At 42.2% G+C, this 245000-nt stretch overlaps 8 protein-coding genes across 14 annotated transcripts in view; 4 read left to right on the plus strand and 4 right to left on the minus strand.

Moving 5' to 3' along the window:
* Positions 1-3266: 3266 nt before the first annotated feature.
* bhlha15 (basic helix-loop-helix family, member a15) lies at positions 3267-14157 on the plus strand. Of its 5 annotated transcripts, XM_069155963.1 has the most exons (7): positions 3267-3453; positions 3588-3687; positions 6020-6749; positions 6951-7032; positions 8389-8572; positions 11284-11323; positions 12911-12958. In XM_069155963.1, the coding sequence occupies exons 1-5, from the start codon at positions 3429-3431 to the stop codon at positions 8562-8564; spliced, it is 1113 nt and encodes a 370-aa protein (XP_069012064.1). In that variant the 5' UTR covers positions 3267-3428; the 3' UTR covers positions 8565-8572; positions 11284-11323; positions 12911-12958. The 5 variants fall into 5 exon arrangements, with proteins under 5 accessions (XP_069012064.1, XP_069012066.1, XP_069012063.1 ...); XM_069155965.1 differs by lacking the exon at positions 11284-11323 and having other exon boundaries at positions 12911-14157; XM_069155962.1 differs by lacking the exon at positions 12911-12958 and having other exon boundaries at positions 8902-12002.
* A 2080-nt stretch (positions 14158-16237) lies between these two features.
* tecpr1a (tectonin beta-propeller repeat containing 1a) lies at positions 16238-31472 on the minus strand. Its single transcript, XM_069155961.1, has 24 exons — positions 31338-31472; positions 29359-29598; positions 28208-28390; positions 27995-28117; positions 27721-27840; positions 27050-27224; positions 26863-26963; positions 25904-26005; positions 25611-25759; positions 24882-25492; positions 24581-24726; positions 24288-24443; positions 23493-23642; positions 22782-22939; positions 22465-22695; positions 21254-21350; positions 20994-21073; positions 20826-20882; positions 20283-20457; positions 18694-18829; positions 18450-18542; positions 18265-18371; positions 17828-17947; positions 16238-16824 (listed from the first exon to the last, which is right to left on the minus strand). The coding sequence occupies exons 2-24, from the start codon at positions 29581-29583 to the stop codon at positions 16684-16686; spliced, it is 3636 nt and encodes a 1211-aa protein (XP_069012062.1). The 5' UTR covers positions 29584-29598; positions 31338-31472; the 3' UTR covers positions 16238-16683.
* A 1460-nt stretch (positions 31473-32932) lies between these two features.
* On the minus strand, positions 32933-58918 carry baiap2l1a (BAR/IMD domain containing adaptor protein 2 like 1a). 2 transcript variants are annotated; one of them, XM_069155969.1, is made up of 14 exons: positions 58679-58918; positions 57234-57309; positions 56945-57031; positions 47630-47691; positions 47420-47491; positions 47084-47218; positions 43300-43452; positions 43036-43179; positions 42498-42624; positions 41719-41932; positions 39087-39140; positions 38829-38976; positions 35410-35450; positions 32933-35273 (listed from the first exon to the last, which is right to left on the minus strand). In XM_069155969.1, exons 1-14 carry the CDS (start codon positions 58727-58729, stop codon positions 35201-35203), a joined length of 1437 nt encoding a protein of 478 aa, XP_069012070.1. In that variant the 5' UTR covers positions 58730-58918; the 3' UTR covers positions 32933-35200. The 2 variants fall into 2 exon arrangements, with proteins under 2 accessions (XP_069012070.1, XP_069012069.1); XM_069155968.1 differs by having other exon boundaries at positions 38829-38979.
* A 1586-nt stretch (positions 58919-60504) lies between these two features.
* On the plus strand, positions 60505-65298 carry tmem130 (transmembrane protein 130). The gene is made up of 7 exons (XM_069156287.1): positions 60505-60601; positions 60684-60855; positions 60944-61089; positions 62654-62738; positions 63014-63216; positions 64615-64721; positions 65158-65298. Exons 1-7 carry the CDS (start codon positions 60505-60507, stop codon positions 65296-65298), a joined length of 951 nt encoding a protein of 316 aa, XP_069012388.1.
* A 4627-nt stretch (positions 65299-69925) lies between these two features.
* nptx2b (neuronal pentraxin IIb) lies at positions 69926-75405 on the minus strand. The gene is made up of 5 exons (XM_069155342.1): positions 74732-75405; positions 74002-74221; positions 73320-73564; positions 73046-73225; positions 69926-71427 (listed from the first exon to the last, which is right to left on the minus strand). Exons 1-5 carry the CDS (start codon positions 75170-75172, stop codon positions 71197-71199), a joined length of 1317 nt encoding a protein of 438 aa, XP_069011443.1. The 5' UTR covers positions 75173-75405; the 3' UTR covers positions 69926-71196.
* Positions 75406-79133: 3728 nt separating this feature from the next.
* LOC138201840 (uncharacterized) lies at positions 79134-82426 on the minus strand. Its single transcript, XM_069155344.1, has 4 exons — positions 82396-82426; positions 81189-82030; positions 80608-80761; positions 79134-80431 (listed from the first exon to the last, which is right to left on the minus strand). Exons 2-4 carry the CDS (start codon positions 82017-82019, stop codon positions 79929-79931), a joined length of 1488 nt encoding a protein of 495 aa, XP_069011445.1. The 5' UTR covers positions 82020-82030; positions 82396-82426; the 3' UTR covers positions 79134-79928.
* A 979-nt stretch (positions 82427-83405) lies between these two features.
* Positions 83406-166920, plus strand: trrap (transformation/transcription domain-associated protein). Of its 2 annotated transcripts, XM_069155970.1 has the most exons (72): positions 83406-83549; positions 83895-83944; positions 84240-84350; positions 84700-84804; positions 85041-85124; positions 85583-85639; positions 85834-85959; positions 86665-86742; positions 87172-87260; positions 87955-88051; positions 88722-88860; positions 90129-90207; positions 90809-91043; positions 91151-91487; positions 91689-91786; positions 91913-92107; positions 92211-92402; positions 92490-92655; positions 92777-93033; positions 93553-93753; positions 95010-95161; positions 96927-97126; positions 97365-97582; positions 97834-98031; positions 98272-98532; positions 98790-98951; positions 99106-99202; positions 99611-99732; positions 101692-101862; positions 102805-102873; positions 103939-103959; positions 104516-104635; positions 105108-105227; positions 105550-105714; positions 105890-106071; positions 106773-106971; positions 112145-112273; positions 113155-113421; positions 114032-114238; positions 116434-116592; positions 116920-117057; positions 119291-119401; positions 120219-120365; positions 123867-124080; positions 124315-124443; positions 125270-125419; positions 127107-127306; positions 127749-127870; positions 129278-129491; positions 129682-129861; positions 130104-130250; positions 130587-130706; positions 132136-132423; positions 132863-133000; positions 133296-133408; positions 134089-134224; positions 136660-136851; positions 139233-139428; positions 140163-140281; positions 140405-140551; positions 141385-141485; positions 143671-143872; positions 145192-145353; positions 149693-149783; positions 150119-150324; positions 151555-151816; positions 157898-158123; positions 158267-158484; positions 159185-159369; positions 160148-160351; positions 163416-163610; positions 165861-166920. In XM_069155970.1, exons 1-72 carry the CDS (start codon positions 83450-83452, stop codon positions 166143-166145), a joined length of 11553 nt encoding a protein of 3850 aa, XP_069012071.1. In that variant the 5' UTR covers positions 83406-83449; the 3' UTR covers positions 166146-166920. The 2 variants fall into 2 exon arrangements, with proteins under 2 accessions (XP_069012071.1, XP_069012072.1); XM_069155971.1 differs by lacking the exon at positions 103939-103959.
* A 63865-nt stretch (positions 166921-230785) lies between these two features.
* Positions 230786-245000, plus strand: part of fam20cb (FAM20C golgi associated secretory pathway kinase b) — a 53380-nt gene continuing 39165 nt past the window's right edge. Inside the window, exons 1-3 of the mRNA XM_069155972.1 lie at positions 230786-232176; positions 232423-232598; positions 237774-237852. Of these exons, the coding sequence (XP_069012073.1) occupies positions 231665-232176; positions 232423-232598; positions 237774-237852 (767 nt within the window). The 5' untranslated portion in view covers positions 230786-231664. The remainder of the gene's footprint in view (positions 232177-232422; positions 232599-237773; positions 237853-245000) is intronic.

The raw sequence follows: 245000 nt of genomic DNA on the forward strand, positions 1-245000 counted from the left end.
AGGCAATTAGAAAAGGAGAAAAAGAAAGATCTGGTACTGCTAAACAGAAATACAGTATCTGTGCCTTAAAACTGGACTTAAATTAAGTATAAATAGTAAAAGCACAGTGTTTGAGCGTACTCAGTTACTTTCTCCCCCCCCCCCCCCACACACACACACCTCCCGACACACTCACCCTCCTCACACAGCTCTCTCTCTCTCTGTTCCTATATCTGTCGGTTTACACTCTTCAATTCAAACACACACTCACTCACACTTCTCCCAATACGGTGGTGCCTTTGGCAGCGATGGTGCTCTTTCAGACAGTCTGGACTGAGGAGGAGCAGGTGTACTGCTGTCAACAGAGGCTCACAAATACTCAGCCAGCGATCTGAGAAGGATCGCACATTTATGTCATCTTATTAAAGACACTGTCAGCACAACACTTTTAAGACCCTATAATCTCTTGCGTAAGAGAAAAGTCTTTTCTCTCTGCAGGGTCTCGCTCCTGTTCAGTGCTGATCTGCAACAAATTAGTCGTTTGGCTCACAAACATGTGCAGCTCCACGCTCACGACAAGAGGGTGCGGCAGTTTTATGACTGTTGCGGTCACACACCTTGAACCAACAAGCTGACATGTTTACCACTCCTTATGTTGTTATTTCAGTGTCACCTTTCACTCCTTCTCGTGCAGCCACGGGACCCTGGTGTGTCCAAATAAAGACTGCGAACAGCACAACCCGTGTCCTGTCTGGACGTTGCATTTTACCCACAGTGCTTAGCTGTGCCCTCCGTCCGCGCGGGCGTCGGACAGTGACAGTAGACACTGGAGCTCTATATGTTCCTCTCCGGGCGTCGAGCACGGTGTGTGTCTGGCATGCTCAGAATAAGCCCAATGAGCTCCAATTACCCTCCTCTCACGGATTGTTCGGTGTCACTTGCCGGCTGGATATGATGATTCTGCGCCTGCAGGGTAAAAGGATAGTTCCACAGTTCTGCCCGGCATGCACTGTGCACGTTACAACTCAATTGGAGCAGTAAGCTATAATGGGCCCCAAAGCAGCCCATTATGAATTTCAAGCTACGAGTGTCCCCTCAACACTTGTGCTTGTTGCCACCTTCTTAAGCGTAACGCACACATTCTTTGTCCTAGTTCACCTGTTCCTGCTCGTACGCCGAGGCTTCCCAGGGATGCAGGGAATAGTGAGATGGAGCTATATCTCTCTCCGAGCATGGCCCGCTGGATCACCGGCTGCCTGGTCACTAAATTAGGCAGCTCGGTGGCTAAAGGAGCAAAGAGGAGAAATGCTATTCGCTGCTTTATTCTGCTTAAATAGCAGATAATGAAATACAAGTGTCCAGCTTCTTCATGGTCAGTCAGAAGGCCTGACACCAAATATGCATCACTCATGCATCCGACACGGGAGGCAGAAGATGTTGACACATCAGATTATGAGAAATTCAGGCAGGACACATCAATCATTTGTCCAATGTGAAAATAGAATATGAAATGGAGCATTTTGTGTCAGTGAAAAGGCTTTAAGCTCCTCATATGCACCGCTACAGCCGGTGGGGGAAAAAAACCGTTGACTGTACTGAAACACTACTGTAAGCATTCAGGGTGCCCTGGCTGACCTGACGTGGTTCAATGGGTGGATTTGTGACAAAATGCCTGGAAGGAGGACGGCTCTACTGGGATGAAGTGAACGGAAAGGAGGAAGGAAGGAATTCTGAACAGAAACACCATCAGTCCATCTCGTTGTCTCTTTTCACATCTGTTTTTTTTTTTTTTGTATCTTTGGCAGCCCTCTCTTCCCTCCCCTCTTGAGAACCAGAGATGGACTGCATGGTGACCTTGTTGCTTCCTGGAAACAACATCCTGATGCTGTCTGGGTGTGTAAAGTGGAACTCCAGCATCAGTGATTTTGTTGCCAGGGGGAGGACTAAATCAGCAGGAAACTCCTAACAAATGTCAGAGTTTGAAAGATGCATGACGATAATGAAAAGTGAAATCAGTAGAAGAAGGAAGCAGCTTGTACAGTAGCGGTGGGGATAGTGGCAATAGCTGCAGTATTATTATCTATGGCAGTGATCCAGCAGCACCATCAGTAATAACCCTTTTTATAAATAAGTTGTATTAGCCTACAGCATCAGTGGCAGCTAAAACATGTACATAATAGGTCAAGCTGCCTGCTATTCTGCTCTTATCCACTAGAGAGCGGTAATGCTCACTCCTAAGACAAGAGCTGTGCAGTTTACTATGTAAAAGTAGTTAAAGGGGTGAAACGATGGAGTGCTGCACTTCCAAATACGTTTCTCACAAGAGAGAAATCTTCAAAAAGATTTTTTTTTTAAAAGTTAAATTGAAAGCAACAGAGGCTGATATATCTTTCTGATATCTTGTTTCCAAAATTATGCTAAAACACTCGATCCTCATTTCCCATAATGCACCTAAACCATTTTTTTATTCGCCCAGAATTTGTATTGCTGTAGGCGTTTTAAAAATGTTGTCAAAGCTATGAATTTAATTCAAAACATTAAATAAAGCTTGAAGTATTAAGCAGCAAAAACATAATACAACTGTTCACTGGATGAGTAATACCCCCAGTGAAGAGTAAACTGACTTTTATGTGTAAACTTTACAGAGAGATACTTTAATATCAATAACAAGTGGTTTGAGTGCATTAATAAAAAGAGTGTATTCCTTTAAATCTGTCTCCAACAGCATTGGCTGGAAGAGTGTAATACTATTTTTTTCATGCATTTCCAAGCAGCAGTTTATATATTAATCCATTTTACCCATTAATTATCATCCATTCTATATCTATAATTATAACTTCATGGCATAAGTGTGTAATTTTACAACAGAATCAATTTTTCCATGTTTAAAGCATTATTTAGCACTAATGAACACAGCACCAATGTGGTAAAAGGATTAAGATGATTTTCACCGCTCCCCGTGCCGCTCTTTAACATAGTTTACATGTGAAAATTTGGAATAATGTCATGTAATAATTTACTATATTACAAGTCCCTGATCCGCACTGCTGCTGTTCTCCATCAGCGAGGCAGCTGTGTTACATTAGAGCGGATAAATTATCGATCTCCAGCTTTCACTCTGCTGCAGAAAGGCCAGAAGCCTCCAGGGACTCCACTGTACTGTACATGTGAGCTTTTTGTCCTCTCTCTGTCCTCACATCTGCTCTTCTCCCTCACCTTCTTCATCATCCACTCTCCTTTCACCCCCCCCCCCCCCCCCCGCTTCCCCCTCCTAACTCTCTCCCCCCACCTTACCAAACCTCCTCTGTTCTAGCTGGTTTCTGTCCCTCCTGACCCCCCCACCCTCTTCTCTGTGCATCTCTCCGTCTCCTCTCCCTCCATATGTTCAGCCGGTCTCTTGCCTGTGAACCTTGATCAGCTTTCTGTTGTGCAGTAAAAAGCAGAGGGGAATGACTGAGGCTCACAGGATGCAAGGTAGGAAAAGAAACAAGCCGCTGCCGTGCGCGGTGGATGCTGAGTGGTGGTGTTGCAAGGCATTTTGCAGTGTCATGATGCAGCAAGATTTTGAAGCAACGAATTGATAAGCAGGTTCTTCTCTTTATTTTTAGAGTTGATGTACTTCAGGGGTGGAGCTACGCTGGTCATTTCAGTGGATGGTTTGAACTGGCTTTCTAAAAAGAGATGCCGTGACAAAGGAATAAAGAAAAGGTACTATTTACAGTCTTATTACAGTAACTGGTGGCATGTTTGTGTTCTGTTAGTGGTGGGACTTCAAGGTGTGTGTTTGTGGGTTGGCTGTTTGGAAAAGAGTCTGTCCTGAGTCCCTCCACCTGTTACACAGTTAGGTGTTAATTTACCAGAAACAGGGCAGATTACAGGCTTTACGGCCTACTGCATATACGTGTGTGTGTGTGTGTGTGTGTGTGTGTGTGTGTGTGTGTGTGTGTGTGTGTGAGACCGTACAGTTGTGTGTGTCCTTTTTTACATCCTTTACGTCACAGCAGCTGTGAGTCAGCTCCTCTCTTCCTTTCCTGAGTCACTCATCCAGCGGTTGCTTGGTTACTGCAGAGCAGTCAAAGTTTCCTATTGCGTCTTTGTCTCCGCAGACGGATGGGCTCTGATATTTATTCAGGCTCTGGAGTGAGTGGCCAAATAATGTATGTGTTTGTATGCATGCGTGCATTTGTGTGCACTGTTTTATCCAATGGACAAAGGCTGACAAGTCAGTTTCAGTACATCCTGTTATTAACAGGCTCAGAGGGTCCGTCTGCACTGCAACTCTAAAAATGTAATATGACAAGCAGACATTGATAAGAATTATATTCAGAGGAGACATGAGATGAGATCCTCTTTAAACAAAGCCTGCATATCAACTTTAGTTTTGTTGAATTGTGTTGAACAGTTGTCGTATTGTTTCAGAGCCCAGAATATCACTCAAATATGATCGGCTTCATTCACACAACATCAGGCATTTTATCAGTCACCTTAAACATGCAAGCTACTGCCAATGTTGAGAATGATAGTTTAAAATGTAAACCTCATGTATATCAGCAGTGTATGTGCCATCAACACTGTTATCTATAGGGAAAACAAAATGTGTATTTCTATCTATACATGCCACTTAAACCTGGTATCCCACCAAAGCATGTATTACACCCATCAGTTCACTAGAGGGCTCTTTATCAGTCTCATGTTTTGCTTCGCCTAAACTGAGAAGAACGCTGCCTTAGGTTTAGGTACCAAAAACCATATAATTTGGTTTTGGAAAAGATTGTGTTTTGGGTTAAAACCTAGCAGCGTAACGCCATCCACTGGTTTGAACTGCTGTTCTGAAGCCTCGGGTTTGGTATTTTGGCCGTGGCCATGTTGCTATTTAGAAACCAGAAATGACCATATCTGGACAAGCTAGGGAGGAGTGAGTGGTGGATCTGACTCGATCTGATTGGGAACCCGAGGACACTATGGCCGCCCACCGACACCTAAAACCTGACTGCACCACAGGCCTGTTGATTAAAACAGACACGCCAACAATTCACACATTTAACATGGAGAAAATATAACCAAAATAACTGATGTAAATCAGGTTACTACACCTAACATTAGGTCATGCAAGTTACTTAACGTAGCCTATGTAATGTAAATTAAATAGATTATGTAAGTAACTTATGTATAGTAAAAATTTCTCGTCTCGTCCTGCGTTTTTTTCCATCCAACCACCCCCAACCTCCAATCTTCACGGACTTTATCACTCTTTGTAGTTTGTCACAGGGCTTCCTTAACCAGCTAGTCATACATATGTGTAGTTTTGATGCAAAGGCGAGGTAAAATGTGACCCTGACCAGTTACTCCAGCTGACTGACAGGTGTGTTACACTCTTTGGTGTGATACTGGGGTGACCGCTTAGTCTGTCATTCACTGTAAATTATCACTTCTCTTTTTAAATTTAAAACTCTCATTTACAAAAAATATATTGGCAGATAACCACTCTGTCTTACTGGTCACTTGACAAGCAAAGCTAGCAGAGCTCAATATCGCCTCTCTCCTGCTGGTAAACCAAATTTGGCTCCCAGACTGCACCAAACATTAAAATTAGTGAAATAGAGTGTTGGATTTTCTTTTTTAAAAACTTTTCTATAGTGACTCATTGTGTTAAATGTGCAACAGGCTGTTGATTTGAGTATTGAATGGGAATAGTAAGGGCCTCTACAGTTTAATATCTTAGTTGGGAGCAGTAATGATTAACGCAACATTGTCACAGTCTGAGTAATCATTTTCCCATTTTCCAATTTGCTTGCAAATAATTTTAAGACTACATTATTAAATTTGAGTGACTTGGTGAGTGTGAACTCAATAGGATATTACAAACATAAGACTGTATTTTCCTTTTAAGATCTCAGTGCTGGTGCTTCTTTTATACTGAAATCAATAGTACAAAATGGCTCCAAAATATAAAAACATAGCTTCTTGATTATAGCATGGTCAACAGGACCACATTAAATACCACAGTCCCAGTAAGTAAATCTCTAAATCGTTCATACAGGGATGATGAAGAGCTCCAGTTGTGGATATCTTCCGGTCAGATGAGACAGGCTGATGAGGAGCGGCAGCCGGGCCCCTGCCTCTGTGTCGTTGATCAAAGAGGAAGTGCTACCCTTGAATCATGGACGAACACTGACCACACATCAAGCTCCGTAACGAAGTCGTCATCCTTCTCTCTCTCTCCTCAACACTGTTGTCTCCTGAAGGAACCTATCGACCACTCAATATTTAATTCTCTAGATCCTTTTGTTTCAGATTTCCCCAAAGAGGCCACTCGGACGAGACTTATTTTAAACATGCGGGACATTATTGGCTGGATAACAAGGAATCTAAATGTGGTGAGCCAACAGAATACAATCACAATGGATCCCCACAATAAGTTAATCATTTTCTGTGATGACTGTACACCCGCACACATTTTTAGGGACATTTACTCCTCTCAGGATTGTCGGACATTCATGGGGTACACTGGTTGTCACATCAGTGACAACAACAATACGTCAGTTGATTTAAAAAACTCCATTTCCCAGTGCCCCCCCGGTCCTGACATCAGCTCTGAGGACAACCAGAGTGAAAGCAGAGACAATTTAAATACAGGGAGTCACAGAAGTCCTCTGAAATCCTGTGAAAACCACAATCATCCTGGAGAATCATCTGGAAGGGACAGGAATAGGAAAATGAGGAAGAGCGTGTCCTTCGATGATGATGTCATGGTCTACCTGTTTGACCAGGTACTGATTTCTTCTTCTATTTTATTCTCTGACTTGATGAGATTTATGCATTTATTAAGCTGGGGCAACGAAGTCTTTATGAAATAGTGTTGATAATTATATTTAGATTCTAATCTTTCATTTTAGTAATACAGACGGAGGTAAAGAAGCTCCTCTGTTTCCGGGCATTAACCGCTCACAGTTCACTGTTAACTCTTATAGGAGAGTCCCACGCTGGAGCTGCACTCTGAGCCCTGCACATCTCTGCCAAGCAGTCATCCAGGTTTCACATCAGAAGACAATGGTAAAATTTTAAGGAAACAAACCCTTGATTTTACGTTGTTTCCCATTAACTACAAATTGCATGCACTTATTTACTTCATTACTGCTGACAATTTTTCATTGGGGGGAAGTAGCTACAGAATAGAAGTCTAAGGTACGTGTATTGTGCTTATTTCCATCTATGCCACTTCATGCAGTTACTTCACCACAAATACTTGAAAAATATTGTACTTTTACTTGAACGTACTGTATTTATTGAGTCTCTTGTTACTTTGCAAAAAAAAAATGTGCCCATGGAAAACATACAATATGCTCAGAAACTAAGATGCCAACATGTCCAATACGACACAAAATACCTAAGATAAGATCTATCTTCAACAGTAAAATGCTGTTTACACATTAATGCACAAGTGATGGTATCATAGTGCAATATGATAACATAAAAACCACACAGCAGTTTAGTATCCCGGCAAAACATGTAATACACCCGTCGGTCCACTAGAGGTTACTACTAGATTCACGTTTTGCCTCGCCTATTAAGGCGTGAAAAATACACACCTGCATGATTAAGGTCAAAGAAGGAGGTTGTGTGATGAATTACGAGATTAAACCTGGACGACTGGAGTTTGAGCCCATAAAAAGGCAAATGTCAGTGTGGATTTCTTATACGTAACACATTTAACTAAAGTATGTTAAGTAACTTATGCAATGTAAATATTACCTATTTGAACACAAACGATGATCTTTTCCTGACGCGAACCAAATAGCTTTGACACCTAAACCAAACCAAATTTCCCGTGTAGCATTTAACCCGAACCATAATAAATTCCTCACCCTAACGCTGGGATTTATTTGGTGCCCTGACCTAATAGTGTCCATGCCTCCCGTTGATAAGGCAAAACGTGACGCTGACACCCTCTAGTGGACTGACTGGCTTATTACACATATTGGCGTTACACCGGGTTGAATCACGCATTGGTTACTTTTTATACTTTCAGCACATTTTACTAATAATGAACGTTATAGTTTGTAGTAGCAATAATGAATAATTTTAAAAAGACGTCACTAGTTTGAGATATTTTTTTGTCTGTACCATTTAAGTTGAATCAATGTTACAAAAACTAATTATTTGGTCATTTATTGATAAATAACACAATATTTCACACTATAGACCAAACAGTTCGTGTCTCACTTTGACATTATCTACTTTAAACTAGTATGACAATGCAACAAGATCAGGGTGGGACACTACAGAGGTTAGCAAACTCTAATGTTTACCTGTGCTGCTGAACCCAGACGCTGCAGGCAATTAGCAGCTCATCATGACTAATTGTGTGTGTGTGTGTGTGTGTGTGTGTGTGGTTGGTTTTGCCCGCAGGCCTGGAGTGGGAGGATGACTTCTCAGCTTTGGAGAAGAGCTACCGTTTCCAGTGTACCAGCCGCCCTCAGCAGCTCTCCCTGCCAGCACAGAGCTGCAGCGCTCGGCAGCGCGGCTGTCTGCCTCAAACCTGCCTGGTCCTCACCTATGTCACTGAGTCAGACCTTGAGCTGTGAGATAAACGGTGAGTGACACACACAAAACACACACGTACTGAGCAGTAGGGGAGGGTTTTTTTTTTTTTTTTTTTAACGGTCAAATGCAGTCTCTCTATCACAAAGTCTGCCTTCAGCCAAAAGGCCATCCCACTGTCACCATGGCCTAATGTGACATCCACACTTGTTTTCCCTTCAGACAGCCAGCCTTGGCCTAATGGAAAAACTGACTAATCGTCCAGATCTCGTCCTCTTCACCTCTAACTCATCTCCCCACTTCCCTCCCCCCCCTTTTATGATGACTCAGGGATTTTAATGGCTCTTTTTTTCTCTCTCTCTCTCGCTCCTCTCCAAATAGATTCAAAGCACTTGATGTTCATGACATCACAGCCAGGCAGGACTGTGTGACAGTGCATTCAGCTTTCACAGTAGTTGGTATGACACGATCGCCGGCAATGATATGAAGAAAAAAACAAAAAAACAGGCTTGGTGCCTTTCCAGCTTCAAACCACTTTTGGAAGCTAGTCTTTATGCCAGGTTGTGTCCTTGGACCTGGGCAATGAAACAGAAACACAAGAGTTGTCAACTTACAATGAGCATTATGAACTGACTTTCTGTTGAATGATTTTACAAGTAATTCCAGTTTGGTGTCAAAATACAAGGAGTATATGTTGTTTATACAGTTTGTTTTGCTCAAACAGAGCACGCTTGTGGAGGCCCTGTTTGCTTGCCTCATTACTGAAGTGTATTCAGTTCCGAATTTATCAGCAGCTGCGACAAAATAAACAGTGTAAGCCTTAGGGCCAGTGGAGGCAGAAACTGAGCAAACTAAAAGTAATAGATAATGTTTCCACAGAGCCAGCATCAGCGAGGTTTGGTTGATTAGATACAATGTACCTGAGGAGGAAAGGAAACCTGGCAGGACCAGTCTTAATGTTCACACACACACACACACACACACACACACACACACACACACACACACACACACACACACACACACACACACACACACAGTCTTGTTCCCATCACTACAAGTCTTCGCCCTAAAATGTAATGATTTAGTTTTTTGTTCCCAAAAAGGAGGCGAGCCCCCATAATGTGGCTGAGTAAATAGATTTAAGTTCCCACAACATGAGTAATACAAGTACACACGCGCGCACACACACACACACACACACACACACACACACACACACACACACACACACACACACACACACACACACACACACACACTGTTCAAGGACATGAAAACCAAAAGCTAGAGGTGATTGCTTGTAAGACCTGGGAGCGTCACACCTGCACATTGTTGTGTTTGTGATATGCCAACACAGTTTCACAAAATGCTTTAAGATCATGTCCTGTTTGTTAATTACCATAACGTTGGTTGCTATTATTGTCTGTATGTGGGTTTCTTTGACGTTTACAAGTGTTTGGTTTCCTTTACAGGGGCGTAACATATTTAAGTACCATCTTGTAATAACACTTTGTACATTAGGAGGCGATAGTGAGTCACTGTAGCTTCCAGTCCACCTCAGTGAATATTTTGCATATTCTTTCCCTTCCTCTAGTTAGTAGTTGTCTTTTTTTTATTTTTATTTTTTACTGATTATTGTTAAATTAGATTACAAGTAGTGGATCAGCCAAAAAAAAAAAAGCCAGACAGTTAAGCCTCGAGCTCACATTATACCTTGCTTGTTTCCATTTTGAGTAACCACAGTAGCAGGAAAAAAAGGCACAGCAAAACCACACATTAATACCCTTTAAAATGTTTTTCTGTACAATTTGTGTTGTCGTTAGCTCAAGATACAATAAAGACCTGTTTAAAATTGTCAAAACAAGGTTAGTGATCCTGTTTTGTTTGCTGGCGACATAAAATTGCCTCGGTTGGGTAGGTGGCTAGCTGACGAGCTAACTGAGCTAATCACACCATCAAATTTCATTCCTTCACTCACCAACAGCAGCTGTTGGTTGTCTAAACTGGATTCCTGGAACATTTTAGAAAAGTTAACCTATAATAATAGATAACAGTCAGATTGTAGCAAATTAAAATCAAAATGGTAGACAGAGGAAGAAGATCTATTTACCTGGTATACCTACTTTTATAAATTGTTTAATCCTTTGGATTTTCCTGCAATTCTAAAACATGTCCAGGTAGGAAGAAATTAATTTAATTTAATCAGATTTTAATTGATAGGAAGCAAATGTAAGAAGTGAATGCTCATCAAATTTGAATGAAGTGGAACTTTATGAAGTTGAAATCTGAAAGCACAGATCATGAGTCTGGGAACATTTTTGGAAAACTGTCCCATGAAAGTTGGGAAAGTTCCAGCGGACTGTATGAAATCTCTGATTGCCACACTGTGAAAAATACACCGTGAGACGTTATTTGTCTACTAGATGGTCAGCATGTCTGACACGACCCTGTTCGTTGTTTACAGTAGGACAAGTAATAATCCCAACTGCCAACAGTTGTGTTGGGCTGCAGGTCAAACATGCGGAGTGGTTACTGCAGATCACACATTCACGTGGGCGCAAGGCGGGAGAGTGATTATTCACACAGGGTCATTAATCTGTTCCACCACTCTTTGACTGCACGATGGTTTAAAAGTTTGAGGTTGTCCACCAGTGTGCTCTATGTTACTCTCTCATTACAGACGTAATTCAGTTTAAAAGAGTTTTAAAGCAGTTTGTCTGGTGAAAAAGTCAATATTGTGATCTGCTTCTGTACATTCAGGTGTCGCCTGCAGGACTGTATTCAAATGAAGCAGTGGAAGGTGATTATCCTCTATTGAAATCATGTTAATTGTTTGAACAAACTAACTAATCTGCAGCTGAGCATAGAGGCCAAAGGTTCCCTTGCATTTAGCTGAAGAATATGACAAAAATAATGGTTTACATTAGAGAAGGTTTCATAGTGATAAAGTGGCACATATTTTAAGTATGAAACAAATGGGTATAATATTTTTTAATTATTGTAATTTTTTTTTTTTTTATTGGTGATCAGTTGTGTCATCCATGCTACCGATGGTTTTTGTTTGAAGCCTTTACAAACCCTTGGCATTTTTACCCATCAACTATAAATTTGGAATAGTCGTAGACAAAGACTAATGGGATCAAGTAAATGCAAAACCCCCCCAAAACAAACATATTTAATCCATGGAGTTTTATTTTTGTATGTCAGAAGGAAATGTTGTACCTTAGCAAGAATTTAATAGTTGTGTAGACTACTATAACTTTTTTAGAATAATATTTCATATGGGCCTATAAACAAAACACAATGCATTGACATAGATTGAACTACACAAATATGTAAAACAGCAACATATATGTCCGCCCCTATTAAAAAGACGTATTAATAGTATAACAATGTCACACTGTTAGGAGATGCAGGTATAAATAAGATATAAGACAGTGTAGTTCTTGCAGTGCTGATGTTGTAACGTACGGCAGCAGCAGCAGGGCTGGGGGGTGGTGGGGCGGGAGGAGGAGGAGGAGGAGGGGGCAGAGCTGGAGGGAGTGGGCGGTGCTCTCCGATTGGCTGAGCAGCGAGACGTGTACATGAGCAGCAGCAACAGGTAGCACACATGTGACAGATGTCTGCGTGAGGTCTGCACGGCGACGCGCTGCCGCTCTGTCTGCTGCACTTTAACTGACTCAACGGTGCTTCACGATGACCGGCTGCGTGCAGACGCTTTTTCTGTAAACACTCAGGAACATTTGACTTAAACTTCAGGAGGTAAGGCTTTCATTCGTGTGTGAATTGGACTTTTGGCTGTTCATCTCGTATCGGGTACAACTCTAGGATACTGCCACCGAGGTAATTAAAGTGAGGTGAGGAAAATACAGAGAGGAGGGTGATGGAGAGGCTTTATGTGGTGATTTTTTTTAATTTTTTTTAATTTAAAGACATTTCCATTGCGTGTGAATTCATAACTAAAGCTACAGCATATATGAACATAAGTACGTTTTTGTGCTGATAAATAAGTCCCTGTGTTTGAAGGCAGCTCATTTACTGGTTAAAGTGAAGTTAAAGAGCTGTAGGTGAGAGCCGGCTGGTCTCTGGGTTTTTGTGAGTGTAACCTTGAAATGGGCATTATCGGAGAAGCGTAGGGATAAGAGACTTAGATTAACAGCCCAACATCATGGAGTTTTCACACTGCACCAGTCTGATTAGATACAACAGGATGTAGGGCTGTTTGAGTTGGAGGCAGGCTGAGTCAGTAACTGGGGATTAGTGACTGACTGAGAAGAAACTACTTAAAATTCATATTAAAATGTCTCTTTTTTTATATATATATATCTATATATATTTTAGGGTTCATCTTTTCTTCTTCTACTTAACATCCTGTCTTGTCTTCCAGGATTTTTGGAGCTGTGACAATCTATAGTTTTAGAGAGACTGAGAGGTGAAGAGAGGCCGCAGGATGAGGTCCAAAAGTAAGGCTGTGAAACCATCCAGGGGGACCTGGTCCGACCCGGAGCCGGAACTAGAACCAGACACAGAACCAGAACCTGGCTCCAGCGAGCAGGAGGGCTCAGAGGACTCGGTCCGGATCGGTGGCTCCTGGAGGGGATCCCTGAGGAGCGGGAACAGGAAGAGGCAAGGAGGAGGGGCGGGCGGAGGCCGGCGGCGCAGGCAGCACGGCTCCACCAAAGAACGCAGTGTCCGGCGCCTGGAGAGCAACGAGCGGGAACGCCAGCGCATGCACAAACTCAACAACGCCTTCCAAGCGTTGCGCGAGGCCATCCCGCACGTCAAGATGGACAAGAAGCTGTCCAAGATCGAGACGCTGACGCTGGCTAAGAATTACATCAAATCGTTGACCAGCATCATTGTGGACATGTCGGGGGCCTGCCTGCCCGCGGGTGGGGTCCCCTCAGAAGCCAGCGCTGCCAAGCTGCTCCAGTGCTACCAACAGCACCTGGAGGAGGACGGGGAGGACGGCCTCGCCCAGTACCTCACCCACATGCAGAGCTTCGGCCAGCGCAGCTAACAGTCAGAGTGTGAGGTGGTTCGGAGAAAGCCACCGAGGAGGACGGTCTCCAAGGCATGTGGGTAAAGGGACGAATCCCAAACAATATCCACCTTCCTACTATCACGCTGCTTTGGGATCTGTTCAGCGGTGTTTCCTGTAGGAACTGCGTGCTGCTCCACATCACAGACCTCTGACAGTAATGCTTGAACACATACCAAGAGGTGCGCTGTCTAGAAGTCATGGAATGATCTGAGGAGCATTCACGAAGAAGACTGGTTATGAAAAGACTTGTTGTACTCAGAGAAGGGCTGATCTTCTGCCACTCTTCTTTTTTATTTTATTTTTTATTTCTTGTGCGCTATGGTTTAAGCCGGAGGAAGGGACTTGTTCTCTTTTGTGCTATCTTGTGATCTGCTTGTGTGTTTTCCGTTGAGAACGCTGCCTCGAGTAGCCTCGAGTCATAACCGTCGTGTCCAGGAGAAGACAGAAGAGTCGAGCCTGAAAACTGAAGCGTCGCAGCAGCAGGACGGCGTGTTTGCTCGTTTGTCTCCTTCTGCCACAAAACTGTAGTTTCCAGTGTGTTATTTACTTTTTGTTGTGTGTTTCCACATGTCTCGAGGCAGGACATTTTACTGAAAAACACCAGAACAGAAACTACTTGAGGAGTTGTTATCAATAAACACATTTATTTATTGACATGGACAGTTTTTGTTTTTTAAATCATGCAGAAATGGACTCCACAATGTTAACTAGCACCGATTTGTAACCACAAACACCACAGTAACATAGTGTGGTGTTCATTATTCACAGATGATACAGACAGATCTCTGTACACTTTACAAACGGTTCAGCAGATTTATGGGTGCATTTAAGCAGCCATTCAGATAAATAAATGCCTGAAATGATCCTGTTCATCAGTACGTGTGGTTTACTTCAACAAAAGCTGAACTTCTTTGAATGAATCCCCTCGGTTAAAATTTCTTTCCATCTTTTAATCATTACAACAACCACAATACTAACTATAATACCAATATATTACAGATTTATAACAAAATAGAGTGTTTTTGTGTGTTTGTCTTCCGCGCAGTCATTCTACCACCATCAGGCCAAAGGAAGTAGACAACAAGCAAACGCAAACCCTCCTCTTGAGAAAGAAGAAGCTTCAGTTTTAGCATTTCAACCACAAAACTTTTACAAGTAAGCCTTACTTTTCCCTTATTCACAGTGGTGACCATTGCACATGCCCCTTAAAATAACATGTTGTTTTTTTTAGAAAAAAAAAAGACTTTTTATAAAACATAATTATTTGTACAAGGCAAGCAGATAGTAAATGAAGCCAGTTCAGGTCTTTACAGCTGCCTGTGTGTGCTGGCTCCAAAAACACTCCACTTCTATTAAAGTTGATGGGTTAACCCTTAGCAATCCACCGTGGACCAGTCTTTGTCATTTTTAGGTGGGGAGACAGCATCTTTTGGAGTAGACAGCAGGTCGACGGTATCTGCCACGTTGAGGTGGTGTGCAACATCTGAAAGCTGGGAACCTAAAGATTCATTCGAGATGCAGCTCAGCTCTGTCTGTTAAGTTATTTAGCGCCCTTTCAGACAAGCCCACATGACCTGGTGGGTCCCAGTGGATGACTCTAGTTTCATGATACCAGTATCTTCACTCTACCTTAAAAACAGAGCCGCTACAGCCTCTGAAAGACAGTTATGTCAGGGGAGGACGAAGACGGCCTTCTTCCCACTGGAAATCAATCATGTTAAGAGTCTTGCTGTTAATTGACTCGTTAGAACAGACTAAAGCGTCCATATTAACTCATTAGAGCAGCCACACTGTGGCGGTGCGTCATATATAAAACAGAACCGATGCCTATTTTTCACACGTCCCGCGCCCGGCTTCCGGCTAAAATATACAGGGAAACGATCTGTGATCACATTTGTACTGTATAGTCATAGCAAAAACCCAGTGCAGGCTCTAATTATATCATGGCGACACTTTACCAGGTGAAAGGCTCCTCCATCACGGTGTGAGTGCCTGCGAGTGTCCGTGTGCCTCGCTATGAACGAGGGTAAACAAAAACCACGTGCCTCCTTTTTGGTTACAACTCATTACTTGCCAGATCTCAAAAATACTATACCGACGGCCTTTATCAAAGAGAAACTCATTGATTCAACGGTAGGACCTGCAGCCGCAGCGCAGCAGCCGCAGCGCAGCAGTTGTGGATACACACACACGCAACCGAGCCGCAGAGGAGCAGCGAGAGAGGCGACGCAAACGGCCGGCAGGTCGTGTGTTCCAGGCCCCGAGTGTGTTTTAGCTTGCTTGCCTTGTTTTTACTAATGTCTCATCCAATCACACTCAGTCGTCAGGGTTACCTCTCACCTGGACAAACTCGGCTACCCACAGGTTTCCACCACACAGTCGGGCATCAGAGACACAGAGATGTTGTATCCATGTTTTTTTCTGCAGTCTGTGATACATAGTTTTCAGCAGATGAAAGAAGCAGCCGTGGATACAACATCGTCCTGCCTGCTTCAGCAGCCATTGGTTATATTTCTATATTAATCAGCCTTTACTCTGTTGTAATATGTTAACCTGTTGCCCACAGGTGGAGATGGAACTTCATTTATATTTTGTACGATACAGACCTGGAGCTAGTAGTTCAGCAGCTATGCAATTATAATTCAAATGTAATTCAATACACTAAATCTGTTTTGTTTTTTTAAACAAATCTTTTATACAACATAACACCTCGACCTGACGTGGTGTTATGAACACAGAAAACCCACAAATCAACAGAAATATCACAATTTGATGAATAAATAAGAAAATAATACATTAAGACCATCGAGTTCAGTGACGGTGACGAAGACAAACAGCACAAGTAATAAATGACAGACAAATGCTCACACCGAGGAGGTGACTGCTCGTAAAATGGAAAGGTAAAAAGACTAAATGATTCAGCTCAGCGTTTATCAGAGACGGTTCTGATGGTCCAGAAGTCACAATGTTCTGTTAGACGAGCTCAGGTGATGTGAAGACTAAAATCTGTTTGGTGTCACTGTGCTACTTCAGTGTTAAAAGTACAAGTGCTTTTATATTTTACTCCAAAGGTAATCTGATGGCTACGTACAGTGTGTGTGCACAGATGTGAGTGTCTAACATCCCACAGCGTTGCCGTTGACCTCGGTGCTCCTGACCGCGAGGGGGCTCCGAGGGGCCGGGTCTGTTAGAGAGGGCAGGTGGACGCGGGGCGGCTCCATGGAGTTCCCTCTCACTGTGATGTGGTCCCATCCACCCTGACAGACGGCGACACAAGAGAGGGAGACGTTAACCCCCAGACCCTCTGTTTGTTTGAGCACAAACCTATTTACTATCTGGCTTTAAGTACTAAACAAACTCATTTACAGTAAGCTGCTCCTGTCTTCAACAGTCAGAGACACCTTTTCTTTTTTTTTATTCTGCTGGAATTTGCACGTGAAGGGTCACTTACTGCAAATTGTTTTTTTTCAGTGAGCAGCTAATATTTACTGAACTGTATTTAATGTGGGCAGTGAGTCAGACATACTCTGATTTTCAAAGCCTTGTATTTGGCCCATGTTTTAGAATGTTAACTAATAAACTACATATATTTAGATTTACACCATTTTACTAAGACTTTAGGTACAATAAATATTTTCACAATACTGTAATATATTGACTGTATTTAAAGTATGCTCAAACAATTCTGTTGGAGACTTCTGTACTCTAAATATCAATAATCTACTCTGTCAGTTACCATGACAATGATTTTGCCTTCATTATGTTGTCTAATTATAGTCCAGCAAATGGCTAAAGAATGGTGCCTGTTCGGTAAATGTGATGACAATTTCTGATTGCAAATCAAGTTTAAACTAGAGCCCGACCGATGCAGGATTTTTAGCGCCGATGCTGATACCAATCATAGGATGTAAACAAATTAATTTACATTATATCGGGCAAAATGTGGTTATCTAACACTTGTAATGGAGGCAGAATATTTTATAGTTTAATGATAAACCTTATGGTCCAAAATGACATCAGTCCACTGAAACTGTGAAATTCCCTGAGTACAAAATGTACTGTTATGTCATGATTATAAATATAAACAACAATAAATGAAAAAAACACAAATACAATCATTTCTAAATTACCTCCAGTATCCTTTCTGCATTATGTTAAAAAAAAGTTTTTATATCCCCATATATTGGACAACATATACGCAGATACGATACATCTCTAATTTATACCTCATTACACTGTCATACAGTTTAGTTTGCTTACCCCGATGCCGTAGTCCCACGACTGTCCTTTGGGCTCCATGGGTTGGACTCCGAGTCGATGGCACACTGTCCCGCAGCTCAGACCGTGGCTGCCCTGCACCTTGTCTGCTATGATCCACACCTGCAACAACAACAAAATTACCCACAAAACAACATGCAAGGATTCTTTATTAACCAGAATGTTCTATGTATCAAAACATGAACTTTGAGACATTTTTGAATCATTGATTAAAACTCCCTCAGTTTTTATTGATAGCTCCAAATAGCTGAAAGACCAAAAAAAATAAAGTCAGATCTTCTATTTCCACAAATTACTTTAACTTGCTCATGTATATTTATTTCTTTGACGCCTCGTACCAATTGGACACGAGTGGCACCATAAAAAAGGCTCATCAAAATGGGACCAGCAGTGCGCAGTCCTGATGTCCTGGTACCTACCTGGTCCAGAGGCCCCACAGAGACTTTGCGCACATTGTTAGAGATGTGTTCCCAGGAGGAGCCCTGAGGGTAGCCGGGGGTCACTGCCTGTCGGTACCACAGGTTACCTGGACAGGAAAGCATAGATGTTTAACGGATAATGAATCAGGTATCTGTTCATTTCAAGATGCATGCGGCCACTTTACCGTTTTCATCCACAGAGTAGACTGACGTCCTCCCGACAGACAACTGCTTCAGCTTCTGTTTGGCTGGAGAGGGGATGTGGTACCAGCAGTCTCCTGCAGAGGGAGACACAACACATGAAAAGGTAAAAATCATGTTTCCTGAACTCTGATCAGTTTTAAGTAAGTTTTATTGTTTCTGATTCAGAGTTGACAAAGCTGATGATGTTGTGATATTCTTGAGAACATCTCAGTGTCTCCCGCTGACCTGCTGGGCTCTCTGTGGAGACAGATCCCCGGTAGAAGGCAGACCCATCCTTTGCGATGGCCCAGACCTGGCTGGCAGCCCCAATGGAGATGGATTTGAAAGGCTGGTCTGTTCCCACGTGGAGCCACGAGGATCCCTGAGACACCAACAGGAGGCTGTTAGATCAATTACCTCTCAAGTACTTTAAGAGTTTTTGTTGCAAATACATCAGAATTACTTTTCTGGTGTCCATATTTGGCAACTATTAACGAGAATTAAAAACAAAAGTTATCCTTCTACACTTGAAGTTTTGTTTTTTGTTGGTATTTTTCCTTTTTAATTACATTTAAAGACAAATGAACAAATACAAAAAGGAATACACAACAAAAACCACAAACATAGACGATGGCAGTGAAGACTTCACTGAAATGCATTTCGGATGAATAATTTTACAAAGTGTGGCCAGAAAGATGAAACATAAATAATCCATTTTGTCAGGCTGTGAACATACAGTATGAATCCCTCTGAGTCCTGAAGCTGAAAGTAATTATCTCCATTACTCTCATGAACCCGAGCCATTTCTTTTTTCAGCTATTTCTCTGTTAATACACCCAACGGATCCTCCTGAATCCTTCACACTGAACCTTTAACAGGTATTTTTCTATGACTTGCCCAATCTCTTTCCACTTATCTTTCTACTCAGGTGTAAACCAACATGTTAAATTCTTTGGTTGTGCTTAACTTTCAGGAAGAGATAAACCCATTTATTCAATTTTATTTCCACCTACCCGAATAATCAAAGTATCTGAATCATAATTGCATATATTCCCAAAACTGTTTATGTACTTCCTTTATATATTAAATGAAAAATATATAAGATTCATCCTTCCATTATCTATACCCTCTCTATCCTGAACAGGGTCACACCTACAGGCAATTTAGGATCACCAGTTGACCTCACATGTCTTTGGGCTGTAGGACCCGGCGCAGGGAGAACATGATGACTCCACACAGAAAGGCCAGAGATATATAATATATTCATCAAAACGGTTCAGAAAGGATAAGTTCTGCTGTTTATTTTGATATGTGGTACGTCGTGAGATGATCTAGACTTCGGGGATAATGCAGAGTGTAACAATGACGCAACTTCAAAGTTAATTTAATCTTTGTCACACAGATGACGCACTGGCATTGTTGGGACACTCAAGCCGTGCAGTTTCATAGGATATGCGCTGCATCTCTCTATGATGAATACTCGCTACGCAATTCGACCGAGAAGAAGTGGCGGGAATTTGGACTCAATTTACGTCTATTGGGTTCTAAGGGTTAAAGTTAAAACTAAGAATCTGTCTTTTGGGCATTCGATTTATAAACAAAGTAAGAACAGTAGTTGTCTAAAAATGATATCAGCGCTGATAGAGATTGTGTTGGGCTGTCTAGATGCTGTACCTTTAATTCTTTTAATAATATCTTTCATTAGAAAAGCTGCACCAGGGCTGGGTATTAACCACCCTTCTACAGTGTAGTAATGTGCGATACTGTGCTGGGTTGTTGTGAGGTGTTTATGGGTGTCTCATTAAAAGGTGTTAAACAGGTTTTCAGTGACTCACAGCGGGTGTCAGCGCGGTGACTCCCAGCCGGCAGAGCACGTCTCCCTTGTTGCTGATGGCCCACAGAGGAACCACGTCCACGCTGCTCTGAGCGGCACACGGCAGGATGGTCACTTCACTCAGAGGGATGGGTGGAACTTCCTGCCAAGGTCCTGTAGTGGTCAGTTTACACTTCCTGTATAGGAGAAAACACACACATTGCTCTCAGGTGTCCTCTATAGTGATATCTGCAGTTAAAGATGCTGCTGCAGCATGAGAGGTGTCAAACGACCCAGAACCAACACAAACCTGAACCACCTCATATCTGCTCAAAGAATTAACCATCCAGTCTGCCAGAAAACCACTTGTTTACAAGCAAACATGCCAACCTACTACGTATTACTACAAGTACAACAGACCCCTTTAGACTTTACTGACTAAATAATGAACCTACACACAAACAAACATTACAGATGTCAGGTGTACAGGCCGCTTTCAGACCACCGTGTACCCGCTGACCAAACAACACAGAGACTAACAAACATGTGCTACATTTTAAAGTACCTGGACCATCGCCTGCGACGCACAAAGTCCTTCATCGTTTTATAGCCATGATACGACCTGAGTGGAGACACGGGGCAAGAGAAAGAATGAATTGCAGGAAAAAGACATGAATGATGGTAAAAACTACGAGTATGGTGACGCAGCAGATGGGTTTCAAAGGAAACCTACGCTGGGAAATCTCCTGCATATTGCCAGCCTTCTCTGTCTGTCCCTCCAGAGACGCTGTAGTCGACGGCCCAATCAGACACCTGGACACAGAAAACACGGGAAGTGAAACACTCAACGCACCTGAAATTTGGCCACAGAAGAACAAATAGCTTTCAAACTGAAGACCAGGATGGTACCACAGAACTGGTTTCAAATTTTATGTATATGTGTGTGTGTGTGTGTGTGTGTGTGTGTGTGTGTGTGTGTGTAGCTCTGCCTACCCAAGTCCACTGAGGAGAGGGAGGTCTCATGTTTGTTTTTGTGCACTCATGTAGTCCCGATGCATCACTCCACATGTAGCGGTCCGTCGGTAGACCTCTGGAACCAAAACAAAACAACTTTACATGAACCACTAATTACGTAACACTTCAAATAAAACTGAATTAGTCATAGGTGTGTTTTGAGCGTAACCAGTGTTTCCATTCTCTTAAAGAGCCAGGTGCACTTACACCTCGGCTGATTGCTGTTATAACTTCAGATATGTTTCATCTGCTTGCGAGCAGATTGATGTAAACAATAACAATCTTTTGTGTTGTATCTTTTTTGTTTTTAATCTTTTGCATGTCGCTGTGTTTGTAACAAGCAGAGTGTACACGCACTGTGCACCCACCTGTGTCGGGACATATTACAATCTTATCCATAAAATAACAGTAAAATGCTGTGCCACTGACTTAAGACCAGGTTTCTGTTGGTCAATCAAAGCAGTGCATCGGTAACCTGATCAAACACACCTCATTTTAAGACCAACACCCCTCATTGGTGTTCAGAGGGGCACAATAATATTTGGGCACCGGGTGTAAGAACGAGGGCTTTATCAGAGAAAAGATGAAATCCAATATTGCGCTGGTTGACCTATGGACACTGCCTGAATCTGCCTGCCTGCCTAGATTGCCAGATTTAACGGTTTATTAGAGAAAGACATACATTGTGTTTGGCTGAATTAATGCTTTAGAACAATCACAGACAGTAACTGAGATCACAAACCTGCCGGCAGACCGAGATTCAGAAAATTTGAATGAATGAACACAAATTATAGCAGCGGTTCTGAAGCAGGATGTTGTGTAGCGATGTGGGAAGCACAGCGCAGCTGGAATGATTTAACGCTGCCTCTGTGTTGAAGCCCACTAATGTGGAGAGACAGACTGGATTTGAAAACGACTGGACAGAAAAGGGGCTCGCGATTGACTCAGTGCTGCCTGAACCTCGACGCTCCATTAATGCTCTGCTTCCGAAACCAGTTTTTAAACTTTGACCATATTTCCCACATTTTATTCTAATGACATGTGAATAAATCTTAAAGGTGAATATCTCCCACTTCAGATTTCCCAGTGTGTACATAGATACCAATCAAATCACTGATTCAGCCATTAGCCTGGTTACTCACGTGTGTTCACATGTACAGTGTGAAATGATAAACTGGCAAGCACCGTACCTGTTGGTGTAGCCGGTGACGGGGTTCCACCTCTGGTTCTCATAGATGTACATATTCTTGACATCCGTCTGTGTGTAAATGTTATCTGTGCTGCTGGCCAGCCCCTGGAAGAAGCCTCCACCGTAGCCTCCGGTGTAGGTCCAGGCAGTGTGGTCGTAGCCGATCCCCCACACCACCCCAACGCTGTTGCACTCCACTGTACGCAGGTGGCCTCCGACCTGACGCCAGAACCTGCACGAAGGAAAGAAAGACTTATAGATGTGGTACAGAAGGGGAACTCTTTTTACACACTCCGGCGACGTGACGGTTATTCTCACATTTGGTCACAGGCTGTGGGGTAAGGCATGGCCTCGAGGGCAGGAGAGGGTTCGCTGACAAAGATGTCCCCTTTACAGGTCAACGACCAGATGGCCTGTTTGGAGGGAGGACACTGGATGTTCCTGGAGTCGCAGCATGACACGCTCAACAATGCCAGCTGGAGAGCAGCAGGGAAGTGACGGCCGACAGAAGGAGTCAGACAGGGAAGCAGAGACAAATGACAAGTCATTAGAGGCAGCAGATTGAAGACAATAACTGAGAGATAGTAGAAATAGAAAAAAAAATGTATGCAAATCCTATGGGCATTTCAACACGGACCAAAATGGATCTTTTTTGAATGGCAGTTATTTTGATCAATAAGGGTGGTAAACTCCAGCCACTGGCTTGTATTTATAAAATTACTGTTATTTCAATACATTGATGATTTCTTCTGGGAAATCTGTGCAATATAAAAACGGCAAATAAAAAACCCATCTGCCTCTGCACATCACAATTGTTATGAGACATTGATTAATCAAATGTTTTCTGTCTCTCTACAGCGTGGTGAAGGTCACTGACTGCAAGGCCATCTTACAACAAAGTAAGTTTTGGTGCAAGTAGTAGAATGAGGCATCTCCAGAACTTCCTCTGATCAAATTAACAACACAATGGGATTATGGTGCATGGTAACACAGATACTTCTTCCATTGTGGTTTTCTTTCCAGACGTACCCAGTCATGCATTTCCAGCTCTGTGGCTGCAGCCAGTCTGATTGGCCACCTCTGTTTGGTCCGCTCAGGAGTGTAGATGGCAAAAGTGTGTTTGGAGTCATTCAGCACGGGAACCAGGATGGTCACTTCGTTGATGAAGGCATGCAGGTACTGGAGTGAGTGGCAGCAAGGAGAAAAGAAGAGGGGCAAAAGAAAGTTGAAATATATGAAAATATTCTGCTTTGGGGTTATGTGGCAGCAGAAGAAAGATTGCAAAAACAGAGAGAAGATTCAATTGAATATCCATAAAATATGAAGAATTAAAGAAATGCTAGCTGAAGTTGTTACAGTCTCATGACTTAAACATTTTTAAAATTGTGAGGGTTTATGTTAAAAAGGCTACGCCTGCAAGATTTCTTAGATCATGAAATGATCTGCAAGGAGGCGTGGGTTAAAATTCGTGAATCAGCACAGAAATACTCTTAAGTCCCTTTTCCACTGCTGGTACCAGCTCTACTCGACTCTACTTACTTTTTGTACCAGGCACTTTTCTGGATCTTTTTTCACATCAGAGCTGAGCTGGTACTGGCAGTGGAAAAAGGGCTTAAGAGACTTTCGAGTGTTAATTTGATAAGGCTGGTTTGGTAAGTAGTGATCAAGCAGGGTGCACAAACTTTGCGCATGCCACAATTACTGTGGCATAATTTTAGGTTCTTCAAATAAAAGGTAACCATGTATTTACACTTGAATAAGGGAACATTTGTATAATGTAAGAATAATTTTTTAGTGACGAACGTGAAAACACTTGTCTCTCACCTTCTTCTCCTCATAATAGTTGTAATATATGAACAGGATGCCGTCCTTGTTGCCTTCTGGTCCTGAGAACTGCTCCAAGGCAAAATGAACATCGATCCACTTGTGCGGCTTCCAGTCTCTCCACCACTGCATGGTTCCCTTCTTCACCCACACAGACTGCAATGTGTTCAAGTAAAGCAATAAATGGATACACGAGTTAATGAAATTGATTAAAAGACACACACACGCACACACACACACACACACACACACACACACACACACTGTCATAACGTCTCATAAAACGCACATACCTGTTCAATGGCTTGTTCATAATGTCGGAAATTATCCATCTCCCTCTTGGTCCTTTCACTGAGCTGCTCGAAGATTTGTCTCCGCCAAGCTGCTGTCTGGGCAGGGCTGACTGACAGACTTGTGGACTGGAACGACTGGACCAAAGCTGGGTGAAGAAGGATAGAAAAAAAATCAGTGACTAACATCAACACAGGCTTCCTGCAGACATGGAGTCAAAGTGAAATTGAAGGAGCCTCGATTAAGAGTCACATGAGTCACTGTTGTGTCCTCTAAAACTGCCGGCGACCTCGTTGAACTCACATGAGGTGTTTACAGAGCAGTTAAACCAGTTCAGTTGGGAGTGACTGTCCACAGAGCAGCCTCCTCCACTGACCCACGCCCACAGAGGGTGCTCATCTCCCGCATACGGGTCCTCCATGGCGAGGGTGTAGGTGGCCACCGATGACAAGCTGCACGTATCAGATGAGTCCATCACCGCTCCGGTCTGAGCCTGCTGGCTCTGTGCCTCCTCCAGATCCACATTGCTCCACTGGGGATCAAGAGGACCTCCAGACTGGCTCGGGGAAAGAGCTGTGCCAGCACAGTGGATTTTGAGCTCTACTTCTGCAGGAACAGTCTCCTCTTCCAGGACAGCAGGAGCGACTGAGGCGACATCTCTGGAGCTCTTCGCCGGTTCTCGGTCAGAGACGAGCTCAGAGATGAAGCTGTCGCTGGTGACCTTGGGGATGCGGGGTTCGGGGGTGTCAGTAGGTGGGCCAGACGGATGATCTGTGGGGGCATCAGCAAAGGACTCTGGGGAGGTGGAGGCGACGAGGCAGCCGGCTTCGTCTGCAGATCGTTTCTCTACGTCTGATTCCACGTCACTCGCTACTGACTGAGCACGCACCTCACCGCAGAAATAACATCCGGCGCTGTGAAACCGAGGGACAAAGAGGAATTTAGTTAATTTGAATATTGTATTAATACTGATCAGTGCACCTCTGCATTTCTAAGTGAAAACTAATGCGTGTCCACTGAGGCCCCGCCCACCTCTGTAGGCTGTTTGCACTGGCGCTGGAGTGGGATCGGTCTCCATCTCGGGGAAGACTGATGGCCTTCCAGGTTTTCCCGCTCAGTTCACTGGAGGTCACTCCCTGTCTGAAGTACAGAGCCCGATCCTCATAGCTAATTGCCCACACCTACACACCACAGCAAAACATTCAGAAAACCTTTACATGACATGAAGACTTGCCGACGTGCTGATAAAAGTATGCAATAATGCCTGGAAGGTTTTGAAGTATTTTTGACAGTCATACGCAGGATGTTGTGTCACATGAAATCACCTGGTCGTTCAGTCCGACGGTGATCATGATCATTTCTCCAACCATGCTGATCCAGCCGGAGCCGTGGGGGTTGTGAGAGTTGACGCCACGCCTGAACCACACCTGGTAGAGCAGGAGAGAAGAGTGAGAGATTATCTTGGAACCGAAGAGGTCACAGGTTTGATGCCTGTAAGTTCCACTTGTGTTCATCACCAAACTATCACCCACCTGCTCAAACGCTGTGGTTAATACCAATATAACCACAGTCTGCTATACCAGTCTGTTCCTCTTTGCTAAGGCAGTTTTCTTATTAAACATGTTGGTGTCGGTGAAATTAGTTGTTCCCAAAACAAAAACCAATCAGATTCTCGACTAAAAGCTTTACATTTCAACCTTTATTAACCACAAGGCTATAGTGCAGTATCAGGTATGATTTTATTTTGTCCATAATCTGTATGATAGCTGTTCTTCTAAATCCAAAGAAAACTGATGCATTTAAAACAAACCAGAAAAAAATGGCGAAACCAAATGTGATGTGGTTTATGAGAAATGTGATCTTATCATGAGAATTATGGAAGCAGTCATCAGTCTAATCATATAATATGTTAAATAACATGAGTTTTATACAGCCATACAGTTGTAAGAGATTGCACTTTGTATTGTGTTGCATAGATTATATTTAAAAAGCATTGAAAGCACATTGAAAGTTCTTTAAGTTTATAAAAAATAGATGAGAACAAAAATATTTTCAGCCCTTTCTGTGGTGTGCTTCATAATGCTTATTATGACTCTCTTTCTTGGGTAGTAGTTTTTAAAATATTGCAATATTTGCATGAACATTTTTGAGAAAAGCTGTACATATATTTTTAATTTCAATAATTACAAAAAAACAACCTGCTTGTATTGGATTTAACTTTGTTTCACAGGCTCGCGGCTGTATTTCAGTTATTAAACATCCCAAGTATTTGTCATTTTCTTACTTTGTTGTCCTTGGTAAGAGCCCAGACAACGTTAATTCCAACAGCTACATGTATCGCTCCCACATCCGGACTAGGAGACTCTACCACTGCCCACGAGGTACCTGCATCACAGGAAATATTACTCTCAATACAAAAACACACACACACACACACACACACACAGCTCCACTGCTGACCCTGTGTTTACCTTTGGGGCAGTCTCGGTTGATGCCCTCCCTGACGATGAGCTGCCCCTCCCACAGCACGCCCCACACCAGGTCCCCCGGGCCACAACTGATCTGGACCACCTCCCCCGGGAGAAGCATCTCCTCCCATACGGAGCCCTCAGGATTGTGGTGATAGATTCCCTCTCTGAACCACACCTGAATGGAGGAAGAGTGGTAACAAAACAATTTGTATTCAGCGATGGAAGTACAGTTGTTTACGATTGTGAGGGTTTGATCTTCCAGTGGGCATTAACAGTCAAAAAACAACACAACACACCCACAAACACAAAGTGTGTGTGGCTATAAAAGATTAGACGGATATATTAAAAAGTTATTAAAGTTTCTTTTTTTGTTTTTGTTTACAAAGAGCTACAGGCAGCATGCAGCTAAAGTTTAGCAGTACAAATTATTAGGCTTGTATCAACTACGCAGTATCACTGTACATATCACTGTCAAATATTATTGCTCTTTTACCGAGGCAAATACCAGAAAATATGTCAGTGTGCACAAGAACAGTAAAGTACGGCTTTTTCCACCATCATCGATTTAATTTGTAATTAACAGTTAACCAAGACGTGCCCAGGTATCCATGGCAAAACGTGCATCGCCATGGATACCTGTGTAAGGTGGGTGTTGTGTGTGTCAGTTGTACCTTGCCCTGCAGGGACACAGCCCACAGTGACAGCCGGCCCCTGGGCTCCTCGTTGATCTCCCAGCCTCCGCAGCTGATGTCGCTGAAGGGATCCGGTAGAGTAGTCTGCTGCGAGGGGATCTGTCCGCACGCACAGGAAGAGAGGTGCAGCTGAATAAACTAAATAGCTGCATCCACACGTTAACACACTACGCACGCGCATGCACACGCACACGCGCGCGCGCACACACACGCACGCACGCACGCACACACACACACACAGGATAACACCCACCTTAGCCCAGGTGTCCATGGCTTTGTACCTCCTGTAGCGGAGCCATCGCCTGCGACGGACACAGGAGTTCCACTTCTTGTCTTTGGTGTAGGTGGCAGGGAAATCGATGGCATAGGTCCATCCCTGCAAATACAAACCCCTGACTCATTAATACGAGGGAGGAAGAGACACGACTGGTGCTGAAGGAGGGGGATGCAAGCTTTGAACACTCACCCCTTTCTCTGTGGGCTCTCCTTCGAAGTTTTCATCCGCGTACCAGTCGCCCTCCCACTCCCAGCTGCTGGAGGAAAGCTGAAAGCTGTCCAGAGGTTGGTGCTGCAGACCTGTGATGTCGCTCCACTGCCAGCGGTCGCTTGGCAGCAAACGCTCTGAGAAACCATCGACGGGATTCCAGCGCTGTCAGGAAAACGGGCAGACACACATTTGTAGAGAACACGCATGTTACAAGTTGTCTCCAAAGGATGACCGCCAATAAGTCACTGACACGGTGTATCATTTAGCCTTGTAATGTAACTGTAACTAACCACAGGGACACTGATCTAAAGGCTTCTTCTCACACATTTACTGTCTGCCCTTGAAGGTCCCTTCAGCCGCAATCACACATAAATGAAACCTGTATTGTTTTATGCTGTTTAGGATCCACACACAGCATACTTTCATTTTAACATTTTTGAATACTTTAATATGCCTCAAATGTTTTGATATAATGGAACATTCATGGGCAACCGGGAGGTGGGAAAGTTCCTACCCTCAAGTGGGAAAATACGCCTCAATGTCTACCGGACTGGGAATATCCCAATAGGAAAGTTGGCGGTTTTTGGTAGCACTGAGAAGCAGGTTTGACTTTACCAGACATAGGAATGTTTGTGGTGAAGAGAAGAAATGTTACCTAGTTTGCAGCTGTGTTAAAAGTCAGTACATTAAAACGTGTAGAAATGTAACATCCAAATAATATTGACCTCCTAAGCTCCATTTCTTCCCTGTGTTGGTTTATATGGACAATGGTGAGGTTTTAAGGGGCTGCCATGCTGCCTGCTGGTCAACGCTTTCAACAAAGCAGTGGGACATTGGCAAATGGAAATATTCCCAATTTAGAGCTGCTTGAACACATTACAAGCTGGTGTTAGCAACAGAGGAAGTGTGACACTGCTATAACAGGATGTTACACTTTCTAATTCAGTCACTTCCATTTTCAATTTTATTCATGCAAAAAAAACAAGATATTCACAGACAAATTGAAAAAGGCTTTTAGAGTCGCCTGAAGAGAGAAAATAAAATACAATCTCTTCCTTTGTTTGCTTATTTGTTTTAACCTTGACGTCATGATGTAACCTCTGACACCCTGATTGGAGAAAGATACCCACTTGATTCTCGTAGGTCTCCTCCTGGTAGCGGACGGGAAGGTCGGAGGCGTGGACGTTCAGGTAGATGCTGTTGTCACAGGCGATACCCCAGCAGCACTGCTGAGCCGCCGCCGCCCGCTTGAACTCCATCTGGGTGTCCCGGCACTGCTCCCACTGCTGCCCCGCGGTGGACAGGCTGTAGACCCGCCCATACACATCCACCGCCCACAGCAGGGAGACGGGCATGGCTGCACCTGGGACCTGAGGAGGAGGAAGAGGAGAGTGGGTGGATGTTGATAATATGGCTTTAAAAAGGATGCATTTTTCCACAGTGTATTTACAATATCAGGCGCACTGCAGAATACCAAATGGATGTAGTCATTCAAGTGTGTCACTGAAGCTCATATTCACACCTGAGACACAGATGTTTTTATGGCTGCAGCAAACCGTGATGTGCATCATTTGGTATTTTATATTTCAAACTGTATCTCGGTAAACTGTCGTGCCAACTATTATGGGAAAGTGTAAATAAAGTCCTTTAGGTACTGTATTTTTGTAGTCGAGATCAAAACTACACAAACATTGAGCAGAACTGTATAGAACTGTAAAAAGTATTTTTTTTTATTTTGTTTTGTATTTTCTACAAAAATAAATGAATCAGCACGTCACTTGAGAAAGCCTGAACATACTCCTCTGAATGCCGGCAAAAAAGTATTCGGACAAGATCTGACTGTCAAGGTTAGAGGAAAACCTCTACCATTAATGTGATGGACTAAACTGTGGTTACTTTGCTATTAGCAGCTGTGTGAACAAAACTGACTTCATAAATACAATATAAATTCCCTGGTTAGTTAAAAGAAATTGCAGAAGTAGCACAAGGAAATAGTGAACAGTATTTTTCTGGAAGATTAAAGTGTGCTTTGATGAGATGAGAGCTGCAACATCAGTCGAATAATCGATCAATTTATCAACATAAAATCAATCAGCAACTATTTTTGATAAAAGATTAATCACATGGAGTCATTTAAAAAATAAACTAAAAACATGTTAAAATTCTGTGATTACAGCTTCTTAAATGTGAATATTTTCTGGTTCTTTTTTAGTCCTTCACGATAAATAACTGAATATCATTAAGTTGTGCTGTCGGTCGGCACAAACAAGTCCTTTTAGGCTGCACTGTTGGCTTTGGGAAACAGGTTTTTTTTCCCCATCTTCTGACGTCATTAAGACGAAACACGTAATCAAGTAATTAAGAAAACAATCCCCAGATTAATTGATTGCACTCATTGTGATACAACATAGTATAAAACCAAAGTCACCAACATCACAGCAGTAAGTAGCAGGTCACCGTTGTTCATTGAATCTGATTGTCCACATTATGTGTTGAAGTGGCACTGCTCCGTTTGTTTACGTCACTTTTTTTATTTTTTTTTTGGATCTATCTCTCAGGTCCAAAGTCTTCATAATGCCAGCAGGTTACTGACCCACGTTATTTATTGCTGCTTGTGCACATGAATGACAGCAGATACACAGTCCATTAAACATTCAACAATGCTTGATGTCACCTCGCAGCAGCTGCTGCTGTAAAGGCGTCTCCTCTGTCACTCACACGCAGCCTCGTTGTACATTCAGCTCACATCGTGCAAATGAAAATAATAATAATTTTTTTAAAAAAAATAGAGCTAAATACACCTCAGAAGTGCTGACACAACAACGAGGCCACAATAAAACAGCATTTATGTTTGTTTCTCCGTGGCGCTTGTTACTGTGTAAGAAGGTAGCTCTGTATTAGCACCGTCACGTCAACCTTCATGTGGTGCAGGAGTGACAGGCGGAGGAGGGTGAAATGGAGGCTGAAATACTCCAAACAAACGCGCACTGCACAGTAAAAGCAACAGCTTTCGGCTTTAGCGACAACACTCAGCTTGCTTTTTGGTTCAGGCTTACAGGCTTAGCTCTCTCCAGAAATAGCGAATTAACCAGAGTTCAAACACACCCACCTGGAGCTTCCTCTCATAAAGCGTCTACCGGCGCAGGTGGGCTGTCGCCACAGCTCATTCAGCGAGTGGTAATGAATGCGCAGCTGTCCAAATCATAATGTGTACGCTGGCGGCTGATATTTACATCATAATTTCTCTGCCTTGTCTAACAGGAAGTGCCGCTGCCGTTGCTTCTCTCCTATTGGCTGTTTCCACGGCAGGTGTTTCCTTATTTTAATGTCCAGCAGAGGGCGCTGCCGACTCGCACTTCACCGACTCATGCTCACAGTGGTGGAAAGAGAGGTTCACTCAAAGTAGGCTGTTACGTCAGGTACCTGTATTTTAGTGGAGTATTTCTACTCCTCTATATTTCAGAGGGAAGTAATGTTCTTTTTACCTCACTAATTTTATCTAAAAATTACAGAGACTGGTTAGGCTATTATAAAACACAGCCTATCATCATCTTATGCATCATTAAAGGCCTAGATGTGTTTTTTTTATGTCGCATTAGACCTGCTCAAGCCATACAAAGCTCTATTGTGATTTTTGTGAGGTCACCATCAACATGGTGACTTAATAAAACGAAGTAATAGGGAGAGCCCATGAGGCCCTAAAATAAGATAAAAACCTTGAGAGAATAAAAAACCTTCTGAAGTTTGGTGGAGTAATTCCAGATTAATTTAACTCTCTGTAAGAGGCCTTTCGTAGACGTGAGTACTTTTATTTTGTAAACTTTAATTTTAGTTCTCTGGTAATACTTATGTAATTTTTGATTGAAGGGAATTTTCCTTGTTTTTTCATTGATGGTATTACTTTGAATTAAGGTAAAGGATGGAGAATTCAGCCAGCCCAAAAAACATTTCCATCACAGGAACAATGTCATCATATCTTCACCATAGACATGTGGAAGATGGACTTCAGGGGTCACAAAATGAGGTTTCCAGGGTAACACCATCCAGAGGGGGCAGCTTTAAAGGTCATCTTTCAACAACACATTTAACAGATGAAGCTGAGAAGCTTGGTGGGCGTGTCACACTACTCCGCAGAATAATGCTGCTGAGGTTGTTTGCCTGGAGAACAAAAGAAGATGAGAGCAGATGACTCCATGGAAAAAATAAATATCTAGCTTTCTCCCTATCTGTCTGACCTACAGGTGAATCTGGGGAAGGTACATTTTGGCATCAGGTGTCCTGCAGTCCATCAGAGGGTTGCACTGTTTTATGTAGCCTGTTATGAAGAGCATATTTTCATGCTCGGATTTTGCAGCCTTGCAATAAAAGAAAATGATCTTTCTGATATAGAAGAATGTGAAAAAAAAAAAAGAACAAACTCTAAAAGTGAGGGCAGATCTCCTAAAATCATATCACAGAGTACATGTAATGTCTGGCTGCTGGTTTGAGTCCTCTGGTCTGGGTACTCCGTTCTCACGACTTCCCCACATCAGTTCTTGTATTGTCTTCTTTTTAAAATTGTTATGATTACAAAAGTAACAGTCCTTGGATCTTTAATGTGTGCCAAATGATTTAAAAAAAAAAAAAAACTTTAAACAGCCAATTAGGAAGAAGTCACTGAGAGGACAACAGAGTACAAAAGGGAGGGAACATCAACTGTGCAGATTCATCGTGTTTTATTGAGAGAAAAAAAACAGACTACATTGGTCAACACAGTAGCAAGGTGGCAAGAACTATGTGAGTACGATGGGTTCTCTAATATCGGTGGATCAATTAATTGTTTCATTCATCAGTTTCCCTTCATACATTCAGTATAGCAAATACCTGGCAAAATAAAAGTCCTTTTCCTCACAAAATACTTTGTAGATTTCAAACAATGAGCCACTTTTTCACACACAATTCAAATGTCTACCAGTAAAGGACATTTTAATGTTGCATAAACTGTGTATTGTGCACAGAATCTACATGAAACCATGAGAAGGGAAATATTTCCCTTCATCAAAAGGTAATTTTTACCCATTTAAAATACATACCAGCATTGAAATCTAAATCAGGGTGGGATCCATGGCTCAGATTGAGCCCCGTGGCTGTCGTGTTTGAAGGGACACCCACACAGAGTGGACTTCTGGATACATATTTATTTAAATATTTCATACAAACTTAATGTATATAAATAGCCTCCTCATTTCAAACAGTGACATACTGTTTGACTTCACTCAAACGACAAACCTGTTTCCCAACATGTCACTCTCCCTTCATTCTCACAACTTCAGTATATCACAATGCCTTTTTTAAAAAAAAAAAAGACACAAATAATTTGACAAAAAAAAAAAATATATATACATATATTTTTTTTTTTTGGCAAGTCAGGAAGACAGCCTAGGTGCTGGTCTGTTTCATCAGTATCAGGTCACACTCATTTACATCTGCATCTCTTCATTTTATATCCAAACACATACAAGCCTAAAAAGACTTTATGAGGCCGCCTCTGTTCCTCTTTCAAAATCTTAAAGGGACAGTTTACCCCAAAATAAAGATGCAGACTTTATCTTCATAAAAGCATGTCAGTAGTGTCTCAGTTGACAGTTGCAGGCCCTGACAGATTTGTTTCTGACCACTTAAAGTCATCTTTAAATATGGTAGATGCAAGCATAAAAAGTCACGTGTTTTGTTGCCAAATAATTTTCTGAATTGTTTTTCTTGAATTATTTTATTTGCTATTGTCAGTCCAAAACTGTATACGGTGGAAAAGTGTGGTGGTGAATAAATCTGGAGAAACTGTAAAATCACAACTGCGTTAGGCTTTTACTTCCATTTTGAATTAGCTAGAAAAAGATGGGCCTGTGCCTTTCCCCACTTATTTAAAAGGCTAACACAAACTGTTTGCAGGTTTTATGTATCGCTGTCAAGTTGAAGTCTTAATTCTGAAAATCTTTTTGAAATCACATCCAATTTTGGACACTATTATCCCTCAATAAATTAACTTTCAGTAAAAACATCTTTTCTGAGCAATATAGACAAAATCAAATGTCATGATATTTTTGACCAAATAGCTCAATATCAGTGTTGGAACGATATTGTAGAGATGAGTGTCTTTTCCAAAATATTTACACAATGAGGTTTTTGATGAATAATTATCAGTAAGTGGGTAAAGGCAAATAACAAAACAGTCCGGTAAGTTCACAAAATTACATCAGTTTACTGCAATGCAGCTTTTAAAACCAGGAAAAGACGTCACTAAAGCGACATTACAATATTACGAGATCCAAAATCGAATACAATATCTTGTGTCATATCATCTTACCCTGTCCTGTCTTCACATAGTAGTTTTTACTGTAGGTGACATGAGCTACCTGCAGATGAGAGATTCAACAGGAAATGATGTGTGCATGTAATCCAGCGCAATCTGATCTCTGCGATAACAGCTGTTTACAGTGCTCTTTCAACTCAATGCCATTACAATTTCCTGGTCAACTATATGCGACCTAATACTTTAATGCCACTGCTGCACAACAGAAGCAACTTGCAAACCACGTGCTGGCTTTTATTGTGAAGCAGCCACAGGAAATGCAATATATTTGTCAATTTGATTGCAACTTTTAAGGGGATTAGACAAAGTCTGAACTTTCATTTTGGAGTGAATTATCCCTTTTACACAAACCTGATGCATACAACAAACATGTTCTTTGTACACAAAGCTTTGCATAAGTCCGGTTTCTCCATATGCAGATTATGCAATGTTTCCCTTTTTGTGGCTAATGTAAAACACCATTGAGCCACGTGGATCCCTTTAATAGAGCAGACCGGTACTGAGAGAGACGAGCATGCAGGCTGGTGAGATGTCAGGTTGGGGGAGATATTCAGTGTGTCGCAGGGGATGTTCAATGATTCCTTTGAAGGCATAACAGCGGTGAAAAATCCTCTCGGTCTGTGTTAGACGATTGGCGCTGATCTGTCATTTGTGACAGTTGGCCTCAGCTTGACCGTGGCAAATGGATTCCCTCCTCTGCAGGATGAAAATGGGGGGAAATTAAAAAAAAGCTGGTGTAACATCATATTCATAATTTGCTGAGTTGAAGGCCAACTTTTACTTACACGCGCACAAATCTGTGAATTTTTGTTAGTTGTGTTAGGTCACTCACCCTAGAAAAGGAGCCTTTGCAGTCCCATTGACTAAAGAAACCTGTTGTCAAAAAAAACAGAAGAAAAAGACCCTTGAAGATGCAGTGGACGAAGACAGACAACATTCAACACACACCATCACAGTCAACAAAAACTCCCTCCAGCTGTGAAGGAAGTAGGAGTCGACGGACTGGTTTGATAACCCCCCCCCCACACACACATACACACACACACACACCCGAGTGGTGCAGCAGAGCTTTGACACAGAGTTATGCTACAACCTCAGCAAGTCTGGAATCCAGACAATCGAGAAAGGCTGGCAAGAGACACACACACTCCTCTTTTTCTCTCACCTGAGCACGGTGATAATCTTAGAGCCAAGTGAGCATGAAGACGATAACGTTGAGGCACATAAATACCCGCACTGTGTGCCCACCCGCCCCCTCAGTTTTTATCAGATCAGATCATGTACTTAAATTAAGATTGTATCAATATTTATTCAGTGTGTGTGACAAGGTTTGATAGAGACCTGCTATTTAACTGATTTTACTGTATTTTTTAGGTGCATAGATGTACACAACATCTATTTTACAAGACTTCTTTATTGTTTTGATTACTAATTGCAGGAAAAAAGCATTCCACATTGTCTATTTGGTCTCAACACACTTTTATTTGTGATTAAATGATCCTCGTATCCAACATTTATGTTTAAATTTAAGCCTCAGGTCATTTGGTGAATTTAAAGAACTCCAAATCTTACTGAGAATCCTTTTTTGATATGCCTCCATTTAGAAAGCTTTCATTAGGGATATACAAAATAAATAAAAGTTAAACTGCCAAAAATATGTTAATAAGAGATTAAGATTAGTTATGTTTTCCCTGCAAGCAGCAATGTGGAATTAAGTATCAATCAGCTCAATGTTGGCAGAAAGTCACATCTGTATACAGTTCTGCCCTCCAAAGCCAAACTTAGAAATTAATTAAACATATTTGGTCCAAATGTAGTTAAAACCTGACTGATATAACATTACAGCTAACTAGCCTACGTTAAATGCCCCTTTTTTCCTACAATAGCATAAAAGTTTTTTTTTTTTTTTTACAATATTTGTTGCACACTTTGGTAGCAAGTAGTCTTAAAATGTCAAATCTATCCAAATGCAAGCCAATTCATGATGCAAATATTCCAAAATTGTTGTGTTTAAAAGGATTTATCCTGTTTGAATTTAATGTATATGAAAGTGTCAAAAGTCTACATAGTGGTTCACAGGGGCTGACTGCAATGGGCAGTAGAATTATTGATCATACAAAAGTATAGATTATTGTAAAATTAAGAAAATAATTAAATAATAATATACCCGACAACACTGTTTAATAGCTATTAGTGTCTTTTTTTTTGTAGTGAAGAACACTTTGACCAATTTAGTGCTTTCCAGTGAAACTGAGACCCCCGATTTAGTAAGAGCAGTCAGCCTTCTGACTTAATCTGAACAAATGTTTTAAGGAGGGTGAATTACTTTTAATATGTGGCATTATGAAATATTTTCATCCATTCTGGATTCCTTCCTTAAATAAGATTATAAAATGTGAGACTCGTGGGATGGGAGGTGTGTAGGAAGGGTTTAATTCTCCCTGCAGTTTATTTCATGGTGAACACCTGAGGCAGCAGATACAAAGGACAGTACAGGCAGTACAGTACAGGCAGAGCAATGACGGAGGTGATACGGGAGGAAGAACTGTGCCTGGGCTTGTCGGCTGGCTGGACAGATAATAGTTCATTCTCACTCAGCTGACACAGTGCGGCCACAAAATGAAACTGTGTCTGCACCCTCTTGTCCTTTATGCTCTCCTTCTCCTGCAGTCTCTCCATTTTTTTTTTTTAACAGAACCTCTACAGCATTTGTGTTTGCATCAGTAGAAACACATTCTTTAGGGAAATAATCATTTAGATAAATAGAGTGGATTTCCTGTTACTGAATAAAGCAATTGAGGTGTGTTTCTGGCTGAGGCTTGTTTTAAGGGTGTGGAGGCGATGACTGCGCACGAGGAGATGTTGATAAGCCTCGATTAGTCAGGCTAAAAGTTCAACCAGTGTGATGGCATTTTGTGGTGTGGGCGTGGAGAGTGGGACGGCCTTTTGTAGGACATGTGACAGACACCTTCAGACAGTAAAACATGGCAGCTGCTATTGACCACTCAGCTGATTCACTATGGTATACCAAGTGCCTGATCCACAACAAACTCCACAGTTTTAGCTTTCAGAATGGCTCTGCATACTGCAGTGTTTATCCTGACTAAACATCTATTGGATTTAACTCCAGCGATGCATCCTGATGAGTTTTGGGATTCCTTTAAATTTCCTCTGAAGTAAAGGCTGACATTTGTGGAGCAAAGTGAAACAAAGAGTCGAGTGAAACCGTAACTTCCGGGTTCTGTTCCAGAAATAACAAAAGCTCATTGTTAATGGCTCCGACATGTGTAACAATGCTGTAACTAAAAATACATCCTTGGGACGGAGCCGTTTGTCGTGTGGTTCAATTCAAAAGATTTAGAGAAGGACGGCAGGCTTTTGAAAAACACTGAAAAGTGTTGTTTATGTAGTGTTTCAATTTAGCTGATATTAGCAGAAACATCTGATGACGAAGCCTGAAGGCCTCAAACAGTAACTCAACAGCTTTCCCGGAGCAGCCATCTTGGATTTTGAGGTCAGTGTTGGTGAGGTTTTTCCAACTGTCCAAGTAACTTTAGAGTGCGTTCCTTTGTCACTTGCATGTTAGCATCTGTGTCAAAGTACAACCTGACAAAGCTGCAGGTATGACTGAAGACTCCTTATATTAAAGATTACTGGTCTGTCAAAATAACAAGACGGTCTTACCGCATGAACCATACTTGATAATGCAAATGTTTAATGGCAATAATAACTCATAATGCCTCTTTTAGGCACAACAACCGACCATCTTGACCCACAATAAAAAACAGTTATTTTTTTGTAAACTTACGTTTTATATTAGTATGTTACAGTGCCATTCCCCAGCCTGAAGCCCATGTTTTAGTTTGTTTTCTATGTCCTGTGTTTATCCTAATCTTTGGTTAAAACGTTGATTACACTTTTTTTTTTTTAGCAAACATTAAATGTATTTATTAGAAGTCCTACAATTACATAATTAACCTGCACACAACTCGCTCACACCATTTCCAGCAGTCACAGATGCTTGACATCAAACTAAACCATCAAACTGAAGGGTGAATGTTTGTCTCTTTCTGTAATCAAAAGATTATATTAAAAATGTGCCTCAGCGAAAGGAGATGGTACATTCTGCTGCCGCTCCATGTGATTAAACAGTCTGACAAAATGGGGATGTTTAAACAAAAAAAAGGATTTTGCACTGATTTAACAATTGCAACAGATGACGTGGTTTTGTGCTTGCGTGCTGGTACTGACCGTGTTCTGTGGCGAAGGCGTTGAGAGGACCACCCGGCTTGAGGGGGCGTTGTCGCTGTAGTCTGGCGGCGGCAGCAGCACCGGCTCCTCCTCCTGCCGCTCCGTCAGACTGACCACACTCAGGCTACGCACCGGCGTGCCGAGATTGCTGCTGAGATGTATGACATACAGCTTAAAACAAAGGTGTCTAAGGTATCAAACGGCAGCTGTGAAACAACTCGATGATTCACTTCCTGGTGTGCGGTGATATTTTCTTACCTGTTTGATAAATATGGTTCAGGTCTGCAGTAGGATGAGGGAAACCAGCCCCGCCTAATAACAGAGACACGTCACAATATCAGAAAACAATATCACATCATGAGTCATACTTAATTTACTGATCAATGATTATTATCGTTAAAGGTTACCATGGGAATAACTAGTATCTCTAGGGTTCTTATAAAAATATACAGAAAGGCTTAGCTACAAATGCCAAGGCTAAAAACACAAAAGACAAAATCATAACCAGAAATATGGAAGAAAGTGAGAGATTAAGCAATAAAACATAAAAAAATAATATATATATATATATATATATATATATATATATATATTAAAGCTGAAAGTAATAATTTAACTATTTGATTGATGACAGAAATAAATCTCTATGTCTGTATTAGATGATGTACATCAGTGCGTCTCAGCCTGGGTGGCATAATAATAGAATAATATGCCCAAAAATCAATTCTTCTAAAATGGTAAATGCGTCTGTTGAAGATATTCCCCATTCTTCATGCATACAACAGACTGCAAGTGATCTGTTTTTTTTTAAGGGTTAGGGAGTTTAAATAGTTGACGGCTGCAGACAACACACTTGAACAAGATGCACATATAAGCCACAAAATATTTGACAGATGCAAAGATTTTCTTCAGCAAGGCTCAGAAGTTGTCTCCAAGTCACGGTTTGAGAAAAATAAAAAAGGGTGGCTTACTAGACCAATGTGCTGGATTTGTTGCTAAGAAACAGAATGTCCTGTGATTTATCCCAACGTGTCTTCTTCTCGAACAAAAAAACCCACCACTGACTGCATTAAAACCACTTTGATTCGACAGGCAGGTTACTGACAAACACAGTGAGCAGATAAGGCTTGTGTTATTCCCTTTCAAAGTGGGAATAAAAAAAAAAAAAACATTTGACGCAAACTGTGAGCACTCCGTAATCCTGCATTAGGAGACTTAATTAATCCAGTGAAGAGCTGAGGATGATTGTAATTATTTAACTAAAAGGCTACTTTAGAGGTTTATTCATGCTGCGGCTACTTAAACAAAACACAATTTGCTGTACGGAAACATTTTCAAACAGGTTAATCAGAGAAAACGAGAGACAAAGTGAATGGTGCAATGTTTTTATAGGAGAATATTAAGCAGGGAAGAATTTGAATCAGTGCCTGAGAAAAACATTTCCTTCTCACATGTAGCTGTTGTAAAAAATATTTTAATTCTGTCTGACTTATCATCAGGTGTCAGTAGGAAGTAAAATAAAAATGATTTGTTCATTGTTGAGTAACAACCGTGTGTGGTGTTGTTAGACAGGGCAGGAGTGTAAGAGAGAGAGAGAGAGAGAGAGAGACACAGAGCTTTATGACTGTGGTGTTGAACATACCTGACATACTCTGCGTTTCCAGGTATGATGTATTAGCACAGCAAAACATGAACAAACAAAACACGAAGCAGGGACTCGTACTGCCACCTGAGTTATGTGAAAAACGCCTGTGTGTCAGTTGCAGTTGCATATATGTTGGAATGAAAGTACATTTCATCTCGTGGGTGTGCCAACAGTTGTTTACATTGAAATCAAGTATGTGAGGGAGAGATTCCACAATAAAGCTTCAGTTTTAGTTATGTTAGCATTAAAAACTCCAAATATTGTATTGTGATCCAAAGGTTAAGCGATGACACTGGCATAATTTAATATTTTTTTATGATGTTTTCTTAATTTTTATGTATTGTTTTTTTTTTAAATTTTTGTGGACAAATACCAGAAAAAGTCCGAAACCAGTCTGTCAATGCTCTCTGACCTCCCTATAGCCTGTGCAAATTAGTTTTCTCTTGACACACAAGTCTTTAAAAAAAAATGGTCACAAATACTGTATGCGGTTTAATTTTTTAAACAGGTGAAGCAATTTCCCGAAACAGCTGGGTACTATAGTTTTCACTGCTTGTAAGGAGGATTGGTTCATTGTGGGTTTTGGTCTTTGCATGGGATTTGTAGACAATATGAAAATTATAGAATAAAAAAAATATATCCTTTAAAACCAGAGATAAAAGTTCACTTAACTTTGACTAATCATGAAAAAAAAAAAACCTAAACCAAATCAAAAAACATCAAAGTTCTTCTTCTTCTGACTTTGATTAAAACTCTAAAAGCTCATCATTGTTTATCAAAACTGAAAAATAAATATATCCATAATGCCTTAAAATGGTTTAGATGTAACTCTACACCTTTATTTAGTTTGTATCGATCTATGATTATGAAAATGATGTCCGCCTACATCTCCACCCACTCCTCCTCCGCTCACCTGCAGCTCAATGATAGGGAAAGCCCCGCAGTGTAAGTGGATTAGTGTTATCTGATTGGTTCCTCAGGTATGTGATGTATGAAACCCTGGCTGTCTGAATCCATGTTTTTAAGACCGTCACTGGTACATTGCAGTTCCTGAGTCTCATGTCTTGTAGCATTAAAAAAAAAAAAAAAAAAAAAAACTTCAGGGACATGATAACAAGGTTAAAAACTTCATTTTCACTGTGGGGGGTCTTTAACATTTCCACGTGAGCAGTATGGCATATAATCCTGCCGGTCACCTGTCAGCCATCAACATATCACTGAGTGAGAAGGTGGTTGAAGACTCACTGCCGTGTCCTCTCCAGCTCTCCGTACAGCCAGCCGTCCTTCTCCTCCTTGAGGAGCAGAGCGATGATGTCGCCTTCGTCGAAGCTGAGGAGCGTGTCGTTGTTGCCCGCCGTGTGGGGGAAGATGGTCCTGACCCTGGTCTTCCGGCCCACTTCGAGACCCGATGACTGGGATGCCGACCGGGGCAAGCTGCCCTCTCCGAGACTGCCCTGGTCTGGAGGCAGAGGAGAGTCACACTAACAGATTAGACAAATACGTGTATTCACTCTGTAGTTAGACGACCAACACTACTCTTATATCTGTCGGTTAAATATGAGGCTAGCAGCAGCTTTGTGCTATGCTCACCACTAATTAGCACAGCATGAAGACTTCAGACAGAGTCAGACTGGCTGTTTGCAGTCTTCGTGCTGAGCGTAGCAGCTGCTGGTTACAGCCTTATTTAACAGACAGATATTACATGAAAATGTGTTGTTTAACCTTCATTTACTCAGAGCCCAGCTTTATTTGCAGCATTTTTATGTGCTCCTCTGTATTTATTTTAAACTTATCCTGGAACCTGCATAGTATATTGCCTGTGTTTATTTTCTAAGTTGGATAGTCATACAAACATTTTGGACAGTCTCTCAGCATTGGTAGCGTGTCCCACACAAACACTCTTTGCCCCACATTTGTTTTAAAGGTATTTGGTCACTGTAGTTTTAATGAATCATGGCCAGGTGATTTATCTCAGACATTCATCATTTATGGGTGAAACATGTTTATTAAGCAGTCATCATTACCCAAGTTGTGGTCTGAGGAGGATGAGGAGAGCGGAGATTGGAGCTCTTGGCTGAACATATTGGCGAGCGGACTGATCTGAGCCTTCAGCGGTGGAGCAGGAGGAGGCCCCTTCGAAGCTATGTGATTCTGAGGAGATGACAAACAACAGCAGATGCAGTTATGACCATATTCAATCGTAACAAGCATTATGGCTGGATGACCTCATGAGGACAAAGTCCACATGAGTGCGCTAATTTTAGACAGACGTTACTGGATTTGAAGCTAATCATCTTCCTCCTACGCAGCAATAAATAGCTGTGGCCAAAAACACTCAGTGGACTTTAACACAACAGCGCATGCAGGATGTCCCTTCGCTGGCAGCCGGCTGATGATGTCCTACTACTTTACACAAGAGTATTCATCTGATACAACAGGAAGATAGCAAAGCATGTGATCAATAGCAACAAGTCTCTTTTGAAATGAAACACAAAGTAATATGTGAGAGAGTAAAAACCAACATCCTGATCTCTATCCTCCTCATTCATGATCCAAACTCACCTTGTTGTAGCGTTCAACCAGCGGTGATTGTTCTGGGGTGTTGGACAGCTCATCTATCATGGTCACCACTGTGTCCGGCACCTCGGTGATGTCCCTGCACTTTTCCTGCCAGCTGGGGAGCTTCACAGCCAGCATGTCTTTGGCCTGGAAACGCCAGGGGAAAAAAAATTGGGCAGAGCGGGTGTTAGACAATCCATAATTGTGGAAGGTGTGGGGTGGGTGGGTGGATTGGTGGGATCTGGCCTCATCTGTGTCCCTGCTTACTTTCTCGTGGAAGTTGCTAATTTGGTAGGAGAACATGCAGTGTTTGTCCGCCAGGAAACAGAAGCGCCTCTTTTCCTCCAGCAGGGCCTCTTTGCAGCCGTCGGCGATGAACTTCTGCATGTCCACCTGGCGCGACGAGATGGTCTCCATGTACTGCGGAGGTTCGGGGTCACGGGACGGCAAAGAGGTCACAGAAGGGGATTAATGACAGCAGCGATGACATGAGATACACTGTAATAAATGCATTTCGAAGATTTTCCACAAGTAAACACCAAGTGCACCAAATTAAACCACAACGGTTTGGAAGTCGGTGATTTATAATAATAAAACTTAAAATACTAATTAAATGTTTTTCTTTTCCCATTTCCTCTTTTCCTTCCATCTTTCTTTCTTTATCATTGTCAATTTTCTATTACATTTATTTAGTTTTACTTATTTATTTTCATCTGTTTTTATTTCATTTTTTGACTGCTATTACTTTAGCAATTCTTTTGATTTTCTGTTCATGGTATTGAATTACATCTAGTTAACTGCTAATTGAGGTCAAGCCAGTTGGACACACCTGAGTAACATCAATACTTATAACATGAACTTTCTGTAAGCCTCAAGTGTTAAACAAAACTTGTCGCTCTTATCAGCGCTAATAAAATATTTTTTAAACTTGATCTGTTTTTATTGGTAAAGATTGAGCTTATCGGTGTTTTTTTTTTTTCTTGACTACATGTTTATCTTGCAGTCACCACCACCTCGGAGCATCAGTTGGGGGATTGTGCTGCTTTAAGTCAGACCCGAGATTGAAAACTGTGCCTTGATGGCTCCCTCTTAATGTTTGTGTGCCCAGATCACATTCACAAATCAACGCACTAATGAGCTTTGTAATCAAAGTCCTTGCACTTAGTGCTAACTCTATTTGGGTCTCCTGCTGCTTCGGGATCAATCTCAACTTGGCAGGAGACCAAATCAGTGCGCTGAAAGACCCGCCCTCCCCACAGACAGCCTGAGAGAGAGTCTGCCTGTCATGCAGTGTGAATGGGTGAGTGGACCTGACATCAAACTCTTTAAAAAAAAAAAAAGGGTCTTCTCACCCGTCCCTATTCTACACCCACGCCCCTATCGCTCCCATTTCCCCCAGGTTGTCATGGTGACAGTAAAGTAGTCTGTCTCTAAGGGCTGTGTTAAAGACCTTCCCTTCCTGTCTGGTCTCATTTTCTCGGACGCTGAATCATTCCCCATTTTCGCCGCAAACAACTTCCCTGACTCTCAACGAGAGGGCAAAGAGCAGACGGACTGGAATGAGCTCATCACTAGCGGCTTACTCGAGCCCCGCGCATGATTACTAGAAACCTGTCCGGTTAGCCTCGTCTCCCTCGTCGTCCACCGGTGTCATTTTTATCAGATAATGAAAAGGTCAATTCTGAGGGAGGAGGGGCCCCCAGTTTCAGCTCGGCATGAGAAACAGGATCAGGCTATCAACCTCCACCCAGATATGACAACTTATTGTGCAGGTGTCCTTTAAAAAGGTGCCATTCAAGTGCAAAGATAAACAAGACTTGATAGTGAGTGCAGCAGCAGAGACAAAACGACTCTTAGAAGTCTGAACACCTACATCCCTTTTACAACCTGCAGTCACTTCTTGACTGTTCAATTAAAGGCTTTGTATAAACCTCTCAATGAAAGCCAGGTTTACACACCATCCATCATCAAAGTGTGGCCATGAAAACAGTCAATAAAAATAAAGAAAAAAAAGGAGACAGACATGAGTTATTACTCAGGTTTCGCACTTCCTCTTTTATCTCATCTAAATTATTTACAAAGCAAATGTGTGTTTGAGATGTTCAGGCTGCTTGTTGGTAGCGGACAGAAGGGTGTAAACACACAGTTATGCCCAACATTTGGAAGCAGGACTTCAACAAATATACCAACCGAACAGCCTAAAACAAAAAAGCTACTGAAGCAAGGCGATGTCAACACGCACCAGTAAAACTTCAAAGTGGTGTTTGTGTACTTGTGATCTCTCCGCAGTGGCACAGCTGTGTTTCCAAAGACATTTTTGAGATACAAGTTTGAGAGAGCACTTTGCTGTTTATCCACATCTGCTTGTAAATAGCTATTATGCATGTTCTATGGCTCTTTTATATAAGAGGCCATTGTTGTAGCATTGAACACTCAAATATCAAAACAACAACTTAATAGAATGAAGTAAGCTTTTATCCTTAATTTAAGGTAAACACCAACTTCAAATTTATAGTTTTCAATCTTAGACACATTACAAAGCTTTAAGTTTTATAATTAGCTAATTAGTCTGATTTCTCTCATAGTTTGAAGAAAACATAATTACAACATGACATAAACTTGCTGATGGTCTTTCAATGCACATTACTCACAATCACCTCAATGCATTCAAAGTCCATTAAAATTATAACATGCTGCACAACTCCTTTCTAAAACACCACACATTAATCAGTAAATGTTGAAGGCTGCTGTATCCTGATGTGTCCGAGAGTTAAATGAGCAACTAGACTCGAAGTAAGATTTGTAAAGTGTAAGTATTATGTTTATTCTGAAGAAATGGCCTTGTTAAGGTCAACTGATGATGTTTATAACTAGTTGTGTGACCAATCAAAGCTTTTTCTAAATAGAGCGTTTACGCACAGCGTAATTGTTTTTTTTTAATTATCATCATAAATCATCTACATTATGGGTTTATGGGACTGTGCCCTGGTCAGTAAAGACTAGTCTGACTTGCAACATCGACTACAACCTGGATGTCATCAGGGTTTGAAACTACAGTATGTGCCTGCAGACACACCTGCGTTTGTGCAAATTTGGGCGTGTGTGTGCCTTCAATGAAAACACAGCCTGTAGTTGAACACAGTCAGCCTTGGTATAAAGGTCATTATGTACTTCATGTAAAAACAGAGTATCTGTAAGCAGCTTTAGACATGGTGGCATCTGGATGGTTTTCCCTGTATAAGAGAGCATTAATGATAATCTTATGTAATTTTAAAACCTGGAATTTGAGTCCAGTGAGACCTATTCAAAGACTGTCCTTTAGCTGCTCATCACCAGCCACAGATACATTTTCAAGTTAAGCCACCTTTATCAGTCGTATCAACAACGACAATCTTGTGTCTCATTATCAAATGATCTTTGACCTTACGTGAAATGACCACGACATCTTAACGCTGCATTACGTTGTGGTGTAATATGTGAAAATGGAAACAATGCCGGCAGAAAGTCTATTAAAATTATTTGTCGTGGTATCCACATGAATGTGAGCCTGAACAAAATAACCATTCAGATAATGTCTTTATAATATATTGGATGGATGGAGACTGCTGTTCGTTTCCCGTTTCCAACCACAATCGGGAGTTTTTTTAAACCCTGTTAATTGTTGCCACGACGATAAAGGTTGCATAACTTCAGGTAATAATAACTTCAACACACTACATGTTTCCCCAAACCTAACCACAGGGCTTTTGTGCACAAACCTGCAGGAGCACTAATGTAGGAAACACTGCAGGATTTGATGGTAGCAACAAATGATCTTATATGGTCATATGGGTTGGAGGACTAGTTTCATATTCACCTCACATGAAAACCACTACCTCCACATGTGTAGGACTATCTTGGCCGCATCTCTCCAAACCGTCATATTCTCTTTTTTTTTTTTTTTTTTTTTGAGGCATCAGAGCAGAAACATTCAACAGCCAATCAAAACCAGTCATAACATTTGTACACGCTCTGTTTTGAAGGTATGGAGTCGGCTGGGTTTCGGTCTCACCTCATTCTCTTTGATCTCGTACTTGGATGAGTGCTTTCCCTGGCTTTTCCTCCGCAGCTTCTTCAAGTCTGTCTGAGAGCGCTCCAGGGAGTCATGCTTCAGCTTGTGCTCTGACTGATAGCGCTTGAAGGTGGCCTACAGTCAGACAGTTAAGAAGATGAGCAGATTGCCGCTTTTATGGAACAAACGTTCCTCAGATGTGAGATGCTGAAATAGGAACCTAAGCATCATCATTATCTTTTCCTCCGAAGCAGTTTTGTCTCCATGAAATGTGTTTATAAAAACATTCTGAGAAGTAGAGGGAGGATGGGTCGGTGTACAGAAGAGGACACTTACATTCATGTATTTAACATCCATCTCTGTCTTCTTTTCCAGCTCTGTAATAATATCTTTGTGAAATCTCTTGAGCTGCAGAGAGAAAACACATCTTATACCGGTTGCAACACAAATCAAATATGGGACCTAAGAATGCGAAAGGCTGCAAATTGGTTGAGCTATTGAGTATTAACAATTACAGGACCAGACTTATCCTTTAAAGCTACTTACGTTCTCTTCCAGTTCATTGTGGACCTTCCTGTGGGTTTCTGAAATGTCCATCAGAACCACACCTAGAACAGACATCAGAAACAAGTATTTCAGAATAATTTAAACGAAAAGATGTAACACTACAGCAGGTTGTTTTTTCATTTACAGATGCACCACATTAATGAGCTTTAAATTTGCTGGTAGGCTATCAATGTCTTCTTTGGACAGAGCCTGCTAGATCTTCCAGTCTTTTTGTAAACTAAGCAAACTGGATGCTCTTTGTGGCTTCATATTTACTGGAGATAAACGAGAGCGGTAGCAAACTCTCTACTCTTCCAATAACTGTGTTAAACTGTTCCTTTAAAGGGGTAGGTGACAGCAAGCATTTCAAAACCAGAGATCCAAAAAGTGTACAACGATATACAGACTCAAGAGTGGATGTGATCTATAATATGAAAAAGAACCATCAATGTTTAACACTTTCCAAACCTACTGCACAAATGTAGCCTGCTTTTTCCATCAAGCATTGCATACATCTTGACAGCCCATATTTTGCACATGACTTTATCTCCTTTCAATATTTGAACAGCCGTCAATAAATAATCTCTATGAAACGCTCTGTTATTGTGCAGTCAGATACAGAACAGTCTCCATTCACAGACAGGCTACAGCACAGACAGAGCGGCATATGACACGAAACAATGGGAGTGAGTCAATACTGTAAACAGAAGTGGACAGTCGTAGCGAGGCGGTTTATAGAGCTACCTCTATCACAATAGGGTGAAATCTAGACTCAAGGTTTACTATAGGACACAATGTTCTGGTGAAAGCTGCAAAAACACAGTTTGTTTTACTGGACATCATATCTGGACATGTGACTGTGTCAGTGTGAGGGAGAAGAGCAGAAGAGGACGACCTACGTGGATTTCAACACCTTCAGAAGAAAGTAAAGAAAGCACAGGTGCCAGGTTCATTTTGGGATTTTTGGGGTGAAAAATGTCTAAAAGTTGCCCGAGTCGGCACACTCCACCTAAACACCTGCACCTGAACGACCGGCACCTGACATTACTCCCCGCACACCTCTGCACAGAGCAAAACAAACATAATGACCTGGGGATACAGAGCTGCACTTCTGTGATCCGGCCAGGCAGCGTGCAGCTACAACAACATTGCCCTCTGAAGGTCACCAGAACGTACTGGTAAATGCCGCCTTTGTGTTCGGACGTGGGGGTGGCACTGGACGTGGAGCTGTTTGCACAGCCGCGACAACAGACTGCACGGCGTTGAAGAGGGGAGGCTGAGAAAAGGCCAGGAGGGGTTTTGGGTGGGGGGAGGGGGTTCAAAGAGGCCAGTGTACACCTGCAGGTTTCACCTTTGGAGTGAGCAAGGTGTGAATCTGAGGGAGGGTACATGCTACAAATAGTCATCACAAGGTGCATTAATCTGACACATGGAAAACTGCAGGGAATTCACAGAGGCAAAGTATACAAAAAAAGTGAGAGAAGTGACACTTAAAAGGCTTTTTCTCCACGGAAATAAATTAAAACTGAATATAAGTCTATGAGAAATACGTACTTTGCTAAACAATCTACTGGACTACTATTCATAAACAGCAGCACAGGTAGCTTTTTCTTTTTCTATATCTTATCTCCCATCTATGTCTGATGCTTGTGATTTGTTCTCTTTTGAGGATTTTAAGTACCAAAATAATCTAATCTCCCCTCAATGATTTCAAATAATCAATGTATTGTTCACTGTTTTTTTTTTTTACACTGGTTAATACAAGGTTGATAAAAGATACTTGTGGAAAACTACACCGTCCATGATTCACGCATTTGACCTGTGATTCATTATTAAGAACACATTAAACCCTGCCCACCTAAAATGTATCATGTATATTACAGATGCAGCATCTTACAACTAAAATAAAATGAACTTTGACCTGAATCAGAAACATGCCGGGTGCTTGTGAGTATAAAGCTTGGTGAATGTAAAGATAAACACAACTGAAAACTCCTAATCCAACTGTGTTGTCGAACATAGTTCAAAGTTAAGCAGAAACCAATATCTAAACAGACATTTCTAATGGTGTTATACTTAAAGGTTAAAAACTGGACTTTATTTATATATTTGTAACGTGATCTTTGCACCACCTGTGTCGAATGCCTCTTTTACAAGACTGCTGATTAAAAGGAAAAAAAAGAAGAAAAAGAAAAAAAGAGCAACGCCTTCTACATTCTCGACAGGTAACGCCTTTTATGAGCTGGAAATTCCATGTACCAACACAAACCCTGCCTATTTGGTGTCAAATAAGGAATATGAGGTGGTGTTGGCAGGACAAACACTGATAGCTGACCTGGTTGGCACGCTTTCTCTTTATTTCACCACTTTTAGTGGCTGACAATCCTTCCGCTACTCACCAAGTACACAAATGATCTCCTGTATCAACTAGCCCCGGACCCGCCATTGGTCATCGTCTTACTGAGATGTATCACTGGGCTTGTCCACGCAGGCTTTTTGTGACGAAACATGGACACCTCATATGTGAATCAGGATCGAATGGTATCTCAGTTGCACATATTCCAGTGCTGGTGGGAGGAGATTGTGTTTGGCGGTAACCATGGATTTGCTACTCCCTCAATGCTGTCAAGATGATGTCACTGTGATTAATGCTTAATCTACTGCAGTGACTGAGTGGTGACTTTGGCTAATCACCCTCTGGGAGGAAAACAATGTGTCATGTGATAGAAATATCAGCGTCTCTGTTTAAACATCGCTACTTAACTTTTGAGGATACCAATCAATTCCAAGGACTTAAGACACTTATTGAATAAAAAACTAAACCACATTACATTACTAACCACCAGAACAACTAATAATTGGACACATAGGTGAGTGTGTTTTGTAAAATTTGGTCTTAAAATAAAAATAAATTCTGAAACAAAAACACATGTGATGACTCGGCAAACTGCATTTGCCGATGAAATCACACAGCATGACCTAAAGCCCCAGTACAGCTAATAAATGGACACTGAACGTTCTGTCAATCACTGAATAAAAATGCAATCTAAAGTGGACGTTTGAGGGATACACTTCTAATAGAAGTATCCCATGAATACACTTAGTTCCTACACAAACACTGCGACAAACTTGTGCGCAGACGATGCTTAGAGCACTTTGGGTTCCACTCTGCATTCATTATTACTAATCAAATATGCCGCTTTTGATTATTGATCATCAGTTTATTTCACAAAAGCAACCTCTTTTTGTTTCAATTCATTTAATAATGTTTAATGATTTCAGCATCCAGTCATTCTACTGCGTTTGCTGTAGATCAATAGCTGTGAAAACTGCCTTAACATAGAGCAATGACCTGTCATCATAAACAGCACATAACACAATTTAATACTACAGCACATAAAACTAAATGCAGCCCTGAGCATCAACAATAAATCTCGATTTATTTAATGCAACAAACTGAAATAGAGCATCAAATAGCTTTAAAAAGTTAGTTGAGGTTTGACTGTGTAAGTAATTAAGTCACATAAGTGAGGGTTAGAGGTGGTGGTTGCCGCCTCATATTTCATCTCTGCCACTAGATCCACACACTAAATCCTACACGCTGAACCTTAAAGACTACTGGCCCACTTCAAGACAAAGGTGTAAAGAAAAGGAGATGAAACAGACCTTCTTCACAGGAGACATTTTGGCTTGTCATAGCAAGAAAAGCGCAGGTATTACTGATGACATTAAAAAAAATTATAAATGCATTCCATTGAGGTTGAGTTGCTTCCAGGGCCCTGACCCTGAGTCTGCTGGCTCACCACGGTGACTTTCACTGGACACTTAATGGAACTGTGACATCGTTAGCAAAATTTGCTTCACCTGTGCTTTTCTTAGTGTGCCGTGTCAGACTGTGTGCCATGAAAAATGTCAATTAGAGGCTTTTTTGAAATGGAGACATGCTCATTATTGAGAACTAGTCTTCTCTATCATTCTCTCTGTGCACTGCTAAGTTGAAGACGAGTACTTCTGTGACAAAGTCTGCTAAGTTTGCAGATGTTCTCACACAAAATATAACAGGGAAGGAGATAAGGTGCATTTTGACTTTTGGGGACCATTTATAGCCACCTTGTGCTTCTGTTGATGTTGTGTTTGTTAGGAGAGATAAATTGCCCATCTTGTAGGCTACTGATAGAAGAAATGGTGTGTAGTAACGCAGTCCTGTAAAATGTCTGGAAGCCACATGCTAGAAATGTCACCTAGTCTTATTAACCACAACATCAACCCGAAAAAATGTCTCCCCTGAAAAGCCAAAACCTGTTGCAAAAGCTATCGGCGAGACACACTGAGCAGTCTATCAGTTCTGAATCGTCATTGTCTGGAGAGAGAGTGGGAAAAAAAAAAAATCACTGGCTGACATTACCATTTTTCTCATGCTGACAGTGTACTGCAAAAAAACAATTTCAACTGAGGCTTGACAAACAGTGTAGAGAAAAGGTGGAAGGGGTGGGGTTCATGCTATTCATTCTCCAAGTAACAATTTCAGTCCTTGAATACCTGCTGCTTTTCAGAGTGGAGTAGCAACTCCCTGCTAAGTCCAGTCAGGCGATCATGCAGAGGAAACTTCTAAATGTACACCCACTGAAAACTATGACTTTTAAATACACTGATAGACATACGGCTCAGCAATTTCTTTTTTTTTTTTTTTACTTTGGTGAACAAAAGTAAAAAGGACACGAGCCATAAAGTCAGCAGACTGACTCCGTACAGATGCATATTCATCACTAATATTTGCTTAAAGCTTACTTAAAGTTAGCCTGTAGCAAAACCTCTGAATGTACTGAACCAAGCGCTGACTTTATATTAAGTCAACTTTTAACTGGTAAAATATACTTTACAAATTAATACATTTCTTGTAAAATAATTGTTGTTGTTATTTTTCCAATATTCAAACAATATCAAACTAGTAGTAGCTAATTAGCATGTGGTGCATTTAGTGATGGAGGGAGATCAATATTGTGGGGCTCGGGAAAGAGAGAGAAAAAAAATTGTATCGAGGTCACGAGATACTAAATCTTGGATGCAAGACTATTACAAGATAGATCATGAGAAAACACCCCGACATCTATGTCAATAACATCACCTCTTGGAGAAAGCGTTTTACACTACGACAAAAGCAAACGGTTACTTACTCAATGTATTTATAGTGAGTAGCTAATAAATATGATGGCACACATGAGCCACAAAATTTGGTGCGCAGGATTGAGTATCTCGCAGCGTTTATATAATTTTTTTCTCTTTATAGCCACTCCTGGGTGTCAAATTTTATCAGCGTTATCAAGAAGTTGGCTATTATCATAAATTATTCAAGCAACAAGATTATCAAATGAATTCTCTACGAATAATGGTGCTACTTTTTGTGAATTTAGCAAAGTAAAAGAACCAAGGAACACTGGCACAGGGAAATACTTTCACTCATCTGTGTATAGTTTTTAAGCTTTCTTTCAGATAGCTGGCTAAAAAGCATTCTTCTACCACACTTTCACCTGGATTATAGCAACAATCTGAAAGAAAAATGTGGACCAAAAAAAGAGCAGCGCCAGAGTAAAAGCCTCAGGTGGCTTTCTGCAAATACCTGCCAACGTCTTTGACGTAAGTGCTTTTTACACCACACCATTCACAGAAGGAGGAAAGAATGAAAATCTTTACAGGTGTCTGCAGCAGAGAAGTAGCCAGTAATGCATCTGGTCTGTCATTTTTTACAGTTTAAAGTGCCCACATCAAGTACTCTACTGTCAAAGATGGAGTAAAGATTCACTTGAGGCCGTGATAAACAACCACAAACACTGTAGAAGTCAGTTTTCTCCTATTTTCATACAGTTTGAAGAGGCAGACGGAGTAACGGGGGACGAGGAGGATCAGTGGTGGGAACACAGTCTTCTCTGTCGGACTGTTTGTTCAGCGTGTTTGCTGTTCTACTTGCTGCGGTGGGTGAGAGAATTCACACCGTCTCGTTGTCTACTTCCAGGCAGTCGAGGAATGACTACAGAGTCTGGAGTTCAGGGCCTTTCGAGGCTTTTTACTTGAAGCAGAGCTTTTGATTTTGGGGTTGGTTTTTTATGTTAGGGGTCAAAACATGTGCAAGGTAAGGTCTCGAAAAGATAAAAAGATTCATACATGGAGATACACTCACACAGAAAGAGACTACACACACTCCAGGATAGCTGTAGCAAACAAAACTAATGGTGGGCCAAAAAAGTTGGCCTCTTACTATTAACCAAAAAGTTGTCCAATTGTAAAAAGCCAAGACTTGACAAACACTGAATTTTCAAGGTTGAAGCTGCCATATGTGACTTTCCACATGCTCAAAGCACAGCAAAGCCAACACAGCATCTTGTGTGATGTTTGGGAAGCAGTTTAACGTTTGGTATGCAGTGACAACGTCACGGGATGACCATGTAACGTGAACACATTATTTAATGGAGTGATGAAATGCTGCCATTGTTCGCTGACAGGTGTGGCCAAACAAACTTGATCAACATTTCATTCCAGCAGAGCAGGAAATGTCTCAGATCGTATTAAATATTTCAGCACCAAACATAAAAAATAGTTTTATCTTAAAAGTCAAGATACAGAATTCACTTGTTTGGGCTGGTAATTTGTGGCGAGATGGGTTTCATACATTTTACCTATAGTAACAGGGATCATAGTAAATAAGAAGAGAGCTTTTTTTCAAACCACAAACCTGTTTCAATATGACAGCCTTCTCAGCTTTTATCCTATTCAATTTTAGATTTAAATTTTCTCTGATCAAAACACTGTTTTCACAGTAACGGTTCAACAATTGTGATGCCTATGTTTGAGACTGGGTTGTGAAAGAAGCAAATCATGTGATGACCATTGAGTGGGTCAATGGTTTCAAAACAGGACTTTCTCCAAAGAGACCGGCCTTTGAGTTTGTGAGAAACAAAAATCAACCTGGATTTTTTTAAAGTAATGTCTTTAATTTACGTAACATACATAACACAAATTAACTTATGCACGTAACACAAACTCTGACCTTTTCCGAATGCTAACCAGGTAGTTTTGGGGCCTAAACAAAGCTAAACTTTGCGGCAAAGTCACATGTAACCCAGACCATGATCTTTTCCTCAACCTAACCTTGTGGTTTTTGCGCCTAAACCTGAGGCACCTTGTTAGGTTAGGTTAGGTTAGGTTAGGTTAGGTTAGGTTAGGTTAGGTAGTTACTTTATTAATCCCCGAGGGGACATTTTTTCGCTCCAGCAGCATACAGGAAGCAATAGATAATAATAGAATAATAGAAAGCAATAAAATAGCAGTAAAATAGCAGTAAAAATATAAAATGTAAAATATAAAATGCACAGTATATACAGTACAGTATATATCTATATATTATATACAAACAACCAAGAACACAGACAACAGTGTTATTGTTGCGTGATGGATTTTGCCAGATTGTGCGCATGTCTGAGGTGGATTTGTTGAACAGTTGCGTGACATGGACGCAGGCCAATTTTCTATTGGTAGACCAAGAAAAGTAAGAAAAGTAGACCAAGAAAAACTGACAGTTTCAGAGGGGTTATTGTAAAACTAATACGTTCTGTGCTCTGGACCAACAGAGCTATTTCACATTATGATTAAAAGACTTGGTTGAGGCTGAACAATAAAAAGCAGAAAATCTCATCTGGGTTGCCTGGGATTGAGGATTTTTTTTTGACAAGACTTTCCATTTGTATTCTTTATGGTTTCATTTTCAGACCTTGGCACTACACTGCCATGGTGTTTTCGTCACTTCCTTATTCCTTTATTTACATTTTCACCAACCATGATAGACACACCTAATCTGGTCTCTTGCACACAGTGACAGCTTTGTGAACATCTCTCTATCTAACTTTATCTAGTCTGACATCTCATAAAATTTGGTTTGTGGCTTGAAGTACATGTAATGCAAATGCCATTCAAAAGAAGAGAAACTGTTTTGAAAAATGACAGTGGAGAAGTTATGTATGATGATGTAAATGGACAGAAAGATTCACTGTCCTCACAATTTTCCAGGGGTAAAAATGACAGCATTATCTTTCCATTTTAACCACCCTGCTCTGATTTTCTGCCTGTCACATGAACCTTAGCTTTCAAGAGGCCAATTTGCACATCCCTGCATTAAGGAGTGATTCAGTATAATACAAAAGGCTTGATGAGTTGTAAAAGTGACAAATTAAGACCCCTGGACAAAGTATGCCGGCTCCAGACTTTAGCACTAACAGAATAATTGGAGATGACTCATAGGATGGATGAAAAACGAGACTCTACATCCTTCAGAAAAGATACAGAAGAAACACTTCAATAAGATGTAGACAGTACAGAATAATAAATTTCTGCTGCTACTGTGCCTTGAGGGTCCAATAAATTATATCTCCAGATGTTGTTCGTACTTTACTTGAATTGAGATGACGGTTACATGCAGGTTAAATTTTACCGTGATGAAGTTTCTTCAAGAAAAACTTTTGATGGCGACCTGCTTTTGTTATCCAACAGGTAAAACATAAGCGCTCAGTTCCATGAAAAAGTCCCTTTCATCATGTCACGATAATGTCCAAGAATCAGTTTGACATTTTTGGAGGTGCACTGATTCGTTTACTTGTTCTAAGAGGAAGATATGATACCACTCACGTCTATGCGATATATAGCCAAAACCAGGGGGAAAGCTTGCCTGGTTCTGTCCAAAAGTGACAAAATTTGACCCCTTAACCACAATAATTAAACCATATTTTGTTTGTTTGAGCCGTACAAAGCAACATGATGTGATTTTACAGGCGAATATTGCTCAGTCATGGAGCAGTGGCTTCTGGGAGTGTTGTTGTTACTGTGAGGTTGCAATAGGTAAATTTCAAAGTCATCTTCAGTTTCCAGGCAAGAAATAATCTGTCACGTAATCTCACTAAAACTACTAATCGTCTTTTTCTTTTTTTTTTAACACTTTTGTATAGTATAAATGTTAATTAGTTAATTAAATCTATAGAGGAGCGTAGGCAGATTTTGTTAGCGATGGACAGAGACAGGCAAGAAGTATCTCAATTTCCAAGATTTATGCAAAATCTACAGCTGCTGGCTGTACTCTTCCATTTATATGCAAATATGAGCATGGAGCAAGCAAATAACTGCATCTCCAGTAATGTGAACCAACTCCTTTAAGTACATATAAACGTAAGTACAAGTAGATTCATTTTTTAAGCTCTAGTCTTACAGCAGAGACACTCCTTTGAGATTACACTCCTTGAAGGTAGATTCAAACTTGAATTGCATGAGACTCACCGAGCTCTTTGGAGACTGGAGACGCGGTGGCAGTTTCTCCGATCTTTGACACTGCATCAAAATAGGCCTTTCCAGCAAGAGTCATTGCTTTGGAGGAGGGTAAGAGACAAACATCATCAAGTCAGAGGCTGTTAAAGAAGATTTCCAGGATCTTTTTGAGTTCTGGTGAAAGTTCTGTTTAAAGCAGAGGAATGTGAGCAGCAGCAGACATTGATGCACAACAGGGTTCCCTGTAGGACCTGTGGATCAGCGAGCGGCATCCCGTACTATCCTGTGTAAAGGTGTTTACCTGTGACTGATTTCTCGTAGTTCTTCCCGAGGTTGACCAGGTTCCTCAGGCCTGGGTTGAATTGCTCCACCACATTCTGGGGCAAAGAGTAGAGACACATTGTGGTGGATGAAATAAAGAACCACAGCTTCTCCTGATTTCGCACAGATTTGTAGTGTGTTTCTCTTTTCCTCACTCACAAACATATCATATCATTTATTTATTTTTTATTTTAAAAAAATATAATGAATAATAAAACTCATGAGTCTATTTTCGTGGGAGTGGGTGGAGAAGAGAAACACATGAAAACAAGTGCAAGTGTCTGAGCTGTTGCTCTATAAATATCACCATGTGAGAACAATAAAACTTTCAATCTTTGACTTGACCCTTCACGTATGCTGTGCAACTCCCTTTAAAAGAAAGAAGTCCCACACGAAGTTGCAGCTATTTGTGGCATGAACCTCATCACTCTCCCCCTCCACCTCCCCTTTCTTTCTCTCTCTATTGAAATGTCTCAACAATCAAGTGCTGCTCACCTCCCTGTCTCTCTCTCTCTATTCCCCTGGCACGCCCTCAATAGAACAAAAAGGGGCAGGTATGACTTTACATGGAGAGAAAACACAGAGCACAGGAGAAGAAAATAGGGAAACAGGTTCCTTGGTTTCCTTCTTTCTCCTTCCCAGCAGAAACTGTGGCACACTACAGATCAGACACACAGTTTGTGCTGCTAAAGCAGAGAGGACATTCAGAACTAATATAAAATTATCATTCCAACAATATATAAATTTCTAACTGTATAAAATAAATGAATTATGAGGACATGTGGTCCTCTCAGAGATAAGAAGACAACCATACAGACATCCTACTTATCCCATGTGAGCAGCTGCAGTGTCAACTTGAATGGATTAACTTGCAGTTTGATTAAACTCCTGATCAAATTACTGATAGGATAACTTTAGGTCTGTTAATGAACGACAACTGCTTGATTGATGGGGAAAAAAACTTTCTTCCTTCGTCACATCACACAGAGGTTTCTTAACAACAGTGTGGTTTGCTGTGATTTATAAGCCTGTATTTAATTAAATAATAGGGTGTGTCCCTGGAGTGGTATTTGTTTTGTTGGGCTTTCTTACACTTGTTAATAGAAAGTTTCAGTTACACCACTGATTCTTTTTACGACGTGAATAAAGGTATTTAATAAACAAGGCCATAAAAGGGCATAAAACTCAAACAAAGAGTGACAAGTTTCAAAAAAATAAAAACACAGGCACACGCTGACTGTCTTTAACGATTCTATAGCAGTTCATTCTGATTTACAGACATCAATCCAATGCAACAAAACAAAACAAAAAAACTAACTATGACATGCGAATTTCCCTTCTCGGCCTTATAATAAGGAGAATTAGTCATAACAGCCCATGTAAAAATGGTCAGTTAGTCCCTTCTTTGCTGAATGTATCACTTACCTTGTATGTACTTTCAGTGAGCTTGCTCACATCATCCGGAGCCCGAGACATAATGGCAGCTTGTTTCTTAAACCCCCAAAATTAAAAAAAAAAATAATGATAAAACAAAAATAACAACAATATAAAAAAATTGTTAAACAAAAAAGGTGTTGGGTAATCCAGGTGTTCACTAACTCCGAATAATAAATCCCACACAGCCGGTCTTGCTCCCTGTCTGCACCCGGACACCGTGTGGGCAGAAAGGAGATGCTCGGCAGCTGGCGGCGGACGCACTGACTGGGACGCCGAGAGACTTCCCTGTGTGTTTAGTGTGGGTGATGAGGGCGGGGAGAGGAGGGTGCCATGACGTCACGAGAGGAGGAAATAGGCTACAGATTTAAGAGCTCAGGTGGTGAAATAAAAAGCAATAAGGTGGTGACTGGTGTTTGTTAAGGGAGAAAAAAAAACTTATGGAGACATGACGCATTTTGGCACTGGGTTCTGGTGGTCACATGAAATACTCCGATTGGCCGAGAGAGGGCGCCTTAAACCAACAATTTGCACTTGTGAAATCAACGCAGTGGTAGAAGAAATAGGCGACTAATATATAGGTCTACTCAATTTGTCTAACAAGTGACTGGCAGTTACTGTAAAACATGACTGTCCATGGCTTCATGGGGGCAATGTAGCCCAGCAGATGAAAAGCCACAATCACCTTTAAGTCATCACATGAAACTTAATTCTAGCCACAGGAGTGACAGTTTGGGCCTTTTGAGGGCTTTTTGGGAAAGTATGAAACCCAATATTTGTCTATGGAGGATAATTGAGACACAGAAGGACACAGAAGGCTGCACTGTTGCTAGGTTATGGCCCCTATTCCCTGACACACACGCACACACACACACACACACACACACACACACACCTGGGCCGCATTTGTCATTAACTCCTTTGATCAGACAGACAGACATGTAGACAAACACAGAAAGACAGACAGACACTAAACTAACTGCAGGACTTTTTTGTCTTTTAATAGTTGAACAAACAGTACAAACAGACTCAGCCTTTCTCAGTAAAACTGCTCATAAAATGACAGTGATGTTAGTTGTTCCCTGTTATGTTGGTTTGCGAACATTAGTGTTAGCTTATATTAGCTAACTAACTGACTTTGTTAAGTTTAACTAATGCTGCATATAGATGAAGTGTTAGCTAATGTTAACATTTTCACATTTAGCTCCCTTATAAGCTGCTCCAAATAAAATGAAGAAAATTCAATGCATGTCTTGTGATGTAAACTGGAGCATAGCTGGCGGACAACCACCTGCTCGTATTTTTTGTATTTCTTCATGTGTAGGGAGAGAACATGTAGCTGACTTTTTATCATCACCTTGTATTTTAACCTGGTATCTTAATCAACACAAAATGTATAAATAATCCTAATGACAAGTCACTTTGAATCAGCTGCTGGTTGTATGATTCCTGGGCTGATACCCCCACTGTCCTCGTCACATTGGCCTTTGGTCTTATTGCTGTGACCCAGGCCAAAGCGTCCTACTCAACAGATGTGGTTCATCATGTGGTTGTTACTCAACCACATGATTGAAACGCATGCTGACAATTTCAGGCCTTTACAGCTCACATTTGCATGCTCTGAATCTCACAAGACTAGAAGGAGCCATATCACCTCACCCCCATGTCCACACACCCTGCTCTCAGGACTAACTTTATTTCCACTTGAGGTCCTTGGGGATTTCCAGTGAAGGGGCCAGCACATATGGACAGGTAAATCAAACATCTGTGAAGACATTTGACATTTCCTGATGCATTTTTTTTTTTTCAATTTTGGGATGTGTGCTTTTAGAAAACATGTGGCATGGATCTCGGTGCTTCTTCTCCTGGTTCACCCGGGTGTGGCAGAGACCTCGGACCCTTTGACAGATTTGGGTATGTCATTCCAGCGTCTCGTTTTACTTTTTCTCCAGGTATCTCTGCCTCATAACTAAGTATAATTGTCTCTTTTAACCAGAAAATATTGCTGGGAAGCTGGTTTTCTACCAAATTGAAGGAAATGACACCTTTGTGAGAGACACAGGAGAACTGGCCTCAGATGTTCCCACAGAGACCATGTTTGAACTCTTCGATCCCCACAAGAATTTCAGCACAGCAAAGTTCGCCTATACCTGGGACTTAGGCAACGGGTACAATGATTTCTCACATTTGAGATACTGAAAAAGGTTGGGATGCTTTTCTTTATCTTTCATACTTATTTTTTCATCTTTGATGCAGAGAAGTGATCCAGGGGACTGAGCCGGTTGTCCGCTATCATTACTCAGTGTCAGGAAACTACACACTGCGGCTGAAAGTGGGAATGAATGTGACCAAATATGCACCTCCGATCACGGGGGTCTACTCCACGGATGTTCGAGTGCTTGGTTTGTACTTTTGTATTCATATGTGGGAAAGGTTACTTTTGAAATGTAATAAGTTACAGATTACTAGGTGCCCTGCTAAACATGTAATGAGTAATCAATTTTTATTATTTAATGAAAGTAATGTAAAGTATTACTTTCATAACAAATGTTTTAAACTGGGCAATAAAGCGGAAAAGTCCTAAAAAAAAATAAACCTCCCAACAGTACACGACACAGATTACTGTCTAACTTTTATTAAAAGGTCTTCAATTTAACTTGAATTAAGATTGAAAAGTTTTGGTTTTAAAGCAGAACTACCAGAACAAATCATAAGTACGTGCATCACAGCTGACTGCAGTGAAAGAAAAATGTTTCCAGAACCTCAAACCAAGTCTACATTCAGGTCTACTTAATGCTGAGTGATGATACAACAACCAACAAGGCTGTGTACTGTTCACAGTTTATGGACTCTGGTTCCTGAATTACTCTTTGTAAATACCTCGTCATCTTATCCGACAACATTGCCAACCATCTTGGTGTAGTTGCTCAGAGAAATGCACATTGTTTTGATTGGTAGGCGCGAGGAGGTGTGAATTCAAACAAGAGAACCAATCACAAAAAAGGATAAAAATTTGAGCACATCCTGCCAAATGAATGGAGCCTGTCTGGATCATTGGTACATACATAAACAGAGTGAATAAACTCTATACATATAAACTTTTTACCAAATATAATATATTTGGATGCATATTTGGACTACAGATAAATACATTTTATCATTTATTAAAGCAACTTACATGAAATTACTCCCCAACACTGTATTGCAGATCAGCGAAGCTACTTGTTGCAGTTAAATAAATAAGTTATTTTATAGTGTTTATGTAGTTTATAAGTTTCATATTTACATTTTCTTTGAAACAAGTCAAATTGATCCGATGATATGTTTACGATAATAAAAGACAGTTTTAGCCAATGTCAATAAAACAAGACTCACATTATTAGTAACATATCAATCCATGAAAATCCCCTGAAAAAGGAAATAAGGATTGTGAGATGATCTGATATAACTGTTATTACATGTTCAGGTCTAAATGAACTGCTAAAATGGATTTATTTAAAATGTCACATGTAATATTTCAGCTCTGTCGCACTATGTTTGGACTTTATACAGTCACTTCCTGTTTTATTTTTAAATCCACCTCCACCGTCCATGGTGTGTGCCTTATTTTCAGCCGGTTTCTGCTCCCCACCTGTGTCTCCTTTTCTCGTCAGGTAGTTGTGTATGTGTATGCAGGTCGTACCCGGATGCACGAAGTCAAGAGTCCCGGCATAAGGAGCTTCACTCACGGACAGGCTGGTTCACAAGAAATGCGGCAGGGCAATGAAAACAATGATGCTGGTTGGAGCAGAATCCAGAAATAGTCAACATCTAAAAACACAAACCGAAATAAACAAGTGAATACAATATGCAGGGAATGACAGGAAGTAAAGCCCGGTCGGGTTGTGCCAACGTCTTCAAGTTAAGTTGTGTCTAAACGACTCGTTGTGAGGGCTGAAATGTCTGATAACTGGCATTAATTTGCAGACGCCATCAAACACATCGAAATGATGGGGCCATCCGATTACGAGGTGTCTCAGAACACCAGTTTGGCTTTCCATGTTGATGGGAGGTAAGCTGCATTTGGGCTGTTTAGTTTCTTTTACTGAACAAATATTCACTATAGAGGGGGAAGCATAGATTTACCAGGAAATGTCATATTTGCTAAATGTTAGTTAAAAATAAATGTGAAAACGAATATCATCCTCTTTTTCTATTTAATTTGAAATTAATTTTGATTTTTTTTTTTTTTTTTTTTTTTTTTTTTACCAATGCAGGTAAGAATTATTACCCATGTTTATTATAAAGAAAAACACCCCTCATTGGCCTCTGTGTGTGTGTCTTTAGTCCTCCAATATGGGTGTGCTGGCGTTTCCTCCCCAAGTGTGTGCCTGACATGACGAGGGGCTGCACGCTGACCGTGCTGTACGAAAACACCCTGAGACTGAACCACACCTTCACCTCTGTCGGCTTCCACTGTCTGGACATCAGTGTCCACAATGACGTTAGCAAGCTGGAGACCTCCTTCAGCCTCTATGTCAGGAGAAACAGTGAGCGACCAACCACCTACACACACAAGAAACACCTCAAAACAAAACGAGGGAAGGTTTGGGTGAAAGTTTCTAGAAGTTTCTGGGGAATAGTTTTAGCTTTATGAAACTGTTCCAAAATCAATTGGATAATTTCAAAAATATATGAAACAACAAAGCCAAGGTTTTTTCTTTGTGTGGATTCATCCCATCCACTCACTGGACTGCTTCATCCTTAGAGCTTTATTAGATGTGTAGGGCAGTGGGGAGTCCCATGAATAGACAGGGAAACTTTAATCAAAAGCAAATATTTTCTAATTTGACATGGCTGCAGTGCAACACATTTTTGTTATTTGTGGCAGCTTGTAGACCTTGAAAGCCTTGAAAACAGCTTTTAATAGTTTATCTTATATAAGCTATTGAAACACTGGAGAATTGGAGGACACAAATATAAAGCACAAACACCCTGAAAGTAACTGGTTTTGGTGAAATGCAAGCTGTTTATTAATTTGTTTTTATCCAGTAATATATATATATATATATATATATATAGATTTAAATTTCATATTATATTTCCTTTTTTTTTTTAAATGTATGATAAATATATTCCATTTATTCAAATTATGAATTTGTCTATGTTCGTTTTTACCTAAGGAGCTTGGAAATGAATATTTGTGGAATCTGATTATCTTGTTATCATCCACTGAACCCTTATTGAATACATCTCTTTATAGATTTCAAATTTATAAATGAATATTTTAATTTGTCTTTTATTAACTTCCTTTTTACTGTCAATAGAAACAAATGAACAACTTAATGACATTTGCAAAGTTCTCTTATCTCTCCATATTCTTGGCCTCCTGCATTGATTTAAATTTGTACAATTCGATTTTATTTGAATGAATTAAAATCAGTCACTCTTTACAATTAGAGCACGAAGGATTTTTAATTTAAGTTGTTTTTTTTGCAGTTAAAAGGATCTTCCAAACAAAGAGAAGCTGTGCTGTATCATGAGGTGTTTCCAATATGATCGGACCATGTGCCATTTAGCTGCGTTAGCTCCAAAGACGGAGCAGGAATAGTGAAAATGGAGGAATCCGAGCATATCAGAGGACACAGATCCGACTGGCCGACATGTCTGCTATGCTCAATTGATTTGCTGTCGTCGTGATCCGTCTGAAGTTGTGTTTTAAATGTCAGCTTCTTCCTTGCTGAGAAGTTGGCGTTTTTTTACTGTCAGAAAATGTGGAATTTCGTTCTTGGTATTTGAGAGTTTGATCTCAGCCTCACTGGCTGTCTGGCAGGATTACAAACTAAACCGGGTCATAAGGACATAAAAAAGATTACAGGGTGGCTCGCGTAGAAAACATCGACCCACACTGACTTGGTGAATTTTTTTCCCCCCTGTCTTGATTGCAGATAATGCCCACACATTCTTCGTCCTGTCATGCGCTGCCATTCTCGTAGCGACTTTCTCCTTCATCACGGTCATCGCCTGTCGTCCTCGTTATTACAGCAGATCACAGGTACGGTGCCGTTAAATCCCGCAGTGAACCATATGTGGCTATAACTCCCCCTTGTGAATGTCAAGTATTCTTTTATACCTCCCAATAACTTTTCATTCATCTGGGTTTGATGAGACGAAAAGCAGATTACAGGAAATGCTTGTATATAGTGTGAAGTATATAAAAACGTACCTGCTTCATCAATACTACTGTCAAGTATTCAATGATTAATATTCCTTCATGTCTGTGTTTTTAATGCTGTAAATGACCACAAGGAGGCTGCATGCCCCTAGAAATAAATCATACCAGAGCAACAAATAGTTCGGTAACAGAAAACCCACAAATTCAAATGGACTCTGGATGTGACACCGATTTTCATTTAATCTAAAAGTGCCCCTGAAATGAACACATGTTTCACTGTCTTCACTGAGTTTGTCTGCTGAATGTGATTTTGCAGATTCCTGATTCCAGTAACGCCATATTTACGAAGAACCAAGACTGTGACGGTCAGAGCTCGATATTTTTTAACTTCCCCAATGTGGAGAGAGGAGAGAAAGAGCCGCTCCTGTTGCAGCACGGGACACAGTACTCCTCTTAACCATCACACGGCTCTTCCGTCTGCTGTCCGTCTGTGTGCCGTCATACTGCAGCTACATACGTGTATGTAGCAGAAGAAACAACTGTCACATCTTTCATATCTTGTCATAGATGTATATAGCTGACCTGTGGATGATCAGGACACAACACATTTTTAATAGATTATAGTTGCATAAAAAGTGCCCTGGATGTATTTAGGATTTTTATCTAATCTGGGTTAATCTAAAAAGTCAAATACTGTAATTGCCTTAAAGTAAGGATGGTGATCAATTAATGAGTCACAGAGCTCAGGCTGACATTCAAATGGACTCATAATAAATTAATAGCTGGAGTGCAGGTCATGTTTAAACAATGAGTGTTTACTCAAGCATGCTGCGAATGTATCAGACCACTCATTTATTTATGTTTTGTTCGTTTTGATCTATGAATTTGGGCCTTGATTTGCTTTCCAGAATAAAAGTGATTGCTTTTTAAAACTTTTTATCTTTTCGTACTAAATGTAAAACAATATGTATAATCAGTTTTTGCAGGAAGCTAAGATTAATACTCTTTCAAGTAGAAGTGAAGTGATTCCACGTGATTGGACGTTTGACACCACTACTGTATCGCTATCACTTCGCCTACTTCTGAGAAAGAAGGGAGTTTTGTTGGACAGCTGCAATGTCAAGAGGAAATATGGTTGTGTGCTGGATGTTCAGCCTGTTAGACCACAGTACTCAAGATACGGAGGAAAATAAGGAGGAAAGTGAAACAGGGTCATCGAGGAAGATTAGATTATAACAATTCAAGCTTTGATCATATCTCACATTTCGGATTTGAATCGGTTATGAATTTTATAAAATTGCAAAGCTGCCCAACCCCGTTCACCCTTTTAGTTTTCAGTTTTCGTATTAAACAGGAGGACTTTGAAGACCTTCCTGGTGACACCAATCAGACTAGATCTGAGCCACAGCTTATGCCAATGGTAACATGTTCTTGTTTAGCGGGAATAATGTTCATTATATTCACTATTTTAGTTTAGCATATTAGCATGCTAACATTTTCTAATCAGAACTTTAAGAAGCAGTTTGCAGGATTTAGGGGGATCTATTGGGTGAAGTGCAATATAATACTCTTCCACAGAGTCCACCATGTTGCACTGCCATGTTTCTACAGTAGCCCATAAAGGACAAACCAAAAAGAGGGACTTTCAGATATTTCATGAGTTTAACGGCCACCGTAGATTCTCTGACAAATTTGGAAGGGGAGGAGAGGGGTGCTCAGTTAGTTGCTATCTGCAACCCCACCACTAGATGCTACTAAATCCTATGCATTGCTCCTTTAATACAAAGTACAACTGAGGCTAATGCCAATGTCATTAGTTTTTTAAGGTATTCATGAACTGAAGTAGAAACTAAAATTTTGACCTGATGGTCAGGGTACCAAGGTATCACAGAGATCTTTTATAGTTCATAATGATACCATTAATGTCTGTAGCAATACTTATTTAGCAATCCATTCAGTCTTTGTCGAACAATTTCATTCAGAATCACGAATGAGAACCTGGTGGCACTATAAAAAGACAGGAAATCAATAATTTTATTATGATTCACTAACTGAACTATGAATGTCTGTACAAAATATTTGCCCACCAAACTGGTAGATTTGATTGCCACAATTTAATGGGAATACATCCAATAGGTAATCACATTTCAGTCTGAGATCATTGTTGTGCAGTGTAATTAATGATTGATCAGCATTACTATTGATGAAGCCATCTAAATGTTTACTACAACCAAATTAAACCTTTTCAAAATAAGACTTTCTGCTAAACACTTCAGACATACAAGTTCTAATAGATTCTCATTTAGTACAAATTAAAAGCGTAAATAATAAAAAAAAATTAAAAAAAAATCATCAGGATGGAGTGAAAGAAATGGCCGAATAAAACAGTGGGCTGTCTTACGCAAAACAAAATCCTTGAAACTTTCTCAACTGCACTGACGTCAATCGCATTATTTCTGTTCTATTTGGTACCTTGATGGTGTTTAACGACAGCTTGTCCGCTGTAAGAGATGTCGCAGTATTATTAATTGTAAGACTCTTGATGAATGCCAGCTGTCAAAGACGCTGTTGGAAGCTGCAGATGCAAAAAAGAATATCACTTCTACCACAGGTCCGACCTTGAGCTGAAACACTCTCGTGATTAAAGTCTGCAGCTGTTCACAGTTTCTTTGAATAAAAAACGCTTTATTTGTTAAATATAAATCTGTTGTAGTTAGTTAAGCTCTGTGAATGTTTGCGGGTGGCTGTGCAGTTGTGGATTCTCAGAAGTCTTTGTGAATGAACATGAAAATATATTTATTTTATCACTGGTAGGAAGGTGTTAAAGTTAAAATCAGTGACTTAAATGACAACAAGTAAGACATGTGGGACCTTGTACATTCTTCTAATGTGTTGGTTTATATTTCTGGGTTGGTGTTTTACCAAAAATATGGTCTTTGGTTTTAAAAGTGGGACAATCTTAACTAACATATCCCTGGGCCACCACCAGCGCAACCCAAATGACTTATAAACATAAGCTCGGAATGTGTGACCATAAATATAAATTTAAACTGTTGAATGTTTCCTTCTGTGAAAAAAAAAAAGACTGACTAGATGTGGATTTATCAGACCTTGGTTACATCTGGGGCTTCTCTGATTGGAAACAAGTTACCTAAAGTATTCAAATATTAAAGCAGCATTAACACTTCCTTTTTTTTCTGTATAAACTTTGAGCAACTCATTATTACCTCATGAAGCTGATAGGGTGAAAGTGTTCGCAAACAGTTCCCTATTTATACATCCAGCCGATGCAGAGCAACATATGCCTTCGTTTCGATCTACATATTTGGCCACCTAATAAATATAAGTCCAATATTCCCTCTTTTTGGCGTGAATTGGGGGTCTGCTCCATGGAGGACTTTTTCCAGTTGTTGCAACCTAATAGGTGTCGACCTTCTGTTCATTTGGAAACTAGTGGAGCAGCTTTTAACCAATCAGCATTGACCACAATACACCATACGTTGTGCATCAAAACTCAACCAAAGCTGCCCTTCAGAGAGGTTGAGCAAACCTTAATGTGAACACGGTTTCCAGACTATAATCACAGCAAAGACTGAAGCTGTGCACAACAGGAGGGTGGAGGCCGAGCCAGGCCGGGCTCTTTTCTGGCCTCTGCCTCCTCAGAGAAATATCTGTTTATTTAGTTTTCTTTTCTGTTCACCAGCTTGTCACTGACTGAGGTAGTGTACAGCTGGCAAACACACTATGCAAAAGCTGAGAGGGAGTCCAATTTTTTAATTTGCAGGCTGGAAAATAATGAGCTGAAAATCTTTTAAATGCACTATGGGGAGGAACTGCTGATAACTCTTTGTAGATTATTTTATTGCATATGTCACATTACACTCAGTCATTTAATACATTGCTAATAAAAAATTAAGATATATTGAGATGTGCAGATTTAAGTGGTTTGCCATTCACTGAAAAAACTTGTATTATAATAAACATATAATATTCAAGAACTTCTGTACTTTACTTGATGAAAATATTTACTTCAATTTGTGTTTGTTGTATAATTTTTGATAAATCATGAACTTGAAATGTAGCCACAGTACAAATAAACAAACTACTTTCCAACAATTAAAAAAAAAAATCCATTGATCCAGCTTACACAATCCAAACACAGGCAGCTAACAAAACAATGAAACGATACAGACCGGCCTTGGACATCGTGTCCATTTCAATGACCATTATCGATTGTCGAAATGAGTATCTGGTTCAGCTCTGATGGAAACTTTCATGTTATTGCTTTTTTTCCTTTCAGCTCAGATAAAAGGCTAACATACAGAACATCCAGTGGTATAAGAAAATGACATGTTGTGAAGAGAAGAGGTTTACACCACAGCATGAGCATTAAAGCTGTTTGCTCAGACAAGGCCACCTGCAAAAAAGCGTGTGTGTGAATAATACAAATTGATCCTCACCAAGGAACACAGTGTGAAAGACAGGCTTTTTTTGTAATCACGTTATCTGATTGTTTAGTTTTGCTCAGGTTCAGCTGCTCATGTAACATTTAAAGAGCTGGTATTGATTAAGAGTTCATCAGTTTTGGTTTTAGTAAAGCTCAAATTATCCGTTACTATATCCAAAAATTATTCAAATGTATTAAGGCCTTTGAAAAAACTTGCAGTTTTAGCCCTCCTGGAGAGGAGCGAGTGGCTGGATGGTGCTTTGTCTCGGGAAGAGTGTCTGTGACGTCACCCCTGACCTTTCAGCCTCTCTCATCTGTTAAGAGTTGCTAATGCCACCCAGGACACCTGTTGTTGTCCTGACCCAAGCCATCTGAGGCTAAATATCCCACTCAGCCTGTGTTAGTAACTGCTCATGTCACCCCACTGCCACCTTACCTGCTTGACAGAATACCTTTACAAAAGACAAGAGGATTTAAAGCTGGTGTACAACGGCCATCTGCTCAAACAAAGTCGACTAAAGGTTAATTAAATGATCCCAGATGACCCTCGTTTATTTTGCAGGACTCTCAAATAAACACTGCAATATATTAAAGGTTGTCAACATGAAGCTGAAAGACAAAAGAAAAGACATTTGAAATTTTTAGCAGTACATATAGTTTGCTTTATTTTTCCCATTTTCATTTCTTGGCAAAGCAAATCATTTTCAACAATCAGAAAACATTTAATGGCACTTAAACATTTATAAGAAGGCCACAGGACAAGGTGGACAATACCTCATACATGTGCTAAAAACTGAGGTTACGTACAAAAAAAAGACTATTTCTCTGGACAGAGACACTAGAAAATGAAAAATTCCACATGTATGAAGGTTTTGATGAGTCTAATGTAAATACCTGGTCAGACGATCCACTGTAACTACAGTACAAATCACGAATAAATATATTTCAAAACATTGAAGCTATGAATATATTTTCAACATGATTCACCATTTAAACAGGCTTTGTTCAAATGGAAAAGGCCAGGGAGAAAGCACTGTGATAGACTCGCTAGTAGTATCACTGGTGTCAGATATGTATGCAAAAATTGGTCTGGAAAACTAAGTTAACAGAGAATTGTGTCGATTGCACACGCGATCCATTCATCCGTCAGCAAGAGCCACATAACAGATATGTGGCTAATCTTTCCAAGTTCTATTTCCCTTAAAATTACTGAACGTATCCGGATCAGAGGTTTGATCGATGTTGGCTCTAAGCTCATTCCCTGGTTAATGAAGAGACATAACATTAGCTGACCTGTAATCTTTACTGCTCACTCACTCCCACACAACACGCAACGACAGCTCACATGTCAAGGCAGTCTGGAGCTCAATGTATTTGTAGTGGCAGCAGTGTATGCATGTGTCTGCGTTGGACGAGAGTGAGTTATTATTACTTCAGAGCTTTGGAGTGTGGTGGGAGGAGGTGTGTGGGAGACTGTGGGGATGGGTGTTGTGTCTTAACACTAACACCTGTGGGGATTCAATTTGTGTGGTACTTGTGCGCTGAAGGTCAAAGTACCTCAGTGATTGGTAGAAAAAGAGATGTCAGTCAGGAGCTCTCTGATTGCCACTACAAATAAAACAGTAACATGTCAGTGATTGAGCCCAGACTGACTCCACGTAACAATTTGCACTTCGGTGCGTTCTCACTTTCGATGCTACATGTATGTAATCGTCACAATGTTAAAACTGCAACGTGAGTGTAAGTGTTTGATTTTTTTGAAATCCCACCTGTATGTAAACCAGATAAAACAACATTGTTATACAGACATCTATAAAAATTAAATCCATAAACAGCCTCAAAGTGAGAGCAGACGATGTTTTAAAAATGCCAAATGGAAACCAGCGAGAAAGGCGGACAGATGGGTTTTTAAGCATTGGGCAGCCGCTCCTGACACATCTCCAGGGGCCGTTTGAATGCCCCCCTCCCGAAAACCTCAACATTGCTTGCTAGCCAGGAGATCACATTCCCGGGGATGTACGAGCTGCAGTTGGCCATCGACTGGATCTCGACTGGCTTCAGAACACGGTCCCAAATGTTCACCTGACTCAGCTCGCCCACGAAAGCCTGTCCGGCGTCAAAGCGCCCGCCTACCACGTCCTGCAAGGGCCATAAACATCAGGATGTAAATATGAGCAGCATCAACAACAACATTATCACAGGTCATTATCTCTGTGAAGCGGAGGAGGCAATCAGTAGGGATAAGGGAGGACTAGTCATCAAACTTTCAAACTTTCTTTTAATGTATTAGTGCCTCGTCCTAGTCCCACTGTGTGGGACCATCACTGAGGTCACAGAGGTCAAACACATGGTTGGCTCAAGCTGATTCCAATGTGACAAATTTTTGGGCCAGTTAACAAAAAAAGGGTTGAAACTTTGAAACGAGAACTTTATTTCTGGCAGTAAGAACAATGACTATAGAGAAAATGGGAAACAAATTAGAATTATATATATTATTATAGAATAGATGATAAAAACAGGTATTCAATCAATTAAATATTTAAAAAAAATGCAAATAAACAACTTTAATGCTTGGTAAAAATTTCTGTGGGGTACACAGTAGGAGTACGGGGTCTTCAAAATTACATTAGAGGCCTTAAAGTTTCAATTGTCTCTCGGCTGTGACCACATTCAATGTAATATTTAGTCCGCTCTGTGTGTTATTTACAGCAGGCCTTTCAAGGGGAAGTAATTCATCTGAAGAACTTCCAGGTTAGCTCCTTGGCTATAGAAACAAAAGTCTACAGTCATTCTAGCAGCTCTACGAGGTTTTACTTTGGAACAGCGGACATAATGCTAAATGCTAACATTATCCTGCAAACATTAACCTGTTAACATTAGCCTGCTAACAAGCTGGCAAGGACAATGTTGTTTCCCAAGTATGATGTTTTTCATGGCTTAGTTTAGTTTGTAAGCATGCCGGCAATAAACATCTAAACAGTCCAGCTGAGATTAAAGGCAGTGTAATTTGTTGAGCAGATATTTGGTCGTACATCATAGGACAAATCCCAATGTTGACCCGATGATGACAGTTGAAGGATTAATCCTGAAGGGGAAACGTGTGTGTGTGTGTGTGTGCGTGTGTGTGTGTGTCTGTGATAGGTGCTGATATGTTTCAGGCTGGACCGAAGTGGTGGACCCAACCAGCCAATTAACACACTCACGAGAGCTGTGCTGCTAGTGAAGCTAAAAACACATTTTATCATAGATGTTTCTTTGTACAATTCAATGCCCTGCATTTAGTTAGAACAAGTTCCCTGTTTGTTACACACATCTCAACAGGCTGATACATTTCATTCATTCCTCCTTGGTGACATCTTCAATAATTATCTTCAATAATGCACTGATTGGTCCAGCAGGAGGCAGGAGGCAGGAGGCAGGAGGCCTCAGCATCTGTGTTTTACTGTTGCTCTGTAAATTGTTTTGTCAACATCTCATTGCTGCTGCTTTATTTTCTTGTTTCCATCTGCAGTCCGCCAACGCACTTCATAAATAGCACTGCTCATTGATAGAAAACTACTTGACATTACACTTTGAAGTGTTGTCGCTTGTGATAATGCGAACATGTTGCAGCAGACAGATGATACATTGTCAGTGTCACTTTTTGAAGCATCGGCAGTGTTACTCCAGTTAAAATGACTGCTTTCTTTGATCATGAAAGTAATGACGAAATCTAAAAATGCAGATGTTCATCAAGCATCCTGCTGCACGTTCTTACCTGCTCCTGCCCCAGGATGATGACTCCCCCTGGTTTGATGGGGTGCCAGGCTGCCAGGTTGTCACCGATTCCCAGCTTATCCCCATCTTGGTAAGCCTCCCACTGGCCGTCCCGTGTGGTCCAGGCGATGCAGATGTGGTGCCACCTGCCGTCCCGTACCTCCAGGGGCAGCTGGGCAACCTACGGTCAAAATACATTTTACTTTTGGAATTCTGGTAAATTTTTGGGGCAAATTTTCATTTGATCACAAAACAATGGAAATCCAATGACTTGCCTTGTCATTGATGAGCAGTTCAATTGGATTATTGCCCCATTCAATCAGCACAATCTCGTTTGCCTGCCCTGGTACACCATAAGAGAAAGGCGTCCCTATGCCGGGGCTGGCGCTGGACTTGATCCACATGCAGAGGGTAAAGGCGTACATCTCTGGCAGGCTCTTGGTGATGCGGCCGTACAAGTAGTTGGTCCGCTGGGGGAGGGACAGCTTAAACTGCTCCGGGGACTTGAAGTCTCCTCCACCTGGAATGAGACAGGGAGAATAGGCACGGAGGAGATAAGGGCAGGGCAGGAGAAGGGAACCGTGAGGTTACAATATGTCTTTTTTGTAAAGAAGGAAAGCAAGGAAACAACAACTCCCTTTATGTTTGAATAAACAGACAGCTCGGTCTTAAAAGTCTCAACAATAAGTGCTCTTTGTGTAACAAGCGTGCACGTCTGTCACTTCTATTTCAGCTTTGATTAACCAGAGCAGCTCAGCTCTTCTGCCTCCTATTCATAGTAGGTACAATATGCTTAATGTGCTGCACAATTCACTCTCCACTCATCCTTACCACTATATGTCACTGAACCTAAATTATATTGCTACATACATTTCCCCCATCACAGTGACTTAATCATCTCAAAACAATATTTCATTTTGATCTAAATCTGACAGTGATTGGACAATGCCCTCCTACCTTTCTCCAGCTCACTGATCCTCTCCACCAGGGCGTTCAGGGTGCTCTCTGTTTTCAGCCTGTATGCCGCCGTGGCGTTGGATAGCATGCTTTTTTCCTCCTCCAGGTTGCTGACTTTCTTCAGGAGCTGTTTCTCCAGCTCCCTTAGCCGAATCTGCAGCAGGTCGCGCAGCTCACTGGGGAACGAGACGCCGGATATGTTGGCCCTCATTTGCTGTTGCTGCAGGAGATCATGAGCAGGAAGTGCACAGAAATAAGCAGGGACAGTGATTCCCCCCTGAGAGCTGCAACTGACACCTTACATCACACATTGGAACTCTTCTGTACATTGAAAAGCTTGTAAAGACTTATAAATATTGTTATATATACATACAGTTTAAATGAAGATTGCTTTTTCTAATTCTTACAGAATCATTTTGTTATTGTTTTGAAAATTATGTTAATTTAACAAGCGTGTCACAATTTGGAGCATGACACAGAAGAGCAGAGTGACTCTTTTTTAATTCAAGACAAGCACAATCAACACAGGCCACTTAATCGGTCCTGCGAGAGTTTGGCCAATTAGTAAATTAATCTCTTTCCACTAATATCTGCGTTTGATCATTATGATACATCCCTAATGATTGTCGGAAGTGCTAATCCACTGCTGAGCAGTGAAACGGCACTCTGCCGAGTCAAACCACAATTTTACGCACAGTGGTTCTGCTTTGCGCAATTGGGGGCACCTTACCTCCAGGTTCTCCAATCGGTCTTTGAGGCCCTGCATGGTTTTTCCAAGACTGTCGATTGTGTCATTTGGATCTCTGGGAACATCCCCCATTGTATTTTGCTTTTCTTTGCCCCATGAACCACCTTTGTCGTACTTTCTATCGTCGGTTGCTGAGGCGCAGAGGGATAGCTTGGTGTTCAGCTCATTGATGGTGCCCAGCTGTTTAGAAATCGTTTCTTTCTGCTGTAAAATTGTCTCTCGCAGCTGCATGACGGTGTTTCGGAGTTCCTCTTCCTGACCCCCGGGGTTTAGCTCGGGTAACAATGTCACAGGACAACTGGCATCACCGCTGAGGGGGACTGTCCGGCAGATGTACCGCTTTCCATCGTCCTGCTGGCGGTTCGTTAGTTGACCACAACCCAAAGCACAAAAACATAACAATACGTACACGTGCGAAAACATATCGGCGGCACTTATCGATAAGGAAAGCCAATGAAAACGTGAAAAAAAAGTAGTCCGCCCTTAAATTCTGTGCGTAAAAGTGTGCCCTAAATAGGTCTATCCAAAAGACATCACATATAACTATTTCTCCAAAGTAACGCCATGACCAACCAGGAAATCAAGAAAATTCTGAGCGGAAAATCCAATCAAGAGAGAGTCGGTCACTGTATAAGCCCGTTAACGTGGATTGTGTTAACCGGACTATTCTTGGCGCACACAGAGCGCGCAGTGTGGTGTTGCTCAGACAGCCTCTGTTAAGAAAGAGGATTACCAAAAAAAAAGGTGACTGTGAAAGCTTCTGGATGGGTTGTAGTGGGCTGACGTCACTGATCAACTGGGTAAAACGTGTTTAATTGTTTGAAAATTGTTAATTGTTTTTGGAACAAAAGGTGTGAGCGATGTTTATTCCCCATCATTTCATCTCTTTGTATTTATTCTCACTTCTGATTGATCTGAGGTCCTTTCCTTCCTAATTGTTGTATGTGTTTGTGAGATGTTCGGGTTTAAATGATCATACAACAATACAACAAAAAACAAAGCATATTCATAAGATTTATAGTAAGACTGCAAGCAAGTAACTATAGGCTACTAGTGTAAATACAGTTTCAAATTCACACAATTAAGGAGACTTCAAGGCCATTTAAGGCCGTCACAAACACAACAAATCATTCTTAATGTAGGTGAGTAAAGCAAGCAGCGAAGAAACAGGATGTGGTGGTAAACAATTAGCAACAACTACGTGCCTGGCTGTGAAAGGTCAATAAAGCCTGGTGCGCAGACTGGAAGACATACTGCTGTGCTTTAAACATGACGTCCCACCATGCTCCAAATCACAACGTCAATCACAACGGTCTCCTTTAAAAAAACAAACTGTGGGATGACAGGCGAAAAGACGGAATTGTAATTGTTCACGGATGGTCTTTCAAACAGCAAGGGACTTATTGGTGGAAATTCGTATTTGCTCAAAATAAAGGATCAGATAAAGATATAAGATAATATAAGAGTCATTTGAGTGATTACTTGTGAAGTTTTTATTTTTGTAATAGGCTACACAGTTTATATTTCAGAGCAATTAAAGTCAATTCATTGCAACAGCATACAGTCATGAAAGACTCATGTCAATAGAATATTTCCAAAATCCATCAGGTGAGCCTGGTTAAATCCTTAAAGAGCAGCTGTGGCTGTCAGCCAATCAGAACCCCACACTGTCTCTATTAAACAAATGGGTTTTTGAAACTGAAACTCATTATTAACAAAATCGTTGCATGAGGAGGATTTCATTTTATGTACATGAAGAATATTAGTCATTATAAAGATATCAGAAATGATTTTCCCCCTAATATCGGTATGGGTAATATTGATATCAGTATTGGTCCAAACAAATCCCGGTTAAGTGTTTTGAGTGCAATTGTTAAGTGCAATTGAGAAATACTAATTCCTCCTGTGCAGCACCCATAAGTGGAGGCTGGTGTATGAGCAGATAATACATGATAATATAGCAAACACAGCTGTAATATAAAATCATATTACCAGTTGTCATAAAAACATCAATCAACTGGTTGTATACCGCTTGGAAAACTTAAAGAAAAGCATCACTTAACAAAAATCACTTCATCTTTTTCTTCTAAATTGCAGAATAAAGTAGTATCAGAAGGACAGAATCAAACACAAGTTCCTCAAAACTGACTTTAAATAAATGTACATGTTTACGTTGCACCTCTCTTCCAGTGTGTCACTGCACAGCGCAACAACCTGAGACTCTTCGAGAGTATTACAGCAAAGATTTTGGATGATGAGAAAAAAGAAAGAAACTATAAGAAACAGGATGTGTCAGAAGTGATTGACCATCAACACCTTCAGTTTGCTGTTCACAGGGCTCTTTACAAAAGCTGGTTACCATCCCTGGTGACAGGCTCTGCATCCCTCGGTTATGAGCAGAATATTTTACACTGACATCACACCTGCTTTCTGGTTACCAATGAACATAGACAAAAGCTACCTGCTGGCAACAGCTCCCGCAAATGGAAAACTCAGTTCTGATTGGGACAACTGTGCCATTATAAAAAAAAAATATCAAGATTTTCTGTAGCAACCATATTCAACAAAATGGAGGAGTGTCTGGTGTGAGCCTTTGACACACAGAGAACAGGTCCTCCCATGCTGCAGACCTCAGGAGTGCATATGAGCACGCAGACTGAATATGCACAGGAGCTTTAGATGCATAAATAGATTTTAGGGGTGTTGTTGATGATTCATGCTCGGTCGCAAGGAAAGTGCACTTCTTTCTATAGAGAAAATAATGCAGGAGGGGTGTGTGTGCAATCCGGCTTCATCATAAGGGCATCAGCAGCTGCAGCAGTGTGCCGAGGAAACACAAATCTAATGGACAGATGAGTGGTTTTTGGAAAGCCTCAGAACCAGTGTGTCATCCACTCTCCCTTCTCTGAGATAAAGCCCCCCGTCAGAATAAAACACTAATGAAACAAACAGGACAGCACAATAAGGCTGAGACAAACATCTTTTAGCAGATCATTATTACTTAAGGAACAGAGAGTGCAAAGGAGAATGAGAAAGTCGCATTATACGTCAAATTATCTCTTACATCATATGTGACATTCAGTGAAAGGAAGATCTCATTCTGCAGTCTTATTTTTACCAGTGAGTTCAGTCTATGGAGGGAGGGGTAGTGTGAGTGGGAGAATCATGAATTAAAACCCATTAGTAAAGCTTGTGGGTATAGGAGACGGGCTTGATAGATTAGACAAGATCAATAATGACCATCTTTCAACTACACTTTGTTATTTTTATTTCCAAAGCTATTAAAACAAACATATTGTGCAAAAAAAACCTCAATCCGTTTTGCCATCTACTTTCATTGGTGAACCACAGACGAGTGCTCGACAGCAGCTTAATTCGGTCACAATAAGAAAAGGGGAACAATTTTAAAAATGATCATGAGAGGTGATACGCTCTGATCTCAGATAACAACATGGTTTGTTTATAGACCATTTCAATGCAAAAAGGGAAAAAAATGTCAAGAGGAGAACCACAATGCAAAATCTTTTAGCGGTCGTCGTCTGAAATATTTTCTTATTTTAATAGGACCTATTGCAAAAATCTCACGTGCAAAAACTCATGTGATCACATACACATGTAGTTGTGCATGTGGGAAATGTGGTTTTGGAACATTTCCATGCTGTAATGTGTGAAGCCTATGTAAATTCCCATGTAAAAACCTTTCCACCTGTTTTCCCTGTTATCATATTTTGCAACATGTGGTAAACATGTGCTATACATGTGGTAACCATGGGAAACTCATGTGTTATTTCTGTGAGTTTCAGGTACTTGTGTATCCCGCATGTGAGGCACTTCTGAGACATCTGACGTACAATTTCAAGTGTTGTTGATGAGCCATCATACAGCATCATAAAAGCTTTAACCGGCCACAGAAAGAGCTGCACTCAGTACTCATCCAGGCTTCGAAAACAATGAAGGTACAGCCTACACGAGCTGGTTTTTTTTAAATTTGTTTTTATTGTAGTGTTTTCTTTTTCTTTTCTCTATGGTCACTGACCCATGAAATAAAGATACAAAACAATAAAACAAAGGAACAGTAATGTGTTTTGACAGACCAGAATGGACTCATTCATTTAAATTCGAACATTTACAGTAAGTACAAAAAGATCCCCAAGCTGGTTTTCTTAATCATCCTATAAACCTGTACTTTCCACAGCCACTTTCTAGATAGGTATTGGAAAAAAAACCCACAATACTTTGTACTTCACGTTCCTGGCTCACCTCTACCAAGGCAGTGCAAGAGGAAAGACGTGCAACATTTTCCTCTTGTACTGTCACAGTCTTATGGAAGTCTTAGTTATTAAAAAAACAAAACAAAAAAAAAACAGTCCTGAAGATCAAGATCTCAGTTTTCTGTTATTTTTTATTCTCCTCAAAAACACACCAGCTCACAGCAGGCATCAGGTAAGAGAATGATGTCGAAGTGCTATATTTGCCCTCCTTCATTCAAACTTTTTTTTTAGCAGTTTGATTCAAAGTTGTTGCATTTACAAGCATTGGCTCAGTTTAACAGATTAAATTCAGTTGCTGGTGTTTTAATTATTCACAGAAGTTCAACATTGTAATCACTTTACTTTGATCATTTCAGAACATGGAGTTTGGATCCCCAGTCCCCTTCAGTGGGCTGCCATCTTGTGGTTAAAACAGCCCACAACTTATATATACTTTATAATTTTCTATATTCATTCCCTGAAACCTGTTGGTGCGATATTTTTTCAGTTATGCTGCCTGTCAAGCACACATCAAATACTTTATGATAAGTCTTTCAGGCAGCAGCCCTCAAAATAACTAAAGAAGCTTTATTGCAAGTCTACAATATGTATTTTATTGTTTGATAGACAATGAAGAAATCCTGAGGGAAGAAAATGGCAACGACCATACCTGCATTACTTTGTCACAAATCTGAGGAAAAAAAAAAATAGATCTCAGAAATGTGTTAAACAATCTGAATTTATCGGTTGATTTGTAGAAAGAATTAAAGCTTTGAATCGCTGGTATTGAAGGTCCAAAAGTGGATTTTGTAGTCTGTGTTATAAGCACAGGGAAACAGACTATTTGAGGTTTAACCAGCCAGTAAAACATAAAGATGCTCTGAATAGTTGGTTCAACTTTCCATTTATAAAACAGATTCTTAGAGGTATTATGAATGTTTCCCAAGTTCTTTCGATTCATCCACATCCATCTCAGCTGTTGGAGTAAGACTTTCTGTACTGGGACGCTGAACTGTTTCAGAGCCACCGAGTGCTGCTGAAGGGCTCGGGGGAGATGAAGGACTTGGAGGTGTTGATGATTTTGGATCTGTAGAGGTCTTTAGGTTCAGGGGGGGAGGGAGGGGAAGGGGTTTGTTGGTATCAGACAAGGAAACAACAGATTTTATGCAGGGAGCTACAGGTGAGCCAGAGACGGCTGCTGGATTGGTAGCTGATGGAGTGATACACGATGTAGTCAAGATCAATCCAGGGGAAGGACTGAGGACTAAAGCTGCTGTGATGGCCGCTGTTGTTGGACGTTGGACCAGAGCAGACGCACACTTTTGTACATGAACAGCGAATAAATCGCTGCGGTTTATGATCTTCTGGCAATAGCAACAGTGATAGTGGTTGTTTGTCACACATCCAAGGCCGCATTTATGAATTTTATACCCTGCAAACAAAGAGAGAAAATGACAATCATAATATGTTCTTACTGTGACAGTGTTCACAACAAAAATCTGTGAATCAGTTCATAAATAAAAAAGCTCACCATCATTTAGATATGTTATTATGTATACAAATAGTGGCCGACAAATTACGACATTGACTTCGGCTCCTGACTATTACCTTTGTGTCTAACAGCATATCTCCCATGGCTCTGCATATGTGCTGCTATAGCAGGGTACTCTCCCACCCTTCTGCAAAATCGGCATTGGAATTTCTCTGGGCCTAAACAAAGAGGTGGAGGCAAATCCCCCTCTGGGCACATCGTCCGATGAAGCTGCAAAGCAAAGCAAAACATTTGAATAAATAGGAAATTTTTATTGGCATATTAATTACATTCATATTTCAGTAAAAAGTAGAGCCCGGTTAATTTATTGGGTGGACAATTTTATCAGCCGATATTACAAATATAGGCTATTTGTATCAGCCTATATGATGTCCGATATGAAAACTTTTTGTATTTACAAAACATAGTGCAGAAAAAGATTCTTGAGGTAATTTAGAAACCAGTCTAGTTTTTTTTTATTAAATAGTTATTTATAATCAATTCAATACACTGATGTCATTTTGGGCAATCAAGTTCATTGACCTCATGACCTGAAAGGTATTCTAAAACTAAAATCGAGTATATGGCTCTACTTAAGTTTTTTTCATTGAGAAACACTGATAAAGTTGAAGTGCCAGAAAAGTTGGAAGCAACTCACGAACTTAGTGTGGAAAATGTTGCTGTTCATCGCCGGTCCGGTGCCGCCACCAACAGGTACACCGTCACCGGATGTTTTTTTCAGTTCGGGGGTAACAGCGCTCGGTTTTGGTTTCGCAACAGCAGCGGAGATCTCCGGGACCTCAAATCGGGCCTTTTTCACAGCGGGTCTCCTCTCTGGAGAACCCAGCAGAGACCCACCGGGACCGTCCGTACTTGTCGCCTTCCCCGCAGCCTTCTTCCCGGCGCCTGAAACCGAGGCTGCCGCCGTGCCGTCCGACCCGGTGACTCCGTCCATCGCTGCATCTGCACCGTCGGCGGACCGCTCCAGTGAGCACACCCTCCGGTTGATCTCCAGCGTGATAGCGCGGAGCCCTTCGCTCACGTCTGCCTGGAGCCGCATCACGTGCCTCATCGAGCACACCTCCGCGTACAGCTGTTTCATCCTCCCGAGCAGGCTCCACACGTCCGCGTTCGCGGATGTCACCGGCGGCAGCTCGTCCAAGTAATGAGAGACGAATCTGGGAGTGTTGTCTCCACACTCGTCCATCACTTTAAGGCAACTCTTGATGTTTTGTGCGTCTTTTAGTGGCCCTTCGTGGGAGACGCGCGGCTCCGTCGTGGGGCAAAGCTCGAACAACACTTTCCTCGAGGTCTCTATCCACTGGGAGTCAAAAGTGTTGGTAGCCACGAGGACTATCTCGTCCTGGCTTAATGTCCTGTGTTTTAGAGCGAGGAAGTTCAGCAATTCATCCTCCACGATAACCTTTCCGTCGACGGTCTTGTAGATCTCAGGTTTCATGCGAGACCGACTGAAAACGGGAGCCGCCATCTCAACTAAACCTGAACAAAAATAGACCCGGCTTTTAAGTTTTACTGCATTTTAATTTATACCTACATATGTGGCACTATTTACAGAAAGTCCTTTAAATGGCTCCTCAACGACTAGTAAACACTTTATAAACATCAGATCAGCAACCATCTACGTTAACATCACTGCACTGAATTAGGAGTTTGCACGCACAGCACGAGTTACAATAACAACAACTTTAAACGATGCATTTTTACATACGAAGTTACATAAAACGTGGTTAAGACGAGTCAGTTATCGACTTAGGGGACAATATGCGTTACCTTTGCGTGAAAATGTTTATTTTTTATTTTTTATAAATCATTAATAACAGTTAACGCAACAAACACAGTCCTACCTTTCTGTGATTCGCCGCCATCTGCGACAAACTCTCGTTCTACACATCTCGCGTGGTTCTGTGACGTGATTTTACAACGTCTCGGACGCGCCTCCTGCTACAAATGCCCATCAAAAACGATGGTCTTATAGCCATTTCTTTTTTACGCCTATCCTTCCGCCGGTACTAGGATACAAACTTTTGACCAATAAAAGCTTATTTTTACAGCGCAAAACGCCAACCGTGTCGGTTTTCTGTGTTTAAAATGTAAAAAGAACACCATTGCACCGTGTTTGTACTTTAATACGGAGGATATGATGCGAAACACGCGGAAGTATACCACACGTCTGTGCTTCGGCGCAAACAGCACGAGCGCGACAGTTTCCTGTATGCGGCGCTGGGTGAGTGCACAGGGTCCGCTTCGTCTTTTAAACTTTGGGGGGGGAATGTTGTGGTTTTTTTTTTTTTATATCGTGTCTTCTGTGTGAGTAGCGTTTGAACAGCTTTTTGTGAGAGTGCTTTTCCCCTGCGGCCTGTGTTTATTTTCTCTTCAATAAGAGTTTCATGTTGGGAGGTGCGCGAGCGCTTTCTTTCTTTTTGGGGAAAGCTAGCTTATTAGCTAACAGTTGCCAGTATGTTCTGCAAAATTAATACATGCTGCTTTTGTTGTTTTATTAAGCGGGTGAATAGGTGTGCAAGGCGCTCTTGATAATGGAGTGATTCCCATTCTGTGCTGAAAACGCCGTTTTTTAATTCCTAAATACTACCGGGACTGCACAAAATTGTGCTAACTGACGCGTTTGATGATGTCATCATAGTGCGCCAATAACTAGGCATGTTTGTGGATCTTTTACCGGTTTGTTTTGTGGGACACTGCAATCTCCCCCCGAAACACCTCTTGAGTGTTGCTTAAATACTCAGCGGACACCGCTGCTATTCCTGCATTTAGTATCATAACTGCATCCGATTCATCACCGGTGTTTGAAGTTTCTTCTCTTGTCTTGTCATATTTGGACAGTGTCTGTGATCACACAGCTCTGTGCAGACTGCAGTCCAGTCTGTCCCTGCTGCCACCATGGCTTTCGTCCCGGCGCCCAGCCCCACGGTGGTCGACCAGACCACGCTGATGAAGAAGTACCTGCAGTTTGTGGCGGCGCTCACAGATACGAACACGCGTAAGTTCATGGACCTCAATGTGCGTTGTTTTATGTCAGATGTCTGGAAAAAGGCACAAGACTTTTCACTTAGAGTCAGATGAAAGCACCTGTGTTCAGCATGGGCGATGTGATGAGAGCGATATGCTTTAGTCCAGTCAAAGGTACGCGTGTCTGTGAGAGTGTTTGTTGGTATGAGTGTGTTTGAGTGTGTATCTTGATGTACCTTTTGAGTATGCTGGACGCTGAAAGTAAAACTGATAAGATCTGAGAGCCCTTGCTGAGCACACGGTGACAGCCATGAAAAGTGGAACTGCGTCATTAGCAAGTTTGATTAATGGCGACACTCTGTCCTCCAACTTCCAGCTGATGAAACTAAGCTAAAGATGATGCAGGAGGTCAGCGAGAACTTTGAGGTGAGTTTGATGAATGTTTTCAGTGTGTGATGGAGTGGATTAATTTTCTTTGTCTCTGCAGATGGATTATGAAGGATTTTTAAGAGGTCTTATGAATCCCACTAGTTTAATTCTGTATATATAAAAAAAAAGTAGTGGTAACTGAAACTTATGAAAAGTACTTTATGTTTCTGATGCACTGAAGTAAACAAACTGAAACAAATAAAAATGCTGTTTAAAAAAAGTTGCACAACACTCGAGTTTTGTCGGGTGTACCGAGTTGCTTCATGGCATAAAACCATCTTGTCTTTTCCAGAATGTGACGTCTTCACCTCAGTACTCCACCTTCTTGGAACACATCATCCCTCGCTTCCTCACGTTTCTTCAGGATGGAGAGGTGCAATTTCTTCAAGAAAAACCTACACAGGTATGTGGCTGATAACAAGCGCTTTGGCTTCTTCCCGCATTCACCAATTTTATTGTATTCATCAATGTTCAACAACTATCCAGAGAGGAATTCAGGTCAGAAGAAGAAGTGCTAAACTTTTTACAGACAAAAATCGGGCATCTTGCTTTTTATTATCCTATAAAGCCGCCTTTGGATTTAAGTTAATCTATGATTCTTTTTTTGAATTACTAAAATAGATTTCGGTACATCGCTGTCGGAAATTAAAAAACACATTCCTGAAAAGATTGAATAGGACTGGGTTGCGTCACATGATATGACTGTATGCAAGGCCGGATTATTCACTTTAAATTGTTTTACATTTGTTCAGCAATTGAGGAAGCTAGTGCTGGAAATCATCCACCGCATTCCAACAAATGAGCACCTTCGTCCACACACCAAGAACGTCCTGTCTGTGATGTTCCGCTTCCTGGAGGTAGGAATAATGAATATTAAGTACTTGCGAAATGCTGCAGTATTTTGGCTCTGGTTGTTCTCTGACATTTTGCAAAGAATGTATAAATGTATTGGATGTTGATGTTTTGGTATTTACAGCTCTCTTTGAATAGTGGGGAAAAGAATAAGGAATTAGTCTATGCAGATAAATCCCAAACAGACAGCAGCTGTTGGACTGCAATTTCAAGTTTGTTTTCTCCTCATTTTTTCTTCCAGATTGAAAGTGAAGAAAATGTGCTGATTTGCCTTCGCATCATTATTGAGCTGCACAAACAGTTCCGCCCTCCAATCTCTCAGGAGGTGAGCATCTCGCACTTATTTATTTTAACATTTTCTAGAGAATTTGAGAAAGTGATATTGATATAGCTGTCCTTAACCTAAACTCTTAGTTGACTAATCTTTAATTAAAAAATAATCTGTCAAATTGTTTTCCTCCTCCTTTGTCCTGTGCTGCTGAATTGAGAGGGAACATTTTATAGTAAAGTTCTTATTAAAGACAAATGCATTTGATAAATATTCCTGAGATGTGATTATCATTACACTGTCACGCCTAATGACTAATACCTCGTCCCCTAAAGTAAACGATGACTATTACATTGTGATAAAAAAACGGAAAAAAAACGTTTACTGAGCATAACCTGAAATGTAAACAACAGGGTCAGAACTACATATGTAATACTTATAAAAACGGAAGAAAAGCATTAACATGTATTAACATATTAACATTATACAGCATTAACATAATCCTCTCTTTCCAGATTCACCATTTTCTGGACTTCGTGAAGCAGATTTACAAAGACCTTCCTAAAGTTGTTGTAAGTACAACTTCCGCAGCAGTTGGCTTTGCTTACAGTGATGATGATTTGGCTGCGATTTCATCAGATTTTCCCGAGAATCATGGAATAACTCCCCACTGCCTTCTCCACACTCATGTCTTTCTTCTTATTCTTCCAATAGAGTCGATTTTCCTCTGTTTTCCTCACTTGTTGTTTCTTTGTGCTCCCTCCAGGCCAGGTACTTTGAGAATCCCCAGGTGATAGCCGAGAACACAGTCCCCTCTCCGGAGATGGTGGGCATGATCACATCGGTGTTGGTTAAGACTGCACCTGAGAGGGAAGACAGCGAAACACGAACAGTAAGTTACTGCTATTTTATTGCTTTCTATTATTATCTATTGCTTCCTGTATGCTGCTGTAGCGAAAAAAATTTCCCCTCGGGGATTAATAAAGTAACTACCTAACCTAACCTAAGCCAACCAACCGTTTGTAGGAGTTAGGAGCTCCTATCTGTTGTTTCTACTTTACACTGCATACTTCTACAGTGGTGTCTGTGACCAGTAGGTGGTAGTAGTGCGCTGTTTTGACACAAATACAAGCGAGATCATGAAACTGCAATTATACTCAAATAGAAAGTGCATAAAAACACATTATGCTCTATTTGAGCAGTGATCTGTTTCACATTTGTTGACACGTGACCAACGAGCATTGGCAGATCTGTAAATGAAAGTATAATAATTATTGTATTCATAATAAACAAAACTCTTTTCAGGTTAAATTAAACAATGCAAAACATGATGCTGCATTTAATTTCAACATTTTTTTTTATGCCAGTTTCTTGAAAATTTGTTTCCATAAATTTAGGTTTGGTTTTTAATAAAGGAGAAACTCTGTTAAAGTGGGAAAAATCCCCTAAATGTGCAAAAACTGAAAATAGAGCAACCTTGTTGTTGAGTTGTTTACATGTTCTTTACACGGTGATTTTGTATTTCAGTGTCGAGCAGTTGCGTCACTCAATCCTTCCAATCCACTCATGATCATTCTCCTTTTGTTTCTGCCTCAAGCACACCATCATCCCACGGGGGTCCTTGTCTCTCAAGGTGCTGGCAGAGCTGCCCATCATAGTAGTGCTGATGTATCAAGTGAGTGAAATAGCCCTGGACCTCTTTAAATATATCCTGCTTCACACAGAACCATCTGGTGACGTGTAAGAGGGTAAAAGAATATGTGAAAGTTAGATATTTTCTTAATGCCGTAAATATCTGATCATATAAATGCAAAGGAAACACCTAAAAATGACAGAGAGTTTCAAGGTTTAGTGTAAAATACACTTTGTTTTTATAGGTGAAACTTAGCTTGCCATTTATTAGCACGTAATCACCACCCACAGTTTAAGATAATTGGGAGTTGCTAAAGGTTTTGCATAATCCTTCCAAATACACACATAAAAGGTGTTATGGAGTGAATCCTTTCAGCTGTAGAAATGTGTGAGAATCAGAACAAGTTTGGTTTATTTATTTTTTATTTATTTTTTATTAACTGCGGTTGTGTCTTTGCTCTGTCTCTTGCAGCTATATAAGCTCAACATTCACAACGTGGTGTCAGAGTTTGTACCCCTCATCATGAACACCATCATGCTCCAGGTGTCTCCGCAGGCCAGGTAAAGTACATCTGTGTGTCTGTGTATATGAGCTGTGCCAATACTTTTACACAGTGGGACAAACAGTAGACCATCACCCCCATTCCCTTTGTACATGCTTTTGTATGGTAGTACAGAGTTGGTTGTAGGTCACAAGATAGTCGTCAATTAGATGCGGAAAGAATCACTTGCAAATAAGACAGAAAACGAAGGAAACTTTTCGGGGCCTGAGACTTTCCGGAGCCACAATGCAAACAAGAGGAAGAGACAAATCTTTCCTTTCCATCAGAGAATTTTCTTCTTTTTTTTTCCTTCTTCTCCTTCTTCCACTTTTGCACTAACTTTGTTGATGGTGTTGCTCGCCACTTTGCCCACTAAGGCCAGATTGGAAAATCCATTTGAGGGGTGGGAGGGGGGGGGGGGGGGTAAAATGGTAGAAATTGGCTTAGCAGGAGGTGAAACCTCTCAGGGTAGGAAGAGGATTGTGTTAAGCTTTCCGAACAAGAAGGAAATGAAGCAGAGTTCATTTAGAAAAAAATACCTCAACAGTCTCTGGCAGGTAGAGAGAACGTTTTTCCTTCACATTCAGCAACAAATATGTCACCCATGAAGAATTGACTCGTACATGTACACCCACAATTTCAACCTCTCCTTGGCGCTACTGCAGGTGTACAACACCATTTATGACATAATGTGTGAATTGTGTCCACTATAGGCAACACAAGCTTTATAACAAGGAGTTGTATGCAGACTTCATCGCTGCCCAGATCAAGACTCTGTCATTTCTGGCCTACATCATCCGAATCTACCAGGTACACTTCTCGAGTTTTTAAATACCTTTTTGTCTTGTTTTTATTTTTAAAATGCATCACCATGTCAAACTTTAACTACTAGCAGAGATCCTTTGACTATAAAGATTCTATTTAAAGGCTTGTTTTCTGGATGCCATTTCTGTTTGTCGATGTCAGGTGATTGACAGGAAGCGGTATAACATAATTTGCTCACTAATATGAAGACATTGAAGCTGGGAAGAATACAGATAAAACAGGCTTTGAAAATTAAATTAAGAATTTATATTTACTTTAGTTTTTCCTCACTGAACAAGAATCAATGGCCCAAATAGCTTCCTCTGAAGCCGTCTCCTGCTCCACTGACTGTGCGAGTGTGTTTGGACATTATCAGCGGAAAACACAATAACAACTGAGACAACTGGCTCAGACATCAAAAACCACTGATAATACCACAGAAAAAACTTTTAATCCACCTGGAGGAATTCTATTAGCTGGACAGTTTGTGTACTGTTGGTGCTGCTGTAACAGACACCCTGACTGTCCAAATTAAAATGAAAGCTATTGAACACTGGCTCAGAGATTTGGCTTGTACTGTTACTGACTTGTGTATGAATTACTTTTAGCCTCAGAGTACAGTCATTTTGAAATCGTAATCATTAATCATATTGTGTGCGCCTGTCCTCCCTGTCAGGACCTGGTGGGGAAGTACTCTCAGCAGATGGTAAAGGGCATGCTGCAGCTTCTGTCCAACTGCCCCTCTGAGACCGCTCACCTCCGCAAGGAACTGCTCATTGCAGCCAAGCACATCCTCACAACTGACCTACGCAGCCGTATGTACACACACACACACACACACACACACACACACACACACACACACATATATGCATTAAAACACGTGGGACACAGGATAATGACAACTGTGGTCTAATTTTTTTTATTATTATTATTATTTTTTTTTTTAAACAGTTAACATCATTTTCTTTTCTTTTTGTGCTTTTCAGTCTAAACATCACCCCGAAAAGTGAGATTTTTGCCAAGTCACACTATAGTTCTCACATTTCTCACTTCTGAAGTAACACTTTTATTCGCTGTCAAACTGTAGCTGTAGAACCTCATTTTGATTTGGTGACTGAGAGGTGAAAAGTGAAACTGAATGAAATGGGATAAAAGCTCAACCATCCGTCACTGAAATCTTGAGACAACGATACGCATTTGAGATGATTTTCTGCATGAGACTGTTGAGTTACTTCTGCTTCTGTGACTGAAGCCATTTACTCAGATTTAGGGTATTTTGTACAAGAAATTTGACACCATTGAGTTACAGAAAACTGGAAACTATCTAGCTACAATAAAATGGATTTTATTATTCTCATACTGTCAAAGCGGAGAGAGGCACAGTGCTACAGTTTAGGCTCATCACAATTATTACATAATTGCCTGACCGCAATTATTTGAGCTGACTGCACTCATTTTGCTTAATCATGACAATCATTTCCATTCATTTGTATAAATTCAGCTTGATGAAACCAACAGGGATGTCTAATCCATCACTATTTCCACATCATCTCGTTGCGCCCTCTTGTTCTGCTGTGGTTTATATTGTTTTTTGATGCCTCTCATTAACAGTAATTTATTTGCATGTTTCAGTCATGGGATCTGTACATTTAAGTCATCATTTATGTCAAATCTGCCCTGTTCAATTTTTGTTTATAAAATCTAAAAGGTAAACAGAAATATCATTTTTTTTGCCTTGCTCTTCATGAGATCTGTTATTAAACTAAGATTAGGGTAAAACAAAAGCAATTGTTTAAATGACAGTTTATAGTTAACTCAAAGTAATGATCGTGTCAGCCCTACTGCAGTTATTATAACATTTGATAAACCAAACACCTCTCTACATAGATTTTTTTTTTTCATGTATTTATTTAGAATTTAGATCATATATTGCGATAGCTGCTGTTGTGGAAAAAAGTAAAAAAAAAAAATCAGACTTGTAACGACCAATTAAAAAAAAAAATGTCATTAACTTCTTTCTGAGGCAAACTTAGCATCTTGCCGTCGTCATTAAAATATATATTTCTCTGTTGTCTTTCAGAGTTTATCCCTTGTATGGACAAACTGTTTGATGAATCCATCCTGATCGGTTCTGGTTACACCGCTCGGGAGACTCTGAGGTAAGTTCTCTGTATGTGCAGTCACGATCATTCGACCTCTTTGGTGTCAGCGTCGTCTTTCTCTCTTGGATGATTTCTCAGCCAGGTGTGTGTTAAGTGTCCCGGCATATTAATAAGGCAGTTGTCAGTGCTGCAGAAAGTCTCCGGGAAGCTGACTGCAACACTGCAACACTGCAGCACACAGCACACTGTCAAGTTGTCATGTACCCCGGCATCTTCAGATGGCAGGCTGCCCGCTCACCCCCCCCTCGGTTCGATTCGGAAACCTCCTTGACCATCCTCAGTTGCCAAACGGCCTCACCTCATCAACAAAATAACTGTCATTTCACATTAGCACTACATTGGAAACAAGGCAGTTTGATGAGACCTGGCAGGACTATCAGTGTCACTCATTAGCCCACCTTCTCTCTCTCCCTTTCTCTCTCATCCCAAAGCTACTTTCCGTATTTGTGAAGCCTCTCTTGTCTTCAGCTTCCCTGATTACTACTTTTTCTGCCTTTGTTAAAATGTCGGTTCACTGGAGCACATCCTTTTCTGTTTTCTCTACTACTTTGAAATGAAATATTACTATATTTAGTTCCATATCTGTCTTTCTTTTCAGACCCTTGGCCTACAGCACACTAGCAGACCTGGTGCACCACGTTCGTCAGAACTTGCCCCTGACGGATTTATCGCTAGCTGTGCAGCTTTTCGCCAAGAACATCGACGACGAGTCACTTCCCAGTAACATCCAGACCATGTCCTGCAAGCTGCTGCTGAACCTGGTGGACTGTATCCGCTCCAAGTCAGAGCAGGAGAATGGCAACGGGCGGGACATCCTGATGAGGATGCTGGAGGTAGGCAGCACAGACCTGCCATCTGTAGAAAAAAATGTTCATATATTTTGGACACAAATGTTGATGAAGGACTTGTTTTTACCCCCTTTTTCTTGTCTTAAAAACAGGTGTTTGTGCTAAAGTTTCACACCATTGCGCGCTACCAGCTCGTCTCCATCTTCAAGAAATGCAAACCTCAGTCGGAGATGGGTGTGGTCGACCCGGGGGCGTTACCCGGGGTACCGGCCACGCCCACTCCCTCCACTACCCCTGCCATTCCACCACCTGCTCCTCCAACGCCTGTTCCTGCTCCTCCTGCACCACCAGGAACTCCCTTTGACCGACCCAGCGAGAAGGAAGACAAACAGACGTTTCAGGTGTCCGACTGCCGCAGTCTAGTAAAGACGCTGGTTTGCGGAGTGAAGACGATTACTTGGGGCATCACATCTTGCAAAGCCCCCGGAGGTGAGAGGACACACGGACGTGGAACAGCAGAGACCTTTGTTCTTTGTCGGGTGTAATTAGGCCACGACAACTTAAAAAGCATCTAGAAGTGTATAAACACATGATTTCATTAGGGCAAGTCAAGACTTAATCATCTGATACAAGTCAGTCTTGTCCACATGCACTGTTTAACTTTTTGTTTTGTTTTGTTTTTTTCTTCAGAGGCTCAGTTCATTCCTAATAAGCAGCTCCAGCCAAAGGAGACACAAATCTACATTAAGTTGGTTAAATATGCCATGCAGGCCCTGGACATCTACCAGGTACAACCCAAAAACAAACCGACTGTTGGCTTGTTTTTGAAATAGGCATATATGAGTGACAAATGACGAGATAAATAGAGTCCTTCAGCAGCCCAGTGTGAAAGCTCTCATGTCTCTTCTGACCAGGTGCAGGTTGCCAATAACCAGCAGACGTACATCAGAGTGGCCAACTGCCAGACTGTCCGCATGAAGGAGGAGAAGGAGGTTCTGGAGCACTTTGCAGGGGTCTTCACCATGATGAACCCACTCACCTTCAAGGAAATCTTTCAGACCACTGTGCCCTACATGGTGGAGAGGATCTCCAAAAATTACGCGCTGCAGGTACATCCTATCCTTCATGTTTTTCTCACAATTACCGAACACCTCTTTATTCTGAGGTCATCATTTTGCGCTCTAATTCCATTTTTAATTTTCTGTTTTTTAGATTGTGGCGAATTCTTTCCTGGCAAACCTGTCAACCTCAGCTCTGTTTGCCACCATCTTAGTGGAGTATCTTCTTGAAAGACTGCCAGAGATGGGCTCCAACGTTGAGCTCTCAAACCTCTACCTCAAGCTCTTCAAGTTAGTCTTTGGCTCAGTATCACTATTTGCTGCTGAGAATGAGCAGATGCTCAAGGTAATTGAATCTTTTGTTGTTACTGTTTCACTTCTTTTCTGCTACCATTACTCCTCTTTACTAATAAGACTGTCCCTCTTCCCTCAGCCACACCTCCACAAGATCGTGAACAGCTCCATGGAGCTGGCTCAGTCTGCTAAGGAACCCTACAACTACTTCCTGCTTCTGCGAGCTCTCTTCCGCTCTATTGGTGGTGGCAGCCATGACCTGCTCTACCAGGAGTTCCTACCTCTTCTACCTAACCTGCTGCAAGGTAAAATTCCGCCTTTATTTTGAATTGAAGTGATATTTGACAAGTGTGGATTTATATTCCCGTGTAAAATAAAAAAATAAAAAAAATGTTTTCCCCAATCCTTCCTTCCCATTTCCATCAGGTCTGAACATGCTGCAGAGTGGCCTTCACAAGCAGCACATGAAGGACCTCTTTGTGGAGTTGTGTTTAACTGTGCCGGTGCGTCTGAGCTCCCTGCTGCCCTACTTACCCATGCTAATGGATCCGCTGGTGTCTGCCCTCAACGGCTCTCAGACGCTAGTTAGCCAGGGCCTTCGTACTTTGGAGCTGTGTGTGGACAACCTGCAGCCCGACTTCCTCTACGACCACATCCAGCCTGTCAGGGCCGAACTCATGCAGGTAGGAGGCTGTCCTTGTCAGTCATCCATCATATCCCAGCCCGTTGCAGTTTTTACAAATCAGAAATGCTTATTTTTGGACCAAACTTTTCGATCAAAAGTATGGATTAATAAAAAAATTAAAATAAAGAAGGAACTTATTCATAGTCGTTTATAATCATACAATCATCTTTCACTCAGTTCCAGTTATCATATCTGCTGCTTAGCGGTAAACAAAACACACCTGGATAAGTCACCAGCATCTATATCCCATTACCGCTGGACTCTGTAGGGACGTTCACACCTGCAATATCATCTTGTTTTGTAACTGCAGTTCTGTAAACACAGCTCGTAACTTGCAGTGATTACCAGCCAGCCTTCTCAGCATATTATTGACATCTGTCCACAAATGGCTCAAGTCATCATGGTTTTGACAGTAATGAGCTGTTCCTTCAGAGATTTCCTCTGATCAATGTAATGCCCTGATTTCCTTTTTGACACGCAATGGTAAAATTGATCTCCTCCCTACACTGCGCTCCAGGCCTTGTGGCGTACCCTCCGTAATCCAGCTGAAAGCATCTCTCACGTTGCTTACCGCGTGCTCGGAAAGTTCGGAGGCAGCAACAGGAAGATGCTGAAGGAGTCTCAGAGACTACATTACGTGGTGACGGAGGTCCAGGGGCCCAGCATCAAGGCTGAATTCACTGACTGCAAAGCCTCCATACAACTACCCATGGAGAAGGTAGGACATAATTATGTGCTCTTCTTTGTACAGTTGTGTGCTGAAGTGACAAGTTTTGTGAAGGTCTCGCTTTGCAACTCTGCCTGAAACCAGTTTGAAGGCCCTTTCTCCTCCCTCTTGCCTTTTGTATTTTGGTTTTAGAAAGAAAGAATTCAACGTAAAAGAGGTTGATATTCCTCATTATTGTTCTACTGTGAGAGCAATATATCTTTGTCAGAGAGGTGTGTGTGTGTGTGTGTGTGTGTGAGAGAGAGCTGTGTATGTGTGTGTGTCCCCTCCAGGTAATTAAATTCATCTCTTGTTTCTCCTCCTCATCCCCAGTCAGTAATCATCAATCTAGTGTGGGCCACCATGATGGCATTATTTACTCTCACTAATGGCTGCTCCCCTCTTCTTGGCTATCAGTCTGTGTTTGCCATCAACACAGGCGCATGCACCCCCCCCCCCCCCCCCCCCCACACACACACACACACTCACTCACTCACACACACACACACACACACACACACACACACACACGCTGCACAGGCTGAAGGCATGAATCTCGAGCAGACACCCGATGCAGCCATACGGTTAGCTGGTACATTTGGGGAAGACAGCTTGAAGTGCTGCAAGGGAGACCAACAGATCAAATAACACTGATGTGAATAACTTGGAAGATAGTACAACGCGTACAAACACTCACATAGGATTTGAGCTGCATATCTTTGAGTTTTCTATGCTTCCTTTGCCTTTTGAGCAATTTTTTTGACCTGGCTTTTTTACTGACCACTTCATAAATATTCTTTCATAAGTTCGTACTCTTAAAAGGCCCAAGGACAACGCTGTGTTTACACTCAAAATCTATCTACTCGTACTGGAGTATTTGTCACAGTGCCAGTCCTGACAGAAATATCCTAATATCCTAATACACTGACAGGTCTACAATTCAATTATGCCGTGCCCTCTCATCTCCTCTAATCCTTCCTCAATTTTTGCCTTCCTCCTCATCTTCTCCTCTCTGTTCTGAGTGGCATTAATTAGTTCATTTTCTCCCTTTTAAGCGCCGGGCTGCTGAGGCTTGTCAGCTCGTAATGTAGGAATGATAATGACCTTTGCTCGCCCAGATGGTCTTCTGTTACTTCTTGCAATTAATCACATATATAGCATATGCAGTTTAATTCCCATATTAATCATTTAAGTGTATTGGCATTTACCATCAAAGAAGTCAGTCATCTCAGAATGAAGTAAAATCTGCATGCTTTGTTTCCTCCAAGGCGATAGAGACGGCTCTGGACTGCCTGAAGAGTGCCAACACGGAGCCCTACTACAGACGACAGGCCTGGGAGGTTATTAAGTGTTTCCTGGTCGCCATGACAAGTCTGGATGACAACAAGCACGCACTCTACCAGCTTCTGTCTCATCCCAAGTGAGTCAACATTCTGGGTTTGATCCGACTGTGGCATATGCCTCACTATTGTGGTTGTTGTGGCAACAATTTACAGTGAGTTGTGTATCATTTAAGTCGTAATGCATTGTTAAATACTATATTATAGATATGTTAGACTTTTTAACACAGAAAAATAGACAGATGCAGCTTAAGTAAGCATTTATCTTCGACCCTTCAGTGGACAATTTTATCTGGGATAAATGTAGCTGCCATGACCTAACAGATGTTGGTGTTTTGTTGTTGCTACCGTTGATTCCTCCTTCAGTCTACTCGCATGGTAGCCTGGCTCGGCCCAAATGTTGCTCATACCCTCATCACATCTATGTGTGATTATAGTCTGGAAATCCTGTTAGCATTAACATTCGTTCAGTCACTCTGAAGAGCAGATGAAAAAGTCGCCAGTAGGGGTGGTTGAGTGCGTTGGTGCTGCAGTAGTTTCAGTGGCGGCGGCGCTAGAGCTTCGGTGCATTTGGTAGTCAAAGCCGATTGGTTAAAGGCTGCTCCAGGAGTTTCAAAATTAAAGATAAAGGTCTACGTCCATTGGGATGCAACGACAGGAATCAATCTCCTCCTTCCTACTTTTACATAACACAACTTGACCTCTAATCTTGCCCACTGATTACTCCCCCCTCCCTGTCTGCCCTCTTCCAACCACACCCGCCCCCTCACGTCTGCACACACATCGCCCTACATCTCCATCGCCTTTACTGTCTCCTGCTGACACGTCTTCCTACGTCACGTCTTCACCACACACTGCTGCATCAATTCCCTTTGAAGAGCGGATGTTGCTAATTACACATCCGTAGGCCTCCCACCCCTCCTGCAGGTTGCACTGCAAGGTGGAAATGCCTATTCGAACAGACGTACAAGAATGGGGGCGTGATTGTCGGGTGGGTGTGTCACATTACCATCATTGATCCCCGGGCAGGGGCTAATTGACTTTACGCTGTCTGTTTATGCTATACCATGCACCTTACCCTCTCCTGTCATTACGCCCTAAGACACACATGCACACAAATACGTCTTTGTGCGCACGGGGATAATGAAGTGTGTCAGTTATGATCAGGGGGGCTGTTCCTGTCGCCTCCTCAGACGTCTCGATTTGTGTCCTTTCTCTCTTGAAAGATTTTGTCTGCTTTTTTTATTCTCCTGCTTTGCCTCCCTTCATCATCTTCTAACTATCACCGTACCCTACTTACCGACTTACTATCACTGTAAATAAAGCAAAAATATACATATAGCGTTAGTCTGGCAAGCTCGTGAATGAGTGAAGGCCAATTCATCGGACGTCCTGTTCACCTCCCCACACACACACACACACACACACACACACACACACACACACACACACACACTGCACCCCTTCTTCTTCTTCTTCTCCTCCTCCTCCAAAGAGCAGTTTTTTAAATGGCAATAATAAAATGAAGCGATCCATCAGATCTGCCCCTGGCGTGTGGCATTATAAAACACAAGCTCAAGCATGGAGAAAACAGCTGCTCAATCACACCACAGCCCAGTTGCCTTGAGCAGCAGTAAATAATAAAAATATCAGCAGGGGACAGAAAAGAAGGCAGAGGAACGGGAAAGCAGGAGGAACTCAGAGGAGACCGAAAATTTAAGGACAGAGAGAATTTAAACGTCTGCAGGCCGGCAACAGACGTGAATCTTCATCTTAAAGTATTGTGTGAGTGTTGTCCTTGCTGGTATGTAATCCTTTCTGCTGTGTGGTTTTCTCCCCCATTAGCTTTACTGAGAAGTGGATCCCCAATGTCATCATCTCGCACCGATATAAGGCGCAAGACACGCCTGCTCGCAGAACTTTCGAACAGGCCCTGACTGGGGCATTCATGTCTGCTGTGATAAAAGACCTGAGGCCCAGCGCGCTGCCCTTCGTCGCCAGCCTGATTCGCCATTACACCATGGTCGCTGTGGCTCAGCAGTGTGGTGAGGGACTGACTGGTGCTCTTCGCACTCGCTCCATCTAATATTAGTTTTCTGTTTTGCCCTGGTTGGCATTTATTCCCAGCTGCTCAAGTAGATTATTCTCTTTCCAATTTTTTTTTCTTTCAGTGATTGTCCTACAAGTTAAAAGTTACATGTTTATTAACATCTCCTATTAATATTTATAATTTTAATATTAAACATATAACCCCTTCCCTCTTGTCCTCTTCCTTCCTCCCAGGTCCTTTCCTGCTGCCGTGCTACCAGCTGGGCAGCCAGCCGAGCACGGCTATGTTCCACAGCGAGGAGAATGGCTCAAAGGGCATGGATCCGTTGGTTCTGATTGATGCCATAGCTATCTGCATGGCCTACGAGGAAAAGGAGCTGTGTAAGATCGGAGAAGTGGCCTTGGCCGTCATCGTCGATGTGGCCGGCATCATCCTTGGCTCCAAGGAGCGAGTAAGTCACGAGGAGGAGAGTGTTGGACGGTTTGCTTACTTCTTAATCTGACAATAGCAGTCAAGCTTGTTCTGTAAATTTGTGGTAAACTCTGCTATTAGGACCAGTAGAATAAAAGTATTTTTGGCTTTGTGCCTGATCAACTTCTTTTTTTTAATTTTATAATTATTACTCTGTGTGTTTATGTTTACATCAGTGCATAGTTCTTAAATGGGAATCACCCTTAATCACACTGGCTTCTCCATCCCCAGGCATGCCAACTGCCCTTGTTTTCCTACATAGTAGAGCGTCTGTGTGCCTGCTGCTATGAGCAGGCCTGGTACGCCAAGCTCGGCGGCGTGGTGTCCATCAAGTTTCTGATGGAGAGACTGCCTCTGATCTGGGTGCTACAGAACCAGCTCACTTTTCTCAAAGCCCTGCTCTTCGTCATGATGGACCTCACAGGAGAGGTGAGAGTAAATTAAACGATTATATAACAAAGAATTTCAAAAGGAGTGGAAGTCATGTGACACATGTTTAATAAATGATTACCTGCGCAAAGATGACCTGCTTGTCAAATTTGTCCTCCTGTTATTGCAGCGGGTGCAGTATACCAACTTGAACTTGTAACGTACCTGCGGTGTCACATCACTGTACTCTTATTGCTAAAAAAAAAACCCTGTACTTTTAACTTATTGATTTCCACACAGGTGTCAAATGGAGCAGTAGCCATGGCGAAGACCACACTGGAGCAGTTGCTTGTGCGCTGTGCCACTCCGCTGAAAGACGAGGAAAAGACAGAGGAGCTGCTCGCTGCCCAGGAGAAGTCCTTCCACATGGTCACACACGACCTGGTGCGAGAGGTCACCTCCCCCAACTCCACCGTCAGAAAGCAGGCCATGCACTCTCTGCAGGTGTTAGCCCAGGTCACCGGCAAGAGTGTTACTGTCATCATGGAACCACATAAGGAGGTGAAGACTAAAAGATTTCTGCAAACGTCTGCCATGATTTAATGCTGTTAGACTTTTTTCTTAAATGCAGCCATTTTATCAGCTTAAATACACACTTTTGATTTGAAATACAAGACTACAACATTTTTGTAAATCAGCAATTGATTTGCCCATTGAGAAGGTGGACACAACGGGTGAATAAAGAGCTAAATATGAACAGTATAAATATATGGCGATTATTTGAGGCCCCTGTTTTAATGGGTTTTCTTTCTCTCTAGGTTTTGCAAGATATGGTTCCCCCTAAGAAGCACCTGCTGCGTCACCAGCCTGCTAATGCCCAAATCGGCCTGATGGAGGGCAACACTTTCTGCACCACCCTGCAGCCTCGCCTCTTCACAATGGATCTCAATGTCATGGAGCACAAGGTCTTCTACACAGAGGTATGCAAGACACAGAAGTTATTAACAGTGAACAAACTGACTTTGAGCTATTCATAATCTTCTTATTAAAGATATATGTACAAGACATCATAACATACTTCAATTGATTATTACTTGTTGACCTTTGACCTTTGTCTTTTTTTCCTCTATCCAGCTGTTGAACCTGTGTGAAGCAGAGGATGCTGCTCTGATGAAGCTGCCCTGTTACAAGAGCCTTCCTTCCCTGGTTCCCCTCCGAATCGCTGCTCTCAGTAAGTAGGCTCAGCTTTATGTTTATTATTTGTTCCGTGTAACATTAGAGTTTTCCAAGTGATGCTTTCTCCTCTTTTAAATTTGTTTCTCGGTGCTCTGCAAAAACCAGTGGTTAAATTGTAAACCTCAAACCTCATCACTGGGGAAGATGAAAATGACAGTCTTAAAACTACTATCATTATATTAGCAGAGATTATCTGGATCATTGTTGTTGACCATATTGTGTCATTTTATCTTTGTTTTACCACTGTGTGAATTAAACCAGTGACTTCATTACTAACATCTTAAAATGTTTAAATGATTGGGTTTCTTCCTCTTCAGTTATTCTATTTATTTTTGTCCCTTAATTTCCATTTCTTATCAGAAAGGACGTGTTGAATGTTATTAATATTCTTTATCTGGATTAGATGCGCTGGCAGCCTGTAACTACTTGCCACAGTCCAGAGAGAAGATCATTGCTGCCCTGTTTAAAGCCCTCAACTCCACCAACAATGAACTCCAGGAAGCGGGAGAGGCGTGCATGAGGAAGGTGAGTGACACCTCTCATCCTTTAGTTTTTTGCTTTGTAATCGGTTTAGAATATGATGATAACGCATTATATCATAACTCTCAAGAAATGTTACAGTTGAAGATGTTTTTGCCCCTTAAACAGATCATCTTTACCAAATATGACAAGTACATTTTTGTGAGGGATTAGACATTTCTCAGAAGTAAATGATTTCTGGGGGATTCTTTACTAAATCACTTTTTCAAAGATGTACAATGTCATGATGTCATCTTGCGTAAAGCCAAGAGGAAAATTTACTGTTTGCCTTTTTGTGATTAATACCCAAAATTACAATGCTGATTTAATTTTCAGGGAGGCTGTATTATCTTTACCACTTTGTTGTTGTGTTTGTCACATTTCAACACCATATTTACCTTCTTCTGTTTTGGCATATTTACATTCTTTTCTGGTTTTTTAATTGATTTAGAATTTTTTTCAGACAATTACTTAGTTACATCACTCACTTTCAGCTGAAACTCCTTTGGAGCCAAACCACAGACCCTGACATGATATTTCTATATCTGGATTAGTCTGTTCCCTTTAGTGGTCTTAAGTGATCATCAGATGAAGTTAATTTAGTCACATCTTTTAAATGTTTCTCAAAATTACATATTCTACACCCTCTACTGTGTCATCTCTATATAACAGTACTTTGAACTATTATAAGTATTATAACTTAATTAACTTTATTCTAATTGTAGTATAAGACTTTTACATATAAATAAACATCCATGCCGCTGCCAAATGACTTCACACACTGCTAGTTAAACCAATCTTCGCCACTTAAATCTGTCTGTATGTCACAGTATGCGATGTCAGTAATCTGGGGTCTGGTGTGACATTCCCTTACAATCGGATAAAAGCATATCGGCCATGTTCTGTGGGCATTGTTTTTGGAAATATGGCTCATGAGATTCATAGTCTATAGAATTGTATGATTCAACTTTGCCCCGTGGTGTTAAATAGAAGTAAACAAATATCACAATAAGTCAATAAAATCACAGCTTGATTCGGCACACGAGTATGTTGGTAGAATAAAATTGGGAGATAAGCATATTGTCACAGTCCTAATAAGTAGTGTTTCATTATCTTGTTTTCCATTGTTCTCTGTCTCGCCTCTTCCTCAGTCTTTTGTCTGTATCACATGTCGTTTGCCATCTTCGAAGTTCTTTGTTAATCCTCCCCTCGTACCATTTCTCCACCCACTTATCTTCATATGGACCTCCCTCTGCTTTATCACACTCTCCCTGAACCAGCTCTGCCTCTATTCATCAAAGTATCCATACTGTCTAAGCCTCTATCCATCTACTCCCGGCTCTTTGTCCCTTTTCCCTTCCATTTCAGTGTCCTTAATTTTCTTTTCTTTTTTTTCTTTTTTTTTTTTACCACCATCACTCCTTTTCACTATCCTGTGATTTTTCTTTCCTTCTTTTTTTGCTTGCCATTTTCTGTTCTCTCCATTCTTTCATCTCTGCCCTGCGAGCACTAATGAGCGTTGCCATGGCCAGATCGATACAGGATGGAGTGTTTGTTCTCAGCGCTGAGAGGAAAATGAATGTGGCTGCCATGCATCATCCCCCCTGCCCTCCTCCCCCTCTGCGTGAGGTTGTGGGTGTGCGTCCTCAGTGTGTTTGGGTGGCATGTGTGCTTGTTTACTGCTCATCATGCCCTCATTTGAGTGGCCTCGGTGCTTTAATGGAGACATGGGGGGCCAGAAAACCAGACAAGGCCAGGTCTCATGTTGAGGAAAAGATCTGAATATATGAAAAGCTATGTGGATATTTTTTACATAATGTTTCATTATATCCATCAGAACAAACAAATCAGACCTCACATTTTTCAATGTTATTTTATACAGTCTTCACGTAAATTTTTTTTTCAAGAGGTTATTTAAACATTTTAAAATTGCATGTTTGCATGTTTCCCTGTATTTTGTTGTAGTTCCTGGAAGGTGCCACTATTGAAGTAGACCAGATCCACACTCACATGCGCCCCTTACTGATGATGCTGGGCGACTACCGCAGCCTAACCCTCAACGTGGTGAACCGGCTCACCTCCGTCACACGTCTCTTCCCCAACTCCTTCAACGACAAGTTCTGTGACCAGATGATGGTGAGAAACTTCTTCCTCAGTCGACATTCTCCTCTTCATCTCACAACATTTGCTTGTCTTTTATTCAACACCTGACAGCTCAGCATTTAAATAGCTGTACATTTAGGACTATTTGAATATTTTTTGAAGTTATAAAATTCTACTGTTGATTTTGCAGTCAGATTATTCAGATAAAAAAAATAAAAAATTGGAGTAGTCCATCTGCAATTTAACTAGTTCTGCTTAAAGGGATCAGTTAATGATTTCTTGCACTCAAACGTGTTAAAACAATGTTAAAAACCAGCTAAGACTTGCCTTGCCAAAATTTATATGAATGAGAAAGTTGTTTTTCCTGCTGGCAGCTGTCATATTCTAATATTTTGAGGGAGCAAAGTCAGTGGGGCTCAGAAGTGCGACAGTGATTGTTGTCTGTGCACTCGCCTGTTCCTTAATAGTTTCATAATTAAGCAAAGTCAGACATTTGAATTATCGGTGGAAAATGTGTTAATTTATTATATGAATCTCTTGAATAAATATCGGTTCTTGTTGGTGCCATGTTCTACCTGCTAAGCTCAAAAGACATGCCCACACACACACAGACGCACATCTTTGTCTTTCAATCTCTTGTGAGGACAAACAATGCATCCCCTAGCACCTTGCCCTGACTGTAACCATAACAACCAAGTGCCTAACCTCAACCCTTATCCCAACCTAATTCTACCCTTAACCCTAACACCAAGGTCCACCAATGTCCACCAATGTCCTCACATCCATGGTTATAAACCAAAATTGGTCCCTATGAGGGTAGAAAGACATGCACACACACACACACACACACACACACACACACACACACACACACACACACACACACACACACACACACACACACACACACACACACACACACACACACACAAAGTCCCTTACACACAGTCTCAATCTTATTTCTCTCTTTTACAGCAACACCTGCGTAAGTGGATGGAGGTAGTTGTAATAACACATAAAGGAGGCCAGCGCAGCGATGGCAGTGTAAGTAAACACATTTCAGACACAACACCTTGCTTTAATAATGTAATACAATCGTAAATTTGTTCTTTTGTCTGCCTTTCGTCAAATCCTGTTTGAATGCCATACTGAGGCGTTCATGGCCGGTGTGGTCAAGTCAATAGGGATGTGTACTGGCACCGTTTTTGTTCAGTTGATCTGCTGTGCCTAAAGCAAAAAGCACTGAGGGGGGAGAGAAAATGCTCCCTGTGCTCACAAAGCCACAGTCACATGTAGTCGACACCTTCTCTGTGTGGCCTCCTCCCAGATGAGTTGTGAGTGCCCATATTACAATCAATGATTAATTAGGCGCCAGGCAGGCGGTGGTGGGCCCAGCACTGCGTCTCCTCATTATCTCCCCGACAGATAACCTTGTAAAGGCAGAGAAAAGGTGAGGGAGACGGGGGGAAAACAGCTGCCTCTCCCTCACAGAAATAACGATAATTTCTTTTGCTCCCTTGTCTTTATACGAGTTCATCCTGACCCATCTCAAAATGCTGTTTAATTAGATGCAAATTGGCCTTTTGTCTTATCCTGCCCTCCAAATTGTGGTCTTTGTGCCTGTTGACAGTGAGGCTGTCAGCAACAGTAGCGCCAGGGTCAGGGAGTCAATTAGCGACAAAAACTGGGGATGGAGCTGAGAGAGATTGTCTCAAGACGTGTAGACATATAAAGGTTTTGACAGAGAGGAGGAGAATAGAGTGGAGGAAGGAGTATGAAAAAAAATATTACTGAAAGGGTTCAAACCACAATGCCTGAAATTTCCCTGTCTGTATTATTGATTTTTTTTTATCAGTCCGACAGGTGTTTTTCCTCCAGATGCCATAGATTCTGTTACTCGGCTAACAATCCTTCCTTTTTATTTAGCCGAAGCAGAGAAAAATTGTTCCTGAGGTCACTCGTAAAGGTTGCTGCTGTCGGGCCGTCCATTATTACCCTGTCTTATCTGCTCACCTTCCATGTGGAACAAAGACAGACAACACACAGCCACACAAAAATGCACACATACTGTTCTGCTGACTCTGATCATTGTCTCCCATTCTGGTACAGCCTGCGTTGGAGGGTGTTGAGGTGAGATGTGACCTGGTGTTGCGCCCTCTGTTGGTGACTCTCTGTCAGTGATTGCTACTTAGTTTGATCCAATGTCATGCTGGTGAATTGAACCAATGTCGTGGTAGTGGTGGAGTTGCCCTGTATTTCTGTGTCCATGTGTCTGTGGTCATATTCAGATATATCATCTCAGCTTCGCTCTAACCTCACATTCTGACTGTTTAGAAATGTCCAGTTCTCCTGTTTTTCCACTAACTGTTGCTCCTCCAAGACATTGATACCACAAGGTTTACAACAATGACCATGCATACTATCCTTTATTTGTTTATACCCTTTGCAAATGTAACCCAGGAGCTCATCAGAATGTGGCACTGTGCACTGTTCCTGTGGGGAGTTAACTATCGGATAATTACAGATTGGATTTTCAGTCTTTTGACTAAGATTCGTTTTTGTCTTTCCACAGTGGGTGTTCATCAAGACTGTCTGTCTGAAATGACGTCTGTGTCTCACTCACCTGTCTAAAAGTTTCATCCGCTCCCTTCTTTCCTCTGTTGTCTTTCTCTGAATCTTTCCGCAGGAGATGAAGATCTGTTCTGCCATCATTAACCTTTTCCACCTGATCCCAGCGGCACCCCAGACTCTAGTTAAACCTCTGCTGGAGGTGGTCATGAAGACAGAGCGGGCTATGCTCATAGAGGTAGGACTCCATAGGACACCACCTTCACACTTTCGAAGGACTTGTATGGACAGTCTTACATTAAAAGTAGTTATAAAGTTATAAAGTCATAGTCACGCAGACAATAATCGCTGTGGAGGATGAGCAGGGAAACCAAAGAGCACTGGGCAAACAGCATTTAGAGAAAACGTTGGCTTTAGTTGTTTTGCTTTAAACAATCTTACGGCTTGAAAAAGAGTCATTGACACCACTTGAGACATTTCATAGGTAAAGTATGTAATGCATAATAAGTTTACATTAGATCATTGAAAACACTCCTGATAATCTTAAGATAGTAATTTTTCCAACCGGAGATACATTTCTTTGATTTGAAATATAATGTTAATTCACATTAAACAAGTCTGTTTTTGCTTTTACAAAGTCATCTCCCCTTCTTCTGTCACTTTCCTTTGCTTCTCTTTTTCACCTCCCTCCTTTAATTTTCTCGCACCAGGCCGGCAGTCCATTCAGGGAGCCTCTGATCAAGTTCCTGACTCGTCACCCATCTCAGACGGTGGAGCTGTTCATGATGGAGGCTACGCTCAACGACCCCCAGTGGAGCCGCATGTTCATGGTCAGACAATAGCAGCTCTAAAAAGCCGTCCCTCCAGTCTTTTCATTGACATATTTGTCATTAAAAAAGCATTTTGCTTTTCTGCTGCCTCTGTAATGGGCTATAATGGGGGATATATTGGGTGTTTCGAGGCTCAGTGGTCCCCTTAACACCAAATTGAGATGGATCACTCCCAGTAAAATTTCCTAATTTTCTTTATCATTCTGTATCACAAATGTGTTGTGTACAGTTGTTGTTTCAGTGCGGTCAGCATTGTTCTCTCAAGTTATACTATATATAATTTTGTGTTATAGTTACAGTATGTGTTTGTGTTCATATACAGAGTTTTCTGAAACACAAAGATGCCAAACCACTGAGAGACGTATTGGCGTCTAATCCCAACCGTTTCGTCCCCCTGCTTGTTCCCGCTGGGACTGCGGCCACCGTTCGACCTGGATCTCCCTCCACCACCACGGCCAGACTGGACCTGCAATTTCAAGCTATCAAAGTATGCACTTCCACCCACACGTACTACACATAGGCAGACAGATGGATGCGTGGCGAAATCTAACCCTTAGGTGGTTCCTTCGTCCAAATCTTAATACTGCTTAACCCATAGTAATTTCAGCATTAAACCTAATTTAACTCTCCCCTTTTTTTGCCATTTCTTCCCATCTGTTCAGATTATTAGCATCATAGTGAAGAATGATGATGGTTGGCTGGCAGGGCAGCACTCTCTGGTCAGCCAGCTGAGGCGGGTATGGGTCAGCGAGGCCTTCCAGGAGAGACATCGCAAAGACAACATGGCTGCCACCAACTGGAAGGAGCCCAAGCTGCTGGCCTTCTGCTTGCTAAGCTACTGCAAGTATGTAGACTTCCTTAAATTGTAATGGGGATGAAAAAGGCCTAAATGGTTAGACAAGTTTTCCAAGAAACTGAAAATTGTCCGATTTGATGTGAAAATGTGCTTTGGGGACTGATAATAAACTATCTGCCCCCTAAAGCAACTACAGGGGATGAGCTTTTGGGGTAGTCATTAATCAGAAATTAACAGCGTTGGCAGCAGAGTGTAAAACTTGATGACTTAAGTGACCCTTTGAGTATCGTTCAGAGTTATTCAGTAGTGTGAGCACTACAAGCTAATAATGCACATTTCTAAGTTAGTGCAGTTTTTAATTTGAACTAAATGGTATTCCAATCATGAGTGACCTCCTCACCCCACCTCTCTGTCTGAGCGCTGAGAAAGTGCTAACACACTTGGCGCACGAGGCACTTAGCAGATGTTTATTTCAGACCCTGCAATTAACCCCCAACTACTCCGGCCACTAACTTTAGAGAGCGCGTGTTCAGTCAACCTTCTTTTGATAAATAAAGTTCTGCTGAGGAAGAGTGCAAAACTGACTAATTACCTTAGTTAGCTTGGTATTTGGGATCATTAGAAAGTTCCCGAAAGTTGCTAATTTCCTTTGTTTAAATCACAGGATTATATCTAATGTCGCTGTTGTTGACATTAGACGTATCTCTCTCTATCTGTGCACTGAACTTATTGACCCACTGTCTTGATAGGCGTAACTACTCGGAGATTGAGCTGCTGTTCCAGCTGCTGCGCGCCTTTACGGGTCGCTTCCTGTGCAACATGACGTTCCTGAAGGAGTACATGGAGGAGGAGATTCCCAGGAAGTACTCCATTGCCCAGAAACGGGCCCTGTTCTTCCGCTTCGTCGAGTTCAACGATCCCCACTTCAATGATGAGCTTAAAGCAAAGGTATGCACGCAAGCAATCCGAGCAGGAGACTCGGCTTATTACTATGTGCCGGAGGGACTTTCCCTTCAACTTACAATTTTGGAAAACATGTTTTGGATCAATGTTGAAATGATGTCTGGAGGTAGAACACTGTTTTTACCAATCACGCACTGAAGAGACAGCGTAGCCTGGAGCAATCATATAATACAGTTGATATATGTATAAGGTGATCAAGTTTCCAGGTGCTTTTATGTTAATTGCTGTCTGTTTTTTTTTTTTTGCATGGAGGAGATGTTTGGGATCAGATATTATCATTGGCCAGACTATAAACTCAGTATCCGTCAGTGCAGTGTTGACATACAGCAGAATCTCTAACCAGGATGGATATCTACCCTCCCTCTGCTACGTCATGTGAGCATGAGCAGTGAGCACAAGGCCAGGTACAGTAACGGACTGTAGGAATGATGTAGCACTTGGATATGCATTTAGAGCAGTACCATGTGCGTATGTAGCGAGCTGAATAACCGTAGTTATTCTTCGCTATTTGCAGCATATCCATCACCACCATCCGTCAATTAAAGTTCACTTGCAAAGAACCTTTCATACAGGCTCGCGGGAAAGCGAGTGCTTTACAGGTGCTTATCAAGGAGCTAATAAATAGAATAGACAGTAAGACACTAAAACAATCATGCCGCCATCTCTGACCAAGAAGCTGTTTGAATGCTCTTCCTTTTCATGCACGTGTAGTTTTACGTAATGTTTAGAATCTAAACCAAAACATGGACGGTAACACGTGTAAAGCTCGCCTGTCGATGGGAAACTGTCTCGCTGTGTCAGCGCTGTGATAAACTGGTGGTCTGTGCAGGTGTACCCACCCATGCCGCAGTGGGACAGGCTTCAGCTCCCCTTCGACCCTGCACAGAATAAGCAGTGGAGTGATGGATGGGTGATACTTCTATCGGCTGTGTCTGTGGAGGGTTTGATTGTGATGGTGGATACATAGTACTATTCCTGTCAGATACTTTAACATGTGCGTCCTGGCATGTCAGCATTGCGCTGCCAGGCACTGAATCACACGCAGTCATTACGCACAGGCGCACAAACATCATAAAGCAATCTGCAGCCACAAAACAAACTCCCTACAACATTTGATATGTTTATCAGTTGTGTTATGATTGGTTTATGCTACAGTGTCTCTGCAGGAAATGGTGCACTTTCTTTTGTTTTAACACTTTAGTGGGAAGTCGGTGTTTGGTGTGATGTTATCAACACCATACTTAACGAGAAAATTAGTTTTACAAGATATATTGACTGTGAAATAACGAGATTTTTGTGATATGACAAGACAAAATGACACGTTGTTATAGATAGAAAAGGTTTGTTGAGACGGAATAAAGCGGGATCTCGCAAATAATGAGAAAATAAGGTGAACAAGATATGATAAAAATATATTGTTTCTTTTTAAAACGAGAGTCTAAGGACATGTCATAGTGGCACCAAAACACTGCTGTGCAAATTCAGTCCTATGAAGCCTGCTATATGTATAAGAAAATACACATTTAGATAAGTGCTGATTTGAAATAGACTGTAGTTGACAATCACACTTTAGATTCGTCTTCTGGACTTTTTACATTGTGGAAAACAAGATTTAAAATAATGGCTTCTCCGTAAGCTTGCCCAGCCCTACACTGAGTGATGCTTTATTTTTTCAGTTTCTCCTCAGCTTACATACTTTGCTTCCTCATCATGGGAAATGTAGCATTTAGGGACCTGATCTGTGTGACTTTTATGGTTGGTGTGTTTTGTACCAGAATTTCTCTGATGGAGTCGGGAAGGTCATTTTGTCTGGTTCTGGACCCTCAGAGGCTCACAGATGAATGCTTCTGTCCTCTCTACCTGACCTGCTGCTGCTGCAAGCATTACAGTCATTCGGGCTGCCTTTTAATTAAACTCACTCTCCTGCATGCAGGCATTCGTGCACGCACACGCACGCGCACACGCACGCACACACACACACACACACACACACACACACACACACACACACACACACACACACACACACACACAGATGGGCACTCCCACACATATTTTGCACAGCTGTAACAGACGCATAACCTGGCACAGAGGAGCAACGGCACTGCTGTTAAGTACAAACGGGTCAATGGGGAAAGCCCGGCCTGGCACACAGCAGCACAGAGCCAAATGGCTGTGTGGCAAGAACACATAACTGTACACACACATACACACACATACACACATACACACATACACACACACACACACACACACACACACACAAAAAAAAAAGAAGCTGGCAAATGCACCCAGACCCCTAAATCCAAGGACATACAGTTGCGTTTTTAATGCTGGTCACTCCACCAGCCCTTTTTGCTCATATGCGTTGCATTGCCTCAGTGCTGTATGGATGATGAAAATAAGAGGAAAAAAATAAGACAGAACAATGAGTTCAGGCAATTCATTGTTCTGTATCTTTCTTTGCGGAAATGCTGAATTTCAATTTTTAGCAGAGTAGAGTTTTAGCTCGCTGAGCTGCCCCCCCCCCACCTCCCCGCAATTCCCCCATCAGAACTTCGCTCCTATTGTTGTTTTTTCCTTAATTGTCCTCTGCTGGTGGGCAGCAGATGTGCGTATGAGGGGAGACGCAGACCAGCAGACAGGATGTGACTGTGTGAATGTGTTTGTGCTGTTTGGCGAATGAGTCGTGAGCAAGACAATGAGTGTGGGTGTTGCCTTCATTGACATTTAAATAATTGCCTGTAGCATTTTCCGGAAGTGCAGTATCACAGAAACGTGTGTGTGTGTGTGTGTGTGTGTGTGTGTGTGTGTGTGTGTGTGTGTGTGTGTGTCTCAGTATGTCTTGAGTTACATAGAAAATCAGGTTCTTATAAAGAATCACAAGAGTTTAGGGAACATTTTACAGAGAACAAGCTCAGAGAAGTGTGTTTGTGTGAGAGAGTGAAGGAGAGACGGCAGCAATGAATCATCTGCGGTAGCACAGACTGACTTCATGCTGCTGCTGTCTCTTCTTTTGTTTTATCCAAACAGTCTTAACAGAAGACCACTTTTGTGTTCAAAAGCGTTTTGACTATTCGTGGAACAGATCTCTAGCAGAAAAGCAAACAAACAAATGTCTGAAATGTGTGAAGCGCTCTGCATCTGTTTCCCATTCTGCTGCTTCTCTCTTTGTTCCCATCAGAACGTGTCCACACGCAGCGCTTCAACGAACTCCTTAGTAGAGATTGAAATCAAACCGTTCTAAACAACAAATGCATGTTGTCAGTTCAGCACCGGTCCCTTGAATGCGTCCGTTCAGGGATGTCTTATCAGTTTATTTAGAGAGGACATTTATACCCGACAGTAGTTGACCAAAGTGCTGCTCAACATCAGACAGAATTGAATCGGGTAGACTTGAAGAATTAAAATCAAATTAATCAATAAAAGAAATTAAAGGCAATATATAGCAAAACAAACACAAGGATCTACATGAGCAATAATCAATACTGAAAAAAAGAACAACAATTTGGATAAAGATTATAGAAAGAATTTAAATATATATAATCAAAGGCATTTCCCTGTCTGAAGCCCAACAGCAGTGTGGGTGAAGATGCAAAATTTTCACGTTTGTTTGTTTTTTCACATTTGGAATTTGAACTATTGTTTTGTGCAACAGCATTATGAACACAGACTACTTGTCTTCTAGTTAGCTTTTCCAAACTGTCCCATTTTGACAAATAACAAAACCATTTCAATAGAATCCCATTATTTATTTAGTTTTTCAAAGTGTCTGCTTTCCTCGATTATATGAGGATCGAAATGTGCCGAGGCTGAAATAAGATCCTGCAGCTCTTCACCTCACCCCGTGTAAAAGTGATTCATTGTTATCATTTTGCAGCTAGTGGGGATCATCATGCATTTTGTGAGGATTCATACCAATTACAGACAACTGTTTTTGGTACATTCCTCTTGGATATGAAGGTATTAAACATATTCGTCCCCCCTTATAAAGATCTCCCTCCCATAAAAGTCGGAGAGGAACTATAGCGGCGCTGCAACACACACACACACACACACACACACACACACACACACACACACACTAGATATTTGTGAATGGAAACAAGATTTAAGATAATTAAGACACCTACAGAATGAAATCTAGGCTACTTGCCCAAAGCTGTTTTATATGCACACATGGACCAGCACACAGATGATGATGTGCTCCTGCAGGAGTTATCTTGCCGTGATCGATGGTGGAGACGAGCTTTGAGTTAATAGGAAAACATGAGAATGAGGAGCAGAGTGGTTCTCAATGCATTTTCTTCAGTCTTCATTTTGTGTGTGTGTGTGCGTGCGTGCGCGCGCGCGCATGCGTCTGCCAACCGAGCATGTGCATTGTGCAGGGTGTGCGTGAATAATGCGCTAATGGCAGAGTTGGAACATATGCTACCACAGCTCATTCTGCACTGAGCGATGCGCCGTCCTCCCCAATGATGGATTGAAGGGGTGTGTTCTTTAACAGATAGCAGCTTCTTTAATAAATGCAGTCGTTAGCTGTATTCTGGTGGGGTTATTATGCGATTTACTAGCTAATCAAGCCCTCATTTCCAATCCTTGCAAATTTCAACATTCTAGTACAATAAATGGCATTTTAAATCTTTCCTCTGAATGAATTAGTGTTTTGGCTTTGAATGCTTATGGAATAATTAAGGGAATATGTTATTGTCTATCTATTCTTTCAATTTCATGTCCTTTATTACCATTATTTTGGGTCACATTTGACATTGCTGGACCTCACGTCTGTCTTTTATGCCGTGACTTCTTGTTCTTTCTCTAATGAATCAAAGTTTTTTTTTTTTCCCCCCTTTATTATCATTTTGAAAAGGATACATGTCCTGTTGATTTTAAGAGTAGATTACTGTTTCATCACTTCATTAAGTGCCTTAGAGATTTGAGAGTGTGACATTTTTCCTCTCTTATGTAGCTGTTGAAAGACCACACCAGGTGATTTTACTGATTAGTTTCTCCTTTCTTGAAGGTGTGATCTCACAGTGAAGTCGTCCCTTATAATCTTGGGAAAAAAGGGACAAAGGTTGTAAATGCACCGGTGGGGAAATGTTTTAGGGTTTCTTGTCCTTGAAATTGTGTTTTTGTTTTTTTGTTTGTTTCCTAGGTGCTGCAGCACATCTTAAATCCAGCCTTCCTCCACAGCTTTGAGAAAGGGGAAGGTGAGCAGCTGCTTGGACCGCCCAACCCTGAAGGAGACAATCCTGAAAGCATTACCAGTGTCTTCATCACCAAGGTACACGTTCACGCACATACTTCTTTTTCCTCTTTTCAACATCTTTCTGCCACATTCAGTCAGTTCACGCCCCTCCTCTTCCTGTTTATTACACAACTGCTTTATGTCTCTATCCATCTTTGTGATTTCATTACCTGCTGCATTTGGTCTCATAATGTCCTCTCAGTCTGGCATCTCTCCATACTCAGTCATCATCAACTACATCCCACTTAGTCGGATCCTTCTTCTCTCATGGCCTCCACATATTACTTCACTTAATTGCTTTCATTTGATCTCTTCTCTTTTCCCTTTTAGTCTCATTCATCTGTCTTTATTTTTCTCTCTTCCTCTCACCATCCCATCGGCCCCTCTTTCCATCACGTTTCAATCGTCATGCCAGACTATAATTCATGGTGTGAATGTCACAGTGCGACCGTGCTAAAGGTCAGCATGTTTGTTTGTGCTGTGGCAGATCTCATCACTGACTAGCACCGGTCCTAATAGCTGCTAATGGCTCGTCTGTGGTCTGGTTAAAACTCATTTCCTCCCTCACCTGCCTCTCTACATGCTGTCCTCTGTTTTGCACCTCCTCTCCTGGGAATGTAGGTGGTGATGGCTATTTTGGTTGGGGAGATGTAAGAAGTTTTGAATATATATAAAGGTAGATTCTATTGTGCCTCAGTGTCAATCAGATTCAGTAAACACATTTTTGTTTGTATTTGTTGTACACAGAATATCTCACCGCCTGGAAAAACAGTTGATTCGTTGTTCATGATCAACAACTTGGTTAAATCCCTGCAGATATACTGTGTTCACTTTGCGCTACGAGCAGCAAAAGCGGTTTTCCATTTCTGCTTCACTCAATAATTTTGAACGCCACGTCTTTGTTATTCCTCTCCAAGGTTCTGGACCCGGAGAAGCAGGCTGACCTGCTGGACTCGCTGCGAATCTGCCTGCTGCAGTTCTCCACCCTGCTGGTGGAGCACGCACCCCACCACATTCACGACAACAACAAGTCTCGCAACAGCAAGCTGCGTCGCCTCATGACCTTCGCATGGCCATGCCTGCTGCCCAAAGCCTGCGTGGACCCTGCCTGTAAATACAGTGGTCACCTTCTTCTGGCCCACATCATTGCAAAGTTTGCCATTCACAAGAAGATTGTCCTGCAGGTGAGGATGTGAAATGGGAGGAGCCAGCAAAATCCCATTCATTTTTTTTCCTATAGAAAATGTTACTCTTAACTCACTGTAAATCACAATTCGGAGGTTTGGATCCAAATGAATGCCGCTCAAATCCTTGTTGAACATTGTAACCGTGTTGAGAGACATATGGTTCTTTGATTAAAAAGTCAAGTTAACTACGTCTCCAAGTTTTGGCAAGAAACGGCCGGTCATGTGGAGAGTTGTGACGGCGGAGGAGAGAAAACTAAAACACATTATAATGTTTACATCTGTTCAGTTTACAATTTTGTATTTGGTTTAATTAAATTCAACAGTCAAGGTGCCATGTTTTGTTCAAACCTGCAGCAATGACATGTTACAGATTTTCATTCATGCCTGTGACTGCCTTAATTTCCATATTCATGGTCAACATAAATCTGTTACATTATCTGAGGAGTCTTATGTTTCTGTTACTAATAACCTTAAGTATATAATTTAAAGAAAAAACTGAAATGGGAATACAGACAAAAAGATCCCTACCAAGTTCACTACTCTATAAGGAAATGTAACATGAATGTAGGAAGGGACCTAATTAGATATTGTTTTGTGCTTTGTGCAGGTCTTCCACAGCCTGCTGAAGGCACACACAATGGAGGCCCGGGCTATTGTTCGCCAGGCCATGGCCATCTTGACCCCGGCTGTGCCGGCCCGCATGGAGGATGGCCACCAGATGTTGACCCACTGGACTCGCAAAATAATTGTAGAGGAGGGACACACTGTACCGCAGCTGGTTCACATACTGCATCTCATTGTGCAGCACTTCAGGGTGAGCAGATGTAGAGAAACACACACAGAAATACATCGTCCTCTGTCAGACCATCACTATTGAATGTATGGGGTCCCAGGATATCCATCTGGGCTCCGAGGGGCAGACAGCAGCCAAACATATCTGATTCCTGTCCTTGTGACTTACAATAATCATGAACACTTTGGTCTAATCACCGTTGTGTGCTGTTCATCTGAGTTTAGATCATTCAAAGTAATGCAGTTCTAAGGTTGACTAATAACTCAGCATTGAATATCAGCATCTTAAACTTTACGGTTCTTCGAGGTAAGCTGCTAAAACGACTAGTAAGAGGGCAGCTGCCACTCTAGTGTGCCCACTCAGCCATTTTTGCCGCAGCTCACTACTCAATATGCGCACCACGGGGAAGCATGTGGAAACAGTTGAAGAGCTCATTTTACTGATTATCTGAGTGCCCTAAATTGCATCGCACCTCTTAACGTGTCCTAATGTGAAAGGAGCATCATCATAAAAAGTTGATGTATGGCCCAATTAACAATGTTTATGATGTTAATTTGTTTCAGTTTTATTTGGACTTTTTTTTTTTTGGGGACCAAAACATTGGTGCTGTACTCTGTTGTCTCCTAGTCAGAAGAGCAGAAGAACATTCTTCAACACACCCTGCACAATCAAAGAGCTTGTCATCTGTGGAAAAGTCAACAACAGCAGAGAGTGGATGGATTTTATGTTCACTTTCCTCAAACTTGAAAGACGCCCTCTGCCTTCTCGCTCCTTCAGCCAATGTTCTCCGCCTTGCCAGTCAGAGGCGACAGTCTTTTAGCAGAAGACTGACATTCTCCTCAGCTCCCCCTGTCTCTCTCTCTCTCTCTCTCTCTCTCTCTCTCTCTCTCTCTCTCTCTCTCTCTCTCTCTCTCTCTCTCTCTCTCTGTCTGACAGGCTGCTCTCACTGGGCCAGATGACTAATCTAATGTAATCACATCAGCATAATTACACTGGGGAGGAGATAATGACGGACAGATGAGAGACTTTGTGCGCGTGCGTGTGTTTGATAAAGAAATGGGGAGATTGTGTGCGTGTTTGTCTGCGTGCACACGTGATGGACAGGGCTTAGCCACGCCGTCATTAAGGGGCGGTGAAGTCCTGCTCTATCGACTATAATTACCCTCAAAGTGAGAAACTTTAATATTCTTTGACACTGACAAAAGCCCTCAGATAGACATCTCATCTCTCGCTCCTTTGTCTGCATGCGTGTTTGAGAGTCCCAGTTTGGTTTTCGGAAGCTAAGTGACTCTCCAGTGTGACACTTGAGTGTGTGAATGCTCGGGGCCAAGTGAGTGTCATCATGTCCTTGAGACTAAGTGAGAATACGCTGTCAGAGTTAGAGTATTCTGGTTCAAAAGTCTCGGAGTGATTGAGCACCCAATTTACCTTTGCATGCATTATCACCCCGAAATCTAGAGCAGCGTATTGGCAGTGTAGAGAAAACAATTACACTTTTTGCAGTTCGCACTTTTATTTTTTATTTTTGCCAACCTTCACCATATTAATGCTGATGTTAATGCTGTCGGCAGGCTCGCTGGATTTCTATTAACGAGATGGAGCTGACACAAGGCAGGGGTGTGATCGGTTCAAGGAAAAGCTCAGATTTGTTGGCACTTTTAGGGAATCCTTCAGTGTGGGTCTAGAGGAAGTACAACAGGAAGGATGCAGCAGCTATTGAGATACATTGAACATTGTTTTGGACGGTTGCTAAGGTGACGTAAGCCAGTCTCATTTATGTGCGATCATACTTGAAAGACACTTGATTTAACACAAAGTTGATGGAAGGGAGAGGTTCTTCCCATTTGCAGTGGATCCTCAAGAAAGAAGTTAACTGAACCAGTAGTAGACCTAAATATATATATAAAAAAAAAAAAAAAACCGTCATGCATGTTTCACTGGACAATTTAATTCTTCACATTATATTTTTGGGTCTCAGAAATGAAAACGAGTGTTTTTGAGTCCATGTGTTTGGGTTACAGCCCAGCAGACAAGACAGATGGAAAAGACAATGCAGTAAAGTCTGACCTGACAGTTTGTGTGTGGAAAACTAAATGTGGAAGCTACTAACTAATATGTCGAATCACGACTCGGCTGGTAGGAGATGTGTTTACTTGTAGTTGTTGCACATTATTACTTTTCAGTGTTGGTAATACTTAGTGCCTTTGTTTTCCTAGGTGTACTACCCTGTCCGCCACCACCTGGTGCAGCACATGATCAGTGCCATGCAGCGTCTGGGCTTCACCCCCAGTGTGACCATAGAGCAGAGGAAACTGGCTGTGGACCTGGCTGAGGTGGTCATCAAGTGGGAGTTACAGAGGATCAAAGACCAGCAGGTAAACATACTGTTTTTTATTGATTTAAATGGATGTCAAATCTACCAGTTAGCAACTACTAAAAGCAGTGTTGTTCTCTAATCCTTTGTTGACATATACTGTAGAGTCAACCAAATAATGTTCTTCGCTTCTCATAATATTTAGTTTTATTGCGGACTGAAAGATGATTATTATTTTACAAGATAAAGCTTTTCTTCTTCCTCATGATTTATATTCCCGTAGGAGCTCATAAGAAGCTTTAACAAGATGTAATCACATTATATTTAGTGTGTAGACTGTAATAATTTTAACCTCCTCTTGCGCGCGTGCCTCTCTTTGGTGCGGCAGCCGGAGTCTGAGGCTGAAGTCGGGCCCGGCGGTGAAGGGACCAGTGGGGGAGCTGTGAAAAGGGGACTGTCTCTGGATGCTGCCGGTGCCGGACAAGACGTCAAGAGATTCCGCACGGCAACCGGCGCTGCCTCCGCGGTGAGCTCAATCGACAATCAATCCAATGCCAGTAGAACAGAGCAGAGCAGTTTGAAAGATACCGATCTAACAGCCATTTTTATTTTACCTTTTTATTTTACCCGCTCGCCATTTAATGTGAAACAAAATCTATATGAGATGCCTTTGTTCCAAGAGGAGCCTGTTGAAAATCTGAATTCTAGTTGTTAGTTCACACTATGATCAATGTTTGATACGAGCAAAAACGTATCTTTCAAAAGGCAATTTCAGTTTATAATAAAAAACTGCCTGGAATTGCCTGTTAGCTCTGTTAGCTCTCTATCACAGCCCTCAAGCGCTGCCTGGTGATATTGCCTACCTGCATCTTAAGTCCTGAATGTCCGCGTTGTAGATTGGAGACCATGTTTGGACATAGGAAAATAAGAGGGGAAAAGAAACTTAATTCAAACTAAGGTTATTTCATATATGAATTTTGGTGTTATTAATGAATTCCTGTCCTTATTTAGAAAGTTGAAAACTTCATCCATTAATTTGTCGTCTGTTGTAGATGGTTCTTTTTTTTCTATATGTTAAGTGTGTATAATTAATCATTACTAGTATAATGATCTCCGAAGCCTACAGAATTAGTCCCTTCCTGACAAAACTGAAATATATATTTTTTTTATTTGAGGACAAGCAATCAACATCACGTCATTTTGACTGTCCTTCTCTGCAAGCAATGTTCTGAAAAGAAAATTACAGATTGTGTATTTTAAAATAGATGATTTTAATGACCTAAAAAAATAATTTTTTGAATTTTGAATTTTTGCCACTTTTTATGTGGGTGTCCACTCAATGTCAGTAGTAAATTGAAGCAATGAATTCCTCAGTGAATGCTATGCAGAGCTCAGTTTTTCTTGCTGGAGGAGCCGCGTCAGCAGTGCCTACGTTTACCAGGGTGCGCTGCCTGTGAGCTTCTGACGCCTTAACCCTCCAATATTTCGGTTCTCTTGTAGCATCCAAGCAGCAAAAAAACGATTAGCAGCCAGAAGATATTGTTGGCAGAGATCAAATAAAGGAAAGAAGGTGTTTATTCATCAGGAAGCTACCCGCAGCAATTGTACACAACAACACGTTGGGAAAAGCATTGTCCAAGGTTTGCTGTGAATCACCACCGTGGCCCACTTTGTTGGCGTTATGGTGACTAAAATCTTCAAATGTCATCCGCACTCTGTACTCTGCTGTTTGTTTGAATATTTTTCCCCAGTTTATCTTTGTTGTCCTGAAGAATGTCTTCACCACACCTCTGTCAAAGTGAGAACATAAACTTTCACGCACAGTACTGCACACGCGGTTCTCTCTTGGTTGGCGTCGGCGACAGCATCTGACAAAAAAACGCCGAGGTTGAAATTCATTGCGGCAGAATGATTCAGTTTCTGTGGGCGTTGGAGGGCAAATACGAGCAAAGGCCCCACCGGCCGGCCGATGCACCCGCAGCCTCGCTCTGCTACAGGTTTTTTTTTTCGCTGTTTACTCTGGCTCAAATAAATACAGCCGAATATCCGAGTCAGCCAAAACACTGTGAAATGTATCCACATTCATAAAATCCGCATATTCTAGTATGCCATTTTCACTGTTGGGAAGCATAGTTTGTTGTGGTGCAAGCAAAGACACAATATTTTTAGTTTTTGAGTGGCATGTAGAGCGCCCTCTGGTGACCCACACAGCTCAAATAGCCTGTACTTCTTGTGGGCCACCAACTAGATCCATACACACTTCAAATGACAGATTTTGTAGCTGCTTCCCAAAGACAAAGAATTTATTGAGGAAGTTATTGCTTGAATTTAATACAGTTATGATCGACACTGATTGAGCAGCCAACTAATCCTTTTAAACAAAAGTTGTTGTACCCAGAAGGTGCAGTCTCAGTGATGGTGTTATTTTCTTTTAACTGATGTCAGGAGAAAAATGCAATAGCAGCATTTGTTTCTGCTTGAGCTGAGGAAATGTTAATTGCTCAGAAATCTTCCAGGATAATTATCAGAAAATCATAGGTACGGCTTGCTTTTTGCTATAAGCAGTGCAGGCAAAAACCTGACTTTGTGCCGGGTCTTTGATATTCCATCCTAACTCAGGACTGCAGCGTTGGCAGTAGTATCAGAAAGTTTTACTATCAAATGTGTTTCCCTGGCCACTTCTTAAAATCTTTCTTTTCTCAAACAAAAAAGTTCCCACATATTTGACATATTGATAATTATAATGTTTCTGTTTTCAGGTGTTTGGCCGCAGCCAGTCCATGCCAGGTACCGAGTCAATGCTCACCAAGCCTGTCGAGAAACAACATACGGACACTGTGGTGAACTTCCTCATCAGGATCGCATGCCAGGTAAGACCTCCACCATAATAGCCATCCACGCACACACGCACGCACGCACGCGCGCGCACACACACACACACACACACACACACACACACACACACACACACACACACACACACACACACACACACACACACACACACACACACACACACACACACACACACACACACACACAGAGAGAGAGAGAGAGACACGCGCAGTCCTTTGTGTCTCCTCACACAGCTGCCCCTCGGTCTAGTGGCAGCGATGACCTTGGTTACAAGCCTGAAATAGACTGCTGAGATTTCACTCACCTTGACTTTTCCTACTTTCTTTTTTGGGCCAACCTTCATTCTCACTGTTCATCCAACCATCTCTGTTGAATATAACCTTCTGTATAACCGCTGGGGATCAGTCACTGCTCACAGACCAGTCTACAGAAACATAATCTTTTCTTTGTGTCCCATTTGCATTGTGATACTGAATTGATCCCTGTAGAAAAATATGTTTTCACTGGCCCGAAGGATTACTATCCACCAAAGGACACCACACCTAGAGCTTATAGGGATTCATCGTCTTGGTCAAGGACGCCTCTGCAGGGAGGATGCTCGTCACTATGAAGGGCTATACAGGGGCTCCGAACTGAAGGATGGCCACCTTCCCGGCTGTGACACCATTTAAACTCAAACTGCATTTATGTATTTATGATATATGGCGACAGTCCTGGCCTCTTCTTGCGCTCTGTGATTTCTTACCTGTTCGGGACACCATGGCGATGTTAAAGATGAAGATCCATTGTCATTGGTAATCATTTTAGTCTTCCTCCACCTCTCCCGTCTAGGTGAACGACAGCACCAATGTGGCTGGGTCTCCAGGGGAGTTGCTGTCCCGCCGCTGCGTTAGCCTGATGAAGACGGCCCTCAGGCCTGACATGTGGCCTCGTGCTGAGCTCAAGCTGCAGTGGTTTGACAAGCTACTAATGACAGTGGTAAGATGATTGTTATTATCTGTCCTCGGCTCTGTTGACACCTGGCATTAACCTCCGCTCATAAGTGGACATCTATAAGTATGTCAGTTCACGCCTGGCATTATAATGCGTCTCCACATGCGTCTCTAGTGACTACCTGTGATCGGATATGACTTTCCCATTCGATACGCAAATGAACGCGCACATCATGTAAATAAACACATGAAAGGGTACAGAAAGAGGGAGAGAGGTGAGAGGAGTCAACACACTAGTTAGCAAAATGAGACACTCTTGCTTACTCGAGCCTCCTTTTTATGCATGATCAATTAGCCAACTTAAGACCTATTTCACATTTGTAAATTTCTGAACTCGAGAGTTTTTAATTCACAGCTCAAACCATCAGATGTTGGGTTCTGCGCTGCGGTGGAGTAATAAACTGTGCAAGGGGGCGTGGCTCTTTCACAGCTGTGTGGGTCTGTGTGGGAGAAATTGCAGATGAAGTAAACAAAAACAAAAAAAGGAAGTAGGTAGACAGCCTGTTTTTATTTAACTGCTTCACAGCCCCCAGTTTTTCTAGTAAATCTCTTTTTTTTTTTCTGTATAGTTCAGCTGTGCTCAGCAGAATCACTCTGGATATTTTTTCTATTGAAAAAGCAGATTGAGCAGACATGATCTCAATACTTCCCTGGTGCGTTCACACCTGTTCTTTGAGCTGCCCACCTTCGGACCACCCAGGACGCATGTTAATGGAAGGTGTAAACGGCCCTGTTAGACTGCCTTTATGCTTCATGTAGCCACATTCAGGCTTGTTGTGAGCACTTGTCAGTCACTGCTTTTCCTTGGATATTAAACTTATCAGTATTTTTCTGAAATAATCAGGCTTATCTTTATTACTTTATTATGGTTACTGTTGCTGTTTATGGGGTAAGTAAAAAAAAAAAGCCTTTGTGACTTTAAGTTGGTAGTACGAGTGTATGTCATCAACAGGGTTTTAGGCAAACAAGTCAGAATACAATTCTAAATATTTCAGCTTGCTGTTGTTGTTACAACTCGGAGCAATGAGCAGCAAACAGCAGTGGATAACTGATGACTTCCCAGAGAAGTTTCTCTGTCCCTGCTTAAGCTCCGTCTTAGTGTTTGCTCTAACACCTCAGAGTCCTTTGTCTGTTATCAGTAATACATGAAGTGAGGCGCCAACCACCATAATGACAAAATAATGACAGTGGTGAGATAACAAGAGTCTATCCGGGTTGGCCTGTGCCTTCTCATTCAACTCCCAACCCCTCTTCATCCTAAACTCCTAATCCGTGCTTTCTGTATCGCCCCGCTGCGCCTCCCCGCATCTCCCCTCGCCTTTTTCCCCTCTGTCGCTAACCACTTCCTCCTCTCATCTCTTCTTTTCTATCCAGCCTCTTATCGCAGTCTGTCTTCTCTCGCTCTTTTTATCCATTTCTCCTCTCCTTTTCTACACATCTCTCTGGTCTGATTTTGCGTCACTGTTCAGACAAGGTTATCACCACGCGCCGGCAATTGTCACTTCCCTTGTTCCCTTTTGGGGATCGCTGCCTCGGCTGCGCCTTTCTCTCTCTGCCTACACACACACACACACACACACACACACACACACACACACGGGCACACACACACACACGGGCACACACACACACACGGGCAGACACAAACCCAATCCCAATCAACCCTTCCAGATCCCATTGGGGATGGTCTGACAAACAAGGCTTTCTGTAGGTCTTATGCAGATTCATAGCCCCCCCTTCCCTCCCGGGGGGGGGGAGGGAGCATGCTCTACCTGCCCAGCCTTCTTACTCAGACTAATGAACAATGCACTAAATCGGATTACCTTTTATCATCTCATTGTACTGGCACGGCAGTGATTAAGAGTCAGTGGGAGTGGCATGAGAGGGCAGATGAGTGTAAGGGGAGACACACACACACACACACACACACACACACACACACACACACACACACACACACAAGACATGCACACAAACCCATGTATGCGTATGCCCTATCTGCACGGCTCCAGGGGCAAGTTCCCCATTCTTTTAATATCGTGCCAAATCAATACTGTACTAATATCTACCAGGAGCCTTATCACAAGAGTCACCTTGTTCATTAGCCAAGATTACTGCCATGGATCTGTTGCAGATTATCCTCTTGGCCCTGCCATTGTAAACCTTGATTGCAATTTAGACAAAATTAGGACCCAACGCTCGCCATTGATCTTTGATTTAGCAGCTATCACGATGCCTTGTTTTTTTTGTGTGAGAGGTACCTCTGGTGTAGAATATTGATTTCTGAGTTGCATGGAATAAAAACTGAAATGGTTAATGTATCCACGGATGAATTTGCACTATAAGCTTGTACTGGAGGTGCCTCTTTACAGGTGATGAATCTTCTGTCAGAGACCCTTCAGACGACTGAGATTCTTCAAGCAGAGAAGTTGTTTTATTTTTGAAGGTTATTTTACACACAGACATTGAACACAGACATTGAACCCTCGCCTCAATCCGGAAGATGGAAGAGAAATGCGTGCTGGAGGCGCACAGAGTGCAACCAGGGCAAAGCTGCCACACCATGCTGAGGTTAAGGCCCAGAGTGGTGGGCCAGAACCAGGTGTCACCAGCACGCACCCCAACGTCAGGTCTGTCAGCCTTCAGACCAGGTTGCTGGGAGTGCGATGGAGGAGGTGGGGGGACACTGGGTCATCTAGTTGAGAGCAAGGGCAACTGGCAATTTACTATATATATATATATATATATATATATATATATATATATATATACTATCTGGGGGAGATCCACATAGTATAAGTTGGGAAAAAAAAAAGAAGAAACAAATAGTCCGATTTTTGAATTTGGACAGCAAAATCCTACTAGTTTTGGAAAATTCAGAATCGGATACAGACCTAGATTGCATACTTGTGACCATAGACTGGATGAAAAAAAAAATGGACGTAGCCTCTGTGATGTCACCCATAAGTTAACTGAAGATCTGCTTTGAAGCTCAGTGTGGTGGTCATCTTGGCAGTGCCTGACTCGGCCCATTTTTGGATTACCCAGGAGTTAGGCGAAGTGATGGTTCGTTGGTGGAACTGAGAGCAGCGCCGTGGAGAGTCTTTGTATGGCTCAGTCTGTGACAGCTGAAACCTGCTGGCAGCACGATATGGTTGTTATGAACAGGGAAATTAGCCACACTAAACCCGTTTTTGGTGCTGGGTTGTAAACATGTTTATTCAGTTGGGCATGTTAATGTGGGGGTCAATGGGGATTGTCTCACTTTCTGAGCCAGCAGCAAGTGTGGCACGTACATGCTGGCTTCATTCTTCAGTCTGGGAGATTGGTGCTTGCTGGTGACTCAAAAGATAAACCTGAATGTTTTACTCAATATGAGGACCACATTTATTGTGATGTCTCATACCTGCGAATTATTTCTGTTCCATGTGCCCACGTCTTTTAGTGAACTGACCTGGTTTCTCTGCTCTCCTCTCCGACCTCTCAGGAGCAGCCAGCGCAAGCTAACATCTCCAACATCTGCACTGGACTGGAGATCCTCTGCTTCCTGTTGACAGTGCTGCAGTCCCCGGCCATCCTGGCCCACTTCAAGCCTCTCCAGCGGGGCATCGCTGCATGCATGACCTGCGGCAATACCAAAGTCCTGCGTGCCGTCCACTCCCTCCTTTCTCGCCTCATGAGTATCTTCCCCACTGAGCCCAGTAAGTCGCTACTACTTTTTTGCCAAAATTCTAACAGGACCATCAACCAGATACACTCAGGAGAGCACTGCATGTCTCAGAAACTCCCTGCTGTCTTCATTAAAGAAGTACCAAAATATTTTGACCTTCGCTCTGTATTTTTGTTTACGCCTGTCGTGCCATGTGTTGAAAGCAAGGCATTGATTTAGGTTTTCAGCCATTCTGTCTGAAGTAAACATTGCTTTATTCCTCCAGGCACATCAACTGTGGCATCTAAGTATGAAGAACTGGAGTGTTTGTATGCAGCTGTGGGCAAGGTCATCTACGAAGGACTTACCAACTATGAAAAAGCCACAAGCAACACCAACCCAACACAACTCTTCGGTAAGAGACGCTCTAACTTTTTCTCTCCCTGTCATTTATCCTTTTCTAACCCGTTTCTGTCACTCTCACTTTGTTGCTTATAAACCCTGTTATAAAAAAAAAATTTCACTGCTACTTTTTTCCCAACAAAACTAAGCGGCCTCTCAGTCACTTTTAGCAATTATACCGGTGAGTGGGTCATTAAAATGCAACCCGATGGGCCCTGCTGCTCAGGCTAACATCTGGCCAGTTTAAACGGGGGGCACAGTCCAGCGGTTTGGGAAAGATTGTCTTGGGAAGGATTGCTTTCGGCCACCCTCCCTGTGCAAACATTACTGTTATCCACCCAGATGTCAGTGAGTACTTATTGAAAAAGCTTATTTCAGGGAGACAGTTATGTCATGATTTTTTGGAACTGATATATACATTAAGTCTCCAAATATAAGATGCTAAAGGTGACAAATGGCTACCAGAGAGCAGTCTAAAGGTAACACTACTTGATACAGTTTTCCAAAGTTACACTTGTGGTCAATAAAAAGCTTTCGGTGCCCTGCTGTTGCAGCGAGGTAGCGCTGGTGTGATGCATCTGGCTGGCCAGGGGAGAGACATTTTAACATTTGTCTCCCCTCCAGGGAGCAGCAACAGAGAGGGACATTACTCATTCTTATTCTCGCCTCTCTGACACAAAAAAACCCCAACCTTTTCACGCTGTGTGAATGAACACAAGCTTGACTGCAGGTGTGTGTGTCTGTTACCTTACCCCAGAGAGGTTAAGGGTCCTGATTGTGTTGCCCATTTTTTCTCACCTCCCTTTATCTTCCTCCCGTCCCCTTCATTTGTCTTACAGGAACACTGATGATCCTAAAGTCAGCCTGCAGCTACAACGCCAGCTACATCGACCGCCTCATCTCAGTGTTCATGCGCTCACTACAGAAGATGGTGCGGGAACACCTGAGCCCTCAGCAGGCGAACCCGGGAGTGACCGAGACCAACACGGGTAAATCACGTACATGGACATGAATTCAGTGGAAAGATATGAGGAAGCCAGTCGGAGCCATAATACACCTATTTTATCTTATAACATAAAGAGTGATCACATACAAACACACAGGGACAGATGTGGACATTGAGAAGCTTTTACATGTGGTCCACTGCCTACATAAAAATGGTCTTTAACACTTGCTTTGATTTCATTGTTTTTTGTGTGGTTTTTTTTTCTATTTTGCTGCTCAAAAAAGGGTGTAAACTAATTTGATTTCTAAATGTAGCAGTCTCAGTCTTACATAAAATGTAATTTAATTAACACAGACTCTGATATGCAGATTTAGAGAGCAACTTAAGAGAATATACAAATAACAAGATAATGTTTGAGTAGCAAATTTGTATTAAGTGAACATAAAGATATCCAGTTGAAACACACAATACAACTTTTGGAAAGGTTTGGTTTAGTTAGCTGAAACTGCTTAAGTTGAAGGAACATGGTTGACAGTTAGGGGGTCAAACATTGGCTGATCAGCAGTGCATCCGTACAGGCCTCCATACAAACAGTCAGCATAAACCTGGTGCCACTCTTAGTAATTCCCTGTTCAAACAGCCAAGCCTGGCCCACAGTCTACCTCTTTCCCAGTTTGCCTCCCTGTGTGGCTCAATATTTAACCCAGACCTCAAGTTCACAAGCCCTGAGTCACCATCAGAGCTCCGAGATTCACCAGACTGTGCACCAGACATCAACCACTGTCTCACTTGGACTTACTCTGTTGGGCTGCGGTCACGGCTGGCTGACGTTATCAGGAAGGATAGCGTCCGTAGTCCTCCTCTCCCCCCTCTCCCCCCTCCCCCCTTATTCAACAAGGGCTTGACTGTCTGTGAGGTGGACTCAGCACACTCACACGGTGGCCTTCCTCAGACTCAGTTAGAGCTCAGATATCCCGTATATCTCAGAGGCAGCGCCTGCAAGGACTGTATCAAAAGTCCTACGTCAATGGCTGCAGCTGTGTTTTCAATAGCGGTTGTGGTGAGTTGAGATCCACTCCGCAGATTGTCTGCTTTCACAGGGAATGTTCCTCGGTTCTGGTTGCCAGTCTGTATTGTCTGCTGTTCCCTCTCTGCGTGAAGTAAACAGACGGTCACCTTGTGCTGTTTTGCTGTGTGTTTAAAAGGGGAGTCACTGTTTGATGCAGAACCTCCTGATAACTTATCTTGCATGTTCTTCAATACGTGTCAAGATTAGAGTTAAAGTGCTGTTTTTGGTACTTTGCCATGTTTTGGATTATTGTATCGAGGTTTTCTGTTCATTTTCTTTCTTGACCTCATGAGGTTTATAGAAGTCTGGCTTTACATAATTCCTGTTGCTTGAGATGAGAGGTAATGACTGGAAGATGCTATCTGTGCTGTAAACGAGTCCCTAATGACTATGCCGGGAAGCCCAGACATCAACCCTCCACTATGAGAAGTTACAGACACTAAGACCAAAGGCTATCTGACCAGTGAGGCCTCTGCCTCTAAAGATTATTATTGTTTTAGTTGTCCAATAAACGAAACTCAAGTCGTTCCATCATGATTGTAAAACATATTCAAAACAAGCTTGACTTGAATTTATCTGTATGAATAATACAATTATTACTGTGGTGACCAAGTGTTTTTGTCTTAACCCTCCTGACTGTTGTTCCTGTCTGCTCTAATAGTGACCAGTGAGTTGGTGATGCTCAGTCTCGACCTGGTGAAGACTCGCCTGTCGGTCATGAGCATGGAAATGAGGAAGAACTTCATCCAGGTCATCCTCACCTCTCTGATCGAGAAGTCTCCCGATCCCAAAATCCTCCGCGCCGTCGTCAAGATCGTAGAAGAGTGGGTGAAAAACAATTCTCCCATGGCTGCCAACCAGGTAAGAAGGAGGCTTTACTCTGCGAGACGGTTCAGATGGTATTAAGCTATACAAAAATCATGTGTACAAACAAATGGAAATGCATGATTCAGCAGATTATAGCATTATTTCTTTGATAACAGCAGCTGAATGGAGAACTGAATCAGCAAAGTTTTAAAAGGTGTGAAACCTTTGGACAAACAACAAGCAAAGCACATTTTCCAAATCCAGTGAGGTTAACATTAGCATAATACCCACACAAGTGTCTTTGGTCTTCATTTTCTTTTAAGCTGTAGGAGAGTAAGCAGTGCCGGGCTGAGCCGGACAGAGAGGTGCACTTACAAGGAATGAACTGAATACATGATTTGTGCTTTGTATTTTCTCCCCTCTTCTGTCTCTTTCATTTTCATAAATACCCTCTCCTGCATCTCCACTTTCTACCCGACACTCATTTTCCTCTCAGATGCCAAACCTGCGCGAGAAGTCCATCTTGCTGGTGAAGATGATGACCTACATAGAGAAGCGTTTCCCAGATGAACTTGAGTTAAACGCCCAGTTCCTGGACCTCGTTAATTACGTCTACAGGTAATTACTGCCATTCATCACATGGCCAAATGGCCGTGCCACCGCCGCCACGCCGCCCTTGCATCCATCTTAACAGGGAGGGATGAAGGTCGGGAGGTTGAGGCGGGGAAAAGACACGGGAGGTTGGGTCAGGGAGCAATGGACAATCAAGATGAAGAGGAGGGGAGTTGGAGCATCAGCAGTTTACCGATTCATCTTTTTTTGAAGAAGATGGGACACGTAAAGATAGATCATTAAAGATGGTAATGATGAGAATCAGTCGGTGGTACGCAGGAGCTGAGGAACTAATTAATATTTATTGTAGCTGTAGGTTGAAAAAAAAGGTAGAGAGGAGTATTCGTGAGACAGCAGGGAGTGATAGAGATAGATAATGCACCTGGGTCTTTCACAGGGTTACAGTAGTATCAGGACTCGGCCAGCTCGTGACAGGACACCCAGCAGGAGAGGGTAAGAGGGGCGAGACTGTCTCTCTGCCTACTATTCATCAAACCATGGCTATCATTGTCTTTCCATCTTACACGCATACACATTTAATCAGCCCAATGCACCCTGCTGTATCCGCCACCCCACCCCGCCCTACCAGCTCTTCATGTCAGAAGATTTAGGACGAGCAGTAAAGCTTTGACGGACAGTGAGTAATGATAATGGAATGATAAAGCAGCTGTGCCTGAACAAAGTGTGATTAGGAGAATGGCGTAAATACAGGACGATGCAGTTGTGGTCGTCTTGCCTTCGCTGTCCCACCTTTCTCCTCTTATTCGTCCATGTGAATCATCCCCACGACAACCATTCAGTGCAGCAGGATGATGTCGAAATAATCATGTTAAATAATTGTTACATTTGTTATTGTTACTGTAGTCTGTGCATCAAAGATGTAATATAGTTAACTGCTCAAGAAATGACGTGTGAACATGCTCGCATTTATGTGATGCAGATCCATTTCTCTGCTTGTAATAAATGTGGAATTTTACCTTTCCGCCATATTTGTAAATAATCCCTTAATCCCAAAGAAGATTGGTTAAATTGTATTCAGCTAATTAGTTGTAATTAGATCCTTTTGATAAAGATCTGGTAGTGAAGAGATCAACTTTGCATGCGTTTGCTCTTCTAAATACAATATAATTGAGTTATAAATGCAATTAAGACAAGTTAAAGTATAAAAACAAAGGAGTTTGTCTCAAACATTCTTAAATTGCTGCTAGATTTGTGTTTCAGTTCCATATGACAATAAGTTTTGGAACCACTCAATCCCTCTCAGCTGAGTGATTGTTGTCTGTGCACTTGGCTCGTAGTTTAATGATGAAGAGCTCAAAGTCTGTTTTTATTTACTGACTTCAATAATTTTAGAAGTGTAATGGGCGAGAGCCACCACCTCAGCTCTAAATGTTGTGTCTGTCACATATTCAGGGATGAGAGCCTTTCAGGAAGTGACATCACATCCAAGTTGGAGCCAGCCTTCCTCTCAGGGCTTCGCTGCAGTCAGCCGCTGATCAGAGCCAAGTTTTTCGAGGTGTTCGATTCTTCCATGAAGCGGCGCGTCTACGAGAGGCTCCTCTACATCTGCTGTTCTCAGAACTGGGAGGCCATGGGCAGCCACTTCTGGATCAAACAGTGCATAGAGGTAAACAGTGTTGTCTGATCCTCTAATGGGCTTTTGAAGTCTTTTATCCTGCATTGAAAAGAGTGTTGTTGACACACAAGAACAAGTCTTTATTTTGTTCTGGCCTTTTTTCGTTTCAGCTATCATCTTGACATTCCTGTTGCTTTTTGTCACTGATGCTCCATTTTGCACCCGTTTGTGCGTTTGATAGTTGTTGCTGGCAGTGTGCGAGCGAAACACCATCATCGGCACCAGCTGCCAGGGATCCATGCTGCCGTCTATCACCAACGTCATCAACCTGGCTGACAGCCATGACCGCGCCGCCTTCGCCATGGCAACGCATGTCAAGCAGGAGCCCCGTGAGAGGGAAAACAGTGAGACCAAGGAGGAGGTGGGACACTCGAACACACACACACTTCACAATGTGTCTGACAGAAATTAACACATTATCTCATTAGGAGTGTGGATGTGACAGAGTGCAATATGCTTTTTTTCTGTTTCTTCTCATTTGCCCATTACCAAAAAGCTGTTGATTTTGAATGTCTTTAAATGCCCTTTCAAAACAGCATTCCGTCCATCTCAAAGCTCTGCCAACAGATATTTGTTCTTTCTCCTCTTTTATTCCTCCGGCAGGATGTGGAGATCGACATAGAATTAGCACCAGGTGACCAGACAGCCATTCCCAAGACTAAAGAGCAGGCTGACAGAGACACAGGCAACCAACTGCACATGCTTACCAACCGCCATGACAAGTTCCTCGACTCATTACGGGAGGTCAAGGTAAGGTTGGTCCTTCTGGAACCAGCATCTGTCCTTCAGTTTCAGGGGTTGATGAGACTTGATAGGTTTTTGACAAAGCTTTGGGGAAATTACTCTTGATTTCCCTGGGGGAACCACTCGCAGTACAACAACACTGCTGAACACTTGCTAGAACACGTATTTTTGTTCTAGCTATAAAATCAAGAACTGATTTTGACATTGGTGTTATTTGAATACATCTCCACTCAGTAAGATAGTAAATCAGCAGTTCTCTTGAGTCCTGAAAGCAGGTATTAAGAACCACTGCCCTGCTGTGTCAGCAGCCAGCATCTGTAATTTTTCTCTGCTCTGTGTCAGACGGGGGCACTTCTGAACGCCCTGGTCCAGCTCTGCCACATCTCCACGCCGCTGGCCGAAAGGACCTGGGTTCAGCTTTTCCCTCGCCTCTGGAAGATCCTTTCCGACAGGCAGCAGCACGTGAGTAGGATTTGCTGGCATCTGTCTCGTTGCCCCCCCAGAGTCCAGAGCACGTGGATAGTTTAGCTCAGTGGTTCTCAGCCGGTCGAGCCTCAGGACCACTGGTTAAGATTGTGACCAAGTCATCAGATTTTCAAATATTGTGAATATTCAACGTGAGAAAATTCTAAATAACACTCGCACACTGATTTGCACTCTCTATAGCCAGTATTTCTGACTTGCACTTTGTCTTGCAAACACACACAAACTCGTCCACTATATCCTTTTATTGAACCTCATCAATGATGTTAGCAAGCAGGCGGTATGTCAGACCATCTAGTTTCAAAACATGTAATTCTGCTCAATGAGAAACAGAATCAGTGAAGTTAAGTACAGAAGCAAGACAGCTGAGAGAGGAAACCTGTAATGAGTTTAACAAACCAGATGCTTATAGAGTATTTTGAGACTCATTTAAAGGCTTTGATTTTAAGTGATTGAAATCTTAAAGAGGCAGTCAGATTCAAAGTATTCTTTTCCTTTTAAGACAGGCTTGAAGTCACAAATATGTCATATGTGTTTATTCTGCCTAAGCTCTGCATTTCATGGCACCATTACATCAATTTATAGTGAAAATAGAGTGATTACTGCGGCTCAGGCTTTACTTCTCTGGATTACATCGGAATGATTTAAAAAAAAAAAAAGAAGAAGAAAAAAAAAAAAAGCATCATCTCCTTCGGAAAGAAATTTGATGACATATTGGCGTTCTCCACCACCAGTCTAATTAAAGTGACCATCAAAGCATAAATTACTCCATGCTGTCAACGGGCAGTGAATTATATTCATTACCAATACATCAGTGTGTCAGTCATGATTTTCAGAGCAGTAAACCCCTGATCATGCTCAGAGTCGGTTCTGTCTAGATGTGGGAGTTCTGAGAGGCTCTGTTTATGTAGAGTAGCCATGTGGAGGTCAAGCTAACATGTAAAGATTCTTATTTGCATATTTGCATTGCTTTTAATAAATGTTCAAGTGATAAAGATGTTGCAATAATTAAAAATAAAACAAGAATTTGAAAATAGAACTGGCAGAAATACCATTGTAGTGTTAATATTTCCTAGTCTTGACTATTTTTAAATATGTGTGTATTATATCACAACGTGACACGTGTTGCTAAAATTAATGCACATTGAGTAACTTTTTGATCATGTTTCTTGTGGTCTGAACACACAGGAAGGCTCCATGCAATTTGTCATTTGTCCCCCTCTCAGTCATCCTACCTGTTATCTTCTACTCTCCTTTCCTGTTTCTTAACAGCTCTCTTTTCTGGAAAATGGCATTATGTTGCATCCCGTACATGCAACAGAATGCCTTTATCAATAGGCCATATCAGTGCACTGCTGCTAAAGTAAAAGTGGGTGGCTGATGATCTCCTCTTTCTCTCGCTCTTCAGGCTTTGTCTGGAGAAATGAGTCCTTTCCTGTGCAGTGGTAGCCACCAGGCCCAGAGGGACTGCCAGCCCAGTGCCCTCAACTGCTTTGTGGAAGCCATGTCTCAGTGTGTGCCTCCTATTCCCATCCGCCCCTGTGTGCTGAAGTACTTGGGCAAGACACACAACCTCTGGCTGCGCTCCACTCTCATGCTGGAGCAGCAGGCCTTTGAAAAGGGCCTCAGCCTGCACAGTAAACCCAAGCAGAGCACCGAGTTCTACGAACAGGAGAGCATCACACCACCTCAGCAGGTAAAGCATTTTCATTTAAGCTTAGAGTTGGCAGTGTTGTTTTTTAAAGGCTTTTTCTTCTCATTTTAAATAGTTCCGCTAATAATTATTAACTTGACAATAGCCAATGTTCATACAAACAAGGACTTTGTCAAGAAAGAAAAAGAAAATGGATCCCTACATGACTGCCTCGACCAGCAGACAAAAGAAAATATATCATGGATATCTTCTTCAAACTACTGCTGTGTTTTTTGTTCATCGTTCTCCTCCACAGAGGACGGTCTAGAGATATATTTCTCATGTTTGCTGCAGTCTGATGTTTTAAGTTGGAAAATCTGCCTCCCACCCCGTTTGAACTCGACTCATTAGCAAATGTGCTCTCATTAAATTTACAGTTTGATCCTTGCAGATTTTCCGATTTGTTCTGCTGCCATCCACATCTTGTTCTGTGTCCATACAGGAGATTTTGGACTCTCTAGCAGAGCTGTACTCTCTACTCCAAGAGGAGGACATGTGGGCGGGCTTGTGGCAGAAGAGGTGCAAGTTTCCAGAGACCGCTACAGCCATTGCCTACGAGCAGCATGGCTTCTTTGAACAGGTGAGAGAAAGCTTAAAGTAGACCCACTGGTCGCTTGAACATGTATGTCTGTCAGTATTTATCCAATTACTGTTTTATTAGGTTCCCCTTGTTAAAACGAATGCAACAATCCTGCAAACAAACACCAACCTCATGAAAGTGATTATTCTACTTTATGATAAGTTTGGAGTTTGTGCTCCTGCTACATTACATACTATATAACATTTTATAAAAAGGTGTTTATGATATGTTACTATGCTTATTTTCTGTTATTGCGAAGAGCTGGTTCTAGAAATTTAACAACATATCTGTTCAGGCTCAAGAAAGCTATGAGAAAGCAATGGAGAAGGCCAGAAAAGAGCACGAGAGGAGCAACGTCTCCCCTGCCATCTTCACCGAGTACCAGCTCTGGGAGGACCACTGGATACGGTAAGAACTCTGCAACAGAAATCTACCAAACCACAGAACATTTATTCCATATATCACACAAATTATAAAGCAGGGCATTCAGAAGCCGTCTGTACGGCCTGCAGAATTACAATTTACGACAACAAAAAAAAATCTGTCCATGTCTTGCAGGCAGGTCAAATCCACAATGTGAAGAAAATGGACAAAAAAGTCTCTTTCTTTGTGATATATCTGAATTTAATGGTTTGTCGTAGTCTCGTTTGACCACCATGCCTCCCTGCAGAGCCAAATGACTCATCTGTTTTTATGTCTGTCTGTTTAAAAAAAAGTATTGGTGTTAAGCGAGATAGGGTTCAATGTTAAGTTCAGTTGCCTCCAATAGAGTATTTTACCAATCATATCATTCACAAAGTTAGAACCACACATAAGCCAGACGGATGAGACTAAAAAAGACTAAGACACTAATGCAAATGGTTAAAACCTAAACAAATATTTTTAAAGTGTCAGTTATCAACAGTTCATTTTTAGTACGTTTAAGCTATGACTTTTAGTAGTTCCAAAAAAATAACACTGTTGATTAGGGTGATAAAATGGCTACATTTATTACTAAAATCTTATTCAGAGCAGCTATAGTGTTTTTAAAAACCCAAAACTATTTAATGTTTTACTAAAGTTCTCATCTCCTTTGTCTTCATCTGCAGCTGCTCGAAGGAATTGAACCAGTGGGAACCTTTGACTGAATATGGCCAATCCAAAGGTCACTCAAACCCTTATCTGGTGCTTGAGTGTGCTTGGAGGGTCTCCAACTGGGCTGCCATGAAGGAGGCTCTGGTACAGGTGAGTTCTGAAAAATCGTCTCGTAAACATGCGTGTATTTCTGTGTGTCTGACTGACTCCCAAGTGGTGAAATAACCTCTTCACTAACAGTATAGACACAAGTTCTCTAACAATCACAGACGCAGTGGAGCCTGGAGGCTTGAACGCAGTGAACCAGGGAGACGTTTTTGTTTTTTTCTTTGTTTTATTCCTGGTTTCGGGTACAGTGCTGCATATATAAAGCCCAGGCCTCATGTTAGTGTGAAGTGTAGTAGCTTGATATCAGTGGAGTCCGGTTCCTCCATAACCCCATACCCCCCTGGGAGAATGAGAGGTGGCCGTAAAGCTGTGGAAATGCAGTTCAGCTGTTTGCTACTTGAATTTATTGGCCTCATGTTTCCTAAAACAAAGTGTAGATGGGTGGCGAGCGTGTGATAGCACCTGACATATAACATATACTCCTGCTTTGCTCTTTCAAGGAGACTTGGAACCAATCCATTGAGCCACTCTGTCCTAAGGTGACATCTAATTAAATTGTCTGGATGGCAACACCAACTCCACTATATCCCTTCCTCCTTGTTTCATTCCTTCCTTCCTCTGTGCACTCATTTCTCTTTCTTTTGTCTCACTCCTCCTCCAGCTTCTTTTCTCTGGCATTACCACCCTCTCTACGTTTACTGCCACCTCCATCTCTTCATCCCTCTCTCCGTAGCTCTGGCTGTAACAGCTAATATTTACGACAGCTGCGTGTGTGAATAATTACCTCAGCATCTGCTGCAGGGTGATTTGTTTTATGGAGGAGGAGAAGAGCAAGGCTTTCAGCCAGCCAGCCTGCTTGCCCACTGCTCATCAGCTCAGAGGCGAAGTCCGAACGTCCCTGCTTTCAATTAAAGCTGGCTCTTGATAAGGGCGGCCCTGTCTCCAGGATATTCATCAAGCGTCACCCCCCGATAAGTGCGCTTTGACCGATCACTGTAATTTTCTCCAGCATCAGAAGAGCTTACACAAAAACACACCAATGCTGTCTCGCTCTCTTTTCCCTTTCTTTCTTTTTGGTTTTCAGTTCTCTCAGTCTGTGTCTCTCTCACTCACACAGCAGCAAACAACAAGTGTGACGTCGGAGGCTACCCATGACTATTATTTGTTTAGTGTTGATGCACTCGGCGTTTTAATCAATAGCAGGGCCTTTTCCACTCCTCCGCCTCCGTGTCAGGCTCGTCAGGTTTATTAGTCATTAGTACAAAAGTCCTGTTGAAACCATTCAGATTGGAAACAGTACTGTTGTGTATTTGTGTGTTAAGTACTAAATTATGCACAGAAAATGTCATAGGCCTCTTCCCCGCGGATGTTTTCATTTAATTAAAACTGCCACACTTACAGCGCTGTGAAGAGTGTACGCTATTCCGCTTGACATCAGGGGCACAAACACACAGACAAACATCACACCACACACACCAGCTGTGTCCGTTTCTGAAGAAGGGCTACCGATTCCAAATTCATTCAAGTGTTTTGTTTAGCTACTTAACGGCTGCGGTGGCGAGTCAACTTTCAATGTACCGCTCATGTGCAATGACACATCGTAGTGTTCGATCTTGATGACTATTATTACCACAACATTAGGTCTGCCAAGTTAGCTATCAATAACAGCCCGTCACTTGTGTACATATTTTCTTTTGAAGTTACTAAATTACAGAAATGCAAAAGATTACAAAACTGTACACTTGATCAGTCTTAACATCAATTATTTATTTAAATTGAAAGAACAAATCTGTGCACTCACCTTAAACTAAATTCGTGGAGGAGATTGGCAGCCATTTTAGCTCCTTTTTTTTTTGTATGTCTATGAACTACTAGAGTGCTTTTAATTTGAAAGGAAGGCTTTTCTTTTGAAACTGATACAATCCGTCAGTATTGTTGGTGTAACAACACTGGTATATCAGGCAGTCACTCAGTCAGTGACAGACATTCATGTTTAGATCTTTGCCTCTGCTGTTGCGGTCCAATCAAAAGGCTCTTTTTCCAGTGAAAACACAAGTTAAGCTTTGATTTTTCTGGCGACAGCAGATGGCAAAACAACAAAAAGACAAAGAAAACACAAATTACTCTCAAGATGAATGCAGAGAAAAAATAGCTGCAGTGTTCCTGTGAATCTGTAATACACGAGCTGCCACTGTCAGATCAGCCTACCAACAGTGATCTTATCTTTTGATTGTAGTTATATCAGAATATGCCAATTAATTTGATAGTGGTATATTGTTCTTGCTAACTTGATAACTCTTGTTATTGTAAAATGTTATTCATTGACTGATTATTATCCTTTAAAAAAAAAAAAAAAAAAAGTATTAATTAAATTGTCAGTCAATTTTTCAAGTTGCTGATAACTAAATTGTGTAGCCTCCTTTCTGTTGCTGCTGTAACTTTGTGTTTAAATATGGACTTACTGTGTGGATTTCCAGGTGGAGCTGAGCTGTCCCAAGGAGATGGCTTGGAAAGTGAACATGCACCGTGGCTACCTGGCCATCTGCCACCCAGAGGAGCAGCAGCTCAACTTCATCGAGCGGCTGGTGGAGATGGCATCCAGCCTGGCCATACGCGAATGGAGGAGGTTGCCTCACATCGTCTCCCACGTGCACACGCCACTCCTGCAGGTCAGTATACACAACGCATGACAAGGTTATTTTTCATTGAGAGGCTGCTTTTAGATTAACACTGTGGTAAGGAAGACCAGTGAGGGGAAGTCAGTCCATTTGTGATAAGCACTTGAAGAGATGCATGTCAAGAGATCATCAGTAGCCCCAAGACAATGTGCCGTTGAGTAACGCTGATAAAGGCTTCTATCTCCCTCTCTCACTCCGTTTTATACAATTGAGACAGATGATTAAAAACAAATCAAAAACCCTTTTAAGCCTCTTTGATTCCACCACAAGAGATTACAATAGATGGGTCAGAGATTAAAAATGGGGAACGAAAAAAAGAAGGCAGACTTAGGCGGTAAAAATTAAGAAAGGTGAACAGACTGAGAGGACATGGGGGGGGTGGGGGGGGGTGGAAGAGAAGAAGGGGGAAGAAAGAGAGTTAGTTTAGAATGGCTGTAATTACTTCCCTACCATCAGATACTGTTTGATTAAATACCTGCAGCAGAATTACATTTACATGATGAATGGGATGGTCTGAATGAAGGTTAGAAATGGGCCATCAGCTGATATTAACAGATAATTGTGAAAAATATTGTACCGCCTAATTTATTTTGTTTTGGGAGATTTCATTTCAGAGTAGTGGGGGGATGGGGGGGGGGGTAAGTCTTCAGCACTGCTCTGATTCACTACATTTATCTTTTCAAAATGGGTATTTGAATTGTGTGACTATGTTCTTTGTTTTGGTGTGAATGGGCGTGCGCGTGTGCATGCGTGTGCTCGCATATGTGCAGTCCAATTATTTACCCTAGCCGAGGGAAAACAAGCTATTTATTCCTCTAGCCAGCCAAGCAGCCTGTTGTAAATCTCCATTCCAAACTCTATATCTCAAATTCACGACTGCGGGAGCCTCGCGGACCGAGAAGCCCAGACTCTGCAAATACAGTAGGGTTCAAATAGCATTCCAATCAAGCCGTCTCCAAATCCCAGCTCTCAGCAGTGACTGACGATCAATGGATTATCACCCACGCTATCGATTATGACGGGTGACATTAATATTGATTGATGAGTAGTTATAATGGAATGATTGATTATATGTTCACAAAACTGCTTTGGGCCAATCAATGAGGCTTCTTTTCACCGAATGAGATGGAAGGCCCTCATTTTCACATTTTCCCAGTCTCCTTGTTAGTTTTTTTTTTTTGTGCCGCATCATAGCAGAGGAAGACATCATCATTTTCCTACCATTTTGGTGGCATAAAGAAAATTATTGCTGCACTATATTTCTGACGCAAAAATGGCATGTGTCTTTAGTTCCTGTGACATTTCTGCTATTTGCAAAGTCCTCCACTAATTATTCAGTCAGATTGGTCTAATAGGGTGGAATATAAATTAAATTGGGCTATATAATGGGTGGCAATGTTTTCAGACAGTGTTGCTATTTTGGGGGGGCTGGAAATCCTTATGTCTGACTACTTAGAGGTGAAGGCATTTGGTCCCTTTGATTTGTCTTGTTTGTGTTGGCCTGGAGTTTGAATCTGAAGATGTAGAGTCTTACGAGGCCAACTTCATAGAGGGAAACTTCAGTGTTGTTTTTAGTCTTATTATTTGTCAGTACAATAGACCTTTTTCTGTTTTTCTTGTTAGTCTTTACATTTTTATTCTCCATGCTTTTACTTTAATAGTTTCTTTTCCGTTAGCTCAGAAGTCTCACACTCACCCCTCCTTCCATGTATCTCCTGATCCATGTTTTCTATCTACCTTGTAACTAAACCCTGATCTCCAAGCACTCCTTACTTACTTTCTAACCTTGTTGTCACGTATTCATCTTACTCTTTACCTTTCTTGTCATTCCATTCATTTGAATATGTTCTGCTTCACTCTGCTATACACCAAAACACAGACATAAACAATGAATAAAAGAAGGAAGATGAATCAAAAATGCAGAAGACTTTTTTGTATGGCTGTCTGTGCACTTTAAAGTTTTAAATTGTATGTCAAAACACAGCAAAGCAAGCACAGCCTAGCAGTACACAAAATGAAAAAAAATAATTACTTGACATTTTTTTTAAACTGCCCAGACACTGATTGATGGCAGGTGGATTGCATCTTACATTTGTTTAGATGTGCAGATGAAATATTAAAAAGATTAGTTTTCCGCCAGTCTTTGGGTCTTTGAAGCAGACTGTTGAGCAGTTTTTCACACTCAACAAAAAAGTTAATTGATTGGATGCCTGGGAAGCATTTGGCTTTTGTCTGCTGCTATGTTTCATTCACAATAACAGTTTAAATGTTAGCGTCAAAGAGTCAAATGAGAATGTTAACGGTGATCTTGAACGCTCCTTTAAAGATACAAAAAGCGTGATAGAGATTTCTAACTGTCGTTTCTCCCCAAGGCGGCACAGCAGATCATTGAGCTGCAAGAGGCGGCCCAAATCAATGCAGGCCTTCAGCCAGCTAACCTGGGCCGCAACACCAGCCTGCATGACATGAAGACTGTGGTGAAAACCTGGAGGAATCGATTGCCCATCGTCTCTGACGACCTGTCCCACTGGAGCAGCATATTCATGTGGCGCCAACACCACTACCAAGGTATGACATCTGCCTCTACATTCGACACCAGTGATGTTTTATTTTTTAGGCATGCAGACACACTCTCCTATTACTGCTTTGGTATCCACCGGTTCCTGAAAGGATTCTTCTTTAAAAGGCAACAATGTGCAGAACCCCCGCAGGGCCTATGTACATTTCCAAATGTCAGCGCACTACAGCACTCTCTGTCTCACTGCAGGACGCAACACACACACACACACACACACACACACACACACACACACACACACACACACACACACACACACACACACACACACACACACACACACACACACACACACATGTTTACCTTGCTCAGTGCTCAGCTCTCTCCCATGGTGACTTTGAAACCATTCAGAAAGGCAGCCACTGCAAAATGTGATGTCTCAAGCAACTTGAGCTCCAACTCGAACTGTGAAGCGCTGAAATAATGATAGTGCTGGTTCTGCAGCACCGTGCCAATAAAATCCACTTCATTTATACATGACAGCCTTCAAACTTAAAGTGAAATGGAATTTTCTTGATGAAATTCATCGCCATGGCTCATTTACTGTTCAATACGTTTAGTGTCCCCAATGCCCTCGTCTGCGTTATGACTGCAGAGCTTTCTGAGTGCTAGAAGATCCCCGCTCCTCACACTCCTCGGAGCTCCGCTCTCTTTGCTGACTTTGAAGACTATAACACTCGTATAAAGTAAAATGCCACGTTCACTGTTCTGTTTCTGTCCACAGCCATAGTGACGGCGTACGAGACGAACACGCAGCATGACCCAAACAACAACAATGCCATGTTGGGGGTTCATGCGTCCGCTTCTGCTATCATTCAGTACGGCAAGATCGCTCGCAAACAGGTACAGGTTCATGTTCAGGCTCATGAGCCGGCTTTAACTACGAGTTCACCACCTGACTTTCTCAAATTCCTCTGCATATCTCAGTTGCATTTATCTAACTGTGCCACGCTGCTGTTTCTCCAGGGGCTGGTGAATGTGGCTCTGGACATTCTGAGTCGTATCCACACCATCCCCACAGTGCCCATCGTGGACTGCTTCCAGAAGATCAGACAGCAGGTCAAGTGTTATTTGCAGCTGGCTGGAGTCATGGGCAAGAATGAATGCATGCAGGTGAGATGGAAGATCCCCGTTTCCTCCTCTCTGTTATTCTATATTTCAAATTGGAGTTGTTGTTTCCTCTTTATATATTTTTTCGACTTGCACCTGGCTCAGGTTCTTCTTTTCTTTTTATATGAATCCATTTAATGTGCTCTGTGTGATTTAAGCACTTGGGCTAATTTCTGTCAGCAGGAGCTGCAGGCAAAGTTAGGGCTACTTTGAGTGGGAGAAAGAGCAAGAAGTGTTTGGGGTGGCTCTAGGTGACGAGTTATAGCGGTGAGACTTATAACAGTGTGTAACTCAGGAGCTTGCTCTCACGCCCATGGAGTGCTCTGATTAATAGAAGCAGTTCAGCACACCGCAAGTCATTAAAAGTGCCAGTAGACACTCTTCTCTCTCTTTCTTCTCTCTCTCTTCTCTCTCTCCTCTCTCTCTCTCTTCTCTTTCTCTTCTCTCTCTCTCTCTCTCTCTCTCTCTCTCTCTCTCTCTCTCTCTCTCTCCTCTCTCTCTCTCTCTCTCTCTCTCTCTCTCTCTCTCTCTCTTCCTCTCTTCTATCTCATCTCTGGTTCCCTCTGTGTCTTTCTGCTGCTACACATCGTTTGTCACAGCAGTACGTAAGGGACACCTAATCAGAGGCTCGCCGTAATGGAAGTTTACTTCCCATAACACCTCTTTTCTTACATCTTAATGAACACTTAGCAGTTTGTTTATTTTTCACATGTGATTTTGACCCCGTCTAAAACAATATGTTGTTCTTCACGATTCCTCTCATGCGTAGATGAAAGCTTCCTTCCTTCAGTCTTGTCAGAAGTTAAACCTCTGTTGTTGTCGTCTCTATTCGTCAGGGTTTGGAGGTGATAGAGTCGACCAACCTGAAGTACTTCACCAAGGAGATGACGGCTGAGTTCTACGCACTGAAGGGAATGTTCCTGGCTCAGATCAACAAGTATGTCCACCTGCTGTTCTCACTTTTACAAACTTTACAGCTTTCCATGAGCATTGTTGCTTTGGGAGCAGGGCTGCACAAATAATGTACCAAAATGTTTTTTTTTACTAGAATTCCTTGATTAATCACAATATTTATATTATAAATATTTTACTAGAATATCGTATACCCTACATCAGGCACCATCATCTTCTGTATCAGGTAATGAAAGCAAAAAACATATATATTGAACAAAAATATTGATCTCAATTCTCATTTAATCCAGAATTGTGAAGCCCTACTTTCCAGGCAACTTTAAATTTTCTCTTTTCACATTTTCTTATTTATTAATCCTTTCATTCCTTAGCACATTTCCTTAAACTGTCTCAGTGGTTCCTTATCTCTGTGTGGGAGTTGCATCCTGTCAATACCCAGCAGTCATATTTACTTCTCACCTCAAGGCAACGCACCGCAAAGGTTTTGTTACGAGGTAACCCACGTGAGGAGGCTTAGATTTGATCTGTGCCATCAGGTTGTGACGGTGTCAGTAATTTGTTTTTGGCTCCGGGGTTTTCCCGTGGAGCGCTCGGCTGTCGTCTCCAATGCTTTGCCCTCACTCTGCAACACCCCCTTCCCCTTCAGCTTCCCCCTTTTCGCCCATCATCTCTGACGTGACATGGCGTCCTGAGGGGTGAAAGACAAATTGAGGAAGGCTTATTAGATGTATATGCAGCTCAATAATTAACTCAAAGCAATTTGCAGGAATCGCCGCGATCAGCAGAATTTGCCTCTACCTCAGCGGGGTTTATTGCAATCATTAAGTTTCCCCTACACCGGTGGAGAATTAACAGCAGGGTGGGGGTTAGGGGTTCGGAGATTGTTGTGCATGTGCAACCACATGTGCCAAGGATTTTTGGGATCATTCAATTAAACGGGTGTCAGACTTTTGACAGTCTGTTGGGCGCCTGTGCTCCTGTTGAGCCGGGTAGTAGAAACTGTTAATGTACTTTAACACTCGCAAAGTGACTGAGGGAACCCCATTAAGTATTACTGGAGGGTCTTCGGCTCCGACTCCCATAGCAATCAAGCTCCCATTTTTTAATCACATGCCAAAATGCCTTTTATAATAACGCAATTTAATTGATTGGCTTGGGAGACATTTCACCGTGAGTAAGTGGGAGAGTAGTTTTGGAAGCACTCCTAAAATGGAGGTCCATTTACCAAGTGCAGTTCAGTAAGACTTGTTCATTGACAGGCCTGTCTCCTTATTTTGACTGCAGGGTAGTGCGTCTCGGGGTGCCTCTTGCATCTTATTTATTAATCAAAGGTTGAAAGGTGTGTAAAAATTATTCCGACTGCGTGCCAACGAGTGGTTAGAAGCCGCTTGGCGTTGGTGAAAGTAGCTGATGAGTCAGAATATATTTCCCCGTCAGCACAAACGCTGCCGTCAAAACTTGGGTCTCCTGCCAGATTTCACCTGTCTATTTCTCTGCCTGCTACTTAACAGGTTCAAAATCGTATTCCTCTTGTGTGTGTGAGTGGCTGCTGGATTGCAGTATCAGGATAAATACTCTGAAGGATGCTCGAGTTTATCAGCCAACAGATTTCTCTAAGCTGTAGCAGTGATCTTTACGCTCATTGTATTTGTATATAGATGTAATACGGCCTTCATGCAGAGGTTGTTACCTGCTGCAGCTTTGTCATTTCTTATAAAATAGGAAGATGTTAAGATCATATGTCATTGACTGATCTGCACAGTATGGTAGGGTTGGGTTCAACTCGTATTACATTTTAACAAAACCTTGGCAACATTAATTCATGCTGGGTTAAATGCTTACTCTATTATGCAGAGAGGGGGAGACCTTGAAGATTACAGCAAATCAAATATGGTGCTTATTGAAGTGTAGAACATAATTCAGGATATGATCATCATCATCTGTTTCTTGCACACTCCATCTTTTTCTTTTGTTCTTTCGCGTCCTCTCCACACTGGTGCTGCATCCATCTCTTTGACTCATCGAGTCCTCCCTGCTCTCTTCAGAGTTCCTCCCTATTTTGTGTCTCTTTCTTCCTTCTGACTTCCCTTTCACTCAATTCTATTTCCTTTCTTTTCCTTGAGCTCCCTTCCTTTGCTCACTTGCCCTTGATTTTCTGTCGGACCCTCACTCTCTAACTCCGTCCACTTCCCGTCCTTTTCTGGTTCTAGGTCAGAGGAGGCCAACAAGGCCTTTTCAGCGGCGGTGCAGATGCATGACGTGCTGGTGAAAGCGTGGGCCATGTGGGGCGACTACTTGGAGAACATATTCGTCAAGGACCGCCAGCTCCACCTGGGAGTCTCCGCCATCACCTGCTACCTCCACGCCTGCCGGCACCAAAACGAGAGCAAGTCCCGCAAATACCTAGCGAAGGTGATGAGGGAACGGGGAAGCAGGAGTGATCTGTGTGATCATCGAGGTTCAAGTGTGGGAGGCAAAATGCTGACAGTGGCTCTGAAACCACCTCACCAATAAAACCAGTGCCCTTAATCAGGTCTTTTTTCAAGAGAGGGTCACTTTTAATTCTCTGGTGTCCTGACCTCATTGAGCCCATAAATAATTGGTGCTGATGAGAGGAAAGACGTTCTTTTCCCCTCTCTGAAACTCATAGCCACATAACCCACAGTTACAAGCAGAGTGTAGTAATGTGATCGATTCCACTCCAGCGGTGGACAGCGTGGATGGGTTCCAGCAGTAGATCGATGGTGAAGTGAAGGCCATCCTCTGGCACTGGGGGGTGAACAGACTAATGGCTTCCCCTCAAACTCCAATCTCACGACCCTCTACATGGACCGACCTTTCTCTAACAGTCAGACCAATTCCATCGTGCTTAGCAGTTCAGTAAGACCTGTGTGGGAGGTAAAGAGCTGGACTTCTCGCTAACAAGCATCCCACCGCCACGCACGCACGCACGCACGCACGCACACACACACACACACACACACACACACACACACACACACACACTAACTAACTCATTCAGTGCAGCTCCTCTGGAGGGTTTAAGCATAGAAACCAGACCTCCATATGTCAGACTGCATAAATAATAAATATGGTCTTGCCGTGTCCTGTGTTAGCCGCAGACACTGTTTTAATAAAGGCTGCAACCAGCTTCATATTAGATGTTTCACTGGTGACCCCACCCCGCTGGTATTGTGCCGACAAACTGGGTTGGCAATGCTCAGTGCTAATGGATGAAGGGAGATGACCAGTCATTATCAGTAATTATACACAATCTGTGTAGTCGGCTTGGCTTGCTAAAGAGAGCCTGGGGGGGTTGAGTGAGGGTTAATGTCTTCATCATAATGTAGATGCACACACAAGCGCACCAGGGGAGGAGAGATCACCTCCACGTTGGCTCAGCTTTGATCAAAGTAAGCATTGCCAAGATGTACTCCTGTATTTCTCTACAGCCCCCCTCCTGTGAACAGAGCCAGGGAAGCAGCAATGGTCTGATTAATGACAGAGACCTTACCCCTCACTACTCTCTATCTTACAGCAGTTACATTATTGTGAAACGTATGAAGTATTTTAATGTGACAAGCGGTCCATTTAATGTGTTTGTTTCTGCCTTCTGTTCTTATTTTCGTCTCCACCTGTCTTCATCTTCCTCCTGTCTCACGTGTGTGTGTGTGTGTGTGTGTGTGTGTGTGTGTGTGTGTGTGTGTGTGTGTGTTGCTTTTCATCCGCAGGTGCTCTGGCTGCTCAGCTTCGATGACAAGAACACTCTGGCCGACGCCGTGGACAAGTACTGTATTGGAGTCCCGCCCATCCAGTGGTTGGCATGGATACCACAGCTCCTGACCTGCCTGGTTGGGTCAGAAGGCAAACCTCTGCTCAACCTCATCAGCCAGGTGAGGGATTTACAAAACTCCCAAAGCCAAATCTACATTTGTGCTGAAGCCAAAATCCTCGTGGTCGGCTTTGAACTCCATATTCATGAAATCATTTATCAAACAGCTCTGTCCGACAATCTTCACATCATATTCAGTTTCATATCTGGATGTCTGCTACAGCCATCAATCATATTTCCCGTTGGCTTCTTTCATGCGTTTTGGGGCACCACATCTGGCCGGTGTGTTAGCATTAGTGCTCATGCACGTCTTTCTAATCAAGATAAATTAACTGCATTCACGCCAAAGTGGTCTCTCCCCTGCTTTCTATTTACCAAATTAAGCATTGAGATTCCTTCACTGTCCCTTTTTACAGCAATTTATTGGCTTTCACCAGTCCCCGGTGAATTGGTTTTTAAATTATTTGTTCAAGAAATGATTATAAAGTTAATATTGTACGCATCCGCACTGCGGGAACAGAGCTCGTAATTAAACCGAGGACTAATTTGCTTTGCTTAATGGAGTATTATTTCCGCACAATTTGAAGAGGGTGATCTTCAAAGAGTAGTGTGCTATAACAAACAGCCGTCCTCTCAGCAGACCCGGAGTATTGTATAGAGGATATGAGAGAAAGTGGGAAGGAGGATAAACGGAAGAGAGGGAAGGTTTTAAACTTGAAGTGTACAAGACAGATGTGGTTGAATCATGAGAATCCTTTTTCTTTTTTATCATGCAGAGAAAGAGGAAACATCTGACTGTTAAATTCATTAAGAAGGTCGCTTAATGTGAGTTAGCTGTTAAATATGAGCAGAGCAGTAGAAACATTTGTTTTTTGTGCTGGATTTTTATATAATGTGTTACTCGAAGCAGGTGTTTTTAATCTATGTAAAGTGCATTAGAGCTCCACACATGGTCGAAATGAGGTTTAAAGTTGTTGCCTCTTGATTACAGTTTCACAAATACTTGCTGTTTGCACATTTATGGATTGAGACTATACAGATTTTCCTTCTACAAAGATCCAGTCGTTCCTTTGGTCTGACTTGTCATCCTCGAACAAGTGAAGGGTAAAAGGTTCACTGCCTTTTTTTATGTGAAGAACAAAAAAACACATTTCAATGCACGGCATTCTTTATCTCTCTCGCCCGCTTGAATTATTTAGAGTTTCTCTGCGGCGGCGGGATGTTTAAAAAACGTATGTTGAAATATTGATGAAGGTGAGGAGGAGAGCGCCTGTGGGCAGGCGGGGAAGATGAATCAGAAGTTAGCAGAGAACCTCAGCACCTCTTCCCACCTTCCCTCGCTGCCTGCGCCTTGTCTACCGTGCGCCCCCCCCCCCTCCAGCCCACCTTGGCTTTGCCAAAATATGACTTTTCTTATCTCCCCATTAGCGTGGTGATCTGTGGTTCCTCCTCTTCCTCTCTGCCTTCCTTCCTCTTTCATCTTTAATGCAGCTGTTAGCTTCCACTTAAAACTCCCTCTTCCACTTACTCCAGACTTCTCCTCACTTCTCGTCTCCATAGTGCATTTTTCATTTTCAAATGATCCTCTCTTCTCTTGGTTCTAATCACTGTGAAATAGAATCATGAAAATTACACATTTGCTGTACAAAAAACTGAGAATTATTAGACATAGAAAAGAAAGTGTGTGAACAATTTCTGAATACAGTATATGTTCAGTGAGTGCAGGTGTCTATTTGTGTTTGCTTGAGGACAAGGGTGACCCAACTTATTTCGATTTTTTTTTTCTGTGTCTTTTTGTGCTGGAAGTATTTTAGAGATGGGTGCATGTTAGCCACAAAAGAGCAGTTAAAGCTTTTTGCTGGAGGTGCCTGGAAGTGTTTTCCTAGCTGCAGTTCAGTTAAATAATAGTTTTTCCTTCTCACCTTTTGTATTGTGTCCAGGCTGCCCGGGTTTAGACCAGCTAGTTAATCCTATCTCTCTCTCCCCTGCCTCGGTGCTGCTTTTACAGCACACCGCCGCTGACTGACTGATAACTTAGAGTTGTGAGCTACATACCTTTTAGGGAGCTGAGTCTCTTGAGAAAGACCTGCTGAGATCTTGAGCAGTTCCTTTTCGTAGTCCAAAGAGAACTGCTGTCTGTTCCTCTTAGCTGTTCTCGGCCTGAGCTAGCTTTTGTGTAATCTTGATTTGTACAGTCGGAGAATACCTCTGAAGGACCTGGGCCTCGATGTCAGAGGAATTTTGAATCAAGCCAGAGAAAGCTTAGAGGTTCCCAAAATCCATTTAGCTCGAGGCTAATGTGTGGCAAAAAAAAAAAAAAAAAAAAGAGACTTCTTCTATTTCTTCCTCTGTGTTCACCCCCGTGGCCCCCTCCAACACCATCCATCCTCGACCCACCTTTAATCACATTTGAGCTCAGTTTTGTTGTTGAGAGGTGGCGTTATCCCGGCCGGCCCTGCAGACGTATAGAGGGTCTAGAAGGGATCGAGTAGCTTTGTAATCGCAGCCTATGAAATTGGGCTCTGAGACCTGAAAGAACCTCAATGTTTGGCCCTTTACTGTACCAAAATCCAGTGAGCATAAAACCAGGCTCAATGTGTCGTCCACATTCAGAATTTTTTTTTTTTTTTTTTTCAATCTGGTTATTATTTATGTACTTTTAGTCCATTTTTAATATTTTACATCACTGCAACTAAGAGGTATACATGACAAGGAGGAACCTGAGTGCTCAGATACTCCCATACATTAAAGACAAACCTCCAAATGGTCATATTTTCAATTATTAAAAAAATAAAATACCACCAGGCTTATTTTAGCTTGGCTCGTCGTTTTTTAGTAACGACAGATCTCTTTGCTCTCGTTTTAGGGAGCTTTTTGACAGCTCATGTTCTGCCTTGAGGGACTCACTTTGTACAGTCGCCATGATGCGTCACACACGCAAATATATCAGATTTGACCTCCATCATCCTAAGGGGAGATTCCTTCACTGTGTCTGTGCGTGATGTGTCATGGTGGTTGCCCTCTTATGTATTCCAATGTCATTTAGTGACAAGTAGCTACACAGAAAAAGGTGTTTGGATATTTGGTCTGAGCTTTTACTGCATACTCAAGAATTAAAGGAGTAAGGCTTCCCCATCCTCCCCCCAAAATATTCTCCTAGTCTACTGATGGCTGTTGGTTCAAGCCATTAGTTGGCTCGTTGTTGCATGTTTATGACTATAATTTCATTATTTCCAGAGCTGACAGAATTTTATAAGCAGCACTGTTAACACTGTGCTACTTTACAGAGTAAATACAAAATCATATTAGATGAGCTTTTAAAACATGTATTTAACAAGTGCTCGCTCAAACCGAGCCGCCTGTTAGCGACAGTGTTAACAGCAAAATCAAAGCCGCCTTCCCGAAAGAGCAGACTAGACCGCGAACACATTTTTTTTTTCAAGTTACATATAGCATCTCTGACAAAACTTGTATTTGGGGAGAGCTCTATTAAGGACTTAAACAGTGCATCTCATCAAACATTTTCCATATTGCCATATGAGCTTTCAGGACCAAATGGATGGATGATGAATGAAAGAAACCCACAGGTGGGAATTTGTCTTTACTAATTTAGTCTGTTGGTTAGTGCATCATTCTTTGATAGAAAACTGACCTGCATATGCCGTCACATTTTCAAGTGAACTGTGTATGCAACTATATTTGGCTCCCAAACAGCCATTCAGATCCTTATAGATAGAAATAGCAAGAAAGATATATACCTAGTGTCCTGATGTGGGAGCTTGCTGACTTTTTTTTTTTTTTATTATTTAAACATTGATTTTCAGTTCAATGCCACACTGAATTTTTATTTTCAAAAAATGGTCTCGCTCGGGTGCCGCTCTTCAGGCTCTGTGGCTGACCTGTGACCTGAGAGATATATAACTTGTACGCTAAAGGCAGACGCTGAACTCACCTGGTGCCTTACTTAATCAAAGGAATCCTACTCCGCCAAGTTTGAGGTGAATTTGTTGTGTGTTTAAAACTTGAAAACCTCTTATGTCCCGACTTCAACCATGAAGCCTTCCAGTGTTGTCAGGGACTTTTCTTGAAGTCTTGAAGTCAATTTCATCATCAGTCACATCCAGTTTTGTAATTCAGCCATGACGTGTTTTTAAATTTCCCCCTAACTCCCCTGACTCAAAGCTTCAAACACTCCCTCTGTTACAGCAGAGGTCTTTGGCTGTATCAGTATGATCTCTCACTGACACACGTGTCTCCATCGCTTCCCTCTCTCTCTCTCTCTCTCTCTCTCTCTCTCTCTCTCTCTCTCTCTCTCTCTCTCTCTCTCTCTCTCTCTCTCTCTCTCCCCCCCTCAGGGGGAGTCTTTGAAATGTAATCTCTGACCCTCTTTTATCTGCTAGGTGGGACGAGTGTACCCCCAGGCCGTCTACTTCCCGATCCGCACCCTTTACCTGACTCTCAAGATCGAGCAGAGGGAGCGCTACAAAAGTGGTAAGTAAACATGGCTGGCCGTAGTGTGTTGATTCTTTACCACACTTTGGACATTAAAAAGCTTTTTCTTCCTCCTGCTATCATGCTGAGTTATACCATTTAAAAGTATGTGTAGGTGCAGAAAATGTGTCTATAGCTTATGAAATATGCCCTGTGACGTATATTTTCCCCCAGTGTTACTGTGGACTGTTTGTCTTGAAGCAGAAATTGTTCTGAAGAACATACAATGTCAAATTTGCCTTTGCTTGTGTTTGTGTTCCTCCTTTCTGCCTACTGTTTTCTTCTCCTGTCATTTTTCCCCCCCCTCACCCTGTCCTCCGCTCGTCTCCCCGCAGACTCATCCGGTCAGCAGCAGCCCAGTTCGGTGGGGGCCCAGCCTCACTCGGGGTCCTCCGACCCGGGGCCCATCCGGGCCACTGCTCCAATGTGGCGCTGCAGCCGGATCATGCACATGCAGCGGGAGCTCCACCCCACCCTGCTCTCCTCCCTGGAGGGCATTGTGGACCAGATGGTGTGGTTCAGAGAGAACTGGCATGAAGAGGTGAGAAGAATAAAGGTGCTGCGTGTGTGTGTGCGTGTGTGTGCGTGTGTGTGTGCGTGTGTGTGTGTGTGTGTGTGTGTGTGTGTGTGTGTGTGTGTGTGTGTGTGTGTGTGTGTGTGTGTGTGTGTGTGTGTGAATCTGTTGCGGTGTGTGTGTGTGTGTGTCTGTGTCTGAATCTGTTGCGGCGTGTGTGTGTGTGTGTCTGTCTGAATCTGTTGCGGTGTGTGTGTGTGTGTGTGTGTGTCTGTGTCTGAATCTGTTGCGGCGTGTGTGTTTTAAGTGGTTCAGACGGTGATAAAACAATACAGCTGGCGGTGAAAATGTTCACGTGTGAAAGCAAGTTGGAGTGAACATCTTGTGCATATGTGTGTCATGCAACTTTCTCAAACAGATGATGGCCGTTTTTTTTCTTTTCTTAAGAATATTTGTGGGACATTTTTGCTTTTATTTGTACAGCACAGTGAAGACAAGACATCAAATGTCTTGAAACAGAGATGACAGACCTGGCTGCCAGGTTAATGGCAGATTATATTGAAGACGGAATTACCAGAAGCCTCGTGTAAATTCCCAGACAGTAGATTTCTCTTAATTTCGTTACATCTCGGCTGGTATTTTCTCAAATCCCTTTAGTTGGAGCCCACGTCGACTTAAATCACACATTCAGACAGCAGTATTTTTTCTACCTAGCGAACTAGTTGTCAGACCAGGAGGTAGGCCTGGCACAATCATCCAAACTGAACTTGCTGCAAATTGTTTTAGCCGTGCATGGTGTGGTGGAGGTGGGGAGAGGGGGGGAGGGTGAAGTCTGGGAGAAGGAGATGCAGTAGGAGGAGAGAAGACAGAGACAAGTGATGGATGGCTGCGATGAGCGTGCAGGACGGGGCAGGGATTTAGGGCTGGAAGTTTGTTGGTGTGAGAGAGAGAGAGATTACCTGATGATTCGGGGGACTCGGCAGCAGCTGCAGGCTCTCTGCTTCATTCCACTGGGCAAGCAGGGCCAAAGGTATTCAACATCGTCATCACCTTTCTCCTCTCCTTTGTTGTGGTCACTGTATAACTTCACGTTGGTGCAACTCGTTTCCTTGAGGGATCGTAGGCGCCTCTGACAGAGATTAAACTCCACAGATACTTTCAAATTAACTCAGATTGGAGTATCTGTAAACAGTAGTAATCTAATTATAGTATTTTTTTTTCCCTCCTCTATTTGCCTCTGTCTCTCTCTCTCTGCAGGTCTTAAGGCAGCTCCAGCAGGGCCTTGCTAAATGCTACTCAGTGGCCTTTGAGAAGAGCGGTGCAGTATCTGATGCCAAGATCACACCACACACGCTCAATTTCGTCAAGAAGCTGGTTAGCACCTTCGGCGTCGGCTTGGAGAACGTCTCCAATGTTTCCACCATGTTCTCCAGTGCTGCCTCTGAGTCTCTGGCTCGCCGAGCCCAGGCCACAGCCCAGGACCCCGTTTTCCAGAAGATGAAGGGACAGTTCACAACAGGTTGGTCGGCTTTTAAACTCTGAATGTGTAGATGTAGAAGCTCACGGGACAGAAAGACGAGCATCGACGAGTTCTTTCACGTTGGGGTTGTTCCTCTGTGTTTACTTTTTTGAACTTTTGTTGTTTGCTCACTTTACTTTCATGCCTTTCAGCCATGTTCAATTTCAGTATCACTTGTTTACCATCTTCCAACTTCATCATAACACTTGGGAATTGGAAGAGACAAAGTAAGTGAAGCCTATGTTTTCAGGCAACCAGAATAGTTGTTTTGTGAGTATGAAAAGGTGCGACAATTGTCCAGGTCGAGAAACCAGCAACACCTCATCGCTCCTCTCCCTAAAGACTTCACCTGACATCAGCCACCTTTCAGCAAACAAAAGCAGTATTTGTGCCACCGTGTGTCGATATTAGTTTACATCATGAGTCACGCTGTGCTTTGTTGCAATATATTTAACTGGTTATGTCATATCTGCACAGGCACTTTACTCGTATCAGTGCTGCTCAGAGCAGCCTGTGCTGTCGCCCGGAGCAGCTGGAGCTCTGCCGTTCTACAATGTAATTAAGGTTTCCTGCAAGATGATTGGATTTTAGGGAGGGATCGGGGCTGGTGACGGGTCAGAAATAGATGTTTGTCTGTGTGTCTGTCTGTGTCTTCATTACACATTGTGTGCAAACGCCCACACTGGTTTTGATTATACACAAGTCAGCGGCAGTTCTAATCTGAGCTGGTGCTGCTCTGCCGTGATGATCTCAACAACCCGTCCATGTTTGATGAAGTAAAGCAGAAGACTGTTTTTGTTATTTTCGTCCTCGCTCTGTTGAAACTATAAAACAATGATGTCTAGTTAGCGCGCCACCAAACATACAGCTTTTTGAAAAGAAACGAGGAGTGACTTCAGCGAATGATACCATTATGACATTATGCAAAAATGTATTGACTTTGTTTTTCATGAGAGAAGTTGAATGGGAGTTCATGGAGCTGGAGCCTTTTTGGAGCCGGCCCCTAGTGGCCATTGGTAGTATTGCAGTTTAAGGCACTTCCACATTGGGCTCACTTTTCAGACCCAGAAGCTGCGTCCACTTTTATATACAGTCTATATACCAGACCCAAATTCCCTGCATGAATATGTGGGTCTGGCCAAGCTCCGTTTGAGATTGTTTCAAGTCGGTGCATCCTAATGTGCGTAAACCTTGGGTTAATTACGAAACTATCAGAGCGACGAAACTCCCAAAGCTATAAATAACAGAGACCCTCACCCAATGTCAGTGGAGTGTTGTTAAATGTCCGCTGCAGCATTTTTTTTTTTAGGCATTGTTCTTGCGCTGGCTTCATTTCCTCAATATTTGCTTGCATTGCTACATCATCGCTTCATCCTGCTCTACAAGCGCCTTTCAGGAACTACGTCTCAAAACAAACACTTAACTTCAACGTCATCGCACTTAGCCACTCGCACTGGTCGCTGATTGGTCATGGGAACATGTTTTCCGGTCTATGATCACAGGGAAGACTGAAGCTGTGAGCAACAGTCGGGCGGAGCCACGTTAGGTAGCTGGGGAATTTTACTGAAATGTACTTGTTTTGTAACCTAAGTTTGACAAAGTACCACCAGCCACCAGTTAAGTGTTGTATCATTATTTGTATAAACTGGATTCTCTTCCCTGTTCAAAAAAAAAACAGGTGAATTCAAGAGTCTGCTTCAGGGATAAGACACTCGATACCTTTTTCCTGCTTTATAGGGGCCTATAAGAATAACAGAGTAGCTATTTTGTTCTCATTACAGAGAAAATCATTTGTTGGAGAAAATAATTGGGAGTCAATTACCAACATAAATAGCTCTTGTCTGTGTGGGTCTTCCAGGTAGGATGATACAAGAGTAACGAAAACAACGTCTGCTGAATTTCTCTAGCAGAGGGTTTAGTTAATGGTCTGTTGTTAGAAACATTCACTGGATTTTATTTCACTCAACGGTGAACCTCCAGATATCGAGCCATAATTGAAATGACCCATTGACAGTGTGAGTTGCATGTAGCTGGTATCTTAAGTCGCGTACCTTTTTTAAATCCTGAAACCTCAGAGGAATCTCTCTACGTTCCTAATCTTTTCTCAGAGGTGTCGCATGCTGATGTGACATCGCAGATCAGGCGTTGGAGGACACTCTGCATCGACAGGCAGTTCTCTGATCTAACCCCAGTTTTGGATTAACACACTTCAAAGCACCAAAATCTGTGATATTCATATGTCTGCTTGTAAAGCAGCGATGAAGCCTGCAGTCATTTTGGCCCGCATGTTCAGATTCATGTGCGAGCTGTGGAATCCAACAGGACAGGTGCAGTTTTAGGGAAGCCAAGGCCCCCTCTGAGACATTTTTCTCAAAACAATCATTCCCCTGTTTTTGGAAGCCACGTGTCTGTTTTTCTACATTACATAAGGGAGTTGAACCACAGTTCAGCGGACCCGACTTTAACAAGGAGCGTCTGCAGCTCCCAGTCTTCAAAAAAACCTTTTTTGCTGACTCCGCCTCAATTCTACAGACCGACTCCACATACATGTTCATTGAATTACGCTCACAGTAAACAGTCTGGTCTCTCAGGTTGGGTTTTTTTTTTCCGCATTTCCACACTACTCCTCCCTCTTCTTTCGCCGCTCCACTCTGCTACTCAGTTTCGCATGTGCTGATATCCTCTCACTGGTCCTGAGAGCAGCCAGCAGGGCTAATGTGTTTGGCCCTGAGACATAGAGGAGGAGGAGACAAGTGAATGAAAAGCAGGCAGGGAAGAATTGTCAGCCAACTTTGAGAGAGGAAAGTTGTAATCACTTTGAGCGAAAGAGATGGAAGAGAAGAAGTGAGGAAAAACCGAATACAATATATAGAAAACAAAGAAAGAGGAAACATGGCGACAGGTGTGATGACGTTAGCGCACCAAAGCTTTTAAAAGTGCATACGGACTGACTGAATGAACAGAACAAACGAGTGAGCGAGGCTCGGAGTGAGCGCTGTGCTTATGAATCTCACCAGATGTTGAGGTGCCAGCTGTGCTCACGCAGCCAGGAGTCACCGGGGCTTCTGCCTAGCAGGGTGCCTGCCGACCATCGCCACGCAGCTGTCCGCACGGCGACGCAGGAGCAGGGCCGACAGAGACTGAAACCACACAAGGCTTCCAGAGCGGAACAAACAGGGTTTACAGAGCTGCAGAGCAGCCAAGCTCCCATTCCTCGCACCACGCTAGTGGCTCACTCGCTTTCACAGGGTTTGTGGGCCGGAAAATATGGGTTTATGTGTGCACATATAACATTTGGCAGCAGGGAGGCATTCAAATCCAATTACGGAGAATGCTATTTGCATGAGTTACTGTTTTAGCAGTGGATCTGTTCCAGAGACTTTTGTCGGAAGAGCTTTTCATGAAAAAATTTACACGTTTCCTGGCTTTCTATTCTGTGCCTATTGTATAGCCATTTGACATGCTACAATTACATTAACATATTTAAATGTAACTCAGAATAAGTCTGTGTAGCAATTTGGCTTAGCACCTACGTATCCTCAGCTAGTCTGAAGTCAGAAGCTTTAAATGTGAACTTTTATGGCCAGAAATCCCACAACCTCCATCTATACTGCTGCAGTGACCTCTGGAACACAACTTCAGCTCACCAACCAGCCATAATATTTGGAATAGACTCCACCACATGCATACATACAGTACAGTAGCACACGGGGCCAGGCCAGTACATGAGGGAATGATGGTTCTATATACAGAGGTGGCCCACCTCCCGACGCTGGAGCCATAATTTGGTGCAGCAGTGCAGATCCTCTGCTGTGGTCTGTCGTGCAGACCAGGTAGGGCAGAGTAGCAGCCCTGCTTTCTACACACAGGTCAGAGAGCAGCCTGGCTACTCTTCACACTGCACGCTGCCTTTCAGCATCCTATTCCACCCCGAGTAGGGGTCAAAGAGGAGTTCAGAGGAGCAGAAAATAACTCTCTCACTGGCTGTGTTGTTCTCCTGTAGTTTCTCTGCGCAGCGGTCGGCACTTTAGTCTTCAAACACACACAGTGTGCTATTACAAGATTAATTGTAATATTAACAGCTCTGTTCCAGTTTGTAATCTTGTCCTTTGAAGTTGTACATTTTAACAGAGTTTGCATTAATATTAGCAGACCAATCCATAAACCCAAAAAATGGCCAGTTTACTAAAGTTTAAGTAGCAGTTTGTCTTTTTTTGTTTTTTAAGTTCCACTAACTGACCAAAGGTTGAACGGATGCGACATAATTTGTTCACACAATGCCACATTTATTTATTTTTGTCTAATTTTGAAAAATGGTCTTAAACATTAAAGCATATAAATACATTTATAGACTATATCTATAAGTTTAGTTAGACCGCATAACAAGATGAAATATTGGTGACTTGTTGTTTCAGATCATGTTTGACAGCATGTTGGAATACTTTCATCAGGAGTTGTTAACAAAATGTTTGTGTCTCACACTCGGCAGTCCCCAGATTTAACCAGGTAAAATGATTCACACCTGATAGAGATGAACTACTATTACTTATATTGCCTCATGGCTGCGAAAGAGTGGAGCATGTCTCACTTTTTCTATTAGTAGGCATTATACACTTTTATGGTGCTGAATTGTTGTCGTGCTGCAATTTCTCAGGACCGTTTCAATTTTCCCTCCGCTATCGAGGCAGGGAATTGCAGGCAGACGGATGGCGAAATAAGGCCACTCGGAAAAGAACATTGGATGTTTTAAAGGGCTTATTTAAAGTATTAGGAGGTCTCACTCTGGGAGAGATTGAACAGGTTTGAAATGGCAAGGCCTCGCAGTTTCATGGATTCATTATAACAGTCGGCACAACAGGGTCTACTGAAATAGGAGAGGTACTTCCGTGTGCGTGTGCGTGCGTGCGTGTGTGTGTGTGTGTGTGTGTGTGTGTGTGTGTGTGTGTGTGTGTGTGTGTGTGTGTGTGTGTGTGCGCGCGCATTCATGTTACAGAAATGTCCTGAGGGACTTATTCTAAAATGGAAAACCTGCCTGCCTCACTTCCCCTCCTTCCGTTGTTATTGCCGCAGCTCATCACAATATGTTATGTGCAATATGAGTTGTGACTTGAAACAAGAATTTAATACTTTAAGACTCTCATTTTTATAGCTCTAATTTAATCAGCTCCGGGCCTCCGCCGGGGAGTTTTTAAGTCGATAGAGCAAACAATTCTTTGTGCTGCCAGCCGTCCCATGAATAACTTATCTGGGAAGTTCCCTTAAGCAAGGCACTGTACCACGCTGCTGGAGTGGAGCGGCCAAGAGTGCAACACAATATGTAGAGTGGACTTTTTCCACACATAAATTTGTGTCACCACCACCAACCTGAAGGCCGTCACTGGGGGAAAACGAGGGTTTTATTCCACGTTATTGGATAAATAACAGTGAAGTAAATTCACACATCTCACTGGAATTCATCTTCACAGTCTGTCGTTTCAAACAAGCGCTGCAACATTCACACTGAAACATCATTTGACCGATAAGCTTTCAAACTTTATTTTCATTGATTCTTTCTATTGTTCTGGTTATATGCGACTGTAGTTTGAGTATCGTCATGGGTGTGGATGCTGCTTGTATTTGTTTCAGCCAGTAATAGTATTTTATTCAAAAGTTTATTTGGAAATTAATTTGTATGCGTAACATTTATAACACGTTTGAGCTGTCCACTATCTTGTTCTGTTGAGGATAGTTGATTATGAATGACGGGTGTAACACACTCACTCCCCCATCTAGACTTTATCTGATCACATTCAAAGCCTGTATTTGGTTTTGTACGTATGTTTTCCTTTCTCTTTCATTCGGTAAATGTTTAATATCACACCGGTCTGTTACCGTGGCTCCGCCCACTTATTGCTCACAGCTTCAGTTTTCACTGTGATAATAGTCTGGAAACCCTGTTCAGCCACTCTGAAGAGAGGATCAGTCAGTGACCAGTGGGGGGGGGGGACTTTTAACTATTTCCAACAATGGTGGCAGTAGAGTTATAAGCAAATGTAAAAGCCAGTTCTGATAAGAACAACTTCTCTCCTTCTCCCCTACCAGACTTTGACTTCAGCGTGCCGGGCTCCATGAAGCTTCACAATCTGATCTCCAAGCTGAAGAAGTGGATCAAGATCCTGGAGGCCAAGACCAAACAGCTGCCCAAGTTCTTCCTCATTGAGGAGAAGTGTCGCTTCCTGAGCAATTTCTCTGCACAAACAGCCGAAGTGGAGATCCCTGGCGAATTCCTAATGCCCAAACCGACACACTACTACATCAAGATTGCCAGGTAAGCATCTCTTCTGCTCACGGACAGCTCGATTCGGTGCCAGTCATTGTAGATACTTCGGTTTGGAGTCGCCGAGGAGAATTCTCTCCACCCATCCTGCCTCCCAAGTTGTTTACTACCTTGTTTCTTTTTCTCATCTCCAGGTTCATGCCCAGAGTGGAAATTGTTCAGAAACACAACACGGCAGCCCGTCGTCTCTACATCCGCGGCCACAACGGAAAGATCTACCCCTACCTGGTGATGAACGACGCCTGCCTGACTGAGTCGCGTCGAGAGGAGAGGGTTCTCCAGCTGCTCCGCCTCCTCAACCCCTGTCTGGAGAAGAGGAAGGAGACCACCAAGAGGCACCTCTTCTTCACCGGTATGACCAGGATGTGGCTTCTCCGCACGAGGTTCAGAAATATATCAGACATTTTGTAAGGATTATGAAAAGAACAAGACAGGAAAGAAGGAACGCCTTATTTTTTTTTTTATACACTCGTTTGTCCAGAAACATACTGTTATATCACAGAAACGATTTCAATTCGCTTTCGAGCGCTGTTTCCAGTCTCGTCATCCCCTCATGGTTTATCTCCACCCAGATGTTTGCTCATTTATACACTTGATGGTTTGTTTAAGGGGAAATCGAGATGGGGAATTCAACAGTCCCTTCCATCTGGAGTGGCTGCTATTGATTTGATTTGGGGTGCCGGTGTATGTAAATGTTTAGACTGCTTTCACTGAATGACCCACACGCAGCCTTTTACCTTCCGTGACCCTGCTTGGTGTTGATTGACGGCATGCCTTTGGTGCAGCTCTTTCCCAACCCTGGAGTATTTTAGTTGTAGATTTAGATCTGTGGTTTACACTGTGGTAAAACAGTTTGTTCGCTAGCAAGTGCAGCCAAATGTTTACGCTCTCCATGTCACTGATGCGGTTGTTCTCCCACCACTCTTCTTCTTCTTTTTTTTTTCCCCCCTCTCGTGCTTCATGCAATTTTATTTCCTTCCTCCTCTCTCCCCCTCGCCTCCTTCCTCCTTTTCGTCCTCTCCCTCCTCTCCCTCCTCCCTCCGTCTCTCCAGTGCCCCGAGTGGTGGCAGTGTCGCCTCAGATGCGGCTGGTCGAGGACAACCCTTCATCTCTGTCACTGGTGGAAATCTACAAACAGCGCTGTGCCAAGAAGGGCATCGAGCACGACAACCCCATCTCCAGATATTACGATCGTCTGGCCACTGTGCAGGCCAGAGGCACACAGGCCAGCCACCAGGTATGAAGACGATCACATAACAGAGTAGACGGATTATAACAACTTTTCAGATTTTTTTAGTTAATAGTTAATGATTTATGAAGTGTAAGAAATAGGACTATTTGTCTTCTCCTAATGAGCCATTAAAGCTTAATTTATAAAATAAAAAAATCCACAATTTTGGAGATGAAGTTTTTACTCGTCAACCACGAGTTGCTCTCAAAAGTGATAAAGAGGATTGAAAAGTGGAAATTGATTTTAGAAGTTATTACATCAGCTAATTGCCAAAATAATAGATGTGCTGTTCTTCATTAAAAACATTAGCATGAATCCTTCCTGCACCTGATTGGCTGAATGCACTACTAGCTGCGTTGTCACTCGGTTCGCTTCATATTCATAAACTGTACAATTATAGTGTCTGTTCCTGGGAACTGTCAATCACAAGTGAAAAATTAGGTCAATCCTGTTGTCTTATTCTAATGTTTTTTCTGACTGCTATGAAGTCTCTTTTAAAATATTCTCAGCCTCGTCTTTTTTTTTAAGATTGTTTAATAGAGAGCCTTTTGACTTATTCTGATATCCCAAAACATTTACTGTTGATATCTTAGAAAGCTCGAAAAGGATCTGCTCTCAGGTTTTGGAATAGCAAAATCCACCCACAGGTGATGAACTGTGGATATAGAGTCAGATTAAACAGCTGACACTGCAGAAAAAAAAGTGGCGGTTCAGTGTGTTGACTAAAGCCTGAATGTGAGCACCACCTGACCCCCCTCCCCCCCTCTCCGCGCTCTCCATGCAGGTCCTGAGGGACATCCTGAAAGAGGTGCAGGGCAACATGGTTCCCCGCAGCATGCTGAAGGAGTGGGCTCTCCACACGTTCCCCAACGCCACCGACTACTGGACCTTCCGCAAGATGTTCACCATCCAGCTGGCCCTCATCGGTCTGGCTGAGTTCATGCTCCACCTCAACAGGCTCAACCCGGAGATGCTGCAGATAGCACAGGTAGGAGACGCGCGCGCACACATACACACACACACACACACACTGTACACTGTACACTGTACATTGGACTTCCTGTCAAGGGCAAATGGGATCCATTTGACGGGGGCTAATTCAATAGATATACACGTTCATAGATGCATTAAGAGATCACCATTACTCTCTCCATATCAGCCTGTGTGAATTCTCATTTTCCCCCGTGACATTCACGCTAGGCCTATCAGTCAGCCAGCCGCCGTCAATACAAAGGCTGTTTTGACAGAGCGTTATATTTAGTCCCGCTGCTCGGCTATCAAAGACGTTTCAATTTGAAGAGGCCGTGTTGTGTGTACGTGCGTCTGCCTCTCAGTCCACACGCACACACACACACACACACACACACACACACACACACACACACACACACACACACACACACACACACACACACACACACACACACACACACACACACACACGCACCCGTCTGCCTCTCGGGGTCTGCAGACGGCATTCTCAAAGTCATTATTAAAGATGATTGTGTCAGTTGGCCACCCCTCCCCTCTGATCCTAATCGGCCTTTGCTGACAGGCGTTCCTCCGGGCAGCTAAGCGCTGGTATTAAGCCCCCTCTCTGCCTGTTCCACTCCACAGATCCCATTAGACACAGGAGGATTACGGTGCGGAGAGCGTACGCACATACAAACACACACACAAACAGAGAGAGAGTGCAAGGACAGGACATCAGAGCCAGAGCGTTGTGCCTCACCCCGCTTAAACAGAGACCTCGTGTTCCTGCGAGTCGGCTCTCAGAGCTCCCGCTGCGACACGTCAATGAAAACAGGCACAGCTTGGTGGTGTTTCATCGGGACTATATTCAGTTGTAGGGTTAAGCGTTGGCTCCATAACAATGAGTGCAGAGCAGTTAGGTCTTTACCAACATGGCTGCTTCATAAACATGATTTTATTTTATGCCAGTTCAGACAGATGTGATGGAGGGCAGTGATTCATTAAAATGGTTTATTTGTTGATAAAATCACCAAAGTGGAAGCAGATTGACATCGAAACAGATCTCGTGTTGAGGCATCTTTTCTCAGTGGAGCGTCTAACACATTTTCTACTGAAGTACCAACATTTGAATGAACCTCTTCCCTGTTTGTGCCTCTCTTCTGCTGCGTTGTGCGCTTTGTGCTCGGCACCAAAAGACCACAGATGTGCAAAGCCAATTTCAAGAGTGATGCTTGCTCTTATTGTTGCACCGCCAAGAAAAGAGGGCCCATAGAAGTTATTCTTTCAACATCTGTCTTCATCACCTCTTGAGAATCTGTTTAATTACGTCCGCCAAGGAAGTTTTTCTGTGCACTTTATTTGTCTATTTATCAGGAGGATTAAATAAAAACTACCGGCCTGATTTTCATCAAACTTGGTGGCTGTGGCAAGAGCCAAGGATGAACCCAATACGTTTTTAGAACGGATCCAGGAATTATTTTTTACTTTTACTAAAATTACAATATGAAAGATCTATGTTTGATTGTCTTTGGTGGCATCTATGGCGATAAGTGGTAATTGCAGCTGTGTTTTCAGACTTCACGTCCCACAGATTTGTCGCCTGTGTGACGTCACTTAGTCAGCAGTTGAAGATCAAGTCCGTTGGATTATCTCCCCTGACCCTCTCTGGTGAAACAACCGCTGTTGGGTGATGCTTTTGATTTTCCCCAGAAATGGCGCCACGGACTCCCAGCTTGTTCATTCGTAATGCTGCAGATGCAAGTAGTTTCATTGGTGTTCCACAAGCTCAATCACTATTGTGTTCGGCACTAGACTCAACAGACATTTATTTAAATGAAAATCTTTAGGATTGTTACTTTAACATAGCGAGATATTTGTCCAACTAAATGCCATTCTAGAAATACGATGGCTCCGTGTCACGAACCACATTCACAGGTACCAGTAATCCTCTGGGATGCACATATATCTGCTCACACTCAATACAGCGAGCGGTCGTTATGGAGCGCTCGCTGATCGGTGGCTTCACAGGGGAGAATTGGTACAATTGTAACATTGCCACAACTGAAATAGTAAATAAATAATAATGATAATAATAAACAACTTTTTTTCTTCTTTATTTTTATTTTTTTTTTAAGTAGGATGTAAATGTAGGTACAGAAAGAGAAATACACACGTCATGCAACTGACTGTACACCTACATGGAAACGTGTCAGTAATAACCTCCAGCGGAGATATTTAGCCGAGGTCTGCGCTCTTCCACTTTCCTTATAGGATTATCTCGCTCTCGCCTCTGTGACATTTGTCATGAAACTGACCCAATAGCTGTGATTTCTCACAGTCAAGTTCACAGCCCCGAGTCACCACATGTGACACGCTAATGTTGCATCATCCCATTCACGCCGGCTTCCAAATGAAGCCGTCGCCGGCCACTACACTCTGGTGATTTAGCATTCTGAGCGTTGCCTCCGCAGCCAACTGTCTGCAGCCTTATCTGAGCCTCCTGGGGGTTGCTGGTGTCTCAGCCCACTGCCTTTAGGCCCTCTGCTGGGGCCTGGAGGAGCAAATGACATGAGGTGGAGGGAGGGAGGGAGGGAAGGAGGGAGGGAGGGAGGGAGGGAGAGGCGAGAGCGAGGAGGAGAGCGCGCATGAGCTGGAATGAAATGCTCTGCTATAAAGCTGTCAGACCTACTCACTTTTTCATATGAGGCAGCTTATCTTCCCTGGAATGGCTGCTCGTGTAGCGGCCCTCTCGCACATAAATGCAGGCTTAAAAAATGAAAACTTGGCTGTATATATTTAAGTCAGTGGGGAGGGCGAGGGGAGGGGCAGTGGGAGTGAATTGAGGATTATAGACGCTTTGCTACACATAGTTTGACATGTTGCTGCGTCTGGGACACAAGGATCAATAATGTCAGCCATTTTGTTGGTGTGAACTTGTGTTGTAGCTCCCCTACCGTACTGAAGAGTTGTTTTCTAGTTTCAGAAAGAAATGTTCACTATTTTAAAAAAAAATTTACGAGCAGGTGCTTCTTAATGATCCTGTAAACGTCCCTCACTCTGCCCTCTGTGTGTTTTTATAGGACACAGGAAAGCTGAACGTCTCCTACTTCCGCTTCGACATCAACGACGCCACGGGCGACCTGGATGCCAATCGTCCCGTCCCGTTCCGCCTGACGCCGAACATCTCGGAGTTCCTGACCACCATCGGCGTCTCCGGCCCGCTCACCGCCTCCATGATCGCCGTGGCTCGATGCTTCGCACAGCCCAACTTTAAGGTAGCTCGGTCACAAGAGATACTCATTTCTTAAAAGTCATGATGATACTGTGTTTTTTTTTTGTTTTTTAAAATATACTACACACATACTATATGAATAACGGGATTCCGTATATCTTGGCATCATAGGCTTAACTGTTGAGATAGTTCACTCTGGGTGTGAAACACGGGGTTTGCTTTTGTTTTGTTTTCATAGGAAAACTTTTTTCATCGTTCTGGCTTTATTCTGGTCTGCACACACAAGTTAAAAACTGGAATTTCTGTAATAAGGCAGCACTGGATCACATGACATAGATGTAACAGGGCGACTGTAGTGACAATCAGTGATTTTTTTTTTGTCTTGGACGCGGGTCTTGGTAAATCTTTCGTGGAAGTGTGTGTAAGACGTGAGGTTCAGTCGTCTAGTCGGAGCTCCCGCTCGGCCCTCCAGATGCCGTTCGCCTCCTAAACTTAGACAAACTCACGGAGGCCCGGCTCAAAACAAAGCAGTGGAAAAAGCAGCAGGCCAAAGCTGCGTAATAAATGCAGAGCGGTAATGACAGGCGTGTGGTGTCTCTGGAGAGGACCGGCTCCTACTTACAGCCTCACTGATGTGGAGGACGCGCGATGCAAATAAACAGTGTGAACTAGTTCAAGCCAGGCGGAAGAGTCCAGCGCTCCTCGTGGTCAAAGAGACGGGACGTCTTTTCGGGAACACAATAAAACACAAGAAACAATCATCCACTCCAATATAGTGAAGCCTGAAACCATATAAACAGTGAAGGTAGGGGTTAGGGAGCCGTGTGTACCTACTTAGGTGATGATTGCCAGAGTTGTGGCCGCATCATGGTTTGGACGGTTATGTCCTTCAGTTCTGTGTCACCATAATGAGCTGCTAACAACACAGCGAGAGCTCCCTGAGGGTGATTGACGCGCCCTCAATCGGAGCGAACCGCTTTGTTTTATGTGTTTGTTTAAAATTGGCAGCGACTTGTTATAAACTGAGGTTCGATCCCGTTTCACTGCCGTCATTCCCACGACGGGACGATTTGAACGCAGGGTTTAAGGAAGGCGAGCCAAGGAGGCGGACTCGTTCTGGGTGTATTAACAGCTTAACTTTGACACAGAAGTTCACACGCAGGCTTCGTGGTTACAACTACAACGTGTTTGCTACCAGCAGTTTGTTTATACTGCAGTGCAGTGAAATGTTTAGACACAAATCATTCGTCCCGATGCAAAATAAAATGTAAAGACGTCCCGCGCACGGTTGGACAATTTAAGTGCAAAAAGCACCGACTCAAAGTCTACTTGCACGGTTTTTTTTTTTCTGGCGCTTTTAACCACGTTGTGTCTCCTTCTTCAGTGGATGAAGTTTGCTCATTTCCTGTGTAACCTGAGTGTGGAACTTTGGTTCATGGGGGGAAGTCGTAAACACACTCTCTGTTTAAAGATGCACTTTGATGCCAAAAACGATCTCCCTCCACCGAGGAAGATCACAAGATGTGGTTGAAAGCTCCAATAAACGGACATTGAGTTTCCAAGGTCAAGAGGGATTATTTACTCTCAACATGGAGATTAGTAAATCAATAGTGAAGCTGCGGCGCTCAACCGGTCCGACTCCAGGACCGACATTTTTCCTCAGTCACTAAGTCACGACTCAAATTTATTTCTCAATAATAGAGCAGTAATAAATGCTGTCGTGCACTGTTAAAAACAGGAAATTAAACGAGGCTAAAAACCCAATGAAATACAAAGGCAGACTTTTCCTCAACTACCGGCACACATGCTTTTCAAGCAACTTTAAACTCGTGATGATTGAAGAGGTATTGAAATGGATGTCCTTCAAAATAAAAGCACAGCAGCAGAAGTTCTGTAGACATCAGTATAAAAAAAAATATTATAATAATTAGCTCGCACATCTGTGATCCACTCAAAACGGCCCACATTTAGGTCACTTACCCACCAGTTAAAATCCACTTTGCTGAAGTAAATAAAGTTACATTAAGTATGTTTTGTCATTTCTGTGGCGTTTGTATGTTCGCCCTCTGCCGGCGGGGTTTGTCCGGGTGCTCCTGCTCCCTCCCAACAGTCCAAACACCTGCGTCTTATGCTGACTGGTGATTCTAAGTTGGCCGTAGGTGTGAATGTGAGTTGATCGGTCGGTTCGTCTGACGACGCGGCAGCAGACAAAACGTCGAACGTCTCTTTCCTGCATGTTTTTTCCACCTTCGATTCTTGAAACTGACGTCTTCATTTCCTCCGCGCCTGACAGGTGGACGGCATCTTGAAGGCGGTCCTCCGCGATGAGATCATCGCGTGGCACAAGAAGACCCAGGAGGACACGTCCATCCCGCTGTCCCCGGCCGGCCAGCCGGAGAACATGGACTCCCAGCAGCTGGTTTCGCTGGTCCAGAAGGCCGTGACGGCCATCATGACCCGCCTGCACAACCTGGCTCAGTTCGAGGGGGGGGAGAGTAAAGTCAACACCCTGGTGGCTGCAGCCAACAGCCTGGACAATCTGTGTCGCATGGACCCTGCCTGGCACCCCTGGCTCTGAGGAACCACAGGAGCTCACACGTGCTGCTGTTTACTTTAATCTGACAGACGAGGGTCGTTACACGGACGATGCTCTTTACTGTAACTGAAACCTGATGGAGATGGACTTTATTTTTCCTTCATCAAAAATACACTGAAATAGTTTTGGAAAGTGGGCTCGAGTTGAAAACAAGGGCCCTGATCGTCACAGGGCTCGCCCGTTTTCTTTTTCTTTTCTTTTTTTTTTATGGAAACACAATTTCTCCTTCAACTTCTATTTATTTTTATAACCACATGATAATAAATGTGATGCCAGTTGCCCTAACTTTAATATTGGTGTCGGTATCGCAGTGAGCCAGACATTCAAGGCTCATTGGGAGTTTTTTTTATTCAAGAGACGGGAAAGTCTTCTGTTGTTTGCTTTACGTCTGCGTCGTCTTTCATGTGAATCAAGAGCACAGATTTCTTCCCTTTGTAAAAGTCACGCGTCCTCTTACTTTTGTATTTTTACTCGAGCTGAAAAACCTGTAGCTTCTTCGCCCAGACAAATGAGGAATATTGTTGTCCCGTGAATAACAGCTGCGTTTGCTTGAGCTGTATTAAGAAGTAAGATGGCCTTGTGAGTAGGAATTCTATCGGCCCTGTAATAAGCTACGACACCTGAAATGCAAATGTATCATTCCAAATGTGTTCATCTTCCTCCCCTTTTTTCTAAAGGTACCGCGCCTTTTTCAACAGAAGTATTCTCCTTGTAAATAAGCATTTTGTTGCAATAAAATGCTTCTCTTTTTTTTAAATGTGTTTTTTTTTTGCTATAACCTCTTGCGGTCTTTCTTTACACTATAAAGACACCAATGAATCTTTAAAATTAGTTTTACAATTACCATAAAGGAAAACTCAATTAATTTTCTTCTTTCTTTTTTTTTTTTTTGTTCAGTTGTAAAACAGCAGTAACAGCCAGTAATCCCCATCTGCAGCTCGCATCTCCTGCATCACTGTCACAGCCATAATCACCCTGAAGGACGCACTCCTGGATATTATTGCGGTAATAACTCACGCTGTGAAATGACTCCAGATGAACCGCTCTCCGGCGCTTTTTTTTTTCAAAATCTCTGTAGCCGTCGTCGTGGCGGCTCACAGCTCGCGCACGTTTATGGAGAAACATCTGAGCGCAGCGGCGTCCAATCAGAGCGCGCCTCTCGTCTCGTGGTGCTACAATAACCTTGTGGTCATCCACCTCCCTTTTGGTTAGAAAGTCCTGCAAGGGTGTGTCGAGGCGTTTCTACGCGCGCACGCACACACGCACGCACACACATGCACACACACAAAAAGGCCCCCGGTGCTTGATTAATGCATGCCAGTAGATCTCCGAGTGGGTCGGCCTCGCTTGACTTACACACACTGTCAGCCAGCCCGCCTGCACTCATAAACTAAGGTTATATCTCTGTTTGCCTCTATACCATACACACACACACACACACACACACACACACACACACACACACACACTCACCGTCTGCCTCTCAACATGCTTACACACTGCCGCAAACGTTTCTCACACGAAAGGAAACTGTTCAGGCTCAGCAGCTGTACTTCCCTCGTCTTTATATTTGCATCTTTACCTTTGTTGTCAACAGGCTGCCGTGTTTTGGGGAATTGTTTACCTGTGTACGTACAGAAAATACCTGTGACAGTTTGACAGATTTGTTTTATTCCATCTCGTGTTTCTCCAGGCAGCTGAATCCTCACGGAGACGCTCGTGAGCGAGAAGAGTTTTCCAGTTTCGTGGTGAGGCGAGTCGCTCAGCATCTGACCGTGTCTGTTCGTCGGGTCTTTGTCGTGAAACACTTCTTGTGCGATCCATGCCTCAAAGAAAAATGAAGAATGTGTCCCCATTGATTAAAGCTCCCGATGGATCAGGCTAACAGCCGCTACAAAGCTGTAGCCGTGGCAGCAGCCTGCTGTTGGTGAAAAGAATTCAAACTGCTAAAGTGCGGATGCTTCACAAACCTCTTCAATCCAACAGAAGATCTGCACAGTCATCACACCCAAGATCAGCGTCATCAATTCAGGAACTGATCAAATGTCAAACATGGTCACAGTCTCCCTTCTGTCGCTGAGTTATGGTGTTGAATAATAGACAGAGAAGTGCGTTTGCAGGACATTTTGACGTCACTCTGAAGTCGACCTGTGACCTTTTTAGACATCAAAAGCCATGTCTTTTATCCCGTTAAACATTTGCGTGAAATGCTGTCACGGCGTAGGACTTCTGGAGTCACGGCTAAAAGTAGCGTTTGTGAGGTAACGTTGACCTTTGACCACCAAAATCTGCTCCTCCTCCTCTACTCCTTGAGTCTATTTGAATGGGTTTTTTTTTTTGTGCCAAATATGATTAAATTCCCTCGAGGTGTTCGTGAGATATTCCTGTCAGAACTTTTTTTTTTTTTTTTTTTTGTATCCAGTGGGCAGATACTTTGTTTCTCCTTCTCTCTATGTGTCACTCTACAGCTGGCATTAAACAACTGCTCTGCATCTACCAACTGTCTCTTTAAAGGAGATTTTTTTTTTCACTCAATAACACCTTCTATTTTCTGATGTCCAACAACATCAACATGAGCTGCATCATTTTCCAGACCAGCTGGTGTCAGAGTCTCATCGGTCCCTGCAACAGAAGCCAGTCTCACTTCTGTAACCTGGAACCGATGCCACTCCAGGAACATGAAATGATGTTTGGTCCCTAAACATGATGGAGGGATTTAGTTTCTCAGTGAACTCGCACTCACTCCGTTTTGTTCAAAGTCCTTTAGAAAGGATTGTGTTTGAAGTTCTGGGTGCCCTCTGTTGGGACAGGCATCTATTTCACGCCTCAGGTGTCCGTTCCAATTCGGGAGAGATTAGGTGAAATACACACGCACGCACGCACACACGCACACGCACACGCACGCACGCACACGTCATCCCCCACAAATGTGTCATAACGTGCCTCCTGGGATCTTTTCAGACATCACAGGAGCAGAGGTGACAACTGCAGCCACCACACCTCCAAGTCCTCCTTTATTTCCTTTTTTCTTTTATTCCCTTCATTTATATGAGTGAAGTGGAGGCCTCGCCGCCTCCTCCCTCCTCCCTCCCCTCACATCCTCCCCCTCTCCGGGAGTGTGAGAGAGGAGTGGAGGTGATTGATGTGCTCCGGTGGGAGTGGAGGTGTAGAGCCTGGATCATCATCAGCGCTGGCACAGAGCAGAGATCTCGGAGGACACACCAAAGCAGAAATAGATCCTGGCAGGACCAGATGATGAGCCCCCCCTCCTCCTCCTCCTCCTCCCCCTCCTCCTCCCCGTCCTCCTCCAATGATCCTCATCCCCGTGGAGGATGGCTGAGGAGAAGGGGAGCTTAAGGGAGGAGCAGAAGACGGGGAATTTTTTTTCAGCGACGTTGAAACTAAGCTGTCATAACGTTTCTCCAGAGACACATTTGGATATCGTGTAACGTGAACGTACGGTGGATGTTGAGTCTGGGTGAAGCTGTTGTAAAGAGGACGGAGGTGAAAAAGTACTTCAGCAACACGCTAACCCACTTCTTTCCTCTTTTCAAAAATTCTTCATTGGAGATCAGGAGCTCTTGTGTTTTCACAGCCAGCCTTCGTATCACATTGTATCAGGCTTCAGTAGGGGAGAAACTTCTTTGTGTCTTCATGTAAACAAACACAGTTAATCAAAAAGCCATTGTGTGTGGATCTCTAGCCAGGGAAGCAACGCAGCTCATATCTAACAGCTGAGGATTTGTTTTGTTACTCGGCGAATGAGACCCATTAGGACTTCTAATGGCATTTCCACTCAGAGGAGTTGAGCTCATTAGTTGTGTGTCTAAAATCTGCCATTATGATTTTAATTGCCCAAGCTGTACACACAGCAGTATGGTATGCAATCAAAGTCACTCTCTTTGTCTCGGTGACAGTGATGCAGCAGCCCATCAACGACTCACTTGCTGAATTAGATTTCGTCTGATGTACTTTGTTTAGAAGGACAGGAAAGGGGCTTGGGGTGAAAGAAGACTTTCACTGAACAAAAAACACGTTTTCTTTCTTTCTGGCAGAGGGTCACACCTGTAATGACTCTGTGAAGATGTGCTGCAGCCAGCAGCTGGTTACTTTAATGAGCATAAAGACCTGAAACAGCTAGCAGGAGTCATTCCTGTTCCCATGTTCTACATATGTGCTGTTTTAGGGTCCCATGTTCCCCAGCTCTATATAGCACATAGTGGGAACCTGAAAATAAGTTCCCCAGTTCTGTATTCACGTAATAAGTCATGGGCTATTTAGGTTAGGGTGAAGGTTTGGTTATGGTTATGTTATCATGACTTTGATTGCATACCCTACTGCTGTGTGTACAGCTCGGTCAATTAACATCATAATGGCAGATTTTAGACACACAACTAATGAGTTGTTAGGGTTGAACTGTGGAACTTAGGACCATGGAAACAGGACCCTGGGAACTTAAGACCCAGAGAATATAGGACTTTTTGGGAACTTAGGAACTCGGGTACTGAGAACCCAGCGAACATAGGATGCAGGAAACATAGGACCTTGGGAACATAAGGCCTTGGAAACGTAGGATTCTGGGAACTTAAGATCCAGAGAATGTAGGACTCTGGGAACTTAAGATCCAGAGAACGTAGGACTCTGGGAACTTAAGATCCAGAGAACGTAGGACTCTGGGAACTTAAGATCCAGAGAACGTAGGACTCTGGGAACTTAAGATCCAGAGAACATAGGACTCTGGGAACTTAAGATCCAGAGAACGTAGGACTCTGGGAACTTAAGATCCAGAGAACATAGGACTCTGGGAACTTAAGATCCAGAGAACATAGGTCCCAAGAAGCACAGATACGCTTCCGCCTGTCTATGTCTCAAAGTAACAATGTGGGCTGATTATGTCATCACATCCTCAAACTAAACTAAAGATGAAACGGCAACTACAGCATCCTTCTTCTTCATTGTTGTTTATTAACATCAGCTGTGCTGGAGTGCAGCGCACTAGAGCATGATTAATTATGGAGAACACTTGGCACCGAATACCACACTGAAGTGGTATTAGTGTAATTGTGCATGAAGGGTTTGTTAAGGGTATTTCACGTTGGCATTGTAACACACACTCGGTGTATGTGCATGGTTTTGTTACCACAAGTAGAGTCAGTGTGTTCTGTTGTTCACATAACTGTACAATCATCAATAATACTTCCACTTTCGACTACATTACTTCTTTTATCTTTTACTTTGGCTCTCCTACAGTGTAATATGTGTGTATGTAGGTTGCAGGTGGACAGAAAGAGTCCAGCTTTGGAAATAGCAAAAATAATACACAGAATATGAATGACCTGAATTTTTTTTTAAGTTGTAACAGTGCTAAAATCAGTGTTGCTGAGCTTCCACATGTTCCTTTGAATGTTCTTTATGTAACATCAACCACCGGTGCCGGTCCATTCTTCAGTTTCTCTTCAGCACTGTAAATAAAGGCCAAGTGCAAATTCTGCAGCTGTATTTTGAATGGCGTCGGCCCATTCTGAGTCATCGTTTGAAAGTACAAAGCCTCAAACAGTTTAAATCATTTTAACATACAAGTACCACCGCTACTTTGTAATTAGAGGGCAGACCGAGCTAAACTGTACTTTTTTTTTTTTTTTTTTACCTTTCCTGTCATCCAAGAGTCCAGCGAACAAAATGCCTCCAAGCTTTTCATCTGTTTCTGACTAAAACAGAGGGTGGGATGTTAAGAGGTTAATTTTCATGATTAGAAAGCCCATTTCCTGCTTAAATCAAACGCTGTTCTAATCACACGAGTGGCTGGCTGAGTGGTGTTCACATGATTCTGGATGTCGAACACTATTTAGCACATCACCACTGCCTCACAAATCAATTGGTGTGCGGTAGGGCTCGGTGCTCCAGCTCCTGCTGCACGCATTGATTCAGGGCTGCAGAGCTAGAAGTGTGCCGGGTGCTGTCAGCACCGCATGAAGGGTACGAGGAGGGTCTGCAGCCAGCGAGTCCAGTTCCAGCGATGGATTCTGGATTAGGATGAACGTGTAGGGGGTCTGTCAGAGGGGTGTGTGATGGTGTTTCAGACTAAACTGACTCCGGAAAACTTAATGAATACGTGTGATGTCTGGTTACAAATAAACGTAGATATCAAACACTCAAAACCACAGAATTTAGTGTTTGAATGCATAAAAATATCACGGTGCTGCAAAATACCCTTACTGAAAAACACGTGATCACACGTATGACACATGTTTACCACATGTTGCCACATATGATAACATGGGGAAAGTATGTGGGGAAGTTTTTACATGGGAATCTACACGGGCTTCACACATCACATCATGAGATTTTTTTCTAAAACCACCTGTTTCCCATCAGCAAAATACAATGTGTTTTTTCTGTAAGCGGAGGACTATTACGCTCATTTCCTGCAAATGGAGATAAGTAAACGCAGTTGTATTACCCATTGAATTCTACAAACTCTCATAATAGTATTAATCTCTACAGCCTCCCTTTATATGTTATGGCATTGAGCAGCGTTCTAATAAAACTTCAACTTAATTCCGTGAGTTGTTGACAGATTCTTCAGCATTGACTTCAGAGATTAGTCAGGTGATGAGATAAATGGTAACACACAGAATATATAATATATGCCGATGGAAATAAGCCAGCGAAGCACTTAAACTTTGAAGAAATTGCACTCCCTGTTATGATCAATTAATTCTGGAGTTATTTTGTGATGAACTGTTTTTATAGACTATTTGGTGCATTGCTTTTCCTTATCTGCTTCGACTGATGTTGGAAAAATTACTCGAGAGGCTTGGTTCAAAATCAAACATGTCGGACATTTATTCTTGCAAGAAGGAGCAACTACATGCCTCTAGCAGGGCTCTCCCATCCCCCCAGCAGTGCTCTACAGCAGGGCTCCAGCAGGGCTCTACATCAGGGCTTTCCAGCAGTCCTCTCCAGCAGGGCTCTACAGCAGGGCTCTACATCAGGGCTCTCTTCCCCAGCAGGTCCTCTCCTCCGCAGTCCTCTAGCAGTCCTTCCTCAGCAGTCCTTCCAGCCGGGCTCGCCCCAGCAGTCCTCTCCTCCGCCGTCCTCGTCTTCCGTTCTCCACAGTCCTCTTCCTTAGGGCAGCTTTTATACAGTTGACAAACAGTTGACAGTCACCCCCATTCCCTTTGTACCTGCTTTCGTATGGTATTACAGAGTTGATTGTAGGTCACAAGATAAGGACACAGTGGGAGTCGTCAATTAGATGCGGAAAGAATCACTTGCAAATAAGACAGAAAACAAAGGAAACTTTTCGGAGCCTGCTTGACAAAGAGACTTTCCGGAGCCACAGTGCAAACAAGAGGAAGAGACAAATCCTTTTTCCACGTCAACTGAAGTTAGAGATTCTCCATCCAACCTGAACTTGTCCCTTTCAGCTGTGGTTTAAATGCCTTACACGAAACAGCACAAGAAATTCTGATGGTGAGAAGGCAGTAGGAGCAAAAGACCATTTTTTTTTTTATCAGTCAATAAAAAGCAAGTTGCAATTGTTACTGAAAATGCTGCCTGTCGTAGCCGTCACTGCATCGACTGCTGTTGTTTTCCAGCTTCAGTCCTTTAACAAGTTTCTGCATTCACCTGGTGTTCCTGGCTTAAATCATTCCTTATTAGACTTGTCAAATGAAAAGCAGCGGGACTGAGTCAGGAAGCTTTGCTCCAGTTGACTGAGACTGTTGGAGGGAAAACTTGCATCTGAGTGTCTTAAAGGATTTCTGGATGGATGTGATTGTAAGGCTGTGATGCCAAAAGTTGCTTTGTGTAATTAACACGTTTAGTTTTTCACTTCCAGCCGTGCTGGTGGCTCTAAAGGCTGCCACACTGAACTTGTGAGCATGAAGCATGGTAATGCTTAACTAAGAGGCCAACGTTTTGGGTTTCAGGTAACATGTCATTCAGATATTAGCCATGCAATTTGGGGAAGATGTCCATGTCCCCCAGAATATAAATTAGTTACCACTTTGGTTATCTCTTCCTCACTTTACTACCGTAATTGTTCAGTCTAAACTTCCAGCGGTCCTGCAAAACCTCCGCTGTGCTTTGTGTTTTGGGCTAATGTTAACGTGCTAACATAATGAGCCTTGTAAACTTCAGCATGTCAGATGATTTATTTATCGCGTGATTTATTTTGTGATTGTTCTGGGGCGCACCTTAACTGTAATGTGGATCTTGATTGGACGGACCGATATGCTAAAAGGTGATGAGGTCATGCACCTGCAGTTGTGGCGAGAGTGGATATTAAAAGAAGCAGTTGACTAGAGGAAGCTGTCCCCGTGCTCTTCTTAACCCGCAGCCCAAAAGTAAGTTGTCTTAAGAAGCAGTCCGTCTCTAGTTAACGCTGCGGAGTTACTAGCACGACATTAGCATTTGTCATTTTGAGCACGCTGGCATGGCCGTAGAGCAGAGCGCAGGCATGTATTTGTTGAGTGTCAGTTGGTTAATGTTCACATAAAAGAAGCTTATTCAGCTGGTTTGGGTGGAGCTCAGCTATGTGAACAAATGGTCACCTGCAATCTAAACCTTGGAAAGAGGCAAATTAGCCAAACCAAACCCCGCGTCATGCCCAGAAATACAAAGTTACATCACCTAAATTAGGCAGATGTTTTTCTTTCAGCATGACTGGCGGGGGCTCTGAGTTGAAGTGTACCTCCTGTGGCTGCTTTATCTCTGATTAGGCCTTTAATTGTTGGCCATCATGGTTTTATCATGGACCCGGCCAGCGCCAACCGAACGGTCCCCCCCCCCCCCCCCCCCCCCCCCCCCCGGTGCTCCCCTCCATCCCAAGCCAATTAAGGAACCCTCCTCCCAGGACGTCCAGATCGGACCAGGCTCGGCTCGGTTGACAACTGTTCCCACGTCCTCCTCTCATTCATCCCAGCATCCTCTGCACTCTCCCCCTCCTCTGCGCCCAACCGCGTGATTTAATTTGTTTGGTAATATCAGGATTGGCATGTTCAGCCCAGCTTCACTCTAAAGTGAAATTGGACAAGGGCATTGGAGCCTCACCATGTAAAACCGACTCACCTTGACAGCTGCTCGAGTGGGCAGCGGATTGCAGGAGAGTGGAAGAGGAGGAAGGAGGAAGGAGGAGAGGCGAGGAGGAGGAGGAGGAGGAGGAGGAGGGGGCGATGAAGGGTGTACCTGAGAGGAAGGCAGACACCAATTCACTTCTCTCTTTTCCACGGGGGAGTTTTGTGTCAGGAAGGGAGCCAGCTACGAAGACGGAAGCTGTTTAAAGTGGAGACAAAGCACCAGGTGCTACTGGGGACCAGTCTGCTTCACAACAACATGCTGGAGCGCGTCCAATCTGTCCAATCTGTCCAATCAGCTTCCAAAGAGACTGTGGCAAGACAGCTCCGCTTGTAATGTGTGATGGATCTTGTTGTTGTTTGTCACATTTATTTAGTGAAGTCAGACTTTCAAAGTCTGCATTTTGTTGTGGAGATCACAGTTACGTGAACGAGAGAGCTTTTCCCAATCGTCCAAACATTCATTTTACCACTTAGTGGCAGGTATCTTCTGTAGCCTTGTTTCCTGTGAGCGAGGAAAGTCCATCGAGACGTTTTAGGGACAAATAATACAAAAATGTAAATGAAAGTTTGGTCTTGAAACAGATATATTCTTTTTCTTGTGGACCCGGGTGGTTCTGGCTTGTATGGCTTCCTGGGCAAACTGATTTTTAAAACATTTTTATTGCGACATGTGAAACGACACAAATAAACAATCATTAAACTATAGAAATATGAAAATATATATATATTAAAAAATTGACTTTTAAATACAACTAGAAACAAATTCTAGTATATGAATATAAATGAATACAAATCTAAAATTAATACAGAAGACACATCAATATAATGCTGAACCAAACAACCTACTGTCGGGGAATATCTTGCATGAACTGGTTTCGCAGCCATTAGCAGCATTTAGTTTCTGGGAGAGGAGCATGTGGGACACAAAATTTGACTTCTTTATTGCATTCATGGACAGTGGAGTTATACATGTGATGTTCTGTTACAGTCACATCAAACAAAGAAGATTTGACATGTGTGCTGGAGAGAACGGGCTAGCTGCTTGCAGTCTGTTATGCTAAGCGAAACATTTCCTGGATCGAGCTGCAGACTTTATGTGAACATAGATGATCTGATATGTCATTGGAAAAGAGTTACAGCATGTTTACAGTGGAATTCAATAAAGTAAAAGTAAATTAAGTTCCAAAGCATTTCTAAGGCTTAACTATAGTTTTACAGGGACGAATCCAGAACCGCAACTTTCTTGAAATGCATATTTGACTGTCAGTAACAAGTTCATGTGTGTTCTGTGGGTAATTCTAACTCTGGCTATTCTCAGCAGCTTCTTTCCGACTCAGGGTTTGTCCACCGCTCTGACATCTGCTTTATTGTGAGCGATACCCACCAGGTTGACTTAACATTATTATCCTCCTCCCGCTAAAGGGTTTAATAAAAGAGTGCAGAGGCCGAGAGGCGAAGCTGTGTATATGTCTGGAGTGACAGCTTAACAACCCAGCAGACAGACAAGACAACCACTGAACCTTATTACATGTATATATGGAAAGTCCAGATCCGTGGCTGTGCTTCTCCCACTGTAACTCAAACAGTGGAAAAGCTCCTGGACCAGAAACCTGCTGAGGCAGCGAGGAGGAGAGATGGTAATAAGATTAGTTTTCTCAAAACTTTCATACAAGGCAGATCATGGCCATCATTTGTGACTGTGTCACTCTGTCAAGGCCTCTGTTGTTCCTGATAAGTCATAGCGGCTTGATGGACAAGTGATGAAGAGCAGGAAAAATGTGAGTCCCTGAATGTTTAGCTGACTCTGCTGCTTCAGACCATTAGATCGGCTGGAGAAAGAATGGAAGGTAATTGGATTCAATAAAACCGTGCTGCAGTTGATCATTCTGTAGTTTTGGAAAGTTGAGGCTTCGACTCACAGGTACACACACACACACACACACACGCACACGCACACACACGCGCACACACACACACACACACACACACACACACACACACACACACACACACACACGCACACGCACACACACGCACACACATCTGCTGTTTGCAGCCATCACGTCAAACAAAGTAAGATGGCCTAGATATGTAGACGGGGAGACAAGCAGGGTGTTAGAGGGAGCAGAAAAGGAGAGAGGATCTGAGGCCAGATTCATTTCCACCTCCAGTGGAGGGAGACCACCTATTTAGCCTGTCTGTGAGAGGCCAGGCCACAGGGACGATAACAGATCACAGCCCATCAGCCGCCGGAGCTCAGATCTAACTGATGGCCTTGAGAGGAGAACTCATGACTGCATTTCACGAACTTACGACTTCAATTTCCATATCATTAAGCTTGTCTGCGTCGGAGCATTTGGGTGCTAGTTTCCATAAATCCACAGCAATACATAACAAATAACGCTTGTCACGGATCCAGCGGTGTCAGTGCGTGTGCTGTTTATCGGTTTATGTCCAAAATTGTGTGTCTCTCACTCACTTAGGCTCATTTTATGTGTCATATTACCACAACATAACCTTGTTCCACCTTAAGGGACGTCGGGGAATGCTTTGAATTGTTGCTGTAGTACAGTAAAATATATTTTTCCTTTGTTTAGTGAGTGAAAGAGAGGAGGAGGAGCCTCATTCTCCTGCCTTCCCACCTCATTACCCACACCTGGATAGGACTGCGGGGGATCCTAATTTAAGTCACTCGTTAGCGTCGTCCTAATGCATTCTGACAGCAACAAGAGAACGGGATGGAGGGGAGGTGAAGGAGGATTGAGGGAGAGCGAGGAAGGTACAGAGCTGTCTTGACAGAGACAACTGTGGGACGAAAAGCTGGAAGGAGGGCAGGCGTCTGTGCGTTATGGGAACTATTCTTATTTCTTGCTTTGATTTCCATAAAATGAGCATCATCCTAAATCATCCAAGCCCTCCGCTGTTGGCCTCGTATGCATAAACCATTAGATTCCTTTGCTAATGCACATAAACTAATGAACACAGTGTCGTTTTCCACGACTGTACGCGGCGGCACAACAGGAAATCAAATAACACCCTGTTTACCAAATAAATTCTTCGGCGTCTGTTCGGTCTGCCTCCGGTTGATTGTATGTTTTGCAGCAGACACAGTTGCACGGTAGCTACAAACAGCACAACACATCAGCATGCTGGGTAATGGATCGGAAGAAATTATCGAGGGAGTTGGGGTAAATTTGACTTCTGAGAGTGAAGCGTGGTGAATTTTCACCTCCAAATGGGCTCCAAACAAGGTCGGAAAGATTTTCAGTGAAAGCAAATCCCTTTGTTTGCCCGAGATGTGGGGAGATATATCCTCCATTACCTTCCAATTGCAAGAACTGATGTTCGCATCTAGCCCCCAAATTCTGCTGCCCCCAGTGAAACGTTTTACGAGATTTCCATATTAGGCCAGTTATATCCCATATTTAGTGGTTCAAAGTCAATGATGTCTCCTCCTCACGACTGCTGGTGAAACACAATCGTGTGATTCATTTGATGGGAAAAAGGGGGTTTGTAGGTCTTTACCAAACGGGGTAGAGAGACATTTAGTCGCAGTAAAATGTCTTAAAGCAGGCTGAGAAGCTTGAAATTTATGTTTATTATTTATCACTACACAGTGGCTATTACTAAAGTTTAAAGTTGCTGCAGAAAATTATGATTATTATTGGAACAGAAACCAAAGTGGGTTCACAAAATGTTCAGGCTGGATGTAGAAGGTGTCCGAGGTCAACTGAGTCTTCGGGATGCCCTTCGTTTTTACATATAACCTTTCAAAAACTCCTGTGATGTTTAAAGTCTGAAGTTTGAGGCAGTTTGACTGAGAGCGAGCTCAGTCACGAATCCCTCTCAAACTTGAGACAACAAACTGAATGAGGGAGAAGGTCGGAGTAGCAGGAGATCAGCAGGTTCATCTTGATAAATATGAGAAAATGTTCCAAACCCACTCATTAGTCCTGACCTGGTGTATAAATCTGGCTCGGCTGCCTGCCGAAGCCGTGAGAGGCAGCGAGGGAGAGAGACCTGATAGGAAATGCGCTGAGAAAAAAGAGCAGCTGGTGACAATACTCTTCACGTTGGCATTTTCAGATGAAGAAGGATCTTTGAACTCCGAAGGCACTGAAAGATGAGTGTGTGAAGAAAGCTAGGAAATAATTAGAAAGTGTCAAGATTTAGTTGAAGCAGCAGATATAACCACGGTCTTCTCCAGAGTGATACTGATGCCTGTTATTGCTGATGGCAAAAAAAAAAAAATCAGGTGAGAATTTATCTATATTTTAGTTTAAAAAAAATTTCGGTTTTGGTTCACGAGCATTAACATCAGAATGAACAACATTTTTCTGGTGGTCATTGTTTAATGGTGCAATATGTAGAAAATAAGTACTGTTGTGTAATACCACTTTATTTGTTAGGAGGCGATAGTGACTGACTATAAAGTCCAGTGTGCTCCCAGTCGGGCTCTTAAAGTTTAGTCAAATCTAACATATTCTTGCGCTGTAGTTAGTAGTTTAACCCAGTTAAGCAAGTCATGGATTGACAAAAAAAAAAAAAAAAAGCAGATCAGTTTGAGCTAAATCATTACAGTGACTCACTATTGCCTCTAGAGATACGGGTTGGTATTACGAGACGGGACATAACGGGGCTAGCTCGTTTTCTTCTGAATTTTGTTTCATTTTTTAAAATGTTTTAAACTATCTCATATTATACTTATAAGTGCACTGGTTGGCAAGTGACAATGTTACTTAGCAGTTAAATGAAAGTTTGTCTGAAATGAAGTGTCTGGTCTTTGTAACAGTGATGACATTTTTAAGAAACTACAGGAAGGTCATTTATCGATTTCACCGACAGTTTTTTCAACAATAACGAGCGCAATAAAAGTTGAAAATGATCAAAAAGTCATAATTCTTGGTGGCTGTGTTTTTGTGGCTTTAATGGAAAAGTTGACCAAAGGGGAACTGTTTATAGATTGATTAACATCTAAAAACACCATTTCAACGCAATAACAAAAAGTAATCATAACGCTACATAATACAAATCTGATTAAACAATCAGGAGTTTTTGAAAAGGTGCTGGCACAAATAATTATCTGTCAGCACAAAATTAATTAAAGGTTGAAACAACTCTGTATGCTGTTTTCACATTTGGGTTGTGACAAACCGCCAGAGAATCATCATCATCATCATCATCATCATCACCTGCTCCGTTCACATCCTGTTTTGATAACACTGCTGCTGCAGATTATTGGAGTTTGCTTATGATGCTAACTTATGAGATAATTGTAAAACTTTAATAAACTTTAAAATTACAGTCTGATCTGACTGCAAAATATTTTTAGTTCGGACATGTAATGGTCACAGCGTAGAAATAAGTGCAGAGCACTGCCTGCTTGCATTTCAGCAGGTTAGATAAATATGAACATGCAATATAAATAACTACACAATTAATAATTAATCTTGTCCTCACTGTACCCTCCTCCCTATGCTGGTAATGCAGCCTCACCAACTACAAATATAACAGATCGCTAGTCACACATTGCTAAATAATTCTCTCCCTGATTGGAAATAATATTGGGAAGCCTGAAGCACAAAGATATGAGTTATAATTTGGTTTGCTGATGCAGTCTGAAGGATAAACAAATAGATAGCGGCGTGATCTTAGACATGCAGAGATGGATTTCATGGCTACTCTTTAACTGTTTACTTTGTGTCGCATGTATAACACACTCGTAATGAGATTTTTAAGCTGGAATGACATTAAAATACGGGAACTGTTCATATCTAGATGGGTGAGAAAAGTTAATGTGAAGAAAATATTGACAAATTTATCATACTGAGTTGCAGTGTATGATGGTTTCGCTACCTGCAGAAGATGACTGGAAGTTAGCAACATCCCTCCCCTAAAACTAAACCTGCAGGTGAAAGCTATCATTTCAGCCGACAAGTAGCTGCCTAGAAATGAGAAGCATGCTCTGGCCGGACAATTTCTGGACTTAAAGACCTGTTTTTTCATATAATGTCAATAATGTTAATTTGACATCAACAACTCTATCTTTTAAAACTGCTTACTGTCGGCCAGGTACCAGGAAGCTTAAGGGGCGTACCAGCAGTAATTAAGGGCCCAGAAATCGACTTAGTATATTTATAATTTTTTGGAAGTGAATTTTGTAATTTCTAATTTGAAAAAATTAGAAATACATTTGTGAAAAGAAAAAAAAAAACACCAATTGTTTTTAGATTAAAAAAGAAAACGTAAAGCGAACGCAGTTGAGGAGTATGTGTCCCTGAGCAGGAGGAAGAGGACCTGCCTGCGTTTCTGCTAAAGACATTAGCATTGCTACATATATTAGCAATCATTCCCAAAAGGACGTAGTTCTTAAAAAAATACCCTGCACGGACATTTGGGCATCAGCAGATAACGTTTTTAATAGAAGCTGGCTGGATAAATGTTTAAAAGGAGCAGTGGGGACTCAGGAACTAGGAACTTTTGTTTGAGAAAAATCACAGGACCTGGACACTGACTAAATGATTTCTGCCTTCCCTCTCGACTACAATAACAGACACACTGTTTTGTGATGAAGACGTCTAATGGTAACTGCATGATTTTCCCCTCTCTGTTGCTTTTTGTAAATGGAATGCATTTGGTGGATGAAGCAGAAACTCTGTCTCTATGTGCTGCTCATTCATTTACCATCAGGTCTGTGGGGTGTGCTGTTGATTCATTAGTCCGGGTGTCTGTGAGGCTGACGTGTGCACACACACTTGTGTTTGTGTTACTTGCTGCTTGTGTGAAGGTCCTGTTTGTGGCATGACAATGTCATAGTCAGAGGTGTGTTTCCGTAGAAAGGCCAGTGCTCGGGTTGAACTTGTCTCCTTGTTGTGGTGAACAGATAATGACTGCTGTGTGTTGCAGTGAAAATGAAACTGTGATGACCAACAATGTCCGAGCAGCCCCGCAGCAACAGCAAAAGAAAATCACTGCCACCGGTTCAGCGCTACTGTACCTCATTTAATTCAAACGTGTGGACAGAGTTTATGAGCACTTTGATGTTATGCTGATCAGCCTCTCATTTGCATCTGTCCACTGTTCAGACGCACCTTTCAGGCAGATCCAAAGGCAGTGACATGAGCCATATTCTGCTTTGTCCTTGTCCCAGTGTCGCTGAGCACGTTTCCAACTGGTTGACCTCTGCCGCTGCTTAGAAGGCACTTTCCAGCTATTAGACTAATTTGTTCTGGGCTCCTGCAGTCCTGCAAAAGGAGCCGTGAAAAGGTTTCGGAGTACAGTGTTCCCTCACAGGAGGGTTGTAATTAGCACAGATTGAAGCGCCGTGCCTTACCTACCCCTGTGCAGCATGACAGATGCCTTAAATGATAAACACAGTGTGCAACCGTGCAAAATTGCATTTACAGTTATATTTCAAGATAGAAATAAACAAGAAGTAGTTGACCTTCAGCTTTACATGGGATACAGTGTGAGTAGGATCACTTAACCTTTTCTTTTAACCTCTTAATGTGATTTTTTTTTTTTTTTTACTCAGTCCAGATGCGATGCAGTTTAAAAGGGGGTCACCTGTTGACCTTCAGCGCCTGTAATACTATCACTATCTCAATAAGAGGACTTGTAACACTGGCTGGAAGATTAAATCAGTTTAAACGTGTGTGTGTGTGTGTGTGTGTGTGTGTGTGTGTGTGTGTGTGTGTGTGTGTGTGTGTGGAGGTTGTGTTTGTGAAGGTGTGTGAGTACCTTCCTGTAAGGCAGGTCAATGTCACCAGATCACCGAGAATAGCCTCCTTATCTTCCTGCCGTTGCTGTTCCACTTGACACAAGGGACGGTTGTCAAATGAATCAACGTGTAAAGGGCCTCCGCCACAACAAATAACCCCATTACCTTTTGTGGGAGGATTGAGAGATGACTTCAGCGGACTCTTCCCTATCAATAATTAAAAACACCGATGCTGTTGTCACTTTTCATAAATCAAATTTAGCAGCGCGGTGATGGAGGATTTGCGTGCAGGCATCAAGAGTGCGTTTTGTGTGTGCGTGCTGGGAGGTGTAAACTGCACGGGAAGTGACTTACACCGTGACCTTAGCTGTGTGATGATGGATTGCCGTGTTGTTAAACAACTGCAACGAAATATATTTTTTGATGAGATCCTGACAATTGGCGATATAGAAATAATCACGCCTGCATTTTGCTCACTGAGTAGAAAAGCTAAATGTCAATAAATGTGCATCTGTAAAAATGAATCGATGCATAAAACATAATTTGTTTAATTGGCTTTTATGTTAATGTTGCATAGCGCCAAGAAAAGTTTGTTTACCTGCAAAATGAAAACTAATAGAATATAAAACAAGGTATTTATAGAAACCAATTTGCTGCCCAGTCCATAAACAGTTCAGAGAATGAATAGCTGCTACTTGTGTGTGTGTGTGTGTGTGTGTGTGTGTGTGTGTGTGTGTGTGTGTGTGTGTGTGTGTGTGTGTGTCTCTCTAAAAGAGCCATACAAAACCTTCCTCAAGGCACTCGGCGTTATCACGGAGGACAGAGAGGTAATGTACTGTCACACTGACAACTGTGTCTTTGAGGCTCAATGCATCTGTGTGCCAACCAGCGCATTTGTGTCCCTACTTTTGAGTGTGTGTGTGTGTGTGTGTGTGTGTGTGTGTTTGCGTGAGCGTGATCACGGCCGTGCTTGCGTGCAATCACATCCAGCCTGTGTGCAGGAGCCCGTGGGACCCCGGTGATAAATTGTTGACAACCTGCAGTAATTACTGATCTGTGCTCTGATAGCTTCAGCCACCGCGTCCGAGGAGGAGAGATAAAGCAGCAGATAGTTTTCAATCTACCACTTCGTCATATATAATAAAGTGATCGTCCCGTTTGATCACCAGAGAAATCTGCTCCGACAAATGAATATTAGGCTCTGTTTGTTCCGGAGAGCCTTTCTTTGAGAGGCGAAGGGGAAAAAAAAAAAGAAAAAAAAAAGAAAAAAAGAAATCCGACACTTTTCTCGACTGTGACTTTTAACTTTCCAATTTCTCTTTTTCGGTGAGTCACATTCCTTTTCACAGTTATAATGACGCCCGGATGAAAATAGATGAAAAATAATGAATTTACTGTGCACCAGTCTCACATGAGGCTCTGTAGATACAGTGCGCCTGATGACATTTGGATAGTATTTATGTTTCTCTGTGGGTGACCCGTGTCAAAGAGCAAATCTTCTCCTTTCATCTCACTGAATCTCTTAATTACAGAGCAGTGAATCATGTTATTTCCTCCTATTGATATCTCTTCACTGACTCATTCGCCAAACATCATCCAGTTGCAGGAAATCAAGTAAATTGTGTACAACTGATGTTTGGATGCTGTGCCTTTCTTGTAGCATCTGTTTGCATTATCTGACTGCATGCGTTCAAGCTTTTCTTTTCTTTTCTTTTTTTTTTTTTTTTCTTTTTTTTTTTTTTTGCCATGGCTATTTTGCCACGACGTCTTAGCCGCAGGCAAATTATCCCCCCTTTGGATCAAACACTTTAATGAAGCAGTTGTACTGTAGCTGAGGCATGAATGGGTTAATTGTGCCAAGTGTGCATTCACACTCCTCCTCTGTTGTGTTGCTATAATGCGTGGTGACGGGATGTGTGAGGCTCTGATTGCATCCCTGTGGTCTGCAGCTATGAAGTTTGGAACATTTGTTGCTTCTTTTTAAAAATGTCCTTTCATGTATTTTGAGGCGTTAACATCAAGCACTGAGGATCCATTTTGACTCCACCATTGAGCTGTTTGCTAAGATATGAAGGGAGTTAGTTAGGAAGTGGTGAGCCGGCTGGAATCGTCCTCTTGTCCATTTATATTGGACATGTTTTTTTTGGAGAAGTTGCAGCAAAACAAGCGGTGTAGTCATTTGATGACGTCAAAACAATCACCTGTGGCCTGTGAGATGTAAAGATATACACATCAAAACTTAGACCTGATTACAATTTGATTAAATGTATATGTTTAATCTCAAAATTAGACTTGGTTTAGTGAAGAAACTGGAGAGCACTTAAGGGTCCCATATTGTACAATTCAGATTTCCATTTCTTTTTTGCTTACAAAGCAGGTCTAAGTGCTGAAATGCTGTAAAAGCGTCAACCAATCAGCCACAACGTTAAAACCACTGACAGGTGAGGCATAGTGTTGTACACAACAGCATAGCAATAAATCCTATTTTCATAATGTTCAGTTTTTATTCAATCTGATTGAGAGACTTGTTGATTTGTTCATTGGGGAAACAGTCATTTGTGATACAGTCGAACTAACAGGTGTTCCTAATATTTCGTCTCATTTAAATGAATTAAATTGAGCGGCTTAATCAGCTTTATCTGAACTCGTTTGGCAAAGGCTTGAATGTAATGGATGCTCATCTATGTCATCTATATATTACTGCGTTTCATTACTTGCACTGTGACCTAAAATTGTATTGTTAGCAAATAAACAGGTGTATTAACATTCATGATTTTTTTAAAGAACAAAAATCATAATGTGTCAACTTTACACGTCACGTTTGATGACACATATTCACATCAGTGAAAACATTTAAATATATTGAACAGAGCAATGATATAAGATAGAGATGTTTCTAAATTAATTTTTTATTTTTTTTTTATCAAACACTAAATCTTCTTTTTCCAAATCTTTTGATCAACCCTTCATGCCTTTATCAAAACAATTTGAAATTTGAGTGCAAATTTATCAGCTCAGTCACACTTTCTTTTCACTACTTAGCTTTTTTGCGTGGCTTTGCTCATTGTGACCAACTAGTTTGGCCAACAAGTCTGTTGCGTGTCATCATGTTGGCAGAGTTTCACCGAGCTCTGTGGAAAATTAATGGACTTCCAGCGAGTTGTTGATTCCGTTGTTTACGGTGGAAACATATGATAACATAATAAACAAACATGGTGCATCAACACAAGTGGACTCACAAAGATCACGGTGTTTCACAGTTACAATGAGCCATTAATTGACTGATATTATACAGAATACAACATTTTCTAAGCAGTTACTTCAAATCATTATTTTGCTGGAGGGTTGTTGAAGTTGTGAGCAAATACACTGCGTTTCTGTTAGATTTTTATCAGGTCATTACTTTTATCAGATGCTGGGTTAGGTTGAGGATCTCTCTGCCAAATCTATAATTTTACTGTAACAATTAACATCAGGTCAAGTATTGATTCGCTGGCTATCACAGGACTGCAGCCTGATAAAAAGCTGTGCTCGGAAAATCCTTTCTGGCAGTTGTGTTGAATAAACAACCAGAAATCTGAAGCAGTTTCTGGATTCTTGGCGGGTCAGCGATGAGGCTTCAGGTGAACTCACGGTCACGAGCCCTGAGGATCCAAAATAAAATAAATTAAATTTAGCTACACGTTTTTTTCAAACCAAACAACACCCACGGCTTAACTGTGTGCGCCGACACATTTGGTTCTAGTTTGTAACATTTTCACCCTGCAGAACTCGGTGTCCTCAGGCAATGAAAGGTTAATGTTTTATCTGGCCTCCACTTGACACTATGAACATTTCTCTGCACTTCCTGTCCAACTTGCACTGACAAAAATTGCCTCGCGAAACCCTGCGCTGCTGACATGGACTTTAACAGGCCTCTCGAAATGTCCTCTCAGGTGAATATCACACATCCAGGAGTGCCAAGTCGGAGAAATGAGTTCTTTTAGAGAACGCTCCTGTGATGTTGTGGGGAAAACAAAACTTCTAAACGAAGCGAGAACAGAGAATATCTTCTCTGTTTTTTTAAGTGTATGTTAATGTGATAACATCAGTTTGGACAGAGCTGCTCGTTTCTCCTTCAGATGGAACCGGCTCTGCACAAACACGCTGTATGGATGTGATGAATCTCCAGGTTGTCTGTTCCTCAGCCATCCACGGCCTCGTTAGTAAAACAAACACCCAGGATCTTAATGCTGCGTCCTTCTGTCCTTGTTTGGCTTTTGGGCTGTTGGGTATTGTGTCAATGAATCGCCAGGAACACGTATTTAGACAAAGCAGAAACGATTAGCTGATTAATCAATAATTCAGCCACTAAATTGTGCTTTGTCTGGTTTGTGGTTTTTACTTGTTTTCAACCTAAAATGGTAAAAAAAAAAGAAGAAAAAAAAGGAAGTCTCTCAAATAAGAGAGCTGAAGCCTTTCATCATTATAATTCAAAGCAAACAGACTTTTATTTGAAGAAAACACAACATTCGAATGTCACCTTGTGTTTGGGATTTCCATAGACTATGACTAATCAATCAAGAAGTAAGAAATAATCAACATGTTAACTGATAGTGAAACAATCATTAGTTGCAGCCCTGAATCGTTAGCCTGTAATTACCAGACCCAGATTCACGATGTGAATGTGTGGGTCGCTCCGTGGGGAATCCTTTCCAGTTGTTGTATCCTGGTGGGCGTAGAGCTCAGGTTGATTATGAAACTATTGGAGCAGCCTTTAACCAATTGGCGTTGACCACCATATGACATATGTTGGGCGCCGAAACTCACCAAGCTGTAAACAATAGAGATCCTCCCCCAAAGTTAACCAAGTGCAGTGCTGTGTCGGCAATTGACCGTCGCAAACTTTTCAGACTCCGGTTTCGATTCCTCAATCATTTCTGGTGTTGCTACAACTTCATCGAGTTTTATATTAAGAATATACACTACAGAAATAAAACAACACTAACAATACACTGATGAAGCACACAACAACACAACAACACACAACGTAGAGGTTGGGTGTTGGGGTCGACATGCTGTATGTCTGGGTGAGAGTGCATCATAATTTCATTGTAAACATGGAAAGCCTTTTCCTTACTTGATGCCAAATCACATCGGTTCAGACCGGTAGCTGCTAACTCTGATCATATCTGACATTTTTTCATATCAAGGTGATTTAAAAATGATTTCTAACCAACTATATTAATTAGTGTGCGCGGAAGCCGGATAATCAGTGTGAACAAATTAACACAAGCCCAGAGGTTAAAAATGCTATTTAATTCAAATGTTTTTTTTTTTTGTAGCTGCTGCATCAAGTTTCTGATTTCTCTCGCATGCTATAATTAGTTGTTTGCTTGATTGCATTGGTTTATTGATTTTAAAAAAATAATTGCATTTTTATATGTGGTGGAATGAACTACCGGTATAAACTCAGGGGATGAGTTTGACCATAAACTTTCATCAATATGTTCCCTGAAAGAATTATTGGTGATGATCAGGCAGCACTGCACATGAAGGAGGAGATTGTGTTGCTCTGCAGACACTTTACTTTCCTCGTGATGGCAGCTACCGGGCTCCGTGCTCACATGGCAGGCAGAACGGAGGAATTTGAATGCTTCCAGTGTATCCTCTATCTTTGTGATGCTTACAGCAGCTGTGAACTGAGCCGTGATACAGCTCCTCATTAGACGTGATGGTTTAATCAGCCTAACAAGGCGCAGTCAGTCAGTCAGTCAGTCCGACAGGCTTCTAATGAACCAACAAGTGTTTGTAGTGAAATGAAACCTCCCACTGTGTGTGAATTGTCTACGAGTTGTGTGAATGGATGGCAGTATTTTCTGCCTTGAGTGAATTCCTTCTTTCCAAACTTGAAGCATGTCGCCAAAAGCTGATAGACGAAGGCGAGACTGATTTTAAAAAAAACAAAACAAAAAAACCCCGCCTGAAGTGATTCTTGGTCAGCAAGTGTCTGGATTATGCAGACCAGTGGGAGAATCAGCTACATGACTCAATATAATCACTGCAGATGTCAGAGAGAATGTCCTTCGCTTTAAGAAGAGCTATTTAAATAAATCCCATTATCAATATGCTGAGGTAGTTTTTGACATCACAGAGAGAAAGATGCAGAGAAAAAGATAGAGTGAATGACAAAGAGGAGACAGACTGACAAGGACAGGAAGTGAGATGTAAAATGGTGTCGAACAGAGATGAGAAACAAAGGAGGAGGGGTGGATTGGGGTGAGGAGATATGATAATAGATTCACTACAGAGCCAAACCAATTTCCATTCTTAACCTCATCCAGACCAGCTGATGATTAAGAACACAGCTGGGGTCACCTTGCTGCAGCGCTCCTTTCTCCATCCCAAATTAGAGACACTTATGGATTCATGACATGCAGAGAGTGGATAGAGTCACTCTGAATTATATACCAATATATAAAACAGGACGCTCTATAAGTGAGGCTTGCCAAGACGGCAAATGTATGAGAGTATGCTAAGGAAGCAGAATGATCTATTTCTGCGCCGCATGTGGGAGGTTAAAGGTTAGAGATACACAGTGAGAATCAGGAGATTTGAGTTGTGTTCAGGAAGTGTAGAAGTTCTCCTACAGGTGAACTTAAAACTTTGAACCTGCAGTGCTTAAGTTTTGTCTCCCCCTTCTGCCAGTGAGAGAAATTACAAAAATCCGGTCGACATTTATGCCATAGCTGCAGTGAACTACTTTGTCGTTACTGGAATGACTAAAACAACGGATAAACTGTCAATACTGGCTAAATTAACTTAAAGGCATCACAGCACACACCAGTGAAATGGCTCAAATTTGATTAATTAGGTTTGATAACATTTGGAACGTCTAGAGGAGCTTCATGATTATATTATATTATCCCCATTCAAGTGGAAGTTAGCTGGCTCAGCCTGCAGGTCTCTGGTGCACATGCTCAGTATGCATTAACCCAGCAGCGCGGGAATGTCTCACCAGACACCAGATTTAAAAACTGCACACTCTGAAATTCAGAGATTTTTCTGGTGGTGATCGACTTAATCAACTTTGTGTAAACTTTCAAGCATTCAAGCCCTTTGAGTTTAACAGAAATTCATTTATATGTAAAAGTCGTGCTTTAATAGCTTTAACTTCAACCTCCTTTTTGCATGTCATTTAGATATTTTTTTTTGAGGCAATGTAGTCATCAAGTTTTGCATTTCAAAAAAGTTGAGTTGATGTTTTTTTGAGTATAGATAATTTCTGTAACCACCAAAGGGATCAATAACTATAAATACTTTTTTGTTTTTCTAACACTCTTCAACAATCGACAGATGTTATCGTTTTTGGTGTGAGGACGGGCTCCAGGAACAAAGTGTAAAATTAACAATTTGTGGTTTTGGGAATAGTTTTTTGCCTCCTGATAGTTACTGTCTCAGGCCAAGGAATACTTTGGCATACAGTATAACCCCTCATTAAACCAACATATGTTTTGCACACATTATAAGTTGTGTTACTTTTAGTTGGAATTAAACATACAAGATATAAGGTGTTTATTCGTTGTTGTTTTTTTTACCTTTGGACAGACCCAGGCTAACTGTTACCCCTTGCTTCCAGTCTGTATGCTAAACTAAGCTAAAGAAGACATTACAACTGTTTTCAGAGGTCAGTCGCACTAACAATGAGAATATGAATGCAAACTGGTCTTAATGTATAAATTGGTGGAATGCAGCTTTAATAGTTTACGGTTAGCGTTTAACTTTACCTTGAAGTCTGAGCCTCTGTGGATGGTGCTGTTTGTCTTTGTCTCCCTGCTCATAAAGAACTTTCCCCACTTCTTTTTTCCCATTACTCCAAACAAACCAAGTTTATTGCCTTGAAAACTTTTTGTGCGCACAGCTTGAGCAGCTAGATTTCTGGCCCCGCTCCAGGACCTTGTTAGAACAGGGAAGCAGCAAGATTTCATTTTGCTGAACACAAACCTAATCTGGTATTCAGTGAAATCTCACACAGCTCTGATCTGAAGACAACCAACAGATCCATGCCTTCTTTCATCCATCCCTCCACTGACACTCGTTTCTTCTCTGGGCTCATTTATCCCATTGGATTGTAGCTTAGTGTAATTGACTCCAAGTGCAGAGTAGAGCTAAAATTGTTCACAGTAGCTCTACAATTTCCAGTATTATAGCAGGAGAAAGCAGAGAGAGCCGTTTTCTTTTCTTCCCTGCATTATTGCGGTCATTTCCATAACAGTAGGTTTGACTCCCTGCTGTGAGCCCTTTCAGTTCAGTGCAATTGTTAAGGAATATTTTATAAATGGTTGGTGTAGCCTATAACGTTTCACCTTATAACTGTGTGAGCTGTTATAGCCAGCTGTCCTGTGGGTTTCTCATATAACATGAGTCTATGCTTGATAGTAATAATAACTACACTACCTTTGTAAAGCCATTAGGGAATTTTGGAGTTATCTTTAATATTGTAATTAGGTGGGTACACTGAAATAATCCTCCAAACATGGAAAGGAAAACTGAAAGCACATGCAATCCCGAGAAAAAAAAAACAATTAATTGCGCAATCAGTGGGGCGTACTAGCTGTTCTCTAATTGCTGCCTGTCCTGACAGACCTTGTTATCACACACACACACACACACACACACACACACACACACACACACACACACACACACACACACAAAAGTAAATTCTGCAGGCTATATACTGATTCATGTTGGAGATATTTCCTTGTAACTTAATGTGTTTCCCATTATGTTACGCTGAAAAAAGACCATGGCCTAATGAGTTTGGATTTATATTATATTCATATATATATATATATGTATATATATATGTAAAGCATCAGTTAAGGCCAGAGCTGTGGGCAAACTTTTTTATGTGAGGACATGAGAGAAAAAGAGGCTGAAGTGGTGTTTGAAAAAAGAAAGTGTAACCTCCTGGATTATGTTCCCGATTACAAGTTTGTTCACTGCAACACATGTAATCATGTATCACAAGCACACAAACCGTCTCTCGATCTTATTTTGCTCCACCTGAAGGGCACACACACTACACAATTTTCCATTAGAAAACAGCACACTACATCCTTCCTCCAGCATCCAATTTGCTAGCGGTGGCCGTGCGGGCTAACAGGTTAATAGGTTCAGCGGTAACCCTGTGGTAAATTGGCTGCTCTGCAGTGGTTAAGGGAATAACCAAAGCGGCTGATTTGCGGACCGTTCACCTGTCCTGATCCCAGAGGTCACTCCATCAAACTGGCCGGTCACACTGCCGCTCGCCGCTGCCGGTCAGGCTAGCAGATGGCTAATTGAACGCTTTCAGAAGGAGGATAGTGGAGATGAAAAAAAGCTGAGTGATGGGAGGAACAAAGGACAGACAGACGGAGGAATGTAGGAAGAGAGTGGCATTTTTTTTAATTTTTTTTACGGTCAGCAGCAGATATTAAGCAAACAGAGCGACATATCGTGGATAGGAACAGATAACTGGCTGAAATACAGCCTTTCATTGAAGTTGTAATCCATGAAAACCTGTCAGATCCATAAACTGCTTCAAAAGGGGAATGAGAGAGAAATGTTGTTAAGCTAACACCACCTCTAATACCATTTAGTTAATACCATATAATACAGGGTAAAATAAAGAGCTCACTACTGGGAGCCCCCCCCCCCCCCCCCCCCATGTATCAGACATTCTGCTGATGCTTCAATAAAGGATTTCTTTGTTTTCACAATAAATACCCCAAGTTGCAGTTTCCCTTCATAATAAGAATACATAGTGGCGGCATTCATTTATTTAAAAGTCATTTGAAAAAAATGTGTCAGAATTAAATATTTTACTGCAACTGTATCGGTCTCTCATCGTTTTTTTTGGTCTCCTTGGTTACCAATAATCAGTATCGGCCCTAAAAAAGCCATATCAGTCGACCCCTACTCTATATGCCTTTTGTTATGTCTATACAACAACCAAGGTGTCACGAGGGTTATTTATGTCACATGGTTCTTTTTTTTGGATGTATTCTACCCCAAAGAGATGTCGGGCTAAAAGGATGTCAGTCCTGAAAGGGATGACAGTAAGTCAGGAAGAGAAAAAGGTGGAGGTTAGGGGGGGAGCAAGGGAGTAATTCAGGTAAATAAGTAACAATGAAGAGAAACGACTGAGGGATGTTAGGCGAATAAGGTGAGATGAAGAAATGGAGGGTTTAGGAAAGGGAGGCATGACAGACAGTAAATAGAGGATACTTTCAAATATTATGTGCAGAGGAAATGAGGCAGGCCACAGGGTCATTCAGTCAACATGACCTCTGTCAACCTTTTGCAACATGGCAGCAAAACCCTGTTTGACTAACCACTGCTTTCCGACCGGCCAACATGACCCCTGGACTGTGGATCTGAATATTTATAGAGACAACACACAGAGGAAGAAGCTCTGCTGCACATTATCCCAGTGAGAAACTCTTTCTGCTGTTGCCTCCCACGGCAACTGCTTTACAAATAATTTTCGATCTAATAAAAAAAATAATAATAATGCACCACATGCAATTTTCCCTGGCAAGAGATCCATTTCAGCTCTAGCTGTGGCCAGTTCCCCTCGCTCTGATTATCACACAGGAACGGAGCTTTTAACCTTGAAAGTCCAGTCGTATCCGCAGCAAACTTGAAGCAGTTAATGACTTTGGCTCGAAGGACAAAAAGTACAAAGTGATTTGCAGCGAACCGCGCGGCGTATGCAGAGTATTCGGAGACGCTCTGTCAGATGCTAATTTTAATTTGCTTTTTGATGTTTTCTTTTTGACACTTGATGGGTGATTGCAGCATGTGTTAATCACTTACAAAACGAAAAGAAAAACCCCATCAATAACAGCTGTTACTTTCATCTCAATTTTCCTGTCACTTCATGTGATTCACTGTCTGGCTCATGCAGGCAAAAAGCTATCGAAACAAGCGAGGGGGAAGAGAGACAGGTGGGCACAATCAACCCGTCAAACACTCAGGCATTCTGGGAGTCAGGCAGTCGGACAGACAGGTAGTCGCACTGCGAGGAAATTCAGACAGTCAACTTTTCAGACATTTAGGAAATTCAATATTCATTCAGTTAGACGAGACGTTGGACACAACCAGGTGTTCAGACAGGTGGTCAGTCAGCTCCGGGTAGACGGCGCAGATATTTATGCCAGTCACAGAGACAGACAGGCAGTTAGATTGGTAGAGAATACCAATAACATTCAGTTGCTGCTGTTACAACCCTACAAACACAGGAACATGGCAGAGGAGGCACTCGTCACCGACCGGGAGCTGTGGACGAGCCAACAAAGCCACAGAGAATGAATGGATCATTTAACGGTAGGTTCCCTCTTCCTAGAACTGGTAGAAGTAAAAGGGGTAAAACAGATCATTTGTGTGCCAGAAAGGTGACTATGAACATCGGAGGTTCGTCTTGGTGGCCGGTGAAATTTCAATTACCATCCAATATATTTCCCAGTGAAAACCTGGAGTTTTTGGGGAGTGAACACGGAGAGCTATGAGGTGTATTCTGTAGTTTACGTGATCGCAATGCTAACAGAGCGATGACGGTTCAGTTAAATTGACTGGAATGGCGCTGTTTCAGCCTCATCAACCAATCGCTGCCCATTAATTCTATTAGAATAAGTGTTGTGATGCAGAGTTTCTGGTGCGGACATTATCCATGACCTTATTGGCAACAACATTAGGGATCTGGGTCTTAAAATAAATCTGGATATTCAGTTTACGACAGCATAGAAAGAACGCTACTAAGTCTACTGCGGGTGGAGAAATTGATATCTCTGTCTGCTTTTGTTTCTTGAGTTACTGATGTCAAAATTTGACATTTAGATAAGGGAGAATTATTGATATACCTACATAAATAACTGGGGGACAAAACATGCCATTGGCACCAACATGACCTACAAAACAATCTCTGACTTGTTTCCATTTCATTTTTCATGTGTCCACATGAGTAAAGTGGTGCTGATCTCAGACCAGCTAATCTGCCAACAATATGTTGTCCAGGTTCAGCATCAATGACAGACGGTCCAGGTGTGGGTTATTGCAGCCTTGGTCTGTTAACTTGTATTTAGAACTTCCCATCATTGTCGCCACTTTTGTGCTTTGTGTCCCCGTCTTGTTCCCATACTGCCATTACAGTGCCTCTTCTGTTCATGCCTTATTGTATCTTGAGTATGTGTTGTGCTAATTTCTGAGGAATTGTACAACCACCACAAGTGGATGCAGGATGAGTGAGGCATCCATCGTGCCAACACGGGGCTGAAAGAAGGTAGGTCTCCGTCCTTCCAGTGAATTAAGTCAGTTCACTTTTTGGCTCGTCATAATGAAAACATTACAGGTGTTAATAACATGAACGATGTCTATTCAGGTGCAGCTGTAAACCAGGACCGTGCGACATAATTCGTTCTATAGTTTAAACCATTTGTTTCTCCATTGACATGTCAACGTGTCCTCTTTGCATCAGTCGTAATACGACAGTTTGCAACACAAGTCAAACTCCACTTCGTTCTGCTCTTCTCACCAACTTTTAAATGTATTCAAAAACTCTGCAATCATTTTCAGCTTCTCTAAATTCTCCTCACATACCTCCTCTGCCGGGTTGTTTGTTGAGGTATTTTGCCTGTTCGCGGCCGCTAAATGATGGAGAGAGATTTATTTCGACTCCTGCTCAGGTCAAAAGCCTTGTTTTGCTTCCGGGTGCAGCTTAATAATGGTCATAACGAGGGCTGACAGAGAATTAATATAAATTAAAATGGACTAGGGAGTGCACGCAAACTTGTCTTCATTAATAGGTAAGTGACAATAGAATTTTTGTGGGGGTACTCTTGCCAAGAGGCTCCTACAAAATAAACTCTGTGCAGGCTGCCATCCTGAGTTATTTCATTGTTTTTGAGTATAATTAGCTTTTGATAAAGCTTTATGAGGGGGTGTAGACGAAGGCAGGATAGATGAAAGATAAAATAAAACTGCTTTAACAGGGTATTAGCCTCCAGGCTCTGTCCTCTTATTGTGGGGTCTGGGCTCTTCACGTTGTGTATTAGGTTATATTAATTTCGAGAGTGGTATCTCTTGCAGGAAAGAAGTGGGTGTGGGGGGCTCTCTCCGATGTGCTCTCCTCTGCGGTTTGCCCCGGACCATTTTTCATGTCGGTGCTCCACTCCGTATTGATTAGGACTCATAAATTGTGAAAGAGTATAGGGGCGATTGAGAGGTCTAAAAGCTGCCCTAAATAGGTTAATGCTGGGGAGCGAGAGCCAGCAGGGAGGAGAGGAGCAACGGGAGCCTCATCATCTCAGAGCGGCTCAGTTGAAGGGGCTGCTGAGACCATGTATAATCCCTTTATGAAATTAACTAAACGTGCAAGGAGCTCTTTATCCATGTCTGCCTTTGTCTCATACCAACACAGACATGTGCTTCTCGCACGCTGCTGCTGAGAATCTGGAGATTTTTACCTTCAGATTTTCTACAAGATGCGTTGAGTTGTACTTTTTTCAGTTATATTTTGAAACAAAGACAAAGCAAGTGACAAAGAAATCACTTTCTGGTCATTACCCCCCACATTTTAAGTGTTGGCTTCGTATTCAGTCCACAGACACATTGAAAATTTCTTCACACATTATGTAAATGATTGAAGATTCAAACAGTGTCCTGCTTCATCCTGCACAGCTTGTTGAAAAGCTCCGAAACACCTCAATGCTCCGCGGAATTAGTTACAGCTCATTGGTGTCACCACACTCAGCAAAATGCATCGGCACAAAATTAAAAAACTCTGATTTGCTAAAAGAACTGCAACATTTATTTTTTTCTCAAAATGTGGTACATAATACAAATGTACAACTGCATTCACGGTTTATACTGCTCACACGTCTCTGCCCTCTGCTCCCTCTCTCGCACTCTCCCGACCAGCTCCCTCTTAGTCACATTTTACTAAATGCCCGTTGCTTAGACTCCTCTCTCCTCTTGTTTCTGTAGGTGTTCCTGTATATATTTACTTGTTTATTTATGATTTGTGCGTGTTCATTTACATATAGAGCGAGGAAGTGAGATCCAATCACACGCTATCCAAGGAAGATTTTCAAGTGAACTCATGACACCAAAATGACCCACAACTCTGAACTGCGTGGTGATTCACATCAACTTAATAATGCTGCATTCAGGGGAGGTCAGAAAACATGTTTAGATGTTTGTTTAAAGGCAAATATCTGCATGCACAGATGTTGTGTGCACCCTGCTGTCGGTGTAGACGGGGGTGGAGGTCATGATCCTGGGCTCCCACTGTGATAACTAACAGACATCAGGGATGGATACAGCTTCTGTTTCCAAATCAAAAAATACATTTTATTTAATGGTAGAAAAGGTGCCACTCGGTTGCTCAACTGCCAACTGCTTCAGCATTGAAAAGTTCGTGTGACATGTCAGGTCCGACATTGTCACTTTCCTCTGCACTGTTTTTGGCTGTTGTACCCATTTCAAAAGTCCTCTCACTCCACTTGCTCAAATCAATGACTGAGGAGTCCAAATCTGACTGCGTCAAGCTATATCAGACTAGAAATCACGTCCCCTTATGTGGTTAAGCACAAGCAAATTTTATTTCTGAAATATCGCAATGATTAACAACTAATTCATCAACAACAACATCATTGTGATGTGTAGTAATTGTTGCCTGTAATGAAATTGGTTAGTGGTTGCCCCTGGATGAGGATGATGGAAAGCCTGATAACTGTGGGTTAAAACGATCTCTAAGTCGTTCAGCACAGCGAGATGAGCTTTATAATATACTCTCATTATTAGTAGTTGACGTTATAGTGTGCATTAAATTGAGCTTTCTGATAGATTAGTTTTACTCTTCTGTTATTAAGTTATTAAAAGCTGTTGTTTATTGTTGAATTTGTTTGTTAGATTTCTGGCATAAAAATGTGTGAGTGCTTCAATCCAGTTAAATGTGTCCTGCACACCTCTTTTCAGTACAGTCTTTTCACACGAGTACGGGATATAAAGTAGGTTACATTCTCGAATAAATGTGTACAATCAGTAATTCAGAACCGTCAGATTGAGGCAACAGTCTGGAATCGAGCCCCATACGCTAACCCACACAGTCAATCACACGTCTATCTTTTTTTCTTTCTTTCTCTTGTTTAGCTGTCGAGCTGAAAATGTGCTTACAGTCACGTCTTCTGATTCCACTAATGCAGACGTATTTGTATCGCTCCTTTAGATTGAAACTACCTCTCTCCATTTCCCTTCATCACGGCGGGCTTTCACTGCTACGATAAATGTCTGTGATACCGGCTTTGTTACTGTGTGCAGTATATTACCATTTTTTTTTTTAATGCATTTCCCTTGTGTTTGTTGTGAATGTCCCATGTGCGTGTGTGCGTGTGTGTGTGTGTGTGTGTGCGTGTGTGTGCGTGCGTGTGTGTGTGTGTGTGTGTGCGTGCGTGCGTGTGTGCGTGTGTGTGTGTGTGTGTGCGCGTGTGTGTGTGCGTGTGTGTGTCCTCCACCGCATTCCCGTGCATGGATATAAGGTACGAGTTGTAATGGCGTAGCAGGGAGTCATCTGTCTTTGTTCAACGCTGATGTCCTGTTATATATCAGAGGCGAAGATGAATGCAGTTAATAGACTGTGACACAGCCATTAACTACAGCTGTAATAGAAGTGTAATGGAATCAAACAGCAATTTCTCCCCTTAGCATAGGCAGGCACAGGTAAATGTTTAAGGAGTAGCTCCCTTCTTCCTTTTTGCACTCTCTTTATGTTTTTGTTTTTTTTTATCTCGTCCACTCCTTTTCTCTTGCATAGATACATATTTTCTCTCCCCCTCCAGTCCACACCGTACCCCATGCATCATCCACACCTTCCCCGTGCCCCCTCCCCCACCCCGGCGTTGCAGTCGTCCTTGAACCAGCGTCAGCCTCCTCGCTAACATCAAAGCCAGCAGATAAAAGTGTCCAATTGTCCATTTTCCTACCGATACTCACTGCCGCCAGTCAGATCCACTGATGTCTGCTTTTATCCCATGTGTCTTGGGGATAAAATGTGACACTGCTCCCTGCACACACACACGCACACGCACACACACACACACACGCACACACACACACACACACACACACAGACACACACACACACACACACACACACATACACACACGCACACACACACACACACACACACACACACACACACACACACACACACACACACATCTCTAACCCCGAGTTTGTAACTCCTTGTATATTCCCGTATGAAATTACCGTATTGATTGGTGAAATTGTCGTTTATGGTTGAGCTCTTGAGTTTCAGGAGATAATGGAAGTCGTGTTATCCACCAACCTGGACAGAAAATCATTGGAAAATAGAGAGCAGTCATATCCGCACAATGATAATATCCCTGTATGAACTGCGCTAGGAAGATTCTAATTTCTCAATACTGTATGTGCATCAGTAAAACTCAGTGGTGTTGAAATTCTACCTTGATATGATTTGGACTTTACTGTGGTCTGTTTGTGTACAGTTTTATCAACGGCTTGATGATATTTTCACAGGAAAAAATATAATTTGAACGTAAAATGTGGCAGAAAACGAGCCATCTTAATCTAAGGCCAAAAAAAGAGTCGTGTACGCAGACTGCTATGGTGCTGCTGGAGAACGGTCTGGCTGCAGCTGTACATCATTCTCGCATAGGAGAGAAAAGGCTCTGGCTTGTTTGTATTTCTTGGAAGCAGTCGCAGTTGTAATTAGCCACCCTAAGTCAAAAGACCAAAAAGAACCAAGCAGTCTCGGAAGTTCTTATTGTTTGCTCTCGCAATGTGGATTTTAATGCAGTGAGGAAAAGGGAGGAGTGAATTTAGTGACTGAGAGTTTTGTTTTTTAAGCCAGCCCCTTGTGGTTGATTTTAAAATACAGTCTATGGTTCATACCAACATTCTACATCTGGTCAGAATAAGGCCAACACAACTGTACATTTTTTGGAGATCACAGGGATTTTACTACAGCATACTGCAATGTAGAGGTTCACCACAGCTCTTGATAGTGGTGAAAGTTTTTTTTTTTCCCCTTTCGAAGAAACTGAAAAACCCGCACTAGTGATCCTACCTGTACAACAGCCTGCACATTTGTTTTCCTACATACATTTCAGAGGAATGTGTTTTGCATCCTGACAGAGGGGCTGTCACTCTTTTCATCATTTCACTCGTCTTTCTTCACCTCCTGTTAGTGCTCGGCTGACCTCACCTCTGGTCGCCACAGGACAGTTATCACACATGAAGGAAAAGGTACAGAGAGGTGTACATTCATGCTACGCTATGTACACAATTTACTGCTTTGATTGCTAAATGGGCATGTGACACCTGCTGCCTATTGTTCGGGGCTTTTCATTAATTTATCTTTGTTTATGTTGGCCTGTGTGCATGTACATTTTATTCTTTTTAGACAAACAAAAGTTACATTTACCACATTTCTCATTGAAATGCATTTTATTTGTTCTTTATGCCGAACAAATGTGTCAAATGAATTTCTTTCTCAATGAACATTTGTCATTGAAAATGCAGTTGTTTGATTATTTAAAATTCTGCATGTCTACATCCATGTCTGCTTGCCAGCTTTAAGAAAAAACATTTTGCCTTGTTTGGTCATAGGTTTGTAAGGGAGACCGTACTGTATGTTGTCTGTATAAGGAGTTGGAACATTGCAAAATAAGTATTTTGCACTTGGTTTTTGGTGCCTAAATCGAATAAATCTTACTTTTAATGCGTAGATGAAGCAAATTGTGACACTGTATCCTCTAGTGGACTTAAACATGTATTACACACTTCGAATTGGACATTGATCCTTTGCAGGAAATTAATAATGATAATAAACTTTATTTATACAACACTTTTCACAACGTTACAAACTGCTTTACATCATATTTCCCAGACTGACATAATACAGGACTGAGGACAGTAAAACCAGGGCAGAAATGATATAAAATCCCCAACAACAACAAAAAAAGGACGACAGTAACAATTAACAAGAAATTGATAAGAAATGTCAGAGGCGAGAGAGAGAGTAAAGTTCCTTGGAATCAATAAAAAGCTTTTTTAAAAAGATTTAAGTTTTAAAGTTTTAAGAAGCGATTTAAAAAAATGGAACAGATGTTTGTGCATATCAGACACATCGTCTCAATACAAGATGTGTGCTGTTACTTAATCAATCCAATCATTGTTATGATCTCCTGTGTACTATCAAAACAACTAAAACCCTCACTCAGAGCTCCAGTCATGTTCGACCTGCTCCCTATTTTCCCACCTTTTTCCATCAGACTGATTGATTCGGTCAATTGCCCGAATATCGCCCTGTGTGCTTTTGTGCACATCTCTCCAATAGAGCTGAAAATCAATCAGAAAGCGTGACTCCTAAACATATTGATGTCAGCTCTGTAATAGATAAGCCTTTGACAACTGACCAATGCCTTGGTTCCTGTCAGTTCACGGAAAAATATAGAAAAAATTAAATACTGTTAATATTCCATGTAGGCTGTTGCCCTTGGAGACGTGCTCGGTGTAAAAATAACCTCAGCCCAATACTGTATGTATCTCATTACAAAGTAAGAAGAAATGTGCTGAAAAGATAAGATTTGTGTGACTTTTTCAGAGCCGCCGGCCTTGAAGGGCAGTATTGGATGTCAGCGGCTTGTGAAGCTGTTGATGAGATTTTTTGTCAGAATCAAGTTGCATGATGGGAAAATATCGGAAATGTTCTCAAGTGTCCATAGCTGTGCTTTAAGAGCTTCAAACAAAGGACAAAAATCTCTCCCTCAACAACAGCAAAACTCCTGCCAGAGATTTATTTTCGAGGGTCCATCTTTGCATGCTAACAGGGACATATTTTAGAAATGATTAGAGGTGAATAAGCTCCATCCTGTCCAGCTGAGAACAATCACGCAGTGATGTATGAATTGCGTCTGCTCGCTGTTTACTGGAGATGTGTTGCTGCTTCCTGATTAATCAGGCTCACCTGTTTCGGGCCCCGTCTGGGACTGGACAAACCAAGCAGCGCATCATTACCTGGTCTGATTAGACCTGGATGGCTGCAGGCGGTCACCACGGGCCTCTGCACCTGCTTCTTCCGCCCGGTAAAGATGCATCGTAACTTCCTGCTGCTGCTTCATTTAACTACGTAGCTCATTGGTTTGGCCACATTTCTGTATTTCCCTCTTCCTTCTATAATCATTTCAATTTAAATTGTTTTTTTTCCCCCCAAAATTGTGCTCTACATGAATGCAAAATAAACAATAAACAATAGCAAAGCATAAACCAAGGGAGGAAGTTAACGTCTCAGCAGGCAGAGCGGCTCCACCGAGACGTAAATCAAGCTCAACTTGTCCTTCCACCTACTGTCCTCCCCATCAGTGTTACGAGCCATTGCTCTCCAGAGCACAATCCACCATTCTGGCTGCTTATGTGGCTGCCTGCTCAGGATTTAGTAGACTGGTAAATGTTGTCATCCACGGTACACGCGCACACACACTCAAGGCCCCTGTTGTTTGTCGTGTCGAAAAAGTCTTGTTAAGTCAGACTGATGGAGAATTACAGCCCTGAAAATTGCGGTTCGCTCTCATCCTCCACATCCACCTCTACACAGACCTGAACAAAAGGTGGATTAAAATGTTTTGGGCTTGAAACACAACAGAAATTAGCCAGAAATGCCCCAGAAAAACCACATTTATTTCGTCGCACACCGGGTGATGCGTTTGAGCCTGTTATAATCCAGAGATTTCTTTCTACTGGGTGAATCTTTTTTTTTTTTTTGATCAGAAAACAACTGAGTGTGCAGTCTGGAGCAGTGGAAAAATGTTGGCACCATTGCAGTATAAGAAGAAAGTGCCAACTACACTCAAACCACTTCGCTAGCAGAAAATAAAACCAACCAATACGGTGAAGAAAAAAAAAAAAAATACCCAGCGTCCTACTCAGTAAGTCCTGCAGGCATAAAGCACTTTTACTCGCCTCTGTGCAGTGCATGTATTTTTGAAATCACACTGTGACAAAAAGGCCTCTTAATAACCTGTTGGCTTTGATTCATGGCGCTGACGTACATACACATACAAACAGTTACCAGAGATGTAACACACACACACACACACACACACACACACACACACACACAGACACATAACCTGTTGGCTTTGATTCATGGCGCTGACGTACATACACATACAAACAGTTACCAGAGATGTAACACACACACACACACACACACACACACACACACACACACACACACACACACACACACACACGGAGCAGGCAGGCAGGCTCACCTTGCGGTGTACTCTCTGAATGAGATGTAAATGTGCTCACCTTGCCACCGTGAGACCATGCTGTGATCAAAGCTCTTTTAGAGACATGACTGCTCTGCTCGCTGCACAAATCTGCTCAGAAGAATACCACTGCAGGTGGAGACACGTGCATTTTAATTACATTGTCTGTCTGTGCTCGCAGACACGCATGCATATGAATGTGGCTTTTATTTTTTGGTGTGTATAAGTGTTCACGGTTAGAGTCTTGATACGTGTTTGTCTACACTAACTGCGAGTGTCTCGAGTGTGTTCATGCATATGTTGGGAGGTTGAGGTGTGACTCCAGGCTGCCAATGGTATCTCAAAGAGGCAGGTGGATCTCTTGGAAACATCTTTCATTGCAGCAGCAGCCATATTGCTGTGAGGCTCAGACACCTGCTGTTTACGTTACAGGCCTCCGGACCATAAAGCATATCACGCAGGTCTTTGAGTCAGCATTTTTAACAATGTTTCAGACCCCTCAAAATGCAGTATTTTGTCCCCTTTGACACATTTTGTGGTTCACCTTTGCAAATTCATTTGAGCATGAAAGGCTGCGGTGAACGTATCTGGGCAGTGATGGATATTAGCAACTTCATAAATGGTTTATGACACCGACACAACAACAGTGTATGAAGCCCATGACTCAGAGGGAGCCCAGACGGAGAGGGAAAGAGCGAGAGAGAGATCACCGCCACCGAATTTCTGCGGCGTCTTGAAGATAGTCAAACAATTTTCAAGACCAGCAACTTTCAAGTCTATAAAAATTGATCTGTTTGTCATGAGAGCAGACCCATTTGGGATTCCTCGAGCGTGAAATCTTCGTGAAATGGGTGTATCAATCAGAAAAACAGAGAGACATAGATTGAAAGATGATGGAGGGAAAGAGAGAAATGAGAAAGAAGTGAGTGGAAGAGCGAGAAAAAAAAAAAAAAAAGACAATATCGCTTTAATTTAGTCATTGTCTCAGCTTCCCCTAAATCTCTTCAAGATGAAAGCCGGTCTTCCCGCCGTCTCTCTCTGAGCAAAGAGCAGCAGAATATCACTGCACTGTCAGAGCAGATACGAAAAGCAATCATCTCCTGTTGCATGTACAAGTATATGATATCTTGTAGCTTTTTTATGTTCCTAATAATGCAGGGCTGCCGTCGGATAGATGCTTTGTATTCTTCAATGTTGGTGTACAGCATCTGAGTAAACAACATGAATTGTAACTTCCGCCTCCAATAGGCTGATTGTTGTCTGTTGCCGTGGAGCTTCAGATGTAGTCGGGAACAAAAGCAGCTCAACAAGCGTCTTTTATGTTTTCAAAGCTGCCAGAAAACATTATTAAAGAGCATAGTCACGCTGTTGACTCTGATTTGAAGAGCTTCTGAACTGAGGTGGGTGAAAGCTCCAGACTCTGTGTTTGTTTGTACACATACATGTAAAAATAATGTTCATAGAGTGATGAGGAACCCAATTCATTGTTTTCTCTTTATAATGAAACAGTGGCATATTTATCACTTAAAATTCTCAGAAATACAGAAGTAAACAAAAATATGCTTTTCATTTCTTGCTAACAGCAGTGGGATTTATCAGGTAAAATGTCGGCTAATGCTGACGTTAAATTCATGAATCTTTTGGAATCTTGTTAATGCAAACTTACTGAGGTTTCCGATTGATGTATTTTAAAATGTAAATCCTTGTTGCCGCCTCACCAAGACAATGATAAGGGAAGCACTAGTGTATGATCACCTGAAACTAAGAATTGTTGTGTTTTTCGTTACCTTAGAAGGAGCCCTTCGTATCTACGTAGGTAACGGGTCCTCTTCTACGGAGCCCGCCATGTTGCACCACCATGTTTTTACAGTGGCCCAGAAGGGACAAACCAAACACTGGCTCTAGAGAGGACCTTTAGGGTTTTTCATGGCCACCATAGACTCACTTACACTATTGGAGGAGGAGGGTGAGGTGGTTACAATCTACACCATTTACCCTCTAAATCCTACACGCTGCTCCTTTGAAGATTTGGCCGTAGCCTTTGGAAATAATGTTCAATTGCTGCTGTAACGTCGTAAGTTTCTCAGCTCGATACACTAATGTCCATAAAAGCAGGTAAACAGATATTTTAACCCACTCTGCAACTTTGGTCTTGTGTTTGGCTAGATTTTTCAAAGTCGGAGCCATCACTGTTCAGACTCTTTAGCAACAGACTAGTGCTTTTATGAAATCCAAATTCACGCTGTTTCCCCATGTGGAGATATGAAAAGCTTGACCGACCTGCTGTGCAACATTACTGCTGTTTAAAGATGATTGGACAATTGCTGTTCAAGGATGGAAGAATTGTTTTAAGTGCACTGAACTCAAACTTCAATCAGTTCTGTGTGTAGAATGAAGAAAAAGCACATAACAACAAAGAGGATTTCAGTGTTGTCTTCTGTCTGTACTAACCTATAAATATATTGTTTCACTTTTCTTGCATTTTGTGTGCCCAATTAGCATCTGCCATGTTAAATCAAGATTTATTTATGCAGCAGAAATCACAGGTTTGTCTCAGGAGGGAATTGAAGCCTTCACAACATGACATACTGTAATGTTGAACTTCACACTTCGCAGAATTCTGTCACAAGTGCCCAAAACTTTTACACACAGCGTGTAATTTATATTCTATGTAGTTTTCTCTTTTCTCTGAGCAAACAATTTCACTTTCAGTCAACTTTAAATGTCAAATCATTCAAAGCTGTAGCACCTTTTTTGACTACTTTTCTGGATTTCAACACAATCTTTGCTGAGAAACTTTTTGTCGCCAACCAAACAGAGGAATGTCTCCACCTCATCAACTGACCGTGGCACAGTTTTGTGGGTTGCCATCAATTAAGTTGTCCAGTAATTTTTTTTTTTAAATTGTGGCTGCTGTTGTAACTTGGCCGGAGGGTTTGAGCAAAATGTCCTGTGTCACGCACGCAATGATGCAGAGATGTGAAAATTCTCAATGACCAATTAGTGGTCTGCAGTGTTTTCTCAGTGTCACCCCGCCAGGTACAAAACACAACTATTGTCCCTTGGAAAACCAAAATATAAGCGAGTAGAATCAAGTTAAGCCGGTAACATTGCAGTGGAAAAGGGGGAACATACGTGTAACTAAATACCACTAGAGGTAAGTGGGAAAATGTTTTTTCATAGTTTGTGTGAAGATCCTTCAATTGGTTTATTTTTAGGGACAGAGACTCTCAGTTACAGAGTCAGTTGCAGTTACCATAAAGGTGCACAGCTCAACCAGAAAAAGACCTCACTCAGGAATAGGGCTGGCTGCCAAACTTTGATGCTTTTATGACACGGACCAAATTGGTGCAACAGTATATAAAATCAAAAAATGTCTTGTCACTTGGTAACAAATTTTGACACCCACGCTAAATCCATAACAACGTGGTTTTGTTTTAAAATGCATAACTTTTGTTGCGTTTTTGCAGGAGTAGATTTAATCGGTGTCGGTGAGAAACAGGAGTGCTTAGCCTCTACTCGGCCACTCGCATATAGATAGAATTACTTGGTTTCAGCTTATGTAACTTGAATTTTACATTAGAGCACTTTATTTCACTCTTGTTTATATACAAATTTGTGGCCACGCACCTGTCTGAGTTGCGTGTGCTGCAGTAACAGGAGGCTTCTCTGTGTGCAGCCAGAAAGCAAACGTCGACTGATACGTCAGGAACATCAGTAAATTATAGCGGCAAGCGATTTTCTTCCATGTGAGGCGTTTAAGAAACATCTTTTAGATTGTGGCTACAGAAAGCAACCTGTGTTACACTCTCCCCCTCTAAACTGCAGGAAAACCAAAGGTTTGCAACGGAATGTGTCATTTAGGGTCTGGTGATACCCAGCCCGACTCAGGAAGCCATTAAGTCTGATTTTGTCTGCCTCTATCACCCTCCACCACCCACCCCCCACCACCACCCACCATGACCCACCATCACCCACCACCACCCACCACCATGCACCCCCACCATAACATGAGAATCAAGCATGATCCCTCCCCCCACCACCACCACCACCACCCACCATCACACCATCAGCACCTGCAGCTCTGCTCCTCTTCCTCCATTTGTCATCAGCCTGGAAGAACACGCGCACACACACACACACACACACACACACACACACACACACACACACACACACACACACACACACACACAGAGAGAGAGAGAGAGAGAGAGAGAGAGTATCTGAAAATGAGTATGGTGGTAGAGATATAATTGCTTTCTTGTCTTTTTCGGTTCCCTCCCAAACGCAGGAGGCAGAGCTGTGAGTGACTGAGGTTATCTTCACCGCACTATCTGCTGAAGAAGCACATTAATGAATAGTGCATTAAAAGTTTGAGCCTGTCCTGCACAAAAAAACACACTATCCTGCTACCACTGTAATTTTAAAACCACAATGGCCACTATGCAATGCTGAAAATGAAAAATAAAGGCCTTCAGGCATTGTGCACAGAATTTCTTTTTCTTCAAACAAAGGGTCACATTTACCTATCTGTGGTTGCAGCCTAATTGATTCATTTCACAGTTCTTCAGTCATTTCTCAAGTTCACACTTTTCCTCCCGAGAAACACATTGTATAAGCAGATATCCACCTGGGAAAACACCATGAAGGAACACAGACTCGGGCAAATAATGCAAATCAAACAGGGCTGCAGTGACTAGTCTGCATTCAGGTAAGAAATTAGAAAAGTAAAAACATGGCAAAATGGATATAAAAAAACCAAAACGTGACCCTGCAGATGTGGCACCTTTGAACCAGCGGTGGAAGCAGGTTGGGTGTCTCTCTGAACTGAAAAATCCAATTACTGTAGTGTGAATGCTTGTTTAATTAGCCTTGTATGATAGGCTGCCCATCAATTACGTGGCTAATTGCCATCCTATCAGACCAAATGAAACGCGCTATCACACTCTGAAGTCTGCATCATTGCGTCAGATGATATAATTTCCTTGTGAATCATGTGGATAACGAAAGGAGGAGAATGACTGACACAAATGTGAGCGTGTGTGTGTGTGTGTGTGTGTGTGTGTGTGTGAGATGGTACGCAGCAAGAATCTTGAGCAATAATTCAAACCTTTTGAGCTGGTTTGACAAAGTATCCATAGCAACGGCAAGCGAGAAGTGTTCGTCTGTCTTAATCGAGGACGACTTGTGTTTACAGGGAGTGTGTGTGTGTGGGACCTCCCCAGCAGACAGACCGCCCTCTCCTCTCTAAGCCTCCCCACGGAGCGTCAGTGTGGGTCTTGAGCTCATCTGAAGATGGATCTGCACTGCACAAACTTACTTTATCTCCTCTGCTGCCAGCAGAACTGCTCAAACAACTGAACTGAAAGTTCCTGGTCATTTACCCCCATGTAGATACCATTCCAACGAACCAGCAGTCAAATCAGTTTACTTAGCCAAAAAAGAGAAACTTCCCCTCCTTAAGCCGTACAGTCATTTGCTGCCATATTTGCTCCTTTTAGGGGCCCCGCCACAGCGTATTCTCCTGATGGAATTGAGGCAAAGAACGACCACGAGTAGATTTTCACATCGGCCGGCCCATGTGAAGTAGAAGAGACTGTCATTATGCTGTTCAGTGGAGCAGCAATATCTCTAGCTGCTTGGGGACATTGGGTGCCTGAGCGTAGCCGGCCTGCCCTCCTGCCTGTCTGCCTGCCCGCCTCTACCTGCCTGTCTGTCTGTCTGTTTGCATGAGTGTCTCTTCTGTCAGATTATCTGTCTGTCTCCTGGTTGTGCGCCTCTTGTGTGTATTTGTGGGTTTACCTGTGTGTGCATCTGAAGAGAGGCATGAGCTGTACCCCAGGGATCGGGCTCCAAGACAGCACGGCAGATAAGCGCAGCTTCTCTGGAAGATTACTGGGCTTCTCTCTGTTTTTTCCTCTTCTCCCAGCTCCTGTTTTAAACCTGACTGGTAAGCTTGTGGAAGCAATTAAACCCCCTCCCTGTCACTGCCTTTATTCTTATTTCTTTCTCTGCTCACTCTCCATCTTTTTCCCCCTGCTTCCATTTTTTTTTTCCAGGTACTGCATATAGAAAGCCAGAGATTTTAGGAATAGAGAAATTGGACATCAGCCACTCATCTTTTTCCTTTTCCTCACTCCTTTCTTATCATCGTCTCCTTTCTCTCCTATCACTCTATCGTTCTCCTTCATGCAAGACCTTGACAGCTGTCCTTAAAGAGAGTTGCAGCTCAGGCTGAGACAAATGGATTCTGGTTCACTTCCATCATGTGTTTTGTGGCTCGGACTTACTGCACAGGGGACCTGAGAAATCATCACTGGATTTGAGTCTAGTTTTCTGCCACTTGTGTTGAGCTGCTGCTTTGAAGAATTCACTAGGAACCATACATACGTCCAAATTCTTAGCAGATACAATCAATAATCTGATATGAACAATGGATCACATGACTAATTGCATGTGAAAGGTGTTGTTCGTATTAATGAACCTTCAGAGTTCCTGAGTACATCCCTGACATCGCAGGGAACATTGTAACATCCTGCTGGGATGCTTTCAGTCCATGCGAAGGGGGGGGGGGGCAGACCAAACACTGAGATGCTCTAAAATTATTATTTTCTTTTTTATTTCACTCAAAATTTTACAATAAATAAATGTAACGAGAAAAACTATTAAAAGTCAAAACAAATGATAAATGAAGATATCCACACCACTGGTTTTAGTGGACCCCACTGTAGGTAACATAGTTGCATACATAAATATATGTTGGGCATCCCGTCCAGGTATATTAACGGACACCCAGGTAAACTTGGTGACCAATTTCAACGTGTTTTATTTATTTATTTTTTAATCTGTCTGAGTGAACAGCGCTATTGAGGTGACTGATTAACGAGTGGACAGTCTTCCCAGTCTTTAATTAGACCCTAGAAAATGTACATTTCATTGACATGTTTTTGCTTTTCTAACTGGAATGTAGTAGTCGAACTACCTGATTGCTTGGTCAATCGACCAATCTATTACTGAATACAAATTCATTAATAAATTAACCAATGTACTAAACAAATCAATGCACAGTGAACTAAATGATGGATCAATAAATCAGTTTTCCAAAACAGTGGAATTAACAGTGCTGATCACCTCAGGCCATGCCTTCAGTAATCGGATTACATCATCTGCTGAGACCTGTCAATTTCCTTTACTGTATATTAGAAACACTGGGTGAAATGAGGATTAACTAATGGAACTAAAATTACGGAAAATCTGTGCCAGCGGCCTTCACAAAGTCAATTGTTTATCCACCAGGGCTGAGATTATATTTAAACGGATAAAGTGGTTTAAATACAGCTAATGGAGGCACTTATATTGAAATTTTAAAAAGCCCTTATTAAAACAGCCTTTAATTCAGTGAGGTTTTTTTCTTCTCTCCACCCTCTACCCCCATTGCTAATCCAGGCCCAGTGGTCCTCATCCTGACAGCCAATAAAATCAAGCCTGGCACCCTCAGCCCAACATTATTAGCAAATGCACAAGAAACTCTTGCCTTTGCCTGCTGGGTATGTCTCTCCCTCCATCTTACTCTCACTTAACACACCAGGGCTACAATTCCCCGTGACAGGTTTCCAGCCGCAGTGTGTGTGTATATACGTGTGTGTGTGTGTGTGGAGGAGGGCCTGGGTGTCAAGTGCGCTATGACACTCATGCTACAGAGCAGCTCTTTTGCTAATTGCAGCTATTAGGCCTCCAGGGACCGTCTCAGAAGGTAGCACAGTTAACGAGGAGTGCTCAGTGAAATAAATGAGACATTGTATGTCTCATGTTGGAACAATGATCGAGTGACATTGTATGTGCGGTTGGAGCAGTTGTGGTCCCGATGACCTTCGTCCCAACAACGTCACTGAAAACTGTTGTTTGAATGGCAGTAATTAAGGCTATTATTTCTTTTTGTGGGCGCTGATTAGGTCTTTGTCCCAGATTGCTCGGAGGCTAGAGTGATATCGACTGTGTTTTTTCTCACTTTTCTTTTCATTGTGGAAACCAACTACTGCATATCTCTGGCATCAAACAGCCTTAGCCTAGATCTGAAACACTCCACTGCTTTCAAAAGCCAATAGCTGTATAAAGTTTTGAACCCACATGGGAATATGGCCACCTTCAATTAGTGCTACAATATATAATCTTGCAGCTTTAAAAGATTTGTTCCAGGAAGTAAAAAGAACTCTTTTAAAAAATGTTCTTGAAGGCAAGAGATTTTGTTAGTGGGGTTTGAAAGAGTGGTTCAGCTCAGACTTCAGGTTTCATGGTTTGTTACCCAACAGTGCTCTAAAAGTTTTAAAATGATGCTGATTCAGTTTGTTTAAGAGGTGCAATTAAACAGTTCTGAGACCAGCTGCCCCTCCCACTTCACAACTCATTGAAGTGGTATTATGAAGTATTTCGACTGTCTTCCCTACCACACCCTCTGGAAAACACCACAGGAGGCGCTGGTAGTTACAGTTTTACTAATTACTAATAAGCAAACAGAACTATTTTCATTTTCCTCGCGTCAAGATGTTCCTACGATGAAAAGAAAAAAAGGGAGATTGTTTTGTAAAGGAGGCAGATGTATCTTTTCATCTGTGAATCACTAGGGCTCTCTGAGCCTCCTGTATCAAGGATGGCAGCACATACAGTTTGCATATGCAACAGGAATGGCAAATTAAATTAGAAAATCCATTCTGCTTGAAGAAATGTGACTGAAATATTTAAATTTATGTCTTAGTGCGGTGTCGCCCTGACTTCAGGGTCATATTCATTCAGTCGTTGGATAAAGCTCCACGATACTTTTATGGTATTTATAAAAATTGCTGGATGTATAGAAAAGCTTAAACATGATCTGGAAATGTCGACAAATGACTCCCATGGGACCAATTTGCCTTCAGCGCTGATGTTAACACTATACAGCGAAGACTCTCACTAATAGTTTCAGTTACAATGATAGACATGTAGTGAGACATGCCACAGCCATTCATCCCTGGCTCTATTGTCAGTCATGAAGTTATAATCTTCACTGTAACTCTGGAGATTGAGCAACATCAAAGATTGGTTCTTTGTGCCTTCTCAACTTCAGATGAATATATTCATTCCCTCCTCAATTTCCTCCTTTTCTCTCTTGGCAGCTCCTCTCCCCTCTCTGCTTCTCTTTCAGGCTTAAACCTGTGTCGCGCTCTACTTGCTGATGTTGCTGCTTTTTTCTCTGAAACTCATCTTCATTTGGGATTTCTCATACTAATCCTCCTTTTCCCCCCAAAGACCTTTGTCGTTTTCTTTTTTTAAGACCAAATCAATACCTGGACACAGCAGGAGGTAAGGCACCAACCAGTGGCAGCAACAGACAAAACTATTTGGATCTCTTAATTCAGCTAAGAGGTCAGCGGACTGGAGGTTAGATTTTTTTTTAATTTTTTTTTTTTTTTATATCCTCTGGACAAACAAACCAATCAGTTTAAAGGCTAGCTTGACAGACAGGGCTGCTGTTGATCAAAAGGCCTCATTAACATTTCAATCTGCCACTGCCCAGATAAGACAGCCATTTTGAGATGGGCACCATCTGTCAGATGTTCTGGGTGGCCAATAATGATGGTGATATTTCATGTATGTTATCGCAATCTCCATGCGTCTATCTTTCAAATAACAGATGCCACGGGCTTAATGTGTCTACCTTTCATTTTAATGACAGTAGGTCTTGTGATTTGCAAACAGATTTCTTGTTTCAAGTTTAAAAGACGAATTGGAAACTCAAAATTAACCAGGTCCCACTAACCTGGTTAATAATTATAGATCTGATTAATATGAATTGACAGCTCCCTGGACCAATAATCCACATTCCAAACCAGAGTATGTCATTTTGCTGAGGTATTGCTTCTTGAGAGTATTTTGACTGAAATATCTCCACTTGACAAGATAATGACAAAAACAAAGCCTTAAATAAAGGTCACACATGGTCATTTCAACAAGAGGAGTGTTCCTGAGTTCCTCCAGCAGCTGCAGAAACATGTTGACAGTGAAATCAAATGAGTTATTGAGCCTTTTCCCCTCCCAACGCTAGATCACGCCCTCGTAATTGTGGGGATGGAGAGGAGGCACGTCAAAAATAGTAAAGAGAGAGAGAGAGGGCAGGATGTGGAGGAAACAGAGAGAGGAAAATGTGAGGCAGAGACAACCCAGCCCTGTGAGTTATATCGATATGACTTTACTCACATGTTAACCAATGGAATTATGATAGCTCCTGTCTATGTGCCAAGGTCTCCGGTGTGTTTGTGTGCACGTTTGACTTGCTGCCTGGCTGCCGTTCAACTAAAATGAACAAGAGTGAGAGTTTGAGCCTCACTACACACAGTAAGAGCAGCCTGGAGATGTACAAGGTACTTAATAGCAGTTCAACTGGCCCGACACAGCTGTTTCACAATCCCTGAGCAGTAACAGGAAACACTTGAGAATGTGAGCTAAACATAATAAAATCAAGACTCTGGTTATGGTGTCAGATATTTCCCTGGCATCATCTAGGTATTCTTAAAAGGACCATCAGGTAAGAGTTTTATTGCTCCATAGAACAAAATGTACTGATGGGGGTCGATAAGGATTGTTGATCAATAGTGACTGTAAAAAGCCTTTTTCTCCAGCGAAAAAGCAAAGTGGAGCAGTGATGTTATGGCAACATTATGCATGTTGGTATATCGACCCACCAGCTAAACATTTCAGTTGGATTCAAGTGTCAACCCACCGCAAAGTCACACGTCGCTTTTTAAGCTGCCGCTTTGAAGCCTCATCTGGCATTTTGTCTGTCACCATCTTGTTTTTTTGGAGCCAAGAATGACCATATTTGGATAAGCTGGGGAGGAGCAAACAATGGATGTGACTCAATCTGACTGAGAAGACAAAGACTCTACATCCACCCACATATACTGGAAACCTGATTGCACCCCAGACCTGTCAATCAAACCAGAGACATCCTCCAATATGCATCTCTTTGAGGCTTAATATCTTATTAATTATACGATTATTTTCGGAAGGACCACGAGAACAGTAATCACAAGGAGTGAATTTAGCAAATGTTACCATAATGACTTGTAGAAAAAAATGCATTGACTTTGTATTCCATGAGAGAAGCTGATGTTTTTTTTTTAAAATGGGACTCTATTGGAGCCAAGGGCTTTTGGAGCCAGCCGCTAGTGGCCCTCAGCACTTTAAGGCACTTCCACATTGGCTTCACTTTTAAGACCTAGAGACTACAGACATGTTTCTATAGAGTCCAGATAAAGGGAGTATTTTACTTACCTTACCTTCAACTACTAATAGTGGCTGGAGCATGCCAATAAATGTATGTCGCATTTCTGTAAGCAGATAATAAGCTCCAACATTAGTGAGTCTTAATAAAATACTGCACAATACTTAAATGTGTTTTGGCATTACTCTGATCTTTGCTGGAAGGATTCTGGATGGTAAATTACTGTAAATACCATGATTTACTAATCTGATGGCAATTTTGGTAACAGAGAAATAAACTGCTGTTCAAACTACTATGAATAATACTTTTTTTTTTTAAATAGACAAATTTGCATGACCTGTTTTTTGTATGTTTTTTTTAAATTAGCGTTTCTATATTATATTGTGTGCATTTCATGTTCAGTGCTGTAGTAAATAGTCAGCAAATACAATGATAAAATGTAAATGTGTTGGTGCACACAACCTTTGGAAACACTGCCGATAAAATGTGCTAGATCCTAAAATGTTCAGGCGCCTGCAGTTATTGCTGCAAATATGTTTAGCAACACTGATTTAATTGGTTTAATTTGGACGGGTACATTTTAAGTTAATGCATTTTTTTTGGTTCAAATCTACCTTTTACAACTCCCTGTCCTTCACCACCAACACCACTAACACCACCACTACACAATCACTGAAATCAGTGCAATCAAGCCAGTGTGCAGCAGCTGAGCAGGGAAACATGCATTTAGTGGGTTTTTCACATTAGAATGGGAGGAGAAGCTGTTGCTGGCACTCTGAAGTTTTGTCTGAAGAATTTGCCATCAAATTCATTTCATATAAACTCACAAGCACATATACTGTGTCTTTCTAAACCGGCATCTCTATATCCCTCTGATATATTCAGGAGACAAGACTCATAGATTTCAGCATACAAGTGTTTTATTGATCTGCAGAGTTGCATTACATACTGAAGGCTGGCATGAGTGGTGATATCTACGTTTCAGAGAACGTGGTGGTGTTGTGTTGTGTGTGTGTGTGTGTGTGTGTGTGTGTGTGTGTGTGTGTGTGTGTGTGTGTGTGTTTCTGGGCATATCTCTCTTTAGTTATGTGGGCTAATTTTGGTTTAAAACCATTGCTGTAAGGACATTCCTGCCTTGTGAGGACATTAAGGCAGGTTCTCAAAACTACAAAGGGCAATTTCAGGGTTAAGACCTGGTTTTAAGGTTACGGTTAGAAGGAGGTATAGGTTAGAGTCAGGTCTGGGTTCGGCACTTAGTTGTGATGGTTAAGGGGCTTAGGAATGCATCAATTCAATGAGTGTCCTCACAAAGATAGAAATACCAATGTGTATGTGGAGGGGTGGGGGGTGGGTTTGCATGGTAAAAGTAAATAACCCCTATTTACCTACGTTTAGCATGGTAACATGCTGTGAGAATAATTTGTATGCTAATGTTTGCTCTGCTCAACCTCACACAGCCGCTAGCATGGCTAGTATTATTTTGAATGTAGTCTGTAGAGGTGTGTGTGTGTAATGAGTTCAGAGACTGTTGTGTTTTTGTTGAACTTAGAAGTGATTGAATGCATCAACTAAATCAGCTCCTGTTTGTGCCATTTTCCTAATCAATCCCACTTTGGACACTGCAGTAGCCCTCCAGATATTTCCTTCGGCTGGGGATCAATAGCCGGACTGAATGATTGAAGACTACTAATCCAATTGACTTTTCCCCCCCATTTGACTGAGATCTATTTAGGGGCACGAAATTGTTTTCCTTTGCTTTCCTTAATTTAAAGTGGGCTAAATGACAGATAGAGACAGACGGTATTAGTGTCTCTGGGCTTGATTGTGATCACTGGCCACAGAGTAGATCTTCGCTTGGTTTAAATTTGTCATTGTACACCGACTCTGCTTTGTAATGGAAGCGACTGGTATCCATTTAGTTGAGTGCTGTTACGAATCAGCTGGCTTTCCACTGCATTTACCTTGGCACAGCAGCCATTGCTCTGAAATGCGCTGGACGCTGTAGGCACTCCCTTTGAATTTAAGCCTCTCTGAAAGTCTGGGACATGCAACACAACGGGGCTCTGACTCTATTATGTTCGACAAACAAGCAGTAAATATGAGCCGTGTCGAGAAACCACTTCAACCTAACCCTGCTGGAAAGCTCGAACAAGAAGCACTGCGCTCATTGTCACGTGTTACCACTGAATGTAGATGGACACACAATCATCCAAACCATTGGAGAGATCTTGGTCTCACTGCCAGCACCACTTGGGTTTCAAAAGAAGACCTAGAAACTGTGCATCTTTGTATTACACAGATTTTAGGACCTTGGAGGCTCACAATAACCCAACTGAACGACAGTGGTGTGAAAAAGTGTTTGCCCCCTTCCTGATTTCTTATTTTTTTGCATGTTTGTCACACTTAAATGTTTCAGATCATCAAACAAATTTAAATATTAGTCAAAGATAACACAAGTAAACACAAAATGCAGTTTTTAAATGAAGGTTTTTATTATTAAGGGAAAAAAATCAAATCCAAACCCACATGGCCCTGTGTGAAAAAGTGTTTGCCCCCTAAACCTAATAACTGGTTGGGCCACCCTGAGCAGCAACAACTGCAATCCAGTGTTTGCGATAACTTGCAATGAGTCTTTTACAGCTGTGGAGGAATGTTGGCCCACTCATCTTTGCAGAGTTGTTGTAATTCAGCCACATTGGAGGGTTTCCAGCACCAACCGCCTTTTTAAGGTCATGCCACAGCATCTCAGTAGGATTCAGGTCAGGACTTTGACGAGGCCACTCCAAAGTCTTCATTTTGTTTTTCTTCAGCCATTCAGAGGTGGACTCGATGGTGTGTTTTGGATCATCGTCCTGCTGCAGAGCCCAAGTTGGCTTCAGCTTGAGGTCACGAACAGACGGCCGGACATTCTCCTTCAGGATGTTTTGGTAGAGAGTAGAATTCATGGTTCCATTTATCACAGCAAGTCTTCCAGGTCCTGAAGCAGCAAAACAGCCCCAGACCATCACACTACCAGCACCATATTTTACTGTTGGTATGATGTTCTTTTTCTGAAATGCTGTGTTACTTTTACGCCAGATGTAACGGGACACACACACACCTTCCAAAAAGTTCAACTTTTGTCTCGTCAGTCCACAGAGGATTTTCTCAAAAGTCCTGAGGATCATCAAGATGTTTTCTGGCAAAAATGAGACGAGCCTTAAAATGTTCTTTTTGCTCAGTGGTGGTTTTCGTCCTGGAACTCTGCCATGCGGGTCATTTTTGCCCAGTCTCTTTCTTATGGTGGAGTCATGAACACTGACCTTAACTGAGGCAAGTAAGGCCTGCAGTTCTTTGGATGTTGTTGTGGGGTCTTTTGGGACCTCTCAGATGAGTCGTCGCTGCGCTCTTGGGGTAATTTTGGTCGGCCGGCCACTCCTGGGAAGGTTCACCACTGTTCCATGTTTTCTCCATTTGTGGATAATGGCTCTCACTGTGGTTCGCTGGAGTCTCAAAGCTTTAGAAATGGCTTTAGAACCTTTTCCAGACTGATAGAGCTCAATTACTTTCTTTCTCATTTGTTCCTGAATTTCCTTGGATCTCGGCATGATGTCTATCTTTTGAGGATCTTTTGGTCTCCTTCACTTTGTCAGGCAGGTCCTATTTAAGTGATTTCTGAATTGAGAACAGGTGTGGCAGTAATCAGGCCTGGGTGTGGCGAGAGAAATTGAACTCAGATGTGATAAACCACAGTTATGTTTTAACAGGAGGGGGCAAACACTTTTTCACACAGGGCCATGTGGGTTTGGATTTTATTTTTTTTCCTTAATAATAAAAACCTTCATTTAAAAACTGCATTTTGTGTTTACTTGTGTTATCTTTGACTAATATTTTAATTTGTTTGATGATCTGAAACATTTAAGTGTGACAGACATGCAAAAAAATTGGAAATCAGGAAGGGGACAAACACTTTTTCACACCACTGTATATACCAACCATTACCCCGTATTCCTCCTCTGTCCTTTATTGTTCTGGTTGCATCTTGTCTAAAAAAAGATCTGTGGTAGAAGGAAATGAGATGCAGCGGGAGGCCTGAGAGAAAGCTTTTTACTAGTTTAAGATCCAGCCACAGGTATTAAGCTGCTCTCAGGGCCCAACAAAGCTCCGGCAAAAAGCCCAGGCAGGCAGGTGGGAGCACGAATAACGGGGAATCAGATAGAGGGAAATCATTGAGATACACAAGAGGCATGGTAATCTGGGGAAAACAGAAAACCGAGGCTTTAATGTTTGTTTTGTGCTCAGAGGAAAATTAGTGTTGGAATTTGTTGCTATTTGATGTCAGAATAAAGAATAAGGAAATGCTGATACTGAATTCATATTTTGTGAATGGGCTCCCCCCCCCCCCCCACACACACATGTTCTCTCACATCATAATTTCTATCTCAGCTGTATCTAGCTTCATACCCAGTCTGTACCCTTAACCCTACCTCCCTCCCCTCATACATTTCTTTATCACACATGCTTTAAGAGTTTTCCCTTTTTTCTGGTAAACCGCTGGCAAGAAACAGATCCTCTGCCTTTTCCTTCTCCTTTGGCATTTAATGCAATCAAGACCAGCCACCTGCCCCTGGCCACCGCAAACCACCACCTATTACAATAGAGCTTTTGTCTTTACACACAAAGACAGAAGGCCTCTGTTTTAAGAGGACTGGGATGGACAACTCTATTGGCGGAATGTGAGGTTGAAGGGCAGAAACCGACTCCAGTGCTGGTTCGCGCAACCTTTATATTGAACTAAATGGGATTAAGTAAAACGCACATTTCAAAAAGAACAAGCCCGACTAAATCACCAATCAGTTTCATTTCAAAGCCCTTTTATGTTGCATTGTTGTGATGTGAAAAGCCGTCTTATGTTTTTAACTCAGTTGCCGGATTACATGGCTATTTAGGTTGAAAGAATTCAACACCCTGCAGCACATGAAAGCATTTCAAAGGGGAAATAACTGTTATCACAGTGCTAAATTAATGTTTTCATACAGTATGTGAAGTTTTCTTCTCACAAATGACGTGCCCTGCGGGTTTTCTTGTCAAGCGGTGGAGGCCAAAAGGTGAGTTCCTGCATGCGTTGATCTATCAAGAGTAACAATATCAGTATCTACAACATGCGTGCAGCACACTTTAGTCCCTGCAGTCTTAAGGGAAATAAGGAATGGTTTTGTGGAAAGCTGAATCAATATGTCTTTTAAATGGTGAAAACATAAACAGTGGAGGCCTTGCATGTGCTGTTCGTTTGATTGTGTTAGCGATAATGAAGTTAGATGTATAGTATGTTTTATGAGGCAGTAGTACTTCAAGGTTTGTCATATTTTACTCCAACCGATCATGTCCTCAACTGTGGCCTTTAAAGAGGCACATATCATAAAGTGAAATCCTGCAAGCTGTGGTATAAAATCACGAAAACAATACAATTATGGATGCACTAAGAGCAGACATAAAGCCAAGCATGTTTCATGGCTCATATCACCCAGTCATAAAGAGTATAGTGGAACATGTCCCTTACCCTGAGTGGTTTCTGTTTTTAATACCCATTCTGTGTCTATCCATTTGCATGATGAGAAGTATTTTTGTAAAAGGAAAAAAAGAATCTCTTTGCTTCCAAGGCTGAGAAATGGTCAAGGGTCAGACTTTATCGTAATTTTATCTGACATTCGATACGGAAAGAGGAGGACAAACGGCCGCCCTTCTTTCTTGCACTCCCCGTGTTTAATAAAGCTCCCATTGAGGCAAGGAAAACAGCCGACGCACCTTTTTCTTTTCACCCTGAGGGGAAAGTACCTCACATTGAGGCTATCACTGAAAGGTCAAGCTGCTCCGAATCACATGGAAACTCCATTCAGGATACACACTTCCCGTGCCGTACCGGGCCCCATCCAGCTATCATCTCTCGGCTACAATAACATTTCCACAACCCGGCGGGGGGGATATGAGCTCCGGAGGTGCCGAGAATGTCAGGACAACGCTCTTGACCTTTTGATCGGCGGGAACACAGATGGGCATCTAACGCTGTTGATGTCAAAAATGCAACCTGTGACTTTTGCATTTACATTGGCCTTTCCCTCTGTCACCGCTCTATGGGTGTCTCTCTACAACATATCAGTTTGTAACATTTAAATATATTTATTTATGTATATATATATATATATATATATATAGTACCTTTAAAAAAAGGAATGAGAAAGTGACTTACAAAACAAAGCCCCAAACAATAGACATTCACTTAAATTGTGATTTCTTGACCCCGTAAGTCCTTAAAATCCACACTCAAACTGTATTAGACTTGTTGTTATGCTCTTGAGAACTCAAATAAATCCATAAATCCAAGGTGTGGATCACCAAACCAATTACTTATTCAGGTTTTTCGCCAAGTTAGTGCCCTTCTGCTAGTCTGTTAGCCCACTGTGGTTATGACTCAAATATTGGATGGATTACCAAAATGTTTCCAGCACATGATTCCTAATTACCTCGATGATCTGCTGACTTTTGCTCCATCGCCATCATCACGTTACAGTTGCCCTTTATCCAACACTTTGACCTCAGCTTTATTTCATGTTATATACCTAAAGTCAGATGTGTTAATATGTCTTCTGTGCTGCCACACTTGAAGGTAGGGTGAGAAGTCAACCATGACAGAGAATGTGGAGATATTTTACGCTTTTCCGGCATTTCATTTTCAGTCTTGATATCTAAAAGAAGATATTTTAGGGGTTTTAGGTACCAGAAACCATCTCAATGTATTTTTACTTCTCCTCACTAAAGCTTCTCTCTGGAGCTCCACCAAGAACAGGCTGTTTTGTGTCTATGTCTTTAAGCTATATTGACATCAATGACCCTCTCTTCTGATTGACTGACTCTTTCTGGAGTGACTCACGCTCAGGCCAACCACAGGTTTTCTTTGGTCTTGTTGCTAACTAGCTTGAGTGATGGAATAACTATTTGGTGTTTTCTTCCAAAGGAAGCTTGGACGGTCAGCGTTGCTGGGGTCAGACATATGACATGAGCATGAGTTTGTGACATCACAAAGTCCAAATGGTTCATCTTAATGGTAGAGCTGCTACCGGCTGTGTGCATTTCTACATGGACTGGGTGTTTTGACCCATGAAGCACCTACACCTGCTTTATAATGATAAAAACGGAGATCTGAATTTATACAGTATGGGACCTTTAAATGTGGGAATAACCGCACATTACAACTCTGGGAGTGATGTGGGTGTGAATGGTGACCCACTGGTCTCGGAAAGAATTGGTCAGATACAGCGTTCCCGATTTGGAGGGGATTTCTGCTCTGATGTAGTGTACTGGCAGGTTTACAGCTGATGGTTGGACAGGGGTCAGGTTTGTTCCAAAATTACTCCCCACTTATTCTACACGTCACTGGTCTTCTGGCCACTGTGAATCACTGTTACAAAGAAGGTATATCTCCCTTCACATTCTAGAGTTTCCTACAACAAGGCACTCTAACACAAAGTTTATCATGATACAAGTGTAGGCTGGCCGGCACTCAGATAAAAATGTTGGCAGGAAAACAAACCCTCGAATGAATGGTGCATTGTTGATCAATTGATCATGTTGTGGCTATTTGTATTGCACTGAAGTACAAAATGAACTATAAAATTGGCTACAGTATAAGTGTTTTTGTGTGGTTTATGACCGAGTGGCACAATAACTCTCTGAAACATTATCCACAGAATTCTATTTATCCATCAAAACCCCTTTAACTACAGTTTTGTGCACTTGTGGAGGCTTTGTGGCTTCGCTGTGCGAGTCTAAAACCAGGCTTGTACCTCCAGCAGAAAAACAAAGACAAGTGCCACCGTGACTGCTTGTCCTTCCACACAGCTGTACGTATGTGTGCGCACACACACAAGCAACACAATGAAAAACCCCGAGCAGCGTTGCCAAGTAGAGCCCCGCTACCTCTTGCAAACCTCATGTTTACGCAGTGGTTTTGCGTGCTGCTGGCTGACAGTGATGGGACTTGTACGCACGCCACAGCAGCAGTGAAGAGATGTGCAAAATGAGCAAAAATCATGGATGAGGCAGAGGAGAGGAGAGACAGATCCACAGGAGTGTGTTGAAATGTGAAGAAGGAGAAGATGAAGAGGTGGAGACAAACTAAGAAGAGGGAGGCACGAGTTGCAAAGTCAGCAGTTGTGTGTGGGAGCTCCTTGGTGAGCTGCAGAGAGCTGGTGGAATAGGCAAGTTAGTGTGTAAGTGTGTGTGTGTGTGTGTGTGCATTGTCCACTATCCACTACAGTGTGAGTGAAGATCCCAGATGGAATAGCTTCATATATCATTCTCCTAATGGTGTTGGCCCTGAGTCAAATCTTTTGAGATATCTTTTTCTTTCTCATTTTGACTTAACGACTTCAGGATCTGTCTCCATTTAGCGCTATTTTAGCTCAGCTGTCATAACTGTTGAGATTTACTGCAGAGCGATTCCTCCACTCCCACCGCATTTAGCAACCCAAACATGTCTCTGTCGGGCAGACGGCTAGATTAATAGTGAGATTTCAGTGTTTTCAAGCCATCAGGATGTTTATATCCTTTTCAGGTCCCAACACGAGGCTTTGCTCTTGCAGCACAGCCTCTCCTTGTGAAGGCGGTTGCACTAAACCCGTAAAATATTCTCATATAAATGTTGATTTTTGCGAGATGGTGTCTGTAAAAGAGGTCATGTAAAGACGTAGAGGGGGTAAAAAAAAAAAATCGTTTCGCAAAAAGAGCATGTCACGAGATAAGAATGTTTTTCCCTTAAATGGTGGTTGCAGTGATTAATTCAAATATTTGCATGAAATTGAATATGTGGAAAAATAACATTCAGAAAGAAAGGTACAAACATTAGAGTGACAGCAAAGCAGTTTAACAGGGATGGGTATCCCAAAGAGGAAATGCAGTCATACTGAGCATCTGCTGAAACTTTAAATTACATTTTAAATTAAAGTGTTGCAAAACTCTGCTTCAGTAAAAGTAAGAAATCCCTCATTTAAAATGTTAAACAATATTAAATGTGTATAACGTCTTAAACTTCTGAAATATGATGCACAAAACACTTATGATTGAAGTGGTTTCCTAAAAGTTCACTTTCTCAGTTAAATTAATTACTGAAAGTTGGGCTGCAACTATTTTTATTTACAAATAAATTTAAATGTTTGAAAAAAAATTCCAATATGCCAAACCTGACATCTTCCAACCAAAAGTTAAAGTATTCTATATTGGCATAAACTGGAAAAAAGCAGCTGAAACCAGAAACGGTTGCTAATGCGTTTTAGCTTGATATATAGATGAAACTATACATTTATTGTAAAAATGTTTTAATTGTTTGTTAACCAAGTTATTGCAAGTCATTTTGTATTTAGTGCGAACTTAAAATTCAGTAATTGCAGTAATTGTTTAGCATAAAGATTCAATTAAAAACGGGGGAATTTTAAGGAAGTGAGTTTGTAAAAAATAAATACACATAAAAACAAAAAAAACTCCAATTACATATATATATGAGGAACAATTGTTTTTCTTATGATGTCAGTCTCATGTCTATTTAGCGTAGTGTGAAGAGAAGGGTTAGCTTAAAAGCGTAGGATAAGGATTTAATTGAAAAGGGGTGAAATTCTTGGGAAGTGAGGTTGCAAACAAAAATATGCACACATAAAAACTAAAAATGGCATAATGACACTCTCATGTCTGTACACAACATACAAACCTGCAGCCAGTAAACTTTGCATCGCATACAAACTGGAAAAAGTGAAACAGCTGGCCTTGGTCTTCCTGAAGGTAAAAGAAAAATCCACTGTGGTTTATGTGGATCCCTGTTAACTTCAGACTGTTGAGCTCATAAACCCCCATAAAACCACAAGTTGTAGATGTATTCTGTTATCTTTGGGGGCAATCTCGTTATGTTAAGCAGAGCTAATTTGCCAGTGGTTGAAGGATCATATGTCAGTGGTGGAAATTTCCGCTGCAAGGTTGTAAATAAGCACATGTTTCTTTTAATAATTTTTCTTACGAAATGCAGTGGTGTCTATGATGTGGCATAACTTCTTTGGTGAACCCACAGGTCAAGGAGCATCTTCGGCAATCAGAGTAAAAGTTAACAAATTTACCACAGATGGCTATTATTTGATGAGGCTCGGGGAAGGTGCTGCTATATCTGGACCTGAGCAGTGAACCCCATGCTGGGGAGGCCTGGCGGTCGACAGAGCCACACTCTAGAATAAGCACACGCTTCTACCAAAATGATCCAAACAGGAACACTAATCCATCTAAACCAGCTTTCATTAACGTGGTCCACCCAAACTCGAATTATAGGATTACAGAGCAGCCAGCGGCACACAGCGAGGACCTCTGTTGGATGCAGCTTCCCCAAAACACACCCGTACCTAGTGACCCAGGTATCCACCCATGGGCACACACTCTTACCTCAACCTCAAACACTCATTTACACAGTGGCTGTTTTTGTCTCCCTCTCCACAGGATGCCATGCACACTTCTCACACAAACACACACAAACCAAACAAGACATAAACCTGGGTAAGTATAGTGTTGACCGTGTGCCTCCTAAACAGACTTAAAAATAACCCCAAGGTGGAGTAGCAAGGAGAGTCAGTCCCACTGTCTGATAGCAGAGGGAGGCAGACAGGGTCAGGCAAACTCTACTCAATAACATCTTATTACAGCCAAAGACCGTCTGGGCTTTTAAGATGTTTTAAAAGATGTCCGTAGAGAGGCTATATCACCACTTAAGAGGCTTGATTAAGGGGGGAAATGCTTCCAAGTTAGTGTAGGCAGCTCGCTCCTTTTATTTGTGTTCCTTCTTTTTGGCCTTTCCTTCCTGCCTCATGGGTTAGATGAGTAAACAAGCTTGATATTGTATAATATGACTAAAGTCGAGTAGTGGAAGTTAAACTACCTGAAACTGTTCCATTTGAATTTGAATGAATTTTCTGCCTTACTTTGCAGGATGACTGTAAGGATGGCAGGGTCGTGCAGTTGGGTGGTCGGCACACCCAAAGTGGCAACGCACCCTGACATCACCTGTTGGTTTGTGAACTGCTGTTCTGAAGCCTCGAGCTTTGCATTTTGTCCATCTTCATATTGGTTGTTTGGAGCCAGAGGGGACCATATTTGAAGGCGCTGGGGAGGAGCGGGGGGTGTAGCTGATGGAGAACCTGATGCCCCACCCGCCTATACCGGAAACCTGACTGCACCCAGACATGTCAACCAAACCAGACACACCCCAAACATACCTCTCTTTGAAGCCTAATATGTCATTTATTATGGAATCATTTTCATAAGGACCACAAGAATACTGATTAGAAGGAGTGAATTTAATGAATGACACCATAAGGACATGTGGGAAAAAAATTATTGACTTTGTATTTCACGACAGAAGTTGATGCTTTTTGAATAGAAGTCTATAGAAGTCTATACGGACCCCTAGAGGCCGACAGTTATATTGCACTTTAGGCACTTCCGCATACTTCACTTTTCAGACCCGGTTTTATATACAGTCCACAACAACCACAATATCTATTCAATGGACTTTTATGGAGAAATTTGAACATCAAATTTGGTACAGACATTAAGGATGAATAATGATAATATGCCGATCCCATTACTTTTCATCTTGCACCATCATCGTACTCTCAGCTTTTCCAATACTTTGGTTTATGACCAAATATCAGCTAAACTAATTAGATTGCCAGTAGCATCTTCTGATCTTTGTGTTTTGTGCAAATTAGTAAAGATTAGCAGGCTAACACGCTAAACAAATAGTCAACATTATAGCTAGCATGGCTGTAGTCTTGTTAATACGGTTGTCTTCTTTTTATGAAGGTGTTTGCCACATGGATAAGAAAAAAGAATATTTCATGGAAATACTGGTTCCTCACATTTTTATTATTTTTTACTATACGTAAAGATTTATTTATGGTACGTTTACTTTTTTTTATATGTGGAATAATCCTATACTTACAATGTAGTGGCTTTAAATATTGTCTACAGGTAGTTGTCAGTTCACTGATTGTGATTATTCTAATGAGAACAAAACAGTCCACTTTAATTTACCATTTTGTCATAATTATTCATGGGAGAATACTTTGCATATTTTTGTAGATACACTAATACTTGTGTAGAGCTACTGATCTGTAAAGAGCTGCCAAGATTTGATTTGTTTAAGCCCTCGGGCATTATCTTAAGAAACAATGAATTTTCTATGAATATTGCATTTCTTCCAAATGAGATGCCAATTCATTTTTTTTTTTTTATCAAAAACTTCCATCCCTCTGTAAGTAAGAACAAAGTGATGATCACAAAGAGAATACACATCTCTCTCATACACCCCTAATATGCAATCAAGCAAAATGTCAAGCTTGCTTTGTGCTGACACCCACAAGTGATAGCTGTGTAAACAAAAGGCAAAGCATTCATTCAAATATTATAGGAAAATATTGATGAAAAGCGATAACAAAAGAATACAAACAGTACCACAACAGCGGCATATTGGAACTGAAAGAAGAGCTGCTTTGGGTGTTAGCACTTCAGAAAGCATGTCTCATGATTTTTTTTAATTTCACCTGGCCTCCTCTGTGTCTGGATGTTTTGACAGAAGTGATTATTATGGCAGGTTAAATGTGTTTGTGTTTACTCATCTGGCTCCTAAACTGAGCAACTGTAAATGCAGATGGAGGAAGAGGAGGTGGAGGAGGAGGAGGAGGAGGAGGAGGGTTGAGGAGACGGAGGAGCAGCGAGAATAGCATGAGGCTTATTGGGGCCAACAGAGGGCATTGTTATCTGTAATATCCATTCAAATGTGCCGTATCAGACGCAGCGAGTGCGGCGCTGCTCGGGGATGGAAATTAGTCTTGTTCCCCACTCAGCCCTGGTCACACCAAGGGCAGATTCAGACAAATGAATTTACGCAGACAATACATATGGAACGCTGATGATAGAGAGGGCTGTATGAATGGCAGAAACAGTGGAGGGGCGTGAGGCAGAGGGATCCGAGTGTCAGCATGCCTTCCGACCTGCTCTCACTACTGTCCTCGTCGTACTAAATGGCTGGAAGCATTTTATTTACATGCAGCTTCAGGGTGACTTTCACATTTCAATTTCACATTTAAAACCTTTTACAGTTTGTCCAGTGCTGCCATGGTTACACCTGACATGAATCTCATACAAACACTGTCACCATCTAACAATTAACTGAACCTCATGAGACGACATATCTGACTAACTACACAATATTTTCATTATACAGGAAAAAAAAAACATTTCCCTGTAGCGTCTAATGGTACAATGCCCTTAATTGTGTACACGCCTGTCGGAAACAGGAAGTCAGTGAGTCATTTTCAAAAGGATTTGCGTGTCAAAACACAATGCAGAGGTGCACCCATTAGAATCAGAATCAGAATTACTTTATTGTCGGAGCACAGAGTACTACAAAATTTTAAATCTAGTCTAGGAAGCTGGAGTGTTGCACTGTGTTGTGGGTCTACGTACAATTTTAATGTAACAACTACCGAATTTTTCAAATTTAAAAACCAAAACCACTGGAATATCCCAATACAACATGCAATACACCCGTAAATCCACGAGAGGATAGTCTACTGTATGTGTGTCACATTGTGCCTCGTCTGTAGGCGTGAAAAGTTTGAGTTAAAATGCGTAATTTCACAGGGTAATTCGTGCCGACTTTTGCTTTCTCACAGACTTGAACAACGGTTGTCAGGGTGAAAGTCCTGTGTTTGTTCCATCCAACAACGCTCCGACTTCGTACTTCGTCACATGCTCTGCTTTTTCGATCCTGGTCATATATTGTATATGTGCGTGTATTTTTCACGCCTGGGCAAGGCAACATGTGACACTGACACAGTGTCCTCAAGTGGACTATTGGGTGTGTTTTCACACTTTGGCGTCATACCGTGCCGGATTTGAAATAGTTTAAATTATAGCAAGTTAAAAAAAAACATCTGTAAAAATGACAGCAACAAAATAATGTTTTAAATTTTGATATTGAATTATAAGGGAAAAACATTTAGCATTGATTGTTTTCATACCAAATACAGGTGATGTTATGGTATCAGTGACAAAATGTCAATCATTTGGCAGACTTTGAACACGAGCAAACCTCAGCCTTCACTGTGATAGTGCAGATGAAAACACGGATTATGCTATCTCGCTATCCTCTGTGCTATATCTCACCGAGAGACACTGAAAGGTAGAGGACATAAATCTTGTGTATTTACGACCTGTGCTGCAGTCAGCTATCTGTTAGGATGCCCTGCCCTCCCAGTCCTGATCCTGTCTGTGCAAGGTCTAGGTGCTTTACTGTGGCCAAGTCGGATGTGGTAGAGGATGGTGTTTCTCAATCAGTGTGTTAGATCACGTGACTGATATATATATATATATAAAAAAAAAGAATGATCCGAACAAAGGCTGAAATGTGACACTAGATCCTTTTGTCTGTGGCGGCATGTTTTCTTGAGCCGTGCTTTGTCACAATAGTTTGCATTTCTGCCCAATAATAGTGAGATTATTAATTTGTTGTTGCAAATTGTCATCTCACAACAGTCCAGTTCCATCACCGCGACTGAGGCACTAATGTCATTTGACAGCACCTGAAATAAAAAAATAAAAAAATAATAAAAAGTGTGTTGACGCATCTGCCCAACAACAAGAAAGTCGGAGAATCAAGCGGTCTTCTTGATTCCCCCCTGAAAGGCTCAAGACAGGTTTTGTGAAGAACCATTGACCCATCGACTGCTGTGATCCATGTCTGACTGACATCAATACGCATTCATCTCTGCTTGTTTCACCTCAGGCTAGCAGGCCGCAGGCTACAGTGGCCGGCATGAAATCTGGACAGACAACAAGCATCACTTTGTCTTCGGCGCTCGCGCTATCACTGACATCAAACACCAGGGGAGGTGATCCAATGGACCTTTTGCTTTGTTGCAAGCTGGTCACCGTTAAAGGGCCTTGAAATGTCAACGGTCAGTGGATCTTATGTATGTAAATCCTCAATTACACACTAATTTAGGGGAAAAAAGTAGAAATACTTCCTTGAGTAGGAATACAACAACCTTACTTTTATGCCCAACACAATAGACAAGGACAGTTTGATAGAAACCATTTTTAGTCACTGGACACCTAATGCCTCTATCTTTCATTCCTCGGTGTACCAGCATACACACATAATTCAGAGCCTCACACTAGCAAAGATCTCTACGCTGCTGTTTTAATTTTGCCTTCATTAATATTCACAACTAACATTTTCCTCCATTGGGCAAATCCTCTCCATAAGCCACCACCACTTTTTCTTTCTTATGAATCTATCCTGTGTTAGTAAAACAGCTACCTCCCTGCCTCCCTTGTCTCTGTCTCTCTGTCTCTCTCTCTCTCTCTGGGCTCTTTTTAATTAGAAACTAATCTAAGGAGGTAATAACAGACAGCATGATCAGTTACTCATAGACTTATACATATATGAAAAACAAGTGGTTGTCTCCCCTGCTAATTTACAGCCACCAGGAAGCAGAGATGCAGCCATAATAGTCTGCCAATTAGCTGTAAAAAAGAAACATTAGTCCTCTGGCTGGCTTGATACTGGAAAGGGGTTTGGCTCTCATGGTAATTTATTTGGTAAGTATATGCTATATAGGTCTGAGATCAGAGCATATGGAAAGCACTGGGGCATGTTTTTTTTTTTTTTTTTTTTTTTTTAATCTATACTGCATAAGTCATTTTTCCTTTTAGAAAGCAGCTGCTGAAAGGTGCTTTGTGGTTTTCACTTCATGCAGCCTTATTGAAGATGTGATTGCTGCTGAGTGGCAGCAGCGCAGGTTGGAACTGGATCCTCAGACTGATGAGCGCTCTAATAGGCCTGTCTAATGTATCATCGATGGATTGACTGCTGTCTCGGAGGAGAAATTTCAGAGGGATTCCAGCAGATGAATTTCAGAAAAGGAAAAAAGAGAGATAGAAAGAGAGAGAGAGGAGAGAATAACCCGCTCGGCTGTAGCGTGTGGAGCCAGACTGAATATTGGCCAGTAGGAAGACGCCCTCTTCTTGCGCAGCCGGGTTGTGCAAGGAGGATTTATTCCAAGAGGAATACAGGCGAGCAGTTATGCTTCACATGGTCGCAGTGTCTCACTATCCCTCTCTCTCTCTCTCTTTCTCTGTCTCTCCTCAGCCAATCTGCGGACAGTGACGCCGCGCAAAGGCAGGATCTAGTCTTGGCTTCATCATCATATTTAACACACCCACCCAGATTCACACATGCTACAAGAGGTGCGTTCTCTTATCCCGCTTCTCTCCTGGAGGTTGGCCGGTCCTGCGGGGGGATTTCTGTCTCCTGCCAACTGTGCAAATGACTCCGTTGGCTCGCCTCGGGTGATTAGTGGGGACTCGATGTGACAGAATTTACGCATTCAAATCGCTGGAGTGAACGAGAGCACATACGTCGACTACTTTGCGGGGGCTTTCCCCTAGAAACCACTTCAACGTGAAGACCTGCACTTCTCGTATATGTTTTTCTCCCCGGGCCAGCTAATCCAGGCTGCTCTTCCCGGCGCGGGCTCGAGGTTGGACGGTGAGACCGATGCGCGCAGTCGGACCTCTTGGGCACGCACGCTCATCGGATCCTTCTCTCAGCGTACCACAGCTGCTTTCGGATCCTACTCACTTCTCTGGCCGTCTGTAAATTTCCTGAACTATTTAGTGACCGATAGGAAAAAGGGGGAGAGTGCGAAGAGGATGAGGCTTGCGCAAATCGACCGTTGGTCTGAACCGACTCGACCCGATTTACCTGGAGTCTTGCGGACGATTTTGCGCTTCTGAAATCCCGGAAACACTGTCGGTTAAAGCAGGACTCTGATGTTGAAAATACAAAGGTTGAACACTGAATCCTTTACTCAAGACGGCAAGTGAAGATGGCTCCTATTTGTTTAATGTATATTTCATTAGATTGGCGTCCAGTCTAATAAACATCATCAGCGATGTAGTCAGTTTGTTCATCTGCGTGCTCATCATTTGCAGTAAATACTCACATCTGCTCAAACGGGAGACCATGAAGATGATCCTCCTGCGCAAATTCCGGGTTTTGATCCTCATGGTGTTTCTCATTGCATGCTCGATGCACATAATGATAGACTTGTTACCAAAGCTGGAGAGGCACAGCAACAGCGGCTGCTCCTGCTCCCACGCACCGAGCGAGGAGCCCCAGAGCTGGGGGAAGCAGGGCTGGCCTAACAAGCACACCCTGCGGATCCTCCAGGACTTCAGCAACGAGCCCAGCTCTAATGTTTCCTCCCACTCTCTGGAAAGGATCCCGGTTACGGGTGACAAAACGCAGGCTTTCAGGAGACTGGAGCATCACGGGCAGCGTGGTGACAGGAAGAGACAGTTCATGCAGGACGCCACAGTGACCAAGAACATGCCGGTTAAGGGTTCAAGGTTGTCAGCGCTCTATGACCACCCCTTATATAGAAGAGCCCAGCCACCTTTGACAGACGAGGACACGCTGTTCAACGTCAACACGGACATCAGATTTGACCCCAAAGCAGCAGAGGATCAGGCATGGTAAAGTGTTTTCCTGAAGCATGTCACAATAATGCAACAAAAGCTGTAAATAGATATTTTATAATCTCATAGTACATCACAGCAAAGGACTTAAAGTTTAGTCTTGTGCAATCACGTTAGTCTAATTCTGCATCTGTGCCCGGGGGCTGTTGCACATCACCTGTCACTCTTCACACAAAAAAACTGAAAATCCTATCTCTTCCTCTCTGATTCCCTCCCTTACTCCTTCTCCTCCTCCTCACCCAGGACTGGGGAAGGCAACGTGGATGAGTTCAGCCCGACAGGGGAGCTGACAGCCGATTCCTACCCCAACTGGCTCCGCTTCCACATTGGAATTAATCGATATGAGCTGTATTCCAGACACAACCCTGTCATCGACGCTCTCCTGAAGGACCTGGTTACCCAGAGGATCACCAGCGTCGGTGAGTCATAAAAATCAACACAGGGGGCGGGGTGACTTGATGGCAACAGCAGCCAGCGGGAGGGCTTCGGTGCACAGATGGATGGTCAAAATTACATGTTAGTTTGAAGACACTGAGCTGATACTGCAGAAAAACACTTGGCACTTCTTTCAGGCTGACGTAAGGCATCATAACACACAGTTTGGGGTGTGTTGTCCACCCACCTGTCTAGTAGCAGTCTGGGACTGATTAGGGAGTCCAGTGTCTTGCTCTTTTTGCTCAATGACACTTCAACTGATTGTGCTCATGGATTCAACCTGTGCCGTTTCGCTGTCCAATCAAGGTGTGTCTTCTGTACCATGCAGAGAGGTCAAAGGTTAGGTAAGAAGACCTCCTTTCTAAGACAGAGTTCAGAGCTTCAAACTTACTCAGTCGTCAAAAAAGACGCCCACTTTGAAATCCCTGTAAAGGAGAGGAGGCTTTTACCGGCTTCATGAGGTAATACTTGGTTATTTAAAAGGCTGAACTTGAATGTGTGAGGATATATATAAAAATAAAAAAATAAAAAATCATATAACGATACAGAGCTTCATCTGATATGTCTGCTTCTTAATAGCAATTTTCACATTTTACTTCCATAACATTGTAACTTGCTGTTAATGGGCCCTTGGGCCCCTCAGATCCTTTGATATATTTTATTTTTTGTGTCTGGAAAAAAAGTGGGAAAAAAGCATTTGTAAGACGTCCCTCCGGTCTCTATTTATATTCGTTTAATTAAGCAAACCCAAACCTCACGGTAATAGTGATAGAAAATGATCAGACATAAGCTTTCTATTTGATGTGAACATAATTGTGACCGGGCCCGCGTGCCAATATTTTTTTGGGCCCAAAGACAGTCGCACATTCATGCGGACACACATTCACACATTTAGCCTGTGCTGCTAACTTCTTGTCCATTTGATGAAGAGCTTCTTGTGAAAAGGTTGAACCATTGAGATAAAATCGTTCTGATGTCAACACAAGTTATCATAGATGACAGGGAGCAATGGACAAACAAATGACTATTTTCCAGCATGCCTTCTTCCCCTGTAGCATTTGAGAATGAACCAAATAGAATAGCCCTCAGTGATGGGTAATAGTAAAAGAGTAGTTATTTTTAGTGAAACACAGTTATGGAACATTTTAATAGACAACTAAAGACACATAAAATAGACTTTGACTCAAAATCACAAGTGTTTATACACAAAGTGGAAATGTGAAATATATAGCCGTCACTTAACATTATTTTATATGTTCTTGTGAAGACTGTATATAACGGTCTAGCGGGCTTGTTTTGAATTTTTTTTACATGGGCCTATAGTTACATTTACAGCTTCTTTCATAGACCTGTGGATGCGTAACTGAATGTTAATTTGAATTGATAAAAACAACCCAGTCAAATTCGTATTGAAATTAAATGTTTTGGTCGTCTGTTTTCAATCACTGCATGTTGAGCCTGTTGAACTGAGTGCTGTCTCACTCGTGCTACCTGGGGAGTAGAGGTTTCATTAGTGCAAACTTGCCAAATGGCACAAAAAGGCAGCCTAAATGATCACAAGCTGCCTAAAATAAATTTTCCCCACACACTCAAAAATGTGTTGTCCACTCTGGCAGCACTGAGCGCCAGTGTACCAGCAAGCCAAAGGGGAATGTGTTCCTCCAACATACTTTAACAGGATCTGGGTGGGAGCGAGAAGAGGGTCTGCTAACAGACTGACAAGTGTGCTCCTCGTGGCCACAGCCACCGACAATGTGAAACACACCCTCGAACACACACACGAGCATGCAGGGAGATGGAAGTGAGCTGCAGGCGATCGGGGAACAGCGCTGAATCCGATCAGCTCGCACACTGCCTGCGTCAAGGCCGGAGGAATAACAAAAACACTGCAATGTTCTCTCCACAAAGTGTCACAGTAGAATACATGAAGCCTGCGAGAACACCTGGTCTCGATGCAAATCAAACAGATACGTTGAATCAAATCAAACGCTGGGGCTTTTTTTATTTGATTGACAAGCGCACTGTCAGTGTAGCTTTCTACAGAATAATGTAAAGACCTCCAGAAAAATCCAAGTGGAGACCCGACGGAGGTGATAATCCACACTGGGACAGCCATATTGAATCCATTTCTGCTTTTTTTTCTCCTTACTTTTTGGGAGGGGAGTGGAGGGATTGTCTTCCTTTTTGGCTCAGTCCAGCTCCCACATTCCAAGAGTGCTTGTCGACTCAAGGTCGCCCTACGCTTACTGTAAAAAGGGATTTCAGATTTCAGGTTTATCTGCCAGTGACAAAAAAAATTTAAGTGGCCTATAGCAAAGATTTAATACTTACTGTATCGGGGAGTAGGATTAGCTGTTAATAAAGTTAGCATGGCTGCTCGGTAACTAGTGGAAGAATATGTTCCTTTCTTTTCTCTCTATTTCTAGTCAAGATGTTCTCTAATTTTCTCAAATTTCCTTCCTCTTGCTTTCTGTGTGTCAGCCTGGGTGGATAGAGGAAGCAGCTCTCAGCATCTCTTGCCAGCTAAATACATGGTGGCTCAGTAATTACAGAGTCTTAACACAGGCCTGGGGCAGAATACCGATAGAAGCCAACAGCAGTCGTCTATTATCCAAAGTTGAGGATAGGAGTTCTTGGATCTATTATACGCTATAACCTCTTCTGAGCAACGTTCATCAATGAAGACATGGCGTGCAAAAGCAGCAGATATGATAAATGTTATGGCAGCTGATAGGAGGAGTCTGTAATTTTGATTGTGGCATCGTACAGCCCAAGAAGTCATGGTTTGTTTACTGTGTGTCGAAGTGAAAATAAAATGTTTTTTTCTATATAGTTGCTCTCCATGCATGAGCTCCTTGCAATCGCAGTTTGTGTTGCCTTTTTTAAACTATCTCCAACCCCCCACCTGAACAGCAGGTGAGGTCAGACGGACATCGATTTCTTTCACTTCTAAGTTTTTTCTCTGTAAACAGTTTGCTTGTCCCCATGATTCCCGTATGTAAAAAAATAAATGAAAACATTGATTGAAAAGGTGGTTCTGTGGCAAAACGCCACCGGAAACACAGCTTTTGATCGATCAGGGGGAAAATAACATGCACACAGTGGCTGCGCTGCTGTTTTTATACTGAAATTCAGAGGGTTTTTAGCCCTGCCTCGTATAAGCCCTCTCCCCAGCGCTGAAGCCTGTCCCACGGGTGCCTTTAGACTGCATTATGATGTTCAAAAAGGGAGAAAACATGAAGGATAGATTGAAGAATAGAAACATAAAGGGACAGAGAGAGAGAGACATTGGCCCTCCAGAGAATATAGGGAGAGAGTAAACAGCGGAGAGAACGTTGGGTGAGCACTGGCCGTCCTTCACCCCTTCACTATCCCTTCCCATCAAACAAACACTGCGACCTCCAGCTCGCAGTCTTTGCAGAGCTCCAGCACAAACACACACACACGCGTGACTTCACGCAAAGACACACCACGGCACGTATACGAGCTTTCATACGCAACAGTGCACTTCGTTCACATGGTGGGGGAAATAGATGTTTCAGGCTTTAGCTGAGCCATGACATGTTTCTGAAATGTAAATCAAGTCAATGGCTGTCAAAATTATATCATGGTTAATACATATATACTTACTGTATGTTGTATACAAACAGAATACAGCTCCCGTTTATCATTTGTAAATGGTTGAATGTCTCTTCTTTGAGTTTAATGTCTTTTTCTCTCCGTATATGACACTCTGCTGATACCGAAAAATCTAATTAACATCGAGCTGCAACGATTAGTCAATTAATGGATTAGTTAATTGACAGAACGTCAACTATTTTGACCGTTGATTGTTTTTCCAGTCTTTTTTTAGTCTTTGTCCTTTAGTCCTCTATGATAGTAAGTTAAAAGCCTTTTGGTTGTGGACTGTTATTTGTGACCAAACAAGACATCTTGGGCAGCAGCTTGAGCTTTGGGAAACAGTGGTTGACATTTTCACTATTTTCTACCATTTTAAAGAATCTTATGGGTGTTTGTATGTGGACATTGATTAGATGATCAATGACAACTTAAACATAAGCGGAGTGCTACTGGTGACTAGGCCGCAGCTGTAGGCAGTAAAAGGGGAGAAACAGACTCTGGGACATGGCCCTCACCAGCTCCTGTGCTCCACACGCTCACATCAAACGATATAAAATTATAACCAAAAGCAAGCAAATACTGAAAAGATGTGTAAAACAAAAAGAAAATACCATCAACCACACAACTGACAATGTGAGGAGCAGGTGAGAGGCCCAGTCACCAGACCCACCACCGTCTGGGCGGGCACGCTGCTGCCAGCCCCAGGCACTCCTAAAAAGAAAAAGGAGAATCAAAGTTAACGCAAACATAAGATTATGGAAATTAAAATTCTTGGGGGGAAAAAAACAAACACAGTGTAGTTAAAAAAAAAAAAAGAAAACAGGAAACTAACACCAACAGAAGTCCTCTAACTAAACCATACCACAAAAATAAATAAACACAAAACAGTAAAAAAAAAATAAAAAACAACTAACAAAAAACAGCAGTGACTTTCAATTCTAGCCTGAATGTTGTGCCTCCTCCATCTGGGCAGGCTCACACCTGGTCTGGGCCTCCCTGAGGAGCTGGATCTGGGGTACAAACAGACAAGAGATAACCAATAGCAGCATAGCTTTACTTAAAGACTGAACCTAAAAACACCTACCAGATCACTGTGGATCCTCAATGCAGCACTCTGACACCAAAAGGGACAAGCAGGCTGACAGCAGCTCATGCTGTGCAGCTTTTATACCCTGCCTAATGGGTGAACCAGGAAGTAAGAGGTGCCAAGGCCTGCCTGAACCTACAGTAGCTCAGGAGGGACATTTCCTCACTGGCTACACTTGTTTTATTCCTTTATTTATTCTGATGTTTCAGCCTTTTTGATTTGCTTACCCAAAAGTTTGTTAGGCCAATTGTTTTTCTTTTTTGAAGGTAAGCTTGGCTAAGTTGCTAACGTTGCCTAGCTAATATGTAGTAAGCTAATGGAAGTCAAATTTCCGTGTGACTAAAACTAAGCTTGAAACAGCTCTTTTCTTTGGTGTTGCAGTGAAATATTTATAGCTGCTGTCAGTTGATGTAAAATTAACAGTGTTGTTTTCTCTTTTTGACTCCAACAGCGATGAAGTCTGGAGGCACTCAGCTGAAGCTCATCATGACCTTCCAGAACTACGGCCAGGCGCTGTTCAAACCCATGAAGTAAGTTGTTGTTTTTTCAGGAAGGGTGTGTCTTAGCTGCACTGTTTAACCAGTCAAACTTGTGTCTCTAGTGTGCAGGAAGTTCAGCGTCAATCCCATTCCTTTTGAGAAAAAAAAACAACTCTTCCGTATCGTGTTAAAGCTTGAAGGCCATTTCAGCACAAAAGTCCAGCTATGCAGCTCTCTACCTGGACTGACTTCTCTTTTCACATCCCGCCACCTACTCATTCTCCTCACAACATCAATCCCATTTCTTCATTCTCCTCTCTGGCGATATCAAATTGCTTTCATTTCAGCGCAACCTTGATACTGGATTGAAGGCCGACATCATTCTGCTGTGTCAGAGCCGAATGTTGAATAGGCATTTCACCTCGTAGGGCTTTCAGGTGACACATCACATCCTTTAGTGGCCATGTTGGACATCTTCAGCCCTCAGGCAAAACTGGTTTCGTTGTTCTATGGCTGATTCATCTGTTCATTTTCTGTGTTTTGTTAATGCCACATCACGTAGTCAGCTAAATATCTCTGTCTTGTTGTCAGGATGAGAAGTTAACAGAAGCAGCTGATCAACTGAATCTAAAGAGACTTTGGAAACCTTGACTTTTACTTGTATTGTTGCTGAAGTTGGCTTATCAATATTATTTAACATTAACTGATTGTCTATACAGTTGCTTTGTGGAACTTTGAAGCAGGCTAACAGGATGGCTCTACGTATGGCAAAGTTATTTGTCTCCTGTTTTTTTCAGCACACCACTTTGGTTCAAGTTTAGAGTTCGTGGTTCAATTATTGCATTAATTGAAATACAATTTGGTGCAAATATTGATGGTGTCCTAAGAATTAATTCTAAAATGTTGATGATCCATTGACTTATCATTTGTGCTACCAGCTGGTAAAAAAATTCAACTCTTCCCTTGAAATATCTCATGTACTAAATGAATTGGCACAACATTTTGTACAGACACTTACAGCGCCCAGAGGAAGAATCCTGATGAGTAGGATGATTGCATAACTTTTCTGCGAGTGGTTTGGAGTGAAATATTAAATATTGGATGGGTTGCTGTGAGTTTGGTTCAGACATTCATATCCCTTCGATGAATTGTTATTAACATCATTGCCATCGTCGTCAGCCGTCAATTATGTTTTCTACTGATTAGTAAACGTCATGATGCCAACTCACTGAAGAAAGTTGATATGATAACAATCTGGGCGGCTCAGATGGTAGAGCGGGTCCTTCGGCAAGACACCGAAACCCAAGTTGCCCCCAATGGGAGGCAAGCACCTTGCACGGCAGCTCTGTCGCCACTGGTGTATCAATGTGTTTGGGATTGTGTGAAATAGAGATACATTTTTTAAAAGTTGATATATAAGTGAGAAGGTATAAGTATATATAAGTACAGAAGGGTCAATGAGCGTCTGCGTGACGTAAATTTTGTCAATAGATGATGTAGACATGCATGTAGATGTGCAGAACGGATCCTCTGAGCGGACTCCAAAAAGCACTTTAAACAGAACTGCAATGCGTCTGCATTACACCTGTCCCTGTATTCAAGCCTTTAGCTCGAAGCACCACAGTACCTGCATCCTCACAGAGCCTTTAATATGAGGAGAAACTCTGTCGTGTGGCCTAAAAACAAAGCTATTATTGAGTTGGATTTCTCTCATATTATACCAGGAATAATTTAACTTCCAGATGATAAAGATCAAAAATCTTTGGTTTATAATGCAGTCGATGTAATGGACAGTGTAAATGCTGAGTTAACAGCATAATTTAAATTATATATGTATATTTTTTTTATCTCAGAGCTGATGGCTGCAGTGTCTCAGGGATCCCTCTTGCTTGCCCAGAGGCTACATACACTCCAGTATTTTGTCATTATTTTTCCCTATAGTCACCTCTCTCATGGTGCCAGACATAATTGCTGAGCTTCATGATTCAAAAGCAAAGCCTCTGTTTCTTTCCTCATTGACTTCTAATCCTATTCCAGTATAACATATCATTAATCTTGCACAGAGAGGCGAAGAACAGCGACACGTTCCTTTCCTCTTTAAACTAAGCCTACCTCTGCTCGCCCTGTAATACACCTTGGCTTAACTTGTAGAGAAAGATAAGTCTACCCAAGTGGTAGAAGCTTCCCACTGGTAGATATTTGACTAATTCACATGTCTTTTGTCCACACTGTCATATTTAGATGATAATGCATCCCAAGAGAAGTGCTCTTTGCTCCTAATCCCACCTCGATTGGTGGAATTAAATGCCACCCGTCCTTTGTTATGGTGATTGTAATTTAATTGTGGGTTAATGGTTCTCTACACAGGCTGTTGTGTGGCCCCTGCATGTCAGCACGTAGAGTGGGGTTAAGCCTGTGGATGATAGGTAGGAGGGACAGAGGAAAAGCTATTCAGAGACTGTTGTAATTACTGTTTCAATCGTACCACACTAAGTCAAACCAGATGCAACAAGCCTGAAATCATCCTGACAGGCTGAGATGAAAATGAGGTGAGAGGAGGCAATAGGGATGGCAGAGGGGAGACGTGCTGAGTGCGAGAGGGGAGTCAGGAGAGGTAAAGGGGGGGAAGGATTGGGGAAGACAGAGGGGTAAGGAAGAGAGACGGACAAGGAGACGTGGGCAGAGAGTGGAGTCAAAATCCACAGATTATCTCGTTGCACTGCCTCGAATTTGAACCCAGGCGGAAATGTGAAATGACATTTTCCGAGAAAAGCATGGGGCGAATGGGTTGGATGTAAATGTGTTGCTTGACAGTTGTGGTTGTCAGAGCCGCCGTGATGTTTGATAATCCTGAAAAAACGGCGAGAGCAAAGAAAAAAGGGTGGCGGGGGGGCTTTTTCATTTCCTCCTGCTTCAATGCACTTGACTTTAACAAAATAGGGCAACCCATGCTGGCGTGTGTGTGTGTGTGTGTGTGTGTGTGTGTGTGTGTGTGTGTGTGTGTGTGTGTGCTCATTTGGACTGCAATCAAGGTCTTGACAGATTTGCACAGTCATTCCTGCTATACACATAACTCCCCTCACAGAGATTACACACACGCCAACATCTACACAAACACACACACATCCACTTAACACCCAACATCATCTCCTCGTTCCCGAATCTGCTGGTGTGTTTCCACATGGTGCATCAAAGAGACAGAGGCTGAGAGATCAAAGACTTCTCCGGCTGTGCTCTTCTGCTCGGCTCCTCTCAACTCTAATGCAAATGTGCGCGTAGGCAATCAAGCAGCGAAGGCAGGCAGGCATACATGTGGTGTCTGGGTAACGATCGACCCTCCAACCATCCATATCTGAGGAAAACCTGCACTCTGGCTGCTCCTCTCTATCTGGTTATCGGCTCCTCTGTCTCTTTCTCACTCTTAGTATTCTCCATCATTCCTTCCTTCCTTCGTGTGAGCAACTCTGTCCACTGTTTGTTTTTCTCTCTTCTTCGTTCTTTACTGAGCATCACAGATGCAGAAATCCATTAACAGGCGAGGTATTCTTTTTTTCCTCAGATAGAGAGAAAATAATCAGATCCTCTGATCAGTGCCTCTGTTGTGTGGTAGCAGGTTTCGTATTTGTGTGTCGGACAAGCAGAATCAGCCTCTACTGTATTGAGACACCCCTAAATGGTCCTCAGTACCTGTCTGTCTGTGATGTAACAGAAATGAATCAGACCATTGCACAGCTGTGTGTGGTCCAGTTTTCCAGACATGGAATAAACCCGGTCTTAACTAACTCAAAGCTTGTTTTGCAATATTTGTTAAGACTGCAGGCCTTGTCGGATCAAAGAGGCTTTATGGGATGGGACTGAAAATCCCAGCTGATGCCCAGCCCCGTGTTGCTTAAATACAAATACACACATGAACACATCATGGTTGTTCTCTCTGTCACAACAACTGCATTATAACCTGAATCACATTCAGCCTGATGACTAAGCTCAATTATCATCTTCGTCATCCTCTGCATCCTGTTACGTCTGTGGTTGGGACTGAAATAACCTCCTTCTACAGCATTTTCATAATTTCTGCTTTCATTTCCACCAACAAACATTTTATTGTGTTCAAGTTGGGAGCGTATCCACTGAACATAAAAAAGATTTTTCACATTGCCCTCAAAATATTCAGCATATAGGCCTTTGGAAGAAAATGTGCATGCCCGTGCTTGTCTAACAAAACAAAATAAAATGTGGCCCTAATTTCTGTCTTTAATTAATGAGCAAAGAAGCCCACCTTGATATTTAATGTGTGAAATATTGTGCACCCTCTGTTCCTTTTTCCAATCAGAAGGATATGATAGAAAAGTGTGTCACTTCTTCTGATAGAAAGAAAACATAACAATGGTTAGTGTAAACCAATCTGCTAAATAGCTATCAAGAGAAAATATTTCCTCTGTAGCTGCTGTAAAGATGCAGCTTGCTGTTTGGGATTAAACTTTTGGACTTCTACAACATAACATAGGGCCTTAAATGGGACCTTGAGGGACACCGTTAAAGCACTCGGAAAATAGTGATATTTTTTGCTTTAAATTCATGTAAAATGAATCAAGCAACCAATTACAGGCTTACGTGTGTGCCTAACAAGTGAAACTCTTTTTCTTTTTGACTGACTATTAACATTGGCTAACTTGAGGCTATAAAAGGACCGACAATTACAATCATTCTGCTCAGACACTGAGAAAATGACTGCAGTATGAGACTGGACTGGTAGCCCATGGCAAAAAAAATTAAGAAAAAAGTTCTCTCTGAAAAGGTAGCATCCCTCAGGGAGGACCACTCCAGCAACAAAACACTTTGTACCTTCAAAAGCTTACCTTCAAGTTCAAATGATACTAATACATATAATGTGCCTTTTGCTGCCACAAATGTCCATGTACCTTTTAGTGCAACAAAAAGGTATGCAGGTAACACCTTAAAGACCACGAGGGACCTTTGGTACAAGTACCTGTGTGTACAGAAATAGATATGGGCTGTATGGTGTGTTTGAGTCTCAGGTGTAGCGTAGGACTTTATAGTGCAAGTGTAGACATTTATATTCTGTGTTTCCCCTCTTCTTTTAGTCATTCCGTCATTATGACTTTGAGCTGGTGTGAACCGAAGAGGCTTGATTGTAATATTTACAGTGAAATTAGTCTCCGAGCACACAAAGCGCATTAGATGATGAGCGCAGATGATCGACAAAGGGAGGCGGGGGAAGGACTGATGATTGATATAATGATGGTCTTCCGTTCCTTCTTGCTTCCACTTAATTGTATCGCTTGTCAATCAGCCGACTGTTGGAACAGTCACACGCGAATCAATTTGAGTATTCCTAGAAGAGATATCTGCTCTTTCCGCTGCCCCTCCTCGCACAGCGATCTATATCTGTGCCGAGTCGGGTCCATGAGTAATTTTTGATTGACATGTCGGGGAGACAAGAGACGGGAGCCACATAATGTCACCTCGTTTGTGTCAATAACATATTGACAGCAGCACAAATAACAGCCTGGAGGAAATGTCTGTGTTAAATGTGAAATATTAGTAGAAAATTGGCCGCGCTTAAGAGTTGATGTTGTATCATCAAGCTGCATCAGCCGTGGGAGGTGAAAGAATAACATTGAAGGGGCTTTGTCTGAAGATGGGGAGGGCATGTCTCAACAAAAAACCCTTATTATCCTTGCTTAAGCTGCCCAGATTTGTCCTCGAACGAGATAAAAAAAAAACTGAACACTGAGAAACTTGTTCAAAAAAATAGGACAATTCAGCGATTGTTCCTGAATGTATCCGAACAAAAGGGATGTCAAACAAACGTACTGCAGCTCCTCTGTGAACTAAACTCTGTTTTTTGCCCCTCATTTTTTCCGCTATATATTTAGTTGGTTTTGGTTGTTTGTCTGTCAGTGGGTGCATGTGCGCTTGTTTACCGCGTGATATTGTATTCACAAGGTCTTCTGTGCCTCTGCTATGACTTTGAGTCAGGAAATAAAGGGATGAACCGCCGCAGGACAAGTCATTCAGAGCACAGATGATGAGTGCTGTTTGGAAATAGAGGAAATTCATAGCAGCACAGTGGCAACGCCGGAGCTGGAGGGGTGTAGAAAGTACCACGTTAACCCTCAAATTGCTGGACCACATATATGGAAATGGTGCAGCACACAGTTTGGCACCTGCAGCGAACTGTGACATGACGCATTTAATCACTATCACAAGAATGATCGGATCGGGATGGTGCATATAGTAATCACATCCTATCCTTTACACGCTCAAGGCGTACAATAGGTAGCATGTTTGTGAAATCCACTGTGAATGTATTTGAATGCATTTCATGCTTTTAAGTCAAGTAAAGGTTACATCTGATATATGCAGGTTCTTTTTTTTTTTAACATCTCTTTATTGTCTTTTATAGGAAGAGAAACAATGTGCAGAACAAAATAATCTACACATCGACATTTACAGCCTGAATAGCTGCGAGAAACGCACCTTGAAAAAAAAAAACGGGAGCAGAGGAAAGTCCTATAAGTATTCAGATCTTTTCATCAGTCCATACATCATTTTGTATAGAAGACATTTAAAATGTTCCAAAACTTATCAAGTTTCTTCTTTGTAAAGTAGCTTATCCTTTGAAGAGCAAAGTGAAAAGTCAATTATTTTAGCCACTGGGCAACTGCATATGTTGTTTGCTTCTTGCAAGAGCAGGTAATGCATCGTTTGACATTGTTTGAGGCTACAAAATTGTCAGGGTAAATATTCAGAATGAATAGTACATATCTCTTTGCCAATGATCTGACTGCTCAGGTCCGGTGTCTTTTTCCCATATAAGCAGTTTTTATACGGTATAGAATAACTGTCATGTCTCCAAGCACACGTAAACAATTTTGCGATTTGTAATGAAAAATAATTGGCACATATGGCAGAAATGTTTTGCACATCTATACCTTTGTATTTCAGCAATAATCTCCCAGCTATCACATTCAAGCCTCTAATAATCAGAATAAGAGTGTTTTTACAGTGTGTTTATGAATAATAGCGGGATATTCAAATCTCTTGTAAATGCACCGACTGACCTCAGGAAAAATCCGTTCATTTCTGCTGTATACCACCGGTTCTGTTGGGTAGAATAATTAATCTAAAATTATAGCCGCTGCGAGATGTGTGATTTAGCAGCACTTAAGGCTTCG

This window comes from Embiotoca jacksoni, unplaced genomic scaffold (assembly GCF_022577435.1).
Source record: "Embiotoca jacksoni isolate LCO1_2020_lvr unplaced genomic scaffold, fEmbJac1.0.p SCAF_20, whole genome shotgun sequence".
In the NCBI taxonomy this organism is placed as follows: domain Eukaryota; kingdom Metazoa; phylum Chordata; class Actinopteri; family Embiotocidae; genus Embiotoca; species Embiotoca jacksoni.

Bases quoted from the DNA above. Each gene is read 5' to 3' on its own strand.
- nptx2b (XM_069155342.1), bottom strand. From the start codon at position 75,172: ATGTTTTCGCACGTGTACGTATTGTTATGTTTTTGTGCTTTGGGTTGT. The intron at 73,565-74,001 runs GTAGGAGGGCAT...GTCTCATTCCAG, and splicing joins GATCAGTGAGCTGGAGAAAG to GTGGAGGAGACTTCAAGTCC. The intron at 71,428-73,045 runs GTAAGAACGTGC...TGGCCCTTGCAG, and splicing joins TCATCCTGGGGCAGGAGCAG to GACGTGGTAGGCGGGCGCTT.
- baiap2l1a (XM_069155968.1), bottom strand. From the start codon at position 58,729: ATGTCTCGGGCTCCGGATGATGTGAGCAAGCTCACTGAAAGTACATAC. The intron at 43,453-47,083 runs GTGAGACCGAAA...GAACCTCCGCAG, and splicing joins ACGAGATCAAAGAGAATGAG to TACATGGAGACCATCTCGTC. The intron at 42,625-43,035 runs GTGAGTTTGGAT...TCATCTCCTCAG, and splicing joins TGGTTGAACGCTACAACAAG to AATCACATAGCTTCGAAGGG.
- tmem130 (XM_069156287.1), top strand. From the start codon at position 60,505: ATGTGTGCTTTTAGAAAACATGTGGCATGGATCTCGGTGCTTCTTCTC. The intron at 61,090-62,653 runs GTTTGTACTTTT...ATTAATTTGCAG, and splicing joins CACGGATGTTCGAGTGCTTG to ACGCCATCAAACACATCGAA. The intron at 64,722-65,157 runs GTACGGTGCCGT...GTGATTTTGCAG, and splicing joins GTTATTACAGCAGATCACAG to ATTCCTGATTCCAGTAACGC.
- LOC138201840 (XM_069155344.1), bottom strand. From the start codon at position 82,019: ATGGCGGCTCCCGTTTTCAGTCGGTCTCGCATGAAACCTGAGATCTAC. The intron at 80,762-81,188 runs GTGAGTTGCTTC...TTTGCTTTGCAG, and splicing joins ACATTTTCCACACTAAGTTC to CTTCATCGGACGATGTGCCC. The intron at 80,432-80,607 runs GTAATAGTCAGG...CTTTGTTTGCAG, and splicing joins ATATGCTGTTAGACACAAAG to GGTATAAAATTCATAAATGC.
- trrap (XM_069155970.1), top strand. From the start codon at position 83,450: ATGGCTTTCGTCCCGGCGCCCAGCCCCACGGTGGTCGACCAGACCACG. The intron at 125,420-127,106 runs GTAAATCACGTA...CTGCTCTAATAG, and splicing joins AGTGACCGAGACCAACACGG to TGACCAGTGAGTTGGTGATG. The intron at 136,852-139,232 runs GTCAGTATACAC...TTTCTCCCCAAG, and splicing joins TGCACACGCCACTCCTGCAG to GCGGCACAGCAGATCATTGA.
- tecpr1a (XM_069155961.1), bottom strand. From the start codon at position 29,583: ATGCCCGTCTCCCTGCTGTGGGCGGTGGATGTGTATGGGCGGGTCTAC. The intron at 26,006-26,862 runs GTAAGAAAATGA...CTGCTCTACCAG, and splicing joins CTCTTACCAAGGACAACAAA to GTGTGGTTCAGGCGTGGCGT. The intron at 16,825-17,827 runs GTAAGCAAACTA...GCCGTCTGTCAG, and splicing joins CGTGGGACTACGGCATCGGG to GGTGGATGGGACCACATCAC.
- bhlha15 (XM_069155963.1), top strand. From the start codon at position 3,429: ATGACTGAGGCTCACAGGATGCAAG. The intron at 3,454-3,587 runs GTAGGAAAAGAA...CTTTATTTTTAG, and splicing joins TGAGGCTCACAGGATGCAAG to AGTTGATGTACTTCAGGGGT. The intron at 7,033-8,388 runs GTAAAATTTTAA...TTTTGCCCGCAG, and splicing joins TTTCACATCAGAAGACAATG to GCCTGGAGTGGGAGGATGAC.